Raw genomic sequence first — 268,134 nt, 5'->3', positions numbered from 1 at the left:
AACAATGATGAAACAAAAAGCGAGCACTCTAGTGACCTATAGCTAGACCGGAGTGAGGACACTCGACTTTAGTGAAAAAATGTTAATAACTTCATATCTAACTTTTGCATTACGTGTGAAGCCTGGCGGCAAGTCCGTATATAAGAAAAAAACTGCAGAAAGTTGAAAATTTGTTTTTAACAAACTTGAAAAAAAAAGTTTTTTTAGGTAAAAAGTAATTTATTTGTAGAGATAGTAAAAGAATCCGGTTTTAGACGCCTTAAACTGGTTTACACACGCCAGTAAAATTTTTACTCGGTTACCTAAAATGTGCACATGTTTCTGAATAATGCATGAATAACTAACTATTCTGCGCTTGAGTATATATATATGTTTTCCAGATGTATAAGCTACGAAGCTTTATCACTTGTTCAACACTTTTTACGTGAAAGATTAGGGAACATAGGTAGGTACGTACATCCATTTATCCGTACACCCAGTCTTGTGACCGTTGTAAAGTGGACCTTCTGTAAAACTTTCTTCATTACTGCCTTACATTAGCGGTGTTGTTGAAAAACTGTGGATATTAACAAAGTTACGAGTTCCACGGAATTAGATTATGTGCCAGTCAAAGTTATATTCCATGAATTAGGTGCTTTGTCTTTTGCAAGGAATATTTTATCTTTTTGTTTTGTCAAAGCGTTGATTGCGTACGTAATAGAATTATTATAAGAAGCTGGTACTGTTCATTTTAACTTTCTTTAACTTATTATTTTTTGTCAAAGATAGGGCGGAATACCTGCACAGTAACGCAGTAGCACCTTATTGTCTGTACTTATTTGTTTTTTTTTTAATATATTTATTTTGTAATAACATTCCTTAGTAAAGTACCCATATCACTGGACCTAGCATAAACATATAACTCTGATACGTACACATGAATTTTTATCTTGGTTTTCTATTTCACTTCAAGCGATAAATTGAACCTAATCTAGTATGTACTTATTCATTCGGTAAAAAGCCAGTTCCGGTTCCTTCATACTTACTTCTCGATAGTAAATCATTGGTTTCAAGCGCCAGTCTAATATGGTACTTTGTATTCACTTGGACCGCGACTTGCCCACGCGCATCTTCGCGGCAGCTTTGAGCTGCATTAGTGCATTTACAATGTTTTTTCCTTTTTAACAGAAAAAACAGTGATAAAATTGTGTTTTCTAGTTATTATGTTGCTAAAAAGATCGCTGTACAGACAATGGTACAGTTTAAAATACCATTAGTGCGGTATCTAGACTTAGTTGATCTTTATTATACTTGTTTTGGTTTCAAATGTGCAAAATTGGAGTTCCGTGCAATATAAGACAAAGTAGGCAGTTGCATTGGGTTAGACTGAACGCAAACACCGATATACTTGGGAAAACGAAAGCAGATGATGATCAGCTGAGGCAAAACTGTCTTCATGTTTTCAAAGTAAAATACGATAAGTGCTCGGAATGTTTCAAATATGGTTAAACTTTTTGATTTTGCAATATGTACCATTGTCAAAATATGAAAAGCACGATGATTAGAGTAGGTGTACCGAAGGTCTAATACGAATTGGTATTATTCAAGTAATCGTCTTAATTTACGATCAATTAATACATTTATAATGGCCAATTCCCTTCTGGGCCGTGAACGAATTGACACTAGACAATTTACTGGCGCTTTGAAAGTCATCTTTAAGTACTCGTAAACTACACGATTTTGCAAAACATCGTGCTAGACTTTCAGAATGACTGCGTAACATTAATATAATGGCTATTACGCATAATCTTGACAATCTTTTGCCAAGATTATCAGGATCTAGAGTTTATCACTGATGTGTGCGCACGCGCTCCTGACTCATACCTAATGTTAGGTACATACCTACGTAAGGTAACTTTTACCTTGAGACAATTAACATGAACCTGCGATTGCCAATTTCCCAAACGTGACACACTCGAGGTCACAGTTCAAGGTCATTTCCATGCCACGATGTCACTTAGCATCATGATCTAAGAAAATGGAGGACGTGGAGACGCATCTATCATAAAGTATCTAAATATTTAGCCAAGTGGTTTGTTCGTTTGTTTGAGTAAGTCTGAGTAAGTACATCTTATTTTTAGTGCTATCTGCTTTCAGCAAGAATAGTGATAGTGATAGTAGTGATAGTAGGGATAGTGGTGCAGTGGGTAAGTATAATGCAAGGCTGCAGATGATGATGATGACACTTACTTTTAATCATCTGAAACTACCAAACTGATAAAAAAATTCATTCTACGTAGTTTCGTTTTGATGACCTAATTTTTGAGCTTGCTTTTTAGACTTTTACACTACAATAAAACGAAAATTGTGACAGTAACCGTGGGCGGGTAAAACCACCTGACACAATTAGTTTATGTTAAAAATAGATATATTACCAAAAACGGCTAGATAAACCTTCGACAAGCCTTCGCAGATAACATCAGGTTCGTGACAGTGCGTCGTCTAGGTGTCAACAGCCTGGCTACACATACATATATACAAATATAACGTTCTTATTGTGACTGCTACACTATCCTTGAGTGTTCTAGGAAAATACATGTGAACTTGTGTTGTGAGGGATCATGTTACTATTTGTCATAATTTGTTACTGAACTTCCTGTGACTTTTATAGCATTACTAGTTTTCACCTGTCCGAAGTAGTTCCCGCGGGATACGGGCGTGTTTCGCCTGAGTTCCAGGGGCACCAGGATAAGAAGAAGCTTATAGCATTTTGTATCATAAATTATATGCAAACGTGAGTATGTTGAGCTTTAAAAATAAACGGCTGAACTCAGATGAAATTGGAAATTAGCTGCGCTCCAAAATTATTTTGAATTTTTTGTCCGGATGAAAAATAGAATTCTTAGTTGAAACAAGACGAAATAGCAAAAAATCTTATATTATGCAATCTGTTACTGTGTTCTAAATATCTTCCATAATTGATGTCGCATTACCCAGTAACTGAGTTGTCTACAGACGTCAGAGAAGCAATCGCACGAAATAAAATAATAAAAAAAAATCTGGTATTCAGTAACATCCGATTAAACTGGAAATTAAGAAATAGATTTCAATATTTCTCACTGCATTAATGTGCATATTAAACGCATTCATTTAAAATAATGCGCTATAAACCGAGCTCTCATATTGTTATTATCTGGTCATGATTCCAATCCCTTTGTTCTGAGCTAAACGATAACAATTACTTATTAATATAAGTTGGCAACACGGTGAACTAAATAGCTAGCGGAGATGTCATAATGCAAAATCTCCTAAGAAAGTTGCGCGACAAAATGCGGGTGTGTTCGGGGCACGAGGAACATCTCTAGCTCTGCCCTAACACGCTGTCTATGAAACCCGCTTATTATTTCTGAAATAAAATAACCAATCAGTCAATACCAATCTTTGACATAGTGGTTCTGATTTGGCAAGGAACCCGAACGCTTCTTTAGTTCTAGTAACTGATTACACCCACTTGATCTACAAGAAGGCGCCAGACCTACCTTCATTATGGTATCTCCGCTATGGTACCTTCCTCTATGGTTGTCCTAATTAAACCGATAGTCATCGTGTTGGCGCAATTAATTGTTTGAATAATGTCAGTGAAGCTGTTAACTTGAAGTTTCTCATAAGCTCCTCATGGATTTAGTTACGATATGTTCATTATGTTCTAATTTATATGGACACAGAAATATTCTAGTGTTTGCAACCATTTTTACCCGACTGAAAAATGTTGTAAGTGTAGGTAGTGTGTAAAAGCTTTCGAATGTTATGTGGTTAACCTGAAAATAATTTAGTTTCATTTTAATTCGCTGTAGGAGGTTACATTGATACGATCCTTTGAATGGTATGTATGACAAACTGGTTGTTCAATGAATGAATCGCACAGTGGATACTATAATCAGCGCGAGAAGAAAATAAATGAACATTATTTTTCAATATTCCTCTTCTAAGAATATTCGAGTTGAAATTAGCAAACTTTTACCCTCTTATTATAAAAACTGCCGCAAGTAGTGGTTTAAACCCGACTGAAGACGTCTTGGTTTGTTACGGTACTTACGATAGTCTTCACATCCTTATTACAAAACGTAGACTAAGAGAAGACTGTTTAGTACTTCGATTTGTCTATGGTTCAAATAATATCCACAGATTATAAGCAACAAATATTTAAATCATTCGTTCAATCGTTCCGAATTCTATGCGCAGTTCCTTTTTACATTATTTTGTTAAGTCTATTTTGATGAAAAATAAATAACTATGATAATAAAAAAAATATCTCTGCAGTTGAAAATATTACTTTTTATTATTTAAAGGTAATTTTATATTTCTAGTATCTTTTAACGATATACATATGATCCAATTATTCTCTTTTAAACAACTATCGAGTTTGCGCGTATAACGGAACGTCAGCGCGCGTTTCCGAGTTATGTTTTGTTTTTAGGTTAGAAATAATTTGGATTATTTTCATCCCGATTTAAATGATTAAATAAGACGTTGTGCATCTAATTAGAACCTCTTCAAAATTAAGTGCACAATAACTTACACACAGAATATCGTGTGCATTAAATTACCAAAAGAAAATGAAACATTTGAAACAACATAAAAGTAGAAAATTATATTTTATTCCGATGTCTATTTATACAGTCAAATGCACTGATACATGTTGGACACTGTTCTTCATCACACAATCTTGTTCCCTTTCTCATCTAGGCATTTTTCTACATTTTAGCAAGCTTCCAGTCTTTTACAAACATTGCATATTACTGGCAGAGATACGGCGTGCAAAACGCCAAAATAGTCTTGAATCTGTAAATAAACAATAGACTGTATGATAATCTGATATATTTTCGGAGTTTCATCAAAATCTATGTGGTAGTTTATGCGTGGAACATAAACAAACATCCATAATAAAAACTTTGACTCTTATACAATTAATTAGGATGTTTTGGCAACCTACTTGCACTGTAAAGGCTACTTACTTTATGGCGAGCCCAGTTGAGCATCATAGGATCATCCTGGATTATCATCATGCATTCAATTGACTATTATTTCGAAAAACGTAAATCGATATTTATATCGAAAATTGTCGTCAGGTAATTTGAAGAGATTTTGTCGATGACGCATTCTGTTGGGTCCCCGGACACTCTCAATAGTATTCTAACACATCCAAGTATTCCAAATCACACATATTTATATCCACTTTCGTTTTTTTCATCACAAAACAAATAACCTCAAAAGTAAATAATGTCGGAATTTGACGTTTGTCGACTAAGTACTGCAGTTAAACTAGGGGGCTCGATGGTTTATCTTTTGTACTGCAGATAGTAATAGGACTTGCGATAAACTGCGTTTTGTAATAACGTTTTTTCAAGGTCGTACTTAAAGGTGGATTAAAGGTAGTACAAAAGCCGATACTTATTTGATACCGCGTTTTATAATAAGAGGGTTTTTGTTAACCAAAAAATAGGTAATCAAAATGTGCTTTTGACTATTATGATAAACTTATCATAAGTAGTCAATGTAAATATTGTAATGTAATATGTTTATAATCAATACTTTACAGATAAATTAATCATGCTTATCACAACTAACCATTATCAAAACGAATACATAATTTTTGTTATTATTTATAGTCAGAGTCCAACAAACACACAAACACATTTCCACTGGTGACCGTGCTAACCTGTCCTTTATGAAGATAGGCGTAACCACGCGCCGTGACGTAAGCATTTCACGGGAAATTGTGACCGCAGGTAATCGATTTACAGCCCACTGTGCAGACGAGCGCGGACATTGTATCTGCCTGTTACGTTGGTTGTATCACTGTGCCTTAAGTGACTTAAGGGATTCATATATTTTGATATTAATGTTTGAGGGGTTTAATTAGTTTTTTTATCTAATAACTAGCTTCAGCCAGCGGTTTCACCCGCATCCCGTGGAAACCTCTGCACGAACCCGGATAAAAAGTAGCCTATAGCCTTCCTCGATAAATGGGCTATCTAACACCGGCTATCTAAAGAATTGTTCAAATCGGACCAGTAGTTCCCGAGATTAGCGCGTTCAAACAAACAAACTAACTCTTCAGCTTTATAATATTAGTGTAGATGTCATTGGTAAAGATAAACTGTAGGTCCCGGCTGTCATTGAACATCTTTGGCAGTCGTTACGGGTAGTCAGAAGCCAGTAAGTCTGACGCCAGTCTAACCAAGGGGTATCGGGTTGCCCGGGTAACTGGGTTGAGGAGGTCAGATAGGCAGTCGCTTCTTGTAAAGCACTGGTACTCAGCTGAATCCGGTTAGACTGGAAGCCGACCCCAACATAGTTGGGGAAAAGGCTCGGAGGATGAATGTCATTGGTAAAGATGCCATCAGGTTTAATAATGAGCTTGGGCAGCTGGGTTTCATGTTTAGTAGTAGCTTGGTGAAACTGGATTCATAAGGATAAGCTGAAACATAAGACATGTTAAACATGAGTTTTTTTAAGAAGATTCAATTCTACTTAATGTTATGCTCTTAGATAAATATTATCATATATTCAAAAGTTAAGAGGAAACATTAACATTTTATTACAAGACATTTTTGAACATGTAATTTTTCAAAAGCTGTCCCAGTGAACTTTTCGGCTAGACCTGACCTACCACATGTTTTTGCACTCAAGATTCTTATACAACTAGATTTAAAAGTCCTTTCTAAAGTGCGTTACTTTCGACCGGTACTCGTAACGTTCGAAACTATTAGATAGTAACTACTGCGGTTATATAGACAATAGTTTTACTAAAACTATCTTCGTGACAGGTGAGAGGCTTCCGATGAGTCGACGGAAGCTGGCGCCAATGTTTGACCCAAAGCGTAGTGGGGAGTTCCTAATTTGCATGTACGCGATCTGTGAATTTGTGGTAGACAATTAAGTATGTTTACCTTAATTAAAAATTTTGTAATCTTGATAGGCTGACTTAGAGACAAGGAGATCTTAGCATTTCATAAAGCTTCTAGCTGTTAAGCTCTTTTGTGATTAAAACGTAGAAATAATAAGCCAGGATAAACAAATCAATAATTTAAATAAACATGTATAGCGATCACAGAAAGGGATAATTTAATCGAACTCCTTATCCCAACCCAGGGAGAATAGTTCCTTTTTACCTTTCGGAGGACATTAAGAGATATCCTTATTTACGGATACTTTGAACATCTAAAGATAAAGCACACATTATTCACAGAGGCTTTACAAGTTTAGGCACAAAACAAACGTAATCCTATACATTATTCAGCTACGGGTGTGATGGCCATACTATCTCTTTTTTTATAGTAAGTACCTGCTTTTTATGGGGTTCTGAAATTATTTATCAAAAAAAATACAGAGAGCCTTCCTTCGCTTCTCCGGAAATTCAAGGCTAACGCGAAAATATTAATTGTATTATAATATTTACATAATATTTACAAAATATTTACATTAATTTTATAAATTAAAAATATTAAAAATATTTAATATCAATATTAACAACAACACACATTTTCCTTATCATAAACCAACTACATTAGAATTCAAATAAAGTCACAATGCTAACATCCAATGGTCTCTGCAACCGTTTGTTAATTCACTTTCAAACCTTTCGATTTAACTTGAACTTGAAATATCTACCACACGCTGCATGTTGTAAGTTTACCTACAAATAAATAACTATTTATAAGAGCAGTAGCCGCGTGTTTAACTTACAGTAACTTTAGATAAGCACAGTTAAGTTGCAGTTGTGAATGTCAGGTGACGTAACGCTGTGCAAATATGTAATGTCTTTACTCTGCTTGCTTTGTGAAAGGAAAGCCATTTTGAAAAAATAACTCTAGCAAACGGAGTGTGAATAATGTTTATTTATTGTAGATGTGTAAAATGTTGACATTTGCTATTTTTTGCACCATATTTGTTTTGGTTAGGAAAGGTGTTGTTTTCCTATTATCAGAGTTGTTTTTTCCTGTATATAAAAATAACCCTTTTCTGTTCTTTCTGCACCTGGATGAAAAGCTGTAGTAATCTTTTCTAGACTAGCACCTATCTCCATACAAATTTTTATGTAATTCGGTATACTATATCATTCAGTGGTCAAGTAGGTTCTCCAAAAATGTCAATCCTATAAAATGGCAGTGAGGCTTATGATTATCAATTTAATGTCACTTTGAGGTCAGACACGCAGTGAGGTGCGAACTGACCCCCTGACATGTATCAGCGATAATTGTTGGTTTTACCTAATCATTGGTAGTAAGCCGATGAATATCTACGAGTAAGTGTGAAGAGATACTAGAAATACATACTTACTTGTATATTATTATGTATTTAACGCACGTGACGAAAACTCTAACCGCTTAGTAAAGTTTAATAAGGGGTTTTGAAAGATCGATTATAAAGTCAACTATGTATAAAGTTGAAGAGTCCTCATATACCTTCTCAAACATTGAAATGGCTTATACGATTGCTGGCAATTTTCCCCAAACAGCATTTTTGCATAAATGAATTTAAACGTTCGAGAAGAATTATTTCTTTGGCACATGTCCAGTAGGTCAAATACCCTATTACAACATAAGTCATATCTGTGTATGCCAAAAAATAAGAGTTTTAGCTTGAAAATTAAATTATTTACATTATTACAATTAAAATAAATTCTTTGAAAGTTCTGCAAATCGGTTTAAGAATTTACGATATTGATAAATAGCTTACAAAACGGATGGGATCGATAACCGATTCGGAAGGTAGTCGGGAGATTTATTGCTTCATCAAGATGCTTATCCAGTAATTAATGACGAAAGTAGATTATATCTGTAGAAGCAATAATTCACTGAACTGTGGTACACGATAAAGGCTTCGATTTCGTTTGTAGGAGGTATAAAACACGCAGCTTTGTAATCTGCGTCGTGATTTTTTTGTTCGTTTTGTTGTTCGCAATCAACTTTGTTTGAAGTAGAGAAGAGTTTGTCTAGCTGTTGTTTTAACGATATCTGTGGTTTAGCAAAGTTTTCAGGAATAAAAGCTGCGCATGGATTTTTTGTAACTCTGATAGTAGTTTAAAGTCTGTGGGTCATAACCACAACTCTAGATTTGTGTGTGTGATCTAGTTCTCAGCTTACCCTTAAACCAGGGTCATTCTTGACTATGAATTTACGCCACTTCGCTGCCAAACCTTTTGTGTTACAAACATGTGTAACACAAAAATAATGTTACCTCTTATTTAAAAAAATGCAATTTACTTACGACAAGAACCGCCTCCACCGCCTACCACAAGCCTGCAATCTCATTGTAAAATATTTTGTACGTTCTAAAATATTTGGCGGATGACCCCTTGGCCTTCTTAATCCTAACAGCGGTTAAATGAGATGTAACTGTGGTTCATAATGATCGTTATATGGCTTTACATAACGCTGTGTGGTTATTAACTGTTGTTTAAGATGTGGCCGATGTGGCTCCTGTATTGCATGATCATTGTCATTTGAGTGGCTGAAAATGTCTTTTTGGATGTAGGCCTCCTTTGTATATTGCTTTATATGAAAGAGCAGACGGATTGTCTTATGAAAGGTTATCGCCGTCCGGACCTGCAACCCCAGAGGAGACTAGCTAGTGCGTTGCTGCTGGCATTTTTAAAAGGAGAGCTCTTGTTTTAATGCCATGTCGATGTTATGCTTTATTCATGGCATATTCATTCCTAGACAGCCTCACAGCCATATTGCATTTAAGTTTTTGATTTTATGTGTGATTGGTTTATGATCCTAGATAATAATATTAGCTGCAAATAGAATCCGATAATACATTGGTCACTCCAAAAAGTATTATCTGCACTCACCTAATGATAACCTCATTAGGCGAGTGAAGACAGAAATACCACTGTACACATAACTTCACAGCTCATAAATCATATGAAACAAACACACACCTTGCCTACTATTATATGTAATATCATTATCTCTGTATGTAATACCAGACGTATAAAATGCGTTTGATATTAGACGTAGCTGAACAAAAAAATCTTCTAGGGGTTGTAGGGTATGCTTTTTCGTCTAACTTTATAAAACAGTATATAGTTTAGAAACAGCCTCACGAGTCAATAGACTAACAGCCAGTTTCTTCATCAAAAGTAAAAGCCAAAGTAAAAGTCAAAGTAATGTCTAAAGTAAAAGTAACGGTCAAATTCATTTTTTCTATTAGTTTTGCTGTCACTATAGCCTTGAAAAAACGAATTTGACCGTTACTTTTACTTAAGACATTACTTTGACTTTTACTTTTGATGAAGAAACTGGCCGTAAGAAGTACCTAATTAATTCATGGTACTACTTCGTACCAAACACACGCGAAGCTTTTTAAAACTGTAGCTTTTTAGGAGTGAGTATTTTGCGAGCTTAACAATAATAAGCATGTGTTTAACAAAATTGATGAACCAAATTAAATTATAACAATCCCTATAAAGCCTTCATACACAAGTACAGACATTATATATTTCGAAACACCAGCAGGGTCCAAGTAATAGAGGTCAGAACAAATGCTCGCGTGATGGCGTACTACGATGTCGTTATATGGACCGGTTATGGTTCTATGGGGTTTATGGTTCCGTACAATGGGGCCAAGTGCTGCAGCAGGCGATTGGCTGCTAAATTAGGTAAATAGGTCGTGAAGATAGCCCAATAGGCCGTGAAGATCGCGCAATAGGCCCTGTGGTGAGTCAGGTGTCGTGATGGTAGCTGTAGGAATTTTGATGGCTCTAGGTTTTAGTATTGAATGTCTGCTTAGTGTTATCGATCGTGGTGACTTTTTACGCTTTACCGCTTTGAGTAATTAGTAGGTTATTTTTTATATTTTTTTCCTTTTTTGGTGTGTTCAATACGGTAACAAGAAGGTTCAGAAGGTAGTCTTTTGATATCGTCAACAGAATATTATAAAACCACCACCATCGTATAGCCATTTGTAGGTACCACTTTGAGTTTACTATAACCATCCACGGAACCCAAATAAAACCATTCTCACACGCACTAAATTAATGTTAGAAATAATAACCGCCGTTCAGAGCGACCTCCACGCACTACTATTTGTTTATACACCACACTCACTTGCTCACTCATTAGGCTGAGCTGCTACGGTTAATAGTGTACGACACGATAACGATACGATTTTCTAATACTTCTGGTGTAAATGGTATAGCAACACTGTTTATGTTTTACGCAATTTTGCTAAAACGGCGAAATATTTATCGCCTTTTGGTTAAGTCTATGTGGGTGTATAATTTGAACCTTGCAGTAGTCTGCAATGAATGTATATGTAGATATTGTTGACATATTGCTGTTTTGTCAGCCTGGTGCCCTCGAGTTAGTCAACTTACATATCTTGCCTTTTTCAATGAAGCATGATTAATCGATTATACATACCTATAAAATAGAGCATGTCAACCACATTCTACACAAATTACACACGTAAATAATTGTCAATTTTTGTATAATATGGCAAGATTCTACCAAGATTATGCAAGTCCATTGCTAGTTTGTGTTTTGTACAAAGGTTTATATTTATTAAACATTTTAGAAAATGTTTTCGCAAGCTATTGTCACTGTTTCTTATGGAATGGACCAGAAGAAACATTTGTATGTGCCACAGTGTCGCACACCGATGAGGTTTCCCTTTAAGAATAAGTGCCCTCAAATGCAATGTACTTAGTCATGTAAGTAGCCTGAAAATAAAGGTATTTTGATCTATTTACAGTTCATAAAAAGCCGGTGACACCCAGAAGCAAAACTTGTCACAGCTTTTCAAAATTAAAGAATTCATAAACAATTTAAATAAAAACCGTCTTACTAAATACAGAAACCAATGTGAAGGAAATTGGTCATTGTTTAATTTGACCTGACGTGACCCCTCGTGTGACTGGTGACTCCGGAGTATGGGCGTACCAGCGTGATTGATCGATGGATGTGGAACGCCTTCTGAGGAACTAACATATTTTCGGCAATGGCTCGAGGCTACGGTAATGATTATTTAATACCTAGAGCTGGATGCTTTTAAAGGATTTATTAAGTGTTACGTGAGTTTTTTTTAGTACCTATATAAATATGTTATCGTGGCTTTTATAATATCCTCTAAGCGTGTGTGGTAAAAGTATACACTATGTACATGTGTGTGTATGTGTATGTTTTACGGTTATATTAAATTCCAAGTAAAAGGACAGTGCCTGTCGCATGAACTATCTTTAAAATTCTAGACCTCCTCGCTAGCTTTAGATCACTACACATGTTTTTTTCAGTAGCTGGTGATAAAATAAAATACCTATTAGGTAGCTAATATAGATACCTAATTAATTCACACAACCCGTCCAGATCTCAAAAACAAATAACTACCTCATTCATAAATAAATATGATCACACAAAAACAATGGCAGACAATGCGTCCAGTAGGCTAATCCCATGCGTACGCGCATACACGCCGTGACATGGCGCAACCGTGACGTAAGCTATGTTTACTCACCACATAAGACTATGGTATGGTGGCGCGTAGTGAAGGAAAGTGACCTCAAGGCCGTACGGAGGTCAAATGGGAGACGAGATGGGTGATAAGATTGAAGAAATGTTTTGTTTTTGTGAAGTAATATAATAAGAATTTGACGGAATTTCGCCGGTCTAGGTGGGAAGCTTGTTAATATATATGTTTTAAATATTAAACCTTTAAACCTCTGCACTGTCTTTGTCGCTTTCAGTCACTATTCATTTAATTTATCACTAAAAATCGTGGACTACTTAAAGCCTAATCATATATGTATAACATTTTGTAGAAAGGTAGGCTTATAGGATTAATCTTTAATGAAATATATTCGTTAACTCATTTATGATTTGATAATATTCAAATTAATTTTTGAATCCTAATAGTAGATTAATTTTTGAATTTGTAATGTTTTTGGCGAAAACATAACATACTTTTTGATTGATTAATTGAATAGTAATACATTTTTGATGAATAGTGTTATCATGTGTATGTATAACGAGAAAATTAGTAAAATAAGCAGTTATGTTGATGTGATATTACGAAGATCACTGATCATGTCATACAAATATGTATGAGCATTGATTGACATCTAGAAAATAAGTGATAAAAATTATGAGTCTTTTCATTGGAGTAATTTAGTAGTTTTTTACGTTTCAAAGATGGCTGATTAAGTCCTATTATAGACAGATACTTATCAGAAAGACTGACCTGTATTCCCAAGGAGTATCGAATCCGGGTAACAGGGTTGAGGAGGTCCGACAGGCAGTCTCTGAATGTAAAACACTGGTAGCCAGTAGCATGTAATTAGACAGGAAGCCGACCCCAATATAGTTGGAAAAAGGCTAGGCACATAATCAAAAGCCCTATCATTCATCATACGGTAAGGTCACATAAGGGTCAAACCACATAAAAATGAAATTTCCCATCGGTTGTTTTCTCACCTACTATGTAATATTTGACACTCGCATCATACGCTATTGTGCAATGATAAAGGGTCAGCTGTCACTTGTCTAGTGATATGGGCGGCCATCTTGGAAATGTTATGTCACAGCTTTTGTCAATTTGTTGTTATAGAGAAGATGGGAACTATGGGGATTATAGGTTTTGTAATGAGGACAGAAGTTCTCAATTCGGTTATGTTGTTACTATATCTATTTAAAAGTTAAGCAAAAATGTATCCCCTGAAAGTCGTGTAAATAGCATGATACTGCGTGATGTCTCCAGGAGATTTTTGATGCATCTATAAGGTCATAGCCATTGTCTTGTTATCAATACCGTCGAAACTCAATATTTTTTTGCATCCCATGCATCAACAGTAAGCAGGTCACAGTTCCTTACAGCACTTTTGTATACCTACCAAATTAAAATGTATGAAAAAGGATTTCCCCTCCTCTTATTATTTTTAAAAAGCTCTGTATTTATTAATTTTAATAACATACTGCTTACTTATGATATCATCAAAAAACCACGCTGATTGTTTCTGAAGGTAAATCTATACTCTATACATATAATAAATCTGTAGAAAAGTAATTTTTGTACATTGAAGAAATTGACAAAAAAAATAGCCAGCATGTTAAAGGATAACTAACAGAACCCATTTCCATCATTTTTGTCATTTTTGTCTGTTTGTCTGTTTGTCTGTTTGTCTGTTTGTCTGTTTATCTGTTTGTTCGTTCGGGATTCACGTAAAATCTACGCATTCAATGCAGACAATGCTTATATACAAAAATTCTACGTAACTTGGGGTATTACTTAGTTTTTGTTTCATCGAAATCGATTCACTCTACCAAAAGATATGATTAATTTTGTGAATTCAAGATGTAAAATATTACGACACGCAATCTGTTTGTCAAAACTGTACATTTGAATGTTGTACTTATATTAGTTGATCGGCCTATTAATCTTTACACAGAAAATCACACCTTCATAAGTAACTTCGGAAGAAAAAAAAATGAAAATTGTGTTTAGCCAAGGTTAAAGTAGCTCCATCTGTTGTAATCTGTGTTAAATAAAATACATAAAATTTGACAAAGGAGCGAGGTGGTAAATGACAATAAATTACCATACATTCTTTATAGACGATTATTATTTCAACAGATGGAGTTGTGTATTTTCCGTAATTCACCATATTTTAACACGTAGTGTAATTTTTCGATAGACATTTCAATAGTGTTTGTCAGTTTGCCGTGCCACATCAAAATCCAATTATAATTATTACCTTGATGAAAGGAAAATTAATAGTTCTCAGCCAAATTTAAAACGGTGCCATCTAAATAATTTTTTGAACATTATGTCAAAAATGATGACTTTAGTATAACAATTAATTATCATTTAAAGTTACAGATGGAGTTCATATCAGGATTTTTTCATAAACATAGTTTAGCTTATCTTCCACTAATGTGGTGGCCTTAAAACAAATTACTTTGAGTGAGTAGTATTAAGTAGCCTTAATTAATTTTTCTGATGCAAAATATGTAAATTAATTCCTAGAAGAAATGAGGATCTGTCTCTCGCAAGCGCTGCTAAGCGTGAGGTAGGTAGGTAATGTAGGATTCTGTAGCTTTAAGAAGAAGCCCAGATACAAAGTGCAGATAAGAAATGGGAGCTTTCTCGATTTAATACCATACACACGTAAAATGCTTTATGCGTCTGAAAACGAACACATTGCGCGTCGCATACCAGAGACATGCTTACTTTCAACTTCTGATCGCAAATACACTGGTCATGATTACGAACAGTCTCAGTAGGACCCGAGCCAAGTCTAAAAAAACACCTTTTATATAAAACTACGTTTGATGTCATTCAATCACAAAGACAGAATTGTTTTCTGTTGCAAATCCTATCCACCTGTATCCTATCCTAATCCAGCATGCATTGCAGGTGTGCATTGCACAAAAACCAATGGTATCCTATTCGAGAAGTCAAAAGAGTCGACCTGCCAACGTCAGCTTCTGCGCTAAGCAAGTGTTCTTAATAGTACCATCAGAATTACATTCATCGTTGAATGAGGTGAATAAATTTTCAGAAACCACAATAACAGTAGGAGCCAAAGCGTATTATCGCTTCATAGAGCTCTGATTGGCCCCAGGTGACCAAGTCAGGTCTGATTTGTTCGTTCATCAGATCTTTGAAAGTGTTTCGGTGGATACTGTCGTCCTGTGTGACACAAAATATGGTATATAAACGTCTTCCGCAAGAGCGAAATTTTCCCGGTGTGTGCGGTAGTGACGCACAGTATACAACACTTATGTTTCTTTCGATTAGCTGGCTCCACCAAGAAATGACAAATTGCAAGCGTACATTTTGAAAATCTTGGCAAAACTGCAGGTTTCAAGTACGAACTCGGGCGTGTGAGTAGCGCGGGCGCCGCGCGTGCGTCGCGTTTTGCTGCCCTGCGGCATTTACCTACAGCGCGCTCGCGGCGCGCACGTGCCGCTCTCCTTGACGTTTAACTGCTAAGGCGTTTAGCGGGTGGCGGGGATAGCGGGCGAAGGGGTAAGAACGCAACTCGAGCGCCGCGTGCTCGCGTGCACATGCCGTAGGGCAGCAAAACGCGACGATCACGCAGCGCGCTCACGACGCCCGCGCTACTCACACGCCCGAGGATCGCGCACGCCTAATGTGGGGTCAGCCTTACCATAGTGAGTAAGTGCACAGAAAATCCCCGTCATACAAGTGTTTCTCCCCAGTAGTGAAACTATCCTACCCTATGCGCCTGCTGATGATGATGACTCATTTTATCATCCATCCAGCTATTCCCCAACTATGTTGGTGTTGGCTTCCAGTCACCGAATCTGTTTGAGTACCAATATTTTGCTTGGAGCGACTACCTATCTAGCTACCTTCAATCCAGTCAACTACACAAGACGATATCCATGGTAAGACTGACAGACTTTCTGGCTTCTGATTAGTCGCAGCAGCTGCAGAAAATGTACAAATGACAGCTTTGTCAGACTCAAAGCATATAGACATAGATTATAACTGTTTCCTGTGAAAATTACTTACGCACCATACGTTATAATTTTCCAAATTGGCTGACTGGATCCAGAGATATTCACAACGTCACAAACTTTACTTCTTTTGTTTAGATAAATGGTCACATCCACAACACAACCTTGATCATTGAATCTATGCGACTGCTAAGTGCTAATCCTAATTATACTGTCACGTGAAAGAATGCACCTACGGGATAAGTAGTATTTTGACTATTCTATATTGCCCACGCAGACGAAGTTGCGGGCAACAGCTAGTAATAAATAATTGGCGATTTAAAAAAAAAAACTAGTTTTAAACGGTTATGTTCATTATTATGGCTACTTATCCGTAGTGTTGGGTATTTTACAGTCGTTGTGTTTCGAGGCAAGCAGCATTGTAAGTGGGTCGTTTTCAAAAAAATTGTAAAAAACAGATATGAAACAGATAGGAAAGCTATATTGTTATAACGGAAAAGTAACAGAGACGAATTATTAGGGTCAGTATATAACGACGTACTTTTAAAAGAAAATAAGTAGATAGTAGTATTCGAATTGTTCTCTATAATTTCGCTGTCGTCCACCTGGTGTTAGTGGCATATTGCCTGTGAAGAAAAGAAAACCTTAATACATAAATATTAAATATTCTAAAACAAACCTCACAGCAATTCTTATGCCCGAACTAAAGCCATTCGTAGGTAACTATCCCAAACTTATCCCATTATAATACATGATGTTACCTGCAAATATCGATTGTAAAAATGTATATCGATAGAAAACATTTTCGAGTTTTATATTTTATTAGTGGATTGATTTTTATTTACTCTGTTCATGTCGACTTTTCGTAAAGATACCTTTATAAAATTATAAAATAAAAAGAAAAGTGGTAGGTTTGATTAAATACGTTTTTATCTCGGTACGTACACTGTGAACAAACCTTAACCGTTCATATCTGTTACGTCACAGAAAAAAGTAATCGATATGATAACCGATATGAATAAATTGCTTGTGTCTAATCTAAAAAAATCTCTTTTTCAATGCTAATTCTTACTTTATACGAAACTTGTATAGTACAGTGATAGTGTCAATATACATTTATTCTAAGCTGAGTTATAAAACAGTAAAAGTACTTACCGATACTTTAAAAGTCTCACAGTAATAAGTAACTTTTAATTGTCGAATAATCACTGCACCACAATATTTCGTGCTTGTTGCGCTTCTCAAAATTACCGAACATTTTTGATTCGTCGATTCTTTTGACAGTTCAGTTGCTAATGTTTTAGGTAAAATAATTTTGATAACTACTACAAAAATATTAAAATTACTAATGTAACAGACAGGAATAACAGAAATGAAGTGAAATCAAGACTTGCTTTAATTAATTATTCCTGAATTCTGCGTGTTATATTTCATGATAATTTTAGCAAATTCCTTCAGGTTCCACAATGCTCTGCTAAGAAATCAATTATTTGTCAGTTAAAATACTAATATTGAATAATAAAATGTTTTCTAAATGTCGCGCCAAGAATGTGGACACGCATTGCTTATATGAAAACAAATGTTCTACGTTGTAGTTTTCTTTTAAAATTAATCATTCATTGAGGATTATGGGGCGTTATTTTTGTTTTTCATAATGCTGAAATAAATGTTTATTCTGTTTTAAGAGTAATTAGCTAGTAGCTATTCTTTAAAAAAGAATAACTCTGTTGGACGTTTTAATATACAATTTTTTTGAATATGACCCAAGTATAGCTTAATTAGGAGCTTCGATAAACTGCTGGGTTATAAAACTTGATAATGAGATGAAAGTATACTTATTATTTACTTACAAAATTGATTAAAAGGTTATCATAAAAAGGCAACTTCTTGTATTGATTCTTCCGCACTTGAAGGTGACGTGTTTTCCACAAAAGTACCTATATTTATAAAGCACTTCTTTTTCTTGACAGGTAACCCTTTTCTTCGGAGGACAGGTATATCAGTGATCATCCATCAGATTAGGAAAACAAAATGTAAGAAAACGCATTCAATAGAAGCTTTATTATGAAGTTTTCAGGCCTTGTTTCAGTACCTATCTACTTTAGTCCTTATGCTTATCATTAAAAATACGAAATTTAACACAAAATCATCATATTTTCCCAAAACAAGTAGCTCGGTAATTACCATGAAATCTCCAACAAACTTTTAGAATATTAAAATCAGGTAATCACTCGTATTGCACTCCATCCACGGCGCATAAGGGCCGGCGCAAACATAGCCACATCTAGTGGCGAGTGGCGCAACTGTATTTGTAGTCGAGCCATAGTTTAAGACTATGCTGTGGACTGAATACTCTCTATGGGTTAACTTAATTACGATATCTGATTGTCAACTGTTTGGTTTACAATGAGCAACGGCACGTATGACTTAGTGGACAGTAGAAGTAGATACTAACAGCCAGTTTCTTCATCAAAAGTAAAAGCCAAAGTTATGTCATAAAGTAAAAGTAACGGTCAAATTCGTTTTTTCAAGGCTAAAGTAACAGCAAAACTAATAGATAAAATCGTGAAAAATCGTAATTGTCGTTCATATAATTTGCACACATTTTAACCATTTGCATGTCCCACTAAAAATGGAAATCGAATAAAGCCGATTAGCCGTGAAATTACAACTTTACCAAAAAAAATACGCATGATCAAAAATTAAAATAAATAATTAATATGTCATAATCTTGGTTAGCATACAACTCACTGGGTGTGACGTAATTCTGCGCACGCGCACGCTAGGCATTAATCTCGCGTTGCGTGGTCACATCAGTCATCAGCCGGCGCCTCTTGCTACAAGATAACAACATTATTAATTGGCTAAATAAATTACTTAATATTTTGGAAATTAAGGAAAGTTGCTACCTAGTTATTACTTAGTTGCCGACTGGACGCAGGCCGCTTTCAAGCGATCTTTTTGGAAATCATGGGCGAGGCCTATTTTCAGCAGTGGAGGTCCTGTGGCTGAGATAAGGATGATGATGATGAAGACATTATTTTCTACTATAAGTAAGGCTGATTATCCTTTGAAACCTGTCAATTATCAGTTCATTTCGTACTATTACGAAGCCTTATTTATTTTCAGTGATTAAAACTGAAGGCCTAAATGAAAAAAATAAAAGTCGAGCTCGCGCCATTATTTTTGATTATTATAGGCCTTTGCTTAACAGTGAGTGTAGTAATAAATATGCGTGTGATAAAAGGCAGGCTAGGATGACTTGCAAAAGCCATTTTTAATCTAATTTTAAGTAGTTTAGCCACCTCTTGCACGTTGATAGTTTTATGCAAAAGACATTATTATCTTTCGGCTTGGTGATATACAGTAGGTGAGTATATAAAAGTATACCTACGCGTACATACGTAACAATACTTTATGGAAGAAAGTACTCAAATTTTAAAATAAATGAGATTTTAGTGAATATCCTGGGTTTCAGTTAGTACATGTATGTTTAAAGAAAGGTCGACTTTGAATTAATTTCCTGGCTGTTATTATCCTTTTCTCGTGGATAAAGATAATAATTTAAATTATAGGTATTACCCACTGTTAAAAATTAAATACTTAGGTATAGATAGGTACTAAACGTGTCTCAGCGTGCATCGGAAACTGGTGCAGGTTGGCAAGCTTCCAGAACAGCTCGAACTTCAGGCAAGTTAGCATTTGTGGCTGAAACTGGAACAGATAGAACAGTAACTAACACAGGTAACATAACTGGTCCATTTATTGCTAATTGTTAAACACGTTTAACCTACTGATCCTTAAAACTAAAGTTGTAGTTCAGTACCTCATAGGTTTATGAATAATATTATGGGAAAATGAAATAAAAAATTGTATACCTGACAGGATTTGCCTGTATTAATAATGAAGTATCTTTCCTATCTCAACTGAACTTTTTACACAGTATTCTTATGTAATGAGAATGAAATTGAAAGGTCACAGTTGTCCCATAATGGCGAAAGTATACATGAGCATAAGATGCATATTATATTAATATTTAAATCAATATGAAATTACGGAAACTATTAAAGATTGTGTGTTAATAGCTGAATATTATATGTCAGAACAAAATATACAATCTATTAAGACAAAATGCTAACAATTGTGAGTATTGTGTAACTGATTCTTTAATGCTAATAGGCTAAAAGTATAAATTGATGCACTATAATATTGCAAAGGTTATATAAGCTACATGTGAAGTAAACTTAGTTTCTGAAATATTGACTGCTACTGAAAAACAGTTGAAGACGTTTTACGTGTCCTCTAAAGCACGAGGGTGTGACATCACCAACTTCTAGACTCCGGGCTACTATGAGTTTCTGAATACCTGTAATCGTGATTTATGCATGACCCAGGAATGAAACTCGGAATCTTGTAAACATAAGTCTACGGATGCTGAGATTATGGATGCTGTAAAGGATCCGAAACGTCGGGATTAAACAATATTTATGTAACCGCGATAAAATCCGTAAAAGTAGTTTTCTTCAAATATGTAGTACTAGCTTTTGCCCGCGACTTCTTTCGCGTGGAATAGTAACTTCCGGTAGATTTTTGGTTTGACCAATAGGTGGCGCTATATGTCCGGAATAACTTTTATTTTTATATTATTTTGTAATAAAAACTATCCTATGTCCTTTCTCAAGTTTCAAACTATATCTGTACCAAATTTCACACAAATCGATTCAGTAGTTTAGGCGTGAAGAAAAGACAGACAGACAGACAGACAGACAGACAGACAGAAAGACAGACAGACAGAGTTACTTTCTCATTTATAATATTAGTTAGGATTTTAAGAACTAAGAAAAAGTACAGAAACGAGTAAATTAAAATGTTTTGTGTACACTTTCTTGTGTACAAATATTAGTCGTGACGTAACGTGACCGCGCTAGTTAGGTAAGTGGGTATATTTGACATAATGTGTGTTTGTACGTTTGTACATATTCTATGCGCGTACGCGTACGGGAGTGACGGAAATGTGTGAAGCTAATATTTGTATGGTGATTATTAAATTAAGTAGAAATGATTTGCGTTCGAAATGGAACAGTAGCTGTTAAAGGCTATATTTCCAATCGTAAGAACACGTGTTTATAAAGGGTGCTAATTAAACAGGCTTCTTTTTAATATCATTATTCGCCCCCAAAAATGTATGTTGCCTTCTAAATTACTAAGTCAGCCACAATTAATAAAGCGTCGAGCATCTAAATAATACTATCTAAAGGTAGAATTCCGTGGGTCGCGGCTTACGCAGCCGCGCGCGGCTTACGACAGTCGTCGGCCGCGCGCGACAATAGTCAACCTATGAAAATGTATGGCGCCGCTGCCGAGGTCCGCGACAGTCGCGCGCGGCCTGTCGTAGCCGCTATCCACGGAATTCTACCTTTAGCCACGAGTTATCTTCCACTCTGAATACAACTCAGCATGATGGTTATTCTTTTGCATCTAAATTTGTAGCATGCATTCTAACAGTAAACTTCTTAAATACTATTAAGTGACATCATAAAAATAATTATTTAGCTTCTAATTTTTTAACTCGTACTAAGTTTTTTGTTTAAAATATAACACATCCCATATTAATTGACCCAGCATGGAAGTAAGCATGCAACATGCAGCAAGCATGGCTTCTGTCACGTCATGGCTCCGGCGGTCCCATGCGAGCTTATCGTCGCAGATGTTTTTCACGCTCACCACCGCAGCTTCGGCTTTCTGGCCGGCTCTGCCGGCCAGCCTCAGCCGCGGCGGCGAGCACTGAAACTACCTGCGCCTCGGCTCGCAGGCCACCTCGCCCCTCCGCGCCTACGCGGTTTTGAATTGCACTCTAGGGGTAGGGCAAACAAGATTCGTTTTCATCACTAACTTCAATTTTTAATACAATGCTTTTTAATTGAAGGTTATAAATGGCAATATGCTAAATAAAATGAATCCAAATTAAATTCTACCATCAAAAAAAAAAAAACGAGCCAAGAACAACGTTGATCTCGTTTTTCTTGGCTCGTTTTTGGAAAAATGAGGCCGAGTTAGTAAATTAGATGACAATGTATAAATAAGAAGGACAAGTTACAATAATTGATGATCTTTTATTGAAGCTTTCTAGTAGATGGCGTTGTAAAAAAGACGAATTAGTTTATTAGAGGCTATGTCATTTCCCCGTTGCTTAGTTATAAAATTAGAAGTTTAATCATGTGTCCAATAAATAATTTTGTGGCTAGACTTATAATTTCCCATTTATAAATGCACCTAAAAACAGTAGGTACAAGACTTTTGTAACAACTCCAAACACGGCTATGATACGATGTTCTAGCATGAAGTCTCAGTTCATATCTCCCAGCTCTATGATCAGATCAGTTCGATAATACCATACATATGTACCGTAGGTATTATTGTATTGTCGTCAGAATAACATACAGTTGCCGAATTTCATGAAGCTACAATTCTTTGAAGTTAGTAAATAAGTATTTTAGATTCCGTTCCACAGTTAGTTACATACAGATCGAACGGTCGCGAGTTATAGCCCATTGGATAATATGCCAAAGTCATTTCACTTTTAAAGAAATAATTAAGTTTGGTGTATCACGAGGTATAATCAATTAAGGTTTAAAACTAATACATTGCATCAAAAAATTGCTCCTCATCGCTGTCACTGGGTAATGTACCCAGAAGGCTGGCAACATTGCCACGTTGGATGGCAATGCTCAACCTCTGTGCGAAATAAAAGCCAGCCCTTGGGTCACGAGAAGTGTCAACAAGGCGCTTAGAAAAAAAATAATGTAAATATTATGTAAATACTTCAAATAAAAATTCGAGTAACAAGTATAGACTGTAAAAAAAAATTAAGGTTTATACAACCTATTTGTACCACTTGGCTATGGTCCAACTGGACCATCCCAATAGTGTTATTTAACGTCTCCATGTAAGCTGGTTCCTGATAGAGCAGCAGTTTATAATGAAGCCTGACCTTTGTGCGGGCAGCGTGCCAGGGCGCCAGGGTGCAACGTCAACGGAGGCGGTTCATTTTCAAAATATTGTCGTCCTTCGACAAGATGTAAATGTTTAATTGGATGTTTTTGATATTGTTTTTGCAGAATTTTCACTCATTGTGATGTAAGTATTTTTGAATAAGAAAGGTTTAACAGAGGGATGTTATCACCTTGATCAATATGTGTCTGTTTGTGTAGCAGCACCATAGCTCTTGAACGGGTGACCCGTTTTGGATGTGGTTTTTAACCGACATCCCAAAAGGAGGCGATTTTCAGTTCGGATGTTTCTTGTTCTATTAAAAAAAAATTGGTGTTCCAGAGGTGGTTCTTATAAACTTGAAACTTAAATTAAGAGCTCTTTCCACTAGTATATTTTGGCGGTCCAATATTGCTAGTTACATTAATAACATCTTTAAACTGATGAGCTATAGCCAGAACATTACTTACGGCCAGTTTCTTCATCAAAAGTTAAAGTTAAAGTTATGGCTAAAGTAATGTCTAAAGTAAAAGTAACGGTTAAATTCAATTTTTCTATTCGTTTTGCTGTCACTTTAGCCTTGAAAAAACGAATTTGACCGTAACTTTTACTTTAGACATTACTTTAACTTTAACTTTTGATGAAGAAACCGGCCGTTACTCGTACATTATTTGAATTCACATTCATAAAGAACTTCATTAGCAAATTAGCAAATAGGTACCATTATACATTGCAAAGGTCACTCCGTCTCCAATTTTAATAGCGGGACATTTCAATAATTTTACGTCCAGTTTCATATACAATACTTATCTCTACATTGATACATTAATCTGAATGGAAATAATTCCAATAGCAGATTAATGTCAATATACTTTGCACAATTAATTGCCTTTCATCTGATTACTCGTGTATTTTAATAAATCCCTCTCATTCGACATGTGAACCGAAATTGGACAGCACATTTACATAAACGAAAAGCGCGGTCATACATACATGGATACATTTAAAAACCAGCCAAGTGCGAGTTGGACTTGCTCACGAAGGGTTCCGTACCTGTGAAAGGACTTAATAATCACTTTTGTTGTGTGTAAGGCCCCCCGTTAAATACTGACTTTAGTCTAACCAGTAGTAGCAGTCTTCAGTATTTCTTGTTATAGCGGAAATAGCAATACATAATTTGGGGAAAAAATTAAATATCTAACTATTACGCTTCAGAAGATGCGGTCTGGTGACAGGCGGACAGTCTTAGTAAAAGGTTCAGTTTACCTTGTAGGTACGGAATCCTAAATAGGCACGTATGTAAGTATTTTTATTTCAGAATTTATATTGTCATGGTTCGTGAGGTCACCCGTACCATAAAATCTTATGTTTATAGCGAAAAAAAACTGTTTATCACCTATAATAAGTTAACAATTGGGTTGGTACCCACTTATACTGAATTTATGCTTATCGTTTATCGAAGTAAATTATTGGAGCTGGGGGCATGGTAGTGTTATAGTCAAGTCTGCTGTGATTTCACTTTTTTGTTTTTGAAAAATATGAAAATGGTAAATAGTGCTTCGTTTACATTCACTAATGTGGTATATGTGTATTGTTGTTACATAATTTAATTATTTTATTTAAAACGTACGTACCTAGTTCTTTTGATGAATATTTATGACAAGAGAAAAATGTGGTCTAGTTTGTAATCTAATTTACACATGATTATTGTAGTAAGATGAGGTTTTGTGATTTTATTTAAATAATTTTAGAATAAAATCACAATACTATGAATGTGTAACATTATAAGCATATGAATCCATTTGCATATCTTATTAGAATGTAAAACGCTGTAGTTTCTATTAATTACAGGTTTTTGAGTAGGACAGAGGCTTAGCATAAAATAAAATTAGTGTTACGGATTAATTAAATTATTAAAATTGGAATTGGATTCTCCTTGAAGAGTCGTGGTGGCCTAGTGGGTAAAGGACCAACCTCAAGTACGAGGGCGCGGGTTCGATCCCAGGTCAGGCAAGTACCAATGCAACTTTTCTAAGTTTGTATGTACTTTCTAAGTATATCTTAGATACCAATGACTGTGTTTCGGATGGCACGTTAAACTGTAGGTCCCGGCTGTCATTGAACATCCTTGGCAGTCGTTACGGGTAGTCAGAAGCCAGTAAGTCTGACACCAGTCTAACCAAGGGGTATCGGGTTGCCCGGGATACTGGGTTGAGGAGGTCAGATAGGCAGTCGCTTCTTGTAAAGCACTGGTACTCAGCTGAATCCGGTTAGACTGGAAGCCGACCCCAACATGATTGGGAAAAGGCTCGGAGGATGATGGAATTGGATTCTCCTTGGCTACTACTCTTACTTATAATATGATGCCATCATGGGAATAATGGTTTGTTCAACAAGGCATTTAATTTATAGTTCCTATAAACGAGACACTATTCATTTTGCTTGTGGATAATTCCGACAGGCCTTATAAACCATACGTCAAAAAGCTACTGACCTTAGCAAAACAAATGGTTCCTTATTATAAGAACCGGGTATAAAACAAAGTTTCTGGAGAACTTGGCTCTGCACTGCCAGCGGAACAACAATGAACAGGGCCTACAGTATATCAGACGGACACACAGACAGTTAACGGAACTCCCGTTTAAAGTTCACGACTGATCACAATCTGGTGTCAGCAGACATCAATGTTGCCTTGGAACATTTAACTTCGGTGAGGTCCTACATATATTATACACGTGCTTATTTCTTTAAAATTAATCGTTTGTTTTTTTTTCTGAAAAAAATATCGAACTTGTGAGTGGTAATTTTAATTTTTCGGTGTTTTCAGGTGGCAAATAAAAATGAACTACAGCAAAAACTAAAATATTTTCTAAAATACAATGGGAAGAGTAACTTAGGTTTAAATTAGATTACAGTTTGGTTTTTAATTGTGATTTTATTATTATTTTCAAAGCTTAATAAAAGCTCAAACTCAAAATGTTTATTCGCTTTTGTCATGTACTTATTTACAACCCAACAAGAAGACAGACAAATCCAGGGCAATCTACTATCCTACAATAAATCAGCATCAGCAATTATTAAAGAATTGTAATGGCAAATTATCGAAGAAATAGCGATCGACTCTCAGTGCGCGGCCCATGAGGAAACCATTATTTATTACAATGTCACTACAATATGGCGGATTGCAAGTTTTATTGAGGTCATTACTGAATATTTTTGACTAGGATGTTTACCTTTTGTTTACTTATACAAGCCTGGTGAGTAAAGCACCAATCTCTCAAGTAGTGGGATGGATTCTAGGTAAGGCAAGTACCATTGCAACTTTTATAAGTTTGTACACACTTTCTGAGTAGGTATTTATACCTATTTTGGCCAATGACTGATTAAAGGTAAAGGGAATCATCTCTTCGGGATAACAGTTACCTAATCTTTCTGATATTATAACAGTTCGAAGATAGCTTTGGGTGTTACCTACTGTAATATTCTTAAACATAAAACGTACCTAGCTACTAAATTCAAATGGTTACATAAAAACTAAAAAAAGTTTCAATTTTGACCCGCACAATATGTGTAGCTTTAATTAAAATGGTGAAGCTGTAAAAATGAACGATTTAATTAACTGTAGATACACTATTATGTGACTTCATATCGCTCGTGAGAGACAGTTTATTACGCAAGGATACTCTACTGATCTTTGGTTAAATCACTTCAGGTTACAGAAAAAATGTTTAAATAAATCATACCTATCATATAATTTATTGCATTCCATAATTTACATTAGGTGAAGAATATAATATGATTGCCACAACTATGAACCCTGTTGGCACATCAAGATGGCATCTAAATAGATAATATTGGTATCTAATCATGTGTTTAGGGAAATATTTATATAGGAACTATTAAAACTGTCCTTTACTCATCCATCAGTTATTACTTCAGATAATTGGTTCCCTGAGTTACCATATTATTTTATCAATAAATACAGCAAAATATGTAGTGAAGTTCGTAGGTATGTTCTGCTCACGGTTTCAACCTCTTTCCTAGGGTACTTAATACTCGTATCGCGATAAAAAGTGGTTGTCCTTTATGAATAAGCTATCCATCATTGAAAGATTTTTTTTCAAATCAGTTCAGTAGTCCCTTATAATTGAGGTAAACAAACAAAATAATGAAGTCTTCAGCAGTATTATATCCGAGTAGGATAAATGTCCCAACGTGTAAAGCAATATCTTGTTAATAGCCAAAAGGCATACAAACATTGTATTTCTAGCTGGAAATTATAACGCTTGTAAAATTCGGTGACTAGTGACGCCATCTGTCGAGCAACTTTCACAACGCTTGTCAGATTTTATCATGTACACTTTTTGTTATAGATGTATTGATTTATTTTCCTACTATTTAATATTTTTAGACACATCACAGACACACTGAACGTCTGACATAATAGGAAAAAACAATTAGACCGTTTCTGGAACGTCCTCTGCCCACAAAAGAGGGCTTAAGCTCCATTGTTTACAGAGAACAATACATTGAATAACAACGATTTACTGCCAAATACCTTACTAAGTCTAGTACCCAATCATCAGTAAATGAACAGCCAAATAGCGTCCATATTGATATCAGTCTTAGTTCGGCCATCACGGTGCAAGGCGCGGGGGAAGGGAAGGGAGCCAGGGGCGCGGGGGCGTGTTGCGGCGGGAGGGGGGGGGGGTAGTGGGCGTGGCAGGTCGATACCGGCTGAAGGGAGCTGAAAACTATGTAAAACGAATGATAAATCATTTAACAAGGTTACTAAGTCTCGTACAAATGTGGACGAAGATTTCAGTTTTTTCAAGTTTCGTCTGAAAGATCTTTTTCAATTTGCAAAGATAAGATGTTGAAATATTGCTTGAGACGAATTTTCTCTTGTATATATTCAAAAGAAAATACTCACGAGACTTGAAATACTTACTTACTACTACTACTTACTTACTACCTAATTGTGCTGTGGAACTTCCTATAGTATGTATATGTTAATGCTACTTATTTGTATAATTTAATTGCTTAGTTTTGATGTATAATTTAGTGTGTATAATTTAGATTGTAATAACAACAATTTGTAAATGTTTGCACGCCGAATGGCAAAATATGGCAGAACTTGTTTATTTTATAACACCATTTACTTTGTACCCATATTTGCAAAATAAATATATCTTTATCTTTATGTTACTTACAAAACATTATCAAAATTTTAAGTCTAAACAAATGCTACTGAATCTCATAACACAGGTTTACACTTTAGTCCATAAGAGAGCTTACCCAGTAAGTAATTGGCTAGCTAGGACATTACAAAGATTCAATATAATCAGAATTAAAATCCTTGCGTGAGACTGCACGCGTTAATTAGGTACAAAGAAAATACCTTTCCTGTACTTTTCCACAGTTGAACAGTTGTTATTTCTATAAAAGAAAATAATAATTAAGTTTCATATGTAAATGTAAGCACAATAAATGGCACGGGTGTAGGATTGGTGCGTGTGTGACGTCACAATTAAGTTTATTTCTGTAGCAGGTTACGAGGGCACTCATTCAAGAGGGTTAACCGTGCTAGTATATTAATTCATATTTACGCTTTTTACTTTTATGTTAACTAAGTAAGTTAAGTATGTTCGTGGTTGTGTGTGATTTTTTATATGTTTGCAGGTTTTTCTCATGTTTAATTGACTCTTTTCTTATGGGTTGCCATATTTTTTATATTTTATAGGGAATTCTTGTACGACCCAGCAGTAAATTGTATTGTTTACGGGTTGGTTCGAGTTGTTTCATGCAATAAGCTTACAATGTTACAGTCAAGTTAATTAAAATTGTTGCTAAGATTTTTTGTATGCTCAGTGTAAAGGTACACAATTATTTATTTTTCAGATGCATTTTATGAAAAAAACTATTACACACGTAACACTAACTTAAGTTTATTTTACATATGAGCGCTCTTCATCAAAACGTGAAATACCTAGCAGGTACAGATTAGTGTAGTATCTAGACACACGGCAGTGTATCCGCCAAGTTCGAGCAAAAAAAAGCGACACACCGGCCGTGGGTTATATTACACGAACCATTTCGTGCCAAATTCGACCCCCCTATAACTCAAAATCTATTTTATTTTCGCATATCAAATTTCTAGTATCTGTTGAGACCCCCTCACTTATCTAAAATACAAAATTTCATTAATATACCTATTGTAGGTCTTGAGATATTGACGTCAGAAAATCGCTATTTTTACTATACACTCACTGACTGACTGACACACTCATCAAAAATCTAGACCACTTCCAATGGTCGTATTGACTTGAAATATGGCATGGAGGTAGGTCTTTATGTCAAGGTAAAGGGAAAAATCTGAAAATGGCCAAGTGTGAGTCAGTTTCAAAATAATGAAGGTGTCAATTTATACCCGGTGTAAATTTATACCCCTAAGGAACTAAAACGAACTAAATTTATCTATATTTATATAATATATCTTCGAATGGTCGTACCGATCTGAAATTCGTTACAAAGGTTTGTATTTAGTCAAAGTAAAGTAAAAATCTGAAAACGGCCAAGTGTGAGTCACTTTCGAAAATAACGAATGTGTATCTTTGATCCACGAACATAATATATGATAACATGTCATGTCAGTCAGTTGGTAAATCTAGTCTATTTAGTTAATCTAGTTCATTTCTTTGTAAGAGGCATAGTGCATATTCAAAAATCTGAAAGATAAAAAGTAACTATTTTTAACTGAGGTATGTGTATGGAACTTGGTACTTATTCAAATCTCACTTCTTTTATAGGCGAAGCATTCCCATATTATCGAACTTGGCAGCCTTTCACATTTTTGTTTTGGGTGGGCTAGTGTAGTAATAGTTACAGCTCTAAATTGAATGACAGTGGAGCCGTGCTGTTGCGGTGCCGCTATAATGTGCCATGACCTTTAGCCTCTTTCACAAACTTCATGAAACATTTATTAATAAAGCTCGTAAAATGGCGGATCTAATTAACTTCCATTGAGTGCAGTCAGTAATTAACTGCGTTCAGTGTACAGAACCCGCAAACTGTGACGTCAGCTACAGTATTTATACTATGGAAAAGAAACTATAATTTTTATTTATTAGTGTTTCGGGGGCCACGGTAAACTGTAGGTCTTTTTTTTTTAACGACGTCAAAAATCATCAAATGACCCCTCCCGCTGTGGGTTAGCAGCGGAGAGGGAGTGTCAGAATCTTACTGACTAAAAACCGTCGTGTTCCGTCATAGGCCTTTTGTGTACCAGGGCCGCGGTATCTCTTTCGAACAACCCGCAGCCCCGGCAGGCCTTGGCCCTGCTGGGCCCCGCTGGGGTTGCTGACATCTCTTTGAGGAGCGTGTGGAACAACGCGCGCCGTCGACACGGGTCTGTCATCTAAATAGACAGAGGGACGATGAGCCACCCGAACTCACCGCCCACAGACCCACGCCTACGGTGGCCGGGAGTCATCTCGCGACACCCGGCGCCCATGGTGTCTACTTGGTCCAGCGCGGCGGCCGGGATGAGAGGTGCGAACTCTCTGGCGTTCCGCCTCCTCCTTCTCGAGCATGACCGCTTCGCAGAAGAAGGCGACGGCATCCCATTCCCTCTCGCCCCGGACCATGGCCTGAACCAGGGCCGGACGCGAGAGGTCGCCGCCGCCCAAAGCCTCGACGAGGACCCGGCGGTGCCCCTCCCATGCGGGGCACACCTGGACTGTGTGGTCCACCGTGTCCTCGGGGCTGTCCGCACAATGGTGACACCCGGGCGCCTCCTCACGACCGATTCGGTGCAGGTACCTCCCGAAACCGTGTCCGGTGAGGACCTGCGTCATGCGGTACGTGAGGGCGCCGTGACTCCTCCCGAGCCACTCCTCAAAGTGGCGTGCCCTGCACTGGGTTGCGACAGTCGCTCCCTCCAGGCCACCATGAGATCGTGCAGGAGCTCCGCTCGCTGCGCGACAACTTGCCGCGGCAGCGGAGTTTCCCCCCGGCGCTGAGCCTCCTCGCGCCAGTCGTACAGGCGCAAGAAGACCCTCGCCTCCAGATCCCACGGTGGCAGTCCAGCAAGTAGGCCAGCTGCTTCGCGGGAGATCGTGCGAAAACTGTAGGTCTGGGCTGTCATTTGAACATCTTTACAGTAGTTACGGGTAGTCGCCAGTAAGTCTGACACCAGTATTACCAAGGTGTATTGGGTTGCTCTGGTAACTGGGTTGGGGAGGTCAGATAGGCAGTCGTTCCTTGTAAAGCACTGGTACTCTGCTGCATCTGGCGGCCTAGTCTATTTCCCAACTATATTGGGGCCGGCTTCCAGTCTAACCAGATACAGATGAGCCTTCTCAATCCGATATTCCATGATAAGACTGGTTGGCAGACTGTCTGGCTTCACCGACTGAAGATGTTCAAATGACAGCCGAGACCAATCGATAAATCACCGGGACCACTGCGCCAAGCGTCGCTTAACCTTATGATTGGTCGTCCAGTGAGTCTATCGTTTAGATACAAGTTACACAATAAAATAACTTAAATATTTTTGTTATGTTTCATTTCAGCATGAACAAGAAACATTAATTAAGAACATATCACTTTTATGGAAATTAACAACAATATACTATATCCTGTATCATTTTAACAGCTACACTGAAAATAAAGCGCTAGATATACATACAAAGAGCGCTGCACAAAGCGCTTGAAGTGGTAATAATGAATGCAGGATGCATTTCAGTAAGTTATTGCTTCTCGCTACGGAACCATTCGCTAGCGGGGTAGCCACTGTGTTTGGGGTTCCGAGTGGGTCGAGCTCAATGAAATTATGAAATGAGAGGTTGTAGTATCAATGTTGGTGGTGTTTGTGATCGCAGTTCTGAGACGAATATTTTAAAGTAAATTAAGCATATTGCTCTAGTTTTAAAAGTATTTACAAGATACTTTTAAAACCTGTCATATTAATTCAGTATAAAACCTCTATGACAAACCTTTATGAATGCAGATTGCAACTACGTACGTACGTATGTAGATTTGTGAAATATTTACAGTAATGACTCAGTGTATGTTGTGTCTGTGTTTTATAATTCTATTTTAACATAGTTACACCCTAAACTTGCTTCAATACACAATTAAGAATACACGTACAAACTTTTCCATACAAGAAATCCGATTGATTTGGCTTACGGAACCACAACTCAATACTAAAATTAACGCCATATTTCCTAGCACTAATGACTGAAGAGAACTAGTTCATAATAGTACGGGCTTAATGATGTAGACTGTACAGGGGGAGGGGTAGCAACTACGAGGGAGGGAGGGAGGGGAGTTATCAGTAACATTTTTAAATAAAAGGACCTTCAGAATGGGTGCTCTTTCAAATTAAACTCCCAGCGACAGGCAGGCTTGGATAAATGACTGCCTCTTGTGCGCGAATGAAATGCTCTTAGATTTATTTTAACTTTTATGTCGCAGTAAATGGGTTCGGTTTTAACGTAAATGACAGTGTGGGCGTCTCTTTCGCTTATTCCTTTGGTTTATTTGATTAAGTTTGAGATTTTTCTAGATTCACACGGGCTAGTATGGAACTGTAATAACAGCTACTATCTATATATGAAGATATATTACAGTTCCCTGTGTTTGTATGGGAAGTTAAACTTAATACATAAAGGAGACATATTATCCTCAATACGAATCTTAGTACGATTTATATTTGTTCACGGATTATCATATAACAATCAGTGTAACATGAATACTTAATACTCTTGTACATACACATGTGACGCTTTGAGCTGAGATATTCATAAGCCGTCTGTACAATACGAGATATCGCTACTTAGTGGGCCGAGGCTCCACCTACATTATACGCACTGAACTAACATACTATTATTATTTATTGAATACAAGCGTTGTTATACGGGTTTCAATGAAAATATATATTTGGCCCTATAAGTTAAAATCTTCTGAACTAGAGACTAAAGTCATTGTTTTTGCTTGCTTTGCTGTCTGATTGGTTATAAAAGTCTTCTCAATTATGTAGGAACCACCTTTCTTATTAGGTAAGATCGCTTGAAACGTTTAATATTACATGAAAATATCTAATTTGACTTTCAGAACAAAATGCTGAAGGTTTTACAAACTATTCCTCAAAATACGGACACAAAAGCGGGTACTTTTCCTACGACGTCGGTCGTTAGTCCCGGCTTTTGCGAGAATTCGCATTTTTTGCTCAATTTCCAAATTGGCCTCTCCGCGGTAAACGGATCATTACTCACAATTTCTTTAACAAAAACTTCTCGTTTCAGTTAATTTGCTTTCAGTAAGTTTCACAATAAATAGTTTTATCTGCCTAGCCTTTTACCAACTAGGTAAATATTAGTAGGAGTAGGCTTCCAGTCCAACCAGATCCAGCTGAGTACTAATGTTTTACAAGGAGCGACTGCCTTTCTGAAGTCCTGAGCCCAATTACCATAGGAAACCCTACCAAAAATAGAATTAGAAATAAAAAAAAAACAGAAGTGGGGTGGATAGATTTAGGCGTAATACTTTTAAAAAAGATGTTCAAATGAGACCCGCAGCCACTAACATAGCATGCTTACCGAAACACAGTCGTTATAGCATAGATTGGTTATCCATCCACGGCCCGGCGCCAAATCGATTATCATTAAATAGTAACGTAGTATAAATAGTATTGCAGCCGTTATATAACTGTAACCCTTTGACTTTGCCTGCGAGTGACCGAGATTCGACTTTAACTGTTGAAGATCAGAGGTTAAGCCAAACTTGTACAAAGTCGTTTGTTATTATCGAGACATCGCGTAGTTTGGGGAATAAAACTGATTGTGTGATGTTTGAGTTTCAAACGTTAAAAGTTTTTAAGCTAAAGAAAGAAAGAAAAATGATTTTATTGGTACAGTACAAAATCAAAAGTAAAACAAGAAAGGACACAGATAAAGATTTCATGTTTGAGTTTTATCGCTTTTTATTGTAATTTTGATATTGTCTCGCTTTTAAAAGTTCAAATATTGTGTTAAAGTTAATATTATTTACACCTTGCATGTAAGTACTATGGTGCCTACGTTGGGCTGTTCATACATACAATAACTGATTGATTGATTGGACTTCCTCGTTGGTCTAAATGGTCTAGTAGTCGCAAGCGCAGCTGCTGTGCTTGAGGTCTCGGGTTCGATTCCCGGGTCGGGCCGAAATCGCTTTGTGGGTTTTCTTAAACTTTCACAAAGCAGCCCGTAGTCTGAAAGTTGGTGATTGATTCACCCGTGCATCGGAGAGCACGTAAATGTCGGTCCTGCGCCTGATCTCTCTCCGGTCGTGTCGGATTGCCGTCCCATCGGGCTCTGAGAGTGAAGGAATAGGGAGTGCACCTGTGTCTGCGCTAATGCTCGTGCACTATAATATGTCCTGCGCAGCTGGCTGTTCTCCTTAAATAAGAATAGTCGCAGTGGCCGAAATCGGCTGTGGACGCCATTGATTAACTGATACTGTATTGCTCCTATCAAATTCTTGCACTACACATAGGATGAATGTTCTTTGTGGCAAAAGCCCAAGAAAGCGATCGGTAATAAGACGATACACAAATATTTACGAGTATATCTAGTTTCCATTGAACCTCACGATCCCCCAGGGACAGAGACGACAGCCAAACTTTCACAATATCTCCTTCCATTTCGATTCCAGAGTATTCCATTATAAATTACAATACAAACAGACATTCGAACATTACCAAGTTAGTTTAGAATGCGAATGTAAAGGACGATGGGCGTTTTGGTACCCTGTTCAACAGTGTTGATTCTAGTACCATTGCGTAGGTCTTGGCAAGGCAAAAAATGTTTACTATGACGACCAGTCCCAAATCCTTGTCCATTTCGCGTGACATCGACTAATAGAATGTGTAATGTTCATAAATCATCAACGTAGATGTAGTTCATAAATCTAACTGTATTGAATACAAACTGGTAAAGTTACAAAAAAAAACAAGAATTTGGCCTTCATAGAAAGTTTGCCTGCTCACTGCTTTAAAAAAAGACTGTAGAAACCTTTGCAGTTCACGCAGAACTAGCTTATGTATTTGATGAAAGTCTTTCAGTATTTACAATCAATTAAGGTTGAAAAGTCAGGAGACGATGTTAATCTAAATTATATAATAATTATATATTATATTAATCTTGCTCCTCAAGAGGTGCTGAGATAATGATGAATTTCTTCTTAAAAAAAGATGAATAGAAATGTTTTGAACTTTTGTCAAATCAGATGACGATTGTGTTTCCGTAGTATGACTCCATAGACTATTACAACCTTTACATTATAATAGAGTGTATCTCAAACAATGTATGATGTCTATTAACTAAGTTTAAAATTATTACACTAACGACGTATGCCTCTTGATGAATTCGCATATATGGATGACATACTTGTTTCTATGTCGATTCCATTTTTATCATTACTCGGATCGGACAGCTAATTGAGGCAAGCCCCCTAGTTTTTGTTATTCTTCACGTAAATACCTTTCTAATTATATATCATACGTTACTGTTGGAGCGTGTACCAAATCCCATACAAAGTGCCCATTGTCCTTTGTACGTTACGCTTTCACTGTAAAACGGCTGAATCGATTGTGATTGTATCTAAATAGTAGAAGCTCAAGTATGGGTTTGCAGTCTCGGTTCAGGGCAGGAAAATACACTAATCAATGTATTTTTTGGCATCAATGACTGCCTACTTAACGGGGCAAGAAATAATTCGCACAGAAAACACATAACCCTCCTTAACTCAGTCAGTTAAAAAAGCTGATAATGATTTATACTACGTATGCAAATAGAATGCCCTCCAGAAACGGTTATACATAGGATACTTTTCATCTGATGGCTGAAAAAAGTTCTCTAGGGATGCGGGCAAAACCGCGGGATCCATCTATCTATAAAATAAAGGTAAGATGGCGCGTGCTGGGCTTACCAACAGCCTCTGGGTAATGAGACGTGGCCGCGCCTGAGATGAATCATCAATGGAGGGAAACTGTAGATATTGAACAAAGATTTTTTGAATCTGGCCTGAAATTGGATGATTTATATCACTGGTAAGCTTGTACAAATGTTTCAGAAATATTGTGATTTATGTGAAACGGTTAGAAAACGTTAAAAGATTAGATATATTGCTCGATTGGGGACAAACATGTTTGATATTGAATTATTATTTGTCAATTTATTTTTAGCACGTTTTGATTGAATATTAGCATGAATACGATACAAAGTGTCATAAAAACCGACACGGTTGACAAAACCACAGTGGTATATTTCACAGGTCCCCAAAACCCCGGGATGTCAGCGCGGCGCCCCGTCCCGGTAATCCCGTGTAATCCCCGCACTACTGGTATCGCTTTGATCGTGCTCCCGTCCCTAACAGTCTAATGTTATGTAAACGTTCCCTTCACAAACAAAATGTTATTACAAAAAATAATTACTTTAATTAATGAGTTCGCCTGAAGCTCTGTGTTGTTTTTACTAAAAAAAACAATACTTTTGTTAGTATAAATTGTTCATTTTAGCGCTTTTCAATTACGCAAATACACGGCTAATTTAGAATTCCCTGTGTGAAGCTCGCACAAAACTGGATTATCATTAGGCTGAATACACAACGTAATAAATGTGTTCTCTAAAATGAATAACCTGCCAAGCATGGTAATGAAACATACACACACGTAGGTATTTATTTTACAAGTTTCATCAAGTATACTAGATTCTTATATAACTTTTAATCAGTTTAATCAAGGGATTTCATAAAAGAGAATGAGTGTTTTGGACTACCTCTCTTCAAGTATTATGTGATACATCAGTAGAAAGCTTATTTTATGTAGAGTATTATCTTGTATTGGTGCTATTGTCATTATAGAGAGAGGAGAACATAAGAAAAGATCACTCTTATGTACTCCACATAAGAGTGAGTAAGAATGATCTTTTCAATTTTAGTTTTCTTCAATTTATATATAAGAGTGCAAGGTACATAGTAAAAGTTCGCATCCAAATCATTGATAGGCTGATTGATATTTATACATCTAAGTATTAATTTTAGTTAACGTAAATGGTCTAGAATTTCATAAAAAAAATCGTTCTATAATATGTAGGTACTTGTTTTCTGGCAGCAAGCCAACACAAAGTAAAATGATGAATGCGGCAAACAAATAGCGGTATTTTATTTATATTTGAAAGCTTCGCAATAAAGTTGAGCAGTCAAATTGTACCGAACAAACATTTCTATACTTTTACTGTAAACATCTGATTTACAAACATACAGGTCAATATTTGCTGTCAATATTGAAATGTGTGCTGACATCCCGGGATCCCGCGGCTGGGAGTCCCGCTGGTAATCCCGGGTGATCCCCTCCTTGTTAACCGTGGCTGAGATTGACGCTGCTTGACGTTTGGCTGTGAGGGAGAGGTATCAGGGTACAGACAGGCACATTTTACAGATCAACCTATTTTTAAATTAAAATTAGATTCGGGTTTTGAACGTTACAAATTAGGTCATGGTAAAAAGTTTAAAGGAAAGCTGTTTTTTTGGTTGCAAGGATATGTAGCATAGCAGACTGAAGTTGTAATATGTTCGTGGCGTTGTTAAGGTAAGCAAGGAAAGAAGTATCTAGACTATGGTTCTTGTCAGCTTTGATATTTTGGAAAAGATAAAGTAAAAAGTTCAACTAATAATTTATTCCTTTTACCAGTTTGTATGTATAAATAAAGAAGGTTGCTTACCGTACCGTGAATATTCAATAGATTCCCCTCTAACAGAAATATAAATCAAGTACTTTCTGAACTATAAGCCTACAAAGTAAAAAACCCTTCAATAAGGCTTTCATAGAAAATTCTATCCGCAGCAAAAACTGTACCAAAGACCTGAAAACCGCCTGGGAGAACGGTCGTTATCTCCTGAGACTACAGCTTTGAAGGAATTTCAACCTTATCTGTTAGGTACAAGGCTCATATTTCAATGAACAAAAATGTGTTGAAGACGTTGCTATGAACATTTGTGAAGGGGCTTAAGTTAACACATGTTTGTTAGATTTTATACTCTATTGTCTTGAAAATAAAGTAGACAATAGTTTGAATGTGTGTTTAAGAAAAAATCAACGTCTTTAGACTAAGAAAAAGGATTACAAGTTGGATTTCAGTACATTATTCTCATCAAAAGTTCTTGTTATTCGCCTTTAATGAGGTTGTTCGTTATATTTTAAATATTGTCAGAGAAATTTTTGTTCTTTCATTGTTTTATGAAAAACTCTCAGGGGCTGAAAATAAAAGAAAAGCATAAAGTTGCGTGTTTTTGTACGAGTTGTAAGACTTTATTAAAATGAGTAGAATGTGTAGCAACAGTAGTCGGCAAATTTTCTTTAGTTAATCTGCTTCATACCTTGACGGTTTTAGTTCAGGTACTTTCAGGTTACGGGACGTTATATAAAGAAACATTTCACCCTCATTACATATTATACTCTTAACATAATCCTTATCTTAAGCTTTTAAGCCCTTTCTAGTTGAATGAGAGTTAGTCTAAAAGATCAACAGCCCGTATGGATTTTTATAAAACTTGGCAGTAATATTGCTTGTTTATAAGAATAACATATAGGCTCCTTTTATTCATGCAAAAAGTAGCTTCTACAGGAAAATCGAAGCCACTGGTGAAAGCTAGTATCTGCAACTCAACTATACTTTCTATAAAATAGCTCTAGAAAGCCATAAAAAATATTATTATACCAAAACAGACAAACGAAAAAGCCTATACAATAGGTAGGTATCCATTCATACATTTGTCAACCAGGCTTGTGGTAACAAATTCTCACTCGCTTAACATCTTAGATAAAACAAAAGCTACCGCCATTAAACTGGTTATCCCGAGGAACATCTTCAAGGGATTTACATACAAAAGCTTATTTGGGGTTACATTTATCTCTGTGTACCTGAGAGAGAAAATAACGGGCTAATTAGGTGACACGACATGTTATTTTTCACAAGCTTTTTTCCGTGTCATTTTATTCGGATTGTTAAGAATCTTGGGCTCATTAGTGTTTGAAAGAAATGAACGTTGAAGACAAGTTAAATAAACCGCAGTTGTTCTTCAATTCGACCCTTTTTCAATAATTTATTTGTCTTAAACATAGCACAGGAAAAACAAAAAAGGGCTTAGATGGCCCGGCGCCTACAAAGTTCTTATTTCTTCAAAATATGCTTGACCTGTTATTGTCATGACTCTAGATTTATCATCATTAGCCAGCTTATTTATTTATTGGTTTGTCGACAATTGTTACACATACATTAACATTAGGTATACCTACAAGCACAGATGTTTATAAATAGCCTTTGTGTACAATATCACTTGACAAACACAACATTCACAAAATACATGGATGACAAGTTAGACTACTCTTAATTATTAAAATATTATCATTCCTTTTAACAACAGTTTTTCCTATTTATTACTTATGTCCCTATTTATTATTTAGTTTAGGTAGATCGTATCTTCGTCCTTCCTATCTGACGCCAATATAATAAGCAACAATACTTACTATTGTGTGAAAGACGATAGGTATAAGAGCAATCGCATAGGTAATAGCATCCATGATTCTCTTCCTTACACCTTCTCTTCGCCACCTCTAGGCGTGAACATATAAAAATATACGACAGCATATGCATCGCATTACGCTCCCCTGCGGCGTCTCCATCTAAATTCATCAGCTGATTTGCACATGCATGACGCCTTGATCCGACTGCCTTGTCTCTGCCATTAGCATATATCAGTGTATCAATGTCATTGTTATCTATTCCGTGACACCTTGTATGTGGGGTTGTTACGGTGTTATGGAATTCGATTTATTTATTTAAATAGAACGGTAGAAGCCAATTACATTATTTAAATTAGGTATAATCATCCGCAAACATACATTGAAAACTACAGAAAATGTGAATAGAAATTCTCTTTTGATACTATCCTATTCACATAAGTATCAGGTCTATCTGTATTTCCATCTGTCGCACTTTCATTCTAAAACATTTCATTTAAATGCTTTGTACGACTGTACAGATTAAAATGAAAGAAACACTGATAGTCTACAGCCATTGAAAGGATAAGGCTATATTCGCGTGCCAGGAAATAGCATCGGGTGAAACAGCTAAATACATAATTGATTAGGATTAAGTTTATAATTGTTTTTAATTTCTCCCGAAATAATAAACAAACACATAAACACTAAATTACATCAATTCGATTTCCAAAACTTCCATGGGAAAATGAACAAATGTTTTTATGGGACCAGTTCGATACAATGGGTCCTTCGTGTACCATAGAGGCATCAATGGCTACCCGTGCCATAACTGGGGTAAATATATTATGAGGAAGGGGGATAGACATACAAACAGAAAGTCTGTCTCTCTCAGTTCACACATTTTGCTTCCCAAAGGTGGGTGAGCATATTAAATAGATCGTGTTATTGTAATATTGGATGTGCCCCGCGGTTTTACCCGGGTCTTAGTTGGTGAAACACAGCGTGACATCCATAGACCATGCTTTCTTTGTTTTGTCCTGTCTTGTTTAATATTAGATAGTCTACTGTTTACATATTTTGTACTTAAGGTTTAAGCTGATAAAATTAAATAATTGTGCTCTAAAATTAACTACTTAATTCTTTAGCTTAACTTTGTTGTAATAAATCGTCAGACTGAAACGTTTTCCAGTTATTATTAAAAAATCTATACATACAGACAAAATCACTCTTGCACTTACCTACATCGTTAGGTTTTGATATTTGAGTCCTCACGTACCCGAAAGGACCCTTAGACAAAAGTTTAATATCACGGGTCTTTTAACAGCCTGTTAACCTTATCCTGACCTCTGCGATAAGGTTGCATGAGGTCAGATGACCTTATGAAAAATAAATTATATATAAAGGCTGGCACCTGGTTGGCTAGGAAGTAGATCTGGGCAAAGATAGAGTGGTACATGTTCCATGGAAATTATGGCGAAAAATACCGTTCAAAGGTTGACATTAAAAATATGACCTTTTTGTTGAGGTATATTATTATACTTAAAGCCAAAAAGATTAAATATACGGTTATATTATTGTAGGGTGTCACAATACGGTACACTGTGGTACAGAGTGTCAAAACATGTAAAGCCAAGAAAATAATTTGTATGAAGCAAAGAATTATCTGTACCATGTACTTATCTGTATACATTTATAACCCACATAGTATATTTTTGCTAACTTTACATAAGATTCTGTACAAACACTAGATACAAGATAATGGTCCAGCCAGACATAGACCACTACAGTCCATAATACGTTAATAACACCGAATTCAATCAATATCAGTCCCCGGTGAGCAATCCGTTAATAACCGCGCTTCGTCTCACGACTTCGACTCACTCCACGTGTAATGTTTTATCGCTAAACTTTATAGTTTAATGTATGTCGGCATATTGTGTCTAGAAACTTGGTTGTATACTAGTAGTCTACTTTAGAAGATGTTGAAGGTGAATAAAAATCTGGCCCAACATCATCTGCCTAGTCTTTTTCGATCTGTGTTGGTTAGGGTCGGCTGCCAGTGTAACCGATTGCAGCTGAGTACCAGGGAGTATTTTTAGTCCTTACTATTCTGTGTCATCCTACAATTCAGCAGCTTAATTGACAGCAGCACTCAACTGCGAGCGTGTGTCGTCTATTTGCTGAGTAAAATTGCAGCCGCTTCAACCAGCGCTCTTTGCGCTAAATGAGCGCTATTGTCGGCTGCAGATGATCCTTACATATTCATAGCGCTAAAACTGTCGTGCAGAGCCATATATATAGCAAATGGGCTGAAGTAAAAATTTATATAACGATCTATTTTTAGTTTTGTGAGTATTATGACTATAGTAGTATATACGGGTAGTATTTATTCCTACCGTTCTATAGTAAAATCAAATAAATATAGGAAATCTAAAAAAGCAAGAATAAAACAGTCACACTTCAGTTTTAATTTAACAAATAGCTAGCATGTTTGAATAGCATCATCATCAGAATAGCACCTATGTAGGTATAGTAGAAGTTACATGCAAATGCTCTCCTGCAAACTATCAATCTTCTTATACCATAAAATATATTGACTCTTTGCTCGATGAATGCTGACCATACATGGTTGGTAACGGGTTGATTGATCATGACCACTAGGATCTTCAATGTATGGGAAAAGGCCTATGACCAAAACTGAAACCAAAACAACGACCAACTATAGATGATTCTATTTTCTCAATCACCCACCATTACCTACAACAAGCATCAACAAAAAACAACATCCTCCTAATAGAATATCCCACACTATCTCCCAATATACCACGCATGATGAATGAGCCGCTCCCACTGCGCATGCGCGGCGCCATCGACCGCCGTATTTATAGTCCCGAATGCTGCACCGCCTCCCGAGGATCCGCAGCCACAGACTAGAGGCTTTCCATGTATAGTCGCAGGTTTTAATATGGATCAAGCAAACTGACAATTATTGGAGATGAGGTGGAGATAGGCTGTGGCAGTTTGGTGGTGGTTTTCTTTTCAATAATTTTAGATCAGGTTTCGACTGGATGTCATTTTCAGCTTCAGTTTTTAGGATAAAAGTAGAATTAATTCACTATAAATATCCTACCGAGATGATTTTTTTGGATGACATCAAAATAATGATGACTCCTTTCTCTGTAGGTGCAGTGGAAGGGAGTATCAGACCTTTTGATCTGGGTTTGAAGATGGCAAAAGATTACATGCTCATTGCTGTGAGATTATTCCATGAGTTAACCAAAAGGTTCCATGGCCTAACAACCCAAATAATATGGAGGTTTTAATCAGTTTATTTCTGTCACTTCTCTATATTCATAACTGGGGATTTCTGAAGACTTTCTGACTTTCTTTACTAAATCTTATACTTACCTGATGTTAGCCAGCTTAAACATTTTTGGCAATTATATTTTCTGCAAAGCTAGAAAATCAAAATTCACAATTATGTCATAATTGGATCCAATTAAGGAATATTATTAGGGAACGTTCCACTCCAGAAGTTATATAAATACCGAGTTTATTATTTAACGAATCTATTTAAAATGTTCCCATTATCAGATGATACTAGCCGATTTCCCGCGGTTCCACCCGCGTCCCGTAGGAACTACTGACCGTAACTTGATAAAATATAGCCTATGTCACTCAGAAAGAGTGTACTTAGCTTTCCAACAGCGACAGAATTTTCAAATCAGTTTCGGAGCCTTTAGGGTATAAACAAACAGACAAAAAAAGTTTTCTCTTTTCTATATTAGTATATATTACAAAACGTAATTGTTTGCTTACGTCAACAATTTATTAACATCGCTGAGTCTCGCTTATTTACAGACAGAAAAATATATTTATTCAGTTAATGAGATAAATTGAAGATAAATATAGAATGTATCTTATGTCACAATACTATTCTATTTTTAACTATTACCGCTGTTTTCTCTATGATGCGATAATGATAAATTATTTTTGGAAGAATAGATTGGTATTGGAGTTTACGTGTAAATAGGGTGGGTATACATTATATTATGTTAATGTTCTCATATTATGTTTATGTGTCAGGAGGACAGTTATTATAATGTACTGTGCCTAATGGAAACTCGCTTAAATAACTTTGGACTGTCTGTAGATTTCATGGAAAAACTCCACAATATGTTGTCACAGGCCATTGAATGAAACCAAGGAACCATGTTCATCTTTCATTGAAGTAAATCAGTTAAGTAGAAATTACATTTGGGTTCTAAGCATGCTAATGTAACTAAATGTCGGTTTGCTAGCTTTTCATTTGGCTGACCTAAAAGGTTAAAATTAGCCTGGAGATAAATAGGGCTCTAGAGATAGACATATTCGAGCACAAGTGTTACCTTTTAACGTGAGTAAAACCGTAGAAAATAGCTGCATAGTATACCTATTTCAGTGTGCTTCAAAACTACCCACTAACATTCCAGCACTCGATGTGATGGTGAAACAAATATTTTCTGAATTGAAAAAATATTCTGACAACCAGAATTTGTATGTACCTAGTGGAAAACAACGAATATCGGGAATATTTTGACTACTATCCGAACTGTAATTGGAAAATAAATTCGAGCTGTATCTGAGTTTATCCAAATATATTCCATATAGCTGTGTTGGTGGGATTTATTTCTCGTGGTTTCGGCTTACCGTAAATTTTGAGTTATGCTGCGATAAATCCTACATATTTTATAGCAAAGTTCGTATAGCATATTACCTTGAATGCACATTTGGAAAATATTTAAATGTAGAGAAAATGGAGGAACACATTAGGGGATGTATATTCGGTATTTTCTTGGAAATATTTCATTGAGTAGGTAGTCGCCGATGAAAGTTAGTCAGTGCCATTGCTTTGGCCTATGACATCTTCTTATAATATAAAAGGCATAATTACAGTATTATCGGGTAACTTAGACAGACTACTTTTACTGACGATAGCAATTGTGGACCAGATATTCTGATCTTTTCTTTCACCAATAGATATTAGTTATTAAGAGATGACATCATCAAACATCATATTCAATAAATTCATATTCAAATGAATTTTCATATATCTCAAACACAGCTTCACATAAATGTCTCTCTATCACATACCTAGTTTTCCTTAAATAATATCCCGCGGAAATATTTCATAGAATATTGAAGCACAGAATATAGGGCAGATATAAAAGTTATAAGAGCAACTTAAACTTATTTACATTATTCATGGCGCGATAACAACGTGATGGAGGCTCCGCTTATGTACGTCTTCGATCCTTTTATATCGGAAAGCATAAGATGTTTCTCAACTTTTAAAAATTCTTATATAAGAAGTGTTTAATATTTCTTATATAAGATTTTTTTATTTGGTGGCTATTTTTAGAATATTAGTAGCCTGCCATTGCTTACCATTGTTTTAAATATTTTATACTATCCGAAAAAATATAGATCATCAGATAAAACAAAACTTAAGTAACTTCCAGTTTTGATACTGCTCAGTCTGATTGGCTACCATTTTGTACAAAAATGTTTAGAAATCAAATATTACTTGAAATTTTGGCATGGCCAAGTAACTAGAGAAGGATAGTTCCAAATACAACTGAGACATGGCTGAAATAAATATAATCCATTCATTTAAAATGAAATTTCAAGAATATTTGTATTGTACAAATATAACATAATTGGACAGAAAGTATAAGCTGAGTAACTGTACATAATAAATGATTGTGCCTATATACTATGCCTTTATATCCATCCACATTATAAACTCAGTATAAAAAAAAATGATGACACCACTTACTAAACAGCCAAAAAACCAAGAAAATCATCGTCCTATTTACATAACGATGAAATACATGAAGGAGCCGTCCCATCAGATGTATGTTCGATAAGACTTCGCCCCATCGACCGACACAGCCTATTTTTAGTCATCGACCGGTTTATACCTACGTGAAAATTTCAGAAGGCTCCCATTTGCTGGGAGGCTGTGACGTCACGTTTCAACCCCAGCCAATAGGAGCGCACCGTTTCGCGCATGGCCCGAAAGCCTTTTCTGAGCTCTGTCGAGGCTCGCCAGTTCGGGCGAGGTGTTCCCAGGTGTGCAAGTACCCGCCAACACAAACAAAGGTCAATATAATTCCATTTTTAAACCGCCATTTTAAGCCGTTCGATATTCAAAATTGACGATTTATTCGCGTGTTTTTTTTAGGTATTTTTTTAGTGTGTGTGAGTTGGAGTAATTTTGATTCTATTTTTGAAGTTGCGACTCACTTTTTATTTTTTTAATGTCAAAAATGGTTTTTGGAGTGTCATTATTAGGATAGTGTGTGAGTGTGTATATTTAGTGACGGTTATCGTGATAAAATCTTGTTTCTTTTACCCGCTGGTTACATAATGATTACGTAATGGGTTACACGGTGCTGTGTATGTGTGTGTGATGTATGCATGTGTTGGTAAGAGGGTGTCAGTAGGTCTAAAAATAGGTGTCTTTTATGTATTTAGAGACTATAATGTATGTGTTTATTTATCGTCCCTTACATAGCTCTTAAACAGTAACTGTACGGTTACTCTTTATTTAATAGTAACTAAAATGTTTAATCTTATTTAAAAAAATAACGGATTTACCTTTAGTGTGCTAAAAAAACATTTATCTTAGCAGTAATATCCTTTACGGATTAGACAAACATTCTTGACTATCACATTTGTGTCATAACTTACTATTTGTCAATTTACCTTACCTTGTGGACGTAATCATATATTTTTGTAATACTCACTGTAGTTTGATCATTATCCGTAGCCGCGTAGCACTCCGTCGCTACGAGGCGTAGCCGCCGTAGCCGATGCCGACGGCTACGCGCCGTAGGCGCTTTTCAATGGTACAAGATATTGTTCTAGGGTGCTTTGAACTCGTTAACTTTTTTGTTAAAATAAGTAATCATTTATCGATATAAGAAGCACTTTGAAATATGTTTGAAGTTATTTCAAGAAAAATTATCTTGTTCAACAGATCACACCCACACTGATTAATTGTTTTTATATAATTGTGTTTATTCTAACAGGTTTTCAAAGTAGCGTCTTATTATTTTGCGCTACTGTAATTATATAGGAGTTGTAATCAGTCAAGTAATTGACCATGCCGTTTGAAATAACTTCCATTCATAAATCTTATAACTTACAGAGAGATTTAGAATAATTCATAAACAAAGGCAAAATACATATTCAGGGACTAATTTCAAGAAGTTACATTTTCGCGTTACAAAGGGAGCGGAAGTCATAAACCGCGTCTGGTTCCGGTCGCAAGATGGCGGCCGGAAACAGCTCGAGTGGCAGCTTCCGCTGGTACACATCCGATGTGGAGGCTCTTGACTTTATAGGGGGATGGAACTTTATGTGTCTGAAAACCATGTATTACATCAATGTAAAAATAGCAAATAAAGAGAGTAATAAATGTACAAAAAAGAGCTCATGGCTAAGCAATAGTCATCTTGATAGATTGATCAATAAGTTAATTAATGCTTGGAGCAGCCAGTCCTTGGATGGGTTATCTTCTATATCATAACGAGTCCCTCCAATACTTATTTGTAATTTTGACAGTTGTTGCTTTTGGTTAAAAACCGGAGAAGCTAATAATAAGTTGAGTTTGGTGCGGCCAATGGTCTAATAGCCAAGAGCTCAGGAGGCTCTCGTTGGGCGGCTGGATCAAGGGACTGATTCAGAAGGCAGTACTCCTTGATACGGCGCGTATTGTGAGGAGGTTTCTGTCTCTGGGACCCTAACCACCGGTACCTTGGACCCTGTGCCCGATATCGGTGGCAACCTATTTTTTATATTTTTAAATGTTTTTTATTTTTATATTTAAAAATGAAAAATATATGTTTAAAAACAGTTGAGTTTCAAGGTCCGAGACGATATTTACGTATTAGTAGGTCTTACTTCTACTACTACAACCTACAACTTTAATCGCGTTCTGCAATCATTCAGCTTCTTATAAACTGTTCCTTTGATCTTGGTATCAGTCCAATACACATAAGCGTACTTCTTTGTAATATAAGAAGTTATATGCTTTGTATATAAAAGCTACGTATGTAATACAAAGCATATAACAATATCAACTCACATATGTATAAACTACGAAGGTTAACTTAAATAGTGTATCGGGGCCAATGCTGTGTCCCACATACAGCTGAAGCGAGGCGATACGCTGGCTGGCTGCCAAATGTTGCCGACAGCTATAAACTATAGCCGACTTGTGCCTTGTCTTACCTACAGCAGTATATAATAGGTACATAGCTACAACGATTAATCTTTTACGGCCGTTCCCAGTATTCTATACATTTTTTTGTTTACTAAAGATATAAATTTGTCATTACTTGGTACGGATGAATGTCAAAATTAAATCTTTATTGAGTATATCATCAGATAGATAAATTATTGGGAGTGGCCTTTAGAGAACCGTCTTTTTGTGGGTTACGTTTGTCGTAAAAACTGTGGTGGAATAAACGGCAGCCATTTTGGTAAAGGTCAGATGGTGGATTGAGAGTGGATGGACGAATGCGATGGATGATGACTTTGTGTTTTATATTTGTAGTTGTCCGGTTTATTTTTATATACGATTGAGGAGAAAGGGTAACTGTTGTAGTATTCTGTGCCTCTCTCCTGATTGGTTGAGTTGTACAATTTTCGGGTCACCTAGTGATTATTACATAATTTGAAACTAGCCATGGCTTTAGCTTCTTTCTTAAAAAGAGGTCACGGCCTTCTCTGGTGACCGCTGTGAGAATGTCCTGGATTCTTGATGATAATATAAAAGGCCTATCTCCACAAACTGCTGTGTATCCGTGTCAAGGACGGGATAGGAACGTGTTTTGTCAGGAGTCACACATGCCCATTGTCCGTGCCCTAGTCGGCAATGGTGCATTCCTGTATGTCTTGACCCTGACACAGCATTGATGTGTGGGGATAGGCCTTTGATTGAAGATGTTTGAAAGTTTGACATGCTTATAGAACTCACTGTTTTCATTAATGGGAATTTAATCTTATGCTCATATGGACTCGGTTAGTTCAGCAATTGAAATGAAAAGTTGAATTTAAACTAACAAGCCACTATTTGTTTGTTACAGGCACACTCGGACGCACCATGCTGACAGCCCAAAACCAATACATATCAAATACCGCACTGATTAACTATTAAACTAAAACTAAATATACTTAATTATAAACTAATCTTATTAATACTCGAGCTATTTTACGAGGAAACATTTGGAAATTTTTGGATTGAAAGTTTTGGGGGTATTTTGAAGGGGGGTTTAATTTGTGGGGGGTGGTTTGAAGTGTCGACCGTGGAGGCGGAAGGCGGCGCTCTGTTGGGGCGGCTGGGGGGCGCGCTTCGGGGGGGCGCAGCCGCCGCGTCGCCCGCCAGGGTCGCCAGCTCCATCAGGGGCTACCTCACCAACAAGGTCGGCTCGCTGCAGCTCAGGGATACAGGTATGTTGAGGCTACATCCACTAACTTAGGCAGGCAATACACGAACCGCTCGAGCAGTTACAACTGATTCGGGTGGTTGACAACTTGAAGCTGTCACCCGTGCCTGCTTCAGGCGGTCCGTGTATTGCCGGCCTTATACGAATAACATAGGACTTGAGATGCTTGAGGATGTAATGTTCGAGGTCTTATATTTGCTCTTCAAATGATTCTACAGTGGCGTCACAAACGACATACCATTACTGCTATCTAAAGGCTTTTAATACAGTCCAAAATTACACCAGCCGTTTAGTTCACGAATTCTACAAACAATCTGATACGGAACCCCAACAATAATTCTTTACAAGCACTCAACAAACAGACGAGCCCCCGAAACAAAGGCATTATTTATTTACGATGATATTAAGACACGACACAGCATCGCGGAGGGCCCTTCGCAAACATTGGGCTCACATCTGCCAACAACCGCCTACACACGCGCTGATGGAATTTAAACCCTATGTCGCAGGGAATAGAGGTTATGTAGTCGGCAAATGTTTGGCAAAGCTAACGATAAGCAAATATTTGTTGGACAACGTTATAAAGTAAATTGGGGGAGCGCGTGACGTAATATAAATAAAGGAGCAGCCGGTTTATATCGCACTGATTCTATACAAGATGGAAATATGTTATGCGATTATAATTGGAAAATTACTTGGCATATGTATGGTCCATATTGTGGAAAAGTTAACAAAAAATACTTTTATGATTTTGTATTTGTCACCAAATGGATCAGAACTTTCAAAAATATTTTTCTTCTATTATCATACTATGTAGCTGTTCCCAGCGGCAAACAAACAGACAGTGAATTACTTGCGTTTTTAATAACATTAGTGAAGAATAAGAAGTCTATATGCCTTGTGCCTGACAGTAGTAGCTCTCCACGCTCCATTGAACCAAATACCCTTAACCGTCACACATAATAATGTGGACATTAATGTCCGTCCAATCAAATTGAATCGTTAGCCAATCCAATTAGCATTAGTTCGTCCAATCACGGGCCGTCGGTTAGTGACTGCGGACTGATTAATTAACACAAACAACTTTGTCTTGCAACTCGCAGTTAAATGTTGGAGGGTAATTAAATGTTCTTGCGAGATTCAAAGGGATTAATCAACATTTTGTTGTTGTTGAATAAGAATTATTTTTAAGATAAAGCTTGAAAATTTTATCTTACGCTGTCAGTTTTCTCATTTTATTAACCGACATCCCAAAAAGAGGAGGTTCTCTGTTCTGCGGAATCTTTTTATTTAAAGAAAAAGATATCAGACTCTAGATATTTAACTTACCGACCTTTTTCAGCCTTATTACGCTCGAGACTGCAAAAAAACAATTTCGTACCTAAAACAATCTAATTAACAAACATTGAATTCCTTCTGAGAATTCTTGGGGAAAAGGGTCACAGACTCAAGGAATCCAATTTAAAACCTTCGTGGAAACTTCCAGAACAGCCTAAAACAATATTTGCTTCGGTAGGCGTATTTGTACGTAAAATCAGGCTTGTATTTGTAGTTGTACCCGCAGAAACCGAGGCTCGTTTTCCAATTTTGCCGGTTTTCCCCTCGGGCCCTAATTGCGTCAATTATTGTATCGTGACGCGGGGACGCAAGTTCGAGTCCCGAACGAGGGATGTTGGGCTAGGGAGTTTTGGAAGTGAGATGGACTTTTACCGGTGGGTTTTCTTTTGAAAAGATGTTTTGTAAAAACGGATGCAATATAATTTCTTTGGTTTTACTGACTATTGCCAGTAATTAGGAACAACGTATAATTGTTTTAAAAAAACGATCGTTGCACAATTACATGGATAATTTCCCATACAAAATTATTAAAATAAATACGGGCGTTAAAAAACGTACCTACCTTTGTTTTATGACCGATAATCACGGAGGAGAAAAGCCGATAATACTACGCGGGGTGAAAAGTTCCGTAAATTACCTCCCATAAACCGTTTGAACAATGAAGCATTTTATTCAAGTTTAATTTTATTCTTCATTCGACCCCTAGCCCTCTGGTCCCCTTCTCATTAGGGGTGCAACCTAACACGGGACTATAATTTTTCTCTAATAATTCCAATAATGACGTCACAGGCGTATAGTTAATAGACTATGGCTTATAAACGGTTTTTCTAATCGTCGTAATGATAAATGGAAGGTTAGGAGAATATTAGTCTTGATTATGAAGATAATTGTGATTTATGAAGGCACTTTTTATTAAATCTTGGGATTTTTGTGATTTAATATTAATTAGAGTGCCTCACAGCCGTTTTCGGCTACAGCGAACGCTTACTACTCTGATTAATTTATGTGGGAGCTATTATGTGCAGCTCGTTGGTGCACTCTACAGTCTCCACACCATCATTATAATTGTAAGGAACAATCATTATAATTGTAAAGCACGTGGTCTAGATTTAATGATGTCCCTTTTCGAGTCTCTCATATCTTCGCGCCAGTTCAAACTCCTTCACTTTAACGTGTACGAGGCGTCGCCACTGATCACGCTGAGTTGCCAATTAATATTTCAACATCATTTTCTAATCTTGTTAAACCCCAAAACCTATATGGAAATCAGTTCATTTCAAGCTCTGTAAAAATCTCAACGATTACAAAAGTCCAAAGACATCCCTTCACATTTTTTCCTTTCACAAGTCAACTCGATTCAAATCGAAATCGAAATTCGAAAAGGGATCGAGTGCCACTTGTACTACAAACAAATGAAGAGATTTAGGTCACTGCGCGTTACATTGCGGATTAACATCGCGATTCTCTCACGTGCCCTCAAAGTTAACCAGCAATGTAAGATGACATAACATTCTTTCTCCACGTAAGAAAATTGGATTTTCCTTTTGAATGCTTAACGTCAGAACGAAATACCTTTTCGTGTGGAGATGTGAATTATAATTTTAAAGCGAGGGGTGCAGATAGGTGCGTATTGTTGGAAATAGGTAATATTTTGGGGTGCGTGGGGAAAAACAGGTGCATGTAAATTATATTAGGTGATTATCATAATATCTTTGACAGTATATTCGTATTCAGGCGTGGAAATTGTCTGAGATAAAAGAAAAACGGGTGCATATAGTCTTGGATGGAAATTATATTGCCTATTCTTGTGTCAAAAGATTCACATCTACACAAAAATTGAAAAGTACTGAAAACTAGAATAAGATAAGTATTTTTGGGTCCACCTTCAACAAATATTATTTTTGCACGTTTTAAAGATAATGGTATCATTACACGCTGCTTGTCCTTAGCCGGCGTTTATTTATTTTTTACCAATAGGTATTCGGTTATGTTCGTTAGTATTTCTTATTCCAATGTATATAGTGCTACAAATTATCCATCGTCCAAAACAAATGAAAACTAAACAAATGAACTGCAGTACCCAGCACTCCAGTTGGAAACAAGTTAACAATCCCGCGTCGAGGGAAGAGCGGGGCACGCTCACTCCCTAGTTATGAATATTTGATATCACCCGCGGCGGTAGTCGAAACTCTTGTACTATGCTAATACACGCAGACTAACTTGTATTTTGGGTAGGCGTTATTTTGTATTGATTAACTGGGATAAGCAGTCGCTCCATGTAAAAGGCGGGCTCTCAGCTGCAACCAAAGACTGGAAGTCAACAAAGTTGGGAAGAGCTTAGGCAGATGATGTCCGGAAAAAGCGAGAATTTAAGGAAACAATAGCCAAGGGCTAAAAAACAAGAGGCTCAGAATAAGTTGACAGTGTCCATTTTGCAGCTTACTTACTATCATGCTATAAAGAAAAATTATAATTATTAGACTTCACAAGAACGTTACGTTCTTCTAAGAAGACCTCAATTTCAATTCAACCAACGAATAAGGATCAGTATTTACATTAGCCTGAAAAGGAAACTTCTTAGAATCCAATCCACTAAGGCGTTACAAAGAAAACAATGTTCCCGTTCACTTCAAAATCGATAGTATTTATTATTTATTTATATTCGTGGAACACACGCCAACCACGCCAGCCCAAGGGGTCTTACCGTAATGGAAATATCGATTCTACAACATTCCTCGCAAAATATTATATATCTGTGCCGTCGCTAAGGGAACCCGCTGTAGTGCAAAAAATCGTTCTATTATTTTTGGTTTGTATTTCATGAATATCTTAGAAGCTTGTGAAGAAAGCTGACGGGAAAAACGGGATTTATAAGTGGGCTTTCTTCACGGTATTAAAGTCAGTTTGTTATCGGTACATAAGCTTTTGTTTTGGATATTGGCAATCGCGTTGTTTTAGCTTAATTACTTTTTAAGCCCTTCTGAGTTTAAACAAGTAATCATTTCAGCTCTTTTATCAAACTTTAATGTAGCTTTAAGTTCATTTTAATTACATAATTGTGTACTACGGAAAGTCCTACGATTATCTCTAGTAATACTAATAGTAAATAACTTATCACTAATCTAGACTAGTTATCAACCCGTTGTGCGTTGTATGAAAGAGTGCAGATTTGCGCTAGCCAGAAGAGATTTTCTAATGTGTCTTATAACAACCGGCATTTACACCTCATTTCAATAATGAATTAACGATAATTTCGATAAAAACGTACACTATCATCCTAATATTTCCCCAACTAACAACGAAAATAATAACCCATGACCGCAACACTAGTGCCGGCACACGTCGCCCCTCGTGCTGTGACAACCGATGACAAATGGTTGCAACGAGACCGAGTCACCGCTCTTACGTATCGAACCATGCGCGTCATACAATGTGATACGATGTCATATAATATGATACGATGTCATACAATATGATGCGAGGTGAATGATGGAGTGCAGTCGTGTGGAAGTGTATTACTAAATGATGCACTTATGATATTGTGATACTATATTGTGTGTACAATGTGACTGAAATGGGGACACGTGCGACATATTATTGTGTACTTATGCGTTACACTTTTAATTGATTCGTAGTCTGCATTACAAACGATTTTTAAGAATAGCCGTGCATCACATATGGTGCAAAGAATTATTAGAGACGTTATAGTTTCTTTTACAACTGGAGATGTAGTGTTATGTGTATAGTTTTATTCTATTCACTGAAGCCTAGTTATTGATTCATCCTCTGATAATAGGTGTTTTTTCTGTATTGTCTCTGCCAAACCTTTACTAGCCTGTTAATCCCTTTGTGTCACAGCACAAAATGTATTTAACTTTAAAGTTCGACATAAAAAAACGAGTTCATCCAACGTCGCATTGCTCATCACATACAGCATATTTTTCCGCACAAAACCACAATTAGCTTCAACACAGCACGTTGATTACGTACATCCTACATTCAGCAGTCGATCAGTATTCGAGTCTGGTTTGAGGCAATCACGAGTGGGTGTTATCTGCCGGCATTTATTTGTTTCGGACGTGTGCCGTTGTGCCGTATCTCCCCTCGGAAACGTGGCTCAATCATAGGATGCTGTTACTGGAATTTTGTTCGTTGGCGAAATTGGATGAGAGTTTTTTGTCTGTGAGGGTAGTTTTAGTATCGTCAGCACTCATAGTTGTCATGGTAATTTGTTTGCAAAGTAATGGTAATGTTTCTATTCAAAATCCACAGAAAGAAAAGTCGACAGAATGTCAAACTGAATTATGACCTAAGTGTAGGTATACTAATGTATATTGTAGACTATGATTATGACAGGCTGAAACACTTTTTTTCATCATCCTCCGAGCCTTTTTCCCAAACTTTGTTGGGGTCGGCTTCCAGTCTAACCGGATTCAGCTGAGTACCAGTGCTTTACAAGAAGCGACTGCCTATCTGACCTCCTCAACCCAGTTACCCGGGCAACCCAATACCCCTAGGTTAGACTGAAACACTTTTTTTCAATTGTTTATAGTTCGGCCATTCAGAGAATGCGTTCCTGACACGTCGCGATTGAACTGACGACGTAACTACATTCATTGATTATTGATATAATAATGTTGTTTTAATGCTCCTCAATTGTTAAAACGGTAAACAACCAGCAAAAATATTTTTATCGTAACTGCAACGCCATTGCAAAGTTACGTCGTCAGTTCAATCGCGACGTGTCAGGAACGCATTCTCTGAATGGCCGAACTATAATTATATGGCATTGCTGTGCTACTTCTGTGTCTATGCTGAAACGGTAAATTAATTAATTAATTATTTGCTTTAAATCTTCGAAACTCAAACAGACCTGTACTCAAGTTTCCACCCAATTAATTATCCGCACAAAATTATCACATATAATTGGAAACCAAAAAAATCACACTTGCAATTTAACACGACCCTTATCGCCCTTCCCCTAACAATATCCGCACATCCGACATATCCGCATACCCGGGTATCCTCACATTGCGGGTACAACAGCAATAAATGTAAGCTGGGGAGAGTGGGGCAATATTTATACGTAGAGGGGAACCGCAGTCATTAAGCCCGGGATAGCCCGGGATTAAGTTTGTTTGCAATGGTATTGTTCACTGCTTTACGCCGTGGTGTCGCGCTGTTCCCATAAAAGACGTTTTGTTTTATAGAATGGAAGGGAATAATGGGTGAAAGGGCTGTTTGCTGATTTTTGTGGGTGCCATTTTTATGAGATTTTAATAGGCAATTAATAGGCGGGTATTTTTGTCGTTTAAAACAATTAAATTGGTAATGGCATTTGGTTAATCAATGAAACTTATTTTTATTATTATATTTCCACCTTTACATCGTAAGAAAGTAATCTAAGCAAACACGAGTCCAAGACTACCTAAAATAAATGACACCCGAAACCCTCTCTTAATATGCCTTTCAATACTCGAAACATAATTATTTTATGACTATCGCCTTGGTTCACCATTCAACCATCTCACCACCATATTGCCAAGCAATAACTGTCATATTTCAAACGCAATAGTCCATGCGACACTCCCGCCCGCCACAAACGTTCAGCCATTACGATACAATAATATTTGCAAGATGGCTTCCTCCCCTTGCAGCGGTTTATCATAATAAAGGCCGCTTACAAGCGGGCGATTTTATCGTGCGACTATTTTACGCGAAAAATTGTCAAGCCTTACAAAAGAGTATGAAATATCTACGTACGTTTTGTGTCGCAATAATGTGATGATACTTCGGATTTGTCACCAACAAGTAAATGTTTAATTTGTTCTTGCCGCTTTGTTACGACATGCTTGGGTTGCCATGATAGCATCCGAAATAAAAAGCGCACAAATAAGTCACATTACTTACATGACTGTAGCAGCTTAAATTAACGACTGCAATTTTTATCTCTCAAATTGTTTCGCTAATAAAAACGAACCTCAAAAAAGTCGGCCATGTCCAAATCGCCCGCAGATCCCCTAACCCTTGTTAAATTAGGCGTCAGTAATAGGTCGGCGGATGATTTGTGGCGATCGCTGTCGATAGCGACAGCTAATGCCGTCTTGTAAGGGGGCATTATACGGTACGAGTGATAAATGCCGAAAATCGGGAAAGATGGTGCTGCCGATTGGCGTAACAGTTGTGATGTAAGATAATAGACTAATAATCCGTATTTTTTTTTAGGTCTTATGTGGGCGGAAAATAGTAATACACCACTATATTTATAATTAAACTGATAATGACTTACAACTTAACCTAGATTTACAAAAGCTTTGTGCTTAACTAGGTCAAGAAAATAATCTTTGCGCACAAATACCTAATAAAATACACCCTTGACGACAACAAAAGCACTAGACTCCAGTAGCCCTTTACAATAAAATTCGAGAGCAATAATCGAAATCGTAATAAAATCTACAAAGGAGTTCAATCACGCCATCACTTGACATTTCAATTCGTTGGCAACATGGCGGCCGGCTGACGGAGATAGCCGAGCGCGTTCGGGTGTCTCCGCCGACCGCCCGACCGGCCGGGTAACAGCTTTATTGCGGGCACGTTGCTATGCCCGGGTAGGGACGTGATGGCCAATACTGCAGATTTATGAGTGTGGTCTAAATTCGCGGTTTCTGTATTTATCAAAGTGGCCTAATATTTTTATGTAAGCCTAAAATATTTTTACGGGTAGAAGATTACTATATTTTTAATCATCGTAGCGAAAGTCAGTGTAAACTTGTTTAAAAGTTTCTACAAAATAAGACTTAGATAATGTAAAAGAAAAAAAAAACGGAATTTTACACATATGTAGATCAGGATCAGGACACGGACGTAATTAAAAGAGTCAGTCTTAATTTACCACCACGGTAACTGAATACAAGTTCCACACATTTGTCCGACATCGAGAGATAATTTCCACCGGCCTCAGCTTACACCACACAATCATTATTTACACCAAACTACACATCACTCGAAACTCTACGCCGCCGCGCCGACCTAACAGCATCCCATTTATTTATTTTGCACCATCACCCACCTTTATTACAACGATATACGGTCTAGAATTCTCTGTTAGAACTGCAGGTGTACTTGCAATTTTTCCCTCAGAGCAAATGGCTTCATTTTCCCAACTCGCCCCACAATGTTTTACACCGCGTACAGTGTCGAGCAATTACTGCGGTGTCTTATTACACTGCCGTGCAAATTTAATGACTACACTAAGATATGTGTCTGCGATAGTTTTCGACTATATTTCAAAGTACTTTATTTTTATGCAAGTCACTTGAGACTTTTAGAAAAATAACTTAACGAGCTTGGGATCCTTTTAGATATACCAAGAAATAAACATGGGAACCTGTTTGAATCACTGGGGAATCCAATAAATAGTGCTCGGAGTTCGCTCGTTCAGCTGAGAAATATTCCCGAAGCAGAAAGCTGTCGTCGTAAAACTTGCAGAAAATACGTTTCTACCCTCCACAGGTACTGGAAACGTTTTCCAATACCCTCTTTGAACGGAAAAATATAAATCGTAGAGTCTACATAAATCGTTTTGCACAGTATTGGTGTTTTAAAATGTATTTTCAATCTGAGGAATAGTATTTGCTTCCGCTTCGTTATCAATTGCATTCAGCGCTAGCTTTAATAAAATCTATGACACTCTTTTTATTATACCCAATGGCTTGGCAAGAAACTTTCAACTATAACAATAGTTCTACCTCAAAAATCACATGGAATTGCGAGACTACCGTCAGAAAAAGAAAAACCCAATTTCTTTCCTGATCTAAAATGAAAAAATTTAGTGTTTATAAAATATTTTGTGCTGCCAACTGTACAGACTTATAGAACTATAACGTATTTCGTGCGCCAGGGAGCCCCGACCTCCTCGGGGCGAGTGGGGTGAAGTGGGCACCCCGGGTGAAAGGATTTAGCGATCAAGTGCTTTCACATAGGAATTGGGTCCTAGTGACAATTTCCTTTGTTGATTCAGGAATTATTTGCAGGAAGGGGATGATGCGGGTTTGTTATGCAAGTCGAAGGGGTGACCTAGTATGAAAGATAATTCAATAGTAAAATGTTATTTAAAATGCTGAAAGTTCAGTTTGAGTGAGATGCCTTGTTAAATCGAATTCCAAAATATTGTTGCTAAGTATTGACTAGGAATAATAATAAAAAAAAAAATTGTTTATTGTCCCAAAATAGTAACATAATTGTATGATGAGACAGCCCCATTAAGTAATCGAGAATACTTGTGTTGGGGCTGGCTCGCTTCTTCCCTTATTTACGTTTACACTCGGAGACTAATAAACTAGAAAACTTAAAGAAAAACAATATAAAAATTAAAATTAAAAACTAAAACAGTACAAGGTAAGGAATAAAAAAATAATTTCTGTGTTAGTAGTGTAGTCGCCTGGAGAAATCACCATACCCTTTAAATACTATGCTCAACTAGGCAAAAGTTTCTCTTTATTGGGGTTAAATTATAATTAAGGTCTGTTCGCTGTCTAACGACCAATCTGAAGGAATTGTACAAAATTAAAGTTAAAATTACAATATAATTCGGAAACCACTGACCCATTTAATATCTCCCAACTTTAGCTCTAGTTCTATTAGTTTTATATGCTTATTAAAGCAACAAACTTACCATATTCCCCCACGATTAGCTTTGCATATTAGTTCAGCGAATCTAGGATGAATTTGTGAAGGTTTCTGTGTAAACCACGGTTGAGATATTAGATATTCTGTGCGAGCTCGCGGCGCTTTGAGCACAAAGTGGGGAAGCACACAGGGACCTCGGGCTAGAGAACACTTGAATCCTAATATGTTATTCGAATTGAGTTTTGAGAATTGAAGTGTGGGATGATGAATATGTTAAGTTGACTTTGATTTTCAGGCATACTACTATGGTAAAGATATTTTTTTAATATTAAATAAACTCAAACACAATTACAAAATTATTTTCATAGCGACTGACAGGCTTTTTGGGAAATACCATTAAAAACTGACATTGAATAAACATATTTTGAATTCAGTAGGTACTAAAATAAACTGTAGGTCCATAAACTATAGCCGGGGCCACAACTTACAATCTCATCTCAAATGCACGGCCTCAACCATAAATAAATAAGGCCTGAACCCTTCAGCCCAAACAAGATTACAGCTGACTTACGCAAACTTTTCCCGCTGTGCCCCACTTCGCCCCACTCGCCCCACCCTCCTGGGACCCGCGATATAATCCAGTTTGCCTCTTTCTCCTCGCAAAATGAAACGCAACGAAAAAAACAACGTTATTTAATCCCCTTGCTACAGTGTCATGACACTCTTATTGCCGTCGTAATAAGGTCGAGTTTGGATTAACTGAACAGCAAATGTGAAGTTGGTTTTTGTTTTTTTAACGTGTCAAGTGAGGCTGAAAGTTGTTGGTATTATTTCGGGAAATAATGGATTCTTTTGTATGGGACGCAGTTCGGAAAGCTTCATTTCATCGTGAATGTAGGTTGATAATGACTATATTTCCTTGTTTGAGAGATGCGCCGAAAATTCAAATTACTGATCGTGTGGAAAAGAGGAAAATTGCGCGAAAAAAGGATATTTTATCGTTTATGTATAAGCAGTCATATAGGACGTAATGAAAAATCATAAGACACGTGAAATGCAACTTGAAAGTATACAGTATACATGAAATTGGAAACTCTGGATTGGATAAGTAATAATACAATATGCCTTTACTAAAATGGTAGAACCGATTTTGACTAGCAGAGTTTGAGTGCCAACTATTATAACAATCTTGGTGGGACATCTCAGACATAAGGTAATTAAAAACTTACCAAAGGAAGTCTCAACTTCTCTTATCTTGAAAACCATACCCTCCATAGTCAGTTCCATACCCTCACTCCTGGCAGAAGTTCATATGAAGCACAAAGGTGAGGTGCCTCACTCTCGGCTGAAGAGGTCCCGGCTGCGATAGGGCACGCAGGGGCACTCGACCTGCGAGGACGGTTGGGGACTGTTGGGGACTTTCCATTGATTCCATGTTGGTAAGGGATGGGGGACTTTAAGAGTTGTTAGGTGATGTTTTTGGGTAAGTTGGGAAGTTTGTTGTAGCATGTACCGGTTGAAAGAATTTGACTAATGGGTGTTCTTCAGAAAACTTGACCCTAGCAAAATCGGCCTGTCCCACACCTTCAAACATTTTTATTTTGATTTTTTTATATGGCACGTGTGAAAGTGAGTTTTTGATAAATTTAGGTATATATTTTAATGTACAATTAAATCAATATGTAGCATAAAAAGTGGATAGTTATTTTTATATTTAAAATAAACCTAAAGAGGACGTATAAATATCGTGTGTCCCATGGCGCTCTTGGAGATTTCAAATACATCTTACTTCTAAAATATTCGTTTTTGGGTATGTTTAAGTTTTTGAACTTAGTCTCTGTATTTCTAAAAACGTATTTTTAATTTTTATGCCATAAATTTATTGTTATTTTAAGAAATATCATTATTTTAATGTTGTCCTACGAAAATCATTGTTCCGGAAAATCCGGTTTCGTCACGGTGAATTTGATATCGTACTCAAGACAAAATCTACTAATTTGTATTTTTTCTACCTTCTTGGCAACTTTATGACCGTATTAGGATTCCGCCATTGCCGTTTTAAAGTCAGTTAAGGCTAAAACTGTGACGACAATGTTGGTGTCATCGGCGCGCAAATTTTTGATCCGGATAGTGGCAGTATTTAAAAGGTCAATAAATTGTTTTCTTAACTCTATAACACTGTATATAACATAAACAACTCATCATTATTAGATTAGTAAGGCTGAAAACAAGGTTTTTAAATAAATATTAGTTATTTTCAATTTTAAAAGTTTCGTGAGATGAAAACGTCACCTCCTGTGCGTCACGTTACATACTACCGGAACAAAATCGTAACGATCTTGAATTGTAAAGCTTAGTGTACAATTAAATAATTTATGGGAGCATCCTGTCCGCGCGTGTGGTAGGTATCAAACGAAAAGGCTTACATTTAATCGGTTTTGTTTATATATGTGTGTGTAAAGGTTTATATCTAAAAATTTAGTGAGTTAATACTTTATTCTTTGTAATTGTGTTTTGAAATCGGCAGTGTGGACATTGCTCAAATTATTCTTATCCATCACAAAATTTTCATAATAGTCACTGTCCCATATTCTGGATGTTACAAAAATGGTTTAAAAATATATATTTTTCATTTTATAGCGTTTATTTTGGCATCATAGTATTTTGTTAGTATCTAAAATTTCTCACTAGGCTTGATTTTGGAAATTGTAGCGGGTATCATTAGTAATGACAACTTTTCTAGTGAGATGTGTCCAAGAAGTGACGAAAGTGAAATTATTTAGCTGATTATATAATAATCTTATAGAATTCTGCTATCGTTTTGTTTGTTTTTAAAAGATTTTAAGTATATCTTTATGCCACCATAAGTTGATTTCGTTTTAATAGTTGTTTGTTTTATTTCTAACTAGCTTTCCGCCCGCGGCTTCGCCCGCGTGGAATTCGGTTATATTGCGGTATAAATCACAACTATAAGAAAACTTCTCATTCCCACGGAAAAATCTAAGAAGCGCGATGTAACGCTGGATACGATGAGCTACAGGTTAAAGCGCGAGATATCATTGCACTTCTTACGTATCTTAAAAAAAACAACGTCACCACGTTTTAAAAAGCTATCATTCCACTTCTTACGTATTTAAAAACACATCGTTACCACGTTTTAAAAACACCCAGCGCCATCTATCGCATACCTCAAGAACTAAATAACTTAACTAATACTTATACCAATTAGTAATTCGTTGAATTAGAGTTATTTCAGGATAAGTAGATGTAAAAAAAACAGTTAAGACGATAAAACAAATTGTACGTCATCCCTCGGGAATTCCTCATTTTCGAGGATTCATTATCGTATCATTTAGCTTCTAAATTTATATGTTCATATTCGTTTGCAATATATAAGTAGATGTAAAAAAAAACAGTTTAGACGATTAAACAAATTGTACATCATCCCTCGGGAATTCCTCATTTTCGGGGATTCATTATCGTATCATTTAGCTTCTAAATTTACATGTTTATATTCGTTTGCAATATATTACCTTGTTTTAAACGACACACAGCGCCATCTACAATCCATCCATCAAGCAAACAATATTTTTGTTTTCCCTCGGGAATATCTATTTTTTTCGGGATAAAAAGTACCCTATTATTTAATCCGGACTTCTAACTTTACGTCTGCAAAATTTCAAAGCAATCGGTTCAGTAGTTACGGCGTGAAAGCGGAACAAACAAACAAACAAACAAACAAACTCACTTTCCGATTTATAATATTAGTAAGGATTAATTATATTTTGTGACGTTCAGGAATACTATGCATCATACGCTGACAGAAAAACTTTAATATTTCTTAAAATCATATTATAATTTTAATTTAAAATGCAGATTTAGCTAGTTAACAATATATTCTTTAATATTAGAGTAAATAAAATAGAATTCACGAAATAAAAAAAAAATATTTCCTGTGCGTCACAGGGTATTCTTTTCTGAAAATCACCCTAATACGTATATGTACGTAAGTTGAGTTTTAGGAAATGGGATAAGGATTGAATAGTTATTTGATTACGTTTGGGAGATTGACTTTTTGTCAGTGAAATCAAACAATGATAATAGAAACTGCAAGATATGGCCCATTGGGGGAGCAGTATTTTTCTAATTATTTTATTTAAAATTTCTTAAAGGTATTCTTTTAATATTTATACTTAATAATTTAAGGATGTGAAAACACATACTTCAAAAGAGACGTAAATATTCCCGATTTCCCATTGATTCTTTTACACAAACCTGGGAAAACTAAAGAGAATCTCATCTATACTACAAACAAATAAACAAATAAATCGAAACTGGTACATATCAAAGTCTCAGTGGGTGGTGGCGGCTTTTGTTCCCTCGCAGCGGCGCGCCTCCTGCCGGTGACAACGAGCGTTTGAGTGTCGAAACAATGTCAAACTGTTGTAATTATACCAGGGTATAGGAAATGGAAAACTGTACAATTTATTATATGTATAACGGTAGAAGGCAGAGTTTGTTCTTTTATTTGCTTGAACACGTCAATCTTCAAAAATAGTAGATTTAATCTTATTATTTCAATTGCATCCTGTGGAAACTACTTTACGCACTCAAATAAGAAATAGCCAATGTATATCATATCCTTGACGCATTTGCTATCTAGAACTGAAATAATATTCTTAATCAGTCCAGTAATTCTTTTAGGTCAGGGCGTTCAAATCAACCTTTCAAACTTTATTAGCAATTTAGGTATTATTCAGTTAGACATTAATACTAAATTTCGCAGATATTCTATACTAATCTAGACAAAAGTCAACCTAGCACTTTTGTATCTCATTCTCAACCTTTTGTGCTTATTATATTTCACGAGTCCTTACCCAACATCCACACATCTATCCATTACCCTTCGTGACGGACGCACAGACAGTAGTAATACCCTCGCGGCTGGATCAAAGTGCGGCGCGGTCGGACTCGCCTTTGTGACGTCACAGTGCATCGCGCTACGTCCGACAGCTGGTACATCGGGTACCAGGGTACTTTGTGACCACTGTACGCGTACAAATGTATACAGAATTCAAAGGCAGATAAATAGTGGGTTCTGTAATAGATGTACTTAGGTATAAAAACGAAAATAACACAATGTTTTAATTACTAAATTAAGTAATTACACTAAAATTGTATGCGTACACACATGTCGGACTAATGTCATAAACAAGAGTTCTGCACACTTATGATGCGCTTATACAGGTACTACATGTTAGTAATATGAAAAGTTAGACAATCATTGTCAGTTTGGTGCGACAAATGCTGCAGACAAAATCAAAATTGAAATCAAAAATGTATAAGCGGCTACCACACCCACAGTAGCTCCAACAGATTGTATAATAACTCCACAAATAATTCAGTATTTAGTAGCCTCATAAAACATCCAGTTCATGACCGAACATATACATATTTATTTCATACCAACAGAAATATAAAAGAGAAAAATACTGGCAAAGTGCTCACCAAAAAACCGTATGAAAAATTCAAAGGTTCACCCCTCGGCTAGACGGGACAGGTCACTCTCCCCTCCACCCCCCACCCCTCCCCGCTCCCCTGGGAGAGGGCTACACCCCTGCGAAATTAACTCGCCCTAACTCACCTGCCCTTTGAAGAGCCGCCGGTACATCGAGACGACATGCTGGCGCTTAATAATTTTATGAATGTTTTCGAGTTTTGAATAACTGGTGAAATCGATGCTCGAAATAAGTATTTTTTAATATATTTTTTTTATAATTCATATTGCACTTACATTATTGTTCTTATATAGCCCGATTTTAGAACCAATTTTAAGAAAAGCTTGAGCACAGAGTTTGTAAGGTGCTTTGCATAAAACATATTATATAGACTATTGAAAAGTGTATTCTACTCAGGCACAATCAAAATTCTAAACTTAGATATTCATAGGCCCTTAGCCCTTTTCTTTTGTATGTTAACTTGAACTAGAATAAAAGAAACCCGAATTTAACGACAAACGCTTTTTTCAGATTTTGTTTATGGTGAACATTTGTAACGCAGTTTCCTCTACTAATATTTTTTAAACTTCCCCACGAGCTTTTTATAACTCTCGTTTCTAACATAAAAAGCTCAGAAAAACTAAACGGAACAGTGGGAAAAATTGCTTGATAACATTTTCTGAGGAAATGTCACGGTCTCAATAGTCGTTTCGTTTTTTATTGCTTGTTCCAAAAGAAGTGTGAAGATTTTTTTCTAAGAGTCGGTTGTTTTTCGGTAACATGGTCGTTAGGTATTTTTCTTTTTGATTTACATAGAAATACAGGTGAGTATAAGTATGAGTTTTCATATTACATAGTGGGAGGCCTCCACAGAAATGTAAAACCATACACACCACCCATATATAACACTTTGTATAAAAACTAAAAAAAAACCAGAAGGCCAACCCATTCCGTGTTTACAATAATCAAGCTTTCATCCAATTATACTAGTGTTAAATATTCGAATAAAACAAGAGTTTTTAGCACATAAAAACAAACAAAAAAACAGCAATTATCCGCACGAATGCCTCGCGTCACTATGTCGTGCGCCTGTGCACTCCACGGGGAGTCGGACTCCCATAGAAATTGCAATTTTATTTCATTCTAACGCGACTGTTTACCTTCAATATAATCTAGTTAGGGTGAGCAGGGAGCCAGCTATTACGCATTTCTGTCACGGCACTGTTTTTTGTCGTAATAAACAGAGATAATATTTTGAAAACGCTGCATTTTTGGATGGTAAATTGTGTTATACTGTGTTTCGTAGAAAACAGAGCTAGCCATATTACAGGGTTCTTCAGATTTCTTATACAAAATGGCTTTACACTGAGCTATAAAATTCGGCCGATTTGTTCAATAATATTTGTATGAACGTATAATGTACATCTATGTGGATGTGTGCTTGGTACCAAGTTGAGGATTAATATAACTGGGATAGCTTTTAAAAGGTTAAAAAGGTTAAAGGTTAAAGGTTAAAGCTTAGGGTGGTATAATTTCCCAAGCTTCTGAAATCTCTGAGTTCAACGTAAACAACACAGCAGACCAAATCATGTTGAAAAATTAACTACATAGATCAATAAATCTCTTGCTCAGCTTGTAAAATATTAAAGCGATGTAATGCGCAGCGGCCATTTTGGAAAACTATAGACTGGAAACCGCCATACATACATACGTATGTATATGACGTTGAAATGTTTCTGCAATGCGCAGAACTGAACGTCGTAGAAACTACTGGAATAACCTTGAACTTAAAGGGTTGTTATTCTAGCATTTACTATTTGATTAGCTCTACTGCGACTGCTGTTTTAGTAATATGCTAGGTTTTGATTGCGTTGTTATTTTTGCAGCGTTTGCGTTTAGAAATAACCTTTGAAGTTGGTAGTGTATTTTACTGCGTTGGATAGGCTTTTTTCTTAATCAATTTAGGTTTGTGTAGGTACCTACTTAAAACGACAATAAGATAGTGATTATTATCTATAACCAGATTTGGTATAAAGAGGTGCGCTAATTTCTGCTAAATGGTTATTTCAGAATATTCTACTGACAAATTTCTCAATTGTACAACCCAATCATGAAGCATGTTTCAGTTATCAAAGAGTTCTCAAATCTAATACCTTTTCTTTGGTATGTAATGACATTAGTAAATACTAGTTACTATCAATCAATCTACAAGTTAACTAACACATCAGTTCAACAACTATACCCTACAAAGTAAAAATGTTCTATCTTTAACAAAGAACCGTCAAAGAAATAATTCCCCATGCATTCAATAAAAAGTGGGTGACACAGCTCGTCTATTCACGTCCCATAGAATACCATAAGAAGTTCCAGCCCTACCCGCCATAGTTAATGAAATCACGGCGATGGGGGCATAACCATAGCTAATGGCTTGGCTATAGGCCCGACCTTTATTAGTTTTGTATTGTTATCGCCAAACGATTTGATGGGGTCTATTTAGTTAGCTCGTTTTGTAGAATGTGACATTTAAATGGTGATTAATATGCTTTGTCATTACACCTGTTTGTATCAAAAGATTTAGCAGAAGTATCAGTAGGCTGTCGTTGAACATCTTTGGCAACGTTACGGATAGTAAGAAGCCAGTAAGTCTGACAATCAGTCTTACATAGGGGTATTGGGTTGCCAGGGTAACTGGGTTGAGGAGGTCACATAGGCAGTCAACAATAATGTGTAATAAATTTTATGACAGTCTTTTAAATTAATGAATATTATGATCATCCTAAGACTATATAAGTATTGATTTCTGACACTTACGCGAATATTAGACATTTAAATAAAACTACTTTTACGGATTTTATCGCGTTATATTAATATTATTTAATCCCGACGTTTCGGATCCTTTACAGCATCCATGGTCACGGGCAGACTAAGGTGTTGGTCGTCTTGATATATTAGTTACAAACAGCTACCCTACATTTTGTTGATTATTATTGACAATCCGATTCACGCAAAACGAGCTCACTGTAGATACATATGTACATAAGTACTGCTGTAAACGTGATAAGAAACTTTGTAGCCACGAATTGAATAACCCTTGAATGACTTTGTAGCCCAATACATTTAATACCCGCTCTAAAAACCACAACAAAAACCACTCCACCATAAAGTACCACATGACCTTAACAGTCAACAAATACATATTATTATATGTAGTGAACAATAACAAAATATTTCACATTTAAGCATAAACTTAGCGTCAAGTTCAGATCGCGTGCGGCGCAACTACCGCCAGTCACGGCACGATCGATAACTTAACGTTAACTTAACTTACTTGGTAGCTTTTTTCAGAGTAAAATGTGGCTTAAGCTGGTGATTTTTTCTGTCTACCTAGAATAGATATTTTATCGTGAGGGATGCTAAATTAAGTTACAATTTGACGTAGCAACTGAGTGATATTAATACTAGCTACAAGTATTAGTGAATGCACCTATTACCCTTTTATGATAAGGCTTTAAGTTTTTGGTATAAAAATATTATAATGATAATGTTTTATTCAGTTTTTGGATCAAATTCAGGCCACACGGAAAAATTCGAGGTCAAAAGGCGAAACTTTTAAAAGGACATATACTCCTAACTTTAAATGTCACTGCTCTTCAAAAACATGATGATGCAGTCACCTTTCACGGTGTAATTAATCTACTACAGTCGACTCTCGTTAATTCGAAACTCGAGGGACTTTTAAAATATTACGAATTATCGAGTTTTTGAAATATTAAATGGTTCGAAATTTGTGAGAGAAAATAAATAAAATTTCGAATTATTAAGTGTTGATCAATTATTATTTGTTAACTGCTATTTTATAACATGTACATGTATTCATAATGTGAATTAATTAATCTTTCGAAACAGCTCCATCATACTGCTTCAAAACAGATTGCTGCTACTCAGACTGCTCTCAGACTCTGACTTACAATCTTTCCGCCTCTTTCTCTCTGCAACTTTGAATTCTCGAGTGTTGGACGACTAAGAATTCGAATTAACGCGTCGTTTCGTTATATATCAAAGCTTTTTTCGTTCGAATTATCAAGTGCATAAAAATGTATTGATTTAGTTCGAAATATAAAGAGATTTTGTAGGGAACTCGTGATAACTTTGAATTAACGAGAGGTTCGAAATATCGCAGGTTTGAATTAACAAGAGTCGACTGTACCAGGATGTACTTATAATTAGGACAGAATAAAAAGCAACTGGTATCGGGTTGCCCGGGTAACTCGGTTGAGGAGGTCAGATAGGCAATCGCTCCTTGTAAAACACTAGTACTCAGCTGCATCCGGTTAGACTGGAAGCCGACCCCAACATAGTTGGGAAAAGGCTCAGGAGATGAGGCCAGAATAAAGAGCAAATATGTCTTTATGTACATACATGTAACTTGTATTTATAGATACCAGTGGGTTTGTTCATTTGTCCGTTGTGGAGTGCACTCGTATGGAGAGGGCTCGGCCCTCTTACGGGGGCTAATTGATTACGTCAACAGGGGCTTTATTTATACGACTCACTGGAAATGTAAATAATACATATTACGTATTTGAAATAGCATCGAGTGTGTCTAAGTTTATTTTGCTTTTTGACCAGTGCGTCAGTTTTATACACAGTTTGTTAACCATTTATTTACAGGTAGATACCATTTATTTTGTAGGAAGAGTTAAACGAGAAAACCTTTCTTTGGCTCATGCCATAAATGCAGAAGCTCAACTTTCATCCACGGCATGCCTACGGTACACATTAGTCACATCAGCTAAAACCTAACCTTTTCACATCTATACTTGGGTCGGCCTTCAGGCTAATCGGATGCAGTTAAGAACTAGTGTTTTACATGGAGTAACTGCCTATCTGACCTCCAAAACCCAATTACCCAAGCAATCCTTGGTAAGACTAATAAACCTTAACGATTACAACTACAAATGTCACATGCAATGCACCAAAATTACACTTCTTTAACGTAACCTGCCGTCCTCACCCCACTTTAGACTGTTCTGCATAAGTTCAGCTAATGTGGTTCGTTCCAAGTAGGCGCAAGTAGTGGTAGGTACAGACCGCACGCGACACTTCCTGCCTCCAATAGTTTGCCTGATTACTTTTACATTGAACTCGTGATGGCGCAAGTTATGATAAGTTTCAGGTTAACGTTTATTGAAGTTCCTGGTAAAATATTTTATATCGTTTGATATGAAGATTAAAAACGAAAACAAGCATATGTAATTAATGTATTCAATGGAATTTTTGGTGTTTGCGGGGACATAATTTTTCATTTATTAACCATTTTATTATGATGTATTACACCTGTCTTTATGTTATTTATTTCTTTCCAAGAAATTATATTGATGGTAAATATTTATTAGATACCTATTCAAATCTAGACAAGTCTAAGCCTATACTTCTATTACTTGCACCACACAAAACCCTTACAACCCACCATGCTTTTTACCATACCGTCGCCATGACCCGCGCGAACCAGCCTTGGCCCGAGTTTCATGTCGTTTCATTATGTTTTACAGCTAAGCTTTATTTATTTCTTTGAAACTGTTAATGGGCTCGCTACTTTGTAGTGTGGGGTGCTTTGTGGAATCTTAATGATTATTTTGCTATTTGATTTTGTTTGAGAATCTACTGATTGATGAGTTTTTTGTCTGGTAACTGGTAACACTGTTTTTTTTTCCTAGGTTACCTAATTTTTATCATTGTTACAACACATGTCTGGAAGCCGACCCCAACGTGATTGGGAAAAAGGCTCGGAGGATGATGATGACAACACATGTCTGTAAAATTACAGTGTGTTATTACTCGTGTGTCTTTGAGACATAACAGCATATCAAGGAATGTTCTTGATTTTTTTATTTAAATTGGCGTAGTAACAACGAAAAATCTAGCTCCTAATCACTTTCTTTCTTTCCTTCCGCGTTTTACCTTTCCTCATTGAAATTCTGTAGTCGTGCGGAGTCTTGCTAGGGATTTTCCGCCCTTTGCGTTTCTAACGAGCCTGTGTACAAAGGAGGGTAGGCAGACTATTGAACGGCTTCAAATGATTGCTTCCTCTAAACCAGATGTAGGGATTAGATTTTTCTCTTTGTTAGAGACACGTTCCGGTAATCTTATGGAAGTTCCTATTTTTTTTTGTTTAAAGAATTTCAGATTAATTAATCCTTACGTTTTGGTAAACATAAAATTTGGTAAAATCTTTTGTCCCATAGGAGATAAAATATAATCATCTTCCTGGAGCATTCGGATAAAATCATTTTAAGAATTAATCTATGAATTGTAGTCATGTCGTTACTGAAACAATTATTTAACACAATTGAGACCAATCAATTGACTTGTCTCATCAACAGAATTGTTTCACCTAACGACATTTAATAAATACGTTAAGGAAAATGTTTGCAAAAATATATCGAATGACCTGTCAAAGCTAACACGAGACTGTTCTTGATTGAACGCCTCGTTTTGTGAGGAAAAAACGAGAACGCGACGTAAGCCCCTTCGCTATAATGATCGGCGGCAGGGGACCTCGCAAATTGGATTTCGGTTAAACAAGTTGTTACAATTACTGCCTCCGTGAGGGATGAAAGCGTCACTCGGACCTCGGCTAACGACTGCTCACAATTCTACATTTAAAACCTTCAGACTTTTCATAATTAAGTTCATTGTGTAACCGTGAATTTATTCGCTGCGTAAACTATTTAATGTTTCAAGGGTTTATCATACAACGTTGCTGAATATACATTAATTAGTTCGACTGGTCATGAATGTATTTCAATTTAATGTAATGTGTATAACGACCGTCGTGAATCGTTAAAATATTTCGATTCCACGCTTTTCAATATGAATACGAGAATTGCATATTGTTTTGATGATTATCTTGTGCGAATGTGATGTGTGATGTTTTGTTTATAAATAAGAAATGTGTTTGTGTTCAAAAGGACTCTGAATCGTCTTTGGAAATCGAAGCTCTCGTAACTAAGACCACTCGGGACAGAGGAACGACAACTAACAGAAACAAAGATCGACTCACAATCCTTTTGAAACATTACAGCACCCCCCTTTCTCATGAAATGATAATACAATGATCATTTCTGTTTGTTGTCAGGTTCCGAACTCCTAATCGAGGGTCCCGCTGAAGGAAGACGCGTAAATGTGTGAGCGACACGCAAATAACTCCGCGAGGGCAACACTAGCCCTCCCCTGAAGATGTGCACAGCGTCCCACAACAGATAGAATCATATAAAAGTTATACAAAGAATCCAAGATGGCGGAGGGACCACAGACGATATGGCAGAAGATCGACAACGCGGTTATCCCCATGGTGAACCTCGAGGTGCGGGAGGTGCGCGAGATACTCTGGGAGAAGATCAAGGAGCCGACCTCGCAGAGGAAGATCATCCTGGTCATCGTGTCGATAGCGCTGTTGCTCGACAACATGCTGTACATGGTGATCGTGCCCATCATCCCCGACTACCTGAGGTATATCGGCGCGTGGGGCGAGGCGGGCTACGACCACGTAGTCACGCTGGCACCCTACAGGGAGGGCAATAGAACCATCACACCGACCAAAATCATCCCAGCATCACACGAGGGCCAAGACTCAGCCACAGGTGTCTTGTTCGCCTCTAAAGCTATCGTGCAGCTCATGATCAACCCATTCTCTGGTGCCTTAATCGACCGCATCGGGTATGACGTACCCATGATGATCGGACTCATCATTATGTTCCTCTCCACATCGATCTTCGCCTGCGGTCGGAGCTACAGTATGTTATTCTTCGCGAGAAGTTTGCAGGGCGTAGGGTCTGCGTTCGCGGACACTTCAGGCCTGGCGATGATTGCTGATAGGTTTACTGAAGAAAATGAAAGATCTAAAGCCCTTGGTATTGCCTTGGCCTTCATCAGCTTTGGTTGCCTTGTTGCTCCACCATTCGGAGGCGCTTTATACCAATTTGCAGGAAAGGAGGTTCCATTTTTAATTCTTGCATTAATATCATTGATGGACGGGTTTATGCTGTTGCTTGTAATGAAACCACTGAAGACGCAGCTGAAGGAAGCTAGAGAGCCCAAGCCTCCCAGCACTCCCATCTGGAGGCTTTTGATGGATCCTTACATCGCTGTCTGCGCGGGCGCCCTGATGATGTCCAACGTTGCGTTAGCATTCCTGGAACCAACCATTTCACTTTGGATGGAGGATAATCTTACCAAAGACAACTGGAAGATTGGTATGATTTGGTTGCCAGCTTTCTTCCCTCACGTGCTTGGTGTCATCATTACCGTAAAGATGGCAAGAAAGTATCCCCAGCAGCAGTGGTTGATGGCAGCCGGAGGTCTCGCGCTGGAAGGCCTGTGTTGCTTCATAATACCTTTCGCGAATTCATACAAAATGTTGATGATCCCCATCTGTGGCATTTGCTTTGGAATCGCCCTCATTGACACAGCCCTACTACCAACACTCGGGTACTTGGTGGACGTGAGATATTCATCTGTGTACGGGAGCATCTACGCGATCGCAGACATATCATACTCCTTCGCTTACGCCGTCGGACCAATCATCGCTGGCGAAGTGGTCGAAGCTATAGGATTCACAGCTCTGAACTTGTTCATTGCCTTCAGCAATCTATTATACGCGCCAGTGCTCATGTACCTCCGTCATATTTACGACTTCAAGCCATTTGAGAATGAAGCTAATATCCTCATGGCTGACCCGCCAGATAAGGAGTACCAAACATATAGCTTGCAAGATCAGAGGCCCGTGGACGGCGAGTACAAGAATCATCTAGAGTACTCGAACGTGTCCGGTCAGGTGGCTGGCACTGAGGAGTCTAATATTGATGCGGGAGCTGGTGGGTACAATTATGACCAGTCGTATCAAGGTGGGTATCAAAATTACAGCCAAGGGTACGAGCAGCAGCAGCAGCCGCAGCAGGGCTACCAGCAGGAGTACCAGGAGCAGTACAGTCAGCAGAGGCAGTTGCCGGCACAGCCGCAGCCTACAGCCAGCAATCCCTTCAGAGCGGGAGGCGCGCCCGCGCCCGCCCCCGCCCCGGCCCCCGCGCCTCAGCCGACTATAAAGAACCCCTTCAGGCAAGGCTTCTAATTCGCTCCAAAATCAGTGTTGTTGTCGATATTTTTGAATTTACTTGTTGTGTAATTATAAATGTCCTATTTGGGTAGACGCTAACTGTTAAATAGATTTGCGTGCGTTGTGCACTTACGACCAATGTTACAAATTCAATACCTAGGAACAAAAAGCAAGATTTTTAAAGGTTATGGTCACTATAATATTTTCTTGTAGGGTTACAAGAATGTAACCTCAAAAGTAAAGTGTAGCCTCGCAAGCAAATGTAAGGTGACAGTTGGCACTAGAACTTCGATCACTGAGCCGTAATATATCGGCGAGTTATTTAATGTCAGATAGATGTCTATTACCTAGCTGTGCTTGTAATGTAGACTATTTATCGGGTGAACTATCAATGGTTGCTTTGGATGGCAATAAGTAACGTTTAAGAATTGAATGTTGACAAAGATGGAAGAGTACGAGGAGAGAAAGGCAGGTACGTTCTCTAAAGAAGTACATAGTAAAATATAAAGTGTTAGTTTTGAGTACAGCATGATAACTAAACAACGAAAAGTTGAGGGTAAAAATCGATTGCTATTACGGAAATTTTATAACTTTTATATGGCACGCCTCAGTAACATGGCTTGAACGAGTTTAAAAGACTTGAACTCAAGTCTAAGCATTTTTAACCCAAAAGAACATTGTTGAAATTTTAAAATCAAATAGTTAAATTGCCATGTGAGCTAAACATATCACTTAAATATTAAGAATAAATTAAATTATTAAGTAAGCACTACTTTAGTAAAAAAGTACGTGATAAAGTGAGATAGAGGTATCTGTAAAATGCCATCTCGCTCGTAAGGTTACAAGTTCGATAATGACATAATTCTAAGGCATGTAAGTTGTCACCCAAAATGGCCATTGTTGTCACCCGTTGTTTTCTTGTTGATATTGTTCTGATATAAATACAACTGTTATGCCTTCTAATAGTATATAGAATTATATCTGATGTGAGAATATATAAACTATATTATAATCTGTAAGGAAATAAAAGAGTGTGGAAACATAGCAAACGCTGAAAAATATGTACTCTATGTACCAAAATTATATCGAGGCAAACGTAACCTTATTTCTACTAAATTAAGGTTAAAAATTGGCTACAAAATATTTGCAATTTATCCAAAAATTACCGCTTTTGTCGTGTTTCCATGTTTAACTAAGCTCGGGAAATATCGAACCATGTTTAATGGAAAACATATTCTAACTACATATAAAAGTTTTTCCCACATTATGTCGCTAAGTAGTCTAGACTAGGTGTAAGGTAGATATTTTAAATCCAGCACAAACACGATAAAACGCACGTTTAATGTAAGGGCCTAAAATATTATTTTGTAACTTTTGGCACTTACTACAACACATCAATAGTTTGATCAGAAGACAAATTATCATTAACGTCTCTGTACAAATTACTAAAGTGGGATCGTAAAAATGTTACTGAGACTGTACATAATCATTATCATATCGTAGCATTATGAGAACTAGCTCTCTACTCAATTATATCTCACAATGCGATGTTACTTAAAGTATATTTTTAGATATGATAACATGTAACTCTCGTTTGCTATCAGCAATACTAGTTTAAGCGTAAGTATCATCGTATCTCGCTTCTATATCAATTAATTCAATTAATATCAATTATAATATCAATTAGTGGTAACTTAAGTTAGAATCAACGTGATAAGTTGCAACCAAGGTAACGAAACATATCAGAATCTTTTGATTCACTTAGAGTAAGTAAGCTACTTATACATAATGTAATGTAATTATAATTTAAAGTATATTTTGTGTAAGTATATGTACAGGAGTAGTTAGTGTATCTGTCGTTGACTATACTGAGGTAGGTATGTACCGCCGGCACACAGCAAGGGGGTGGCCACTGGACGAGGGAAGGGAAGGGGAAAAGGCATAACTATTAAAAGATTAAAGTCACCAAAATGTTCGATTACTCATAAATGGGGAAATGTTAATTAGAGTTGAAAATAATCAAAGCTTAAGATCAAATGATTAAATGTAAAGATCAAAGTTTCTTGTGAAGATGATAAACAATTGTATTTGAAAACATGAAATTGATAATGAAAGGAGGTGAGTTACAACATGGAAGTGGAATTAACGAAATGGTTTCCAAGGTTTTCGTTAAGACAAACATTTTGGTGGGAGAAATCATGTTTTGCTTGCAAAAACATGTAAAAGTTTGTTCGACAATTTGGCTAAAAAATATCCCAAAAGAAATATGCGTGAATGAATTCTAAAAGTGAAATTCAAAAGCGGAAAGTCCCTGATATGAAGAGAAAGTTAAAGTATCGTGACAAATGGAAGCCGTCCCTCCTCTCGTCTGTTGGACACCAGTAACATTTCGCAGACGACTGAGCAACAAGAGTCAAAATTAAAAGATAACTAAAATAATTGTACAAGAAAACGTGACGAGCCCGACATGTCAATTGAGAGTGTATAAAGTAAAAAGTGATTATTGTGAATAATATTCGTTAAAATTATTATTGTCGTAAAAATTGCTAAGGTTAATCAGTTGCCGACTCCAAAACTAAACATCCGGAATAGTTTTCGAATTATTCAAAAATGGTACTTTCATTGAATGATAATTTGTGAATTAGTACCTAGCCTGCAGAGTACAATAGCGTTCGTAGTGTCAGGAGCACAACTCTTCATTGTTTCGCACAAAACATTTTATACTTTCGACTGTTAGATTAGAGAGAGGAACTATTTTTTAGATTGAAAAGATGCTTGTGAAGTACATCGTTAAAATAATTTATTCGTAAATAATTTTCACGTGTACGAGGCTCGCTCGATTAATTCTGCATAAAATATGTATTTATGCTAATATCATGTTTGTGACAGAGTGGAGATCAAAGGACCTCTCTCGTGAGTACTTGTAAGTTTAGAGTCAATTTTCGTGTCAAATTCTCCCGAAATTCAATTAATTAGTAGATTGTGAGCACAGAGAAGTAATATTTATTGTATATTTAAGTAAATTGCTTTGTGAGTTCTGACCGGGACCATGTGTTTCATCTATTCTCCCAAAGAGATAAAAAGTATGATACAACGATAAATACCTGATCTTAGTAATGTGCGGACTACCACCCAGCTTCAAGGTTAAAGCGGATACCATGGTGGCTCATTATGCGCCCAAACAACTATCGGCCGATTAAAATTTTGCAGTGTGCGGGTACTGAAACGGTAGATATTCCGTAATTTATTTAAAAGTTGAGTAAATCAAACCTGTGGGTGGTAGTGTGGTCAATTCCAATTAATGAATTATTGAAAACACCACAACAATGATGAATATACTATTCAATAGTAGTTGTATTCTGATCACAAATGATTCACAATGTCGCGATCAGAACTCAGAAGTGAATAATAGCAATGTATTAAGTTGTGTATTGTGAAATATCGTGTGTGCAATTATTAATAATTGTACTATTACTATTACATTGTGTACTATTATATCAGCAATAACCGCCAGTATCGCAGACATATCATTAGGTTTAGATATACATTATACAATCTTAACTTTTTATACTTAAACGTATATTTTTATAATAAGATTGATTGTAATAGCGTTGTGTATAGGAATGTTGTCTTTTGTGGTTTACACGTGCACTTCTATATAGATTTTTCGATCTTCATTTATTGAATTTATATATATAATATAAAATTATATATTTACACAGTATATATACCGTATATTGAATTCGAAAGTTTTCTTTATTTGAAGATGTAATTATTTTAAATACGTAATTATTGTTTAATTTAAAATAATTTATATTTTCTTATAAATACAGTTCAATATTATTTTCTTCATTAATTAAAATTATGTATGACATCAAAGACGCTAACTATCTTGATGTTTTTGGCAATATTTTTTGCAAAACACGTATTATGAAAAGCGTTGCATATAACGTATTTACGCCAAGTGCTAGCCCAATAGGCGCATTATTGTATCACAAAGCGCCACAAAATTGCTAAACATTTTTTTAATATGATTTAAGAGTGCTAAGAATTTTATTTTGATAGTCGCTGTGATGAACACAAACTATTCAAAACTTCTTCGCTAATTTCATTCTTAACGCTTTCCAATCTTCTATCGATCTTCTTCGTAAATCTCAATAGATGTATATTCCTTCTTACTAACTTCATCTTATTGTAGAGTATACTTACTCCCATTTTATATCTTGTGCTGCCTTTACAAATCCAATGAGGAAAGTTATGATTAATTAACTCAGAGAACAAAAGCTTTCACCAGAAACAGTACATAGCCTTGAAAGAAAAAAAACTATGAAATAATTAAAAACATATAGCATAGTTTGAATTTGCATAACAGCCTTTGTATCTGGCAAGCAATATTACAAAACATTTGCTAAGTACGAGTTGGAAAATAATCTTTAAAAACTTCTTATAAAAAACGTCATTGTTTGATATTCCTCGCCTCGCTAATTTTCATATTTTTATCTTTGCTAAGAATGCGCACAATTGTTAGCATTAGCATTTTCTTGGCTTCGGCTTGAGAATATACCTACTTATTACTAGTAATACTTGTATGTCGTGTATCAAATATAATCCTTATCTCGGTGTTTCTTGTGAAATTGTGGCTGCAAACGGTACATATAACTCTATACCACGCCTTTATGTTACCATCAGGATTATAACTGATAAACCTTTTATTTTTCTCAATTATATATCAAACATATCAAGAAATAATAATATTGTTACGAATCGATGTGGCCGAAAAATGCGTCTCAAAATAATAAGTAGATTATCATCAGTCACTGTTGCATTATCATTTGCAGCCACATTTTCACGGGGTCTACTCTAATTCTTATTAACTCAACGAAAAAAGTAGTCGAAGATCTAAGTATCCTAAAATTCTTGGTCACTTTTCTTAGCCTTTCCATGAGCTGGAAAAAAAATACTTGAACTCGGTAATATTTGCAAAAACAAGATCACGATTTTATCGTAAAATGTTAGATCTCATACCCTTCTAAGAGTCACTATAGAAGGATCACTATAGAAACTTGATCCACATTTCATTTCGTTGACTTGGAGTAGACCCCAGTTTAGGTCAGTACCCGTCCGTTAGATCTACTACTATCTATAAACGTACTTTTAGGAACTGTCACATACTCATCTAGATCTTAATGCATTTCCAATATCACTCCATTCTTATTTCCGTATCGTAGAGAACTTCCTAAGCATGACTATTTATTTCTTGAATTTTATCATCAGAAGTGCAACATATTTTAAATCGCATTTAATTCAAATGATTTTAATCATTTAAATATTTTGAGTAGGTAGTTAGTAGCACCAAAAAAATATCAAAATATTTAATTTTAAAATTCTTGTCATAAAATCGTTTGCCTACGAAGTGTTTAGGCATTTAATCTCAAAGTCAAAGTCAAAGTCAAAGTATTTATTATTTGTAAAACATAGGTATACATAAAGTGTAGATCTTAAAATTAAATAAAATAGTGCGCTATGTTCTGTCTATGGTGAGACGTACAAATATAGTTTGGACTACGTACTACTTAAAATAAGAATTTTTTACAATTACATCTAGAATTAAATTATATCAAAATCTAAATCTCAAATCTCAAAACAATAGTTGTTTGAAAAAGTTTTTTTCTACCACAGTAGAGTAGTCAGTGTCAGTAGTGTATTACTATAATGCTAATTAATATATAAAGCTGTACATATAATGAGTACGACACCCACACAAGTATGAGTGATAAGTACAGTTATATACCAAATAGTAATATTAACTACTAGTCTATCATAATATCGTAGTTCGTATCATTCTATCATAGTTGCGAAAATCGTATCAATATTTTTTGCAAGATACGCCGTATTCCGATCATTTCAAAGATATCAAATAATGTTGCAAATAAAAAGAAAACAATATTGATTATTTGTGTAATTTTGAGTTACTTACATTTCATGTTACGTGTTACCGGGTGTTACCAATTATTTGATATCAGAAAAGTTGCTTAATGAGGATTTTTTTATATTTGAGTAGGCGTATCTTTTTAGGATTATGAAGCTTGAAATATATTCATACATATGTAGGTAATATAATTCATAAATTACTAGACTAATTGGCTGATCAAACAGCTGTTTAGAATAACCATACTGACTTACACGTAAGTTTAACTTTAACATGTTAGGTAATTTTAGAAGCTTTTTAGGGTAAGACAATCATGATAATTATACTCAAAATACCTCAGATTAATTATATTTTTCAATTTAATGTAGATTTTTTTATTTGAAGTACAGCTAAAATGTATTTAAATTTATTTAAGTAAAGTTTTCATTTTCAGAAATAGTTTTTATTTTTCTTTCCAGAATGGAGGAGGTTTTTTTTCTCTTTACTATAGATTCTCTCTAGTAGAGGTTTATTTCAATGTAGCTTATAAATAACAGTAATGTAATGCTCTTAATACTGAGTATTAAAATATCATCTAATCTAGGTTATAACTATATTATGTATCTATAATATTTATATATGTATCTGTATAAGTATCGCTCTTTTTGAAATAATAAGTAAATAAACATATATATTTATATAAAATATAATATTATTAATGTTAAGCGTACTTTAAGAATAAAAAATAGATAAATAAATCATCTTAAATATGAAATCTAATCAGTAGGAATATCTATCACTATACATAATTCATGCATTCTAGGTAACATAGAATAGACTTAGAGAAATAGTTGAACACTTTCAAATGTAAAATAATTGTTATTTTGAAAATTTGTCTTTAATTTTCTGTTGTTTGAAATTGTATATGTTATGGCTTTTTGAATAGCTATGTAATATAACTGGTTGCTCGTTTAGAAACTAAATCTACTGAATAAATATGTTATTCTTTTCTAAATGAAAAAAAGACCAAGTCTTTTGAAAACACCATCAAAGCAATACAAAATATGGAGTCACTCAAAAACGAGTTGCGTATTTCAAAAATACGTATTTAGAAAAGTGTATCATGTTTATAAGTGAATGTATATTTCAATGTATCGCGCATCTAGCTAGTGAGTGATTATCAGATTATTAGATACTTACGACAAAATAACTTATAACCGTACATATTCTATTCTAGTTGTATGTAAAGTGGTCAAAATCAAAATCAGTGATCGAATAAAATTGTTACGACAAAAAATAATAATTGTTTTTATTTTTATTTCTAAAACCTTTTCAGCCTTATCGTTTCATGTTTAGGAAACGTTATTTTCATGTTAATAAATTGCGTTTTTGAAAGACACAGAGTTCTTTGAAGTAGGCAGTATAATCGAAATAAAAACCCATGTGACATTTTATGACAGACCCAAATAAAAACTTTTATAATATAGAATTTCAAAAAGGAAATTCAAAAATATTTTTACAGATTATACCATCTAAACGGTCCTGCAACCCTGGTTCTGTAAATGTTATTCCAAATTCAAATCAAGCAATTAGTGGACCCCACTGATTTCAGATTAAGCGCAGACAAAAGTAAACCTTACGCCCTTAAATTTTCAGCTTAATTTCGAATAGCGGAAATTATTCTCTTTATCCGAGAAGTTTACTAAATAAATTTCAATCGATTTCCAATTTTAATGCGGCGGATTAAAGTCCATTTCCGAAGCAAAGTTATGTTAAAAGCCCCATCTTCATAGCTATTCTGTTTTAAGTTTTAAGTTTTAGTGGCAAAGGAATAAAGTTGAAATTGCATTGTAGTTTTGAATAGGGGTGAAGCAGGGTGCGGTGAGTTTGTTATCAGTAGTAATTAGTTAAATTAGTGGGGTCTACGTGTTCCGTATAATTGTGCGACGGGATGAGACAAACATGGAATAATGTTATCTTGATAGTCGTTACTCAGGGAGATGGCGGTAATTAATGTGTTTTGTATATTAAACTTAATCACTTCTTTTTGATAAATTGGTTATAGTTCGGCCATTCAGAGAATGCGTTCCTGACACGTCGCGATTGAACTGACGACGTAACTACATTCATTGATTATTGATATAATAATGTTGTTTTAATGCTCCTCAATTGTTAAAACGGTAAACAACCAGCAAAAATATTTTTATCGTAACTGCAACGCCATTGCAAAGTTACGTCGTCAGTTCAATCGCGACGTGTCAGGAACGCATTCTCTGAATGGCCGAACTATAATGCATTATGCAGAATTTAACTTTTATTTAAATTAAATTTGGAACACTGAACTCTGAACACATATTTTAAAATTCAGTGCTGTTTTAAAAGCATGTCAGATAAAAAATACTTTGCAGTGGTTTTAAATATGCTCTAATTGGACAAACAAAATTACTGTAGTATTTTCAGTTTTCATAAGTTCACTATAGTGGATTTGTTGCACTTTGCAGTTTAAAAAGTCTCGCAGTAAGTTGATAAGCATACCGTTACAAACTAATTTTAACAGCAGTTCTATAAAAATATTATCCCACAGAAGACCCCCACTTGATCAGTTCTCAATAAAAACAATAGAGCATTGAATAAAACAGGAACAAACACGAGAGACATCGACGGCACTCAACGAGCCGGCTTGTTAGCTCGAGTGCGAGCGGAGCCGGGGGGCGATGCTGTGTTACAAACGCTCTTCCCCGTTTGTTAAAAGGGTTGTGTATCTGTAGCCGAAATTTCAGAAAAGCAATTATACATGTCTGGTTTGTACCTTAATAACATGAATGATACTTTGCGTAGGTTTATTGAGAATTATCGTGAATTTATTAATATTATGACATACCCTATTCAAGCTATGAAAAGAAGGAATGGCCACAGTTGGTTAACACCACCTCACTGAAGTTAAGGAGGTTTTGTGGTTCACTATTGACGACAAATGCTAAAAGTATATTTAGCTCAGTTGGGGAGCTTTATGCTTAAAGGTATGTAAACCATATTGCAAGCTTTAGAAATCTAAATGTACACTCCCACTACATGCATGTTTAACTCAGTAGGAGAGGTTCAAGACTTATGGATACGTGGAAATACATGGTAAGTTCTATAAAGATATATATCAATTGTGTCTATTGAGATGTCATGAGTCTAAAAATAATAACAGTCACACGAACCATGAAAATATGTCAGCAGTTGGTGTACTCTAAAAAAATACATTGTCAAGTATGTTGTCAAGTGGATTTGTTCAATCAATAAATCACATCCTCATTATTTTCTTTAAAAAAAGCGTTGATAATTGAAGGCAGGGGTGGCGCGGGTCAAAAACCCGTGAGAATTTAACGAGGGCGCCGCGTGGCAACCCTAACTGAAGTTATTAAATTCTCAAGTTCATACAGATTGTTGGCTTTGTGTTCGTGTAAGCGGTTCCATAAATAATATGTGGATTGTTTATGTAATGTGAAACGGTTTTCTTTTTTTAATTTGTATCTAAAACCTTATTGCTATTAATATAATGACTGGCTTCAGGTGGCGGTTTCACCCGCTTCCTGAGGGAACTACTTCACGCGAACGCATAAAAAATAACTTAAATATGACTCTGACGAATAAACTACATTACTTCCAAGTTGATGAAAATGCATTCAACTATTTTGAGGAACAAGCAACAATACATACAAACTTTTTGAATCAGCACCTTTATTCTTTTTCGCATTTCTAATATTAGTATTATACTTTACCTCAATTTAATACTCCTACTTGGATACACAGAAACTAGTAGGTACATAAAAATAATGTAGTATAAACAACTATCTCCGCAATTACTCTGCATGAGGATATGTCCAGCCTATTTGGCAGAAAAAAATCAATGGCTAGTTTTTCTTTTTCCATGAGAGAGGGGCCCCTTTATAGTCCATCGCAGTAGCCTTGTGTTACTAAGTGGTAGGCGTGACCTCGATATTTTACAGCTAACATCTATAACCATTAATCAGAAGGGCAAAGTTTCCACCTCTTTTGATAACTCAAGAGTGTCTGTAGATGACCTAGTTGGAGTTTATAATTTAACACCTCCGCTAGTGATTTTGTTCTCCACGTTGTTATAATTTTTATTCACTGAACATTTACCCTTATCCGTACAATCGACGTTAATTTACTTCATCACTCATATATTTCCATTAGGTTTTCTCAGAATTACCATTTTTCTCCAAGTCATTAGAACGATATTCTTTCGTAGCGCGTAGCACTTCGTAGCAACGTGCTACGTCAGCGGTCTGCGTAGCGTCGTAGCAAATTGCGTGACGTAGCCACTTAAATGAATGAAGCATAATGTTTCATAATAGGGTAGTTATACAAAATATATTGTGATGGTTGTATAAAAATACAACAGAGAACTCTAAACTATTGTTAATGTGACTCATTTGTGTTTTAGAATATTTTCTGTTGAGACGAAACTATATTATTTTTTATTTGAGTACATATTTATGTTTCCATTCAAAGGACAGTTGGATGCGGAGGAATACTTCGACGCCTAATCGATGTTCTTTTATATATGTTTTATGTTTATATATATTTTGTATATAGTATTTTATTTTTAGATTTGTATAAAGATAAGTAGTTTAAGTTTGTATATATAGTGTGTACATTGCATCAAATAAAAATATTCAAAATTATATTTAAAATCATCAACTGCCTTGTCTGTTTCCAATCGATAGATTTCCAGACTCACCGAATGCAGACGATTTTTTTTAATTGTGATACTATAAAAATCCGAATAGTCCATCTTTTTAAATACCTATTTTTACAACTAGAGGTTTTATACCTAACGCTTAACCATTTATCTTTACGATGACATTAAGCAATATGTCTAGATAAGAGACGGTGACCTTTGCGCGTGACCTTACTGAAACCGCATTATATGCAAACACAGTTTATTTTATGTTCCAGCTACAAAATAAACTTTAACTATACATTATACAAGGCTATGCTAACAGGCTTAACTTTGTATCGCGTTCCTATTTTGTAGCAAAATTAATTTTATATTGACCGAATTCATCATTTACTTATAAAATGATTTCTTTGTACACTTGTACACACTCGATAAGGAAAGGCAACATGAAAGACAAAAACAAAGGTACTTGAAGCTTATTTCTAAAGAAATCACTTCCAGTATATCTGTGAAAGGAAAAAAAGATTTATCGACTGATAAATATAAAATTGTTTCAAAATACGACAGAAAATGTAGTTCATTAGAGAAATTATTTTGACCTAGGATTCCCATTATATTGAGATTCCTACTGTCCTCCTACCAGGCACAGGCCTCTTCTCATAAAGATAAGAAATTACCTTTAATCAACCGCGCTTGCTCAAGGCGACCACAACTATTTTAAGTATCTTGAAAAAAATACAATCTATCACAAGCTATACAGCTGCTCTACCTACAGTTCTACAGAGACTCGGTAGAGCTCGTTAGCGCTCGTCGTTAGTCTCTGCTCTATGTAGAGTTGTGGCGGATTTGTTCTTCGTTTTACTGTCCGCTCTTGTTTTACACGGAAATAATTAATACTGTGAGAACAATGCAGAATAATGCCGGGTTATTTGCTTGAATTAATTACGTAACTAAGATTTCTTTAGCTATTCATTTTGCGGGCCTACTTTTAGAATTCTATTATTATAAGTGCAACGAGCATACGTGGGTAAATTGCTGTTACATAGTATAGAGTACTGGTCGTTCTCCCAAGGTTTTACCTGTGTCTGGTAGTATAAAATGTAACCCATGATACTCAGGAATAGTGCAGTTTTCCAAGTCAAGTGAAATAATTTTTCGAATCAGCTTTCGGAGCCCATAGGATATGAAATTAAGGCACTCCCAGACATCAAAAACAAAACTACGTCTACTATCCTTCCAAATATCTAGCGGGACTCGAGGGTAGTAAACACAATAAAGTATACACTAGCCATCTGGCTACTGAGCCACTAGCCCCCGTGTCCCAGAGGAGTTGAGAGGTACGCGTCACTCCCGGTGCCCTCCGACGAGATGTGTTATAATGCTACTTATAAAGTTAGGATAAGAGTGGCGAGAGAAAGGTTTTGTTTTAAGGTAAGTTGGGGTGCCAGGTTTTGTAACATTGCAAAATTACATCATAATTTGTCTAGACTTTAACTAAGTATGTTGGGGTCGGCTTAAAGTCTAACCGGATGCAGCTAAGTACCAGTGTTTTACATGGAGCGACTGCCTAACTGATGTTTTCAACCAACTTAAGCATGCAGGCAACCCGATACCCCCTGCTAAGCCTGATTTTCAGACTTTTGATTTAGCAACGAGTAATTCTTGGATGTTCCTATACAATCGCACTTGCATAATTGTTGCATTTTTTTAAAGCTGAAAGCAAAACGAAAAACAATGTGCAACTATCTATATCTTTGTAAATCATACAAGTGTAAATATCTCAACGAATATTATAATAACTGCGAATGTGATTTTTTTGTACATTCTCTTTCCAAGAATGACCTTGATGGTGGATGGAAAAGTGGATCTGATGGAGATGATTTAAAGGATGGGAAACTGTCTTACAGACTGAATGTAAACCGGTCCTGAAACGTATACCATCAGACAGTTACCTATTGAAAACTGCACATCACCGTAATCTATAATGCAAATCCGACATGATGTACGTGTGTGTCACACCCACACAAACAGAGGTGCGCCGTGCAGCACCTGCGATCGATCGCACCTGTGTCGCCATGGCAACGCCCCGCCTCGCCGCGGGCCATGCAGTCAGCGGGAAGCGGGAGCGGAACCAACATCAATATAAATTCATTTTTGTTTGTGTTTTCTTCTTACGATAACAGCTTTAGTTCAAACATCTATAGTTATATAATAAAGAGACTACATTTTTATGTTTGTTTGTAAAGGCTCTTAACCTACTGAAATGATTTGAAGAATTCTTTACAGTTGGAAAGCTACTTCACGAGTAACATGGCTATATTTTACCCCGGTACGGATAGTAGTTCCCACGGGAAGCGGATGACACCGCGGAGAACGACTAGTAGGATATACATTCGTACTTGAATAAAATGCCAGCTCATCTTATGTTTGTTTCTAAATTGGTTCTGCAGTTTCATCCTGTGAACAAACGCATATTCTCATTTGAAATATTAGTTCTTTGACTAATAGAGTACATCTATTAATTCTTTTTGTATTTATTATCATTTATGTTCATTTGGCTGTTTTATGAAACCACATTATCCAAAGTAATAATTGCAAAATGACCAATTTGAAATAATGGTTATAAGTTAATTTGAAATAGGTACAGTATATAATCTGAATATATGATACTTTTATGATTAAGCTTGTTTGTGTTTGTTTGATTGTTTGCTAGAACGCGCTAATCTCAGGAACTACTGAACCGATCCGAAGAATTCATTCAATGCTACCCCATTTATTAAGGAAGACTATAGCATAAAAAGTAGCACTGTCGAGCTGAGAAAGTGCAAGTTGCAGCCAATATACTTTAATCTCCGTAACATCACACGAGATAGGTAATTAGGTTCAGCAGCGGCGACCATTTTTATTACATTACGCCGTTTCACGTACGCGGGGTGGGCAGAGTAGCACGTGCCTAATGCAGTTACGTGGCGTTTTAAAAGCTTTTTTTTTAGTACCTCAGTGTGAAATGACATGGGTTTAATGCTGGTGCTACTACTTTATACTTGGTTTTAAAAAGCCAGTAAAAAATGGACTGATGTTATGTCATTTAGAAAAGAAAGTTAAATTCAAAGAAGCTGTTACCTACCACCGTTGATTTAAAATACATATCGACAATCAAAAGCTGAAAAGTTTGCTTACAACTTTCTGGAATTATCCAATTTGAAAGAGTCTTCCGGTTTTAGATTGCCTCTCTATCAAGGTCGGTTATATACATATTTGAAGTATTCCTTTAAGGGACGGGAAAAACCTAAAGTCTAAAGCTATACCTAATCTTCTTAATCGCCTAATTATTTCATTGTCATGCTTTTAAACGTAATCACAGTCAAAACTTTGTACCTGCGAGTTAAAGTTGACATAATCTAAATAATATTAGAAGTTATTAGTATCGAGTAAGCAGCACTTCAGTACTTCGACACGACATATAATAATCAAGGGAGGCATAATTCTGTCGTTAGGAAGTTTATTCTGATTTCTATCTCTTTATTAAACTATCGAGGGGTTTGTTAACTGTTTATTAATTGCTTGGAATATCAAAAACCAAATTAATTTTAGTCTTTGTACAATTAAAAATAAACCATAGTAGTTTTTGTTAGGTATAATTAACCTTTATGAACCACAGTTGAAATAAAATCAAAACATTTTTTTGTAAATATTAGTAGGTTACACCTGTTCATTTGCGATAAAGAGAGGTGGAAAATTCACCCTCTTAATTGTGCTAATATAAATCCTGAATCGATCCAGTTTTTACAATTACACACAGTCGTCTGTCTGTGTGTATAAATAAAAATGAATTGTTGTTCGTTAGTCTGATTAAAACTCGAGAACGGCTGGGCCGATTGAGCTGATTTTGGTTTTAAAATTTTGGTTTTTAATAAAAATATACACAAAACACACTATAACAAAAAACCACACGCAAATTCAGCATACTATTGATTGACCCCGGCTTCTCTTACAGGGTATAATATAAGAAAGCCAAGCCTCGTGTGAAGTTACACCTGTCCGCACAGGTAGGGGATGTTATAATAATTACAATTAATATTGCGAACAGATTTATTGTACCTACCATAGAAATATTATATGCATTGTATTCAGTTAGAATGTGTTTGTATTCAATTTAGTTTCACCTTTCGTAAAGCGGAGAGGAATATATTTTAGGATAGTTTTTTCAAGACTATGTGTCGCTATGGGTTGTAACTATGGGCATTGTTGACTTGCTACAATACAAACTATATATTTTATAGTAGGTACAAGTAAGTAGAAAAAGCTCATGTTAATTGCACTATACTAGGGACAGCTGAACCGATTTATCTGAAAATAGGTGGAGAGCTAGCTTAGAACAAGCAGACGAACATAGGACAGGACCTTTTTATCCCCACATAGTTACGGCAAGTACTGAAACTACTGGTGGAAGCCACTTGTAATTAAAATGCACAATGGAATTGGTTTAAACTTGAAACTTTAATGTACAGTTTTCATTGTATTAAACAACATGTAGATAGAATATGCAATGTTGACCTTTATGTTAACCACGGTCGATAACCACTGTATAATAGTACATTTAAATATTTTAAACATGCGTGTTATACAGAAAACATAAAGAATAAATTATAGCTTTTAATTCTATTGATGTTTAATGTAATGTAGTTATTGTAGAATGCAAAAAATATCATAAATTCGACGAGGGACGGTGTATTTCAGTCACACAGACGCATCTTCTACTAGACTTCTAATTCTAGAGCTTAGCCGTTCTAATGACAGTTCATCTAATTTCACGATCCTCGCTCCTGACAAAGCGATCTATCCCCGACGACATTGACGATAATTTATTGAAACCACAGACACCAATCTGCTGGATTTGTCACTGGTTTTTGGGAAAATGAACCTTATTTTCTTAACAAGAGGTCACATTTATGATTAATTGATATATTCACTGCGCATTTTACGCAGGTATTATCTTTATCTTTTAATTGTTATTAATTAAATACACTAAACATTAAAATTTTATGTGTTAATTAAATACCTACATCAAATATTATTATGAATGACGCCATCGGATAAAATTATTATTAATTGTACCTATGTTATTGAAACGCAAAGACGTTTGTTTACTAAACGTGTTAAGTAAACAAACTATAGGTAGCTGTAAAGAAAACCTCAGATCTTATTATGAAATTGAATTTACAACTAAAATATCACTACATAAAATGGATGCTTGGTCCGATTCAAAAATAACTTTCAGTGCGCCCATAATCCCACGGAACACGAGTAAATCCGCTGACATACGCTAGTCCACAAAATATAACGCATTATTCTCTCCCACTGACGCTAGCTGCATCCTAACATTACACAATATCCCGCCCTCACATCATTTGTAAAATGTATCGAAGTACAAATGAATTCGGTAAGGGTGAACATATAATTAAGAGCTTGGTCATTACGAGTAGGGTGACATGTCGGGATCCGTGACAAAGCGTTGGCTAGAATTGATCACTGCTGATAAATTAGGGGCCTAATTAATCTGTGGCGATTGCTCTTTTTTGCACCTTAATGTAGCTACTTTATTTAAGGTAGCTTTGTACCTGAAAATTCTTTCAGATTCCCAGTAATAAAACCAGTTTTCTGTTCTAGGTAGATTTGATGACAACAAAAGCGTACTGCATCAAATTGTTATCCAACGATTTTTCATATTCCTGCCTATGCCCCTTGTTACTGTTATTTATTTTATAAATGAAACCTATGAAACCACTTAAGACGCTACCAAAACTTAGTGTGCACCCGGGCCTCCGAAAATCCATGGGTCACGTAGACACTCAGTTAAGCCCAGCTGAGCCCCCTGGCGGATATTGCCACTAACTCTCAATATCGCCAAACTGCCCCCTATTTACCCCTTATTTAGGGGGTGTCGAGATAAGGGAAAGTGGAACAAAGGGAATATTTACGAGAGACAAGATAGTGTACAATCGTTTGTGTTGGTAAGTACGTAAGTACTGAATGGAAATTTGTTTTGATGTGAATCAAGCACAGATACTATTTGAAAAATGATTCAAACCTTATTCACATCAGCCAAAAATGTAAGCGAATATCGCAGTTATTTTGAAACAAATATTCTTTAATATGCTATTCTTCATAACGCTTTAGTTACTGTAACTTCATTATTTATTTCAATATCTGCGATAACTATTACCCCTAGCCAAGAAATATTATACAAAAAGATAGTATTTTACTTACAGCAAGTTTATGAACACAGTTAACTTTTAATAACACTTACCACTAAGAATATAACAGATCTGTAGAGGTAGTTTGCACCCTTTAATTAAATAACCTCCCCTGAGCCCAGACGCTGGATGCAGGAGTCAACAATCCCGTTACTGAACTTTAAGGGGATAACACAAGGTTGTGAGACGGTGAGACGGTATTTTAAGATTATTTCTAATCGTTAAGACTAATCTGTTTAGGGTTTTTGATGCTATATTTGCTAGGTACGAGGTATTTGGTGAAGATAGGTAATAATAACCTGCATGTTTATGAAGCTTTCTTGGTTCTGTAAACTAATTTAGAAGATACAGTTATTATGAATATCTTTCCTTTTGAAATGTGACGTGTTACATCTTACACTTTTCATTTTAGATTTGGCCAAAAAAAATACAATTCCCTTTTTAGTTGCAGTTTCGTAACTCCACGATCGAAATGAAACTCATTCATTGATAAGGATACAAGCGTATTGTAGCTGGCTAATCCTTCTGATCCATTGTCTGCAATCTGTCGCACTATTAACATGAATGCTTGCGGAAACGTGATAACATTGGCCTTGAGCCTTGATAAAAAGGATCTAATTACGGATGTAGGTTGGCAAAACACATTTTTACAATCCACTTTTTGTATCGGTGACTCTTTAGTAAAGATTGGATACAAATGTTTGAAAAACTAGAGTAGGGTTTAAACTCTGAAACACACGACGGTTAAACGTCATTTACTTGAGGTACTAACACAAAAATATTGGGACAACAATTTTTTTGTCATTTAATTTTCAATGACCAATTGTCCTCGTTTGACGACCTCGACGGCGCAATGGTCATCATGCCGGACTGCCGAACCTGAGGTCCCGGGTTCGATTCCCGGTTCGGTCGACATTTGTGTGATGAGCATGCTTGTTGGCCGTGGTCTGGGTGTTATAATTTGTATTCATAAATAAGTATATATGTAGCTATATGTAGTTTATCAGTTGTGTTAGCACCCATAACACAAGTTAATTAATAACTTACCATGGGGCTAGCCGACCGTGTGTGAAAAGTGTCCCGACATTATTTTATTTATTTTATTATTTATGATTAAAGGGTTTACCACCTCTTGAACTGCAAAGCCTATTCTTAGACAATGCTGGAATTTCATCTACTCATTATATGTATAAGCAGCTATATTATATTGTTATATTCATTGTATGTAATGGTATATAATAGTAGTCTGTGGTATTGTTACAGCATGGGGCGAGTCCTTGCTGTCGCTGCCGAAGCGCTGGCTGAGCACCCAGGTGTACGGCTCCGACGACGAGGACTTCCAGGTATGTGAGCATGAACAGGCTGCTCATGTAATATCATACAGCATACATAGCCTAAACATAGAAACACTAGCCGTTTTCACGCGGTTTCACCCGCGTCCCGTGGTAACTACTGCCCGCACCGGCATAAAATATAGCCCATGTTACTCGTGGATAATGTAGCTTTCGAATGGTGAAAGAATTTTTAAAAACGGTCCAGTAGTTTTTGAGCCTATTCATTACAACCAAACAAACAAACAAACAAAGTTTTCCTCTTTATAATATTAGTATAGATGACTAAGAATGTTACAGCGTAATACAAATAACTTATTTATTGGTTTGTAACTCTTTGTAGAAACAATCCATGGACGATAAATCATACATTTTATTGACAGGTTAACATGCAACTGAAAAGTTTTAGGATTATTATATGCGTCCTTTATTTGTTCTGAGAAATCAATCGTTTTCTTATCAGAATAAAGCCGAACCTATTCAGTTAAACAGACAAGAAACAAACCATCACATTTGATAATTATACTATTTTTTTAATCAAATCATCATGTAATCAATTATTAATATTGTACCTATTATATTTAGATCAATTTTTGTACAAGCGGTGTTAACCTATAATTAATTGTTACACAAGTGTAGGATTACACATGTACATACATCTTGTGCTGTTAATGTTAAGGTGTAAACAGTTGTTGGTTAACCTCAAATAAATAAATAAATACTAGAACTGATAACAAAAAATGCCTTGACCAGAATGTCCAACTGGCGAAGTTACCAGTCCCGGAGCTGGAGACGACCATGGAGACATACCTGGAGTTCGCGGCGGTGGTGGTGAGCCAGCAGGCTCTGGAGCACTCGCGGGGGCTGGTGAGGGGCTTCATGGAGGAGCTGGGCCCGCGCCTGCAGGAGACCCTCACCGATAGGCAGAAGGAGATGGACAACTGGGTAAGATGGCAGAAGTAACTATTTTAATCTTGGCTGACTTGTGTTTAGGTCGGACAGTTAAAGTTATATGTGAATTGAAGTGTATACGTCTCCTAAACATTCCTCACATATGTTTGTTTATAATAATGCCATATCAAAAATAGATTAGATTCTCGTAAATTAGGAATATTATTCAATTGTAATCAGGGTTATTTAATTTAAAAAAAAAACATTTGTCGTTTCCCTACAATAACAAGCGTCGTGTTCAAATTAACAAAGGATAACTACTTTTTATTAGTTAACAAACTGCATTACAACATGTGTAATATGTGTATATGTGGGAAACTTCATGTTAACTATAATTACGAACATAAAAACTTTAAAGATATTTCGCTTCTTGCGAGTTGTAAGACATTTTCCGCTAACAAATAAAGCACAACACGCGCCAGCTCGCTTATCGCAGCCGTTAACGTTTTCCTCCATAACCCAAAACATGGTTACGTCAATCTTATTGTTCTCAGCAATCGGCCTCTCTAAGCCCCTCCAACATGACGCCTATTCAACTACCTACCTAAAATGAACATCAAAACTATAATAATTCTGTGCCTCATAACTCAAGTGCTACAAAGTAATGGATTGGAGCAACTTCGGAGCTCTTTGGCGACCAGTGACAGTCCTCTGCTGATGAAGATTCTGCAATCCGTCGACGCGGCGACAAGTGACGAACATTTATTAGCAGTAACCTTAAAACTATTACAAAGTCTGTGTGTTTGCATGCGTGAAACTTTGAAGGCAAAGGAAGAATCGTATAACGTTGGAACCAATTCCGTAGAGCCCCACGATCCAAGTGGCGCTGATGGTAAAGTACTCGACCTCTATAGAAATATATATAACAACACATGCTTTAATTTAAGACAAGAATTAATGAACCGTACACATAAGTTCATAGTTGATGATGAAAATTCGATTTTTAATCACACAAACTGTGGAAAAGATGAGAAAAACAAAATTCAAATCGCTACAAATGTCAGTGATAATTCCTTGGCTGTGAAAACTCCATCAAGACTGGAACATGTTTTATTTAAAATATTTATAGAGACTAAGGAATTTCATAAATATAGAATAAAAAAGTACAATTTATTTGGTAAGGGTACATCACTTGCGAAAAATGCGTCGCGCCATAGCTTCATAGTTATACTTACATTACATCCTAATGAACAAGATGAATCTGCAAGACGTTCTAAGCCTGCTGAAAGACACCTTAATAGCACGCTGTATTCAAAATCACCCATAGATATAGACATCATAGACACAAAACATGATCAAAACCAAAAAGAAAATGCAAGTTCTCCGAGACCGTTCAATTTTTCAGACTGTCATTTGTTGTCCATTTATAAATTTCTAATTGTAAGTGATAGGAAAAATCTAACAAAAATGTATAGATTCATGCGTAAACATGAAACAATAAAGATATATATTGAAGTTAATACAGGACCAAACCACACGAATTTTGTGAATATTTGTTGCAACAATAATACAATAAACCCGCAGTGTCATAAAGATTTACTTAAGGACATCGATGTATTCTCAAAGGCTTTTGACAAAGATAATAAAACTAAGCCGTATCTTAACATTATATCGAGAATTAAAAGCCTAGTGGAACTTTACGAGGGTAAAATAAATGATACCAAACAAGCTTACAACCAGAGTCCTGCTATCGAGAAGCATCAAGAAAATAAAGACAATAATACTGTCATAGAAAATACAACAACCGGACCTGGTACTACTACTGATACAAACATCCACAAGGAAAAAGATGCACACACGTTAGTTTTCAGTACAAATGATTCTTCCCAACTAGGTGAAGTTACCAGGGCTATTGTATTACTTAACGATTTTGTGTCAAAACAAACAACAAAAAGTTTTTTTCAATCGCATGAGGACAATACGACTGACTTTCATGCAAGTAATTCAAATGATACATCCTGGACAAATGCTGAAATTAAAAAAGCTGCCGTCACACAACAAGTGTCATATACCACAGTCTCTGAAATCAACACAGTCACTGCATTACATGAAAATAACCAAGAAGATCTACACCCAGAAAAATCAATTAGCGTCTATACTACTAAGATTATTCATGAAAATGCTACAAAATATTTATCAGCCAATACAATAAGCTCTTTGACAAAATCAATACAAACCAGCAAAATTGCAGAAACAAGTGATTTCCAAAGTGTTTCCATCCCAATGTTACTTGAAACCCAGAGCACAAGTAGCAGCACACCACAAGCAACAGATTTGGTAACAGATCTGGAAAAAATTGAAAACAATACTCTTGATTATTCTACAATAAATAAATACGACACCACTGAATTTTCTACCATCGATGTAATGCAAGCTACAAACTTGGCTGGTGATAATAAAACGATTACAGAGGGTACACGTGATGACATTAATGAAGGAACTGAATCGACATTAGCTACATTTTACCAAACTAATCTCACTGATAAGGAAACCACGGGACTTGAAAATATTGTGGTTAATGACCATATAAATGATCTAAATGAAAGTACTGCAGTGTTAACATCAAAATTAACAGATTTAGAAAATAATCCAACTTTAAAAACTGATACAGGTAAACAACACATTGGCACTATTAAACAAGAAACAAGCACAATAACCACAAAAGACTCAAATTATGTAATAAGTAATGAAACATTTCATGAAACTTCTACGTCAGCTGAAGATTTAACAATAATTACGGAAATATCAACAGCTAGAACAATGGACCATTTCACAGATATGCATACTCGGGAACCAATTTCCTACAATACTCGCGATAACGAACAAGTCACATCAAGTGAATTCAATACTACCACGGCGTCAACTCCTATACATGAAACTCAAATTACAATCGACTATATCGAAAACGAATTGCAAAATAAAAGTGAAGAATTATCTACAATGAATAAACAAGAAACTGGTGTTACAACAGCGTATTTTGTTGACATAACAACCCTTATAACCGATAAATCTGAAAATGTTAGTGATATTGACCGAAATGCAGTTCTTTATGAAGACTTTAATGATATAAATCTGACAGATACGAGTGTGTTCCCTGTAAAACTCAACATTTCTGATAAAAGTAATCGTCCAGAATCAACAATTGAATCTTATCAAACAACCCCAATGACTACAAAAGTATTGGATATTACAACTAATATTGAATCTTCTGCAGAGTCATCTTCCAAGGATCTACTGCATGATCATAAATTTGACGTTGAAGATATAAAATACACAGAAACCAATACTGTGAGCAACACAGAATCAATATCTATTATTCCTCCTAATGTCAAATCGGATAAGATATACGAAGATAGCCTGCTAAAAACGGAAGACCCTAACGATCCGAACTTAATGGAAAATGAGGTATCACCATCAGAACCAAAAATAAATTATACAACACAAGACCTAAGTAAAACTTCCGCACACAATGACGTCAGTAACTTGGGTGCTGATTCAAACACTGACTTAATTGATGCTACGAAACCCAATACTAATTATAAAAAATATGTTGAATATGGATTTAGTACGCAAAATTCTACGACGACCCTATTACCAAAGTCTGGTGAAATAATAAGTACTCTGGATGTTGCAAAAGACAATATTTCGACAGCTACCAGCTTACATAATAGTACAACAACAAATATTATTGAATATGAAGATTTTTCTGACTTGAATTTATCGTCTCATCTTACGGTAATTGACAAAATAGGAGCCACAACTGAAATGACTGCTAATCAGGACGCAAACCCTATTGGGTATATTCCAAACGATTATTCAATGCCAGAAAATATAAGCACACATTCGACAACAACTCAGGATTTACTTGAGTTAAAACATGATCGATCAACACCATTGCCTCTATTAGGAACGAGCATAGAGACAACAAGTGAGACTGAGATTTATGAACATGCTTCGAATCCAGCGCCAAAATTGATAGACTATTCTGATAAACCAAGTTCTTTTCTTAACACTGATTTAACTACAGACAATATACAGAATAATGAGGATTACGATGAATCGGTCTTCGAATCACAATACGAACCGCATTTTCATCCTACGAGTGATATAAATTCCAATAATGATGAAAAAAATGATACAAAGCATTCTGAAAATCTAGGTACCCAACCATATTCCGAAGGAAATGAAATCACTAAAGCTACCTTAAGTAATTTTGACAAGAGCCACCCATATGTTGAGCCTGCCAATTCAGAAGAGACTGGCACCGCTCTTAATACTGACATTTTAACCACTCAGAGAGGTGTTCAGTATATTAAAGAGAATGTACTTTCGACAACTAATATTATTCCAAATACTGATGAAAACCTGATTACCAACAGTTTTAATCCAGATACTCAACAATATACTGAAGGAAATAATACAACTGAAGCTATCTTAAATAACTCTATTAAAAATTATTCAAGTGCTGGGCCTAGTAATTCAGAACAGCCGAGTACTATTCTTGATACTGATGTTTTAACTACTCAAAGAGGTATTACCAGTTTTACTTTCAAGTTAGCATATGACGAGAAAATGAATTCAACTACGGATATAATATCAACTACTGGCGACAATGGGATAACAAATAGTTTCAAAAATCCAGATACAGATCAATATCTTAATGGAGATGAAACAACTGAAGTCATCTCAAATAATTTTACTACTCAGAGAGGTATTCAATACACTGAAGATATTACTAGTTATACCCCTGACTTAGCATACGACGAAAAAATGAATTTAACAACGGATACAATGTCAAATGTTGGTGACAATGGGATAACAAATACCTCTAGTTTCAAAAATCCAGATACAGAACAATATCTAAATGGAGATGAAACAACTGAAGTCATCTTAAATAACTTCACTACTCAGAGAAATATTGAATACACTGAAGATACTACCAGTTTTACTTCCAAGTTAGCACACGACGAGAAAATGAACTTAACAACGGATACAATGTCAAATACTGGTGACAATGGGATAACAAATACCTCTAGTTTCAAAAATCCAGATACAGAACAATATCTTAATGGAGATGAAACAACTGAAGTCATCTCAAATAATTTTACTACTCAGAAAGATATCAATCAGACAGGTATTCAATACACTGAAGATGTTACTAGTGATACCTCTGAGTTAACACATGACGAGAAAATTAATATAACAACGGATACAATGTCAAATACTGAAGGAAATAAAACAACTGAAGAGCCGAGCACTATTCTTGATACTGATATTTTAACTACTCGAAGAGGTATTCAATACACTGAAGGTATTACCAGTTTTACTTCCAAGTTAGCATATGACGAGAAAATTAATTCTACTACGGATATAATTTCAAATGCTGGCGACAATGGGATAACAAATAGTTTCAAAAATCTAGAGACAGAACAATATCTTAATGGAGATGAAACAACTGAAGTCATCTTAAATAATTTTACTACTCAGAGAGGTATCACTCAGACAGCTATTCAATACACTGAAGATGTTACTAGTCATACTCCTGAGTTAGCACATGAGAAAATTAATATAACCACGGATACAATATCAGATACTGGTAACAATGGGATAACAAATAGTTACAAAAATCCAGATACAGAACTATATCTTAATGGAGATGAAACAACTGAAGTCATCTTAAATAATTTTACTACTCAGAGAGATATTACTCAACGAAGTATTCATTACACTGAAGATATTACTAATTATACCTCTGAGTTAGCCCATGACGAGAAAATTAATTTGTCAACGGACACAATGGCAAGTACTAGTAATAATGGGATAACAAATAGTCTCAAAAATCCAGATACAGAACTATATCTTGATGGAGATGAAACAACTGAAGTTACCTTAAATCATTTGAACAAGAGTCTTTCAGATGCTGAGACTGACAATTCAGAAAAGTCAGGCACAGTCCTTGATACAGACTTTGCAACTACTAAGACAGTTAATTTATACAATGAGGATAACTTCAATTTTACTCAAGAATTGGCACATCAAAATAATTCAACGATGGATATTATTTCGAAGAATGACGACAATTGGATAACAAATCGTTTTGAGGCTCCATATACTCAACGACATCCTGGAAGCTATGAAACCACTGAAGCTACTATAAGTAATTTTAATAAGAGTTACTCAGAAATTGAACCCGGTGATTCAGAAAAACTAAGCACCTTTTATGATTCTTCGACTACTCGGACAGATATTCAAGATACTGAGGCTGTCAGTTTTACCCCAAAGTCAGCACAACAGAATAATTTAGCAACCGATGTAATTACAAACAATGATGGCAATTGGACAACAAAACGTTATGAAGATCTATATCTAGATCTAGATACCCTACAAGATACGGATGCAAAAGAAACAACTGAAGCTACTTTAAGTAATTTTAACAAGAGTTACTCAGAAATTGAACCCGGTGATTCAGAAAAACTAAGCACCTTTTATAATACAGACTTTTGGACTACTCAAACAGATATTCAAAATACTGGGGCTAATTTGAATTTCACCTCAGAGTTAGGACGTGATCAGAATATTCATACATCGACAGACATAATTTCAAAGAATGATAACAATTCGGTAACAAATCGTTTCGAAGATTACTCCGTTACTCAACTTTATTCTGAAGGTAATGAAACAACTGAAGTTACCTTAGTTAACTTTGCCAAGGCTAACTCACATTCTGCACTAGATTATTCAGATAGGCTAAGTTCCATTATTGATACAGATTTTTTTACTACTCAGACAAGTATTCAAAACACTGAGGCAAGTGTCGTTTTCACCCCAGAGTCAGCACAACATAATAATTTAACAACCGATGTAAATACACATAATGATAACAATTGGACAACTAAACGTCATGAAGATCTGTATCTAGACACCCAACAAGATACGGATGCAAAAGAAACAACTGAAGTTAATTTTATTAATTTTAATGAGAGTTCCTCAAATTTTGACCTTATTTCTTCAGATACAACTGAGACGCCCATTTTTATAGAAACGGCTTCATTGGAAAGCAGCGAATTACTACCAATTACGGATAAAACCAACAAAATACCATTCATAAACCAAGACGAAGTACCTATTACTCCGAATAACTCTTTACAAAATACATTTCAAGAGTTGCAAGTTTCCAACGTAACTGTTTTCTTTGGCACAGAAGCAACGTCAATGTTTGGAAATTATGTAACAGAAAAGAGCATTTCGCCGATGATGGAGTATAGTTTAAACACAATACAAACAAATGACTCCTCTGGACATAATCTATTAAACAATGATTTATCACCGCTTAATATAGCGTTAGAAGATAATATTACTGCATCCAAAGAAAGCTTAGATGAAACTCTTCTAAATCCAGACAGGAATTTCTCTCTAGATGTAGCTTACAATGCGTCGAAAGGACACTCCAATGATACATTAAGTTCAATAGTTGAGACTTCATCATCTTTTCACCCGGACACTACTTATGACGATATTAAAACTAGCGCAAACGATGATGGTTTTCTGGAAATCAGTCATCAAACTGAAAATATGATGATGGGCATGATGCAAACCAACGACATCAAACAAATGATTGTTAAGGATGATATTAATTATACCAATACTGGTGATATTACTTTTAGTGATTCTCTTATAGCACCAGGCCAATTTACTACGGAATTCAATAAAATTGCTGATAATGAAATAACCTTACTGGACGAAATAGTTAAACAGGAACAAGAAGAACATCTTGAGATTACAACACAACCTATGCCTGTAAGTTCTTCATTAGCATCTGGTACGCGTGCCACGATAAAAACTTTAAATGTAGTACAAACGGCTGTACCAAAAACTTTTGAATTGTATAATGACAATTTACTGGCAGGCAAAACTACTATTAACCTATCTTCGCCAACACAGATAGTAACAACAGAAAAAGTGTCAGATAGTTTCAAGCAAGACTATTTTGAACCTTACATCACGCCTCTTACTCATCAAGAAAATAAATCCACGAATCAGAAAACTGTGATAAAAGATAACAATATAACACCTGATGAGAGTATAGAAAATAAGCAAGTAAATAACAACAATAATTTTACCATTGATCTTCTAGATAAACAGAAATTCACAAAAATTGAGCCATCAAGCACATTAAGCACTGTAAATTCATACACTCATGTAGAAAATAATACTAGCAACGATGAGGAAGCAACACTGTCTGAAGCCGAATTCATAAATACTAAAGACAATACAGAGGTTGAGTTCATGCAAGACCCAACTTCTTCACCAGCGAAAACAGTACACCCAAGCGCAAGTCCATATACGTTTATAACTTTAAATGCTTCTAGTGTAATACAACATGATACAGAACCACTTGTTGATACATTAGATGCTGAATCTAATGAAATTGTAGAAAATACATTCATAGAATCAGCAACGTTACAGTACAATCTTAAGGAAACATTACTTCAGACTGATGAAAAACTGAATATAAGTTCTTCAGGTGACCAAGATCTAGAAGAGAATGTGGAGACGACAACAGATAATTTATTTTACGCTAACACTATACCAAATTCCAATGAAACAAATAACTCGTACCTACAACATGCTACGACTAAGATTGTCACTCAAAACGAAACAAAATTGTATGAACTCATAAAAATACAAAATGAAAACAAGTTGAGTAACGTATCATTGCCATATGCAGATAATGTAAAAGCTGTACATGAATCATTACTTGGTGAAACTCTAGAAACTACTACTACAACAAATAAACCAAAGTTACCTAAGAGACCTAAAAAAACTAAATTGCTAGCTATACCCAGAAATGTAACAAAAAAAGAAAACGGGAAACGTGTAAAAGCGTCTAAAGAAAAAATAAAATTTACAAAGCCAGTAGCATTTGAATTAAACATTCGTGTTGGAGTTGAAGCCAGTAAAAACGGAATACAATTTTCAATACTGGGTGAAAAAGAAACAGCATACAATAGTAGTCAATTACCAGAAACACCAACATTGTCAGAGCGATTAAAAGACAAGGCTCTAATCACAGATGGTAGAAACAAAACTATTGAAACAATTGTGAAGTCTGAAATGAAGTTAAAAGATGAAGCCAACAAGGCAAACGACACATCTTACAACAAAAAAGAAAGAGATATTGTTCTACCAAATACGAACTGGACTAGGAAATCAAACTATTACAGAAATGCGGACCTAAATAAGATTGCTGCAGATTTTAATAAATTGTCTTTGAATGCAACCCCCATTAGTACAACCGAAAAACTAAAAGAAACAACATTCATTAATAATAAAATTACTGAAAGTACGTCAAGATATAATGTTTCAACTATGAAACATGAAAGCAAAATTCCAGGTGCTCTAACTCCAAACCTTGGAATTGATAATCTTAAGACAATTTTTAAAAAGTACAAGGAAATAAATCAAAATTTTAATAACACGAAAATGGAGAACAAAAGTTCTAAAGATGTTTTGAATACAATTTATAATAATAATACACTACTGCTGCAAATGGCAAATATTGAGCATCAAAATAATTCAATTTCAAATATTTTTGGGATTAGTAATCATACATTAAAAGTCATCAAAGAAAACTTGACAACAGATCCAGGTATTCTGGCTAACAACACAAAATATGTAGAAACAAAATTTACCGAAGAAACAAATAAAACTATGAAAATATCAAAACATAAAAATAAAAAGCTACAAAAATTATTAAAAAAGTTACTGCAGGGCAAACAACTTAGCAAACATCAATTACGTAGATTAAAAAAGATGTTAAAGAAGAATGGTACCCGTATTCATAAAAAGAATAAGAAACATCACAAATCTAATAAACATTCTAATGTCACTTTGGAGCACACCACTGTAACTGCGAATAATAAATCTACCACAGAAAGTCCTGCCAATGCTAAAACAATTGAGAAAGCACAAACATCCACCATTTCAAACAAAAATACTGACGCCAGAACTATGTCTGTTCAAAATAATTCGGCAACAGAAATTCAAATCAAACAGCAAACGACGGATGAGGTGCCTTCGAAGATCTCTAACACGGAAGGCGTTCTCGCCCAAAGACGGAATTTTGATAGACTTTCTAAAAGCAGCAACCTGTCTCATCTTACGGAGTTTCGAAGATTTTGGGGAATGTATCTCACTGATGACGAAGATGAAAGTACACTGAAACCACAATATAACTGGGTGACGTATACGCCAAGTAATTTTTTTTCTAAAACTCACTCAGTACACGTTACGTTATTTGAACCACAACAAACCAAAGAAGTAACTACAGAATTCCCTAAAAATAGTCTGCAGGAAAGTGATGGATTCGACGAAATTCTAAACGACGTGGATCAAAATAAAGAACAGCTTCTATCTTCAGAAAATGATATAGTAAAGACACAAAGAAAATCTTTAACGACTACTTTACTAGGTGACATAATAATACTAGAAAATATTACGGCGGCCGATAAACTTAACGAATTAGATTCAAATGATAACCTTATTGACGAAATAGATGATGTATTGACACAAGAAAATAGTAATGCAACTTTGCCATTTGCTGCTTATGATTTTACTGACGATAATGGAGACGGTACTGTAACTGAAATGATTAATAAAATAAGTACAACAGAAGCACAAGAACATATGATAACTACTCCTTTTAAAATAACCACTTATGCAAGGGATATAAATACCTTACGCACGAGAGAATTAGAAAACGTTCTAAATACTAGTAACATTGAAGATATAAAAAAAACAAAACCATCAGAGAAACATACCACAGTGAAAAAGTTTCCGAATAAATCTGATATAGATGAACGGCAAAATATTACTTATAATATATATGAACCTAACGATGACGTTGAAAAAAATATGGGTCAAGAGGCTACAGTGTCTGTTCTTGGTGATAAACGCAAATATAATGTTGTTCATAAAATTCAAAATTACACTGATAACATTTGGAACGAAACTAATATAAATGGACCTCAGACAAAGGCTTATTATATGGTCGAGGAAAATACAGACATGTACATTGCATCAAGCACTATAAAAGACTTATTATCGATGAAAGCAACTATTGAAGTTAGCAACACAAATAAGAAGATTTATAACAAAGAAAATAAAGATTATTTTGAAGAATTGTCTGCAACTACTGAAATGAGTAATACTCACAGTATAAATATATTTTCATCTGTACAGCCAACACTTGATTTAGAAAATAAAACTAAACCCTATATGTTTGCTAACTTAACTACATTTTCACCTCGAAGTAGTGACACGGCAGGAATTACAATCTTGATCACTACAGAAATGCCCATTACGGCTTCAGAAGAAAGTATACATAAAGAAATAGATAGAATAACCCCAAACAAAACAGTCAGCGAAGAAAACTCGAATATCAAGAGTAAAACTAACAAGGATACGAACATAAATATTCAATATAATAGTACTGAAAAGGGCATGAGTTTACAAACATTACCAACATCATTGAGGGTTTCAAGTGAACAAATGCCTGCTCAAGATAATTATTCTGCAACGGAACAAATACAGAACCTATCACAACACGACGCAATGCTCAATAAAGACAAGTATGCCGAAACAGTGACATCTACTGAGATACCTACTTTAACAACAGTTTCTCAAGGGAACGAAGGATCACCATTGAGTCCTCAAAACTTTAATGCTTTATCAAAGCTCAACAAAAATAATCAAAATGAAAAAAATATAAATAAAACCTTTGAGGATAATAATTTAGAAACGCAAAATAAATTAAAGGCCGGCTATGAAGAAACACTCAAATTTCAAAACGAAGTAGCTAATGTAACCATTGACAAGCATTTGGAAGATACCTCCCGTAGTGTTACTTCTGTAGAGACATCAAACAACTCTAAGCACACAACTCTTCAAGGAATCAATACTACAACATCACCTGACATATTCGAAGTTGACAAAACCCACATGACTACCTCATCCGGTAATGGCGGCTTGGATTCTATTAACGCAGATCCTAAGAATCAAAACTATGTCAATAACGAATTAGAAAACAAAGCTACTTCTCAAATCACTACGACATCTACTGTTATCCAACCACTTCCGAAAATGTCAAAAAATGAGAGGGGGAAAATCGACGGCTCATCAGATACCATCAATACATTGCGAGATGTAACTCAAAATGTAAGTTTTATTTCGCATACAGCAGATATACCTTCAGCTTTTAATTTAAGTGCAGATCGCGAAAAAACTGCGAACAGAGATGGTTCACATTTTAAAAAATCTCAAAGTGAAACAGAAACAAAGAAAAATGACGTGTTGGGTGAAGAAACGAAAATAATATTAAAAAATATCAGCAACGGTATCAAAGTGCAATCACCGACATATTCCGAAGTTTTAGATAAACCCTTAAACTTAACTCAAATTTTTGAAGCCACTGCCACGAACACGCCCATGGAACAAGATTTATATCACTCTCTCAATAAAGGAACAATAATGAATGCAGTGACAAACAGGGATCATTCCACGACAACTCTAACATTTGTATCAACTGACTATTATACTAAAACAACCGAAACAAAGAGTTTACGCCAACAAGATTCTGCGGAAAAATTTGCTACAACGCACAGTATGCCTAATAACATAGGAAACGACACGTACGTGCCGATAAATAAGCTGAACGTATTGCATAGCACAGAAACCATATTAACTGCTGAAAAAAGAAAAGATCATTTTGGGAATTCTAATAAAATCACGCCGATAACGACAATGCATGTTACTAAAAACACGGAAAATTCAACACCAAGCTTAAATAAGCCCAATAATACAGGAAACATCTATCGTAAAGACTTCATCGAAACCGCAGAATCTAAAAATAATGAGAGTACACTACAGAACGAAATCGAGCCCACTACAGAAAAGAGTACTGCAATACAAGAAGATGAAAATAAAAACCAACCAAAGCGGGTCAACTCCTCCAAGTCAAAAATATACATTTTAGATCAACATGTAAGACAGCAGGTCCTAAACCACGGTAGTGAACATTTTAATATTTCAATGACAGAAAATGTAAACGATGCTGTAGAAAATAATAAACCCATAACTAATAAAACTTCTACTGCTGAAAGTATAATATTGGATAATCAGTTCACTACTGTATCAACAGATAAGAATAAAATGAGAATAACGGATTGCACCACAAGTTCTAACGAACCTATACTCACTAAAGTTGAAGAACTTACAGAATATCAATTAATGGCTTTAGCACTAGCAAGTAAACTGAATCTTAATTTTACAAATAAAGGTGAATCCACGATTGAGTCCAATATGTTAAAGAATATCAAAAGCATTTACATGCAGGACTTGTTGCATCCAAAGGGACAAAATGACGCCATAAAAAATGGTTCAATTATTCATACGTCAAAGTTGAATCAAGTGACCAAAATGGAACCTATAAACAAAACAAACATTGCTTCAAATGTCGAAAATGTACAAAAGCATGTACCGGTACTGGATACGACGTTATTAAAGCCAGCCATACAGTTTAACAATAATAGATCAAAACAAAACGATTATCTCGACGATCTTCATGATCTTTTCTCTAAAGTTAAGGGTGGACAATTTAAGGGTGAATCAGGTGTGAAAATATTCAGCTCGCGTCTGAATAGACCGCCTATTTCGCACACGACAGCGACAGCTGTTACAAAGAACATAAAGTACAACACATATCAACCGATAACGAACGAAGATCTTGAACTACTTAAGTATGACGCTATACCGTTCTTCAGTGTACCCGTCGTTAAAAAAGGTCACAATAAACCACAGGCCAAAGCTGAAATTTTAAATCGATCTTGTTATGTACTGAAAAACCTCAAGAATAAGTTTCATTCTGTCTCAGAGTTTAAACAAGTTTTAAAAGCAGCTAACTGTTCAATAGACGAAGCGGAAACTCAAGAAAACGATTTGCATCTCGCTCTAGAAATGAATAGGGATTCACATCATCCCATAGACATAATAAAAATTCCATCTTCCTCAGAAAACAACAAAATATCTCACCCAATACTGGAAATTAACATTAATTCACCTCAAATAGCAACGCATGGGGATTCACCACCCATGATTGAAATTAATGGGAATCCACTTCCAGCAGAAATAAATAAAAACTCTCTTCGGACGGATATTGATAAAAAATCACTTTCTATGAGTAACAAAGGCATCTATTCTCAATCACCTAAAATGGATAGGATAACTCCATTAAGTGTTAACAGTAAAAGCACATCTCAAGTGATAGAACCCGTCAGAAAATCACTTTCTATCAACTCTTTTATTAAATATCCAGCGCTATTTGACAACAATATGAATCCTCCTCCAATAATTGAAACAAATAAAAAATCGTATCCATTAGAAAACAATATAAAATCTCCTCAAACGTTAGGAATGGAAAAAAGCCCATATGTAATTAACAACAATATGAACTCCCTACAAATGATAGAAGCAAATAGAAATACACTACTTTTTAATAATAATATGAACGTTCAGCAAACACTTGGATCAAACGGAATTTCAAACTCTCTTCAAAATACGATTGAAAGAAATAGGAATTTACAAGCCATTGATAACAACGTAATCACTTCTCAAGTAACAGGAACCAATATAAATCCATATGCAATTGAAAACAATATAAACATTCCTCAAATAGTTCAAATGAATACAAATACACGCGTAACAAATAACAATATGAATTCTCCTCAAAATATTGAAAAGAGTAAAACTTCAATTGCAATGGAAAACAATTTAAAATCTCCTGAAGTGTTAAAAATGGACAGAAGTCCACATGGAATGAACGACAATGTGAACTCTCTTCAAACGATTGAAACAAATAAGAGTCAATATTCATTGGTTAACAGCATGAATCCTGTTCAAGGATTAGAAACAAACAGAAATACTCCTCTTAATAAAATGAATAGATATGATGTACGGCCTATAGGCAATAGTATTATTTCTCCTCAAGAAACAGAAATGAATAGGAATGTACCTCAAACTGATGTAAACAGATATAATCCATCTCTACCGTCAAATAACATGAATGTAGTTCCGATGGACACCGATAAAAGACCAGTGTTTATGGAATTACAGAACAATAATTTGCCTAAAGCAATAAATGAAAACTCTCACCCAATTCCAAAATTATACAAAAATACTCAGACAGTAGTACAAAGACATCCAACTCAAGTGATTGATATCAATAGCGGTTTCCTTCCAATAGTGGAAACAAATAGTAAATTGCTTCCGATGGAAGGTAAAACATATTTACTTCCAATGGTTGATAACTTTGAAAAGGTATTTGCCGATAAAATTGATCGGAATGTTACTTCCATGATGGAAATACATCAAAAGTTACCTTTTGATAGCGGCATCTATGACAACCCTGCTGCAACTATTAACCATGGCCAGTATTCAATGTCAATGATTAACAATAACATGGCTCAACCAATTATTAATGAAGATTATGTAAACACGCCATTATTGGCTGGAACTAATGATAATCCGCCATTACCGATTGGCAACAAATTAAATGTTCCTTCAATGGGGGATCTTGGTAAAGAAAAATTACAAACAAAGATATATGACAATCAAATTACACATGAAATGAATAACAATAATCAGAATATGCTTCCAGTGTTCTCCAACGTCCAGCATTCACCTCAAACTATTGACAAAAGTCAACACTCCTCTATGTTGATTGAAAATGGTCAAAACTTGCCAGTGAACTCTAACAATAACCAAAATTCAGCTGCAACGAATAAAAACTATCAGAATATGCTTCCAATGTTCTCTAATGTCCAGCATTTACCTCGAACTGTTGACAAAAGTCAACAATCCCCTATTCTGATTGACAATGGTCAAAATTTGCCAGTGACCTCTGACAATAACCAAAATTCATCTGCAACGAATGAATACAGTCAGAATATGCTACAGATGTTCTCCAACGTCCAGCATTCACTTCAAACTATTGACAAAAATCAACACTCCCCTAGTTCGATTAACAATGGTCAAAACTTACCAGAACCATTTGACAATTTTGGTAAATCCCCTGCAACGATTGACAATAACCAAAATTTGCTTGCAACGAATAGAAACGACCAGAATATGCTTCCAATGTTCTCCAACATCCAGGATTCACCTCAAACTATTGACAAAAGTCAACACTCCTCTATGTTGATTGAAAATGGTCAAAATTTGCCAGTAACGTTTGACAATTATGGTAAATCTCCTGCAACGATTGATAATAACCAACATTTACCTCTACAGACTGAAAACGATCAGAATATGCTTCCAATGTTCTCCAGCATCCAGGATTCACCTCAAACTATTGACAAAAGTCAACACTCCCCTATGTTCATTGAAAATGATCAAAACTTGCCAGTAACGTTTGATAATTATGGTAAATCTCCTGCAACGATTGACAATAACCAACATTTGCCTGCAAAGACTAAAAACGATCAGAATATGCTTTCAATGTTCTCCAATGTCCAGCATTCACTTCAGGCTGTTGACAAAAGTCAAAACTTGCCAGTAACGTTTGACAATTATGGTAAATCATCTGCAAAAATTGACAATAACCAAAATTCACAAGCAACGAATAATAACAATCAGAATATGCTTTCAGTGTTTTCTAACATTCAGGATTCACCTCAAACTATTGAAAAAAGTCAACACTCCCCTATGTTAATTGAAAATGGTCAAAACTTGCCAGTGACCTCTGACAATAACCAACATTTACCTCTAAAGACTGAAAACGATCAGAATATGCTACCAATGTTCTCCAACGTCCAGCATTTACCTCAAACTATTGACAAAAGTCAACACTCTTCTATTTTGATTGATAATGGTCAAAACTTGCCAGTGAACTCTTACAATAACCAAAATTCACCTGCAACGAATCATAACAAGCAGAATATGCTACCAATGTTCTCCAACGTCCAGGATTCACCTCAAAGTATTGACAAAAGTCAACCCTCCTCTATGTTGATGGACAATGGTCAAAACTTGCCAGTAACGTTTGACAATTATGGTAAATCTCCTGCAACGATTGACAATAACCAAAATTCACCTGCAACGAATAATAATAATCAGAATATGCTTTCAGTGTTTCCTAACATTCAGGATTCACCTCAAACTATTGACAAAAGTCAACATTCCCCTATGTTGATTGAAAATAGTCAAAACTTACCAGAACCATTTGACAATTTTGGCAAATCCCCTGCAACGATTGACGATAACCAAAATTTGCTTGCAACGAATAACAACGACCAGAATATGCTTCCATTGTTCTCCAACATCCAGGGTTCACCTCAAACTATTGACGAAAGTCAACACTCTTCTATTTTGATTGACAATGGTCAAAGCTTGCCAGTAACGTTTGACAATAACCAAAAGTCACCTACATGGAATAAAAACAATCAGAATATGCTACCAATGTTTTCCAACGTCCAGAATTTGCCTCAAGCTCAAGTTGTTGACAAAAGTCAACAGTCCCCTATTTTGATTGACAATAGTCAAAACTTGCCTCAAGGTAAATTCCCTGCAATGGTTAACAATAACCAAAATTCACCTTATACGAATAAAAACAATCAGAATTTGCTACCAATGTTCTCCAACATCCAGGATTCACCTCAAACTATTGACAAAAGTCAACATTCCTCTATTCTGATTGAAAATGGACAAAACTTGCCAGTAACCTTTGATAATTATGGTGAATCACCTGCAACGATTGATAATAACCAACATTTATCTGCAACGAATGAAAACAATCAGAATTTGCTACCTATGTTCTCCAACATCCAAGATTCACCGCAAACTATTAAAAACAGACAACACTCCCCTATTCTGATTGACAATGGTCAAAACTCGGCTATACTTTTTGAAAATTATCGTAAATCTTCTTCAACGATTGATAATAACCAACCTGGAATGAATGACAAAAATCAAAATTTGCTTTCAATGTTTGGTAATAACCAAAATACATTCAAAAATAATAATGGGAATTCAATTATTGGCAACAATAACAACGCAGCTGTAATTAAGGCTAATGACAAGGATTTACAAGTAAAGATAAACAGAAATATGTCACCGACAGTTTCAGACAATGGCAGGAAATCAGGAAGCAATTCTCCTACCAAAACTAACAGCAATAAGAGTTTTATATCAAAGATTGAAAATAATAGAAATTTCAATAATGTGAAATTACCTTCAATGGTAAACTTGCAGAGGAACTCAACTGTTAACATCAAAGATAATAAGAAAGCACATGTAGTGGTTGATAGTAAAAAGAATTTACGTTCTTGGATCGCACCTAAAAAAAATCCTCCGTTGAAGCAAACGAGTAAACCACGCACAAATAATTACGCGCGCAAAAGTACTTATCACAAGATTAAACCTCATATAATTTCAGGTCCAATTATAAATAGAATAAAAAACTTACATGCCAAGACGATCAGCGCTAAAAAGACCCCATCAACGAATGTAAAAGTTGATAATAATAAGCAAATACACAGCGAAGCTGGAAAGATTAAAAAACAATCCGTTTCACAGAGCAACCATCATGCAAATGTTGTCACGAAGAACTTCAAGAAAACAGGTTCACGCAAAGAAACACTTTTGGATCCTTTTTCAAAAAGGAATCCTTACTCTGCAAAACTTACGCCACCGAAATCTCGGAAAGTGCCAGTCAAGCGAATGAGGATAGGCTCCAGGAGAAAAGATGTCATGACAATGAACACACAAGACTTCTATTCACAACATAGATTTGTGACAGCACAGAGTTTGGCACGCAAGATAACAAAACCACCGTATTCAATGATGATTAAACCTTTGCATCCGGTTGTAAATTACCCCGTATTAAGACCGAAGTTCGATAACATAGATCGAGCAAAAATATTAGAACAGAGAATGAGGGCGAAGCCTGTGTACATGCAACCTAATGACGATTTTAGAAAGGAGTTTATGTCGCCACTTGTCCCGGATATTAAATGGCGTAAAAAAGTGAATCCGAAACTTAATAATGTGTTGAATATGCCTACGTGGCATACTACTCTGAAACCAAATTTTATGAAAGACAGAATAGATAGCATGAGGAATAACTTCTTTACTGCGGATTACATGAAAGTAACGAGGCGACCTGCGTACAATGACGTATTGCGGGTGCCAGTAGGTGAGGACTCCACGGAAGATAACTACAAGCCTGCAGCGTCTTACCACAGGAGGATGAACAGCGATGAGCAGCCCACTACACATGCTAGCACGCCTCGCCGCAGGAGAACTATATTCTTCCTGAGTCCAACCGTAGCGTATAACCAATATTAAGTATGTTTAAGTAGTTATTCAATAAATATTGTTAGTTGAAACGTGTTGTTTTTATTTTTTTGGGTTAAGAAAACAAGAAAAAAATCTATTCTAGCAATAAACAATTCAGTTGAGATACATAGCTCAATAATATGAGGGTGACGAGAAGCATATTTTGGTAGCGGAGGCAAATATAAATAGCTAATTGACATTAAAGCTTTAGGTATGCCAGAAAATTGCAAGATAAGCTTGTATAAACCAGCCAAGTATCATCTATGGTGAAGTATCCATCTCTCCAGGTGACGGACTGGTGGCTGGACGACATGTACCTGAAGGTGCGGCTGCCGCTGCCCATCAACTCCAACCCTGGCATGGTGTTCCCTCGTCGCCACTTCGCCAAGATGGAAGAAGTGGCGGACTTGGGCGCGCTCTTCATTGACGACCTTCTCGATTATAAGGAGATGCTGGACAGGTAAGAAGTAGATCAGGAACCAGTGATAAGATATGCTGGAGACACGCATAATTGTCTCTTAAGACTATATTTTAGTATATCTCAGACTTGGATATCAATATATTAACAGGAACTTACCGAAGCTGCACAGATACAATTAAAAGTCCATTTTTGTCGGTTACGTCACCACAATCAGAGTTAAATGCAGCCACCGAAAGTAAAATGCAATATAAACTCCTCACATAATTTAACATTAGTTTACACCGAGTTGAGCATTATAACCAATTGATATGCAAAACCACTTGAACACTAGAGATGATTAACCTCGACAGAAACTGTATTCTAACTAACACTCGAGTAAGAGAGTTTAATTATATACCATGACAGGATAAGTACATTCTAACTAAAACTTCTGATAGAAATATTATCTCTATAAGCGAGGAATCCGCACATTTTGAATACGTAAACGTGCATTTAAATAAAACTACTGTTACGGATTTTATCGCGGTTATATTAGTATTACTTAATCCCGACGTTTCGGATCCTTTACAGCATCCATGGTCACGGGCAGACTATAAGGTGTTGGTCGCGAGCTCACAGTGACCGCGAGAAAATCCGTAAAAGTAGTTTTATTTAAATGTCTAATATTCGCGTTCAGAAATCAATACGTAAAAAAGAGTACGTATTTATAGTAAAAGAGAATATATTCTTAGGGTTTTCAAAAATGATCCAATGGGAATCGAAAATTCCAGAGGTGAGCTTCCACTAGAACGTGCCACCAGTCGCGAGAAGGGTCAGCCCCTCTGCATGGAGCAGTTCTACCGACTGCTGGGGGTTTGTCGCATCCCCGAGGTGGGGAAGGATCGCCTGGAACTGCCCCAAGTCAAGCGAGGAGTTGAAGAACCAGAGGAACTCATCGTCGTCGCCTGCAGGAACTACGTGAGTATTATTACAGATGATTATGTATTACGAGATTGCACAGACTATAATGGTCAATACTCAATAACGTTATTACATCCCATAATTGGCACACAGCATAACAAAGCTCGTCAGTAAAATTGAAGAGAAACAATTATGGACCCTGTCGGGCACAGCAATAGTTAGTTTTTTGGGGAGAGGATGAAAAGCACTTTTTAAAACATAATACATTATAATAAGGAAGACAATCTGATACTTAGATATTTAAATAGGTACTATTATATTTATGGGTGTAATGTTTGTCCCCATATTCTGTCCTCAGTACGCTATTTCCTAGCATCAAAGTCTGAACAAGGAACAAAATGTAAGAAATGATTCACAAGAACACTGAATCTTTCAAGAAGCAATCTCCAAGTATTAAAATATTTCCAACCGCGATTTGTTGAGTAAATCTAGAGGAACTAGAATAACTGCATTATGTAGACAATGTAACTTAGTTAGCACTTGGCGCGTTGCGGTGCACTTTATCACTTAAGCTATAAGTAAGTTAGAGCTGTCCCCGAGTTAGAATAAGTTATTTTATTTTGTGTTCGCTGTTTTGAGATGTAGACTTGTGGTCTTTGGGGGGTCTGTTTTGAATGATGGGGGTTTTTAATGTGAAAATTTTGTTTATTTAGTCCTTTAAATATATTTATTTTTATTGATCAATTGGAACAATTACGTAATTTACTTATTTTCAATTTAATACCATTTTAACGCAGAATCGCATTAGCTTCAATGTGCTCTGAAACAATTAGTTCGAACGTAGTATATTGTAGGTATATCGACGCAGTTTAGTGCGATTTCAATTGTGTGCTTCTATTGTTCGTTTCGAGATAAACCTTTATCGATGCTGAACTGTTTCTATTTGCGAATACAACATTAATTTACCTACTTAGATGATAATTCAGGTTTTCTTGTCACCGTTAAATAAATAGTGATCCCATAGGTAACAGGTTTCAGCAAGTTTCATTACCCTATGTAATAGAAAACATAAATCGTCAAATAGAGTATGTACATACCAGCATTATTGTGACATGTTTCTTCTTCCTCAGTTCTATCCCATCCCAGTGAAAGCAGCGGACCGAGGCAGGCTGACTCCTGGTGAAATGCAGGCTCAGCTCCTGCACGCCATGGTGGACGCGGCCGGGGCACCTCCAGCGCCCAGGGTCGGCCTGCTTACATCTATGAACCGGGACCAGTGGGCCAGGGCTAGGGAACAGCTTATAAAAGGCAAGTTATCATGTTTCTGGCTGATTTGCTTCTTAAGCGGACACTTGTAGAAAAACTTATTGACGCGCTCATCACACTAAGCAGTGCAATTTTTAAAATAAAATCGGAGATCAAATATAAGCTTCATTTGTCCTATCCAATACCAATGGATAACTAATTCAATTTACTTTGAAATTCCCAATCATCTCATCTCATTCTATTTATTTTAAATATCCTCGTTCTCCAGACGAGATGAACCGCATGAACTTGGAGCTGATCTCCCGCGCGCTGTGCATCCTGTGCCTGGACGAGGCGGGGGGAGACAGGGCTGATACTGATGCTGACACCAACGCCATGCTGCGAGCCATGCACGGCGCCGGCACCCGTCATCATTCCGCCAACCGGTGGTTTGATAAGACCGTACAGGTAACTTCGAATGCCTAGCATTTTTAACAGTTATCTTTATAATAGGGTCCCTAACTATATCTATAGCGGTCGTGGACAAAAATGTTTAAATTGTTGTGTAAGTATAGGTCAAGATATTTAGTTAGTTTGATGTCTTTTGCAAAAACTTCGGCTTTAACAGCCAGATTAAACCACTTCACACGCTTGTCAAGAGACAGTGTGAAGCACATTCGTCTTCATTGCCGTCCATGGACTAATATTTACTAGTGTAATTTAATCTTGTTCAGATTAAAAAAAATCAGATAACAAGAGCGCAAAATTACAGTTAAATATAATTACAGCTGATCATCTCATCAGACGGCACAGTAGGCATGTGTTACGAGCACAGCGCGGCTGAAGGAGTGGCAGTCGTTCGTCTGGCAGAGCGCGCGCTGGCCAGGGCTGAGGTGGCCGACAGACCAGCGCCTCCACCGGCACTCCTGCCGGCTCCACAAGCCATGAAGTGGAACATCACCCCTGACGTGCAGAGCACCATCGAGACTGCTGCTAGGGATCTAGACAGGTATCAGGATCTAAACATACTTTGATAGTGCAAAACGTTTTACCAGATTTGACTCCGTTATTCATCTTATGTGCGCTATCATACCGCTGTAATGTGTGTTCTTTGGACTGCAGGGCCATCTCAGACCTGGACCACAAAGTATACACATACCGCGGGTATGGGCGTGAGTTTATGAAGTCGTGCCGCACCAGTCCTGACGTCTACATCCAGCTCGCCATGCAGTATGCTTATTATAAGTAAGAATTGTTATTTTCTCAACAAGAAAGAATTAGATCTGGATAAATAAAAAATTGAAGAGTGTATTTAACCATATGCCTACATTGTATGCTATCCAGGATGTATGGGTACCTCGTCACAACATACGAGTCAGCCTCCCTGCGTCGCTTCCGTAATGGGCGCGTGGACAACATCAGATCAGCTCACGGCGCAGCCCTGGCCTGGGCAGCAGCCATGTGCACGGCAGAGACTCCACCCCTCAACGACGGAGACGACGGACAGAAGAAGGTGTCTTTCAATTTGTATGGGGTGAGCATAGCTTTAGTTGGTACTAGTTCTTGTCTGGGAAAAAGGAGTCTAAGAAGATTTTTTGAAAAGCAAGGATCTAAAAAATACTTCTTTTTCAAGGAGCAAAAGAAATTGGAGTTGTTTGAAGAGGCAGCTCGCAAGCAGACGGCCATCATGGAAGCCAACATCCTGGGCAAAGGAATTGATAACCACCTGCTGGGACTGCGGGAGGCGGCACGCGAGACCCTGGGCGAAGTGCCCCCGGTGTTCTGTGACACCACCTACAAGCAGATGATTGAATTCAAGCTGAGCACTAGTCAGGTCAGTATCAGTAGTCATGTTAGAACCTTTTACTAATTTTAGAATGTAGTCAACTCTTGTTGTTCGTTTATATATTTGAAGGATTCTGTATCTTCTTGATCTGATTAAGGCTTGAACCTTTAAAAGAGACCTAATTATAGTTCCTTATAATCTAGGTCATTTCTAGTAAGTTTGTATTTCTTTCTTCTCAGGTGACCACCACAACGGACGGCACATTCATGGGCTACGGCGCCGTCTGCCCCGACGGGTACGGCTGCAGCTACAACCCCAAGAAGGACAGCGTCATCTTCTGCATTTCCTCCTTTACCTCCTCTAGCGTCACCAACACGGAAGCTTTCCGTCAGTCCTTGGAGGAAGCCCTCGACTCCATGAAACTCATGTTCCAAGCTAAGAAGGTGGATAACTGAGGTGGTAAGGTTCCTTGGAGAAAGTTTGTGGTATCCAAATAGTTGGCACCAGCACAGGTTAGAATGGAAACGCACTGTCCTTTGGTTTTAGAGTAGGCAAAAAAGATAAAGTTGATTGGTTTTAGCTGAATTGGAGCGCGATTTGAAATGGAGGAATTAGAGTTGGTGTTTAAAAAGTATTATTATAAAAACCCCTCCTACGTCTTAATTAAATTACCTTTTTGATATTAAAAAAAAATGGAGCTGAAAGCTGGAATTCAAAGATTATGTGCAATATTAAAGTCAGCTATAAATATTATATGTGCTGAAACTTATAATACATAACTGTAAATGGCATGATAAAATCAACGTATAGCATTTTTTTGTTTCGTGGAAACTTATACGATCTCTTTTTGTAAATATTTACATTTATTTTATTGAAAATTATTCGGATGTTGACTTAATGCTAATTCTCGTATTAATTAACCATTGAAGTTATAAAATATTATATATCAGTATGCAAAATGCACGTTAGGTAAGAAAACTTGAACATATCATGAAGGACTTGTTAGAAACAATATAAGGATCTCAAAGATTTTTATAAAACTTTTTATCAAAATTATATCGATACTCGATACAAAAAAAAATGTATAATTTAACTTATAACTTGTATACTTATAAATTATATGTTAAGTATACAGATATAATAAAAGCGAAATTTATTTGAAGGGAAATTGTAATGTGGGTTGCTTGTTTTCCTTGCAAGCATCAAATTGCATGAAATAAGAAGGGATGGATATGTGGAATAGAATATTATTATAGAAATTATAACTTGTGTTATATTGAAAACTATAGTTTTATCAAATCGTTGCCGTTCTGAAATCTTATGCCATATTAGCAAATTGTTCATTATCCCATAGTTTTTATCGTTGTTATCTTTAGGCAATGTATTTATTTAAAAAGCGTTGCAAATTAGACTTTCCAGTCTTATAATAACAGTTACAGTTACAGCCTTTTTATAGTCCCACTGCTGGGCACAGGCCTCCTCTCACACGGAGAAGGATTGAGCATTAATCACCACGCTTGCTCGATGCGGGTTGGTGATTTCAGACTAATAGTCCAGGTTTCCTCAAGATGTTTTCCTTCACCGTTTTATCAGCCATTGGTGTCTAAGATATATTTAGAAAGTACATACAAACTTAGAAAAGTTGCATTGGTACTTGCCTGACCTGGATTCGAACCCGCGCTCTCATACTCGGAGGTTGGTTCTTTGCCCACTAGGCCACCACGACATTCTTATAATAAAAATTCAGAAATAAAATTATATGGTAAATTATAATAAGCGAAGTGAAAATAAAAACCGTTCAAGTATAGTAGATATATAAAGGTATTGAGAACTTCGTGACTCTTATAAAATTAGGCACACTTTAGGTATAAGTATACAAATACTTTAAAAGCATTATTTCTCCAATAATAATCTCTAAATGAAGCCACGGTGCATCGTACTTACATATCAAATATAAACTTAGCCAAAGAATTTACATAGATGTAAAGTTGAAACTTTAGAGCTTTTACACTTTATATTTATACATTTGTTGTTGACCTATCTCTATTTTACTCGTATGTATAAACTTGATGTACTTAAACTGAAACGTGACGAATTGAAAGATAATGAATTTGGCGTCGTAGGTCAATTTATAAGTGTATCTAAAAAGCACTAATAGAATGAATAAAGTTGCTGAATATAAAAAAAGAACTCACGAAGCGGATTACATTTAATTGTATTTCATTTGCATCAATTTTAAAATAAAAACTAAACAAAAATTGTATCAAAATACAATGAAAGTTCGTAAGCTATTCTCTATCAAGTGAAAATTACGCAAAGGAAAGTCTTTGAGAAAACTTCAGATACTTTCTAACATATATCAAAGATATCAAAAGCTAAAACTATGCGAGTTATTGTAAGTAAGAATGCACTTCATATTGTTGTTTAAAAAATATATATTATTATGCAAAATATGCAATTAGCATTGAATGTTAGAAAAAAATATCAAGTAGTTATAAACTATTTATTTAACTGCCCCCAGCTTGTCTGTGAAAAAAATCAGTAAAAGAATTTAAAAAAGTATTATCATCATATAAAAAAGTGTTTCGGATGGATGGCACGTTAAACTGTAGGTCCCGGCTGTCATAGAACATCCTTGGCAGTCGTTACGGGTAGTCAGAAGCCAGTAAGTCTGATACCAGTCTAACCAAGGGGTATTGGGTTGCCCGGGTAACTGGGTTGAGGAGGTTAGATAGGGCAGTCGCTCCTTGTAAAGCACTGGTACTCAGCTATAGCCGGTTAGACTGGAAGCCGACCCCAACATAGTTTAGGAAAAAGGCTCGGAGGATGATGATATCATCATATAAAAAAATGCAGATAATATATCGATCAAAATCGAATTACAGAAATATAGCTACTTAAAGTAAGCATTTTTAATTAAGTAAATATAAAGGTGGGGACAGTTCTTAACTTAATGAGGAATTCAAAATGTCAATGCTGTGGTGATAACAAAATATTTAGATTTGTGATACTTAATTATATCCTTATTCAAATACTATTTATGTTGTAAAATCAAAAATTATATATGTCTACTTATTTATTTTGCACCTAAATTATAGTGTCACTGTTATTTATTGTTTAAAAATATATTTATATTAATTTTTTCCTTGTTAAAAACAACAAAAATCTGTTCTATTAATAATTTATTTGTTATTTCAATGTTAGTTAAGCTAAATAAAATAAAAAAAATAGGTAAGTAATTATATTAGGAAAAAACTCGTACATATCAATGTCGACTGTCATGCTCGGCGTGACCAAGAATATCGAAAACATATCAAAGTTTAGATTTAATTATAATTAAATTAATCTAGTTGTTAATGCAAATCACAAGTTACGCATATCAATTAATATATTAAGATTAAAATTAAGAGTCAATTTGACAGTATTGGAAAAAATAAAATAAAAAAGTATGAGTGAAAAATTACCTTATTTATTTTGTAGTGTTGCATATTAGTAAAATGTTATTTTGAGATATTATCTTAGTATTTTTGGAGTGAGATGGCTAGATAAGAAGGAAAGAAAAAAAAGTTAGCTTAAAAACACGCGCCGCGGAGCACAATTAGAGATGAGTGTTAGACACAATTTATAAAAGTGTTTACTTAATTTATAAGATAAATAGGTTAACGCACATATTATTATATTCGTAATAAGTATAATTTGTTACTTATAAAAGTATAAAAAAGTTTATTTTCTATAAAAAGCCGACATCAACGAATATAATTTGTTGCATAATTTTATTAATTTATTATTAAATACAAAATTATTTACCAAAAGCTTGTATATTTATAAACAATTCCATTTATTTGTATTTAATATAAACTGTATATTTTATTATTATATTGCTGTTTAAAACTCAATTATTATTGTTCGTTGTTAGATACTTGTTATAGTAGAAGTAGGTATTGAATATCCTTATAAAGAGAAATAATAAACTAAATAAAACATCACAGTTGAGAATAAAAAATCCAGTTACTGCACCTATCAATGATGTAGGTATTTCATGATTATGTATTAGTACTTATACTTTATATTAAATTCTACATACGAAGTATATTATACCTATATATGTATATTGCACCAGTATATAAGGATATTGTATTACAAATTTTAAGTACGTGTATTAAATTCCCTGACTATGTGATGTGTATGCGTGCGTTATCTGTGCGTGCCGCAACTGTCAACTGTCAGTGAGATGTTAAGGCGGGCTGTCACAAAATAAAGGAGCATCGTGCCATGCAACCATAGAAAGTCGTATTATTTGAAATTTTGAATCGACAGATCACTGGCGACGAGGATGGCGAATGTAATTGGTGTTCTTTGCAGTTTTGACCACGACGCCCAAGACTGGCGTATTTTCAAAGGTCGGCTGGAACAATTCATCAAACTGAATGCCATAAAAAGTGAAAGCAAGAGTGCCTTACTTCTTACCCATCTGTCGGATAATAGCTACCGCCTGGCTAGAAACCTTCTCCACCCGGCCGTGCTCGAGGAGGTTGCCTTCGAAGACCTCGTGAAAAAATTGGACCAGCATTTCACGCCGAAACGATGCACTTTCGCCGATAGAGAGAAGTTCTATGAGGCAAAGAAATCTGAGGGTGAGAGCGTCGAAGAATGGGCGGCGCGTGTGAGAGGCTTAGCCGTTGACTGTGAGTTTGGAGAAGCATTGGATATGATGCTGAGAGATCGTTTTATACTCGGGCTTGCACCGTGTCGGGAACGTGACCGGCTTTTTGAAGAGAATGCCAGCAAACTCACTTTTGCTAAGGCGTTGGAGGTAGCTCAACAGGCTGCGTACGCGAGATTGGCTCGATCCAAGGCACCTGCAGCATCGGATTCGGCGGCAAGCATCGTCAAGGCCACGCAGATTAAGGAGGAACCTGTGTACCGACTCAGCGGACAGCGTGCGCGTGGCGGGTCTGCCGCAGCGCCCGCGCCCGCCCGCAGCTCGGACAATAGTTCCGGGGAGGTTCGTCGGTGCATGGTGTGCGGCTTCAAGAGTCATGATGCAGAGAAGTGTCGTTTTAAGAATTACCGGTGCCAGGTTTGCAACACAGTAGGTCATTTGAAGAAAATGTGCACTAAAAGGAAGGGTGAACCTCGCCTGAACTGCTTAAATACTGAAGCTGACTCAAGTGATTGCGAGGAATGTGAAGTGTATTCTTTAAGGTATGTTAGTAAATCACCAATAATTATTAATGTACAAATTGACTCGATGAGAATAGATATGGAGTTAGATTCGGGGTCGGGAGCTACTGTAATACCTGAAACATTGTATATAAAATATTTTTCTGATCGTCTTTTAACAAAATGCAACATGAAAATGTGTCTCTACAATGGCCATAAAATCTCTCCCTTGGGATATTTCTTAGGCCAAGTAACATATTTAAATTGTACTCATGATATTAAAATATTTGTTTTGTCAAATGGAGGCCCACCGTTGCTCGGACGAGATTTTATGTCAAAGTTTAGAATGTATTTTACCACAGAAATTAATAAAATCCAGGATGTACCTGAGCCCGACACAAAAGAGGTGCAGCAACTTTTGTCTAAATACTCCAATCTATTTACTGAGGGATTAGGTAGGTTCAATAAATTTAAAGTGAAACTTGTGTTAAAAAAAGATGCACATCCAAAGTGTTTAAAACCGCGTTCTGTACCTTTCGCCTTAAAGAAAAAAGTGGAAGAGGAGATAGATAGACTGGTAGGTTTAAGCATACTACAACCGGTTCAGTTCTCTAAATACGGAACTCCGATAGTGCCAGTACTGAAAGAAAATGGAACTGTTAAAATTGCTGGTGACTATTCAATAACACTAAATAAAGATCTAGAAATAGACAAATATCCAATGCCTAGAATAGAAGAGGTTTTTGCTAAATTGGGTGGAGGGGAGTGTTATAGTAAAATTGATCTTAGTAACGCTTATAATCAATTTGTTCTTGAGGAATCGTCACAAGACTTGACCACGATAAGTACTTCTAAAGGTTATTTCAAATACACCCGACTTGTGTATGGCCTAGCAAACGCTCCCGCAATTTTTCAAAGGGCAATGGAATCTCTATTAATTGGCATAGAAGGTGTTAGCATATGGTTAGATGACGTTTGTGTAACTGCACCAACTAGGGAATTGCATTTCAGCAGGCTAAATGAAGTACTGAACAGAATGGAAGATGCCGGTTTAAAATTAAACAAAGAGAAATGTAGTTTTTTGCAGAATAGTGTCACCTATTTAGGCTACGTTATAGATAAACATGGGTTACGAACGTGTCCTTCAAAAACGGAGGCTATAAAAAACGCACCACGGCCAACGAATGTCACAGAAGTTAAGCGATTTATAGGATTAATTAATTATTATCGTAGCTTTATACCGAACGCGTCAGCTAAGTTGCACCCGCTGCATGAATTACTGCGTAAAGGCGCACAATGGCAGTGGGGCGAACGCCATGAACGCGCATTCAATAGGGTTAAAATCGAGCTATCATCAGAAAGGGTACTAGCTCACTTCGATCCAACAGCGCAGTTGGTGTTGACAGTAGACGCGGGGCCGGCCGGCCTGGGAGCTGTGCTCGCACAGCGCGACAGCGAGAGCCCGCACGCCGAGCGACCGCTGGCGTTCGCTTCAAGGTCATTGTCCACAAGTGAGAGAAACTATAGTCAAATTCAGAAGGAGGCGACAGCCATTATTTTTGGTGTCAAATATTTTCATCAATATCTGTATGGACGTCAGGAACCTTTTGTACTTAGGACTGACCACCGACCTTTACTTTCGATATTTGGCAAGAAAATAGGTATATCTGTGATGGCAGCATCGAGATTACAGCGTTATGCGATTATATTGTCAGCATACAATTATAACGTCCAATATATAAAAAGTGAACATAATGTCGCAGCAGATTATTTGTCGCGTGCGCCTTTACCGGAAGCGAATGGCGAAACTGAAGATCTATCTTTCCTAAATTTCTTAGACGCTAACATCGCGCCACTAACTTTTAATGATATTAAAACCGAAACCGGTAAAGACGACGTTTTACAAACGGTGATTAAATATGTTCAGAACGGCTGGCCGCGTAAAATGAACTGTAAAATTTTAATGCCATATTTTAATTGCAAAACGGATTTAGAGGTCGAGAATGGTTGTATTTTCAGAGGTCACAGAATAGTCATTCCGGCAGTCTACCGAGGTAGGTTGTTAAGAGAATTACATGCGGGTCATTTCGGCGTAGTTAAAACTAAGAGTGCAGCTCGTAGTCGATTTTGGTGGCCCTCGATTGATAAGGATATAGAGGAATGGGTGGGCGCTTGCCACACGTGCGCCGGCACTCGCGCAGCGCCGCCGCGAGCGCCTCCCTTGAGCTGGCCGCGTGACGGCGCTCCGTGGCGCCGTTTGCACATTGACTACATGAGTATACACCAGCAGGACTATTTGATCGTAGTAGATTCATATAGCAAGTGGTTGGAGTGTTTACACATGAGTTGCGGTACTTCGACACGGGCGCTCATAACAAAATTGAAAGAATTGTTTTCAAGATTTGGTATACCTAATGTCATAGTTTCAGATAATGATGTAAAAATTAAGTCGATCGAATTTAAGAAATTTTGCGAAGTGAACGGAATCCGATATGTGACATCTCCAATTTATCATCCTTGTAGTAACGGACAGGCAGAAAATTCTGTAAAAACATGCAAGAAAATGATAAAATGCATCATTAGCGATAACAATTCTCAAAATGTAATTAACGAAAAATTATTAGGATTTTTATTTGAATATCGCACGACACAACATTGTGCAACGGGCGAATGCCCAGCAAAGCTTATGTTTGGTCGAAACATAACATCTAGATTGGACTTAGTGCTCAAAGATAATTATAATTATGAAACAAACAATGACAATTTAAAAACAAAAAGTAAAATTAGCATTGGGGATAGAGTATGGGTTAAATGGTATATAGCTAGAAAGGAAATATGGACTTTAGGTAAAATAATTAAACAAATTGGTAATCGGATGTTCGAGATATTCGTTGAAAACTACAATGTTAACTGTAAGAGGCATATTGATCAACTGAGAAAATATACAGGTGCGCGCGAGACGAACGGCTCGCGTGCTGATGTCGTGAGCCCCTCGCAGTCACCACCGCCGCCGCTCCTGCGCTCGCCCTCGCCAAAAAGGGGGCCACAGTCGCCACCAACAGTACCGTATGATAAGGAACAGCAAACTATACACGCCGAGGAACATGATAGTGGGGAGGAGGATGAGTGGGCTGAGGCTCAGGACACAGCCGTTGATGATGAGCAAAATAATTGTCCTATCATTGAATCATCAAGGTCTGCAAGGCCCATTCGTAGTTGTAGGCGTAAGATTGATTATAAACTTTTAAATGGATAAGTTACCGCGCATTAGGTGAGGCAGGTACAGGCCGTTTAGCGTACTTAGACTAAGTATATATACCTATATCTATTGCTATAACTACTGTGTGTGTGTCAATTATTAATAAGGAAATAGTTAAGTTTTAGTATTAAGCCTTATTAGTTTCACTTATTGTTAAAAAAAAAATGTAACTTTGATAATAGTGTCGGAGGAGTGATGTGTATGCGTGCGTTATCTGTGCGTGCCGCAACTGTCAACTGTCAGTGAGATGTTAAGGCGGGCTGTCACAAAATAAAGGAGCATCGTGCCATGCAACCATAGAAAGTCGTATTATTTGAATCGACAGATCACTATGTTTATAAAAATAAGATACTTAATCTATGTAAATAAAATAAATATCTGTTATTCAACTAGACATAGGTAATCGATGTTACCTTTAGAAACACGCCAAGCTTTTTACCCTATTTAGAAAATAAAGACATTCCATGTTGCGGACCCTTGTGGTCTTACTACAAAAAAGTTAAACAACCGTTCGTCAAATGTTTAGGTAAATTGTGTTTTTGCTAATGTAATCATGGAAAATCAATGAAGTTTAGCATGTTTGTAGTCATAGAGATAGTTATTAAATGCTAGGGGTTGGTGTTGAGAAGTGTGAGGCAGTAGACAAGGGTAAAATTGCAATGAGGTGTATAGGGGCACGTGCTTGAATGATAGTTGAATAAAACAGCTTGATAAAAGGTTACTTTTAAGCATTTCCGTCAGTAGAACATGCACAGGGTATGAGGTTGCATATAAAAGTGGCACTGATTTGTAAAAAAACAAAAAAAAATCCATGTTTCACATGTACGTATGTAGGTACCTACATGTAAATTGATGATGAGTGTTTATAACCAGAATCTATGCCAAAATGAAAAATCTTGATTTTTTTTTGCAACAGAGCTTTTACGAAAATTAACCTACCTATAAATCTAGATCCAAAAATAACTCTTTGGAAAGATTGTGCACCGCAGTTGGACTGTATTGTGAAGATAATGTATTCGTGTTCCTAGTTCGTATTATCACTGTTAATGATAAGAAATGCATTTATTACAATTATACCAAATTATAGGTTAATAAATAATCAATTCTATCTAAATGGTAATTGAAAAATATCATCTCTATATACCTATTTGAAAATGTATTAAATATCTAAATGTTCCCCTTGCCATTTGAAATGTAAACATATCAAAATTGCTTTGTAGTATTATAGGACGTTAACTTAGATATAAATCTGTGTTATATGTTTGTATAACTAGATGTCACCAGTACCTGTCCGTGCTATGCCACAGTTTAGGAAATAGCAGTTGTACAATAGTGAACTTAAAGACATATAAAAATAAACATAATTAAAAAAAACGCACAAAAAGAGCTGCGATTGTTATCAATTTTCAAAAGGTCACAAGCAAAATGTAATCAAAGTGGTAATTGCCACATCAAAATTATGCACCTCCTTTATCAACGTTGGTCAAAAAGGTCAACTGTTATTAAAAAACAGGACATTAATCCCAGATAAGATTTGAATAAATATCCGAAAATATCAATAAAATGATTTCGAGTAAACAAAAATATTCATGAAATGACTCAGTAATGACTATAGAAGCTTTGTATAATATTTATGATATTGTCAGTGGATATATTGAATGATTGTACAACTGCTGTGTCGTACACTGTGGCAACTCAAACATATCTGTAGCTTGTAAGTGTATCCGTGTCAATTGAATGTTGCTCTCAATAAATTGAACTTTCCGTTGAAACTTGTATTTTGTTTCTGTTTAGACCCTGCTTTATTTAACCCTACATACTGCTAATTGCTTCACTGACTTTAAAGAATCAATATCTAGACACACGGCAGTGTGTCCGCCAAGTTCGAGCAAAAAAAGCGACATACCGGCCGTGGGTTATATTACACGAACCATTTCGGGCCAAATTCGACCCCCCTGTAACTCAAAATCTATTTTATTTATGCATATCAAATTTCTAGTATCTGTTGAGACCCCCTCACTTATCTAAAATACAAAATTTCATTAATATACCTATTGTAGGTCTTGAGATATTGACGTCAGAAAATCGCTATTTTTACTATACACTCACTGACTGACTGATTCACTGACTCACTCATCAAAAACCTAGACCACTTCCAATGGTCGTATTGACTTGAAATTTGGCATGGAGGTAGGTCTTTATGTCAAGGTAAAGGGAAAAATCTGAAAATGGCCAAGTGTGATTCGGTTTCAAAATAATGAAGGTGTTTTATACCCGGTGTAAATTTATACCCCTAAGGAACTAAAACTACTAAATTTATCTATATTTATATAATATATCTTCGAATGGTACAAAGGCTTGTATTTAGTCAAAGTAAAGTAAAAATCTGAAAACGGCCAAGTGTGAATCACTTTCGAAAATAACGAATGTGTAACTTTGATCCACGAACATAATATATGATAACATGTCATGTTAGTCAGTTGGTAAATCTAGTCCATTTATTTAATCTAGTTCATTTCTTTGTAAGAAACATAGTGCATATAAAAAAATCTAAAAGATAGTATAAATGAAACATTTCTTTAACTAACTTCATCATAAGAAAAAATAAAAATAAACAACCTTACAAAAATAAATGAAATCCCACCCAAAACAAAAATGTGAAAGACTGCCAAGTTCGATAATATGGGAATGCTTCGCCTATAAAAGAAGTGAGATCTGAATAAGTACCAAGTTCCATACACATACCTCAGTTAAAAATAGTTGCTATTTAATGATGTTACTTGGCAAGTTTTAATAGAAAATTAAATACTTGATTCATTGCGTTTAGTAGGATTATAACGGTGTATGAAAACTTGCCAAGTAACATCATTAAAAAGTAACTATTTTTAACTGAGGTATGTGTATGGAACTTGGTACTTATTCAGATCTCACTTCTTTTATAGGCGAAGCATTCCCATATTATCGAACTTGGCAGTCTTTCACATTTTTGTTTTGGGTGGGATAAAGTTTAAGATTTTCTTACATTAGAGGCGCAAAAATAAAACTATACTATTTATAGAACATTTCACTTTATTAATAAGAATTTTCTTTGTTCAAATAGATTTATTTATTCGCGTCAACATCTTCAGTTCTGTGACATATTCAAAACATTACAAAGAGATTATTTCTCTTAGAATTGATTAAAACTTTTATATATTACATTACAAGATATAATGCCTCGTCATATTCCTTACAATAAAATAGCTGAAATTCCAGGAATTGTATACAATATACGTATTTTTACACAAAAAGCCACGGAATAAGTATCACCTCCGAAACCAATATAAACAGTTTAACACTAGAAAAGTGCACTTATCACATACACAATAAAGACTATATTAAAATAAAGCTCTCTATATTATATTTCATAAGTACCAAAATATTAACTCCATCTTTATTTACAAAATAATTTGTTCGCGTCGACTATTTATTTAAAGCAATCAGACATAACATACAATAAACAATTTTAAAGTATTCACAATTTTATAAATCTATTTTGGGGCTAAAATTATCTTCAGATCCTTTCGAAAGGATAAGTTTCTTTAATTATAAAAGCTCTATTATATTCCACACATAGTTATTTATGTAGCTCAATTAGTTTGAAAAACTTCATCACTTTAAGGCTCGTCAACTGGTTATAATAAACTTTTAATTCATACAAAAACATGGGTGTTTAATTCAATTTTTAATGGCACAAAAACAATTCATTGATTTTCTTTCCTATAACAGGGTGCATATAAAATACTTCTAATATTTGAAAATTGTAGGAATCACATTCCAAGTAGTCAATAGTTTAAAAGATAATATTTCTTGTTACTATAAACAACAAGTCACATTTTATTTAAACAGTTTAAAATAGTGACATTTTACCTAAAAAGTTTCACATTTCCACCTACCGTAATCTATGAACAAATTCATTTATAAGAATAGCACAAATATACAAACACATTATGTATATTTATAGGCCGTTAAGACATTGTCCGTTGTACATAATAATAAAATTGTAATCACAATTAAGCTACCTTTTAAAGAATTCATTAGATATTCCTCTATTAAAATGTGATATAATAAATGCTTGAACTCACACATGATAGACATTAAAACTTCAATAGTATATTTATCTAAATAGTATTTCCATAAATAAATCATGATCTTTCAAGACCTTTTAACTGGCCAAGTATCCTCTCAATTTGAGTAAGCACTTAAGAAAAACAGTCTTGATACTTTTTATTTTAAAACTCTGTTTAAAAATCAATGTAAATAGCACGAATTTTTTAATACATTGAATCATTACTTTAAGCTCTAGTTTATTTGTTTCACATGTATTTGTCTAAAAGTTAAAGTATCAAGATTGTTCGCCTATAGTTAAGTGGCTACTCAAATCTCGTATAGGTCCGAAGCTTGGGTCTATCTGCCCATATACCTAGGTATTCAACGTTTGCCTAGTAGACTAGTATCTGTATACACGGCTCGACGCCCGACGTCACTCGTCGCGGCGTTACGTGATGAGGTACGCTGGTTCACAGTTACAATCCGTCTCGTCCGACTTAACCTGAAAAGTACGGTTTTTTTTAATAATAAATGCTTTAGATATATTTTTTCCACTACGTATATTTACAAAGTAAAAAGAAAACCCAGAAAATGAGGCGACCGCAAATCATATTTTAGACAAAGAATACATACATTTTAGCTTTCTGAAGTACTTTGCTAAATTAAAATATACCCTTTCCATAGGGTAAAAAGTATGATCAAAAACAATTAAACACATAAAAATCAAACATTCACAAAGAAAATCAACGACATACACGGCAAACAAACTTACAACACAAACGAGCATCGTACCGTAACGGCATGAATAGATAACCCAAATCTAACCAAATAGTAGTTAACCCAAATCGCAATATTTCATTGAAAGTTCACACATATTTAAAAACAACATAACGCCCGAATGAAATGCCCAATGAATAAAATAGCGTCCAATTGACATATAAACTGGAAGTAAAATACATGTTCCTACGTCCATGAGAACCTAAAGCCCAAGTCCCATGTTCCGATCACCGTTATAATATAAACTCACAAAATTACTTTCGTTTGATCGTATCTCTAGCATCAGGCCAGTAGCGGACCTAAACAGGAATACAAGAATGACATACTATTCCTGACTTGAAGTGTGATTACTGCACAATTTGACAAATAGGTAAGGTTGAATATTTTAAGCAACTTTTATATTTGTATGTCATACTTTCAAGAAAATTTTCTCGGAGAAAAGAATGTTCACTTGTTTCTCTCCACTGCGTCGAATTGTCTGGTAGAAAAGTCGCCTACATTTCTTCCATGGGTGCATTTACGCCAAACGGAGAAAGAACTAGCTTTAGAACACGTGTATTCTTTCGTTGCTTTTTATCATTCTCTATTTAAACAGTCACAGAGCATTCTTTAATTGTTCTCTCCAAAATACATATGAGCCTCCAAGATAGAATGAGCATTTGCTCGATTGAATAACCGTAAAAGGAACTAGGTACGTTATCAGGTACTCACCATAAGGAAATGATGTAAAGTTAAAGTCTCAGCCCTGGGCCGGAGGTCGGGGTCATGCGTGAGGCAGGACATGCAGAACTCCTGGCCTTCCTCGGAGAGGGTGGAGGGGATCTCGGGTCTACCACCAGACCCCACCAGGAACATTATCTGGTAGTTGCTATCGTACTGCGAGAATGGACGCTGGAAACCAAAGACATAGGGTGCTATTTTGTGCTGATAATGTTTGGGAGTTTCGGTAACTACTTGCTAGGTAAATAAGACAACAAAACAAGGTACCGAATCCGACAAATTATCTGGTAGAGTTCTGAATTTGATTTAAAAAATATGGATATATATTTTGTTCGGACATCAAACAGATCGTTATGAGATAATTTATTCTAGAAACGGTTAGTATCTTGTGAAGAGGGTGAAGCAACAATTGAGGGCAAATTGTGACTTGAAGTTTATATATGGGGGAAAAGGATAGAAGGAACAGGAATATTATCATTATATTAATGGGTATATTAACCTAACGGTACTACCATAATGTTATAATTGTTTACCTTCCCGGAAGCCATTTCGGTGACGACACAGCCTAGTGACCAGATGTCAGCCGCGCGGCCGTGACCTGACGACTTCATGAATACCTCCGGAGCCATGTATGCTGAAATACACAAAATTGAGATTTAATTCATTGTTTATTTTGAAAGAAACAAAAAAAGCTTTATCGATTCGACTTTTATATACTTTAACACAAGATGAAAAGTTTGGAGAACGTTAACAGTGTTATAATTAACCACAGATAAAATATAAATGTTATAGTTTTCCATTCCATTCCATACATTAAATCTTAAGTTCAACCACTGAATTATCCTTATATATATAATATCCTTATATATAACTTTATATGTATCAACACATAAATTAAGATATGTTCATACCTTGTGTCCCGACGAAGCCCTGCAGTTCCCCGGGCGCGGTGGTGTTGGCGCGGATCTTGACGGCGCAGCCGAAGTCGCCCAGCTTCAGGCAGTGACCTTCATTTGTTAGGAATATGTTGCCGCCTACAGAATATAGATAGGCACAGTTAGTGGTTAAGATATTATTACCTAGTTGAAAGAAAATGGATTAATGGATGTAATAGTGAATATTTTAAATTCGTTAAGCTCGTTGTAACAGTGGTTAGGAGTCCTAGAGTTTATCTAGTTATTTTACGAAGGGATATCTTGTTACAAGATCGCCAGTTATTCTATCTAAAACTGTTCGTTAGGCATGTTTAGTGTTAGTGGCCACGCACTGTAGGAACATAATCCTAGTGTTCTATATGGCGCGCTCAATGTGCGTCACGAACCTGTTCACTACCGCTGCGGGGCGAGCGGCACGACGGTCACGTCGCTTTGTTGGGATTGCCGTCTCTTTCTCTTCTACTTTATGCTATCAACGTTTTATTTTTTGCAAATAACACTACCGAACATACGCCTCAACGTTGTTATGACCAGTACTATTGAACACAAGAAGCGACTCACTCTTGATATCCCTGTGCGCGATGGCGCGGGCGTGCAGCTCGCGCACGGCGCTGAGCAGCTGGCCGCAGTAGCGCCGCACGGTGGGCTCGGCCAGCGCCCCCGACGTCGCCACCAGCGCCTCCAGCGAGCCCTCCACGCACAGCTCCATGAACAGCAGCATCTCCTCCTGGGATACCGACGAATGATGTTCATTTCAACCACGTGCGCTCAACATTTTGTTGCAACAAATAGATTTGTTTAATTACATAATAAATGAAGTTACAAAAGCCACATTTTGTATGATATCCGTTCGTGATCCGTTGGGTATTTTTTTTTAAGTATATTAATTTAGTTTTATTTTTTAATTATAAGAATTAAGTTTTGTAAATGTTAAGACTCAGTTAGTTATTAGACACACTAACACTATTGTAATAGGTGACACCTGCACAATAAGTGAGTATAAGTATGTTTGGTACATAAATTATACTATACCAACGTGATATAAAGTCAATGAGACCCATTGATACTGTCAAACAAGCTCGTTAAGGAAACTTCACAGATCCACGTGGAAAGTGGGACGCAAGCAGCAGGGGTGATTACTGGTGCACGCAGGACGGTGATAACTGCCGACACCGACCGCCATGCAAACTCGCAGCTATAAATACTCATTGACGTCGATTCTCTTGCGCAGGTGCGAATGCCAACATGCCACCCACTGACAGCTCCTTCACGCCAGGAGTTGTTCACTACTGTGCACTAACACACATACCCTGTGCAGTTCGCAGCCGTAGTACCGCACGAGGTGCGGGTGCAGGATGCCCTCCAGCACGCGCAGCTCGTTGGCAGCTCGCTGCAGGGCTCTCCTGTCGCCGACACCCACTGACAGCTCCTTCATGGCGAGAAGCTGACCACTTTCAGTGTTCACTACTGTGTACACCTGGGGAGAGAGAGGGGTTTTATTAGTATTTTTTACTTTAAAATGTGTCTGACATATGCTCCGTAAAATTAAAAAAAAAGTTTTTAAGAACAAGAATAGTCCTCGTCAAACTTAATGATTACTCGCGACTAAGACCCGAGAAAAGTAAAGCTCGCGTATGGCCCAACACATACCTAACGCTCGCGCACTAAGCTGATTTATAAAATTCTTTTTTCTGCGTAGCAAGACACGCGACTTTCCGAGCCGCATATATCCCCGCAACCATTTTATCTTCAAATAGGTAGTAAAAAAATGTTCATGCAAAATTCAAAACGCAATATCTGAAGTCAGTATCGACGACACTGACACTCAAAAATAATAACATCTTCATAAACATACTTGTCACAATTTTGTCACCAATAAAGACTAAGTTACCTTGCCAAAAGTGCCAGCGCCTATTTTCAGCCCCCGCTGCCACTTGAAGGTGAGCTGGCGCAGCTTGGGCTCGTAGCTGGGCAGCGGCGCCGCCAGCACGTGGCCGACACTCTTGCTGTCCCGCAGCCGAGCGTCGCGGGCACTGTCCACTTGCTCGATTGCTGAGAGGACTCGACGTCTGTGGGCTAGGGGAGTACAATTATATAATTAGTTGGCTAAAGTATTTATGGTAAAAAATAATAGAATGGATAACACGTTATATGATTACGACAAAATTACAAGTGAACATTATTTACATTGGCCTCGGATTTTTTTAATCTTCCTCGTGGTGAGTCGATGATAATCAAATAATGAATTAAAATTTTGGTGGTCCAATATTTCGCCACGCCAACGAAATTGTCAGTGGCGTCTGCGTTGCTAAGATGTCAAGACCGATGTGACGTAAGGGCTTGTTAATCAATCAATTAATATTAATTTATTTCTCATCATCGTACTATGTTCTGTTCATTATAGTAAATGTGTAATCAACTATAGTTCGGCCATTCAGAGAATGCGTTCCTGACACGTCGCGATTGAACTGACGACGTAACTTTGCAATGGCGTTGCAGTTACGATAAAAATATTTTTGCTGGTTGTTTACCGTTTTAACAATTGAGGAGCATTAAAACAACATTATTATATCAATAATCAATGAATGTTATAATTTTGTGCCAAACTGAGTGTCAAATAACTTGGTAAACAATATTTTTCTAAATCTATACTGCGCTATTACAAGGTTATGTCAGCGGTTTATATTTTGTAGTGCTGTGCTAAAAATAACAGGCAAGTATCGTAATCTGTTCTTATACAGTTATAATATACGCTTTGATTTTCTTTTTAAGAATTGGAAAATAATGGACTATAAGACTTAATTATAACTTTTATGAAATATAAAAATAAAACTATGACCAAACCGCATTTTTATACTTAGATTAAAAATGGTAACCCCAAATGGCGTTATGGGCCGCCATTTTGTGACGCTAAAACAGTCGTCCGTTGTCGTTTCGTGCGCATAGACCACGTTTTTCAAGTGTTTTCGATCTGTTTTTATTTGATTACCCGGCTTTTGTTAGACCGAGATATCAGGATTGATTCTGTTATTGATAATAATATAATTATACATGTAGGCGAAGATGATGATGAAGACACCACCTCCTCAAGCAAATCGGAGTCTGATTAATATTCTGTTCGCACATTCAATTCAATGTACTTGTAACAAAGAATAAATAAAACAATTTTATTATATGAATATTACCTTTTTTTGGTTTCCACTTAAATAACTAAAATATAAAACAAATGATTCCGCCAATTTAAAACGAAAATAATCTTAAAATAATGCGGCGGTTCATTTTGAAGGAACGGTAACGAACTCAGTGTTATGTTGTGCCCATCACTAGTCGTGACTAACTGATAGGTGTCAGGAACGCATTCTCTGAACGGCCGAAGTATAAGTGGTGGTCAAAGTAGATTGAATCTGCACAGTGATCTGGACAAGTGCCACAGGACCGCACAGTGACATAGTGCATAAGTGAAGTGCTACTAACATAGTTTTAAGTTTTTATTTACTAACAATTTTGTATATCATAATATGTATGCTAGTTTTAAGGTATTTATCTATGGGCCTTTGATGCCTGAGAATAAAGATGATTTGATTTGATTACAAATCACAGCGCTTATCCTTCGCCAAAATAAAAATTATCAACTGCAATCGATCAATACACACAAAGCCACATTAGGTAATCATGAGCAAAACGGTAGCAGTAATTTCAAAACTTAACCACGCTGCTTAGACCCTACACAGTCAGTAAAAGTGGTTGTTAAAACTTTCGGAAGATACAAGACAATAAAAGGAACTTACCGTTGGATTCTGCCTCAGGATAGTTGAGAGGATCAGCCTCCACGGGCGGCGGCGTCGGCGGCGTCGGCGCCTCCCGACTCGAGCAGTTACTTGGGAGAGGACTCTGCAAAATTCACATTTTAATTATTGTCAGTTTTACGTCAATATATTGGGGCTGCGGGATTTTTCAAAGGAGTTACCACGACCCTGGTACTTAGAGGGCTTTAGAAGGAACATGGTGAGTTTTTTAGTCAGTAAGAGAACATTTGATGATTTCCCATCACAGAAATGTCTATATATGTCGAATTAAAAAAGTGTAAAGTGAGTTTTATACATATACTACACTTCCCTAAAAGGTCACTAATCTACAATGTTTAATGGAGATAAAAATGACGGGGTAACATCCTGCCAAGCCTTTTTCAATAAAACGTTGAAATTGTATAATTTTTTACCTATAAAATATTGTAAACACCTCTTTTCTTGAAAAAGAGTGTCCATAAAGTTTCTTGCCCGTTCTTCTTCATAAGACACACTCTTTGGAACCTTGCACCTAGCTATTGGCGTTACTTAAGCACCTATAAATAGGTCTATATGACATTAAAATCTGTGAGTTTGTCTTTATCGATATGCCGATGTTCTAGAAAGTTCTCGTACCTGCAGGCGGGGCCTGGGGCGCGGCGAGTGCGGCTGCGGCAGCGCGGCGGGCCGCGGGTGCTGCGACAGCGGCGACGGCCGCGACCCGATCACGTGCGAGATGCAGCCGTCCATTAACGTCTTCAACTCCTGCACAAATATACATCACAAAAATAGAAATAATAAAATAACAGCTTCCTAGAAAAGTATTTTTGATACTTATCCGGGACTGCGGGATTGTTCGACAGAGTTACCCTGCGAACGGCCCTGGTACGTAAAGGACTTAAGAAGGAACATGGTGGGTAGTCAGTAAGAGTCTGACACTCCCTCACGCTGCAGCCACAGCGAGAGGAGTCATTTGATGATCTCCAATAAAAGAAAAATACTTGTATGTTTTTAATTCCTATAAATTATATCATAGTTAATTAAAATTAGTGACTTACCTCAAATTCTTCTTCGCTGAGATGCTTAGTATTACGTGGATCGCAAGCCAGCATTAGGAATTCTAAACCTTGACTCGCCCATCTATAAACAAAACATATCATAAGTATAGTATTATTAGCTCGTTCTGTCAAGTTTTAATACAATTTGAAATTACCTGAAATCGATGACACTGTTTCTCAGTGGTCTCAAAATCAAATGGCAATGGTAGATAATTACAAAAACTAAAATACAAATTCACAAAACGGAATAAAATAAAACTTTTGATATGGTTCTAGAAGTCAGTGGCTGCAGGTCTGTTGGCTGTATTTATTTTGGCAGAGATTGCTAGAAGAGCAGTGTCAACAGTTTTATTATGTCGTTTCCAGTGATTTGGGAATTTTAGGTCCAAAAACAACAACCGAAGTGAAGATAATATTTTTACTATTATTTATAATAGTTACCTAGGCCTCAATCCTCTTCCCCTATCACACCTCTCCACCACGAACAGCATCCAGCAGGTGGCGAACTGTATGACTCCCCTCGCCACCCGCGCCGCCCACCGCTGCTCCTCACAGCTGGCCACCCGCCTCTCAACTCCTGGGGGGAAGGTGGGAGAGGATCGCCGGAGTTCCACCTCATCCTCCCCTGGGGTATCGGCAGAGCCTGAGAGAAGGAGCTCGATGCTGTTTTGGACCTGGGGAATTTATAAGAGGTTGATGGGAAATTATGATAGGATGGTAATGTTACTGAAATAAAGTGTTTAAACTGAAATGAAAGTAGTCTAATAATACAATCTCTATCATGTATAATATTATATGGAGGCCGACTTTTACATAGTTACAAAAAGGCTAAGGAGATGATTATATTTAATTATGTATTATGCATATTCATTTTTAAAACAATAAACTTCTTTAAAATTCAAATTTTAAACCAAATTTAGACAGTCCATTTATCGAGGAAGGCCTACGTATCAAAATAACAAAAATATAGGCCATAATAACATTAATGTTTTTTTTATTATCCAGTATCCATTTGCGCGAGAAAGTTCCCATGTGTTGCAAATGAAACCGCAGGGAGGAAGCTAGAAATTATTAATTTAACAACAATACAAAAAAATAGTAAAATCTATACATATAATAAAAAAAAATGATAGAAAAGTCAAAACTGTACATAGAATATTTTTTTTAAAGAATACTTGGGGGGTGATCCATAATCGATTCTGAACCCAAATATGTAGTTTTTAGAATTTTTGTCTGTATGTCTGTATGTTTGTCCCGGATAAACTCAAAAAGTACTGCATGGATTTAAATCAAATTTTGCATGACTATTACCTGGGGGCCGGTTCAACACATAGGCTATATATTATCACGCTATCACCTACGGGGGATGAGCAATAAACGAAATTGGAAAATTGAAAATTCTATATTGCCCACGCAGACGAAGTCGCGGGCAACAGCTAGTATAGTATAATATCACTTTTGACGCTCACCTGAGTCTCTCCAAAATGATGTATATTATCGAACAATCTTTCATCGAACACGCTGTTCTCATACTCATCCACTATACTGTCGGACCGCAGCAGCCGCGTCCGTCGCCCGGGCGGGGTGGCGGGGCGGGCAGGCGGGGCGAGGGGTGGGGCGGGGCGGGACGTGTCTGATACTAGCCGGTGCAGCTCCTTGTGGATCTGTGGAGAGCGATTTATAGTGTAAAGATAGGTATGGTTCACTACAATACCCTTTTATTGATAAGATTTTTTCAATCAAAATTAATGTTTGGGTGCTCATTTTTTATAGCGCTTTACATAAGGTACATCTTAAAGCGAAGAGCTTAAGAGACTGATAGTTAATAAATGGGTACACAAAGAAAAGACAGAAGACACAACTTGCAAATATTTTTTGAAGTGACTAACACCACAAGCAATAATTAATATTTTCATAAGACTCAGCAGTAAAACCACAAATTAGACACATTTTGAAAACAACAAAAGCCACAACACAACAGATAACAAACAACACATGATATTTTCTGTAAGCTGGACTGGCAATCATAATATGAACGCAACAACATCGCTTTGTCGAAACAACACCAACGTAGCGCACACGCAACATCAACGTTACAAAACTACTTAGCCACGGAACGAAACTGCAACGGGTGCAACATCTGCAATCCACCAACACAATATAGTTATCGGCACAAATCTTGAGCTCTGACCTACATCTGCGCAGAAGTGATTTATTAGCAAAGAACTAATCCCAAGTGACGGCTATGACGCGTTGCACTGCGGGCCAATCACAGCTTTAGCCCACCCCCGCGTCTCACTTCATACCACAAAAGGGACCCAATAAATTACTTCTGCGCAGGTGAAGGTCAGAGCTCAAGATTCGTGTCGATAACTATACACAGCTTAGCCATAAGAACGCAACAAAACGCCACTAGAAAAAAAACTGCAGTGTCACTCCTTCCAGCATACCAGTGGGTTAATGGACTCATGCACGAGCATGGTCTCAGGCCGGCGCGTTCGCTCGACGCGGCGCGGCCGGGCGGGCTGCAGCGAGGCGGGGCGGCGCCGCAGGCCGCGCTCCTCGCCCGCGCGGTGCGCGTGCACGAACTTGTACAGCTCTCTGTTCAGCTGCGTGAGCAAGTGCACACTGCTATGTACAAAGTTTTGCACAACATTGAACTTGCAAGAGTCACTTTTATTTTAACGTTAAAAATAAGGTGGTTACTTTCACCTTAAAAAATAAACGAAGTCGTTTAATGAATAAACATTTTATACAAAAAAGACTTTAGATACTTCTTCCTTTTTTGGAAGTCTGTTCAAATACCATTTAATTCTGTCAAAATAGAAAATAGTGCAAAACTTTAGGTATTAACGCTTACTTACACAAAGTGAAAATACATAATATTTGCTTGCAACTTGCATATAGTGTGCAATAAAGCTGCAGTGTTATACAAACAGTTGCATAGTAATAGTAAAGATAGACAGCGTAAGTGCGAGCATGCATCTTACTATAAGTCAGAAGAGGAAGGCCTACACATACATACCAAAAAAACCGGAGAAAAATAGATAATTTATAGATTCACAGAAGGTTCACAAAACACAAATAGAAAGATCTATTTGAAAGGCAGTTCATTCTGAAATATATGGGTAACGCCTTCAGGATCAGTAAAATAATAACAAAATTCTTGATACTTTTAACTTGTTATATTCTAACAAATGCGAGATTCCACCGGTGTGTAGCACTGTGACACACACAAATATTTATCCCGTTTACCAAATAGTAAAATAAATTTATAATCATAAAAACAATATTTTCAATAAATTGTAATAAATAACAGCAATATTTTTGAGCGAGCACAATGTTAGCTGTGAACTCACGCCGACGCGTATGGTCGGCGCTAGTGGAATCTCGCCACAAGATTACATAATTACCTTTGTTACGGCCGATCCCGATATTCTATCTGTTCATTTGGGATACTAGAGATAGGAATTTGACATTACTTGGATAGGTGCTACTATCACAATTCTATCTCTGGTAAACAAATCAACAGATAGATACAATATAGGGAACCATTCCATGTCTTATGTTCTAAATACATTTCCTTGCTTCTGTTAGTGCTGCGTTATGATATACTGCCCCCCCCCCCCCTCACCTCGAAGCCGAGCTTGAACATCTGCAGCAGCAGCTCCCGCACCCGGGTGGCGACGGTCTCAGACAGCTCGCGGTGCAGCTCTGCGTCGCTGGCCGACAGCCGCGACTTCGCCAGGATGAACTCGATGTGCTGTGTTATGAGGTCCCGGATCGCCATTATTGAATTCTGTGGGTGAAACGTTTAATTTTAAATATGTGACCGCAACTTTGGTTCCTACAGACACAAACACAGATAATATTATAGCAGTTTTCTGCCAGAATATGCATAGACATCCTACGTTCTATTATATGTCGTATATTATTTTAATTTATGTCTGTTGACGTCGCACGGAACGTAATGTACACAGGGTGGCGGACATGCGCTCGCTGCTCATCGACACCAACGGATGAAACGAGAGACTCATACTATTTATAATTCAAGTACGGCTAATCCGATCTGCCTTAAAATTGGTGGAGAAGCAGCTTAAACTTAGAAGGACTTAGAACTTTTATACCTGTCCGCAATCCGGACATACTTCCTTTGACAAGTTTTTCAGTTAGTCCTACTTCAGTTTATTAACCAGCAAACTCACGAATATATCAGCTCTCTGCTTAGTATAGGAGGGCGGCGGGGCCCGCGCCAGCCTGGCGGCCAGCGCCCGCGCCCACTGCGCCGCCTGCAGCGTGGCGTCGCGGGACCTCGCGTACACGCTCTGCGCCAGCCGACATACTTTGTAGATCGTGTATCTGGAATACACATGTTATTATTTATAGTTGAAACTAATGTTGGTGTCAAAATGAACAAATAAAAAGGAAGGCGCGAGATTTAATTAAAAGACACGGGGCGTGTTCGCGTATGTGTGCGGCGCAGCGCCAGTCAGCACGACGTGCTACGGGACATGCAGCACGCGACGCAGGGCTGGCACGGCATTATTATTTCTTAGAGTCCGTTCGTTCAGACCATAGATATAATATTACTAAACAAGATTGCGCACGCTCAAAATATATACGTAAGGCTGCCTTTTAAGTTCTGTCGTTTGGTAACCTCCCGCGATTTTTAAAAATATATATATATATGCTATTTGAATCTTTTTGAATTTAGAATTCGAAAACAAAAGAATGTTTTTAAATAGGTCGAATAGTTTTATTGTATCGTCCATTCAAAGGTGACAGGTCGGTTGCAAAAATGGAAATGTGTAAGGAAAATTTGAGTGCGATAATTTTCTACAACTTTAAAAGGGGATTGTCGCGACTTCAGTACTAGAAAGAGATTAATTCTGTATTTAGTGATGTAGCACCATTCCTTAGGACCGCAGAACGCTGATATTTAGAATTTCAACCTGGGCACTCTAGCTTCAGTGACAAGCCTCGTGAAGGTCGTCCAAAAACCGCCATGATGCAAGTTTATATCGAGGCTGTGCGGCAGCTAATCCTCGCAGACGGACATGTAGCATATGGTGAAATAGAGGCATCCGTGGGCATTTCAGGGACCACAGTCAAAAATATCCTACTCGAAGAACTTGGCGTAAGATAGATGATCTCTCCATGGATACCACATTTTCTTAGCGACGACCAAGAAACAGCCCTAGTAAGTTGGTGACGTCAAACTCTGCAGCGATTCGACCGAGGAGAGTCAAAGCAGGTCTATGATATAGTTAGTGATAACAAGTCCTGGATATACGCTTATGATCCGGATTCTAAGCAGCAGTCAGCTGTCTAGGTCTTCCAAGACGAGCCAAAACCGACCAAAGTCGTACGCTCGCAAAGCACTTAAAAAAAAAATGGTTGTCTCGTTTTTGGCAAAGGGTGATCGTGTCGCCACTATTGTACTAAAATATCGCGACATGGTTACCGCTGACTCGTATACCATTGTTTGTTTGCCAAAAGTCATCACCGAATTTAGAAAAAACTATCCAAGACTTCGAATGATACTGCACCATGACAATGCAAGTTCGCGCACCGCCCGCCAAACACCGATGTTTTTGAGTTCCCAAAATGTTGTAATATTGGATCATCCACCTTACAGCTGTAACTTAAGCACTAATGATTTTAATACATTAACCAAAATTAAGAAAATTCTTCGTGGACTACCTTTCAGCACACCTGAAGAAGCTGTTGACGTATACAAATCGGCCGTTTTGACTACCCCCACTTTGGAATGGAATAAATATTTAAAAACTGATTTGAATGCATGCAAAAGTGCATTAAATATCGCTAAGTATTCTTAAAAAAATAATAAACGGTAATAACCTATTGGATTATCTATACTTATTTCAAACGACACAACTTAAAAGGCAGCCCTCGTATTTACGAAAATGAACTCTATTCTAACGCAATAAGGTACTAAATTGGTTGCATAATACACAGAGGCAAATCCGAGCCGAGAGGGATAGTTCGAACGGAGGCTGTTTGTCTCTTTCTAACACCTTGCCAGCATAAAAAAATGTTGTGATCAAAAGTTTTGTCTTCCCAAAAACAATTGAATCACATATATTTATATCTTATTTTAACAATTGTAAGTCAACAAATTAATAACAATCGCATTAATTTATTCGTATTTATTATTAAAACATAAACAACATAAATTTTTATTTTGCTTTTTTTTATTTTCTAGCGGTAACCCTGAACATTCTTGGCGCGTAATCAGCATTTAAAATTTTGTTTACATTTTTTTGTATTAAATCAATTTAAACTATTAAAATGGTGAAAAAGTGTTGCGTTTCTACTTGCAAAAGTGAATCCTATGGTGGTTGCAATATATCGTTCCACAGGTTAGCTAATAATAACATTTTCGTAAACCCAACAACTAGGGTGCCCATCACGAAGGAGAAAAGACTAGCGGAGATGCCCTAACGCAGGTAGGTCACGCGCCTTCAGGTAGGTCAAAGACGTCACGACTACGTCACGGCAGGCGTGGCTGGACACCGCCCATATACCGTCCTTTACATCAAACTGACATCTTGTCATGGTTGTATTTTTACCACAATTTCAACAGATTTTATTTGTTACTCGATTAAAACGATGAAATGCGCTATCATTAATTGTAGAAATTGCTCAGGATCCAAACTCAAACATACCATAGGATAACATTTCACGTGTAAGTAATATTTTAGCTTTAAAACATATTTTTTGCTAGAGACATCTGTCGTCGAATAGCTGCATTTCTAGAACCTCTAAGTGAATTTGTATTATTTTCGTATCAATCTTGTATCAATGTATATTATTGGTACCAATTTTTGCCTTAAAAAGCAGCTTCATTTTTCCTTGCATCCTACAAGTTTTTTTTATAGATTATTTACAAACCAAAACATATGATATATTATCATGAAAATTTAATATTATAAAAACACCATCTTTCGGTAAGTAGTCGACTTACGTATATTTGAAGTAAAATTGTGTTCATCAAGACAGAGAGACCCGTTACAAAATTAAGTGCTACCAGACATCGAAAATGCAATCACCCATTCTTAAAAAAGATCTTATTTAAAAAAGCTGCAATTATCTTAAAATTAATCATAACTCTAACTATGTAGATTTATTTATATTCATCACTAGCCGTTTTCCCGCGGTTTCACCCGCGTACCGTGGGAGCTACTGCCCGCACCGGGATAAAATATAGCCTATGTTACTTGCATATAATATAGCTTTCTAATGGTGAAAGAATATTTAAAATTGGTCCAGTAGTTTTTGAGTTTATCCATTACAACCAAACAAACAAACAAAGTTTTCCTCTTTATAATATTAGAATAGATCAGCAATGTTTTACATAGGTATATCTCTCTTGCCGTACATACTTTTTGAATGTACCTTTACTCAGAGCAACATCCGACTCACATAAAGTCTGCTACTTATTTAGTGGATGCGCCGTTATGATACAGTTGTGAAAACTCTAATTTGATAAACACTGTCCCTATAATTTTAATTCCCATTTTTCTTGGTGAATTTCGTAATGTGGCAACATCGAAAATAACTACAGTCATCGCAGCACGGTTCTAGAACAAATAGAACGAATTTTCGTGCTTGTGATGCCATAGTGGCTAGTAGACGAACTAACACAATGCCATAAGTTGATACTTAAATTACACCATGGGGGTATTTTAGACCCGTGGTGAATAAAAATGATTTTTCATCGAGTCGCCATTTAATGGTTCCTAGATACCTATTTCATTTCTGGAGGAGTAAATAAATTGTTATGGGGCAAGTTCTCTGCACAAAATAATACTTATATAACAATTAATTTTCTAACTTTTTTATCTCTCTCTTTTTCTTCGTTCATTTTAAATGAATGCTTCTTTAAACTTTCTAATTGAATTACTATTTTAAAAGAATTATTAATTTTGAGTATTTACTTTACTTTTGAGTATGTCACTAGTGGTCGATGTTAGTTTAGGGTTAGATTTTAATCTTCCTATTCCACGCTAGATGGATTTACAAAAAATGGGTGGCTTCCCATAAAAGGCGTATAAGGGTGGAGCACGGGTGGAGACAGTAACGTTCCTCGTCCCCCGCTCACCCGAATTTTGGCGCGCTGCTTTGTTAGGAGATTTTTCGTTAGGGCATCTCCGCTATTCTTTTTTCCTCCGTGGTGCCCATGAATTCTTGTAACGAGTCAAAATATGGGTGATGGATTTAAAACTGGTGTACTATTGTTATAGCTTCCCAAAAAATGAAGAAAGGCGACATAAATGGCTCAGCAGTCTATATATGAAGTAGAAATACAAAAAAAAACAGTCTTCACTTCGAATCTTCCTGCTTTTATACTGCTAATTTCCGCTAATTATTAAAAGCCTTTATTAGTATCTTGAGGTCACAAACTGCGTAAGTTAAAACTTCAATACTAATCTGTGTTTAATAATCTTAGCAAATTCGGATTTGTCTCACATAGCTTAATCTCATAGTCACCCTATTAGAAAGGGACAGACAGCCTCCGTACTAACTGTTTCACTCGGCTCGTTTTTTGGGTTTATATGCGCAGTCCTGTTTACTAATATTATGTCTATGGTTCAGACAGACCGGCTCGGAGAGCATCAGCGCGTATTTTTCTTTTCACACTCGATTCGGAATTGCATTACTTAGTGCTACATCTATATATAAAAATGAAACCCGCTTTCCGTTATCACGACATAACATGAAAACGGCTTGACCGATTTAGCTGAAAATTAGAGGGGAGGTAACTTAGACCCGGGAGAAGGTTTTAGGATTTTGTCACCATCCGACTACAGGACGCGGGTGAAACCGCGGGCGAAAGCTAGTAAACAATAAAAAGGACAAAATATGTAGGGTCAAATACAAAACTCACTTGTCAGGTTCGGCCATATCTTTCTCCGGGTGTCTCATCATCTTGCCGATGGTGTCGTCGAACTCTCGCAGCAGTCGGTTCAGTTGATTACACGTTATATCACTGAAAACGGAATATATAGTTAGTTTTGATTATTGTATAAATATTTTCAGGAAAACATTGACATATAAGGCTATGTATTCACTACGTAATCAAATAATCAAAAGAAAACTCGAAAAAGGCTCCTAAAAACTAATGTTAGATATTTTCCTACGACGAATGTCAATATCTATCTGTTGATTTGGCTTCTTATTCATTTTTTCCTCCTGCGCTACTCCCACTGGCTATTAAAAATACGAATTTTGGATAGTTAATCTGGTTCATAGCATTAAAACAACCTTTGAAAAGAGGGACAGTGAAAACAGCAAATAGGCTGCATTTTCCAAAAAGATGTTTTTTTCTTTAGTTATATAAAATGCACGTGAACATACGAGAAAGTAAGCGGCGCGAGTACAGCGGCACACTTGATGCGCTTCGCCAGCTGCGCGGTGAAGGCCCACTCCGCCTGCAGGCGGGACCGCGGCATGTGCTCCGTCACCGACATCGTTGTTAGGTACGAGAGGTATTGCTGGAATATTACGAAATAAATAATATAATTATTGTCATTGATATATCAACACAATCATATCTCCAAAGTAAGAGAGCAAGTAGCGCGATAGAGCAGAAAGTGAGTTAATATTATTATTTAACACAAAAGTAGAAAATTAAAAACAAAAGTGCAGCTTGCATTTCTCTTTATCCTACAGCATCCATAATATCTACGGAAAATAACACATTAAATAGCGCACTTTCCACTTTATGCAAATTCACTGCCTGCCTAGCATATGTGTTAGCAGACAAAGGTTGCAACTAGAATCAGAAGATATTGGTTTGCGTCGCAGTGCCGCACACTGGTGGAAACTTGTATTTACAACGCATTGTGGATGTAGCACTGTTAGCGACTAAAACCTATCATGTACTTTCTTAAGCCCTTTATGTATGTACTACAAGGGCTAAGGAGCTCTTAACCATCCTGCGACCCCGGCACTTCATGCCTACCTTAAGCAGCGTCTCGACGGTTTCATCGAACGTGCCGGTGAGCAGCAGCAGGTCCCTGGCGGCGGGCCCGGGCGGGCGGCCGCCCAGCGCCGCGCGCACGTGCAGCGCGAAGTCCGCGCGCATCTCCGACGCGATGTCCAGGCCCTCGCGCAGCTCGTGGATCAGCTGCGGGGAGTAGGGGTGTCAGTTGAGGTTGAAGATGAAATAGGTACTTAACACACACATCAGTTACGGTATTTGTAAAGAGGATTATAAAAAAAAAAAACAATATATAATAATAGGATAGCTAATATAGCATTTCAATTCTTTGGTGGTCGATAAGTTTCCTTGATAAGTTGTTGCTAAATGCATTTCAGCCATTGAATTTTGCAGAACTTTGGATACAACCGACACGAAATTAATAAAAAAAAAACTGGTTTAATTGATCGACTGTTATCCTAACTCCCATCTCAATTTTTCCCTCCACTATACGTAAAAGAATAACAAAACCATTTTTTCTTCTTTGAAATCAGCAATCTTACGTAACGTAATAAACGTTTGTAAACTTATTACATACTAGCTTCTGCCAGCGGTTTCACCCGCATCCCGTGGGAACTACTTCCCGTACCGGGATAAAAAGTAGCCTATAGCCTTCCTCGATAAATGGGCTATCTAACACTGAAAGAAATTTTCAAATCGAACCAGTAGTTCCTGAGATTAGCGCGTTCAAACAAACAAACTCTTCAGCTTTATAATATTAGTATAGATTATAATATCCTACTATTCCTACTAATATCTTACTCCCTACTAATAATATTATAACTGTGAAAGTTTGTGAAAATATATAGATATGTTTATTATTCTTTCACACAAAAATGATTGGACCGATTTGGTTGAAATTCGGTATGTAGAGAGATTAACACATATGCTCCTTTCATCAACTCACCACGCGGGCGAAGCCGCAAGCGGCAGCTGGTTTTATTTACATTTTAATACAGTACCTGTTTAACAGTAAGACACGAGGGATGCTCAGGCCTGGCCTCGAGCCGGAAGGACAGGTAGTCGTGCACCGCCTCCATGCACAGGCTGGACAGCAGCAGGAAGTGGGACCGGTACGAGGGTAGGCGCATGGAGCGACACTCTTCGGACCAGCAACCGTATCTGGTGGTTGAGGGTAGGGTTAGAATAGTGCTTTAACAAGGTATAAAGTAAAAAAGGGTTTGCTACTAAGGTAAACTTTAATTATGTTCACTTACGGCCAGTTTCTTCATCAAAAGTTAAAGTTAATGTCTAAAGTAAAAGTAACGGTCAAATACGTGTTTTCAAGGTTAAAGTGACAGCAAAACTAATAGAAAAATTGAATTTGACCGTTACTTTTACTTTAGACATTACTTTGACTTTAACTTTTGATGAAGAAACTGGCTGTTAGACACTAACCCAAAAGTAAAAATCTGTACCTCAAAAGCCCGATAAAACGAAATCCAGACAATGGTTTACTTCGAAAAGTCATACATGCACGTTAACATATTAAAATATACTTTAAAGGTAATAGTTATTTGTTATACAAGACTGCGAAGTTGCTTTTTAACCGCGTGCTCAATTTTGATGACCGAGCAAGCGAAGGATTCTAAAATTGAAACACGAGCGTAGCGAGTGTTTCAATAATTAGAATCCTTCAATTCAATAATTAGAAGTTTAAATAATTAGAAGGTTAAAAAGCAACTTTGCACTCTTGTATAACAAATAACTATTTATGCTGAGGTAGAGTGTATTGACGGATGAATCTACTACAATGTTTCCATAGTTGTAGTGCATAGGGGGTAAAATATGGGAACCACACAAACGCACATACCAACCTACACGTACAGGAAATCTATTACACAATTTCACAAGGAAATAGGGTACAAACTGCTGACCTGCTAAGCTCATAAGTCTTAACTTCATCCTCATCCTGTCTCTCGGAGTCAGGTCGTTCATTCGCGGCATCCTCGAACACTTCTTCACCATCCTCTTCGATAAGATTCTCTGAAGTCACGGTCTGGGGGAGACAAGACATTAACTGATATTTGAAGAATAGGTTACTTTGCAAACCAGTCACACAAATGAGACACTGACGTAAAATTACTTGGGCTATTCCGTCTTTCATATTATATCTAAAGCGAAAGTAACCTTTTCTGTCGCGATTTCACGTCAGGGGCATTTATCTAGCTGCGGGAAGAAGTTAAGTATTTGATAATAGTTTAAGAAAACTCCATCACACATTGATAATCCGTCGTAAATATTACTAGGTTCTAGCAAAGTTATAGGTTTAGAGAACATAATTAGTTTTATAGTGTACTCACTTCAGGTTTCTCCAGCGTGAGATAGACCTTATCGAGCAGGTTCATCCTCATCTTGTATATGAACATCATGCAGCGCCTCACACCTTGCGTCTTCAGGATCTCTTGGTGGTAGTCCCTGAAGGAAACATACTCTTTTAAAGAAGGTATAAAAAAATAAAACTTAAGTAGTGTATCTTTTAAACCATTCTGTATTTACTCCAGTATTTTTAAGGTTAATTGACAAAGCGCGAGGGTGCAATTGGCCGCGATGTAAGGGATTAGATATTGTCTACTGCATTACACAGTTGCACGCGGCTGTACATGGATTTATATCTGAAGTATAGCATACATATATGCTATATACTTCCTTTGTTACAGTGTACATATCATATTTAAACGGGTTTAAATGTAAGCTCAAAAACTTTTTGTCTCTGGTAGCTCGATAGCTCTTGAGCGGAGATATATATGCATATTTATTTAAAAACTTCTCCTCTCTGCTCTGCACCAATTTGAAACTTCAATTAACTTTCTACATTTCCTTAAGATTTAGCATGACATATTTATTTGTACCGCTCACCTATACAAAGAAACTTTACACTTGTCCAACAGCCTCATATGGGTCAGTTCAGTAAGAGGTCCGATGTCGAAGGCGTCGTTAGCCGCCGGCGGTCCCTCGCTGGACATGTAGCCGCTCTCGTTGGACGTGTAGGGGTCGCCGAACTTGTAGGCGGAGGATATGTCGGGGGTCGGGAGACCGTTGGTTGAAGCTATGCTCTCTGGAATGAGGATATTTAAATGTCAATTTTATGGTGTGGAAGACGGTATGGTTAGAAAAAAAATACTTGTGAGGTGACGGCTAACAGAAGAGTATGGAAGGAGAAAACATGCTGCGCCGACCTTAAATAATATTTGAAATAAGGGCAGGAGGATTATGATGATGAGATTAATTTTATGTTATGTAGTAATACATTATAGTTATCGGCACGAATCTTGAGCTCCGACTTTCACCTGTACAGAAGTAATTTACTGGGTCCCTTTTGTGGTATGAAGTGAGGTGATTGATTGGTGATTGGCCCGCAGCGCATCGCGTCATAGCCGTCACTCGGGATTGGTTCTTTGCTAATAAATCACTTCTGCGCAGATGTAGGTCAGAGCTCAAGATTCGTGCCGATAGCTATACATAATTATTATGGTAAAGGTCAACCTGCTGAGCTAGCCTTGTGAAAAAAGAAGGTAGATCATGTTAAACCCTATTAATCTGCAGCTTAACTCTCAAACGACTACACCGATTGTGATGAAGATTCACTGATAAAATACCTAATGTTTTAAAAATTACATAGACACTAAGTTCATACAGATGCTATAAGTTACCGCAGCTAACAACAAGTTTGCAAATTAAAACCAAATACAAAGCAGCAACTCACTAGAATCAACTCCACTATCAACATCATCAGTCCCCTTCTCGTCCTGCCCCTCCTCTCCCTCCTGCTTATGTCCGTCCTCTCCATCCTTCTCGTCACATTCACCAGGCTCCTCCTTGACGGAGCCTCCTGACTGTCCGCTGCAGTCGCTGCTGCTGGAGTCTGAAGGGTTGCTGACGTTGAACCGCACCTGGCACGGACGGGTTTCTGAGGATTGTCTGTGAAGAAGTTTGAAGTTAGTATTAGAGGTAATGTGATGGTTTAGTGCTTAAAGTAACAGAGTTTCAAGTGTTAGTGTCAGGCGACTACAAGTGTAAGTTCTAAGATGTTCAAGTGACAACAGAGACCCAACGTGTCTTAATATAATAATAAGAAATTCAACGTGTCTTCCGAAAAACGGAGAAACTTGTCATAACAAGATGGCATACACGGAAAGAACCACGTCGGGCGTTATTTAACCTTATGATCAATCAACCCGTGGGGCTGTTAGTCAGTTACGAGGTCCTCCTTTCATTCTTCGCAATAGGAGTGAACGGACACTTAGAACTAGTTAGTCCACATTACCTGCTGATGCTGGAGTCCACGGAGGTGGCATGCTGTGCCCCGCGGCGCTGGCTCTTGTGCAGTGCCATGTTGTACCAGAGGCACATCGACATACAAGTTATAGTCCACATTACCTGCTGATGCTGGAGTCCACGGAGGTGGCATGCTGTGCCCCGCGGCGCTGGCTCTTGTGCAGTGCCATGTTGTACCAGAGGCACATCGACATACAAGTTAGTCCACATTACCTGCTGATGCTGGAGTCCACGGAGGTGGCATGCTGTGCCCCGCGGCGCTGGCTCTTGTGCAGTGCCATGTTGTACCAGAGGCACATCGACATACAAGTTAGTCCACATTACCTGCTGATGCTGGAGTCCACGGAGGTGGCATGCTGTGCCCCGCGGCGCTGGCTCTTGTGCAGTGCCATGTTGTACCAGAGGCACATCGACATACAAGTTAGTCCACATTACCTGCTGATGCTGGAGTCCACGGAGGTGGCATGCTGTGCCCCGCGGCGCTGGCTCTTGTGCAGTGCCATGTTGTACCAGAGGCACATCGACATACAAGTTAGTCCACATTACCTGCTGATGCTGGAGTCCACGGAGGTGGCATGCTGTGCCCCGCGGCGCTGGCTCTTGTGCAGTGCCATGTTGTACCAGAGGCACATCGACATACAAGTTAGTCCACATTACCTGCTGATGCTGGAGTCCACGGAGGTGGCATGCTGTGCCCCGCGGCGCTGGCTCTTGTGCAGTGCCATGTTGTACCAGAGGCACATCGACATACAAGTTAGTCCACATTACCTGCTGATGCTGGAGTCCACGGAGGTGGCATGCTGTGCCCCGCGGCGCTGGCTCTTGTGCAGTGCCATGTTGTACCAGAGGCACATCGACATACAAGTTAGTCCACATTACCTGCTGATGCTGGAGTCCACGGAGGTGGCATGCTGTGCCCCGCGGCGCTGGCTCTTGTGCAGTGCCATGTTGTACCAGAGGCACATCGACATACAAGTTAGTCCACATTACCTGCTGATGCTGGAGTCCACGGAGGTGGCATGCTGTGCCCCGCGGCGCTGGCTCTTGTGCAGTGCCATGTTGTACCAGAGGCACATCGACATACAAGTTAGTCCACATTACCTGCTGATGCTGGAGTCCACGGAGGTGGCATGCTGTGCCCCGCGGCGCTGGCTCTTGTGCAGTGCCATGTTGTACCAGAGGCACATCGACATACAAGTTAGTCCACATTACCTGCTGATGCTGGAGTCCACGGAGGTGGCATGCTGTGCCCCGCGGCGCTGGCTCTTGTGCAGTGCCATGTTGTACCAGAGGCACATCGACATACAAGTTAGTCCACATTACCTGCTGATGCTGGAGTCCACGGAGGTGGCATGCTGTGCCCCGCGGCGCTGGCTCTTGTGCAGTGCCATGTTGTACCAGAGGCACATCGACATACAAGTTAGTCCACATTACCTGCTGATGCTGGAGTCCACGGAGGTGGCATGCTGTGCCCCGCGGCGCTGGCTCTTGTGCAGTGCCATGTTGTACCAGAGGCACATCGACATACAAGTTAGTCCACATTACCTGCTGATGCTGGAGTCCACGGAGGTGGCATGCTGTGCCCCGCGGCGCTGGCTCTTGTGCAGTGCCATGTTGTACCAGAGGCACATCGACATACAAGTTAGTCCACATTACCTGCTGATGCTGGAGTCCACGGAGGTGGCATGCTGTGCCCCGCGGCGCTGGCTCTTGTGCAGTGCCATGTTGTACCAGAGGCACATCGACATACAAGTTAGTCCACATTACCTGCTGATGCTGGAGTCCACGGAGGTGGCATGCTGTGCCCCGCGGCGCTGGCTCTTGTGCAGTGCCATGTTGTACCAGAGGCACATCGACATACAAGTTAGTCCACATTACCTGCTGATGCTGGAGTCCACGGAGGTGGCATGCTGTGCCCCGCGGCGCTGGCTCTTGAGGCGGATGGAGCGCAGCATCCTTCGCATGGCCACCAGCTTCAGCCGCATGTGCAGTGCCATGTTGTACCAGAGGCACATCGCCTGAGGAGATACGAGTTTTAGTTACAAGAGTGTTGGTATTCAGGAAGAAATGTCTCAAAGAAAAAAGGGGACGGGAGGATTTAAAAGAGCTTCTCCACAAGACCTAACTTCTGGAGTCAGGCAGTAAGTCTGGGTAGTTTTCCGGACTAGGATAAAGGAGATTGGGCAAGAATGTATGAAGTTTGGTCCAAATGTCCACCAAGAACGAGACCTATATAATTAAAGAGTCCACTTAATTTAGAGAAACTTTTACTAAAAAACAAAAACAATGCCAAAAAAAAGTTATAGCCAAAAATTTATTCTTAATTTTCGGTAGTTTTTGTATGTTATCATTATTATTTTTTATTTTATTCCACTTCCATTTCCGCACTTTATCTGATACTAAGATGAGTAAGACACATTTGCATATAAACAGCCCATATTTTTTTGCCCGATGAATGTACGAATTACTAACCAATTGAGGTGCCAGAAGTGCTTGAATATACTCAGCGGTTCCTAGATCTAAGAAAGTTCGATGTAACTGGTGGTGTCTTCTCTCCAATTCTATTTTTTCAGAAGTTACAGAAAGTACGAAAATCGAACATCACGAAAAGTAATTGAAAAAATGAAATTGAAAAAATCTATAAAATGTTTTATTTGATTTTGCTATAACTTTTTTCTGGCACTATATTTTTTTTTTTTACTTTCATAACAAAAAATGTTCTCTATTTAACGAGCTATCTAGCCATATAGGTCTCGTTCGTGGTGGACATTTGGACCGGAATCGCCCATTGTCCTTTGTCTATAGTGTAATATAACAAACTTTTAGGAGCGTCTTCACTGACGACTCTATTGAAATATAGAAAATTATTTTTAACATTTCTGAATAATTCATCAACATTGGAAATTAAGTTTTTCAAACAACAATTTGCAAGCAATTCTGCGAGATATACATTGCCTCCACTGTTAAAACTCAACGTACTTTAATCCTATTCTTAAACATCTGCGTGGCTATCTGCGGGTGTTCCACCGTCATGTTCCTGGAGGAGGGGTACAGAGCCACGGCGTTGAAGAAGGAGTCCACCAGCGCCGCCACCTCGCGCATGGCGCGGCCCACCGCCGCCGCGCAGTACGCGCACTCGAATGATAGGCAGCCGAACATCTGCTCCAAATCTCCTCCATCTGCAAATACATAATAATATGTTATAATATAAGACTACCTTTTTTAACAACGCCAAAAATCCTCAAATAACCCCTCCCGCTGTGGGTTAGCAGCGGTGAGGGAGTTTCAGACTGTTACTGACTAAAAACCCGCGTGTCCGTCGTAGGCTTTTTATGTACCAGGGCCGCGGTATCTCTTTCGAACAATCCCGCAGAATATAAGACTACCTGCGTTATGTTTATTTCATTTTGTCTCAATCCATCCAAAGGGTGTCGGTAAGAAATCGCTTTTAGCGATAAGACCGCCCATTGTGTCACCGACTTTAAAATCTTTAGTTTTGTTCTTTGTTGTGCTTTAATTGAATCATAATTAAGAATATATCTATCTGTCTATCTAATAAGAGTTTATCGCCCATGACTTTTGGGACGATTCGGGATTTTCGAGAGGCTTCGGACTACTCTAATACTACGATCTCAATTAGAAAGAAACTAAATCATCATCATCATCATCATCATCATCAGCCTATCGCAGTCCACTGCTGGACATAGGCCTCTCCAAGTGCACGCCACTGAGATCGATTTTCAGCTTCATAAACTAAATAGCAGCAGTAAATAACATACCTTCATTAATTTCCTCATGAACTGTAAGATCTTCCTGTGATGTGACGAAGTTCAACGTGCGCTTGCTATTCGCTCTGCACGGGTTCTTATTTACAAACCTGGAAATAATTATATGACTTATCAAATCTTTGTTACATCAAGGTTTTGTCCAAAACCCCACAGTTCAAAACTACAGTAATGTCCTTAAGTACTCATGACGGCATGAATTTAATACCAACTGGGTTTGTGCTCGTACAATATAGCGTCGGATTTATGACGTCATGAGCACTGACCAATCAAAAGGGTTATAGAGTGATCTGGAAGCACTTACTTATACTCAAAAATATTATTAATAATCTTAGGCACGATGTTCCTCTGGGCACACAGATACGCGTCCTGCTGCGCAAGAGTTCTCCCCGCGAGCTTGGCTTGTAGCTCCAACCAGATCAGGTCTTTGAGCTCGTTCTGCCAGACTTGCTCCTCGCGGCTTATCTGAGGAGATGAGGTTTGTAACATCTTGTGAAGTTTTTGTATGTGGATGATGTCTTCATTTAATAGTTTGGTAGTGCTGGTGTGTACTATCGACATGACTGACTCACTTTGTCTTCAAATCGTTTTTAACTGTCAAAACGATACAGACTACATAGAGGTACTGCAGAGCATGCCGAATTTCGACCTTAGCCTCAACGAAAACTTGCTTTGGGTGAGTCATGCATGTCATAGGTAGATAGTACTTAAACGGTCTATAAATGTTTTATTTGATGTATTGTTATTTGAATGATAGCAATTGCTGAGTATGATTGATGGCTAAATGTTGCGGTAGTGGTATTTTCTGACCACCAATTCAGGGAAGGCATGCACGATTGTATATTGTATAATGCACGAATCAGGACGTTGAACTTTTATTTTACCACTCAGGAAATATTCACTTTTCTCATGCAGATTGTTTCAATAAAATATTCAAAGTTACTCACGGCTCTCTTACAACCCTTCTCAATATTCCCCATATTGATGAGCAGACTGAAGGTCTTGTGGAAGCTGACGCGGCTGGGAGGCAGTTCCTCATCGCCGTCACAGCGCCACCTCTCCTCGCAGTCCGGTAGCAGGGTGTCATGGCCGATGGCTTCGCGGTGCTTCGGCCGCGAGGTGAGGGACATGAACCGGCTGCATGACTCCACCTGAGAGTGGAGCTATTGGAAGTGTTAGTGAGGTCGGGTGAAGCACGTCTGAGATAGTAGAAGAGGAATTAAGACCGAAGATAAACAATTGATGCGTATGGCGTAGCTATAATAGATATTAGAAAGAGATGAAATCATTTAGGAGAAATATCGCTGTGCGTTAATTCTTATGCTCTGAATATCATAATTTAGGTCAACATTAAAATTCTTGTTTACTTTATCTACACTTTTTTGTAACCCGTGTATTATATAGGCTAGCAAGAGTCTTAGTATAAAATCTAATAAGAAAAGTTAGCTTTGATAGAAACCACAGGAAACAGCTGGCACTATAAACTGTTTTATTCTTGTTTTCCTTACATCAACACCAACAACAGCATTATTTATATTTTCTATTCATTGTGATCACACCAATCATCCTTTTGGTCTACTCCTTCCAACTACAAAATTAGAAAAGATAAACTTACTAATGTGGGTACAGCCGGCATCGGGTTTGGAGACGGCAGGGAGTCAACGCGCACATCGTGCGTGAGGTCCTGCTTGCTGTCTCTGGCGCGGGAGCGGATCAGCTTGAGGCTGCACCGCTTCTTCAGACGGTCCAGCACTGAAACATCAGAAGGTACAGTCAGGTACACAAAGATCTCCCATAAGTATATGTCATGACTGTAGGACTAAAATAACCAGGACATCAGAGAAAAGTTGCTGAACGCAGTACAACCGCAAATATTTTGCAATTTGATTGTGTTCTTTTTAGTAGTCTATTGTTGCAATCCACAATAGGAACTTTCATTTGTTTTGAATGTAGACCCGATAAATGTTTTTTTTTTAATCAAGCAGGGAAAGGTTGTGCCAAATAGACTAATGAGTTGAAACTGTCAGGACAACATTTGAGTGAAAGGTGGTGATAGAACAGTTCGAAGCTAGGCAGGCAGTTATTTGATAAATAATCTATACTATAATATTATAAAGAGGAAAACTTTGTTTGTTTGTTTGGTTCTAATGGATAAACTCAAAAACTACTGGACCGATTTTAAATATTAGGCATACATATTTTATCCCGGTGCGGGCAGTATCTCGCAATGGATGCGGGTGAAACCGCGGGAAAACGGCTAGTTGAATATAAAACGGTATCGGAAAATAAATAATGATACTATACGTACTGGGAGAGGAGGGATCGTGCACTTGATGGTCCACGACGTCTTTCCTCTCTCGCAGCAGACGCTGGAAGCCGGGAGCATCCAGGTGGTTCCTGCAACAAAAGCAAAGTTATTGTAGCTATGCTTAACAAATATCATTGATATATGGTAGATGTTGCTCAAAATAATATTGAAATCGAATAAGTATTGAAAGAGACGAAAGTATTGATGAGGTAGAGACTCGTGAGCCTTTGAACTAAGCCTTCAAAATAAGGGTCAAAACAACTTGGAAAATTCTGAACTTGCCTTTATCTCATTCAAAGCTAGAAGAAGGTAGACTTGTGGAATTTGAAGTAAAGTTTAAACACATGAACATTCAAATATTGGATGATGAGTCCATGGCATATAAATATAGCGCAAATGACATTATTTTTATACACCGGGTAACAATAAATAATACTGTCAACGTGTGTTAAACGATTAGGTACTTCATGCCGGGCACGCTATTATCTCATTAAAATACCATTTCAGTGTTCCAAGGACAGTATATTGGGAAATACATCGTTGTTCTAGATACGTAGCTATTATCATGAAAATCAGATGATAATAGTTTTATCTATAGTAACGGAACTAGTTTTGACTACAATCTTAATTATGTTTCTTACTTTATTTTATAAGAAACCAGCTATTTCTTGTGGTTTCACCCGCTTTCCAGGAAATATTTCCGTACTATGATACAATATAAGCTATGTCACCCGTTGATAAAGTAGCTTTGCAGCTTACCAACAATGAAATATTTTTAAGGGGCCTTTAAAGATTACAAACAAAATATATTTTGTTTATTTAATAGGTATCCGTGAATTACAAGATGAGACCTTGAATCAGACTCGAAGACGGAAAGATAAAAACAAGGGTGTAACAAGAATCCTCGTAAAAGTCACATATAAGAATGCAGTTTTTAACGCTGTATCAAGCCAGTTTATAACCCACACCGTACAGGCTTGGAATGCAGAACCTACAAGATCGTCTTAACGAGGAAATCATTTCACCACGCCACCTTCAAAATTCAAGATCATACTTTCTTTAAAAACAATCTATAGGTACAACAATATTTTTAACAGTAAAAACTTTTAAGGAGTAGTGTTAACATTAATTAATTCATTTAAAATGTAAATAATTTAATCTATGTATGTTGCTATTTGTCCACAGTTTATAGATAAGCAAGCCGTTGATTACAAATTGACGGATTATCGCATACTTATTAATCATCGATAGAAACCTTGTCATAATAGTGGTATTGTTTCATTCAACCCAAAAGGGAATGGGTTACAAGGAAATGAAGAATATGATTAAGGATCTATTGGACGTAGTTATGCAGAAACGTTCCAACCCACTGTACGCGTAAATGCTTATATCTCAAATTCAACTTGAATTTGAGATATAAGCATTTACGCGTTTCAGTTGTATTCTTTTTATTCTAACTAGTAAAGGTACTAGAGGTTTTATTGTTGAATTATATTGAGTTTAGATAACCATATGCTAAATTTTAGGCTGTTCAATCACAATAACTCGATTTCGGGTGACTTGTGGGTTGGAACGTTTCTGCATAACTACGTCCTATTGATATTCCCATCACGTTCAATCTACAATACAAGTATGAATTTTAAAAGGAATGACTATCACATGCCTAAAACATTTAAACAAAGGTACTAGTTAAATGTTTAAATAGAGTAATAAAAATACCAAGGTTTTATGCATCATATCGGGTCAGTTTTAGTTAAAGGCTCAGGGGCTCACAATGTGCCTGCTTAGATTCGGCGGCAGATAGTCAGTTTGGTTTGAACTCAGCTTAAGGCTTAAGCAATAGGATTCTTCAGTTACCTACACTACTACGACTGGAAAACAATTGAAGATGAGTTTGCTAGTAGAAATTCTATTGGTTGTTTAAAAACTTCTCCACTGCTCTCCGCTTTGGTGGAGCCGGGCCGTTGTCAGAGGTATACTCCTAGCAAACACATCTTCACTTGTATTTAAGGCGACTGGACCATATGGTGTATTTTTTCTCCACTTCGCTCTATCTACATATAACGTTATTCTCGGACACCTGGCAATTCTTCATATTTTTTTTATGTTGTTTTGGGGCGGCCTCTAGATTTTAAAGGCCCTATTGCCATAGGTTGGTACTGTTGGACTAGCTCGGAAGAGACAGTGAACTGACACCGAATTATGGCAACACTTGATCATCGTACAAGTTGAAAAGTTTCTTTAAGTTAATTCCAAAAACTAAGTTACTGGTCCAATTTAGAAAATTGTGTCACGTTTTCGCTGCGCGTTTATTGAGGTAGGCTAAATGGTTCTCATTCGTGTACAAGTGTACATCCGGGAAGTACACAGGACCTAGTTTTGCGAGCGGTACCTTTTCAGATTTTTGTCACGTTTTGATTAAAACTGTGATTAGATTATAATAAGTCACTCATTAAACATTTGGTGAATAATTTACAATAGGTGCCATTCATGATCGTTATCTAGAAATAAAAGCTGTAGTGTTGCTACGAGTGATACCTGATACTATGATAGAGAAATAAAATATAAATAAATATTTACTTTGACACCTCCATACTGTGTCACAACATAATGCAATCATATTGTAAAATATTTAATAATGGTGAAATATATTTCTGATCCTATTTATCTGTAATTTTTCAGTATTGGATAGAACATGATTTAGCAATACCAGGATTTAAGTGGTACTTTATTATCTAGTATCATGTATGAGGTAAATTTTGGCGGGTCATGATTGTTTGCATGACATGAATGAATAGCCGGCGCCTGCGCATTCTTAGAATAATGTACATACGATAAATGACTAGTTTGAACACGGTTCAAGGTAGGTTAGCAGCTTCCTAGTATAAAGATAGAGCGTTTTTTAGTTCAGTAGTTTTTGAGGAAAACGACAATAGATAAAACATACGACTTCTTTAAATATGGCTTAGAAAACGATTCTCAGAAAACAGACATCGGTTCCAAAAGTCGCAATTTTATAAAATAACCTGTTTTGTGTTAGTAAAAAAAAAAAAAAAACATTTTAACTCCACATTAGAGTCATTGCGACAGTCGATCAAAATAAGATTAAAGATTTAACATTAGCATCTGTTGAATGAACCCTCAGATATTGTTTACACAGTGTTGCCATATTGCACCGGTGTGCACACGTCTTTAACTTTATATTTAAATAAGGCTCCCTTTTATCTGTGTTATCTCAAGCTGACGCAATTTTTTTCTATTTGCCGTGGTTAGATCATAACCCTAGTTTAAGATCTAACACATTATGATTTGGCCGAAAATCAAGAGAACATCTCACGTAGTTTATTATCAAGAAGAAAAAAGAAATATTTTGTTTGTTTGTAATAGATAAACTCGAAAAATACTGGACCGATGTTAAAAATTATTTCACTGCTTGAAAGCTACACTCTTCCCGAGTGACATATTTTATCCCGGTACGGGCAGTAGTTCCCGCAGGAAAACGGCTAGTCTTTCATTAGGGAAATGACACAGCATATAAAATCTTAAAATTCTGTTAAACCCAAACGGAAAAGTATTATCAAATTTCTTCGTATGCTATCACATAGCAATGCGGTGTATAATTCAATATCTATCGATGTCCTACTTATGTTATTCTAGATCGAAGAGTGAGCTGAGTCATATCCTGAAAATATCTTATCGTCGTAATTTTATTGTAATAAGTCCTTCGATGATATAATTTGGTGTTTTGTTTGCAGTATTTATTCGTCTGCGTAATATTTTGGCATTTTGTTTTAGTCACGTTCCTTATTTAGTCAATCGGCTACCTACACGACCTACACGGACCGAATTTTTATGTTGCTTGTGTTGCTTGACTGGCTGCAGATGACACGGGATGTTTCTCAAAGTCCATGATCCATATCATATGAAATAGGGCTTGACCCTACACCTGCACAGATCAATTCCAATCTTTTCGACCATAAAAAAGACAAATTATCCAATTCAAAAATTCTGTTGTAAAGAAATTAATGTTATTGAGCAAAAGTCTGATTTACTTCTGAACTCTGCAAAGTGCCACACACGACAAACGATATTTCTCTATCAACGAGCCGCGACGATAGAAGCTACTAAAAAAACTTGCTAAGCGGCATTTGTAAATACACAAACCACTTTGAATAAATAAACAAATGACTGGACAGTTTTCAATTCACAACACATCCCACACAGATTTCTGGCAAACAAACTCTAGTTGACAACTCAGTTTTCTCTTAGTGTCACTTGGACAGTAACTGCCTTGGAGTCTGGAAGTTCAAAGTCAAAGTCAAATCATTTAGGCCTTTACAAGCACTTATGAACGTCAAAAATATAACTAAGTTTGATTCTGGTTGCCCATTCCAAAAGTAGCTTATGCAACATGGAGAAAAACGGACAATAAACTCCAAGAAGTTGGAAGATGGAAGGGCATTATTATAGCTGGTGTGTCCAACTATTACCTATAAGCTGTAGAATGACCACTTCAGAGGCCATCAGATCGATGTGAGGAAACTAACCTTGTCTATAATAAAACCTACAGTTCAAAAAAATAGAAGATTTAGACAGTAAATTAGGCAATAATCCGGTATTTTAACAAAATTAACCTTCAATAATATCATTAAGTATCCCATTGAAGCCGATTACAGCCTCACACACAAGTTTAGCTATCTTATCTAACGCGACACTTGCACATTGTATTTTTATTACCTACTTGTTATCAATCTGAATAATATTGGTTATAGACTCGGCCGGTTGAGTTATTTAAAAATACTTTTGTCACACAAATGTTCATGATAGATTACTTATGGGTATGATTTAAGCTGTCACCAATTTAATTCATTTTGTGTTTCTTAAATAATAGGGTTTGCCCTCAAAATAGTAGATTTGTCACCAAATGTAGTCACCAAACAATATAAAATCATTTCCACAATAAATTACCGAAAATCATGGAGATATGGGGTCAAGTACCAAATAAATGATTTTGTATGTATTATAATAGGTTTGTCCTAATAGTATTTATAGGACTACCTCAGAAGTAAGGGCACGAACAGGAAACAAAGATTCTTCGTTTAAACTTGAATATATTTAGTAAACCAAAACAAATAACAATCCAGCCTTGAAAATTATCCAGCCATCCAATTTACGTCTTACACTTGAACAACTTGACGCAACCGCACAATTCAACGGTCCGAGCCAGAATGCCCCCACCTGATCTTATTCCGTTCAAATCAATTTCCGGTGTTGCCAGATGGCGAAAAGTAAAATCTCCTCAAATTGAAATGTTGCCATAATAAAAATTCTAAAGCATCAGAATTCGTAATTAAAAAGATAAAATAAACGTGAAAAACATTTCGAACCTTACACTCGTCCATCCTGACATTGTGTATGCCCTCATACACAACCCAGGTGGAACCTTACACTCGGCAAGTGGGTGGGAACATTTTGCTTACACAATAATCATTTCAATTGCATAATATTTTGTTTGACCTAATATAAAGTGATACTATAAGTATAATTAAATGTTTTGATCTATATTTTGTTATTTTTAGAAACATCTATGTATAGTATTTTACAGTGCATGCATGTTTGTTTTACAAGAATCGCATATTTTACAGGCTTCGTGTTTTGATTGTCGTATATAGTTTGTTGATTGCTATTATATTAGACTACCGTATTTCTAAACCTTCAGTTAACATTAGTTATTTTTATACTTAATACAATTGACTATTTTGGCTATCCAGTTGTAAGTTTTGTACTAGGTAATTAGTGTAGGTATGATTTGGTGTTAACTAGATACAATTTGTCTAAAACCAAAACTATACATTTTAAATTTGAACATAAAAATATCTAAGAGAAATTAGCCATGCAAAATCCAGACACGCGGTAACGCTACGAGCCTGAATTTCCGAGAACAAGACTGGTAACCATCCTTCAATTATTATCAATCGAACCATGAGTATTTGTATTACCCGTCCATCCAATAACAATCCAAATCTATCAACTAACTAACCACCTTCCATTTGATTAAGTCAGTTGTAGATTAACCAATAACCATCCATGTAACAGGTCAAGTCACGGCGTATCCGTTTGATGCCTCATGCTTGACCTGAAACAGAAAAATAAAACATATATGTAGGTATGTAGCCATCTCTCGAATAATTTACAACATAATTAAATAAAACATTAATAAATATCTTTTGAAACTTAGGTAATTGTTTATCAACTAGTCAATCAGAAGACATTGCATCATCGCCATCATCAGGCGCGTCATCCTCATCAACTACGTCTTCTATTTCCAATGACGCTACGTGAATCCACGGCTTCATCCTGTCTGAAGCAACAGTGGTCTTTTTCTTATTCCTCATTCCCTCAAAACCGGCAATAGGGGCTACCTTGTATCTATCGTTGCCCAGAATTTTAATAACTTTATACGGTCCCTCATAATTAGGCATGAGTTTTGTACTTTTACCGTTGTTGTGAAAAGCGACTTTAGTTATTTTAACCAGTTCCCCGTTTTTATATACACGTGCTGGTCGGCGTCCTTTATCGTAATATAGTTTCTGAGCTACTTGGCATTTATCTATCCTATCCTTGACTTCTACACGAATTGAATCTACATCCTCGTCTTCACGAGTATTAATTACTATTTCATTCATTGCCGAATTCTTTTCGCTATTCATTTTAGATCCGAACATAACCTCTGCAGGTGACCTACCAATTGTTTTTTGCATAGTATTGTTTAAGCCCCATTGTATTTTTCCTAATTTGTCATCCCAGTTTCTTTCATCATCTCTTAGGTTCTCTGCTGTCAAGGAATCGAGGATAGTTCTGTTATACCTCTCGACTTGTCCGTTTGACCTGGGGCTCGCAACTGCATTAAGAACATGCCTTATCCCCTGGTCTAGACAAAACCTCCTGAACGAATGAGAGGTAAAACAGGACCCTCGATCGCTGATAACACGGTCAGGGACTCTAAACGTATCAAAGATGTCTCTTAAAGCCTTAATAAGATTCTGGGTATTTGTGTTCCTCACTGGTTTAATAAATACAAACTTTGTAAAAGAGTCAACCACCGTCAGTATGTGTGTGTTGCCTCGTTTTGATTTGACAAAGGGTCCAAGATGGTCGACGTGTAGCGTATGAAAAGGAATCGCAACCTTTTCGATGGGATGTAATAATCCTTCTCGAGAGGTTTCATTTTTCTTTGCGAAAGCACAATCGATACACGCCGATACGTACTTTCTGATGAACCGTTTCATTTTGGCAAACCAATAGTTTCTTTTGATACGTTCGTAAGTTTTCTCAAAACCAACATGCCCTAGGTCGTCATGGTTCATCTTGCAAACTTGCCATCTTGCACCCTTCGGCACCACAAATCTAACAGAGTCCTTATTTCTATCCACGTATCGGTATAGCTTATTGTCCCGTATAACATAGTTTTCCTTAATATACTCTATCCCTTTAGGATCTAAGTCGCTTCCAACAATATCGCGAATTCGACAAAGCTCCGAATCTCCTAGCTGCAGAGTAAGTAGCCAGTCGCCCTCACTTATGGCCATGACTGTGGGATACTGCTGACAATTTTGCGTGTCTATATCTCGTATAGGATTTCTCGATAATGCGTCAACGTGGTTCATCCTTGTACCTGCCCTGTATTCCACGACGCAATCAAATTCCTGCATAGCGAGCCACCATCGGGCAATCCTAGGTATTAGGTCGCGTTTTCCGAACGTGGAACGTAAGGCGCTGCAGTCTGTAACGACCTTAAAAGTTTTGCCTAACAGGTATACTCTAAACTTTTTAAGGGAGCATATAACAGCTAGAGTTTCCAGTTCGTATGAGTGAAAGTTCTTTTCCTCAGGGGTCGTCTGTCGGCTATAATAGGCCACAGGATGAAAAGAACCTTCACTCCCTTTTGGGCGCTGTAAAAGGATCCCTCCTACACCCAGTTTACTCGCATCAGTATGCAGTTCAAACTCTGCAGAGGGGTCATATATTGTCAGCACGGGTCTACTGATTAGTTTCCGTTTTAAAACACTAAATGCTTCTTCTTGATCGGTGGACCAGTTCCACACAGTATCCCTTTTAAGCAGTTTAGTGAGAGGGTGTGCTAATTGTGCAAAGCCTTGGATGAACCTCCTAAAATAGCTCACCAGACCTAAGAATTGGCGCACACCGTGTATATTTTCCGGACGGGGAAAATCTGCAACACTTTGAATTTTTGACATCCCCGGCCGCATACCCTCAGCGCTAATTTCGTAGCCCAGATAGTTTATCCTGTTTTGAAGAAAACTGCATTTAGACAGATTCAATTTTAGATTAGCTTCCCGTAACAACTGTAATATATCTTCTAACCGTTTCATGCATTCCGACGGATCCTTTCCGTATATTAGCAAGTCATCTATATACACAGTAGCCTTCTCAAACCTAGCTGAACCTAGAACGTTATTCATCATTCGCTGGAATACTGCTGGCGCGTTTGCCAAGCCGAACGGCATACGATTGTACTCGTATTGTCCGTCCGGCGTGACAAACGCCGTTAGGTGTTTACTTTCTTCCGCGATGGGGACTTGATAATACCCAGACATAAGATAACGTAATGAACCACGCTTGTCCAGAAAGTCTGGCAATCTCATCATCGATGACAGGTATGGGGTATCTCTCCTTCACCGTGACCGAATTTAGTAATCGGTAATCGACGCATAGTCGAATATTGCCATCTTTCTTGCGGACAAGAATTATGGGACTCGCGTAATTGGAAGCAGATTCCCTAATGATTCCCGCCTGCAACATCTCATCTATCATGGCGCGTACCTTTTCACGTTCGAAGTGCGAAAGTCGATACGGTCTATAGACGACTGGACGTTGGCTGTTCAGTTCTATTTTCATTTCGGTGGTTGTTGTGCACCCCAGATCACCCAAAGTGGATGCAAAACATTCTTTGTGGCGACGTAACAATTCAAGCAGTTTTTCCTTGTCGCTTTCAGATATAGAATCGCCTACGTGAACGTCTTTCTCGTCGAAACCCTCGCCCACATTGTTCTCAAAGAATTGACCTTCGATGGACTTTGCTACCTCCGTGAGCCTATAAACTGCCTCCACTCTTTCGGCTCGCGAAAAGACGAAATTTTCTAGCACCCGGCATGGTGTCGAACACGGCGTTAATGTGACAAAAAGGAGACTATCCTTGGCCTCGTAGACACCACCACATACCAAGTATTGATCATTTGGCTTACCTACTATCTTAGAGTCTAGTATTAAATTTCCTGTGAATTCCTTGTGCGTTAAAGCTCTAATACTGGCTGGACCGAATAGTACATTATGAGCCGCGGATCTGATTCTTATCTTGTCACCGTCTTCTATGATATCAAAAGTTGAAGTGTCATTACTATTACATAAGAAATTCAACTTATGCGCATCTTTATACAACGCAATATGTGGTTGCTCTGAATAAGTTTGCCCAACAAGTATTGGTTTTTCTAAAAACACGTCGTCTACTACTCTAAATACGACATCGGCCTCAATATCGTCAACACTTATCTTAAACTTAGCAGAACCCAAGGAATATATCAATTTATTACCAAAACCAGTCAGTGGGATTGGAATATTATCATGTTGTAGCCCAAGCTTTGAAAATGTAGTTTTCCGTATTAAACTAGCCTCGCTACCTAGATCAACGAAGGCTTCAACGATATTATCCCCAATTTTAACTGATTTTATGAATTTATTGTTCGGATTTGAGTTCTTTATACGCATTGTCTTTGTTATAGTGTCAGTCTTACTATTCCCCATTTCAGATTTAGAGCGACATGTTTCAGCCTTGTGTCCAATTCTGTTACACGTTGAGCATTTCACTAAAGGCTTCGTACATTTAGAGAAAGGGTGTCCTTTCTCCTTACAGTTGTAACAATACACATTTGGATTGCTCTTGCTATTGGGCCTGAAACTTTGTCGATCATCAGAGGAGGCACCCACCTTATCCCGGTTAAAAAATGGATGTGTCGGGAGTTCTTTGTTGTTACTTAGTAGGAATTTTAATAATTGATCCGGCTCATCGCATCTCAACGCCAACGCGCTAGATCTCATAGTTTTATCACTTATGCCATGGATGATGCAGTCTACCGCGCGCCTACCCGTTATGTCACATTGATTAAGGAGGGCCAATTTCTCGTAATAATAATTCTCGACTAACTCATTGGGACGACTTTTGCGCTTCAACATATCCTCAAGAAGTTGTCCGTAATTTTGCTCACAGGGAAAAGCACTCATCAACTTTATCTGCCATTCCTTCCAGGTGAACAAAATCGAGTTAAGACTCTCGTACCATGTTTTTGCAAGTCCCGAGAGTTTCTGCATCGCAAAATGCACTGTAGTTCTTCCATCCCAGCCGTAAACCTCTGCACACTCGTTAACCTTCTTTAACCACGTGTCCATACGTTGGTTTTTCTGAGATAGATTAAATTCTGGAAGTATATTTTTATCGAAACCTTTACTGATTGAGGGTAAGCATTGATTTGACGGCTGCGATGGAATGACATCTCTAATATTCTTAAATAATTTCACGACATCGTTAGTAGTAAAAGTGGGAGTACATGACCTTTTAGTGCGATGCTCGACGCTGGCTCGGCTGCGACTCCTTGACCTCATCTCATGCTCGCCACGATCCACGCTGCGCCGCCGGTTGCGATGCTCGCTGCGGCGCTCGCTTCGATGCTCGCCTCGATGCTCGCTGCGGCGCTCGCTGTGATGCTCGCTACGGCGCTCGCTGCGGCGCTCGCTGCGGCGCTCGCTGCGGCGCTCGCTGCGGCGCTCGCTGTGACGCTCGCTGCGGCGCTCGCTAAGATGCTCGCTGTGCTTCCTGCGCTGTTCGGCGTCTCGTTCTTGTTGCAAGGCCAACTCCAAGAGCCGAACCTTCTCCTGCTCCCGCCTGAGCGCCAACTCGCGGTCCCGTACTCCGCGACTGCGACTGCGGCTGCGCTCGCGGCTGTGGCTACGCCGTGTGAGTGAACGACTGCTTCGAGGGGTCTCTAGCCTGCCATGGCCATTTCCAGTCTCCATTTTCTGAAACTCGTCGAACAAAATTGTAGATTTTAGTAAGAGAACTAAACCTTAAGATATCTCGTAAACGGTAAGTCTGACGACAAAAATAACACGTTTTTTCACCCCTTTTATATACCCCTGCAATATTTTTTTTTTTTTGTGGTTGTTTTTTTTTTTTTTTTTTTTTTTTTTTTTTTTTTTTTTTTTTTTTTTTTTTCAATAATTAATATACCCTGTATACGGGTTAGATGCAAAAATAATATAAATGAATCCGCAAGGTTTAAATAACTATGTGGTACATGCAAAGTATTTGAATTGGGATATTTGGATTCCATATTACTGAAGAAAATTGTCCGCATGGGCTGATTTTTCAATCATCAGCTAACTTCCATCCAAGGAATAAATATGGCGGTTTGACATATTTTCTATACAAAAGCTGTCAAACACACTCCTCAGATAAGAGCCATCCGGCGATTGAAAAATCGGCCCTAAGTAAAATAAATAAGTAAAATACATGTATTAAAAATTGTGGAATAGGCAGGTACAACTATGTATGTACCTCTTGAATAATATTTTTAACAGTTAAGTTAGCGTGATTATTGCAAAACAGATTATTAAATATAAAAGTAAAAATAGATGTAGGCGTGTACTTACGTTTTCTTTATCCCACTTCTGAGATATAGGACTACCTCAGAAGTAAGGGCACGAACAGGAAACAAAGATTCTTCGTTTAAACTTGAATATATTTAGTAAACCAAAACAAATAACAATCCAGCCTTGAAAATTATCCAGCCATCCAATTTACGTCTTACACTTGAACAACTTGACGCAACCGCACAATTCAACGGTCCGAGCCAGAATGCCCCCACCTGATCTTATTCCGTTCAAATCAATTTCCGGTGTTGCCAGATGGCGAAAAGTAAAATCTCCTCAAATTGAAATGTTGCCATAATAAAAATTCTAAAGCATCAGAATTCGTAATTAAAAAGATAAAATAAACGTGAAAAACATTTCGAACCTTACATATTTAAGCAAACTAATTTAAAGAGATCACCAATAAATCATATATTATATCACTAGAAAATTTCATGAAGGTCTAAAAATGTAGGGTGGTCGTCATCATCATTTCAACCAAAAGAGTCTACTACTTAACTGGCCATGTGCCTCCCCCCAAGGGCTTTAGTTTCCACAGGTAGTATAAATATATTTAAATTAAATTTCTAGCTGAATAGTAAATAAAACAATTAATCAAAGTCAAAATAATCAATATTTATTGTTAAAAATCTCACTGCCCGCGCCCCGCATCGTATGATCGTACCTACAACCAACCTACAACCCATTCGTTGAGGCCCGAAAGCGCGCCAATTTGTCTCCCTTCCCTTCCTCTTCCCTTTGAACATATTTTTATTAAAATTATAAACTGATGTATTAAATTGGTAACGAATACATTATTTTAATAACTGAACGAAATAAAATGTAACTACTGTATTGGTGACAAAATAACAAATAAAAAGGAGTCGCAGTCAGGGATCGATTAATCGATTTATTTGGTGACAGATCTACCATTTTGAGCACCAAGCTATTATTTAAGTAATAAAACTATTATTATAAGAACGAAGTTTATATTCATGTAATGCACTACAATTTTATTGGTAATCCATCTCATATTTTACACATTATATTAACAATAATTTGCTAATTCATACCTGGGAACACTCTTTGTTTATCTGAGAACGAAAATATTTCGTGGCGATAGATCTATTTATTAGGTGATACAACTTGATGACAAATATAAATTTTGGTGACAAAAAATATAGTTCCCATTACTTATATGGCAAAAGATATAGAGTACTGCCGGCTAACAGCGATTCTTTGGAGGCAAAATCTTGAATTCTATGTTATTTTACCATTTTAGAAACCCACCCCTAAGTTAACACACTAAAATAATTTGATCTCCTGCTTTTACAAATAGGTAAATATGCCATAATTTACCACATAGGATAGAACTACTAAAGAGGTTAAGTAATAAGGTACATAAGTACAATTTATCAATTAGGCAGTCTGTTATTTAAGCTTTCTCTGCTATGCAAAAATCAATAAGGAGAATTAGGCACAATAACACTTTTAACCTTAAAAAATCCTATGACAATTACTACGTTGTTATTCAACAAAATTGATCATGTGTTCCAACTCATTTCTGCCGCATTATCGTTATCACTAAACTTATAATAAATAGATTAGCCACAATACCTGTCCCCTTCAATGATGACGAGAAAACTCACAAAATCACAAGACACAAAACACACACACACAGCACTAATCACTAAAATATCTTGGACAACACTTAAGAAACCTGTCCATACAAATAACAGCTAATAACTGAGGTTACATAAAAATTTTGGGCGGCCTGATGACCCCTGCCCCCCTCCCCCCTCCATATCGCTGACGTCACATAGACCGGCGGCCGCCATGTTAAGTAGTTGATCAAACACACAATAGGTACATTAATTAATGATGTGCATAGTATTGTATCTAAAACAATCTGCAATGCGTGATAAGAATGTGTTAATTATTTTTGCGGTTAATTGGGTTTCTGGTTAGGCTTTTGATAAATAGGGGGGATGATAGTGGGGTTATATATTTTGATATTTTTAGAGGTAACTTATTGCGGACAGAGCTAGAGATTTCTGCCTGTGCAATAGAGGCCTCTGCTGAAACCCCTGTGTTCAATGAGGAATAATATGTAAGGCAGAAAAAGTACTAATGGCCTACTGGAAATTAGAAATACCAAGAGGCAATCGAAGCTACTATACCCACAACAACAAAACCATAGTCGCCACAAAAATTGCGAAATACAATAACTTCAAAACCAACTACGTTATCCAAAAATAGCACTAATAGCCCTTGAAATATTGACGTCATATAACCACCCTCTCGTCCATAACTTCCTGCAATGTATTCTAAGTTATTTACATACACATAATATCATCTGCCCAGCCTTTTCCAACTATGTTGGGGTCGGCTTCTAGTCTAACCGAATGCAGCTGAGTACCAGTGTTTTACAAGGAGCGACTGACCTCCACAAGTCAGTTACCCGGGCTTTTTTCAAGATATTTATATAGGAACAATATAAACATAAAGCATAGTTATCACTGTTACCACCCGTCTTCCAATACGTAGTAGACTGATAGCCTTATCTACTCATTGTATACAGTATATTTTGTTATATTTTCTTGGCGGAACTGTATCTTTGTATATTTTATCAAGCAAACAGCTGGCTTCTTCCACACTTGTGTTGATTAGTGTTTAATAAACTATGTTGATATGTATTAAATACATAAAACATAAACAATAGTATTCAATATAAATGAAATCAGCAATCTAATAAAAGAAAATAGTTCAACCTGGTTTTAAATAGTTTACAAGGGACTACACCCATATTATTTTCATTGATTAAATAAAAAAAGATATGATAAACAAACACACACATAGCTCGCGGAACAGATGGCCGATGGAGCAGAAAAGTTTTCGAGTGGCGACCACGACCCGGTAAACGCAGCTTTGGCATACTTCCCAATAGATGGATGGATGATCTGGCCAAGGTCGCCGGGAAGCAGTGGATGCGAGTTGCTGAAGATCGAACAAGCTGGCGAACCTTGGGGGACGCCTTAGTCCAGCAGTGGACGTCTTTCGGCCGACACGACTACACACTTTTTTTAGAATTTCAAATCTTTTGACGATAAAAAAATCAAATCTATTACAGCAATGGCAAACATAGCTCGTTTATCTTTCCCAAAGTTATTTTAAATAAAAAAACATAGTAAGGAGAGGCAGTGAAAACTTATTGACCTAGGTGGTATCAAGCATACACAATAAATACTCTCCTTGAGATAAAACTATAACTGTCGTAGTGTCAGCCTAGTCAACATTTAGATAATTTTACGATGTTAGGCTTTATCTATATGTATAAGTAATGTATTTTAGTTATTTTTTTGACATGATATCATCAGCCATTATATCGTCCCACTGCAGTGCACAGGCCTCTTTTCAACAGAGAAGAAATGAGCGATAACCACCACGCTGGCTCAAGGCGGATTGACGATTTGAGACTTACTGCCACACTCAGAGTCGTTTAATGATTACTTAAGTCACTCCTTAGTGACGGAATGTCACACAAATCCTTCACTAAGGAATGGCTTAAGTAACCATTAAATGACTCTGAGTGGGGAGGTTTGTCCGGGTTTCCTCAAGATGTTTCCCTTCTCCTTTACTCAGTCATTGATGTCCTAGATCTTCTGATTAACAAAGAAAAACATCCTGAACCTATATCTTATAACGGCACGTAATAATTGAATGACGTCTTTGTTTAATTTTATTGAGACTAACTTTTATATGCAGGCAACATGACACTTTAGTATGTGTCTCATATTTCTGGTATTTTAAAATACAAAAATCTGAGAAATAACTCGTTTGATAAATATAGAGGTCGGGACGCTCCCGGTTGCGGTCCAATTACCAGTTGGTAAGGAAACTAGGGGCATTCAACTTATCAAAGCGCCAATCAGAAATGAGTCATATGGAGACCCGGTCTCCCAGCTGGTACTTTAAAACCCCAAACTCTTTAAAGACCGAATTCAGAATACGTTGAGGTCACCAGGACAGGAAATAAAGCAAGAAAGCAGTTATAATTTATGTCAAAGGAACGCTGCGCACCATTTGCAGAAAAAATATAGCTCGTAAAACACCGTAAATCGAAATGTGCCGCTCGAGGTGTTATCACATTATATTCTATTAAATATTTATAGCACATAACCTTCAGAATGTTCAATTACAGTACTTTATTATGAATCGCTCCAAATGTTGATTAATATCAATTTGGTCACCGACTTCAATCCTTTTAACATGTTTCACATAAAATCCGCCTAAAAGGTCTTCTACGTCTCGAAGAAATACCTTCATCTGAATAGTCTTGTTGCTTACCGTCTTCCTCTCTCCTTATCCCTGATCCTGGAGCGAGGAGGAGTGGTCCCGAGGAGATCAGCCTCGGCCCCATCGCCGCTATCAGCCAGAAGGTACTTGGAAGAGTGGCGGGGATTCCGGAACACCACATCTTTGGCGTCACTGCAAATAAGAAAAACCAATTGAGACTTTGGAAGATAAGTGAAGAAATGGGAAAATACTTTGAATGATACGCTATTTTCAAAAAATCCAACTCAATCTTTGCGCTGGAAACACCACTAGGATGGGATATTTTAACTTTTGATAAGTAAGGACTGATAACAGCGACAATCAGCTCTTTAGTTTTTATTTAAATTGACTAATGATGACGTCAAACTGTGAAATAATCTCTTATTTCTATTTATGTAATGATTACAATGGTATTTCTAGTCTTCGAGACCCGATACTTCGAGACTTCGAGTTCTATAGGACCGATGAGATGATGGTCCCTTTCTCCACATAAGTTAAGGTCAGATCAAAACTGTACAACCTCGTCCACACGTTATCACGGTCCTATTATACAGCAATGATAACAATGTTTGTGTGAGTTATATTACTTTATTACTAATTATATCGTCAAGTGGTTATATCTCAGTTTCCAAGATTAATGTGATTAACGATTGTCGCGTGAAAGAATGTTCTACAGTCCTTTATAAAATCAAACGTTTTAATTTATTGAGAGTAAAAAGGGAAAATGTAATTAATGGTCCTGAAACTAACTAAAGACAGCTCCCAAAAACAAACATCGGAATGTTTACAAGACGCTTCGAACAAAAAGTGACAAAAAAAAACTCTTTGGCAACACGAATTAGTCTGCTGTATTTTTAAAAATAATATTGAACTTACAATGTTTATATTTTACGGAAGAACTGTGTGTTTCAGTTTATACAGATAATTATGTATCAGTTAACAAAAGATAACGGCGATAGGCAGTCAGCAGACTAGCGCGTGGCAAAATAAAATTCCATAATGCATCTAATACTGGATTTCGTCCTTTTTCCTCGATCAGAGACCATCTCACACAAACACTCGAGATATCATATTATCGAAACAATCAAGCACATAAAAGAACACTAACTTTAGAACCGTACGGAAACCTCAAGTCATGTGTAGTACTGTTAATTCTTCTTCTAGCTGGTGGACCATGGATCATATGTTAACAAGCAGTAAAGCCTCTTTGCAAAAAAAGGTTGATGATACCGCCTGCCGATAGTCATGTGCCCTAGCTCCCTAGCATATCTCAAAATCAGACGTCATAAGACCCTTCATCGAAGCACTCAGCTCCTTCGTATTTCCTTTAAGCGTGTTCTAATTGTTTACGAACTTTTCTTGTTTATTAGCACACTGCGTCTGTCAGTCTGCCCGGGTTATTCCGAGAACACAAAACATGTGGGAAACTTTCTATTTCACCTAGCGACGCGTGCGCATACGAAATGCCGACGCGTAGGTAGGCTATATGGGGAAGTAACGGATGCAGTGTTTTGTTTTTAGAATAATGATTACCTACTGTTATCATGAGGATAAATTCACACATGATAAGAAAATTAAGTCTGGAGTAAAATATAAAAATCTAAAGGAAGAACCACATTGTTTACAGTTATTAGAGATTTGAAAATATATTTGGTTATCCAGGTATCTGTCACCACACTTTGGCCTTTTTCTGAACAATTTTCTCGATTTTCATACGACCTAGCTACAGTCAGCTGTTCATTTTACTATTCTTTTCTATTCTAAAGTAAGAGTCGTCAAGATTTGTACAAGTAGCTGAGCTAAGAAGGACATGAAGGAATTTCACGCAATGGGACTTAGAAAATAAACTTAAAACTGAGTACAACTCTTTGAATGTAAATAACTTACCTATCTAGTATTTAATATCCTGGTTTCAAGGTTAATATAACGATAATTTCAGTGTTTACAAAAACTTTATTTTATTCTTTCCATTGTTTCATTCATAAGTCATACTTAACATTTTATAAACCGTGCCTTCGATTTTATCTTCAGCCTTATCTTAATGACTATAACAAAGTCATTTATGGTCATTATCTCCCCATTTTCAAAACAAAACTGTACAGCAGGACTCCCACCTATGTCATTATTATAGGTTTTTAACAGTTCCCATGGCTATACTTCGGCCGTTCAGAGAATGCGTTCCTGACACCTATCAGTTAGTCACGACTAGTGATGGGCACAACATAACACTGAGTTCGTTACCGTTCCTTCAAAATGAACCGCCGCATTATTTTAAGATTATTTTCGTTTTAAATTGGCGGAATCATTTGTTTTATATTTTAGTTATTTAAGTGGAAACCAAAAAAAGGTAATATTCATATAATAAAATTGTTTTATTTATTCTTTGTTACAAGTACATTGAATTGAATGTGCGAACAGAATATTAATCAGACTCCGATTTGCTTGAGGAGGTGGTGTCTTCATCATCATCTTCGCCTACATGTATAATTATATTATTATCAATAACAGAATCAATCCTGATATCTCGGTCTAACAAAAGCCGGGTAATCAAATAAAAACAGATCGAAAACACTTGAAAAACGTGGTCTATGCGCACGAAACGACAACGGACGACTGTTTTAGCGTCACAAAATGGCGGCCCATAACGCCATTTGGGGTTACCATTTTTAATCTAAGTATAAAAATGCGGTTTGGTCATAGTTTTATTTTTATATTTCATAAACGTTATAATTAAGTCTTATAGTCCATTATTTTCCAATTCTTAAAAAGAAAATCAAAACGTATTATTTTATATTATAACTGTATAAGAACAGATTACGATACTTGCCTGTTATTTTTAGCACAGCACTACAAAATATAAACCGCTGACATAACCTTGTAATAGCGCAGTATAGATTTAGAAAAATATTGTTTACCAAGTTATTTGACACTCAGTTTGGCACAAAATTATAACATTCATTGATTATTGATATAATAATGTTGTTTTAATGCTCCTCAATTGTTAAAACGGTAAACAACCAGCAAAAATATTTTTATCGTAACTGCAACGCCATTGCAAAGTTACGTCGTCAGTTCAATCGCGACGTGTCAGGAACGCATTCTCTGAATGGCCGAACTATAGTATTTTCAAAATTGAGCAAAAACCCAAGGTCTCGATAATGGGCCACCATATTTAAATGCCGTTATTCCAGACTTCCGCATAGGTACAATAGTTTTTGTACACGAATTTACTGACGACCTTCACGGAGTACAATCGTCAAATTGTTGGAATCCAACCTGCGTACGTTATCATTTATCATTAACTATTTAAACACTGCTAGGTACTTCTATGAAGAATGACAGTGTCACACTCGGAAGCCAAGCCAAATTTTATTTAAAACTAGACAACACGATTGATTTTGACGTGACTAAATGAAATACATAACAGACAAGAAAGACTGTGAAGACCTACGTCAGAAAAAAGTATCTTGTTTCATACAACATTCCAATCTTCCTTGAGTTTTTGTCTCCTGTGATATAAGTCTGGCACTCCCTCACTCTGCACTACAACATCTACATACATATATGTATTTTAGATATTACGTCTTCCAAAAATACAGTCCCAGACTGGCTCGAAGAATTTTTCTAATGTTTCACGTCTCGATGCCATGACACCCTGCCTGGTCATTCTTTATAATGATCCAATAGCAAGACCATGGCAAAAGTAATTGGTGCGAACAAATGACCAGGAAAACGGCGGAATTTTGGACAAAGTTCAAGGCCATATCTAATCTTTGCGTAAGTAGCTATATCTATTACGAAGAGAATTCATGGTCAAAACCAAAAATCTTAGGCCTGCGTCAATACTGGAAGGAAATAAAATGGACTACTAAACCAAGAACTTACCGGGATCGCAGTTAAAGCATGTTTTAGAAGAGTTGATAGTTATTGATCTGTGAATTTATGAATTAAAATTCCTTCGCGACCGCCATTCCGATAAAGTAATCAATCAATATGTTTGCTGCCCATACAGGTTAGCTATTAGCTGTGTAAACGGTAAAGCACTTAACAAATTACAGTTTACAACAGTTATGTTAAATGAAGGTGGAAACCTAACTCATGCATGAATATAAGGATATTTTTGCATATGGCATTTCAAAGTGCTCCTTTTGCTCGTAGGCTATAATTTGCGCCCCCTAGACAGCCAAATCTAGTTATCTTGCTAACGAGTTGTGATACATAGGTATGTACATATTTTTATTAGGGACACTTTTTAGATATTGGGTGTTTGCTCCGCCAGATTTCGAGCAAAAACCGATAGGAATGGACGCTCGCTTTTCGAGAGGACGTGTCTGTCTGGCTATCCGCTTTTAGTGCATGCTTATTTGCGTCCTAAATTGAAGAGAATCTATTTTGGTTTTACCTTAAAAATCGTCAACTGCACAACAACAAACACTACCTATACTTCAGACTTAAAATACGTCATCTACCGAGAATTGCAGAAAACGAAGTTTTTGACAACAATATACAAATATGCAGATAGGTACCTAAATGTTCATCTGACCATCGTTTGCATAAAACTTTGACGTCACAAAGAGACGACCCTCACTCGCAATGGAAGGAAGTGTTCATTACGGTAGGTCATTGTGGGGCTTCCCCGGCTTCGCGGTTCACTATTACAAATCAAAGACAAGTGTAGGATTTTGTACCTAAACAACCTTCTGTTTATATGTTGGTCATTTTCAAAGATCGGAATACGGCGAAATGTTTCTCAAATATTGTGGCTATGGCAATAATTATTAGGTACCTAATAAATAAGTTATGGATTGTATTTTATGGTACCAAAACTAATTTTCTAAGAATTCTATGTAGACCGACTAGCGTCACTTGGAGCATTAGATAGGCATTAGATATCTACTTTAGAATTATACTTTTTTTATGAAATAAGAGCTATATTATCGTTTATTGACGTCTCTAAGTGAAGACAGTTCTATAGAACTATCATGCGTGAATAAACCTTAAAATAAGGTACAGAATATGAAATTTATAGATGGCCACATACTTTATGAATGAGTGTCATTTGTATGAGATAAGTTTAAGCTCAGCTTTACAAACCACTACCTATCACTAACCAAGGAAAATGCTGAATAACAAAACAAGCCTTATTTACCTAGACAGAATTATAACACCTTACACAGGCACAATAAAATTCAAAGCCATGCACAAGTACAGACAAGTACTCAAAAAGTAATACAAATTCATCATCACTATCTATGACAGGTCTGGGAAATGAAAAAGCATGAAAATCACATTAACGGTTATCAAATTTTTGCACCAAGTCACTCACGAAAGTCATGAATGAGTGACTCATAATGTTTTTAGCACTGAGTGTACAATTTTAGTGCAGATTTGCCTACATTTAACGCCTACTTACATTCTTCTTAATCAGTCAGGCATGGCTGAAACCAGACACAAACAATTTAAGACATGCAATTATTAACTCTATTCATTATGCTTAATGACCAATAATGAATAAATGACCAATTCATCAACTGCCTGGCCTTTTACCAACTATGTTGGGATAGGCTGCCGGTCTAACAGAACGCAGCTGAGAACCAGTGTTCTATATGAGTCCACTGCCTATTTCTTTTTATATTACATAAGTTGAATTGTGATGATATTGAAGAATCTGTGTGTTTTTACGAAAAAAAGATACAATGATGACAATAACTTAATAAATATTTTTGAAGATCTGTGCAAAAGTGATCATGAGTGTGCTTAAAAAAATCAAAACTTGTTACTCACAAAACCATCATGTTAGTATAAATAAGTTATCCAAAATCCAAAACTTTTATTTATTACATTAGTTTTCCTGCCACGGACGTCTAGATGCATTTGTTTGTTTTTTCATTTAATATCACATTACCGTTCAAATGCGTAGATTCAAGCGTAGCATGATAACAATGATAGGTGCTCACTGATAAGTTAATCTAGCTTAACAGGCATCAATGTCCATGAAATAGCTTTGTAATGTTGAGTGGTTTTATGAAAGCAATCAGGTAGTAAATTAGAAGTGTATGCATGCTTAGCGGAGAATACTGTAGCAATATTGCTACAGATTTCAAAAGCCACTTGCTTGTTTTTTATCAAAAAGGAGGAAGTTCTCAATTCAGACTTGGTTGTAATAAGACTTATTGTCTTCTTACTACCTGTAACAACTGCAGAAGATGTTCATACTGCAGCCGGTTAGAATGGTTGGTTCAATAAGAACCTTGATATTCTAAACATGGAAATAAACCTTTTCAAAGTAGGTAAATACAACAGAAATCAAAGTTCTCTGACCTTTTAAATGTAGAAAACATAGAGCTGTTATATTTTGCATGTATCCATGTGGTTTTTGTACACTCATATTTTATACTGTAGGTTTCTTACTTTGTTTTAGTAGTATTGCAGTATTACTAAGTACTTTTAGTAGGTAAAGAAATAAAGGAAAACTAAGAAATTGTATTGTTCACCAGTTGTGCTAGCAAATCCTTGAGTTGCCCTTCATTGAAGCAAATCATTGTGTAAACTGATATAGTAATAGATGCATACATACAGCATCCAGTATGATATAACAACCATTTATATGTAGGTATACACTTAATTAAAACAAATATGGTGTACAATTAATATTCATGTTGGATCCATGTAGGAAAAAAAGCTAACAATAGAGTGTATTAAGTAAGTATTATAAGTAATTCTGACCAAAATGATGTGAGATTCATAATCATTGATAATCGCTTTCGAATGATGACGGATATTTAAAGTGTACACAAAAGGGTATAAGTTCGGCGCATTTACCGTCTTCATAATTAAATTAACACTTACAAATCATCATCGGAGCTGTCCGAGTTGTAGTTTATCGGGAACCCCATACTCTTCTTCCAATCACTGTCCATAGAATCCCCCATTTTAATTAATCACGAAAACTTGGATTCCTCAGACAAAACACGATTCCCGCGATTCACCAAAACATAGTCACTTGTTCTACCTCACAAAACTACCTTAATCACCCACAAAATTTGCACAACACTGCTTAGATACGTGGTTTAAAGTATATGACATGTTTATACATCAATTTTGTTGGTAAAGAACCGGTATTTGAATAAAAAATTACAATATAACCGAGCGTCCGGTCACACGTCTTATCACGCGACTGACAGAATCAGTCGGACAGATGGATAGTGTCAAAACTTCGCAAATGTCAAAAATAACGACTGTCATGTTTTGATAATTTGTTTTTATCATAGACATAATATTAGTAAACAGGACTGCGCATATAAACCCAAAAAACGAGCCGAGTGAAACAGTTAGTACGGAGGCTGTCTGTCCCTTTCTAATAGGGTGACTATGAGATTAAGCTATGTGAGACAAATCCGAATTTGCTAAGATTATTAAACACAGATTAGTATTGAAGTTTTAACTTACGCAGTTTGTGACCTTAAGATACTAATAAAGGCTTTTAATAATTAGCGGAAATTAGCAGTATAAAAGCAGGAAGATTCGAAGTGAAGACTGTTTTTTTTGTATTTCTACTTCATATATAGACTGCTGAGCCATTTATGTCGCCTTTCTTCATTTTTTGGGAAGCTATAACAATAGTACAACAGTTTTAAAATCCATCACCCATATTTTGACTCGTTACAAGAATTCATGGGCACCCTAGTTGTTTGGTTTACGAAAATGTTATTATTAGCTAACCTGTGGAACGATATATTGCAACCACCATAGGATTCACTTTTGCAAGTAGAAACGCAACACTTTTTCACCATTTTAATAGTTTAAATTGATTTAATACAAAAAAATATAAACAAAATTTTAAATGCTGATTACGCGCCAAGAATGTTCAGGGTTACCGCTAGAAAATAAAAAAAAGCAAAATAAAAATTTATGTTGTTTATGTTTTAATAATAAATACGAATAAATTAATGCGATTTTTATTAATTTGTTGACTTACAATTGTTAAAATAAGATAAAAATATAAGTGATTCAATTGTTTTTGGGAAGACAAAACTTTTGATCACAACATTTTTTTATGCTGGCAAGGTGTTAGAAAGAGACAAACAGCCTCCGTTCGAACTATCCCTCTCGGCTCGGATTTGCCTCTGTGTATTATGCAACCAATTTAGTACCTTATTGCGTTAGAATAGAGTTCATTTTCGTAAATATATATTTTGAGCGTGCGCAATCTTGTTTAGTAATATTATATCTATGGTTTTTATTAGCAATGCAGATAATTAAACATAACAAAAGTCATGGAAGTATGTACGTAGTACTTATTACTTCCATGACAAAAGTATAATAATTAATTTATTTCGATATTCGAAATTCTTTTTTGTTACTACTACGTGTGTTGTTCCAAATTCAAAGGAAATCAGGAACGTCATTTTTAACGCTTTTCTTTTAGTTATTGAGAAAAGGTTCCATCAACTATGTATAGCCTAGCCTTTTCCCAACTATGTCGGGATCTGTTTCCAGTTAAGGAGAGGACCTCCTCAACCCAGTTAGACATTCTGGATTTTGACTTCTTAGAACGATTACCAAATACGTTAAAATCGAAACGGGGACGCAGCCATTAAACGAGCCTTCAGAAACACGGAGAAACACTTGATAAGATGGTAATGGTCACATTGGTCACCCCTCCATGGCCCAACCGCGCCATGCGTTCAAGTTCAAGTTTATAGGTAGTTTCGGAGCTTTTAGGGTACCGTCACAAAAAAAATGTTTCATTCTTGTAAGGCGAGTAGATAGATATACTATAAATACGTAGACATCTCAACCTATACAAGTTTTTGATTGAACTTTAAAAAACTATGTATAGGTATGTAGAGGTATAATAAATTAAATTAAGTACCTAAGCATCGTATGAATTTGTACCTGCTACAACAAGAAATTGAAATATGATCAAAAATAATTGCAACATTCACGTTAAGTCAATAAACGGAGTTATTCACCTTCTTAAGAAACATTAAACTTCTTAAGACCGTTTGCCCCTAGAAAATGAGTAGGCGACGCGACGCGGCGACGCCGACGTGATCAAAAATAAATTAAATAAAAAAGATACTTATTGTTGAAAAGATAGTTTTCAGGATAGTGAGCGCAACTTTATACATAGACAGACATTAAATTAACTTAATCCTTATTTCTCTTTAGATTTTTAATCAGCATAAATGCACAATCAACAACAAAGTGAGACAAAATCTACCGATGCTAATATTATTACAGGCAATTATTTGAATTAAAATTAACGTGAGTAAAATGATTCTGCTTTGCCAAGCACAGTAAATAAATGAGACTAGGTCTTCCAGCGTGAAAGCACGTGCCCGCAATCACGTGACGAACTAAGCACGTTTGAGTTAACGATGCAAATGCAACGATGCAATGTGAAGATATAAGTAGTTTGTTTGGTTGGACTTTGTCATCTCTGGAACCTTTAAAACATTGTATTATAGGGTCTAATAGGAGGAGAGATTGGTTAATTATCAGATAGATGTCATGAATAAGAAGAGAGTGAATGTTAGTATGACGAATGAGAGGGGGGAATGGATTTGGACAGAAAATTGCGCCGACCCTGAAATAACATTGGAAACATTGCAAGAAGAAGAAGGAGAGGGAGTCCCACTAGACCCTTAGACATAGAAACCTACCTCCTGACCCACCAGGGCTGGTCCATTTGGATACCTATTCATCACTATTATCATGAACAGTTCGAAAATACGGGTGCCACTTTTGAATTCTTATCATCTTACTCACACTCAGTAAGCGCACATTTAGATAGAATTAAAGAGATTGATAAGTTAGTAATCAGCTTGCCTGTGTAACCAGTACTTTCAGTCGTAACTGCATTGTATTGTTCGTTATATAACTGTTATTTTACATAATGTTCGGCAGTTAGACTTTGGAACTTAGGTATTTTTTGTATGGCACGTAGACCGCAGCTGTGTAGAGAATAGTGTGGAGCTAAGCTGCAGTATTATAAAGAAGCGTCCCTTAGGTTAGATATTTTCTGGAGACAGAATAGCCCTTGATGATAGTTTTATTTCCTTTAAATCTGAGACCTGCATAAATTCAGAGTTCTAATCTTATGAATAGGTAAAATTAAACATGAATAACAATTAAAATAATGTAATCTAATGAAAAGTTCCATCCAATCCAAACATTCCGATCAGCTATTTCAATCGGAACTACGCCATACCCAGGTATTTTCCGCTGTTCTTTGTTTCATGGAAGATGATGACAATTTTTTTTTTAGAGAAAACGACAATAAAATCAATAACAGAACTTTAATATTTACATGTAAAAAATACTGAACATACAAAAGTAACAAAAAGCATAAGTAATATAGTTATCAACCAGTGAAATACAGAGGCCACACATATCCCGCGGGGTCACTCCGGTATCCTGGTAGCCAAGGCCAGTACTGCTTCGGCTGACTCCTGATGATCTCGGCAGGTATGTCACAGAGCTCACAGTTCTTGTACACCCTCAGAGCTGCCATCATAATGATTGGAAGGAAGATTATGAATTTTAGCAGCATCTGGAAGAATAGTCAAGGAAATGGTAAGATAGGTGTTTCTTTGTTATAATTTGTGGGTTCATTTTGTTGAAGATACTTACTGAAAGGTTGTTATTACTGATCATTGTCATCTTTTGGGTGTATCAATAGGCTTGTTAGTAACGTTATAGGTAAACAGTACTGAAGTACAGCAACCTTGGATATGTAAAACAATTAGGTACTTTGCAGTTCTTACATAACTTGGTGATTGAAGTTACCGCGTTACAGACAATCAGTTCAGACTCACCAAGTCGTTTCTGGAGGAAAATTCAAAAACCCACGTTTTACTTCAGGTAATATTTATGTACCAAGTCTACCTCGAGCTAAGCAGCTCGCAGTTTTGAGTTCTGCGTAATTAGGTACCTACTAGTTTCTTATATACTTATAGATGGTTGTATTGCGTAAGTACTATAAGCAGGTGCAACAAAGGCTCGTTACGTCCGCAGGCCGTTGGTGTAACTGCGTTCTGATGAGTATCTTACTGCAGGAACATTAGGTAAGGCGTTTAGGTGTCCTTTTCTTCTTAACGAGTCTCCTAATAAGCCTAAGGGGCCTTTTGCCTACCAGTGGAACAGTTTACTAATCACAAATAAAATCCACCTAATGACGAGCCCTCAAAGAGTGCTACAGAATAACATTCGGGGACGCCGGTTTTAGGTGCCCTCCCAAGCAGGGGCGTGTAACTTCCAGAAATTGCTTATGCTTTGTGCACTGTTGTTGAGCTTGAGCGACCACTGCCTCAAACGGGGCCTGACCTATAAAGTTGGTTAGCGGAAGCTGGCTGAAGTAACAAGAAGTGGGCGCCTCTCTAAGGGTGAAACCGGACGGGCGATGCAGTGCAGCTTAATGAATATGATTGCTTGTTGAATAGTTCGTTTTATTTGTTCATCCAAAGATGCTCTGGTGGTTTTCGCTATAAGGTCGCTACTAAAGATCATTGGAATTTAATTTTCAGAATTTAAATTACTTGACATGAAGTAGACTGGTCAATTTAATTAAGTTTTTGAGGTATTTGTGTACAAGACCGACAAAGCTGCAGACAACTGGAACAGCAGGTGACGCTGCGACTAACGGTTGCATTCAGTTGCAGTGCTGTCTACGGTCGTGGCCGCCAAGCTTTTAAAATGCATTCCTTCTCCATGCTATTTTCTTCATTTACTTCTGACAAAGCCATTGCTACTGGCAATGTAATCGTTTTAATAAATATAATTGAAATAACTCTCGACGTTTTTTGACGCTTTTAGTCCATTGTCTCTGGAGGTCTGTACCTACATTTTTAGATGCTCAGAACCACCCAGGAAAACTGTAAACGGAGGAAGGAAAGATAGTGGAGATGACATAAGGAAAATTGGTTAGTCGCCTTCTTGTAGGTCACGGTAACATTTGGTAGGCGTTGCTAGAATAACAAGACGTTCGGGTACAATTCTTATAATAATAATCTTATAATTTGATTGATTGGTGTTTTGATTTTGAAATAAAGTTGCGTGTCTCATAGAAAGTGGAGCTAGTAACGTTCCTCGTCGAACGCCCGCATTTTGGAGGATATTTTGTGTTATGACGTCTCCGCTTATAATTTTGTTCTCCATGTCAGAACTTAATTCATAGATATTAAATTAAATTGTACAGTTGTACCTGCTGCAAGATACCTACAATTTTAACTCAACCTACTATTAAATTATAACCAGTAAAACAAACATTGGTATCAACTCCATAAGATAGCGCAGGGGAATCGTACAATATTATATACATAAGGCTACTTAATTACTTAGATGTTTATCTAGTGTTTTATTCATTAAGTAGGGATATCTTGAAAATCAAACTCAAGACAATGTCGCACATCTTGTCTTGACGATGGTAGGTAGGGTCTGCTAGGACTGCTAGTAACACTATGCCCTTGAGCCCTCTTCACATTGCAAACTTTTAACCGACCAATTGTCTGATCCGACTCATGATCATGTAGTGTGTAATTACATCAACGATCAGGTATGATTAAAAAAGTTTTAGTGAATTCACGATTACTTTCCAAATGAACTGTCAACCAACCTTGGAGACAAGTCTGCAGTGTGCAAAGGTAGGTGAAATAAAATTATGTGTTTCTCATATTTTCATTTATTCATAGTCTGGTACAAACTTAATTTAAGAGATCTTTATTACAAACATACAAAAATATTCTGGTCATTAACTGCTACGATCCTTGAACCTTATTTTGTCCTTATACTCTTCGCTCTCATGTTCTCCTTTCGCCATCTCCAGCCAGTCCTTCGCCTTGTCTTTCTTGATCTTCTTTTGGTACACCACATAGCCTTCCTTCGTGACATACGACACCACAGGAGTTAGAACCTCTCGCCTCTTCTTCTTCGAAGACCTCAGGTTATTTCTGGAACGGTATTCAGCACTTTCTGAACATGATCCTTCGCTTGAAGATGACTCCATGTTGACGCGCTTGCGTTTCGGCTTGCGCTTAGACTTGCGAGGTTTATCAGCTTTCTTCGAGTGATGAGGCGTAACCACCATCGGTAATCGTCCTCCGTTCATTGGGAACGCCATGGGGACTGGCATGGGTCCTGAAGGCATGCCAGGCAGACGCGGCATATGCGGCATCATGGGAGGCGCGTTCGGCATCTGCATCATCTGTCCGTTCGGCATCTGCATCATTGGTTGCGAGTTAGGCATCGGCATCATGTGCATCGGCGGCTGCCCCTGTTGGAAGGGGTACGGGAAGGGTGCTGGAGGCGCGAACTGGGATCCGGTCACTGCTATGAACAGCAGGACCAGAAACTGAGTGACGATGTGTAGCATCATCTATAATTCTTCAAACTTCTTTTGTAACTATTTGAAATGTAGATATGAGGTGGTTACTTTGAAATTCTTTCTGATGGTTTACAGTTACTTAGAAATTCAACCATTAATATCACTTTGTAGGAGCTGCCGAAAGCGTAATAAACTTGAGCTTTACGATTAAAGCTTGTGTATTAACTTTCAAGTCTGCTACATTATAGTGAAGCTGTGAGGCTTCCTCTAGGTATGCTGGTTGATCGCAAAAGAAACACGGATATTTATAGGCAAGTAGAAATTACCGCACAATGCCCGGTTCAAAGCACTACAAACAACATTACATATTATACCTAGGTAACATGATAACATTACGACATCAGCTTAGATAACGATTTTAGATGCATATATTGTATTGACGAGAAATTGATAAAAATCTTAGAAGGCAGCATATTATCAAGCTTTAATCTTATTGTTGACATATTTATCCAAAATGTTAACAACTAACCATGGCAGTATACTGCTTAATAATACCAAGTACCTCTAGATACTTAGATCTCTTTTTATCGCTAATTCAATGGAAACATTGTAAAATTATGAAAGCAAGAAAAAGGAAAACAGTTTTGTGTGTTATATAATATTTTGTGCAGGTGTTTTGCCAGGATCGTTTAGTTTTGTAAAAATGAACGTTTACATATAAGCTCATTTTATGACTGTCAGCATACTATCAGTCACAATTTCAAGCCAGCGTGATGACAAAAGTAAACATATTTTAAAATGTGAAAAAAAATAATGCGGAAACTGCGAAATTGGATAATCATGTTTTCTGTTAACCAGTTGTAAAAATCAATGCGTTTCGTAAGAGCTATTGTGAAGGTATTACGCAAATATCGGTTATTTAGCGGCGTAGGTTTCGGCTCTATTGTTTTTATAGCCCGCACCTGTTCGCAGCAGGTTTACAAAAGGCTCTACTTAACCGCTAAGGACCCATTGGACTCCTTGAATTTGGTCACGGCGGTTACAACCGATGGACGAAAGTAAGAAAATTCGATAAATTGTAAAAAAATACTTACGCTGAAGGATTTAAAAATAAAAAATAAAATTGTATATTGGTGTTTGTTACAGACAAAAATGAAGATAGTACTGCATCTCTGGTTACTTGCTAGTGCGTCCACTACGTTTGCAGTCAAAGACCCGCCCCTGCCGCCATGTCCAACAAACCTGCAGTACTTCCCTCAAAGCCTGCCGATGCACTGCAGGATGCCAAGAAGCGCAGATCCCGCCCAATTCCCCGGATTTCCTACATTACCACCTATGCCTGAATCTTTTTATCAAAGTCCACCACCAGATAAACAGCCCCGACCTATCCCAATACCAATTCCTCCGTTTCCAGGAATGCCTGGTGCTATGCCAATGCCAGGACCCATGGGGCCAATGGGCCAACCTATGCCACCAGGGCCAATGCCACCGGGAGCTATGCCAGTACCTATGCCCGGTGGTCCCATGCCAATGCCGATGCCGATGGTAGGAGGACCTCCACACAAATTACCAGTTATCGTTATGCCCTTCTACTCTCCGGATAATTCCTTTAAAAAGCAATCCACGCCCAAGCCTCGACATCGGCACCCAAAGAAGAAACGACCGCGGAAAAAGAGGCCAAACTCACATGAGTCCAATGACGAGACCAGCTCTGGCGAAGGTGGTTCCGGATCAGAAGATTCGGAAGATTCAAGTGAACACGGATTTTGGAAAGGCCGCGCCAAGGGCGGACGAAGGAAGATGTCCCGGAGGCAGATGTCTGGCAAAAAGTACAGGACAAAAAGGAAGGAAGTAGTAAATAATAAGAAGAAAGAACTATTAACTCCTATACTCCAGTACGTCACGAAGGATGGATATGTCATTTTTGAAAAACAGATTAGTAAAGGTGAGGCAAAAGACTGGTTGAAACCACCTCGTCCTGATGGTGCTGAAGTTAATGCAGTCGAAGAAAAACATGATGAAAAATTTAATGAAGTTAAGCCAAAAAGTGCTGAAAAAGTCGTAAAGGCATATGAAGAAGAAGAAGAAGTTCATATGAGAGCTGAGGAGAGTAAAGAGGCAGAGGCAATAACACAAAAACCAAGCATAAAAGTTAAACCAAGACATCGTCCCAGAAAACCAAACCCATTAATAAAGGGCGACCAATAGCCTGAACTGTATGAAAAGGTTATCTATTTTATATTTTTGTAAATGTATGTAAATATAAAATAAAAATTATAATTTCCACCATAATTCTTTTCATTCATTGTATAACGAATACTCTTAGGCCGCGAACGCACAGGCAGGTGGCTTGCTTAGCGCCTAGTGCCTAGCGGCTTTCATCCTGTCTATTCGACTAGCTAGGCGCTAAGCGCGCAGTGCAGCCGGTCGCGTTCGTTTTACTGGGCTACTCGCTAGGTGACGCGCTAGACACTAGGCGCTAAGCAAGCCACCTGCCTGTGCGTTCGCGGCCTTAATGATTACAACTATGTCATAGATGTAGAGCTGTGACATCCCTGAAGCATAGTACGCTTAAATGCCTACTCAAGCGGGGTCTTTTGAGGCACTAAACAAAAGTTAAAAAATCTTTACAGGATTATTTTAACACAAACATATTAATCTAATAAACTATGTAGGTACTGGTAAAAATTCATCATCATCATTGGCCACAGAGCATCTTGGTTAGATGATTGTGGCAGTGCTTGTCTAAGCGGTTATTAGTGCTATAATGGTAAAAATTGTGATTTTAATAATTAAGTAATTGTTATTTTTTGTATTTACATATATGTTGGCCTCATTTTCTTTTTAAACAGAATTTTCAAATGAAAACTCGCATCAAGGTGATTTGCCTTTAGTTAAGTGCTTTTACAAAAAGAATATGTCTGCGCTGCTTTTACACATACGATTAACATTCAGGGGCTTTTCAAACCATTTTAGTAGATTTTTTTTCACCAATTTCCCAAAAGACTAAAATCACAAATAGGTACTCTTCTTGGGTAATTTACGCTATATTTTATCCCGGTACAGGCAGTAGTTCTCACAGGACGCGGTTGAAACCGTGAGAAAACGAATAGTATTCATTACTATTCGTTATATCGTATAAGAGATTTTACTCTAAAAATAACTAAACAATACAATTATTTGGTTTTATTCAATTCAGTAGTGTATTTCAGCAGTGTGTAATTACTTACTCAATAAGTTCCAAATGGTGCCATGGGCCATTCACGTAAAATTTTATGGAGATAATTTATTTCAGGAAACTGATATCCTTATCATATACTTTATATGATAAGGACGAACCGGTTTCTCAGGAGACATCGCTTCTTCAGTCCTGTGCAAAAAGGTTGTATCTTTTGATCATATAACATTGCAGGGCATGGATAGGCCTCTTATTGTACAAAGAAGTCATGAGCGCTTATCCACGTCTGCTCAATTATGGCCGAGGGTTTTTTTTAAAGTTGGTTTATTTTGCTTCTCAAATGATCCGTCATGATACCTACATAATATAATGAAATTAAATTAAATGAAAAACATAAAGGAGTATATGGGCGAGTAAATAAAGTAATACTTGAGGGAGTACATGGTCAGAGGACAAAAGGGTGTACATCATGTAATGATAACAATAATGGCGGTAATCGATTTCGGCCATGGCATCGGTTCTCCCTAAGGTGATGATCCAGCTGCGCAGGACATATTTATTTATTTATTTATTTATTTATACTTTATGTACAAAATAGGTACATTGGCGGACTTAATGCCTCAAGGCATTCTCTACCAGTCAACCATCGGGTTAAAGGGAGAAAATATATATATATATATAGTGCACGAGCATTTGCGCAGCTACAGCTGCACGCACTATTCCTTCGACACCACCGGAGAGAGATCAGGCGCGGGACCGACAATAACGTACTCTCCGATGTATCATACACGAACTTATAGACTCTGGGCTACTTTGTGAAATTTTCTCACACTTTGTGAATTACATGCGAGACTCCGTCCACATCAGTCGCACTATGGTTCTACTTGATCAACGAATCAGTTCAATATAAAGGTAGAACATAGGGAATATTTGTGGGTACTACAGGGAGTTAATTTCAGAAGCTCCTCTTTTCTTAAGTTGATCAAAAAAAAGAAAACGCTTATTAGAATTGGACATGAATGTTGATGACTGATTTCCTGTTTCCTAGGTATAAAATAATGGCTGTTCAATGTAAAAGGTTATGTACCAGAAATCTTGAAAAAATACAATCCTTTTTAAATTATTGTTCTGAGTTTTGTTTTTATTCATAGTTTACACCTAGCGGTTGTCCAAGTCATCAGAAACAAGCGATTTGCAATATCTTGGCATTAGAGGTTTTGTATTACAAAGATAATAAATTAACGTTTTATGTATGCAGGTATGTATGCGGGCAGGATATATGATTCCCAAAACATTATTGACAACTCTAGTAAAGGTGATGATAACAAGAAAAATACTCGAGCAAACGGCCAAAAGGCGATCTTATAAAGGTCGCCGGAAGACGCTGGATGCAGGTCGCCTCCAACAGGTAGGTATCTGTGGAGATCTAAGGGGGAGGCCTATGTTCAGCAGTGGACGTCCTATGGCTGAGATGATGATGATGATGATGATGAAACGGCCAAAAACCAAAAGGCAATCAAAATTCTGACTCTCCAAAATTTTTTGTAAACACTGCATTAAAATCTGAAAACGAATCAATGATTAATATTTTATGTATTCTCATTACTTAACGCTATAAAGTTTGCCATAAAGTGGTTACGAAATGGGCCGGCCATGCACTTGCATTCGTCTGCAGCACAATGCACCACTGTTATGAAACGCATCTACTGAAAGTATAAAACTAGGCAGCTGACATGTACGCCATTGAATCGACACTATTTTGATTCGGCGCAGTTATGATTTCAGTAAGTAATAATTTTGTCGTAAATTACGTTCATATTTTATTGCCTGTCAGATTTTTTAATCTTATTTCTCAAGAAAGTAATTGATAAATTTTATTCCTTTTTTATTGTTCGCAAGGTTCCAGTTTGTTTGCAATCATGACCTTCTCGTCAAGTGTAGGTCCTTATTAGTCCAAATACCTGTGATCAAAAAAGAATAAATATAAATAGATGCTAAACACTGTGGTAATTAGGCAATAAAATATCAATTACAACACTATTTAAGACGCATATTATTTCTAACTTAATGATGTTATTGTTCCAGGATGCGTTACAAAAATGGAGCGTTGTGATCTTCATAGTGTTGGTAGTCGTGCACTCCCAGATGCAGATGATGCCGATGCCATACGGGTACGGGCCGCCGATGATGATGGCGCCGCCCCCGCCGCCCATGGCCATGCCGGTCCCGGTGCCTGTGGCCATCCCCATCCCTTACCCAGAGTCCACCACGACCACCACCACCACCACAACCACAGAAAAATCCAGCGCAGGCGGTGGTAGTGACGGCGGCATGCAAATACCCATAGCTATCCCGCTACCAGTGCCGCAGTTTGTGCAGATCGCAATTCCAAGCTTTCAACCTCCAAATTGTATGCCACCAAAGCCTAAAGGTAACGGTAACGGTAATGGTGGCAAAAATAAAAGTTGTCCCCCTTGTCCACCATGCTCGTGTAATCCATGCACGCCTTCTTTCTTCTCTTTCTGTTCGCCTTGCCATCTGCAGTGTAGATGCAAGAATGGACAAGAGAACCCTGCCCCTCAGCCACCGAACCCTCCCCAACCCATTCCAGGTCCTGCGTTCCCGATGCCTATCCCCATGCCCGCTCCACCTCCCGTAGTCATCGTGCCATTCCCTCCTCAGTTCAGCCCGCAACAACCAGAACAGCATACGGAATGTGAATCCCACTCAGTCAGCGCATCCTGTTCGGCAGAGAAGGAATCAAAGTCGTGTGAAAATGGCAGGAATCGAAAAAAGAAACGCAAAAAGGATAGAAAAAAGAAAAGATCAGGATACGATATATACAGAAGAAGAAATTTTGGCTTCAGAACCAGAGATAGCAGTGATGGTGGACTTATTAAACCTGTGCTCACTTACATGTCCAGAAATGGAGATATTAAGATGAAGAGACGACTGAGTAATGACGAGGCAAATGCTTTAATAGGAGATGGTGAAGTTCAAAATGTGCGCTTAATAGCTGGCGATGATTCAGATAACAGGCCAAGAATAGTAGTCATGACTCAGCCAGTTCCGAGAAGCCGCGACTATCGGAGACACCTGGTGGTGGAGGACGGCAGCTCGCAGCACACGCTGGGGAGTGGGAGGAAGGAACTGGTCTTCCGACCATCTGATAATAAGAAGATTAGCAACCTATCAGTGTCATTCCAAATAAGCAAATAGTTTGTAATGTTTATTGTTTTTATATCTTAACTATTTATATTTTGTATAAATGCCGATTAAAAGTTTAAAAAAAATTATAAGTCAATGATCTATGATTTTTAATAATGCGATCCTTGTATTGCGAGGCGATGATGCTAAATCTGTAGGAACTCAAGCGTCATGGGGACCTGTGATCTATAGATTCGTTTGAAATAAAATGTTAGACAATAATTTACCCAGAACACAGACTTTTGAATATTTCAAAAAGAACATCTACACATGGACAGACTTTGTACAAATCAGATATTGATATTGTAGCTATGCGATACTCACGTCGAATATAACGTTCTAGATTAGTTAGAACTCAAGAAAATATTTTAAAAATATTTATTCGAGCACGTCAAGGATTCAGAGAGAATATTATGTAGGGCCTTAAAATGCAGAAAATACAGCTTCTTTACAGCTCGTGTTTAATCCATCTGACCCTAAAACTGACGTTTCGACCACTGCTATAAAATAAAAGGCCATTATTATAAAACTGTATTCAATCTGAAATGAGGTTTTGTAACCGTCTCACTTAGAATTTGAGCAAAACTGAAATGATATACCTTAAATGATTACAGTGGTATAACAAAATATATTGGGAACTATCATAATTTCCTTGGCCTTTTCTCAATTTCTAATTTAGAGTCGGCGTAGCATGTCTTCCTCTTCCATATTTCTGTAAACGTCATCTTACTAGTGACATTCTTTCCAGCTATATGGTCTTTTGCAAAATCCTTTCATTGGTTAATTACTGCTCTAGAGTCACCAGGCACCACATTCGTGAATTACTGGCATATGTGATTGTGATATGTGCCACTTGAACCTACTACATATTTAAAAATTACAACCTGAGATACATCGACTCCTGCCGGGGCTACGGGATTGTTCGAAAGAGTTACCGACGCTTTTAGTCAGTAAGAGTCTGACACTTCCTCATCGCTGCTAATCCACAGCGGGAGGGGTCATTTGATGATTTTTGGCGTTGTTAAAAAAAAGATACAGCGTCGCCTATTTATCCAAACTAGACTTTAGCATTGAACCCTACGAGTTTTTGAAAGGCAACAGAACCTCATGGTGCAGTTTAAATATATTCTTAACTAGCCTTTTTCCCGCTGTTTCACCCGAGTCCCGTGGGAGCTACTGCCCGCACCAGGATAAAATATAGCCTATGTTACTCGCAGATAATATAGCTTTCTAACACTGAAAGATTTTTTTTTAATCGGTTCAGGATTTTTACCGTACAAAAAAACCAACAAAGGTAGATAGGTGTCAGATGTTCATATACTGAGGCTATATTAGCTACCGAAGAATTATGTCATATTGGTGCATTTAAAAAATTCGGGCTTATAATAAGCGTAAGCAATATTTTAGTTTACACTATCAGAGAAAGATATATCACGTAGTATAGTTTTCCATGAAAATATAGGCGTAGTCTCCTAAGTTCGTTATTTTTACCCGACTGTCATAAAAATCGTTTATGTATTAATGTCATATGCTCGGGAGACGATGATGATGTCATAACAATGATTAGAAAACTCAACAAAACTCCCTCGTAATCCTGATTACGCAAATAAGCTGCAACAATACGCCTATTATTATTGTTCTTATGAATGAACAATCACTTCGCATGTAACAGCTTTTATTTCGGTCTTTATTGCGCAAAATTCAGTCAGTACGGTTTTCAGGAAGCCTATGGTTGCTTATGGTAAGTTACTCATATTTTTTCTGTATTTTCTGTGAAATTTTGCCTGCTTAAACTCCTGTTCACCCTGTCGTAACAACTACGTAGTAAAAAATTGAAGAATTTTTAAGTAACCCATTTTTTTTCAGAGAATGATTGCCATATACATAACAATCGTCCATATAGCAATAACTTCAAAAGTGACAGCACTAAGTTTCGAAAGCTTTGTGAAATCTTTACCGGCCGATGTGCCGGAAGAGATCAAAACAATGATGCTGGATATACATCAGAAACACCCTGAAGAATTCACCATGCCTGATTTACATGACGTCACTTTAGGGGATTTCAAAACAACGAGTCCCATCGTTACAGTTCCAGTTGAAACTGATCACACTACAGTAAAATCTACTACTGTTAAGATTAAAGAGAAATTGATATTCAAACCTGTGGTGGCAGAAAGAAGAAATTTAGGGACGACTACTGAAAAAGTAACAGAGCCAGCTGCAAAAGAGACAACAACAGCTGAAGTACCGCCACCTTGTCATCAAATAACTCCTGGAGTGCCTTTACCTGTACCGATGCCAATGATGCCAGTGCCGATGTCAATCTACGCAAGAGTGCCCATCGTGATGCCAATGAAATCATACTTCGAGCCAGTAATACACGACCACCCACCATTACACAAGATAAAACACATGATAGAAAGAGATGAAAAGAAATGGCAAAAAAAGAATAAAGGTAAAGATTGTGATGTGTCTGTGGAAATAATTTATAGTGATAATTATAGCGATTCAGATGATGACACGGAATCTGAGAGCAGTTCGGAATCTGTTGATGTTGGCTCTGATTACTATTCGGATTTTATTAAAATAAATGCAAATAGACACCGTTAGCGAAAATATGTCACAGTTGTAGACAATATGCCAGTATAGTGCCTTCGTACTGAGAAATCAGCCTCTGCTTCACATCCCTCTTTATAGCATGATCATGTCTATTTTTTTATATTTTTTGTACAATTTTTAACTTTGTATGGTTAATTGTAAACGTATTGAATACATGAGAATTTTAATAACTCTTTATTGTTTCTCCTGATGGGCACAACATTAACTTAATGGTTTTTGTTTGCTTAATTAATTGTAAGAGACGATTAAGTAATAAAACTTCATAAATGTTTTTGCCAAGGGCTAAGCTGAGATGGATCTTAATCAATGCGTTGATGCGCCGATAAAAAAGGTAGCTGATGGTAGGTGAGAAAAAATAAAACAACATGCATTAATTGTACTTAAAGCTTTATCCTTAAATTATTCATCACAAGTTCACAGACCTCTTTTACGTCATCTTTTATCAGTTCTTGATCAAAATACGTTGTTTCTATACAACACACCGCACTTCAAAAATACTGTCTTGTGATTTTAAGTTTAATTAAATAACTTAGTGCAAATATCCTCCTCTCCTTATTCATTAACTAGCTTTTAGTGACGGTTTCACCAGCGTCAGCACACAGAAAGAATAATATCTCATAATATTATCATCAATCATCAAAATATTATCACTTTTGATCGTCAATTCCTCATGAGAGGCCGTTCAGCTTTCTCCAAGATCTTTCCAGCAGTTTGTTTGAAGACCATCACTTTACTTCTGGTTAGCCTGTTCAGGTATACCAAGCGTCCTGCATGAAATATGAGTGCTATGCTTATAAGGAACATTACTACTATAATACACTTCACCACGATGGGGGCTTTTTGGTACACCAGTATTAGCTTGCTCATCATCCATTCTGGTAGTTTTGGTTGATCCTGCAACAGATTAAACTTGGTTATTGGTCAAATTAGCATCATCATCATCATTCCGAACTATGTTGGGGTCAGCTTCCAGTTTAACCGGATTCTGCTGATTATTATCAGTGTTTATTAAGCAAATTAGCAAAAACATATTCTTGTCAGTGTTGTGTGATTGCGAATGAATTGGGAGAATGCTCACAGATTACAGGCATACAAGTCTTGAAAAATCGGAGTCTTTGCCTTAACAACAGTGAGACTGACTGGCAACTTGTTTAGTACATGTTTAACTATCGCATCAGAAACTATTACCTTAAGATGATTATAATCCAGTTACAATTTAATCACAATGAAAATAATTAGTCATAATTAAGTCAGTCAGCTCTGAACTAGATAATGACAGCATTCTACGTTCGTTCCAGGCGGTTCACAGGTCGGGCCGAGTCAACCATGATACTTAGCACTTAACTACCTTATAATTATGCAGAGGATTATCTACGCTTTTATTGTCTCCTGTGTAATTAATAAATAATGCTTTTATACGGACTAACAATGTAAAATACAATGCTATGCATTTTTTTGTGTGTGGTGATAAAATTACGTGATTATATTGATATCTGACACTTACGCGAATATTAGACATTTAAATAAAACTACTTTTACGGATTTTATCGGGGGGTATTTAATGTAGGGTAGCTGTTTGTAACTAATATATCAAGACGACCAACACCTTAGTCTGCCCGTGACCATGGATGCTGTAAAGGATCCGAAACGTCGGAATTAAATAATATAATATAACCGCGATAAAATCCGTAAAAGTAGTTTTATTTAAATTACGTGATTATCTTATTTTGACTTAAGTTTGTATTGTAAACATGCAGATACATTTGTAATTCCTGGTGTTTTATCAATGGATAAATGTAGACCTTTTTGACAAAATCAGAATTATGACACTTTTTAAAATGCGCAACATGTCAAATGAAGAAGAACTGGCAATGAAGAATGTGAATGATTGGCGATTAGAGTGCCCATCGTCACATTTGTGAAAAGACGCCTGAACATGGATATGAACATCCAAAAGTATCACCAAAGAGCTAAATAAACTGATCGGTTTTCTTCTTCTTCTTCCTGCCCTGTTCTCAGTTTTATTTGAGGTCGCCGCAATATGTCTTGCGGTTCCATTCTTCGCTGTCACTCGTCATACTGACACTCACTCCCTTCTTATTCATGTCATCTTTCAGGCAATAAACTGAGCGGTTTTAGCACACAAATATTAAAATTTTTTGGCAAATATCTGTAGAAATCAAATTGTACTTACCACTCTAGCATAGGTGATGGGTATCACAGTGTTGGACAGCATCTTGGTCATACTGTTGAAGCTCACGTCGTCTACCATCATGCTGACCTGGAGCGACAGCTTCGTTTTGTAAGTCACACTTACTTTCTGGAACAAATGAAGTAAAATATGTATTAGGTTTGATTTAACTGACTCGTCGTCACAGTTGAAAAACGTGCACTTGCTGGATAAAGGCCTCCCCAAGTTGGGGATTTGCCCATACTCAGTCCATAGTTAGTCAGTGAAGTGTCGGATATTCAATAGCTTTAGAGATGTTGATACCCATCTCCCATGACCCCTGGTGGTATTTAATATTCCAACTAGGTATCACCTATGTTTCTAATCAGTCATTTATCTTATTTATCGTTAATTTTAAGGAAAAATTAAAACTGCTGGGAAACCGGCCATAGGACCGGTTGTGTTAAACGGCTAATATGACCAGTCAATTATGCAGGAGGTATTATTGCAAAGGGGATAACACCTTGTGCTGACACTGACACACTTTAGTTATATTTGCTTTTACTTTCGAAGTCCAGTGGGATGGCAATTAGTTGTTGCTGTGAAGGAAAACAAAACCACAGTGTGCAAAAGCGTTAAGTAAAACCACATATTGTGTAGTACAAAAACGATTTCCATGCTTCATTGAAATATCTAAACATAAATTCGTCGTCATGATTTTCTAAAGTAACTTTTTTGTATCATTCCTGAAAAAAAATCGAAGCATGCTAAATAACTCCTATTTTTTTTTTAATTCTATGGTATTTATTTAATAGTGGTTTAGGGCTACTTACTCTGTCTATAGCCACTTCATTGATATGCACGTCTCTGTCAGGATTCAGTCCATCAAGGCGTTCTCGTAATATAGGATCCGAGTCTATGAAGTGTGATTTTGACAAGACGAATGGTAAACCTGAAAAAAGCCTTTTGTTATTCATTTTGCAAGTTAAATACTTATTTTAAATAATAATATATAGCAACTTGATCTGTGCGTAGTTTTCAAATTTATATGTTTTTAAACAAGATATATTAACTCATATTTTAATTCCAATCCACACAAAGGAATACCAAAATTATGCATACCATAATAACACTTAGAAATGTCGATGACACCATAAGGATAGGGCTTCAGAGTAATGGGATCGACTTCTCCCATGAAGGTGTCATTGCTAATGGTGTATATGAGAGCCTCTCCTCCATAGTCCATGATCCTGCTGCTAATGTACTGCAGGGCGAAGGTCCTGCAGACGCCTAGCCGGTAGAAGTTGATGGGAACTTCTGGGGTCAAGTTCGGTGGGTAGCCTTCTGCTTCGTATGTGTTGTTGAATGTTTGTATACTGTAGAAGGAATTATGCTTGAGTTAATTTACACAAGTTACGACAGAAGAACGAATTAATGACAGAAGAATATTTTTTTTTACCTTTCTTCAACATCCTCGATGCCTCCCATCTTGATATGTCTATATTTCTTCACCCACTTGATCTCGAACCTATCCTTGTCGGTAGCACCCACTTCTATTCTATAATCTGATGTGTTGTCGTATAGCTGTGAATCGAAATATTTGGGGTATTATTTCAAAATAAGTTCAGTATCATAAAAGATCTTAGAGGATATTAAAACTTAATCATTCTTACAGTCAAAAGTTAAATACTGTAATGATTTACTATAAGCTAAAGTGCAAAAAAATCTGGACTCACCCTATCAAGAAGTCCAAAACTATCAAAATACACGACTCCAGGAGCCAGACCGTTGAGGATCTTGATGATAGGATTGTTATAGCCCCACAAAAAATTGTGGACATCCAAGTTCAGGAAGGGTTTGGCTCCTAAAGGAGTTATCATTAAGTTGAAGGCTGTGCGGATGAAGCTAGGGTAGTTGGACAAAAGTGATGCTGAACTCTGAAAAAAACAGTTCTTATGAAAAATCACTTTGATTTTGAAGAAATAAAAACCCGTCTAGATAATCCTTAATCAGCAAATCTAAGACTAAAGGAAGAAACAAATCATATGGACTATAAATGTACTCACAAGAAGTGGTAAGTTAGGCAGCCTGAGGATGACATCTTTCGGATGTGCTAGAGAAGCTTCTGGGATGAACTCCGTCCTGACCTTCGCCGTCATTGCCATCCTTGTGCCATCCTCGCTTGGCTCTAGATCCTCATACCAGCGGTATTCTCTGAAAAGATGTAATAATGTCAATAGAACTTCAAGATCGTCGTCCAAAACCAAAGACTGAACATCATGAGTAAAAATATTTTTTCTAAATTCTGAATATGGATTACATCGGATTTAGAATTCGCTTTCTAATTCCTGCTTATCACCTAAAAGTGATTCCTCAGTTAAAATAGTTTCTTAAAACGTTTCAATTCAGCCTGTATCTGCACTAGATAGATGCATACAATTCACAGGTGTACAATTATTAAAACTATCAGTACTTACTGAAACACAAAGGGTCCGACTTCCTCCACCTTCAGCTTATAGTCCTCGCCGCTGAGGAACCTATCGCTGTTGGTGATGTTGAACACGTAGATCGACAGGCGACCTGCCTGCATCTCTTGCTGCAGCAGCTCGTATAAGATCGAGCCTTTGGTTAGCCGAAGTTTCTAGAAGATCAGGATATAATGTGAGTACGTAAAGTAGGTAGGTTATATAATGACAGTTCATAGAGGGAGTTCATAAGAGGGATACATGCAAGTAGTGTATTTAAGGGAGTTCATAGGGATCGTTCTTAAGGAAGTACATAATAGAGCACATATAAGGTTGTACATATTGATAGTTCTTAAGGAAGTACATAAGGTTGTACACAAGGGAGAACATAAGTTTGTACATAATGGAGAACATAAGTTTGTACATAATGGAGTACATAATGTTGTACATAAGGGAGAACATAAGTTTGTACATAATGTTGTACATAAGGGAGAACATAAGTTTGTACATAATGGATTACATAATATTGTACATAAGGGACAACATAAGGTTGTACATAATGGATTACATAATATTGTACATAAGGGACAACATAAGGTTGTACATAAAGGAGCACATAAGTTTGTACATAATGGAGCACATAAGGATGTACATAATGGAGTACATAAGTTAAGTTTGTACATAATGGAGTACATAAGGGAGAACACAAGGGGGTACATAAGAGAGAACTTAAGTTTGTATATAATTTGTATTGTCTAAACCGAGCTTACGGTGACATTGATTTTCGGGACCGATCGGGGTCCGCTACGGATTTGACGGTTAAAATACTCACATATTTGATGATTAGATGTATGGGGTCTAGTATGACGATCAGTATTGGTACTATCAGGAACACGACTCCCGTTAACAATACTGCCAGGATTTTATCTGTAACAAACACAACAATTATTTTATAATCAAGGGAATTCTTCGAAATCTGAGCATTTAACTTGGCACAACTGGTTAATAATAACAACATAAAAAATATTTTCGTATTTTTTCCTCAATGCAGTGAAGTTCAAAAAGTCATGTTTTCTTGAACCATAAAATCATGTTATTGCACTGAACTTACGATTGTCAAAATTCTAACAATAGTTTTATACCTATTTATTACTAAAAATATAAACGAATACCACTATATCGGGTGTGTCGTTCACAATCACATTAAATGAAATGCGTTACTATACTGGTTAATATAATTATGTCGATTAACACAAATAAAAAAGAAAAATACATAAAAATAAAAATTTTTCAAACAAATTAAATAGGATAAAAATGTGCGAAAATTAGAACACCATATAAAACTCAGTCATTACAAACAACTGAAATTTTCCCTTGAAAACTGACAGCTGTCAACTGATCAAAACATTGAATACTCCTAACTTTATCTCTGCTTTACACATGATGTTGTAAATTATAAAAACGAAAAATGACTCCCGTGGTTAAACCACTGAATGGATTAGGTTATTTTTTTTACAATTCGCCATAGAATATCATAAAGTATATGTGATAGGATTTAATGTGATTGTGAACGACACACCCGTTATATTACTCTAGTAATAGATTAAATTAATAGTTAATTTGTTTGTAACGCTTTTCACAGAAAATAGCTGAATGGATAGTCATTTTTGATCAGGAGAAACCCTTGTACTCTGATGGTTGTAAGAAGAATATGGTATTATGACACTTACTTTTGCTCGTAATCCTGGCGTTAATAGCGTCTCTTCTCGTCAGTAGAACCATTGCTAATTTGTCTTATCATGTAGTTATGTTGTTTAATACTTCTGTGGAAATAAAACCTTCATAAGTACCTTGTACAAGAAAATTAGTAAGCAGGTACACTTTAAAAGCATTTTGAAAACCTTTGCTCAATAATAATTATTTTTTCGCTTCTTTTATGCTGTCAAAATATCTTATTTTTGCATTACGACTAAGCTATTTATTAGTTAATTGCTTAGAATATAATAAAATAATATTTATTTGACTCTAGCAAAAAATATAAATTGAGAGAAGCATTTCTATTCGCTGTTATAGCGTTGCATAAGTTTTATAATGAGTAATTGCTATATACTAAGTTTATGAAGTTTTAAATGCACAAAAATATGTAAACTATTAAACATTAAATAAATTAAATGGGCAATTTTCAAAATCTGGTAGGTAACACCCAATAATTTAAACAAAATAAACATTTAATTTTTCTCACAAAATAAATAATTGTGATTGCAGATTTGTATAGTTAATATTTAAATATGTAATTATATGTATAAAAAAAAAACACTAAATAAAGAATGAAATACTTAATTTTAAAGCGATTGCTTTGTAATCAGTAATGTGAATCGAATACTTAACAATGACAACATCATTAATGATGCCATTGCATAAAGAATTATAAAGCTTTATAGGTTGATATCAAAGTGCATAACAACATTTTAAATTGAGGAAAAACTTATAAAAGCTCATTATCAATGTAATAAATACAGTATATACATATGTAGGTGTGTATATATTTACTCGTGAATGACGTCGGGAACAAAAAAAATATCAAAACAGAAACCTTTTAGGTACAATTTGAAATAAAATAATCCAAAACAAATATATTTGCGTATAAACCGGATGTTATAAAAATATATCGTACCCATCATTTGTTCGTTGAGATAAATGAATCAATTGACCCAGGTCGGGGAACATCATCAGATCCCAACTTTATTTTGAATTATTTCGAAAAAGGTGTCAAAATTTTCACACACGTAATTATTCTTGGGAGAGACATTATATATTCAGTCTTGAATTCTGACTTACCAAATATATATAGGTACCTAAGGCTTGGAGACAATTTTTTTTTACCTTAATCGATTCTTGCATAAATTAATTCTAATCTAATAAGATTTAGAGTGGTCAAGCAGTAAACATTGTTCAAATTAGTTAACTCAAAATGGTTCTATATACTTTACTATGAAGTTTATCCATTGGATTTTTTTGCTTAAGTTGCAATTCTTAGAAATACGACTTAATTGTACATAACTATGTAAACAACATAAAACGTGTCAAGAATTGCAATGCGCACGATATAAAGTGCCTTTATATAATAAATAATATTCTTGTTTTTGCGAACATTAAGTTCTTTATGATAGCATCAAAATAAAAATAATTGGACTGACATAATGAAAAAAATATTCAAGACATTTATTTTTCATGTAAGAATAAGCCCTTACACTTCTTAAGTTCTCACCCATACTTCCAAATGGTTTAAATTTGTATGCAGTCATCTGCCGAGCCTTTTCCCAACCATGTTAAGGTCAGCTTCCAGTCTAACCGACTGAACGCACAAATTGATTTGTACGTACCTAACATTGTCTATCGTTATCGCCTGTGACTATTTTAAACACGAATTTTTAGACAGTAAAAATAGGAAAACAAACAAGGTTCCTCATTTTAGCATACCTAGATAATTCAATACAAAGTCTAGACTTCTCTCTATTGTCCTAAACAATTTAATATGACGTTGGTTAAAATATTTTAATATTTCCGTGGGATTAAAAAAGCAACACAGGAAGGACTTCTGTGTCTAAAAAACAATAGGTTTGAGAATTAAATTATTTAGCTAGATAAAAATAATATTTTGCCTTAGTGCTAATCCTTCGTGCTAAACTATTTTAATGAATGCACAATCAACATTTTGGTGTCTGTCACAGTTAACGAAAATGAATAATTCATCTGATCACAGTTTTAAAAATATTATAAAAACTTGTCATTGACGCAAATGAAAGTGAGATAAATAGAACTTTATAGAAACTTTTAGAAGCCCGTTTATAAATTAAGTAGGTAACAATCGAGTTGATCAGCAACAATTTACACATTCGGTTCAGGGATGGGTGACCATATGACAAAGATGGTATATTCCTCCACTGCTGTCATTCACATCATGAACATCTTTTTCAGTCGTTAAGATTAGTTAAAAGCCCGAGAATCTGACAACCAGTCAATGAGGAGTGTGTCGGGTTGCCTGGGTAGGTAAATGGGTTGTGGAAGTCAGATAGGCAGTCGCTTCATGTTCATGTAAAGGAATGGTAGTCGGCTGCACACAGTTAGACTTTAAGATAAATCCAACAATGGGAAAAGGCTAGGCAGATAATGATGCCTTGATTCAACACACTAATTACTGATGGATTTTTTTAAAATTAATTATTTTCAATTCTGAAATGTTGAAAGTAATTTATATAATGATCATTGTATACTTAGTTGGGTAGATTGCCTGAAACGAGTGGTATTTTAAACTAATACGAGTTTTTTTTTAATAAGGGACCCACCACGGCGTAAAAATGGCTTTCTTAAGTATATCAAAAATTCTCCTGTCAATTACAAACAAGATAAAAAATACGGTGAGCGTATGCACATGTTTCATCGATCAAATTTTATTAAGTACTTATATTTAAGTATCTAAATGTTTAGTTATTAATTATCAGTGTCAATGTTTTGAAATATTTTGAGTTTTGAATACTAAAAGATTCAAGTGTCAGATGACAGCAATATTTTTATTACTAGCTGATTTTCCACGGTTTCACCCGCGTGCCCCGTGGCAACTACCACCCATACCGGGTGAAAATATAGCATAAGTTACTCAAGAAGAGTATAGCTTTCCAACATTGAAAGATTTTTTCTAATCGCTTCAGTAGTTTCGAAGCCTTCGAGGTACATACGAACAAAAAAAATCCTTTTATTATATTAGTAAACATAGATTTATCTACACTACGAGGTCTGAGAAATTATGAACATACTTACATTAATCCGTGTAAACTCCAAAATATACATTCAAAAACAGCATACACTTTGTCCATTAAACACCATATTATTAATTAAGATAAAATAAATATTAATTGCGTCACAAAATTAACTTAAACTAACTTTCTTAGAACTTTAGTTTTAGTACCTAAGTATTTTCAATGTAACGCCAATGTCGCGAGGTTGACTCCGTTTCCTGAACTAACTTTATAATTTCAAGTTTCATTCTTTATACAAGTTGTTTGCTTTATATATACGTATTATAATTCTTTGCCTTATAGTTTTTTTTGGGTTCCGTAATGGAAATATATTTATTTTTGTGTAAATTGTTCGCAAGTGTAAACAGTCTTGACAAATCTCTTAAGCAAAAAGTGCATATAAGAAATAGTCATTAAGCGATTTGAAGCAAAAAATTATAAATATAAAATACTGCATTCAGATATTTATTTACTTAAATTGTTTGGTGTCAAATATTATAAACATAGAATGATAAAGATCTTAGTTATTCTTCGGTGGTTTTAGTCACATCTCATCACGTAATTAATTATATTTTAAGAATGATCTAATTACCATATACAAAAATAAAACATAGAAAAACTAATATAATTACCTAGAGAAAATAAAACAATATATATTTTACATTTACGTAAGACTTAATTTGTTTATCCACGAATGTAAAAACAGTGAATTTAAACTATTACATAATTCGTGTCTGGAGAAAAACAGGTTCTTCTCAATTTTCAGTGTGTCGAGGAGCTTCGTGTATGTTTTTTATTGTATCTAAATTCGGACCTCGCTTGATAAATAAGCTAAATCGATTGAGATAATGTTGGTACAGATGGAGTAATAGTACTCTTTCGGGAACCGAAACTGCTTAAAACTGCAAGTAAGGAGCTAACTGTCTAATATGTAATTGCAGTATATAATACAAATATACCTACTTTACTTACTTTTATTTACCTACTGCAATTACATATGGGAACAAATATAATGACCACCATAAAATGCTTTGATACCCTAAGTTTTGTAACCAGAAATATCTACTGAACACCAGAAAAATAAAGTCTAAAAATGTAATACTACCAGCTATTTTAGTCACGACTTCACTTTAAATTGTATTCGACCACCAAATTTAGTAAATGATCACCAACTCTTGACGACCAAATTAATGTATTATTTTTGCCTAAATAAGTCACTGTGATTGCCATAAAATGTAGGCTTATTACCAAATAAAGTATTATGATGCCATATTACGTTATGTGTCCGGCTTGCAATGCATGCGTGAGTGTCAGTATGACGAGTGACAGGGGAAAATGGAAGAAAATGACATATTGCGCCGACCCCAAGTAAAATTGGGAACAGGGCAGGAGAAAGAAGAAGAAGAATGTGTTTCTCAATACACTCCCTCGAAAACACGCTCTTATCGCACTGTTTAGAGGCATGCAATAGACAATTTTCCACCCTAGTGCAGGAAAAGGGTCCCCATAATGTTATAACTCTTATTGTATCAGGCCGAACTTATTTTTTTGGAGTTAGTTTACTTAAACAGGGTAGCAAGATGTAAAAACTTTGATTTTCATTTTATATTAAAACGCTGGTATAATTTTGATGATCATTTACTACTTTTGGTGATCATTTACTACTTTTGGGATAAAAATGATTTATTTGGACTCATTATGCTTAAATATTTGGTTATAATCTTACTTTAAAATGGTGGTATAATTTTGGTGATCATTTACTATTTTTGGCTTACACATGATTTATTTTGGAGTAATTTCACTTAAATAGGATAGCAAAGTGTTAAAACTTTGGTGATAGTTTTACATTAAAATGCGAGTTTCATTTTGGTGATCATTTACTATTTTTGTCTGCTATTTGTTACTATATCTGGTGATCAGTTAAACATAAGCCATTACATATTACATACTATTGTGTTGATGGTTAGTTAGTTCCACCACTTCTTCTTCTCGACAAAAACACGTAGGATGTGGTGAAAGGCCAATTTGACCTTCAAAGTGTGCCGATTTTCAGCCTACTTTGAATAAATGACTTTTTATTTTTTTACTAAGTGTGCGTTGTGCATCTAGTGTTATGGATTATCGCTAGGGACCATAATTTATATGGAGTGACTGATAGCGTTAAAGAGGACTAGATTACAGACTTTCTGTCTGCAACTGTCAAAGATTTACAGATGTCCCGACGTAAATCTTAACGAGAATCCAAAATTAAGTACCTAAAAGTAAAATTCTAATCATAGTAGAACCCTTCTGATTAGAATTTTATGAAACGAACTAAGGCCCAAGTTTACCGACACGAACATAAATATCCGTTTTTCTTAACAGACTAACTGCCACACTCAGAATGGATACTTAAATTAGTCCTAATGAGTCCTTAACTAATTATCATTAAATCTGTTAATGAACGATACATCCCAGAGACGAAATTTAAGGGTTCATTAGTTAATGACAGCTTTAAGTATCCGTAGGGCAGAGTATCGTCAAATTGTCTTTGATAATGCTTATCGATAAACGAAAGGTGTAGCCGCACCTTAAAATGTGAAATTATTAAGTAGCAAAAACTGTTATTTAAATACATTAAAACCTTGTATATCAACAATAGAAATAAGAATTTGTTAATTTCGGGATCGTTTTTACGTAAAAACACCTATTTTCATGTAAATGATATAAAGTACATGGAAACTTTTTTCTGGTATCACTGTCAATATTGTACTGTCAGTGTCAAGGTTACGTTTAAAATTCTTGTTCCGTTAACCGTCAGGAAAGAAAAGTGTGTGGAAAAGTGTGATAAGCTCTGAAATAAATAGCTTTATCTTAACATATTATCATGGTAAGTTTCGTTTCTATAGACATTAGTAGCTGCACATATGTATTTGAAGAATTTAACTTGTGCTTGTTTCATTTTAGGAGTCTTCAGGAACAAGAGCCCCACGCAAACGTGTGGCTAATTTCACGGCGGACGAAAAAGCTTTGTTAGCACAATTAGTTAAAAAGAGACCAATCGTGGAATCTTAAATAACAGATGGCAAGTCAGTCGCCAAGAAACAAGCAGCATGGGATAGTATAACACAGGAGTTCAATCAGGAATCAATCACCAACTTCCAGACTACGGGCTGCTTTGTGAAAGTTTAAGAAAACCCAAAAAGCGATTTCGGCCCGACCCGGGAATCGAACCCGAGACCTCGAGCACAGCAGCCGCGCTTGCGACCACTAGATTAACGAGGAAGTCAAATAAACTTTGTACTACATAATTGGCCTCTTGTTCAACAATTAAAAAAATATTCCTCTTATTTTATGGATTTTTATTTATTAAAAATTATATTATGAGAAAAATCTATCAACTATAGATTGTCGCACCAAAAATCCATTGCTGTTGGTTGTGCTTTCACGCCTTTCACTCAGGACAACATCATCATTCTCAATATGAGGAGATTCCCAGTTCTTTGGAAAAAAATCATCAACCTGTAAAGAAATATTATGCAGTGTCGCACAAGCACATATAACAGCCACAACTGTATCCATCTTAATGCCCATGCCAAGTTGGAGACAAGGAAACCTTCTTTTCCAAATGCCAAAGCATCTTTCCACAGTATTCCACATTATATTTTATTTGGCTTCTGTTGTAGTTTTCTTGTGCAGTTGAATTTGGTGATAAAAACGGTGTCATTAGCACATTGCTAACTGCATACCCGCTGTCCCCTAAAATTATCCCTTTTAACACACCAGTATTCAGTCTTTGTTTACTTGCACTGCTGTTATAAATAAAACTATCATGGGTACTGCCAGGCCACCGGGCTACTAGATCATAAAATTCCAAGTTTGTCCCAGTGACTGCTTGAACATTGATAGAAAAATACCCTTTTATATTCCTATAGACTTCTAAAGTTACTCCTCCTGGGCTTCTTATTTGGCCCCACTACTCTAAACCTTCTGGTATAGTCTACAAAATCAATAAAGTCAAGCAAATCACTCATCTTTACTTTATTGTTAAAACATTCCTATTCCTGAGACTTTTTAAAATATTTTATTTACTTTTATAACCTCAAACATACATGTCAAAATCAATCATTAGCAAGTTAAGTAAAGGTTTTGCTTTACTTAACTTTAATTGTCATTAAGGGATGCTAACGGATCATTAATTGTCTCTGAGAGTGAGCTTTTTAAATCTATACTAAGGAGCCACTTAAGTAACCATTAACTGACTCTGACTGCCACACTCATAATGGATACTTAAATTAGTCCTAACGAGTCCTTAACTAATTATCATTAAATCTGTTAATGAACGATACATCCCAGAGACGAAATTTAAGGGTTCATTAGTTAATGACAGCTTTAAGTATCCGTAGGGCAGAGTATCGTCAAATTGTCTTTGATAATGCTTATCGATAAACGAAAGGTGTAGCCGCACCTTAAAATGTGAAATTATTAAGTAGCAAAAACTGTTATTTAAATACATTAAAACCTTGTATATCAACAATAGAAATAAGAATTTGTTAATTTCGGGATCATTTTTACGTAAAAGCACCTATTTTCATGTAAATGATATAAAGTACATGGAAACTTTTTTCTGGGATCACTGTCAATATTGTACTGTCAGTGTCAAGGTTACGTTTAAAATTCTTGTTCCGTTAACCGTCAGGAAAGAAAAGTGTGATAAGCTCTGAAATAAATAGCTTTATCTTAACATATTATCATGGTAAGTTTCGTTTCTATGTATATTAGTAGCTGCACATATGTATTTGAAGAATTTAACTTGTGCTTGTTTCATTTTAGGAGTCTTCAGGAACAAGAGCCCCACGCAAACGTGTGGCTAAATTCACGGCGGACGAAAATACTTTGTTAGCACAATTAGTTAAAAAGAGACCAATCGTGGAATCTTAAATAACAGATGGCAAGTCAGTCGCCAAGAAACAAGCAGCACGGGATAGTATAACACAGGAGTTCAATCAGGAATCAATCACCAACTTCCAGACTACGGGCTGCTTTGTGAAAGTTTAAGAAAACTAAAAAAGCGATTTCGGCCCGACCTCCGACCGGCCGAGACCTCGAGCACAGCAGCCGCGCTTGCGACCTCTAGATCAACGAGGAAGTCAAATAAACTTTGTACTACATAATTGGCCTCAACAATTAAAAAAGTATTCACATCTCATATTGTAGGTATTCAAACTTCTGGTATTCTTGAAAGCCTTTATTAATAGTTAAAGAAATACAATCACATTTTGTTAGGAATTATAACATTGTTCTCACTGGTTTTTACATCATGACAATTCACACCACAGTCATTCTTTTTCATAGACTAACAACCCTACATTTTTTAAATGTCATAGACTATAAATTCCTAACACCTTCTCCTATTTTTAATATATGAACATAAATTAAAAATACCTTATAATTACTTCAGAAACACATCAGTTTTCAAAACATTAACTTAAACAAGTTTTCAAAACATTAACTTAAACACTTCTAATTATAACTCTCAATTTACACAACAACTTTATCGCAATGAAATTTAAATTTTTCTTTATATAGTGGTTTCGTCAACATATCCGCTATCTGATAATTTGTAGGACAATATATAACATCTAAATATCCTTTCTTATAATTTTCGTGTATAAAATAAAATCTCACATCTATATGTTTAGATCTCTTGCTGAATGAACCTGTTTTAATCAATTGGATAGCACTCTGGTTATCAATATTCAAACTAATCTTAATACTGCTACCAATTAATTCACTTATAAAAGTCTTTAAGTATAAACACTCTTTAACGCAATCTGCTGCTGCTATATATTCCGCTTCAGTTGACGATAGACTTACTATCGGCTGTCTTTTGGAGCACCAAGCTATAGGTCCACCTGCCAACATTATTATGAACCCTGTTGTACTTCGTCTGGTCTCTGTACAACCTGCATAATCTGAGTCACAATATGCATGCAATCTTGTAATATCTTTCCCAGCATTATACAAAATCCCTTTATCTCTCGTTCCATTCAAGTACTTCAACACCTTCTTTACTGCTAATATGTCTTGCCTTGATGGATTTTCTACCTTTTTACTTGCTTCATTCACAGCTTGACTGATATCTGGTCTTGACCTGGTTGACAAATACAATAATCCACCAACTAGTTCTCTGTATGGGAAATTTGACGTAGCCACCTTAGATTCATTTTCCTTTCCCACAATGCATGGAGTATCTGCAGCTTTGGAATCATACATATTATATTTTCTAAGTAATTTTTCTGTATAATTCTGCTGATGCAACAAGATGCCTTGTTCTGATCTTTTTATTTCAAAACCTATATAGTTTTGAGGTTGTTCATATGTTTTTAAGATAAATTCTTTTTCCAATTGATGCAAGATCTGTAATAACTTTTCCTTGTCTTTTGATATGGCCAAACCGTCATCAACATATATAGCCAATATTATAGTTTTGTCTTCATTAAAAAACACACACTGATCCGACTTTGAAGCTCTCAGTCCAAGTTTCCTTAAAGTTTCTGTAAATCTTTTATTCCATGTCATTGGTGCCTGTTTTAGCCCATATAGTCCTTTCTTTAAATGACAAATTTTATTAGGTTGTCTTTCATATCCTTCAGGAATATACATAAATATGTCTTCCTTTAACTCGCCATACAAAAATGCTGTTTTCACATCAAAAGTTATCATTTCATATTCCTTTGAAGCAGCAATTGCTATTAATGATTTTATTGCTGATTGACTTACTACTGGACTATATATTTCTTGATAGTCAATGCTTTGCTGTTCGAAGCCTCTTGCTACAAGTCTTGCTTTGTAAGTACCATTTTCTTTTATACAAAATACCCATTTACTTGACAATATCTTGTGTCCTTTTGCTCTTCCTACATCAACTATTTCCCATGTATTGTTACTTTCCAATGATTCCTTCTCCGAATTTATGGCCTTCTCCCAATTATTCTTTTCAGCAGACTTCATGACTTCATCATACGTAAGTAATACATAATCTTGCAGGTAAGCTGGTTTTTTCCGTTGTCGTTTTGTATTTATAGTTTCTATAGTTTCTATCTCTGCAGTATTACTTTCTTTATTTTCATCATTTTCTACTTCATCAATAATATCTGGGATGTTATCTTCTATTACATTACTTTGTTGTTCTAACTCTTCTATTTCATAATAACTGTCATCACTTTCTTCTTCTTGATTTATTTCTTCTTCATTATTACCTGGTATTATTTCTGTTATCACCGAACTTCCTGTTTCTTCATATTTTTCTCCAATTTTCTTATTATTATTAATTATAACAATATCCCTTGCTATTTCAATTCTTCTTTCTTCTTTATTCCACAATCTATATCCATTATTAGTATATCCAATCATGATTAACTTTTTGCTTCTTGGATCTAGTTTCTTAATATTCGAATGTAATTGTTTAGCATATACTATTGAACCAAACTTGCATATATTAGATATATTAGGCCTTTTACCATGCCACATCTCATAAGGTGTCTTATTCTTCAAAGATTCACTTGGTAATCTATTTATAATATAAGTAGAACAGTATACAGCTTCACCCCACATTTCTTTATCTAACCCTGAATCAAATAGTAATGCTCTGGTTTTATCTAATAATGTTCGATTTAGTCTTTCTGCTTTACCATTTAGTTGTGGTGAGTATGGTACTGTATAATCTAGTTTTATTCCCTTTTCAGTACACCATTTTTTAAAATCATTGCTTGTGTATTCACCTCCATTATCGCATCTTATGGTAGATACCTTTTCTGTTCTCTCTCTTTCTGTTTCTTCTATATAATGTTTTAAATTTTCTTTAACTTCATTTTTATATTTAAGCAAGTATATTTTTGTAAAATGAGTATAATCATCCATGACGGTTAAAACATAACTATAGCCATCATACGTTTTGTTTTCGAACGGTCCACATACATCAGTATGTAATAATTGAAGTGGTCTACTGGCTCTGTTTCTTACTGTGTTAAATGGAAGTCTTGTTTGTTTAGCTTGTGTACAGATTTCACATTCGTCTATTTGCCTTAATCCATTTATTTTTATTCCATCTGCCACATCTGGTAATATATCTAGTATTTTCTTTCCTGGATGTCCAAGTCTTTGATGCCATTCTAAGGCAGTGCCATTTTCTTTCATTAACAGTGTTTTTTCTTGCATATTATTATCATCCAAATTAATTTTATATAAACCGTTTTCTTTTTTTCCTGTTAATATTAATTCTGACTCCTTATATATTTTTACATTATCTTTGGTAAATATAACCACTCCTTGATTGTTTGTAACTGCATTAACCGATAATAAATTTTGTGATAAGTCAGGAACAAGCAGGGTATTATTAAGAGTACATTTTTTTCCAATGACTTTACCAGTCCCTTTCACCTCTATTGTTTCTTCATTTGCAGTCAAAACAGATGATGGTTTGCATTCAAAAAATTTTAGTATGTCTACATTTTTGGTCATGTGTGCAGTACACCCAGAGTCTACAACAAATTCTTTCAGTTTTGGTTCTTGAATTTCACCGTTTGTAAAAAATGCCTTTTCTATTCTTTTGTTACTTTTTTCTTCATTCTCATTCTTATTCTTATTTTTGAAAAAACAATTTTCTTCTCTGTGATTAATTTTTTTACAGATTGAGCACTGTTTATTTTTAAACTTACAGTCTTTATCTTCATGGTTGTCCCTTTTGCAGATACTACAGGCTCTACAGTCTTTCTTCATGTGCCCTGTTTTGTTACATTTGAAACATTTTATTGCATTAAACTTTTTCTTTGATGTAGATGAAGATGTAGCTTGAAATGCTAGCTGCTTGTCACTTTCTTTTGCTTTCAACATTCGATTTTCTTCAGCCAGAAGTCTGTTTGTTAAATTTTGAAGGGTTTTCTTATCGTCTGCCATGCATTCCCAAGAAGTTATAAAATAGTTTAAATTATTTGGTAAACAGCTTAGTATTTTGGATATGACCATTTCATCATCTATTTTTGTTCCTAGCTGACTTATACGAAATTGTAAATTTTCTATTTCACTTATTAATTGGGAAAGCGATTGACTCTCTTGTTTCTTATATGTGAAAAACTCTTGTAATAATGCATCTTTGTTTCTTTGCTCAGAACCTTCGAATATTTCACATAATTTTACGTACATTTCACGTGCACTGTTACAATTAATTATGTGACCTTTTAGTTTCTTATCAATACTGCTTATGATAATTCTTTGCACCTGAGCATCTTTGATAAAGTCACTTTTCTTGTCATCTTCTTTTGTTTGTGCAATTGTTTTTGCAAGATTTGCCGCTTTTAAGTGTATATTGAATTCAAATTTCCACAATAAAAATGTTTCCGCATCTTTTAATTTTTCTATCTGTATTATCTCAGGTTTTTCCATTTTTTAGTTTTTCACCGTTTTTTATTTTCTTCCTTGTTATTACTGTTTTTTAGTTTTTTTTTTTCACTTGTTTTTTATGTTGGGTTTTTCATTACCCAATCCCGGTTTTTAATTTTTTCTTCTCGGGCGTTCTGGGCCCATAACCTATTGTAGGTATTCAAACTTCTGGTATTCTTGAAAGCCTTTATTAATAGTTAAAGAAATACAATCACATTTTGTTAGGAATTATAACATTGTTCTCACTGGTTTTTACATCATGACAATTCACACCACAGTCATTCTTTTTCATAGACTAACAACCCTACATTTTTTAAATGTCATAGACTATAAATTCCTAACAAAAAAGAGACCAATCGTGGAATCTTAAATAACAGATGGCAAGTCAGTCGCCAAGAAACAAGCAGCACGGGATAGTATAACACAGGAGTTCAATCAGGAATCAATCACCAACTTCCAGACTACGGGCTGCTTTGTGAAAGTTTAAGAAAACTAAAAAAGCGATTTCGGCCCGACCTCCGACCGGCCGAGACCTCGAGCACAGCAGCCGCGCTTGCGACCTCTAGATCAACGAGGAAGTCAAATAAACTTTGTACTACATAATTGGCCTCAACAATTAAAAAAGTATTCCTCTTATTTTATGGATTTTTATTTATTAAAAATTATATTATGAGAAAAATCTATCAACTATAGATTGTCGCACCAAAAACCCATTGCTGTTGGTTGTTGTTTCACGCCTTTTACTCAGGACAACATCATCATTCTCAATATGTGGAGATTCCCAGTTCTTTGGAACCAAATCATCAACCTGTAAAGAAATATTATGCAATGTCGCACAAGCACATATAACAGCCACAACTGTATCCATCTTAATGCCCATGCCAAGTTGGAGACAAGGAAACCTTCTTTTCCAAAAGCCAAAGCATCTTTCCACAGTATTCCACATTATATTTTATTTGGCTTCTGTTGTAGTTTTCTTGTGCAGTTGAATTTGGTGATAAAAACGGTGTCAGTAGCACATTGCTAACTGCATACCCGCTGTCCCCTAAAATTATCCTTTTTAACACACCAGTATTCAGTCTTTGTTTACTTGCACTGCTTTTATAAATAAAACTATCATGGGTACTGCCAGGCCACCGGGCTACTAGATCATAACATTCCAAGTTTGTCCCAGTGACTGCTTGAACATTGATAGAAAAATACCCTATTATATTCCTATAGACTTCTAATGTTACTTCTCCTGGGCTTCACCTTCGCTAAACCTTCTGGTATAGTCTACAAAATCAATAAAGTCAAGCAAATCACTCATCTTTACTTTATTGTTAAAACATTCCTATTCCTGAGACTTTTTAAAATATTTTATTTACTTTTATAACCTTAAACATAAATGTCAAAATCAATCATTAGAAAGTTAAGTAAAGGTTTTGCTTTACTTAACTTTAATTGTCATTAAGGGATGCTAACGGATCATTAATTGTCTCTGAGAGTGAGCTTTTTAAATCTATACTAAGGAGCCACTTAAGTAACCATTAACTGACTCTGAGTGTGGCAGTCAGGCAGTAAGTAAACAATTGTTTTAAGAAAACATACGTTTATGTTGTCGGTGTACCTGTGCCTTAGGTGTCAAGTCGATGCACCCTATCCTTAGCCCAAAAATATAAATTTATACCTTCAAAAACCCCCACGAATTTAAAACGTCTATTTTTGAAACCGGTTAATTTTGCTAAATCATCATTCTCTTTGCTCGATCGACGTCATCAGAATTTGTGTGATTGTGACAATTTTGATTTATTTGTCCAATGTTGTTTATATTGCTTATTGCTTATAATAAATAAATATTATTTCTTTTTTTTTTCACGATAATTGTATGTCCGCCCTTTGCATAACCTCGTAAATATTTGTGGTTTTTGCATTTAAGTAAGTACTTAGTAACAATTATTAATCACTGTAGGTTGCTAAGTATTTAGTTGTATGTTGTATGGTATGTTGTTGTCAGTCAAAAATTTGCAAAAAACTGCTTGTATTATCGTCAATATTGACACCTTAATGCAGACTTAAGTATACCGAAAACAACTAAATTTTCTTTCCTGATCATCTTATTCCGTCATCATTATACTTACCCCAATTTTTACTAATACTTTTCTTCATTCTAACAAAAAAAAGGGACAGATGCTCTTTCTATGACTACCTAAAAAGCGGGAGCTTCTAAATACGGATGTTTACATTTTTTAGGACACAAAAAAATCCGACTGTTTGTTTATTAGAGGACCTGAATTACGTCTGTCGTAACGAGTACTGGAATATTTTCGTCAAATTATTTTGAGCTCGGAGAATTTCCCACACTTAATTATGGATCAAGATATCGGAGGTCAAGACTTCCACAAAAAGCTTAGGATGTAAATAAGTGTTTTTATTAAAAACTAGCCGTTTTCTCGCGGCTTCGATCGCGTACCGTGTGAATTGTTACTCGGGAAGAGAGTAGCCTTCTAACAGTGAAAGAATTTCTAATCGGTTCAGAAGTTTCGGAGTGAATACAAACAAAAAAGGATGAATCTTTATTATGTTAGTAGATAGTTTAGGTATTCTTTGCTTTGTAATAACTAGGTGATAACTAGCGATAACTTTTACCGATACTTATATACTTTTTATTTTTGATACTTACCATATTGCTTTTTGGATATTCAGTAGGTACTTACATATCTTATCTATGTATTTGTGAGAGGGCTGTCCAAACTTCAGGGTCTGGGTACGTAAGTAATACCGACAGGAAACCTTTTATCATTTGACTTATTTATGTGTTTACATGCCCATGTAAAAAGGATGAGTAAAAAGCATGATAAAAAATTAGTTTTGTGTAAATTATTTATTTTATTACTTAAAATTAATTAAAAAATAATGTATGTACAATCTTATGCATAATAATATCTACATAGGTAACTTCCACAGTAAATTAGTCTAACTTAAGATAAACACCAATTCTTTGGTCAATTCACCAAACACTCTTCAGTTTAAACGCGCCAATCACTTTAGCTTTAAATTACTTTTAAACTATACCAATAGATGGCGTTGTTTTCAATTATCTGTTCATCAGCGGTTCTACCACGAATACTTCTTTTACATCTTTCGGGTCTGCACTATAAGAGATGCCTTTTCTTCTAGAAGGTACGCAGTTCCAGTACAACTGTTTCGAGGAGTAGGAGACGAGGAGTGCACCAGCTATAACCAGCACAATTTGAAAGCCTAGGAAGATGTAGGGGATGTAGATGTGGACCATTCTTAGAGTTGAGATCTGTTTTTCTTGCAATTTTGGTTGTACCTGAGGAAATACAAACATTTCAAGTTATAAAGTAAACCTACCCAGCTTAAGTTTAGTATACTCTTGTGAGCCTATTGTCGTCCCCTGCAAAAAGTGGACCTCCCCGAACGAATGCCGACCATCACAGTCCAGGGCAGAAGTTTAGGGTTACAGAATCTTCATTGTTAAGGAATGTTTCACAAATATTTTTGACACACTTCTCTGATATATAGAAGTTTGCTTTACCAGTGCAATTTATGGAATCTTGCTTACTTGCTATTTGTCAGAAGTCAATTTAAGAGTAGTTGATGACCATAAAGCCGATACTCACAATTTTAACATTGATGATGGGCACGAGCATGTCTGAGAAGCTGCTCAGCTTGGAGTTGAACTCCACATCACGCATCATCACGCTCACTTGCACCGAGAACTTGGTAGCCATCACCATGCCAAATAACTGAGGGGAGGAAATACATTTAGATTATAATTAAAGACATATTAATAAAAATTGTTGCTAGTATATTTTGATTTTCATCTATTCTCTATATAAATCGATCTCTTGAAAAAAATATTTATTCAAAACGGGCTAAAAATCAACAATTTTAGACGTCAAATATTAAATGAGAAAGCCAACAAAAATGCCCACCGTTCATCATTTCCAATGTTTTTGCTTTGAAGAAGATGTGGCGCAACAAACTCCCAGACAACAGAACTGAGTACTATCACTTTCATATATCCTCAAGGCATTAACATTCCTCCAAGAAGCATTGATATACTTACAGGTTCAACAATTAACGAACTGCCGTGATCCTCTTCATTGGGAGTTAAACCCTCGATCCTATCGTACAGCGAAGGGCTTGCATCTAGGAAATGAGCGTTTGAGAGAACCAGCGGCAAACCTGAACAAACAATAATATTATCTTATAAGAATCCCCCATATAAATAACAGTAAGTGCCTAAAGAAACAAGCTCGGAAAAAACCAGCATAAATTGATATCGTTAGTAAGGCAAAAGGTTAAGTAGATGATGTTAGCAAGATATTATTCTAACAATTTTGTCTTCCTCAAAAAAATTAATAAACTACAACTCACCATACATACAAGAAGACATATCAGTGACTCCTTCAAAACAAACTCCTTTACTGCAAAGACACTCATTCTCCTCAATCTGACTGAAACTCCTATTAGAGAACTTGTAGGTCATGCCCTCAATGCCGAAGTCCATGGTCTTCTGTCCCTGGTACTCCAGCTCCATGAAGCGACAGAGCACGTTGCGGTAGATCTTGAGAGGCCGGTCAGGGGACATGTCGGGGGGATAGCCTATGCCTTCGAAGGAGCCGTTGAAGCTGTTGCAATTTGAGCTGGAGAAGGAAAAGGTGGTCAATTTAAGGTTTTCAGGACATAGTGGTCAGTAGTTACTGCTGCTGTGTGCAATAGTGCATGTGGGATGAATGAGCGAGAACGCATCCAAAGTACAGGGAAAGGTCGTAACGGTTGTATAAAAAAAAAACTACTGTAGGTGTTTATTTAATTACATCACTCGCGTTAATCAAATTTATATACATATTTACAACACAAAAAAAAAACTTTCCTAGTAGAACAAAAAAAAAAAAAATATATATATATGTTACCGTAAGATTACAAACATCGTTAGATTACAATCTATCTCGAGAGATTGTAAACTGTCGAATTATTGTGAACCGTAACATCTGATTGCAATTTAACGCATTATTTTTCGCTATATTATAATCTATCGATGAGAAATTGTCAAATTGTCAACTGTCCGAAAGCTCTCTCTTATTGGTCAGTCTTTTTGTAAGATCGACCAATCACGACCAGCCGTTCTGTTCCCATGGAGTTCCCGTAGAGTTAGGAATGAAATAGAGGTGTCAGTTAAATAAAATAAATGCTCTTCAAAAATTCTTCAAGTATTAAATTTATATATAAAAATAACTCTTATAAAAATACAGTTAGGTATTTTGTCTTCAAATACAAACTAATATTTAAAAATAAAATAAAAGGGGTGCTAATTAAACAGGCTTCTTTTTAATATCATTATTCGCCCCCAAAAATGTATGTTGCCTTCTAAATTACTAAGTCAGCCACAATTAATAAAGCGTCGAGCATCTAAATAATACTATCTTAGCCACGAGTTATCTTAATTCCACTCTAAATACAACTCAGCATGATGGTTATTTTTTTGCATCTAAATTTGTAGCATGCATTCTAACAGTAAACTTCTTAAATACTATTAAATGACATCATAAAAATATTTATTTACCTTCTAATTTTTTAACTCGTACCTACTGAGTTTTTTGTTTAAAATATAACACATCCCATATTAATTGACCCAGCATGGAAGTAAGCATGCAACATGCAGCAAGCATAACTTCTGTCACGGCTCCGGCGCTGCGGGGCTCCGGCGTTCCCATGCGAGCTTATCGTCGCAGATGGTTTTCACGCTCACCACCGCAGCTTCGGCTTGCTGGCCGGCTCCGCCGGCCAGCCTCAGCCGCGGCAGCGAGCGCTGAAACTACCTGCGCCTCAGCTCGCAGGCCGCCTCGCCCCTCCGCGCCTACGCGGTTTTGAATTGCACTCTAGGGGTAGGGCAGACAAGACTACGTGGAGTCGGTTTTGCAGCGATTCGTTTTCGTCACTAACTTCAATTTTTAATACAATTTTTAATTGTGTGTAATTTGAGTCTTAAAAATTAAGTACAATTTTTGATTTTATAAAAAATTAAACCGTCACTTATTTTTGCACGTCAAAGAGCTGTGACACCGGGAGTTGCAAAGAACATTGTCTTTTTTGACGTTCTACCAATCAGCGCGCAAGATGCATTCCGTTCTACGCCAGTTGACAATTTGACCGCTCTACATCGCTCTCGATCTTACAAAAAGACTGACCAATCAGGGAGAGCTTTCGGACAGTTGACAATTTGACAATTTCTCATCGATAGATTATAATAAAGCGAAAAATAATGCGTTAAATTGCAATCAGGTGTTACGGTTTACAATAATTCGACAGTTTACAATCTCTCGAGATAGATTGTAATCTAACGATGTTTGTAATCTTACGGTGACATATACACTATATCTAAAAGGCGTCAAAAAATTCATCCCCATCGCTGTCAACTGGGAGCGTACCCAAGAGGCTGGCAGCATTACCTCGTTGGATGGCCATGCTGATCCTTTGTCCGAGGTAATAGCCAGCCTTTTGGTCACGAGAAGCGTCAACCAGCCGCCTAGACAGGTCTTTAAATAGGGTGTGCGCATTCGGACCCCACGACCCGAGGGTTTCAACCCCAAACGGTTCGAAAATATAGTTGCCGACAAGGCCACTATATTTCCGCCGCTTGAGGTTCTCCGCAGCCGCAGCGGCAGCAGCAGCACAGCACGCAGAACTTGGAAGATGGGATGGCGCAAGAGTATCGACGCAGGTTGCGTCCCATACTAAAGGCCTACCCATCTTCCAAGGGAATAAAGACATGCCGTCTGGTCTCTTACCGTCGTCGCGTGCCAGGCCATTTGGTTCCAGTACAGCTGGCACCCCGACGGCAACAAGAGCCCGACGTATAATGTCGTTGATATTTGCGTGCCGCGCAATACGGCCCGCACTACGGCTGCACGACAGGCCGTGGTGTCCGAGGCTGGTGACAGCCTCACCACAGTGGCAGCGATGAGGGGAGCAGCACGGTGCTCCTAAACGTAAACAGAATAAAAACTACTTAGCAATAAAATATAATTAGAAATACGCAGCATCTTTGACCAATTCTATGCGATTACTGCTTTTGTCATTTGTTTACTGAGTGACTAACTATCTCTCGCGATTGCACTCGCATCTCGCAAAATAGTTGGTGTATTCAGATTAAAAATAATATATCATTGTCTCCAAGTCTGTAGGTTTCAATCTTTTCACCAATTTCAGTGAAATGGAAACAAACAAACTATTATGATAAATATATCAAGTAAGAATTGTCATGAATAGCGTACCTTGTTTCAGGATATCCCCAGGCTGACAGTCCGCCGATGCCGTCGATAGTCTTGATCATAAACTTGTCTTCGTCGGTGGCGCTCACTTCCACACGGAATGGAGTAGTTTCATCGTACAGCTGAAAACATTAAATTAAGATATTAGATTCTGTCGTAGTATTTTCAACGTTACAGGATTATTTTTCCTATCCTTTTCCCAATTTAATTGAGGTCGGCCCAATGTGTGTTACACTTCCATTCCTTTTTGTTACTTTTCATAGTCTTTTCCTTTCTTGTTCATGTCCTCTTTCAGAGAATTAACGATATTCAGCGTAAAATAAAGAAATAACTGTTTCAACGTAATAAGATTAGAGCATCTTCTTGTTGGTTACGTTTTGAAAAGTAAGGCTATTTCTAAGTACAAGCTATAATAGTTCTTGCATGTTTTATTCTTTGATGTCTTTGCATACTTTTATTGAGTCAATCTTGATTAGAGCAAAAACTATGTAAAGTGTATGGAAATATGAGAGCGTGCTACTCACCCTATCCAAAACGCCCATTTTATCGAAGTTAATCCACCCAGGGAGCACGGTGTTACCCAAATTGATAAGTGGTTCCTCGTAACCCCACAGGTAGTCCTGGGCAGATATCTGGATAGTTGGCTTGCTGTCCAGCTGGGAGGTCAACATGTTGAAACCCATGCGCGCGAAATACCCGTACGTGGACACCATGGAACCCATGCTCTGGAAATCGATGAATGTAGGATTATTTTTTAGACCTCAAATTCAAAATATTTATTGCTTGTCAAGTTATAATATCTTCAGAGTAAATCAGATCTACAAGAATGGATGGAGGAGGAAATCTACGAGCATTGACACTGGATACCAAACCAAAAAATGGCCGCCACTGCTGAAGGGCAGTATCTAATAGATATAGCTCAGGAAGTGGTTCACTCAAAAAAAATGTTTCTATTCTAATATTTTATTCTTTCACATCTAAGCTTGAAGTACAAGGAATCTCACCAGCATAGCAACATTCGGCACGGTGACCATAATATCCTCAGGTCTGCCCACAGACTCCTCAGGGAGGAAGGTGACCTTATGTCGAGGAGTGTACCTCATCACACCAGCTTCCAGGTCTATCTCGAAGTCTTCATTCGTACGATTCTCTCTGAAACATGTCAATTATATAAATAAAAAAACTGCCTAATGAATGAAATATTTTGCTATTGCCAAAAATACGCGTGGAAATATACTTAAGATAATTACAAGTTATCAACTCATCCTTGGAATTATAGATAAGCAAAATCTTTTTATTTCCAAACATAAGAAATATATTTCCTAAAAGATAAAGAAGCTTGGCCTATCGGGTACAATTTTGTTTTTAAAGTAAAAAGAATCCATTCCATCCATCCATACAGGCTCAAATCGGTCCCGTTTGCCCATAATATGTGAATCTCTTTTTAAAAAGAGGTTCTCTGTTAAAAAAGTTACCTAATCTTGTTTTGAAAACTAAAAACTAAAACAAAATAAGGTTTTTATCATGAACTTTCAGGTAACCAAGTTGTATTTTGATCCGTTTTGTATTTACTGAGAAAAATTTAGATCATTGGCGCCAAAATTTCCAATGCGTCCTCTTAAGGGTGGAAGTTCCTCTAGACCAGTGGTTCTTAACCGGTGGTCCGCGGACCACTAGTGGTCCCTGGAGGCATTCCAAGTGGTCCGCGAAGCTTTGCTTCGCGACGTTGCTATCCATCTTACTTGACCAACAGAAAAAAAATAAGGTTTGAAAGGTAGCCCTTTTACGTAATTTTGGTTCTGAGTCTTATAAAATAATTAAAATTTCCCGCTCGCTTCGCTCGCGTATTCAGAAACTATATGCCCTCGTTTTTGCATTTGACAACAAACAAAAAGTCAAGTACGTTTGGGCTACATTTTACGTAGTTTTGGTACTGAGTCTTAAAAAATAAAATTTTCCGCTCGCTTCGCTCGCGTATTCAGCAGCTATATGGCCTTGTTTTTGCATTTGTCAACAAGCAAAAAGTTTAGTACGTTTGGGATACATTTTACGTCCGTACGAGTCCGAAAAAAAATTCGCGCTCGCTTCGCTCGCGCATTTGTAAGCAGTACTGATCCAAGAATTCAGAAGTTAGTAAAAACAATGCAGTCACAAAAATCTCATTAAATTAAAATCTGTAGCTTTTACTTTTTTTTGTTAAATAATAAAGAAATGAGTGCTAATTATAAAGTGAGCTTGTATTCTTTATCAAGGAACCCTCCATTTAGACAAATCAATGGGGTGGTCCCCGGCAAGACAAACTTTTGGTCAAGTGGTCCCTCATGACAAAAAGGTTAAGAACCACTGCTCTAGACGCAGGCGAAAATGTGAAATACATCTCATCAATAAAATAGAAGTCGTGGTGGCCTAGTGGGTAAAGGACCAACCTCAAGTATGAGGGCGCGGGTTCGATCCCGGGTCAGGCAAGTACCAATGCAACTTTTCTTAGTTTGTATGTACTTTCTAAGTATATCTTAGACACCATTGGCTGTGTTTCGGATGACACGTTAAACTGTAGGTCCCGGCTGTCATTGAACATCCTTGGCAGTCGTAACGGGTAGTCAGAAGCCAGTAAGTCTGACACCAGTCTAACCAAGGGGTATCGGGTTGCCCGGGTAACTGGGTTGAGGAGGTCAGATAGGCAGTCGCTTCTTGTAAAGCACTGATACTTAGCTGAATCCGGTTAGACTGGAAGCCGACCCCAACATGATTGGGAAAAGGCTCGGAGGATGAATAAAAGTAAAATTAATGTTACGATCTAAATAAACAACATACCATGCCATTAATAAAATGGTATTAATTCCAAGTACGTAATTAAGTCATATTAGCATGAAGACAGATTTAGTTGTCCTAAGTCCTAACCTAGGTGAACTAGAAGCCAGATTAATTAGTCAATACTTAATTGGCGTTAAGTTAATCGATCGACTGGTCGCTCGATTATCTAATGTAGGTTTATCAACTTATTATGATTCAAAGCAGCTTAATAATCTAGTTTATTTCGCGTTTGAATAGGTAAGACATGATTAAAAGTGATTTGTAATAGAGATAGAACAGTATCTACGTAAGACGTTGTTTTTGTCTGTTGCACAGAACAAAATAAAAGTTTTCCACCGCTGATTAATTTGTCTACATAGGTACTAATCATAGTACTTGCTAAAATATAAAAAGGAAAGATTTGATTGTTTGTTTTTTTGAATTGATTATTTGATATTGTTACTAGCTTTTGCCCGCGGCTTCGCTCGCGTTAAGAAGTATTATTATTAATTAGGTAGGTATGGTTTTTGCGGCTTTACTTTTGTTTAGCGTGTGTAAAAAATTAGGGCCTACAAAACTTCTTTGTACACAATGTTCTTTACTAATCTGTCATTAGGCGCTAAAACTATTAAGTTATTGGGTGAACTTACTCGTGAGCAAGCAACATAAAACTGTCCATGAGAGAAGCAATGTTCTCTCAAGTCAATACCCGCAAATTTGAGAGTTTGCCCCTGAGACTTATTTATTGTCATGGCAAAGCAGACTTTTAGGGGAAACTTTAATCGTTTAAATTCGAACGGGATATCGTTAGGTATTAATGGGATTCGTGGTATAAATACAGTTTCCCCTGTTGCACACCCAGTTAATATAGCGGCTTCCACTATATTGCGATGCAACGCTTTCACTTGCAGTCTCGTACCGTTACAAAGTTTTGGTGGTTTTAAATTTCGCAACAACATAATTGGAGTACCCACGCGCAGAATAAGCTTATGATAAGGCAAACCTGGCGGTTTCAATGAATTTAAAAATTCTACAGGGTAATTAGTAGCATCATCCGTATTAACTACAGTGTCAATCGAAGTATAGACCTTTTCCATTACGTACTGATAGGTTCAAACTAATACATTTTACATCCTTCATCATCCCTTATTTTATCACCCGTGGGGGTTGAATGGGGGTTGAATTAATCAAAATCGTATTTAAGCGAACGTCATCATAAAATTCTGATTCGTCATCAGGACTTCTTCATAAAATCTAAGAAGATGTATACAAACTTTCATCCCCTATTTTATCCCCTTAGGGATGGAATTTATCAAAATCCTTTCTTAAGAGTTGCCTACGCCATAGTAGCTTTATGCATGCAAAGTCTCAGTCCGATCGGTTTAAAATTGACAAAGTTTCATACAATCTTTCATCCCCTATTTTATCCCCTTGGGGGTAGAATTGATCAAAATCCTTTCTTAGCGGATGCCTACGTCATAACATCTACCTGCATGCCAAATTTCAGCCCGATCCGTCCAGTGGTTTCAGCTGTGCGTTGATAGATCACTATGTCAGTCAGTCAGTCAGTCAGTCACCTTTGAGTTTTATATATTTAGATTGAAAAAAATCCGCGCGATTTGAAAAATTATTACACTGTTAGGATGCTACATTAACTGCGCTGAAAAAAAGGCTATGTTTTATCCCGATATGGGCAGTACCTACCTATTTCTCAAGGGACACGGGTGAAACCACGTGAAGGTAGTAGATTATAAAAATAAAGACTTTTGTTGTTCAAACGAGCTTACTTATCTCAATAACTACTGAATCGATTGGAAAATTCTGTCAGTCTTAGATAGTCCAAATACTTTTCATCAGAGTACGTAAGTAGTTTATTTCTAGTTACCCGAGTGAATCTATATCTAGTAAGAAGGATATAGGAATATAACTTACTGATAAGTAAAAGGCCCAATTTCCTCGACCTTCAGCTTATCATCCTCTCCGCTGAGGAACTGCTCAGCATTGGTGATGTTGAAGATGTAGGCCGACAGGTGCAGGCTGTCCACCTCCTGACTCATGGCTTCGTGGACTGCTGTGCCGTAGTCTACTCGAGCAGACTGGAAGAATAACATGATCAGGATCAGGGCGACTGGCATAAATATCCACGTAATTCATGTGAAATACATAATATGGGAAGTTTGTTCTTCACCGCTTCTTCTTCCCGGCCATAACACTAAGAAGTGGTGAAGAGGGTTGTTATGGAGGTGCTGTCCTCTTTTTAATGATGACGTAAGAAGGTGCTAAAAACTAACCTAGTTTCAATAAACGTTTTTGACTTTGAATACAATGTCTTCTTCTTCTTATCTGGTGAGCTGCAGGTTTAATCACCTTACAAGCTTTAGTGTCAGTTTTCTTAAATGACAGCCTCTGACGTGGAATAGTAACGACTGTTACCGAGTTTCGAGGTCCGGCCTGGGTATCGAACCCGTGTACAGCGGTTGAGCTATGTGATTGCTAAACTAAACCACCGACGCTTTTATAAAAATGAAAATAAAGAATTAAATTAATATTAAGTTATATGGACCTTATATTTAGGAATACTTACATAAATAAATAGTAATCGTAAGGGGTCTACGATGATGCTCAGTATAACTGAAGACAGGAATAGCGTTCCGAGCACCAAACATACCACGAGCTTTACTGAAAACACCAAAAAAAAACTTATAAAGCATTTTCATTTCACTTGTATCATGTTTTTCAGAGTTATTGAAGCTGATTTATTATTGGATTATAATAATAATTAGGTCCACAATCACCGACGACACAAACGCTTAATTTTCTTAAAGCAACTGTTTACTTTGAAAATTAATACGCGAAAATTTCTAAGGAAAACTAACGTTTATGCTGTCGATGAACTTGGGTTTTAGTTATTGAAATATATCTTACTTTTAACAGCAGTTGTTATTGGCTCGTCATTTCCTTTAGTGATGTACCCCATTTTGAAGTTTCTTTCCTTCATTTAGTTATTGGTTATCTACACTAGAGACCTGAAATAAATAAGCGTTGTTAATTTGTATTACTTATACATCTTTTTACACTTCATTTGAATTGGAAATGGTTTTTAAGACCAATTTATTATAACAGTGGTTGGAGGACCCGGTTTTTTAACTGTTGAATTAATCTATTATTAGTCGAAGTATAATAATCAAAATCATAATAATTGCCTACAGTTTTTTAAGGGCTTATGTTTAACTGATCACCAGATATAGTAACAAATAGCAGACAAAAATAGTAAATGATCACCAAAATGAAACTCGCATTTTAATGTAAAACTATCACCAAAGTTTTAACACTTTGCTATCCTATTTAAGTGAAATTACTCCAAAATAAATCATGTGTAAGCCAAAAATAGTAAATGATCACCAAAATTATACCACCATTTTAAAGTAAGATTATAACCAAATATTTAAGCATAATGAGTCCAAATAAATCATTTTTATCCCAAAAGTAGTAAATGATCACCAAAAGTAGTAAATGATCATCAAAATTATACCAGCGTTTTAATATAAAATGAAAATCAAAGTTTTTACATCTTGCTACCCTGTTTAAGTAAACTAACTCCAAAAAAATAAGTTCGGCCTGATACAATAAGAGTTATAACATTATGGGGACCCTTTTCCTGCACTAGGGTGGAAAATTGTCTATTGCATGCCTCTAAACAGTGCGATAAGAGCGTGTTTTCGAGGGAGTGTATTGAGAAACACATTCTTCTTCTTCTTTCTCCTGCCCTGTTCCCAATTTTACTTGGGGTCGGCGCAATATGTCATTTTCTTCCATTTTCCCCTGTCACTCGTCATACTGACACTCACGCATGCATTGCAAGCCGGACACATAACGTAATATGGCATCATAATACTTTATTAAATTCTTGACCGTTATTTGAAGCTTACTAGTTTGAGATAGGCACCTACGTGTTTTCCGCTTTTATCTCCGTCCTTTTCTACCCCATATCTTGCATCTCTCTCGCACACCGACCAGTTTCACTCCCCACCAGGCAGGAGGCGACGAGTGTTCTCGGCGGCCACAGTTCGTCATTGGCGTCTTGTTTTCCGCCCGAGAAGGTTGTCTAACCAACCGCTGTAGTATTTCGTTGAAAAATAAACTCAGTGCTCTCGCAGAACACAGGTGAGTTTATAATATTTTATACAATTTGTTAACGGTTTTACCGTTCGATATTCGATTTTGCGAAATCAAGTGTTAATATTTTGTACATCTACCCCTTTTTTGTCACGAGTTTCTTCCGTGTACTTTTTTTTCAGTAATTTGTTTTCAGAATGAGTGACTTATAAAGCAAATACAGATGCGGTAAATAATAAAGCTACCACAGCCCGTGCACGTGACTATGGAAAAGAAAGCAAGCCCGAAGTTCCTAAGGCACCTGTGGCCATAGTTCAATCCTGCAAGGCGTTCAACGGTTTGACAAAAAAGAATGGTGTGAGGTGCGGTCCAACCAGCATCTCCTTAGTTCGGACTGATCACTACCGCACTTGAAGAGGGCTGATGGTGTCAAGAAAGCTTTTCGGCCTTGAAAGACTTGGTACGCTCCCCTCGGACTACCAGTAAGTCTGTTAGCCACCTCCCATGGGGGTCGGCTCATTATCACGGCGTGTGATGGTTTTCGGCCTTGAAAGACTTGGTGCGCTCCCCTCGGACTGCCAGTAAGTCTGTTAGCCACCCCCCGTAGGGGTCGGCTCATTATCTCGGCGTGTGATGCTTTTCGGCCTTGAAAGACTTGGTACGCTCCCCTCGGACTGCCAGTAAGTCTGTTAGCCACCCCCCGTAGGGGTCGGCTCATTATCTCGGCGTGTGATGCTTTTCGGCCTTGAAAGACTTGGTACGCTCCGCCTAGGACTGCCAGTAAGTATGTTAGCCACCCCCCACAGGGGTTGGCTCATTTTCACGGACCCGCGCAGGGTACCAATCTTGCATGTTGCGAGACGCAGCATCATTACAAAGTGGGGACCAGTAAGTATACTAGCCACCCCCCACAGGGGTCGTTTCATTATCACGGACCCGCGCAGGGTACCAATCTTGCATTTTGCGAGTCGCAGCATCATTACAAAGCAGGGACCAGTAAGTATACTAGCCACCCCCCGCAGGGGTCGGCTCATTATCACGGACCCTCGCAGGGTACCAATCATGCATGTTGCGGGTCGTACCATCATTGCAATCTACCCTCGCAGGGTGGCTTTTTGGATCGACTTTCGAAGAGTCGCCATTATAACCTTCCCTCGAAGGGAAATGGTAATCACACTCACGCTGAATGGCGTGTGACGCAAAACTCTAAAAGCTCCCTTGGGATATCACGAGTAAATTACAATAGGAACCATGTCCAACAGAGGAAACAGAAAGCGTCCAGGACCGCAGGCGGACTTTGATGCGTCCAACAAGGCACGTAAGTTATGACTTTCCAGGCGGGTTGCCTAACATTATATCAAGACCAATGGAAAGAAATGGGAGCTCCGCCTTTCTTGTCAAAAATAATAACTGGGTATCGCATACCATTGGCCAAGAGCCACCTTTGATAGATAATGCCAGATTTGACCAGAGAGTCCAAAGAGATGGATGTCGTCATATCCCAAATGATAAAACAAAAAGTTCTATTGATAGCTGCAAATTCTGCCAGCTTTCTTTCCAATATGTTTCTTGTGCCCAAAAGGCGACGGAAAGAACCGTCCAATACTCAATCTCAAGGTTCTCAACAAGTTCATAATTACGGAACCCTTCAGTTTAATAAATGTTTTTCGGGTGCTAGAGTTTCTTCAGAAAGACGAATGGCTGTGCAAGTGGATCTCGCCCAGGCTTACTTCTACCTTCCGGTAGCCGGAGGTCACAGACATGTTCTTCGACTAGTATACAGAAGAAGACTGCTTCAGATTACGTGCCTACCATTTGGCTTAAGCACGGCACCCAAGACCTTCGCCACAGTGACCAATTTGGGTGGCTCAAACTTTGAAAACTCAAGGGTTACTTATAATTGTGTATCTCGATTTTCTGGTGGCTCACCAAGATATATTTGCCTACTTTGGGATCATTTGCACCACGTTTTGGATGGCAAGTGAATAAATCGCAAGCATTATCAACAAGATAATGACAAAACGCACTACGTGACAAACAGCACGACAAACTTAGAAGACCTGCATAGCTTGATAGGACTTTTAAACTTCGCAAGTTTTCGTTGTTCCATACGGCAGACTGCATTACCGGGCTCTCCTCACTTTCCTCAATGCAGTGTTGAACAGCAATCTATACCTACCCTATTCATGGAACCGTGAGCCAAACGGTGAACAAACCATAAAAAGGGTTCTTATAAGTCACGATTGAAGTAATGATCATATTTTATAAAAATAACTCAAATCAAATCAAATCAAATCAAATCAAATCATTTATTTGTGATACACAGGTACAATAATAGGTCTTAAATATAATATGTTCATGCCGTGATCTGCCACACAGGGCATACAAATAGAAAAAGGAAAAAAAAAAATACAAACACAACTAATATTACACAATAACAAAAACAAAAGAGATGAGGACCGAGTTTAATTTCGCAAATTATTGCCTAGTTTGACAAAAAATCATTAACACAGTAGTAACAATTATCGATCAAAAAATTACATAATTTATGTTTAAAAATGTTTACATTCTCAATTTCTTTAATATTTTTTGGAATGTTATTATAAATTTTAGTGGTCATGTTGAAAACACTTTTTTCATACAATGTGGTTTTAAATCTTCTGCTAACGTTATTATATACTCTACTTCTATTACGAGTTCCAGATTCTAACGTAAATAATTTTGGATTTTGTTTTATGAATAGAGCCGATTCTAGTATATAAATTGATGGAACTGTAAGTAAACCAAATTTTTTGAAGTGTTCTCTGCAACTGTCAGTTTTTTTCAGACCACACATAGCACGGACGCATTTCTTTTGGCATTTAAAAACCTTGTCCCAATTAGTAGCATTACCCCAAAAGATTATTGCATATCTTAACCTAGAAACTACATAACCATGGTATGCGACAAGTAGTGAGGGGAGGCTCACTTTTTTGGATAGCAGGTAGAGGCTGTAAGACGATTGGGATATTTTTTTGCATAGGAATTCAATGTGTGTTTGCCCTATAACTACGAAAGTAATATACTGACAACATTAGAAATGATATTTTAGAACGATGTCTGTGGAACTTATGCAATCTTTTCAAACTTATTTGAAATCAAATATGTATAATAAAGGCCGTAAATTATTTTCTTAATTTTAATGAAATATGTAGTAAATCGTTTACATGTAAAATGAACCTAGAAGTCTTGACTGTCATACATAGAACCCTACTTAATTGAAGACCACGATACTAAGAACATTTTACATAAAAATGTGACGTTTTTGTCATCGGTCGGGTTATACCCACCATTTTGAAAAAGTGTCATTCTTTGGTTACATTGTGGGCTCACGGCTCGGTGAATGGAGTATAGCAATGTTGAACCTACCAGCAGATGCCTTAGCAGATCTAAAGTGGTGGCTGGTCAGCTGCCACCAAACCTTGGATATTCATTCGCCACTTCCCTGTCACCTTATAACCACGGACGCCTCCGATGTAGGATGGGGGCACAACTGAACGGAACTCCCGTAATGGGTTCATGGAACGAGAGAGAAAAAGGCTTTCACTGCGATCTGAAAGAGATGCTTGCAGTATTAACTGGAAAATCACGGCAAGTTGCTAAAGAGATCAACAGCCATTTTTCAATGCAAAAATGGGACTGTGGTGTCATATCTAAGAAATCAAGGTGGCACCCGATCAAGGAGCCTACCGAACTTGACGTACAGAGTATTCAGTTATCTTGAGCTGTATCAAATCTATCACGTCGTGAATCATATACCAGCCCTATTCAACAGTCAGGCAGACCATCTCTCCCGACACAAACCTCCACCGGAGTGGCATCTTGTATCAGCAGTGGACCTACTTGCCTCGAAGCGAGCCCAGGGACACATAGTTGTGTACTACGTGCCCCTAGATCTGAAGGACCCGAAAGCGGGGTTCCACGATGCCTTTTTCTCAAGTTTTGACTTACCCGCTAGCATGGGTATTACCGCCACCTTACCTTATACCGTAGGTCCTCAGTCATCTCAATTCAGGAACGGGAGTTAATCTCATAGTAGTTCCTTCGGTGGCACCAGGTATTTTGGCGAGCAGATTTGAAGTCCCGATCATTAGCAGTACCCTACACACTGATGAACCTCGAGCAGAAACCGATAGACACAGCAACGGGGATACCCCCTGCCAAGGTCAGGGAAATGGGGGGGGGGGAGGGACAAGGAGTCTCTCCGACTGAAGTCTTCTTCAATCCACACGCAACACTTATCAATCAGCTTGGAGTCGATGGTTAAATTGGGGCGAAAAGTATGAAATTGGATCCTATGAATCCTTGAATCCCTATTTGGACCTATACTTACCCAATTTTTAGCAGACTTACACATAGTAAATAAACTAACATACAATACTATTTTATTACACAAGTCAGTTATAGCTACACTATGCAATGCAGAAACCACTGGAGAGCTAGGTTCACACGTTCTAGTCGGACACAATTTAAAATCAATAGCGCTGAGCAAACCTGTTCCCCGGGAAGCCGTCCATCTGGAATAATGACCAATTGGTAACCTACTTAAGTGCAGTAAACGTAGACGAGAATAATCCATTTGCAACTTCCAGGCACACTGCTGCTCTTTCTTTTGCTAGCTTGTTTCGGAAAGGCGAGTCCATGATCTTTCCTTGCTTGCAATAGACCCAGAACATTTCAAAAACAACAAAGATAATATGCAAATAGCAAATGCATTTAATAATTATTTTATTGACAAAATTATTCCTTCCAATAACAGCAGCACAAATGTTACGTCCCTAATAAATAAAAATACTGTTTCACTCTTTATGAACCCTAGCATACCTAGTGATATACATAAAATAATAAAAGAGTTAAAAAATAGCAATAGTGCGGGATATGACGAAATCGTGACAAAAGTAATCAAATATGTGAATGACGATATCTGCCACCATCTGAGTCACATTCTTAACCTGTGCATTTCCGCGGGCACTTTTCCTAATGATTTAAAAATTGCATTAGTAAAGCCTTTATTTAAAAAAGAAAACCGAGAATTAATGGAATTTTATCGCCCAATAAATTTGTTGCCTATTATTGGGAAGATATTTGAAAAATTTATTTATACGGAAATTAATAGATTTTTCGAGAAATCTAATCTTCTTAGTCTTGAACAAAAAGGGTTTAGGCAAAAAAAGAGCATTAACTTAGCCATACATGACTTTTTGAAAAATATTATGCAAAACGTTGACAAAACTAACCCGATTTGTGCAATTTTCTGTGACCTAACACAAGCATTTGATTATGTTGACCATGGTATTTTACTTGACAAGCTTGAAACTTACGGAATTAGGGGCAACGTTTTAGACCTTTTAAAATCATATTTAACCAATCGCAAACAAATTACAGTCATTTCAAGAATAAATATAAACACAAAGAGAGAAGAAATCTTTAAATCAGATGAGCGTATGCCTAGTTTTGGAGTGCCCCAAGGAAGTGTTCTTGGTCCATTGTTATTTATTATTTATATAAATGACTTCCCAAAAGCGACAATTCACCCAATGTCTCTCTTTGCAGACGATAGCACAGTTGCCATAGCATGTAAGGATAAAAAATCATATAAAAATGACGTAACTGAATCACTTAATTCGATTATTAAATGGCTTCACACTAATAATTTAAGAATTAATTTAAATAAGACTAATATCATTCATTTTTCGCAAAGACCTACTATTTTATCTGACTTTAATATATTTCATGAAAGTACATTAGTAACTCAAACTCATGACGTTAAATTTCTAGGCTTAACAATTGACGAAAAACTTAACTGGAAACCACATATTAACAACTTGACCAAAAGAATAAGCAGTTCCGCGTATGCACTGTATAAACTAGCTCATGTTCTCAATACTGATTCTATCATTATGGCATATCATGGAATAGCTGCATCATTGTTGAGATATGGAATCATATTTTGGGCTAACTCACCTGATTTTCAGCAAGTTTTCAAAGCACAGAAAAGATGCATACGATCTATGTTTCGAATTTGTACAACAGATAGCTGCAAACCATATTTCGTGCAACACAGAATCCTAACGCTTCCGTCGATATATATTCTGGAAATCGCACTATTTGTTAAAAAAAATCCTCAATTATTCCCACGATTATCTGATACAGTAGTCAGGAACCGGCGAGATAACACTAGATTAAGAATTCATGGATCAAAGACAGAGCTCATGAGAAAGAGTATTTTTTGCATGGGTCCCAACATATATAATAAATTACCAACAGAACTAAAAACGTTGAATATAATGTTGTTTAAAAAAAGATTAAAGAATATTTTAGTGAACAAATGTTATTATAATGTAAAGGACTATTTGAATGACTCATTTTAAATTTGTTATAACAATCTGTACTGTATAATTATTCTTAACATGACATTGATTACTTATTATTATTATTTGGGACTAAATTTTAATTTGACTTTAATGAAATTTTTTAATTTGTACACCTTTATAGGTAAAACATGTTGGACTATACTGCTTATTTTAACATCATAAATACTGTGTAACATTGTATTATCACCCATGTTTAGAGCAAATAAACTGATTTGATTTGATTTGATTTGATAATTTAATCTTATGGCCAGTCTTTGGCTCTAAGACCGACAGTTCTAGTCATAGGCAGTCGGGTTGTTGTTTGATGGATAATCAGGAAAATATAAATCTAAGTCCAGTGTATTGGGTCAGAAAGACTAAAGCCTTGTTAGAAGATAGACGGACATCGGCTAATTCCTTAAATTTATTTATATCCGTTAGAGGCCAACCAAAGGCAGGCACCCGAACGATGATGCGGGTGGATTAAGACATTGTTAAAAGAGGCAGGAATAACTACAACCCCAGGAAGCTTCCACTCGGCGGTAGCGTCAAAATCTGTGTTGACAATATACTTTTGGACGATATATTAGCAAAGGGTAATTGGCGATCAGGCAATACATTTGCCCATTTTTACAGAAGGGAAAGATACCCACTAAATAGAAGTAGCAAGTTATCTCGATTATTTAATTAATCCAGCTGATTAATGTCTATATTTTTGTTACTATTGTTATTAAGAAGTATCGCAATGTTTTTGTTAATTACTATTAGAAAATGAAATCAATTTTGCTTTTGTTCTTGCATCTCTCTTTTAATTTTTATTACTCATCCTTCGAGCCCATTTCCCAACTATGTTGGGGTCGGCTTCCAGTCTAACAGGATGTAGCTGAGTACCAGTACCAGTTAACTTTGATTACATTAGTATTCCAGGACGCAATACACATACTTACATGTGATTACTCGTGTACCTAAGTACCTATTTACATACACAATTTCATTGTGCTTTTGCTCACATTGGCGTCCACTTCCACCAGGCGATAACAAACACGTCTCAAACTAGTAAGCTTCAAATAACGGTCAAGAATTTAATAGCAGCGTTTTACCTGAAATAAAACGCATATTAAATACTTACCTTATTTGAAGCTTACATTTTAATTTCTGCCTGGTGTTTTCGACTCAATGACGAACTGTGGCCGCCGAGAACACTCGTCGCCTCCTGCCTGGTGGGGAGTGAAACTGGTCGGTGTGCGAGAGAGATGCAAGATATGGGGTAGAAAAGGACGGAGATAAAAGCGGAAAACACGTAGGTGCCTATCTCAAACTAGTAAGCTTCAAATAAGGTAAGTATTTAATATGCGTTTTATTTCAGGTAAAACGCTGCTATTTGGTAATAAGCCTACATTTTATGGCAATCACAGTGACTTATTTAGGCAAAAATAATACATTAATTTGGTCGTCAAGAGTTGGTGATCATTTACTAAATTTGGTGGTCGAATACAATTTAAAGTGAAGTCGTGACTAAAATAGCTGGTAGTATTACATTTTTAGACTTTATTTTTCTGGTGTTCAGTAGATATTTCTGGTTACAAAACTTAGGGTATCAAAGCATTTTATGGTGGTCATTATATTTGTTCCCTTTTTTAAGCACGAAACTCTTTTTCTCTTTTTGTAATTTTATTTATTTAAGACTGCTATTTATTTAGGTAAGTCATGAGTTTGAGTATGATTAACTACTGGGACTTTGCCCTATACTAAGAATAATTATTATTTAAAAGCAATGACTATGCTAAGTTTATCATATTGGCACATTTTTCTAGTCATAACATTGTATGTTTATCTCGTTAATTGGTATTAATTGTCTGGAGATATAGACGAAGTCGCGTGTAAATGATAACTATCATTAAATGTAAATATACCTACTCATTTTGTTTGCTTAGTTCAAAGTGCTAAACTCAGGAACTACTGGACCGATTTGAAAAAATATTTCAGTGTTAGATAGGTAACATTTATTGAGGAAGGCTTTGCGCAATCAATAAACCTTTATATTGAGAATTAATATTTATAGGCATGCATATACATGGGGTTATTAAACTTGTTCGTAACTTATATAAAGACAACAAAACAGGTTTAGGAAACTATTAATATTGATTTACTGTAAAAAAATCACGTTTTTATGAACGAGGCGTCATGGTGTGAACTTGATAAAATAACTACGTATTTTATTGCGAATTAAATAATTAACATAAAATATAAATTGTCCCAAATCGGCTCCAAAGTTCCGACACATTTTAACCGTCTTTTAAAACGGAGGAGGTTCGTAATTTTTTGTCTAAGTTTTTAATTTCTTTACGATTAAAAATCACTGCACCAAATAACTTTTTTACAAAACAGGCAATATTATAAATCAAATATTTAAGGAATATTAAACTTACATTTATTTATAACCGTTCATCGACAATGTCAACACTACCAGAAATAAAAAATATTTAAGCAAGTTAAAATTAGATGAGGACGGCACGCCAAAAAAATTATTAAAAATAAACTTTAACTAAGTACTCGGTACAACAAACAAAAACAATTAATATAAAAAATGTGTGCACCGTTCTGATACTAAGTATATAATATCTTCTAATATCTATAAACTAACACTGTTTGTTATGAAACTTATAAGTACCTACAATATGTGACGAATATCTAATCTTCCTCAATCGTAGGTACGCAATGAGATTGAGACGGATGACCCATTTGATAAAAACCGATCAAATTCCAATTAGTCATATTGAATTATGTTTTCTAATGGTGGTCAGAAAGTTGTCGTTAAACCGTAAAATCTTGATTGCTCAAGGGCAGAACACGGTACCCCTTAATATTTCCGCGATTTTTGTGGTTTAGAGTAACTATACCTCGGTACATTTTAATGGGCTTAAAACCAGGAGGCTGTTAATTTTGACCTGTATGTACCTATGCATGAATGTATGAAGAGGTAGGTATGTTTCTGCGCGATTATTGTAAGTTTTTCTCAATCAATCTATTCAGATGCGTAAGCAACAGTATTATTTGACAGACATAGGAGAAGGTTTTAGGTAAGTAGGTAAATTATTGAAGTCAAACGTTTCTGTGTTTTGTATGATTCCAGCTGTAAGATTTGCAATTCAAATGTAGTGTACAATAACCTAGGTAAACAACGAATTTCCCTATTTAAGCAATACATGTGTAGACTGAATGTTTAGAAAAATACATATCTTCCAGAAGGTCTAACCAGAGATATGCAAGCATAACACTGATTAGCAGTCGCAAAAAAATAATATGATGACCTAAAACACTGCCGGGGTCACTAGTTTACGTAAAATCATATACGAGTTAGTTAGGTCAATATAAAAACCCTGTAATCAGTGCTATTTGCTTGTTGATTACTAAGATACATTAAGCTCATTCATGGAGCACATATAAACCTCAGTTTTCTTAAAAAAACTGTGTTTTCACTGAAACACGTTAAATTTTGTTTTAAGAAAAACGGACGTTTTTGTCGTCGGTGAACCCTTTGTTACTTTTCAGCCTATTTCATTGGGAACTTATAAATTACTACATGAGGACTTCCACCTGCGGTTTTAGCTGCGTTACCCAGGGACTTGCTGCATCCGATAATGGAACTTTATACATAAGGGACTACACCGACTAGCTCGATCCGACCCATGTTAACTAACTACATACTTCCTTCACCCGGATAAAGAGACCTCTGTGTTTTGCTGATGTCTATGCATTCAGACTTTAACTATTATTATATGTAGAGTTTCATCATATCCGTTCAATAGTTTTAGCGCTAGCGTAATAATCATTAAGACAGCCATCTATCTATCCATGCATAAAAAATTAAAACTTTTCAATATATCTACCTAGGTGTAATGTGACAAATTCATTATCTAAGTAGGTATATTTATTAGTACTATCCTACTGAAATCTTTTCAGGCTATGATGATGAGGCTTTTTCATAATTTATACACAAAGAAACAACAATAACCCCTCTTCACTGAGGTCGGCTAAAAACGTGCTTGTAAGGTCATCACACGTTTTAGGGAAGGCCTGATTATTATTTCGCGATAAAGTTAATTTAATGAGTTTAATAACGTGAACTATCAACATACCGCAAAACGTCACGTGTTGTTAAAATAATGTAAATAGTTTAACATAAACTTGTAGGTAATATTATATTGTTGTTTAAAGATTAATTGTGGGAAAAAACAAAGAAAGCTTCTCAATACATAAGGACAGTTTTTTTTGGATTTTTTCCTCTTTCCATAGAACTTTACTTAAATAAAGCTCTTAGTCACCTAAATGCAATTGTAAAGGTAAAATTATGTTTTTTTTATACCTTTATGCCAGTTAAGGTTATTTTGTGGTTTAACCCTTTATTTAAAAGTAACATTGAACTTTCAAGTTCGCGGGATTTTTTATGATCAAGTAAATAATTGGTTCAATGATTTGTGATTGGAAAGCTTATTATAAATTTTATTTCTTTTTGATATACTTGAGTCATGTGTTGTCTATACCAGCGGTTCCCGAATTCTTTTGGCTTCGGAACCCTTTTCGTTTCACCATTTTTCGGCGGAACCTTACCTTAAGTAAGAAGTAAACTAAAAACGTAAATACACTTAGGTACGGGTCGTGGCGCGTGGTAGCGCACCAAATGGTTATATGGTTAGAGACATATTCATTATACTCAGGCGTAGCATGGCTACCTATCTGCCACAAGGGCGAGAAAACAATTTAGCCGCCCTTGACTTTGTGTATTATGTGAATAGTTTTCAGTTTGAAGACTGACAAAGTAAACGCAAAAAGAAATAGATTGGGTTTGTACAGGTGCGAGGCAAGCGAGCGCGATTTTTTTTAACTAAAAGAAGAAGTTCCAAGCACCCGCTAGCATTGAAAGACATTCAGTAGTAGCCGGTATCGCGAGCGAAGCGAGCGCGAATTTTTTTTAGTTTAAGTACCTACACAAAATAAACAAAACCACTGTAAATTAATAAGGTCTCAAAAAGTACAATCCACAAAAAAAGCAAATGCAAATGAATAAGCAGCTAGCGAAGAAAGCGCTATTGCTTTTTCTGAACCAGAGGAATAATAAATAAACATCAAAGGAAAACTCGACGCAAGAGCGCGAAATTTTTTCGGTGTTGGATACTTGAGCAATGAAACGAACCTAAAAGCATCACACGTAACATGGAGTCGCGAGCGAAGCGAGCGCGAAATTTTCGGATTCGCGGAGGTGCAAAAATTGGAAATAATGTCACACTTTGATTCATGGTAAAAATAGCCACTGGAAATACTCGTATGCCGTTTCATTTCACGTCCTGTCAAATGTATGAAAACGTATAATCCTGGCGATGAAATAAGCCTCGCTACCTACTTTTGCCGATTGCCGAAGACCTGGAGGTATTAAGTTAATCTACAATTTGTTAAAAAACGGAATTTAATTATCTGCTGCCGTGGCCTTCCCCCGCCACTTGTCGCGAAAGTACGAGACTTACACTCCCGAGTGGTACCAACCTACATGGTGCCAAAATGGAATTTTGGAATGCAATATTTAAAACAATTTAATTGAAAATGAATAATAATGTAATATTGTCAAAAGTGAAACGATTTACCATATGGAAATCTTGAATTTTCCACGGAACCCCTGAGGGCCTGTCACGGAACCTCAGGGTTCCGCGGAACCCCATTTGGGAACGGCTGGTCTATACTGTCGTGGTGGCCTAGTGGGTAAAGGACCAACCTCTCAAGTATGAGGGCGCGGGTTCGATCCCGGGTCAGGCAAGTACCAATGCAACTTTTCTTAGTTTGTATGTACTTTCTAAGTATATCTTAGACACCATTGGCTGTGTTTCGGATGACACGTTAAACTGTAGGTCCCGGCTGTCATTGAACATCCTTGGCAGTCGTTACGGGTAGTCAGAAGCCAGTAAGTCTGACACCAGTCTAACCAAGGGGTTTCGGGTTGCCCGGGTAACTGGGTTGAGGAGGTCAGATAGGCAGTCGCTTCTTGTAAAGCACTGGTACTCAGCTGAATCCGGTTAGACTGGAAGCCGACCCCAACATGATTGGGAAAAGGCTCGGAGGATGAGTCATGTGGCCTTATAAAATAAATAAAAGTGATAAAAACTAGAATTAAAAATAACATCAAAACGTCGTCATTTGCTACACTGACAATAACTAACCATTAGGCTGACATCAAATCAAGTACCACAAGCTTAACCTTTCGCGCGCTTTCGACCACTTTGCCAAGGAGTTAGTACGTATTTTTTCCAAGCTCATTTATCTCCAATATTACAAATTAGTTATTTTCATGGAGTTATTTTATGTAAAGGTAGCCTATTGCCTTCCTAGATAAATGGACTATCTAACAATGAAGACAGGTGAAGACACAAGATTTTTTCAAATCGATTCCTGAAATTAGCACGTGCCAGGAGACCAACATATATACAACTCTTCAGCATTAAAATTAAGTAGGCATATATTGTCTATTTGTTTTGACTCTGACAAAGACAAAAAAAGTAAAAGCAGTTCAAAGCAAAATCGGTTTCCGTCAATGTTTTGAAAAAAATAATTATTCGATAGCCTTTGTAATATTATTTACCGAGTCAGAAGACTATAAAAAAGTAAGTTATTTTTAGATATATAGTACCTACTTACCTAAAAATCACTATAATTGGCAAATCCACATAACATCACCGGCTTACGCACCACAAGTTAGCTGCGTACAGTCACCGCCAAAACTGATCCGTCGCGGGTTTATCACTGTTATATAATACTTTACAAGCGAACTTGTTTAGACAGCACTCACTCACCCTGTAGATAACAGACATAAGTTAAACAGATTTGTTTTTTTTATACTTATTTTTTTTGTATTTTATTTATATATTTTTTGGTATTTTTTAATTTTTTTCTGTAAGGATTTTTTTTTGTAACGCTGACTTCTGGAGGTAGGCAATAATGACTGCGACACAGTTTTGCTCTGTGTAGTATTTAATAAATAATTTGAATTTGAAACTAAGCAATATTCACCTCTAGAAAATTGTCGTGCACTTCACAATAATTATATAAAAAATCAAATCATATCAAAATAAATGTTATCAATGATTGATTACGATTTTTAATGCATTATATTGTGTGAAAACAATCAGTATTAATCACGTTACTGACATGCGTTGATCATGTAATTAGACAGTGTTCTGATTATTTCCACGAAGGATGGCATTTTCAGTGATAGCACAGAATATGAATAAACAGTTGTGAAGTTACGTACTAACGTTCGTAAAAATGTCACTCACACACGCATGTGCATCGACGAGCTTCTATCGGCGCTATCGGTGCAGTCAGTACTGAGTGTCGTGCTTCGAGCACATGCGTGCGTGAGTGATATTGTTACGAACGAGTATGTAGCTTCGTAACGGTTTACACGAGAATATATTTACACTGTGGTGATATTGTTGCTTGACGTAGGTTTAAATAAACTCTGGGTCTCTGACTGTAAGCCGCTGGTTAACAATAATTTTTATCTAGGTTCACGCTACTGGGAGTAGAGCGTTTGACTTTGTGCTAGCGACTCCACATCTGCCTAGCGTTTTCCAAACTAAGTATGTTGAGTCGGCTTCCAGTCTAACCGGACGCAGTAAACTACCAGTGTGCCACATGGAGCGACTGCTTATTTGACCTCCTCAACCCGTTGACGAGGAACCCGATACCCCTGGGTACATTGGCTGTTTCTGGTTTCTGACTACCAGTAACGACTGCCAAAAATGTTGCCATAATGACAATAATTGTACATTCATAAATAATTATTATTGAGACCCACTAACTGTAGACAAACCTATGTGATAATAATCAAGTCAGATTTTTACGATTTATTTACATAAAATTACATGTAAGTATTTAATTATATGCATAAGTTCAAGTATACCGCAAAAAATATAGTTCATTACCATTAAAAACCTTTAATTTTGAATATGTTTCGAATCCATTATCAGGATTATTTCTTAATTTACATTTTTAATGGTTCTAGGATCGATAAAATGTTTACCTACCTAATTTTATTGACTTATTAATCATTTCTAATGTAACCGCATTCTTCCTGAATCTTTTATAAAAAAGATTTAAAATTTCTTTAAAGTTTAATATTTTTGCTTAACTATTTTAAAGGTTTCTGTAAGTTCTATGCAGTGAGTTAACTACAACTTTCTTGTTAAAGTTCAAAATACTGAAAAGGTAGATAACCTAAGTGCAATATTTTTTTATCTATACAAGTGACGTCAAAGTATGAACCTAAGTAACTTGATGAGACTTGAGTAGGATAATGAACTTGGATCTATTACCTTCTTAATGCCCGTTTTTACCAACAATCTCTTAACGTTTTCCTAACTAAAGGTCACTTAGAATAAGGGCTCCCCCATAATAAAGGTTATAAGGGACACTTAAACTTTAGTGAAAACGAAATTCATATTAAGAGTTCCCTAAATGCTCTTAGGGGATCCCTAAATTTAGGTATTTGTTGGTGAAAATGGGCATAAGTATCTTGAACTTATAACGACTATCGATATATAAATAAATATTTATTTTATTCATTCACTCCGCATCTTAATGTTAGACATGTTAAGAATTTCCGGTTTATTATGCAATCAATATTTAAATTTTCAATATACTACACGTTGACAGTTTACCTACCCTAAAATATTATCCGATAGGCAAAAATAACCGAATTGCCTTAAGTTTTAAGGCAATTCGGTTATTTTCAAAGAACCAACTTATTTATGATGTATTTGCATATTTATTTATTTACGTATAATGTTATGTACTTACCCAAGAAAAAAACAGGATAAAAATGGAACCTACACAATTCATTTAGTTGGAAATGAAAGGCCTGTTTCCGGGCATAACCACAAAATACCATTTCATCTATTAAAATAATTACTGCCGTAAGTCCTTTGGTTTTACGGCGGTTAATGTGTGTGACCAAGAGACATTTCACTACAATATTCACATTTACTTGAGTTTTTTTTTATGTACGGTAACCCAATTGTCCGTGTCAAAAAGCAAAAAAGGCATGTTTGTTACCTATGTACTTATTGAACTTGAACTCATGCAGAGCTTATAAAATGCAAGGTTAAATAATATCTGGTACCTTCTCATAACGGTATCTCAGTGGGCCAATATTCATTTGAAAATTATTACCTTCTTACACAACTTTCCTCAATCATTGATCATTAATTCAGTATTTTGTTGCCCTTAAGTATTGAAGAACACGTGAATCACATGAAGGGATAAACCAGTTTTAAGGTAGAATATGAATGTAAAGCCCGTTATTTTCGAAAGACAAACCTTTTCAAAAAATTATATTGTTGATTTATATAGTACAGTTAGTCAGTAGTATTTATGTGTATGTAGGTTATTAATGTAACCGCATTTTGAATTTGGATTTAAGTGCGCTTTCACACTTGCGCATTTTTTTACGCGCGTCATATTCCGCGCGGTTGAAAGACGTTACTGTCGCATACAACGGAATGGATTATTTTAGACAAATAAAAACCACGTAAAATAAATTTATTTATTTTTACAAGTAACTAAAAGTAGTAAATAAATGGGTATAAATCTTCTAATTTTTATAGAAACTATAATAAAATAATAGGAGGGTAGGTACTTAATTACTATCAAGAATGTATCTTACTATCTGAAGGTAAAAATAATGCAGCTACAGCACCACCTGCGAAAAATTAATATTTTCAGAAAAGACGAAGTAAAAGGTTTTTTCATATTTATCGTTAATACTTTACTGTCTATAGATAAAATCGTTAGCAAAAAATCTTTTACAAACTAAATTAACCTTTACGATTGGTAAGATACCTAACATAAAAAGTAATTTATTCAAAGTAGCCTGAAAATCAGCACTTTTTGAAGGTCTTTGCAAATGACAGTTCTCAGAACGCCTGCCCTTCACCACTTCGTATGTATTTTTGTTGGGAAGAAGAGGTGAGACACAATTCTGTCTGTATGGTTTGAAGAACCGGTTATATACAAAACATTACAATACAAAATTATAGAGTGTAACTTACTAAGTACAATCCCTGCGCCTGAGTACAACGCCACCGAACAGTGATCTGTCATGGCACCGCTCAGTATGTTAGTGCCGGCGAACGCGCTGAGCCGCGCCACCATCATGCCCAGGCAGGCTATCATGCCTCTGAAATGTGCAGTTTACTGTCATATATCATGCCATCATCTTCCGAGCCTATTTCTGACATCGCCGCTAAGTAGCAGTGTTTTACAAGGAGCGACTGCCTATCTCACCTCCTCAACCCAGTTACCCGGAGAATCGAATACACCTTGGCAAGACTGGTTGTTTCTACAGTTCAAAATGCCCTCCGAAACACAGTCCTTAGTGTGCAAGATATACTTAGAAAGTACATACAAACTTTGAAAAGTTGCATTGGTACTTGCCTGACTTGGAATCGAACCCACGCCCTCATACTTGAGAATTAGTTCTCTGCCCAACTAGGGAACCACGACATCCGACTAGCTTTACAATGGCAAAGTCTAAAGTACCAAACAAGCCCATTTAACAGCTCTTCTCAAGAATGAGTTCATATCAGAATATTGCCGTCAACTTACCTATAAGACGTAGGATACAAGTCCACGAAGTACGAGGATATGACTCCGAAGACCATGGCAGTGGTGAGGAAGATGTAGAACAACACTAGGCCTGAGAGTGCGTCACCAGTGTTGTTGATGCCGGCGCCTGCTGCCGCTGCTATCACCAGGATTATGATGGTCAGGGGCTGGGGAAGAATCTTTGCTTAATGTCTACTCAAAAGCTGGAAATGGTCATAAGTAGAAAAAAATCGGGTCCGCAACAACTTAGTAATATTGCTTTACGACCTTGTCACAAGTCATTGTTTGTTAGGAAAATTATTATAATTATCCTTTTCTTATCTTTTAATTGACATGCCTACTGAATGTCTAATATCAGATTAACGCGGTATTATTTAGTCATCTCTGGGTACAATATTTTTAAAGGAGTGTATCACAAAACATCACTACATAAGCACATTTAAAAACGAAACAATTTGACGAATTTACTTGACCACTTGCTTTCACGTTAAAATTGCTGAACCAATGTAGGCGAAGTAATTATGTAAATAACAATAATTGAAAATTATTAATTCTGTGAAAGGAGGTATAGATACATGTATTATTTAATAGGTATATTCTTTGAGATTCAGAAGCTAGTGCTCTAATAAATAATATTTGGATATACCGTATGGTCCCATTTCAGAGATCATAAACAAAATTCAATTAAAATGATCCAACCCATACTTACAACTATAATTTTGAACTTAAAACTAAATACCCAAAGCCTAGGTAATCGATTCTACAGTAATCAAGTAATTTGACGGTCATTAGAACTAAATGATTGGTGAACCAGTTTCAAGGTAACTTACATATGGGGTCACTAGATCTAGCCCTGATCTAGCCTAACTTGTTGTTGGTCTAGATTCTTTAATGATTTTGTGCCTTAAATTGCTGTCTTCAACTTGATAGACCTTAATTGATGCCCTAAGTGGTTGAATTTTCGCATGCATTTGATTAAATGTAATCGAACCTGTTCTTTGTGTGTGTTTTTCGAATCGCTGTAACTATTCAGCGATCCCCTCGAAATACATAAAGAGAGTTATATAATGCGAAGTGTGGATGATAAAATAGCGGTGTGAAAGTAATTCTCTCTATCTTTCGTGCATTACACAAAAACAAGCCGCCGAGCCAGAGAAACGATTTAAGGTACTTTTTACCCGGTTGCGGAAACACATACACAGACTTGTTAAACCGCAGGGAACAGCTAAGCAGTACCTACCTACATTATATTTCCTTATTTTAGAGCTGTAAATGAAAGGCAAGATAATTTTGCCCTTTCTGGAGCCCAAGCAGGACTACTAAACGGATTGTCATTACAGTTCAGCAAACATACAGAAGCCCTTACTTGAATATTACTGATTTGTAAGTAAAGATAGACACATACCTTTCTCCTGCCAGCACACTGCGAGATGATGGCGTTGAGTACAAAGAATGACATGCCGTGCGCGCAGCCCGCCCAGATGGTGTTATCTTCTATCGTATTCTTACATACGGAGACTTCCTGCAACAATAAAGAAATTTGAATATAAACAAAACATAGATCGAACCCAATAAATGAGATAAATGCCAGAAATAAAGAAACATGGTAAATATAGTCGAAGTGTAAATGATTTTTCTGATTAAAATTTTCAGTGTTCGAATTCGGGTTCGTGTACTGTGAACAAAAAGCATTTCTATGATTTATATCAGGATTATGAAAATAAGATAAAATTAAGGTATGTTGCCTATTGACGATTATCGTCAGTACAGTCATCTACACGATGCATGTAACTGGAGCAAGTTAACATGCGCAAGTGACAAGAGCACGCGGGTGGGTATTTTGCTTTGGAAAATGCGCGAGTCGCGGGACCCACACGTTTTTAAAATACATGTAACCTGCTCATGTGCCTCAATAAGTGCAAGCTACTTGCACTGTGTAGATGACCCTAAGATATAAACCATAATGTTATAAGATAACAAGATAGTATTATAAGATAACTAGGAGGAATTACAACAGGAGAGACAGCTGAGAATATCCTATAAGCCTAGGTATCTGCATCTGTATTAACATACCGGCTGATCATCAGCAGCAGTCGTGTTGGTGAGGTGGAGCAGGTCGCAGAAGGAGGCGTCGGCCGCGCTGGTGGCGTACGACGTGAAGAATATGTTGAAGATGTGTAACATACCGGCTGATCATCAGCAGCAGTGGTGTTGGTGAGGTGGAACAGGTCGCAGAAGGAGGCGTCGGCCGCGCTGGTGGCGTACGACGTGAAGAATATGTTGAAGATGGTCGGCAAGATTATTGCGAAGCTGTTGTTACTGAAACAAAAGCAATACACATTAAGGAAAACCAAAATCATATAATGCAGCTGAGAATATATCGCTCATGATCAACTTGCCATTTTAACATAAAAGGCGTTTCAGAACCAAATCTTATAGGTAATACTGATGAAAAGACTTTTACTTTCAAGATCATCTTTGACGCTGTCAGTAGGAAGGCACGAATACCTTAATAGCCAATTACAATAACCCTAGGAGTGGTAAATAGAGAAGACCATGATAGCAGTAATATAAGCAAGGACAACCAAGTTACGATTACTCAAGTAAATATTACTTTACTTATGTTATTAATTATGGTCTTACGCGATATAAGTGACGAAGGTGAGGTAGTACAGGAGCGCCGTTTTCCAGAGCAGAGGCGGCTTGAACAGAGGAGCGATTTGAGTCCAGAGAGACTGCAGGGAGAACACTCCCACCTCTTCCTTGTTGCCGTCTTCTAGGTAGATCTGTTTCACCTGAAAGAAAGAAGAAATATTAGTGCCTAATTAAAGTTTCGTAGCAAACATTGAAACGGCTAAGTTGTGTCGAGATCTCAGGAGCATTATTAAATTTTAATTCTCTTGGTACATTAAGTGCTATTCGAGTGTGTTTTTCCTACACAACTGGTGAAAAATTAAACTGAAGACGCGAGCGTATCAACATTTTCTTACATCGTTTTTCAGGAAGACTTTCCAAGAATCATTAATGACATTGGTTTTATTTGCCTTCTTTGGAAACTAAACTATCCTAATTAAGATAACACTTACAGCAAACTTATCCCCATCATGTCCATTAGCCACATAAATCCTCTTCAGGACTTGCACCGCCTCTTCATTCCTGCCGACATTGGCGAGGAACTTGGGGCTCTCGCTGTAGAACCACAGCAGCAGCGCGCTGAGGCCAAGCGGGAGCGCCATGATCAGGGTCAGGAGACGCCAGGGTCGGTAGGTGATTCCCAACAGGGGGATGCTGAAGTCCAACTTCATTATTAGGAAGGCCGTTACTGAAAAGGGATATGGTGTGTTTAGAATTTTATATTTTGGTGGTGAAAGCATGGTGAAAGTTAAAAAGAGAGCACAAATAATAAGTACTTGCGTTAGAATCAAGTATGTATGGCTATTGTTTAATCTAAATGAGATTTAGATCAAGACTAACGATATAGTAAGGTAGCTATATATTTAGTTAGGTAAGGTTAGATATAGGTTTTCCGCTTATGTACTTAAATAGCACTATTTTGTTTATTACTTTTTGTTCATTTTAATATTAAATGGAAGATTTAGTTAGATGAGGTGAAAATTATTGTAAGAAGAGCTAACATTACCACCATAATCACATAAGACAGCAACTCACTATAATACAGCGCAGGAGTAATCATAAGCGCACTGGTGATGAGCAGCATATACTTGGCGCGCACCCTGGTGCCACAGCACTCGCCAATCAGCGCGTAAGTTGCTGACTCTGCTGCACTGGATCTGATTGAGGAGGAAGCAGATCTTTAAAGATAAGGTTGTATTGGAGTAAGTTCAATGTGATCAATGATTCGGGGGAGTTATTGCTATAGACACCTGATGAGACACCACACATGATGCCAGGAGTAAAAGTGATAGTCGAGCTTTGAGCAAAACAAGCACAACTTAACGAATAAAACATGTTGCAAACGTGTGGAAGAATCTAAATAAAATTTGGTTGTCGAAAATTAACATGTTTTTATTTCAAGGACCAAAAATTTCAGCACTTAGACATTTTGAAGAAGTGGTGCTCTCTCACGTAAAGGCAATTTGGTTACCATGGTAACAATATACTCACAAAGTCGAGCTGATGAACCTGAGCGCAGCCAGCACCTGCCACGTGGGCGACAGGCTGCTGATGACGGAGCTGATGAAGCTGCCGCCCATGGCCCACATGAGCACCAGCTTCCTGCCTCTCGTGTCCGACAGGTAGCCCCACGGGTACGACATTACTATTATACTCACAAAGCCGAGCTGATGAACCTAAGCGCAGCCAGCACCTGCCACGTGGGCGACAGGCTGCTGATGACGGAGCTGATGAAGCTGCCGCCCATGGCCCACATGAGCACCAGCTTCCTGCCTCTCGTGTCCGACAGGTAGCCCCACGGGTACGACATTACTATTATACCTGGAGTTTAAGGTGAAATGGTTAAATAAACAGGATAATAAAATAATACCTAATAACAAAAAAAATATATAAAAATGAAAATGAAAATTATATGAAGGTTTGCTAGTAGGACTTTAGATGTATCAAATTGGTTACGTGACAAACACATTATGAGCAATTTGTCAATAATCCTCCAGATTACATAAAGGTGTACACAATACACTATATTTGGTCATGTAATTTACATCATCACCAAATGTTACTTTTATTGCTTCACCTAAGTATCTTTACTAAAAGCATCGTCGTCATAAAGCGAAAACCTCTAATAAAATTATCGTAAAATATTAATTATCGTAAGAAGAAAATGTTGCAAAGCACATCCTGCTTATTGCTCCTGAAAAATATGTTTTGAAGAGGCTATACATAGATTCCTACCCAAATCCCCTAAAACTCACCAGCAAAAGACATAGAGGACAGTATCCCAATCTGGCTGAGCGTGAGGTCCAGGTCACAGGTGGCCGCTGTCACAATGATGCCCAGGCCGAAGATGTCTATCCCCATCGCGATGATGAGCACGAAGCACGTGATCAGCAGCCCGTAGTTGTATCTGCCATGACCTGCAGTCAGGGTAGGGTTCAGTTAGTTGCGTGTAACTAGGTGGATGATTTTATGTGAGGGTATTAATTAATAGAAAAGATTCATCCGAGAAGTGGGTTTTTCTTTTTTTCCGATCTATCGGAATAAAAGGTGATCCGTTGTGGGTTAGCAGCAGTGAGTGAGAGTCAGACTTTAACTGGCTAAAAATCCATCGTGTTCCTTCGTAGGCCTTTTATGTACCAGGGCCGCGATAAATCTTTCGAACCATCCCGCAGCCCTAAGTGGGTGAAATTGTGGTGAAAAGCTAGTCTGTATTAATATTATAAAACTGATCAGTTTTATTGGTTGATCGAGCTAATTTCTGGACGTTTTGGTACAATTTGAAAAATTATTTCAATATCAGATATCCCATTTATCGAGTAGAATTATAGGTCTTTTATTTAGAACCCAAACTATCCCATAGTTCGGGTTACCGCGGTCCCTTCATACACAAATAACTCCAGAAGGAATGAAGGTGGGATGTAGTAAAAGTTTAACATTTTCTTGCCGAATGGTCATTTAATGAGGGTTTTCTAAAATGGCGTCCACGAGGTGGCAGCACCGAGGCGTCAGGTCCAGGTACCCGTCAAAGTGCTTATCTTTACTAGGAACCGTGACGATTTTAGTGATTTATATTGTATAATTAAAGCAGTGCATTAATGTTTAACAATTGCGGTTGAGTAGATAAAAAACGAAATCATATTGTGTAAACAAATTCTAGTACATTGCGTTATCTGCCTTTCAACGAGCTTTTCCTTAGTACCAGTGACTTTTGCACCCCTCTTTCTAGGCTCAATTTTTAGTTCGGAAAACTTATTCTGACTGTAGTCCATAATACAATCAATAACACTTCCAATATAACAGAATTTCAATAAGCAATAAGTTCGGACCCTAATAATTCCGTACTATTTGACAGCTGTTTGGACCAGAGGCATACGTGGCGCCACCCTGTGGCAAAAAAATTAGAGAAAACCCTCATTACTTGAATTTGGAATATTTTTATCCAGGTGCGTGCAAAAAAAAGTTTAGTTCCTCAAAATATAGCTGAAACTGGAAAAAACTAATTTAGGCTCGTGTTTCGGAAGATAACATGTGAAAACAAAGCCTTTGATAGTATCGTAATCTTATTGATCAAAATGATAACTTCTCTTGAAACTGATAACCTGCTTGAATCACATGAATGATAAGTTTTTCTTTGTTATTAACCGATTTGACATAAACATCTTGAAATCTCAATCTCTTAAAACACAAAGTTCATATTCTTACTCGTGCCAATGAGGCATGTGTATCTAGTAAATAATCCCACCAAAAACATTAAATGTAAAAAAATGCCAAGTCTCTCGATGCAGTCTTTCCATCGTAAAAAGTTTTGAGATCTCATAGAAGCCAAGTCCTATTCAAAATATTTTGTAGTTATAAATCAACATTTAGTAATTGTATCAATAGTTTTCTTTATATTATAATTATAGTGACTTGGCAATGAGCACAAGAAGAAACAAATAAAACGGCATATTTGGATTTAATTTTCTTTTGGTTTATCCGTGTCGTCCCAACCGAATTTCGGCAACGGCAGTCAGTCTTAGTGTACTCTCGATTCATTTACTTTCTTAAGCGATGGCCCGTAAGGTATTCTTAATTATTATATTGGAGCATGTAGTCGGTAGTGACCATCATGATTCACACATAACAAATCTGATCACTGGTCTCGTCAGTAATATTTGCACATAATTCCAGGCAGCAAGCAGCTTTTAATTTGTGCTCATTGCCAAGTCACTATAATTATAATATAAAGAAAACTATTGATACAATGAAAGACTGCATCGAGAGACTTGGCATTTTTTTACATTTAATGTTTTTGGTGGGATCTCATTTATTTTTTGTAAGTGTATTTCTTCCTTTTTTTTCACGTTCCATTACACTATATTTACAATTACTACTATAACAATATATTAATAGGGCTTAAACTTATATATATATGTATAATAAATAACTAACTAAATAAATATATATCTACTAACTTACAAACTATAACTAGCTAAACTAAATAACACGTGAAGTTCTCCGAATATCAGTTATCACTACAATATTTTTTAGTTTCGAAATTGTTTTTCATAGACAGATGGCGCTATCAAATGAAATTTATCGAATTATTTTGAAGTACTACTTAGACTGCGTTTTGTAACGAAACCATAGCGCGATTCAGACAGGTACAACACCATCTATCGAGCGCGCATACAATATTTATCGCAATACAATGGAGTTTTAGCTTTATTAATTTAATGAATTATGAACTTTATTTATTAATGTCCCGACATTATTATTAATTGAATAGGTACTTAAACAACGAACAAAGTTAACAATGCAGTCAAAATCCATACATAATGTTCTTGCCAAACCGCAAATATAAAATTGTTTTCTATGGCATATTATTTTTTAATGTTTTTATAATTTTTCCTTTATATGTGGCTGATGACCTATCTTGGTGCAAAATTTGAAGTTTCTAAGTCTGCTAGAAGTACCTTAGATTTTTGATGATCTGTCAGTGAATCAGTGAGTCAGTGAGTCAGTGAGTGACAAAATGGTGTAACTTTGATCGACCGTAACTCCTAAACTATTAATTCAATCGGCATGTAATTTCGAACTTAAGCTTGTTCTAATGCCTACTATTATTCACCGAAAACCTAAACTCCTAGCTTTGTCCACGTCGAAGATATAGGAGGGGCGAAACAGCCGCGAATCGCTTCGAGAAAAGATGGTACGGCCGTGCCCGTTTTGCTCGAGACTTGGCTGGGGCACTGCCGTGCCCCCAGATGTATCATCATCCTCCGAGCCTTTTTCCTAACAATGTTGGGGTCGGCTTCCAGTCTAACCGGATTCAGCAGAGTACCAGTGTTTTACCAGTAGCGACTGCTTATCTGACCTCTTCAACCCCGTTACCCGGGCAAAACGGTTCTTATATGTATATATTAGCAAATAAACAGACTGACTTGCTTCTGATTATTACTACTTTATAATAATTTTACAATTGTTCATTGATAACTTTGCTGTGATTATAAGTACAATAAGCCGTCAGTAGGTATATAAGTTATCTCTGATAAAGGCAAACATTTACACAATGCAAGTTACAAGGTAAGGATTTTCATGCAGTTGCAGCAGTCCAGTGCTACAGGAAGAAAATAGGTAGGTTCTTGAAATAATCTTACTTCTTTCAGTTTTGAGTTTAAATTGTGTTCGGATACCACTTCAGTACCGAATCACTACAAAAATAATATTCATACAATCTATTCTATCTTCGAACGTGGGTCTCATCCGTGTGTCACAGCTATAGTCATGTTGTTGGTAACTAAACCATAGCGCGATGCAGGAATCACACGCTTTGTGACAACGCCATCTAGCGAACTTAAAAGTAAACTTGACTTGCGAATTGTATATATGGTTATAATACAGTAATTTTGATAGTATTAGTAATGATAATTGAATAAGATTTCACAAAGGAATTAAATAATATTTTAAAATAAAAATTCCAAAAAGGATGTTCTCAATTCGATTTGAAAAAAGCCTACCTACAATAGGACATAGGGATATAGGGACATAGGGACAGAAAAAGTGATTTTGTTTTATACTATGTAGTGATATGTAGTTAATGTATTTCTAAAATCATTACAGTATGAATCTTTAATCAGGTCCTCTTTTATTTTCTTTAAGAACATAGTATTTAAGAAAACAATTTGCTAATAACATATTCTTGACTTTTCATTACAATAGGTATTCGTTTGTTGAAAACCTTGACACATTAGGCACGGCTGTTAATGGCGTTCTTTACATAACTAAGTAGCTAAATTGTATCTTTTGTTGAGGAAACTGAATCGTACAAACAATAGTAACACGGGCGGAAAATCCTACACATCAGTATAATTTTTGCAAATCTGCGGTTTGTACATATATGTGTCTTGTTATATTTTTTACATGAATTGTTTAAAAACTATTCTCAGATGAATAATTTGATTTGCAAAGCAATGATGATCTCTGAGCTAGTTCTCAAAAAACTAGTGCGTCTTTTGAAGGTCGTCAAATTAAATAAACTACCTAGTTGAAAACCTGAATCAACGACTACTCAACATTAGGCATACCTACTTTTGGAAATTGTGAGATCGCGTATTGGTAGAGCAAAGGTGGCAAAGTATTATTCACTTAACGTGAACTTTAATGGCCTTACTACAAAAACTTTAACGCCTGGTTTACAGTTGTCTAAAAATTTTGTGGCTGCAAAATGAACCATATGTCAACGTCATAATTTGACATTTTTTTAGACAAGGCTTAAACTGACGTTTAAAAGTTTTTGTGGTAAGACGGTTAGTGTTAAGTATAAAAATATGTTTGTTTCTTCAATTGCTTACACTATCTTATGTAAGTAACTGATTCAATAGTTTTTGTGCCTGTAATCGAGGTCGCCAATTCAACGTACACTGCATGCTACAATGCGCTACTTAATTCCCAATGGTAATCTTCACCGTTTATACCAAGACTAAAAACTTTATGGTTTATACAGAGATTGACTAAAGAATAGTAGTCCTACAGTTAAATGAACTCATATCAGAAGCAATATTCCAATTAAATGCAATAAAAGTCTAAACATTTCATACATTTTAAATATTTTTAACTAATTGAACTGGCTTTAAGATGTATTTTCAATTAATCGTCTTTTTACGTTTATTTCATAGCAGCATTTCATTCTTGTCTGAGGTCATCTCATAAGTACCCAGGTACCTAACGTTCTTTTTATCCATGGCTTTTCATACAATCCGTACAGTTCTGTGAACGATAATATTTAGCTTAATGTTTCTTTTTCTATTGGTTAAAAGGTCTATGCCCAGTGGAGAGTCCTTGCAAATTTTTTTTCAAACCTCTAGTTCTAACACGATACGATTAACTTCATATTTCTTATTGCTCATCTCCTTATCTACTCCCGTGATAGTCTCGTGACCTCTCTGTCTGTCTGTATGTCACTTATCAGCCAAGTGAGTGCTCATCTCATCGAATCTCTTGATCTGGTTTTGTTTAAATCAATAGATTTGTTGTCAAATATTTGTTTATCTTATCAATTGTCGATTTGTTTGAGATGTTTGGTTTATATGTCGTAGGCCTAGGATGAGAACAGAATTCAGTGCGAATGCACTTACGGCCGGTTCACACATGTCTCCGTTTTACTGTTCCGTTTTATCGTGTACGTTTTTTTTTCGTCGATGGCGTATGTAGTTGTATGAGTGACTTCACACATGGCACAGTATTCTGTATACAACTACATACGCCATCGACGAAAAAAAAACGTACACGATAAAACGGGACAGTAAAACGGAGACATGTGTGAACCGGCCGTTAGGCGTATTGTTAACATTATAGCTGCTGTTATGCTTTTCCGTGACTTTCTCGCGGCAATGCTTGATGCTGACGGTGCGTGCTTCTCGTCATCTTCTCATGACGAGTTCCTTCGCTCTCAACTGCACCTGGTTAACTGGAAGCCGAGCCCATTATAATTTGGAAAAGGTTATGCAGATGATGGATGTACTGTTCTGATCCTGGATGTGATTCCCAGGCTGGGCGTGTATCAATATCAATGTAGGTAATAAAGATTTGTATTTGAAATAACAAAAAAATAATTAATGGTCAATGACTTATTAACTTTTTATTTCGAAACAACTCAAAAAATTTAAACCAGTTTTTGCAAATTTTCCTTATTCTGTATGCACGTGTTTAGAAACACGATATTCACAAAACATTTACATACAAACTTACTACATCTCTGTTTTCGCAACTCTGTTTCATTTCTGGTCTGATTTTGATGTTTCTTCGATTTTGACACCAGCGTTATCAAAGTAGTAATGATGGATCCCCGCTGACTGTGACAAGGTATTGTTCCAGGTTCAAGGGTACATAGAAGGAATAAAGGTGGGTTTCAGTCAGCAAAAGGCTGACACTCCCTCCCTTTTGCACTCACAGTATGATGGGTCATTTGATCATTTCCCACAAAAAAGGTGATTGTAGTTTATCACGTCTTCTCAATCCATGAAGGTGTACATTTTATAATAATAGAAGATCTTTTCCGACTTTTCGTAGCGAAAAAATGCTTTCTTTGACTAGCAAAAATAATTATTTCTCAACTATTTGAATTTCTAGTGTTCAAATTGTTCTGGTTATAATGAATTGTTTGTTTACCACATCTGTAATTTCTGTAATACAATTTATTGATATCTAGCTATTAATAATACCTTGTCTACTTAATTATACAGTCATTATTAACTCACCGGTAATTTCCAATGCTTCTTCGTAACTGTATTCCGTCTTGCTGTGATCTACAGAATTCATTTCTATATTGTTTATATGTCTTTTATTTATATTATAACTATTCTTTGAAGGCGCCATTTTTATTGAAGATTTTAAATTTAATTTATTTTCTAGAGTAAATTCTTATTTTTAAATACTGATTTTCGTGTATAAGTTATGAAATTAATAATCTGGTAACCATATTTGTTGATTTTAATTAACTATTTTACGATACTTCAAATACAAAGTTAGAACACTAAAATATTAATTTCAAGTCAAGTTTTTGTCGTCATAATCACTGTAACACAATTCTGTGGCCTTAAGCACTATTGTTGATGTTTTTACAATGTTTTTGTTATTAACAATAAGCAGTATAAGTGTTTCTCAGTGTGCACTGAGTTGTAGACTGATCAGAAACTCAGTATTAAGTGGAAGGTCGGCTTATCTCATCGTTGCGATATTGTTTTTGTAAGAAATGGCGGGTTTTAGTTTCTTTCTACTAAACTTATTTTTTATTTTATGTTTGGTTATATGGTAGAATTTATTTGTGAATTAAATAAGTGTCGTTTGCTATTTTTTGCGAAGAAGCTGAGTTATATTTGCGTAACAAAAAATACAAATTAAGAAACCTTTTGCGATGCAAATGAATGTGCGTTCCAGCCTAGTATCTACTTAGTTGGTAAATAAATGTGACAGACGAGGATTCTAATTAAAACAGGTTTACAATATTATTAAGAGTGAAAAATCTGACGATGATGTTTTTTTATAATCTTATTAAGTTATTTTTGACATATTTACTTATTTGGGAAACATAAGTATGTTAAAACAAGAGGAATGAGATGATCTTGAGATAACCTGACATAATAGTGTTAAGCATTAAGCCGATATACCTACATCTAAATCTATGATATGCAGAAAAAACTCAGTTTCCGATACACAGATAAACAATCATTCCACTATGATCTAATAGACTTTATTGTAAAATCTAGACTATGTCAACATTTCACAAAAATGGAAATCAACAAGTTTCCCTGAAACTTGCTCGCGGCAGGACCTCATGAGTGCATCCGGCCGTGCTCTCGCTGTGGCGGCATATTGGGCTGACAAAGTGTAGTCTCACTATAAGACATGTCATCGACACGAAAGAAGAAGAAGAAGAACAAAAATGGACTTTTAGGTCACTATAGAAACTAGTAGGTATCTCTTCTATTCTTATGTTTTTGTCTCCAATCCGGATTCAATTGGCAGGAGCTGGATGCGAGAAGCCGAAAATCGATCTCAGTGGCGTGCACTTGGAGAGGCCTATGTCCAGCAGTGGACTGCTATAGGCTGATGATGATGATGAATCCGGATTCAAGAATAGTCTTATTGAAAAGGTATATAGGTAAGCACAACTGTACATTTCAGCAAGTACTTACACACGTGCACCTGTGTAGTTAATCTACCGAAAAATTATAGTTTATTATTAAAGAGTCTAGTCTAGCAGATGATCTATGAAAAATAATTTTATTAGGCTGCAACTGTTTTCTGTGTTCAGCTACTTAAGTAACTAAAGTACTGTTTAAATAAAGATTTTTTTTCGCGAACGTTTATTTTGTCGGCGAATGAGTAAATGGACCTGAATCTTCTACGCAATCTGTAAATAATCATTTGTTACTTAGGTTTTGTCTCGATACCGTAACAATAGCGCTGAATTTTACGCAGTTTACGTTGACGCAGAGATCTGTCTTGATCTTTAAAAAAAATATTTTTATGAAAATACACGTGTTTTCGTCTTAGTTACGGTACTTACATAGAAAAATTAAACGTGACATTATAATACAATAAAATGTATATCAAAATATCCTGTAAAAAAATATCCGATGATTTAAAAAGAAAACAATCTAGCGAGACATTGGGAATCATGAAAGAAAAAAACAATCAGGTTGGTCTGTGTTTATTTATTTACAAAACAAAAGTAAAAAATACTTAAAAATAAAATACTATGGAATATGTATCACACGGTTTATTTTTTCCGTATATCTGGCGGCAGCAGACAAGCAAATGCGGCTGCAACTAAAAAAGAGAAATAGAATACATGTTATTTTTTTTCTAAATGTTAGTAGACAAAATACATGGGGCCATGTAACAGCAATCAACCAATATATCGCAGTTCAAAGACAAAAAAAAAATACGTGTGGCACTCGGGGACTGCCGCGGTAAAGCTATTGCATAGCATACTGTATCAACTTATGCAATTATAATTATTTATTTTTATTTTTTATTTTATTCATACAGTATTTCTTTTTCTTTAAATACTATATAAATAACTATCTCGTCTCGAATCGATAAATACTTATACACCTATATACTTTCTCACAAACAGCTGATTATGTATTCGTCCGATTTCGGAGCAGCTCGTCTCGATTCGGGCGAGTTCCGTAAAGTCGTACAATACGTCTAATCGCACGACACACAGCGCCGTGTCGAAGACTGCCGAACTGACACGACGTTAGACGATGCATGGCCTTCAAGCCACACCTCCGAGCGTGAGGTTTTTTCGTTACGGAATTTCTGGATTTGGTCCCCGCGCTCAAGGCCTGCGATAGAAGCTATGCAATAGCTTAAAAATGATTTTCAATTAAAACCAATGTTTTCTAAAAATCAATCAAGATCTCAAGGCTGGTCATCAGCTTACTTCAATACAAAATACACCCTCGAAACGTAACAATAAAGTTTAAACTTACTCATCATAAGTCCTCCGCAGACGTAGAACACGGAACTGCAATGTGACATAATGAAGGCACCGAGGACGTTGACCCCGCCCAGTGCGCTCAGCCGAGCTACCATTACGCCTATACAGGCTGCCATGCCCCTGGACATGGAAGATAGGGAGAATTAGAAGTGGAAAATAATGTTCTTGGTATGGGAGAGAAAAGTGATAGCAATGTGTTGCTTTCCAGATAGTTCGGAAAAGAAGGTAAATGTGAATTCGATAGGAGTAAAAAACGTAAAGAGCAGGAGCGGGTTAAAGAGAAGGATATTTGTGAACTAGGAACCGATGTATTTAACACAGGAGATGTGAGTCTAAACTCGGTACCTGCTTGTGTCCAATATTATCAAATAGAAAACCTCAAGATGCGGTCAAACTTAAAAATATAAGGTTATCAAACAAAAATTTGTGCTTACCTATAAGAAGTAGGATACATATCAACAAAATACGTATAAATGATCCCAATACACAGCTCATTGGTCAATAACCCAAAGAACATGATAAAGCTGGTGATATTGTCCTTCACGAGGGCAGCTCCCACCGAGGAGACAGCAGAGAAGGTCATGATTATGATCATGAGCGCTTTCTTCCTGTGCGCCAGCTTGGTGACGACTAGCATGATGATGACGAAGGTGACGCCTTGCGCGAGGCTCGACCAGACTAGGCTGATGTCCATTGTTGAAGTGCATTCGAACTGGAAAATTAAGTGGACTCTTTAGTAATATTGTATTGTCATTTTGCCTACTCGCATGCTTTTCCTGACGAGAAAGACATCGCCCATATGCATTCTAACTTGTTATTTTGCATTTAAACCTTAAAGTATATGACGAACTTGTCAATTCTAACGAATATGTAAGTTAACTCTTCACAAGCAAACAAAAATTATTAAAACGGATCTTTTTGTCAATCTGTAGGTACAGATTTATAACCTTGATTAGCACATAGGAACTAATTATCTGAACATCCATAAAATTCTACAGTTACACAATGGTAGACTATAATAACATAGCACTAAATCTTACATCTTCGGTAGTGTTATTGCTATTACTGGTGATCATTTCGCACATCCCAGTTGCAGCGCCAGCATCCTGGGAGTTCAAGCCTTCAGAAAACTTCTCCGCCAGGTAAGGAAACCAGATGAAGAAGCTGTTGTTACTGAAATCAAAACGTTTGTAGAATCTTAGGATATACATCCCTGAAATAAACGGGTCACCAAACGGTAAACTTAGATTTTGATGCTTTGGGGAATTATAAAGAAGTGAGGGTGGCCTGGGCAGCACATAGCTATTATTATAGTTAAACCCAAAACAGAGATGGTTCACGAACACTACATTGGCAATTTCATAATAAGAGATGACGATGAATTTAAGAACTTACGTGCTAAAAATGACGGCAGTAAAGAAGTACAACAGAATACTCTTCCATAACAGTGGGGGTCTGAACAGTGGCACTATCTGTTCCCACAGAGACTCCATCAAAGAAGCATCCTTACGACGATCATTGCCTACTTCATTCAGGATTATTTTCTTGCACTGAAAAACAGAAATAGCATTTGACAATTCGCAGAAAACATCTGAAAATATACTCTAATAACTTGATGGTTTGAGTTTGAAATAAAGAAAGTATGGTAGAAATTATCTATAACAATCTATCGAAATCAACAATCATTAATTTCTAATTGCTTATCGATCGAATTGATAATTACGATAAGAACATCGTAATTATTATTTACTAATAATTATTATGTGCTTTCTAGTAGTCAGGCTGGTTTACCTGAAGATAAATAACTACACAAGATAACAAGATAATACTAGAGTGACGTACTCACAGGATATTTCTCCCCCTTTCCATTATTTCTCCTCCAAATCTTCCTCAGGCAGTCCACAGCCTCATCTTCCCGGGAGACATTGACCAGGAACTTGGGGCTCTCGTAGAAGAACTGTGTGCCTAATGCTCCGATACCCAGGGGCAGAGCCAGGGTGAGGGCTAGGAGACGCCAGGGGGTGAATGTCATCACGCCCATGTCGTAAGAGAAGTCGAGGTTCAAGATCCAGTAGCCTACGGCTGAAAAGCATTAAAAAGGTCATAGTACACTAGAACGACCAGCATGAATTTTAGTTATTTATTTACTTGGTAACTTCGTTATTTATTTACTTGGTAACTTCTTTGTTTATTTACTTTTCTTATTTACTGCGTTACTTCTTTACTTCGTTGCTTATAGAAAGATTTTATCATCTTTAAAACAACATTTGATGTTTGACGTTTATTATGTGTCAGACTGAAGCTCTGAAACCAGGGTCCTAGTAGATGAACCCCACGATGATAAGATATTTCTTACCAACGTAAGCTGCTAAGCTGAAGTCTAAAACACTGGTCATGATTAGCATGTAGGAATCCCTCACTCTCTCTGCGCAAGATTCACCCAGCAGTGTGTATGATGCTGACTGCGCGCAGCTGCACCTGTAACATTAAGTTTTTATTTAGTAGACGCCATTTAGAAATACCCAGTATCCCCAATAGTTCGATTACTACCAGACTTAGGAATTCTATGACATTTTTGCAATCTTTATATATCAAAATTCACTCTTTAAATGTTTTTAAAATGATTCACAGTAGTAAAAGGGAATTTGAAGAGTTCAATCAGATGATATAGACTAGTAATGACAAACTTGAGCACCGCCATCAGCACTCAGTTGTTGGAGAAGGCGCCGATGCTGGACACCACGAAGCTCGCCCACATGGCTTTGATGAAACTAAACAAGTTAGTTCAAGAATACTCACAGACTAGTGCTAACAAACTTGAGAACTGCCATCACCACCCAGTTGGGAGAGAAGGCGCCGATGGTGGACACCACGAAGCTCGCCCACATGGCTATGAGGAGGCTCTTGCGTCGACCCTGAGTGTCGGAGATGTAGCCCCAGGGGTACGCCATTACTATTGGACCTGGAATTTGAAAGTTATGCTTGAGTAATAAATGTGTCAGGAAGACGTCTAAACCTAATATTTCAAAGTTGCAAAATAAATTTTTTGCACACGCTAACCTCAGAAATAACTGATCCGATTTGAAGAAAAACCTTTGATTGTTAGATAGCCCATTCATTGAGGAAGGCTATATGTTACTTTTTTCGAGTGAGTTAAGTAGTTCTCACGTGACGTGGCTAGAACCGCTGTCTTCCAGTACACATATTCCAAGACCATAGATAGTTCTTTACGAACCAGACTAACTGGTTTTTCCCTCCTTCTACCTTTGAATCATAATACATCGCATAACAGCCATATTCTAACTTGGTTCAACTATAGGTTTTATACCTTTGATATCATAATCAACAGAGAATAAATTTATTCAAAATGAGAACCTCCTAATTTGTATTTTGGCGAAAAGAAACCTGAATTAAAGCTCGAAAGAACTGTCTACTATCTATCATTATACATACCAACAAAAGGCATGGACAGCAGCACACTGGTCTGGCTGATATCCAGCAGGAAGTCGCAGGTGCAGCCGCTGACCACGACGGAGAAGCCGAACATGTCCACTCCCATGGCAAGGGTGCAGGTGCTCAGGGTGATCAGCAGCCCGATGCTGTACCAGCCGTTACCTGGAACGAGGATTTACGGAGTTAGGAAATATTGGCCCTTTAAGGCGATACCTCGAAATTAAACAATTTTTTTACGTTAATTTTAATTTAAGAATACTTATTCGAATATTTTTTTTTATAGGTGTTTGTTGACTATATTTCCTAGATTAATCCAGAAAAAATCAGAACTTACCTCTAAAAATAACATTTTATGAATTTTATGTCGTAGTCATGTACTTTCTGTCACATTAAAATAATGAAGAATGTAGATAATATCTTATTAAACATTAATCAGAAATCAGTTTTCAAAGAAACATAAAATTGAATTTTTAATATTTTTTTATTTAGTATAGCGCTTACGTTATTTTTTTTCGCGCAGGTTGCATGTTTCCTCTCTCTATCTATTTACGTTACTATCGCATAGTTCTATCCCTCTCAACCATTTACCCAGTTCGCCCGTGAACATCGCAACGAGGTATCGTCTTAACTTGACAAAATACTTATTGACGGTTGTTTTCTTCGCTTTTTCTGGAGTTCATAGGATCAAGTTGGAAACAAACTTCATAGTAAACGCTTAATCAGGATAAAACACCCATTCCGGCCAGATATCTGATAATTTTAATGTATTGAGAGCCAGATCTCGAGCGAATTAGTCGCCCGAGATCTGGCGAGTGGCTAGTTTGAAGTGAGCGAGGTTTAAAGAACCGGCTTTAGTGCTCGGTTTAAACTAGTGCCTCGAACAAAAAGAGGTCTTACCCTAGCCTTAAGCCGGTACTTTTTAAAACAAAGTTTTACTATAAGGTGGACTTACCCGCTAAGTTAATGGCTTCGCCATAAGTGTAGACTCTATCTTCCTGTGCATTACTTGTTATAGTTACAATACTTTTAGGTAAACTGTCTCCTCTATTCTGCCTGGTGCCCGTTTTGTTTTCCATTTTGACTCTAGAACATTGAAGAATTAATTAAACCTTGTCTAGTGTAGAACCTTAACCAAATTAGTTCCTAATTATTTGTTTGTGTATTTTGGATTTCTAAATAAATGTATTCGTCAGCCTCTTTACCATGAGTTAAATAGAAATAAGAAAAAAACTTGGTTTACCTACCTATAAGCTCCCTAATCTTTTAAGAATTTGTGCCAACAATTCGATAAGTACTTCATACATTAATTTATTTTATTTAAATATTGTGTTCATTACCATATAATTATATGTATTCCTAATTAACGAGAACACCTGTCTAACGTCGATACATATTTATATTATTCGCCTCAGAGTTCAAATATTTCATGTTTTATAAAATAGGCTTTTCAAATTATTTCCAGTGTGTGTGACTGATGTGAATACAAAGTATTTATTTACGAATACAATTAATATTTGAATGACAAAGAAATGTGGGTGTTAATTTAAACTGTGTTGTATCGGCAAATTACAGGAGTCACAATAGTACAGTGTAATAGCTGAACCTCCATTCGGCAGTCAAGTAAAAGTCTAAATCGATCTTTGAGAGATTATTTCAGAAAATGTACTTAATGAAACCACAAGAAACAGCTAGTTAACAAAATACCTACCAAAAGTATCTTATCATATTAAATGGGAACAGAATTAGAATATTACATTGAGTTGGTAGTTAAAAACGTTTTGTATTAACTTATGGCGAAGTGGATTAATGTGACCTACAGAAGATAAAACAGGTCTTGATAATACTTCTAATATCTGGAGAAGTAATAAATACCTATCTAAAGAAATGGAAAAGAATAGAATTTTATATTATGTATTAGTTGTATACTCGAATAAAAAGCCCTGAGCCACTGAGCCACTGAGGCAACATTCTTATCATTACAACAATACAACCACAAGCTGTTTCTCGAAAAATAGTACTCGTACCCGGATAACATATAGTTTATGTCATCTGGAGATGGTGAAGCTTCCCAATAGCGAAATAAGTTTTCAAACGGGTTCAATTGTTTCTGAGCCTTCAGGGTACATTCAAACCAAAAAATGATCAGATTAATGTACACTAAAACTATTAAATAACTAGCAATTAAAATATAATTTAACTGTCTTATGTAGACTAATAACCAAATCAATTAAACATGGTCATGATAAAATATGACATAATGATATTTATCACTTGTATTATTTATTTCATAGGTATCTATTATTGTAAAGCAGATTTTCAACATTTTCCGGTCTGTCACTACTTCAATTAAAAACAGATAAATTACCTATAGCCTATAGATAATTACCTATATTTACCTGTACTTAACACGTTTCGTATTATTAAACTTTAATTAAAATTAAACGTCAATCATTTTCTACCACTGACTTAAATCACATCACACAAAAAATTAAAAAAAACCACTGTCTAAAAAACAAACACTTGCTCTAAATTGGAAAATATCCGCACATTCTAAGCACCGACTCACGCGCACAGCGTCATGACAACGACTGCGGTTACAAATTAAAATTATACTTATTAACGTTTTCTGAGCATCCTTTTAACTTTTGTTATCAGGTGTCTTTATTCACCTTACAGAATATTTATTATAATTAACACTGGCTATATAGGTATAGTTACTTTTCGGCAAATATGTTTCTGTAAATAGTTAGCTTGATTGGGCGCCTAAACTGGGCGTAAACCTAGTTTGAATGTGAGACCTTTCATAAAAAAAATCTTTATAACATTAACAGTACTTGCACACTGTAGACTAAACAGTCTAGTTAGTCAGTTTTTTAAAGAAAATCTTTTATTTAATTCAAAGTTTTCAGTCGATCTGATACCGGCTAAATACTGATCTTATGTTATGTGCGTCTGCGTACTTATGAAACGCCCAACTGTCAGCCGACTAAAATTCTGCAGTGTACGGGTATTCTTAAGGCATTTTTTCTCCACATTATAGTACATTTGTCAAGGTAATTGTTTTTCAAAATTGATTCGTTTCGTTATTAATTTCCAATCGTCCATAGCGAGAATACTTTGAGATTATTACAATAGAACTACTGGTTTAGACTATTTCCTACTAGGCTAAGTCAAAGCTAATGATCGGTCGATCCTAAAGTTAAGCAAAGCGCGATCGGTCCACCGATGGATTACCATCTTGCCATAACGAGAGAACTCGTGCCTGTTTCGGAAAGCACAATAAACTGTAGGTCCCGACTGTCATTTAAACATCTTATCCAATAGAAGCCAGAAAGACTGACAACCAGTCTTACCAAGGGGTATTGGGTTGCCTCGGCAACTGGGTTGCGGAAGTCAGATAGGCAGGTGCTCCTTGTAAAACACTGGTACTCAGCTGCATCCAGTTAGACTTTAAACCGACCCCAACATAGTTGGGAAAAGCAACCTGGGTTCCAAATTATATTTGGACCGAATTTTATCTAAAGTGATTCTGCTAATTGTAGTTTAGTGTATCAGACAGACATAAGATAGCAGTTATTTTCGCATTGACAATTATTTGGAAGGATAAGAAAAGATACAGTGTATTCTTTGTTATTCTTATCAGTGGCAAATGAAAGTAAAAGATAGTTGTGTGCCGTAGGTCATGAGCTAACTTGTGAGAAATGCGTGAGTCACAACATAAAGAATTTCAAAACATTCGTAACATTTATTGTTCTGAAGTTAATTGGCTTTCAGTTTTGAAAAATAATAAATTCCTCTCCTACGAATTCTCCGACATTCAGTAATCCTGAACATCAATAAGATTTTTCTTTCGTCTCAATAATGATAACCATTAATGAAAGTGAACTTGAAACAATGAGTGTTATTAGACTGAAAGTTAAACAAGAATTAACATAATGCTGAACGGAAGTGGCTATTAATTAATTACAAATATTGCTTAGGTACTGATCTCTTAAACTTCCTGTTTAAGTTTGAAAGAAATGTAATTAGGTACCTACTTAGGTACATAGTCCGCAAAGAAAAATATTTTATCTTCATGGAAATATTTTCTATCCCCAGAAAAATTTAGTTCAGTAGCATAAACAAGGTAGGATTATCTGCTTAAAAACAAGAAACTAATCTACTACTCACTTGGTAAGCTTTGCTCCCCAGTAGACCAACAGTTTGAAATTCGCTCCGAAGAAAAGCAAAAGACGTTCGGTGGGAACAAAATTTTGTTTTCGCTGCTCAATGGATGAGCACGTAAACAAAGTTTTTTGCATGTCATGCTTTTTATTGAATCTCTCGACTCGCTCTTGATACTAATATAGAAATTGCACGCTACGTTATTTTTCGTGATTTTCGTTATTTTCAAACAAAGTAATTATCGCTTCGCAACGCTTCCTCTGTATTCAAAATCTGCTCTCGAAGCAAACAACAATTTTGTTCACTCGTAACACAAATAACTATTAACCTTTAGATCTTGTTTATTGAGAAAACTAAGTACATATGTATTCTATATTTTATTTAATTTCTGTAATTATTTTTGTTAATATTACCTACTGTTTTCTTTATTTATATAATGTTTTACCAAAAGCTTGTCCTACTTTATTTGATAGTCATTAATGCCTCATTTTGGTCTATAAAACTGATATTCTTTAGTAAGTATTAATCCATTTAGATAATATTTTTTTCGTAATAAACTTATTCAGAAGTCTCTCCCTGAAATAAAGAATTCGTTCAATATGTTTGATGCCAGTTATGGTGTAGGTATTGTGTACATATTTGTAAAGAAAAGTTTATAGACTGCAAGTATTAAAAAAGGCATCGATTTAATCCAAGTAATAAAATATTAAAACGCCATAAATATCCGAATACAAATGACAAAGTCTAGGACAAGATAACTCAGACAATGTCACACCGGTAACACTAAATTAACTAAATAAGTATTATAAT

General features: G+C 36.6%; 13 protein-coding genes across 20 annotated transcripts; 6 read left to right on the top strand and 7 right to left on the bottom strand.

Annotated features, from left to right (window-relative positions):
- The first annotated feature begins 72,107 nt into the window (after positions 1–72,107).
- On the top strand, positions 72,108–77,120 carry LOC124634587 (vesicular acetylcholine transporter). The gene has a single exon (XM_047170211.1). The coding sequence runs from the start codon at positions 72,264–72,266 to the stop codon at positions 74,094–74,096; it is 1,833 nt and encodes a 610-aa protein (XP_047026167.1). The 5' UTR covers positions 72,108–72,263; the 3' UTR covers positions 74,097–77,120.
- Positions 74,526–118,043, top strand: LOC124634718 (choline O-acetyltransferase). Its single transcript, XM_047170379.1, has 12 exons — positions 74,526–74,553; positions 92,182–92,282; positions 93,024–93,215; positions 112,898–113,070; positions 113,802–113,988; positions 115,062–115,239; positions 115,466–115,644; positions 115,965–116,185; positions 116,299–116,421; positions 116,521–116,710; positions 116,810–117,010; positions 117,202–118,043. The coding sequence occupies exons 1-12, from the start codon at positions 74,526–74,528 to the stop codon at positions 117,415–117,417; spliced, it is 1,989 nt and encodes a 662-aa protein (XP_047026335.1). The 3' UTR covers positions 117,418–118,043.
- A 3,252-nt stretch (positions 118,044–121,295) lies between these two features.
- LOC124634717 lies at positions 121,296–125,683 on the top strand. The gene is made up of 2 exons (XM_047170378.1): positions 121,296–122,167; positions 125,074–125,683. Exons 1-2 carry the CDS (start codon positions 121,296–121,298, stop codon positions 125,102–125,104), a joined length of 903 nt encoding a protein of 300 aa, XP_047026334.1. The 3' UTR covers positions 125,105–125,683.
- Positions 125,684–128,435: 2,752 nt separating this feature from the next.
- On the bottom strand, positions 128,436–180,347 carry LOC124634746 (mitogen-activated protein kinase kinase kinase 4). 5 transcript variants are annotated; one of them, XM_047170407.1, is made up of 33 exons: positions 180,013–180,347; positions 173,176–173,316; positions 157,126–157,214; positions 156,433–156,569; positions 155,765–155,980; positions 155,122–155,282; positions 154,812–154,909; positions 154,012–154,211; positions 152,911–153,050; positions 150,461–150,675; positions 149,614–149,812; positions 149,058–149,172; positions 148,632–148,753; positions 147,717–147,876; positions 146,737–146,901; positions 146,130–146,266; positions 145,660–145,761; positions 140,954–141,107; positions 140,383–140,547; positions 139,199–139,357; positions 138,218–138,412; positions 137,190–137,422; positions 136,749–136,830; positions 136,327–136,455; positions 135,694–135,796; positions 133,797–133,981; positions 133,215–133,382; positions 132,467–132,632; positions 131,882–132,004; positions 131,504–131,604; positions 130,962–131,141; positions 130,501–130,549; positions 128,436–129,975 (listed from the first exon to the last, which is right to left on the bottom strand). In XM_047170407.1, exons 1-32 carry the CDS (start codon positions 180,093–180,095, stop codon positions 130,505–130,507), a joined length of 4,668 nt encoding a protein of 1,555 aa, XP_047026363.1. In that variant the 5' UTR covers positions 180,096–180,347; the 3' UTR covers positions 128,436–129,975; positions 130,501–130,504. The 5 variants fall into 5 exon arrangements, with proteins under 5 accessions (XP_047026363.1, XP_047026362.1, XP_047026364.1 ...); XM_047170406.1 differs by lacking the exon at positions 130,501–130,549; XM_047170408.1 differs by lacking the exon at positions 130,501–130,549 and having other exon boundaries at positions 155,765–155,968.
- LOC124634753 (splicing factor U2af large subunit B-like) lies at positions 162,220–168,840 on the bottom strand. The gene is made up of 2 exons (XM_047170418.1): positions 167,753–168,840; positions 162,220–163,261 (listed from the first exon to the last, which is right to left on the bottom strand). Exons 1-2 carry the CDS (start codon positions 168,211–168,213, stop codon positions 163,228–163,230), a joined length of 495 nt encoding a protein of 164 aa, XP_047026374.1. The 5' UTR covers positions 168,214–168,840; the 3' UTR covers positions 162,220–163,227.
- On the bottom strand, positions 176,226–205,152 carry LOC124634748 (scavenger receptor class B member 1-like). Of its 3 annotated transcripts, XR_006984905.1 has the most exons (12): positions 204,948–205,152; positions 201,860–201,952; positions 200,962–201,056; positions 200,142–200,305; positions 199,731–199,878; positions 199,401–199,601; positions 199,124–199,248; positions 198,787–199,040; positions 198,498–198,616; positions 197,689–197,814; positions 196,070–196,388; positions 176,226–176,285 (listed from the first exon to the last, which is right to left on the bottom strand). XR_006984905.1 is itself a non-coding variant. In XM_047170412.1 (11 exons), the coding sequence occupies exons 2-11, from the start codon at positions 201,909–201,911 to the stop codon at positions 196,155–196,157; spliced, it is 1,518 nt and encodes a 505-aa protein (XP_047026368.1). In that variant the 5' UTR covers positions 201,912–201,952; positions 204,944–205,151; the 3' UTR covers positions 195,865–196,154. The 3 variants fall into 3 exon arrangements, 2 of the variants coding, with proteins under 2 accessions (XP_047026368.1, XP_047026367.1); XM_047170412.1 differs by lacking the exon at positions 176,226–176,285 and having other exon boundaries at positions 195,865–196,388; positions 204,944–205,151; XM_047170411.1 differs by lacking the exon at positions 176,226–176,285 and having other exon boundaries at positions 195,865–196,388; positions 204,948–205,151.
- On the bottom strand, positions 185,842–186,917 carry LOC124634752 (protein diaphanous homolog 1-like). Its single transcript, XM_047170417.1, has one exon. The coding sequence runs from the start codon at positions 186,539–186,541 to the stop codon at positions 185,918–185,920; it is 624 nt and encodes a 207-aa protein (XP_047026373.1). The 5' UTR covers positions 186,542–186,917; the 3' UTR covers positions 185,842–185,917.
- Positions 187,616–188,782, top strand: LOC124634750 (vegetative cell wall protein gp1-like). The gene has a single exon (XM_047170415.1). The coding sequence runs from the start codon at positions 187,643–187,645 to the stop codon at positions 188,696–188,698; it is 1,056 nt and encodes a 351-aa protein (XP_047026371.1). The 5' UTR covers positions 187,616–187,642; the 3' UTR covers positions 188,699–188,782.
- LOC124634749 (developmental and secondary metabolism regulator VEA1-like) lies at positions 191,564–192,887 on the top strand. The gene has a single exon (XM_047170414.1). The coding sequence runs from the start codon at positions 191,736–191,738 to the stop codon at positions 192,885–192,887; it is 1,152 nt and encodes a 383-aa protein (XP_047026370.1). The 5' UTR covers positions 191,564–191,735.
- On the top strand, positions 194,668–195,611 carry LOC124634751. The gene has a single exon (XM_047170416.1). The coding sequence runs from the start codon at positions 194,745–194,747 to the stop codon at positions 195,483–195,485; it is 741 nt and encodes a 246-aa protein (XP_047026372.1). The 5' UTR covers positions 194,668–194,744; the 3' UTR covers positions 195,486–195,611.
- A 12,037-nt stretch (positions 205,153–217,189) lies between the features above and the next one.
- Positions 217,190–227,630, bottom strand: LOC124634459 (scavenger receptor class B member 1-like). The gene is made up of 10 exons (XM_047170050.1): positions 227,347–227,630; positions 227,006–227,100; positions 226,354–226,517; positions 222,633–222,780; positions 222,153–222,353; positions 221,632–221,750; positions 218,732–219,000; positions 218,421–218,539; positions 217,972–218,097; positions 217,190–217,661 (listed from the first exon to the last, which is right to left on the bottom strand). Exons 1-10 carry the CDS (start codon positions 227,417–227,419, stop codon positions 217,422–217,424), a joined length of 1,554 nt encoding a protein of 517 aa, XP_047026006.1. The 5' UTR covers positions 227,420–227,630; the 3' UTR covers positions 217,190–217,421.
- A 16,965-nt stretch (positions 227,631–244,595) lies between these two features.
- LOC124634731 (synaptic vesicle glycoprotein 2C-like) lies at positions 244,596–257,375 on the bottom strand. Of its 2 annotated transcripts, XM_047170392.1 has the most exons (11): positions 256,955–257,375; positions 250,472–250,633; positions 249,875–250,037; positions 249,252–249,373; positions 248,669–248,904; positions 248,226–248,377; positions 247,769–247,901; positions 246,988–247,104; positions 245,583–245,749; positions 245,027–245,154; positions 244,596–244,677 (listed from the first exon to the last, which is right to left on the bottom strand). In XM_047170392.1, exons 1-11 carry the CDS (start codon positions 257,070–257,072, stop codon positions 244,625–244,627), a joined length of 1,551 nt encoding a protein of 516 aa, XP_047026348.1. In that variant the 5' UTR covers positions 257,073–257,375; the 3' UTR covers positions 244,596–244,624. The 2 variants fall into 2 exon arrangements, with proteins under 2 accessions (XP_047026348.1, XP_047026349.1); XM_047170393.1 differs by lacking the exons at positions 250,472–250,633; positions 256,955–257,375 and having other exon boundaries at positions 249,708–249,886.
- A 1,527-nt stretch (positions 257,376–258,902) lies between these two features.
- LOC124634716 (organic cation/carnitine transporter 7-like) lies at positions 258,903–264,236 on the bottom strand. Its single transcript, XM_047170377.1, has 10 exons — positions 264,113–264,236; positions 263,161–263,322; positions 262,507–262,669; positions 262,064–262,185; positions 261,554–261,789; positions 261,103–261,257; positions 260,748–260,880; positions 260,142–260,419; positions 259,700–259,827; positions 258,903–259,028 (listed from the first exon to the last, which is right to left on the bottom strand). The coding sequence occupies exons 1-10, from the start codon at positions 264,234–264,236 to the stop codon at positions 258,979–258,981; spliced, it is 1,551 nt and encodes a 516-aa protein (XP_047026333.1). The 3' UTR covers positions 258,903–258,978.
- Between the last annotated feature and the right edge of the window lie 3,898 nt (positions 264,237–268,134).

Source organism: Helicoverpa zea, chromosome 11 (genome assembly GCF_022581195.2).
Source record: "Helicoverpa zea isolate HzStark_Cry1AcR chromosome 11, ilHelZeax1.1, whole genome shotgun sequence".
Classification (NCBI taxonomy): domain Eukaryota; kingdom Metazoa; phylum Arthropoda; class Insecta; order Lepidoptera; family Noctuidae; genus Helicoverpa; species Helicoverpa zea.
The sequence above is the reverse complement of the archived record's forward strand: the minus strand, read 5'-3'. Positions and strand labels throughout refer to the sequence as shown.

Coding starts and splice junctions, on each gene's coding strand:
- LOC124634587 (XM_047170211.1), top strand. CDS start 72,264: ATGGCGGAGGGACCACAGACGATATGGCAGAAGATCGACAACGCGGTT.
- LOC124634718 (XM_047170379.1), top strand. CDS start 74,526: ATGGAAGAGTACGAGGAGAGAAAGGCAG. Junction 113,071..113,801: donor TATAAGGAGATGCTGGACAG/GTAAGAAGTAGA, acceptor CGAAAATTCCAG/AGGTGAGCTTCCACTAGAAC. Junction 115,240..115,465: donor TAGGGAACAGCTTATAAAAG/GCAAGTTATCAT, acceptor CTCGTTCTCCAG/ACGAGATGAACCGCATGAAC.
- LOC124634717 (XM_047170378.1), top strand. CDS start 121,296: ATGGCGAATGTAATTGGTGTTCTTTGCAGTTTTGACCACGACGCCCAA. Junction 122,168..125,073: donor TGTGAAGTGTATTCTTTAAG/GTATGTTAGTAA, acceptor GAAAATATACAG/GTGCGCGCGAGACGAACGGC.
- LOC124634753 (XM_047170418.1), bottom strand. CDS start 168,213: ATGGAGACTGGAAATGGCCATGGCAGGCTAGAGACCCCTCGAAGCAGT. Junction 163,262..167,752: donor GTCGAGCATCGCACTAAAAG/GTCATGTACTCC, acceptor TTTCTGTTTCAG/GTCAAGCATGAGGCATCAAA.
- LOC124634746 (XM_047170406.1), bottom strand. CDS start 180,095: ATGGGGGATTCTATGGACAGTGATTGGAAGAAGAGTATGGGGTTCCCG. Junction 156,570..157,125: donor GCACGATCCCTCCTCTCCCA/GTACGTATAGTA, acceptor CTGATGTTTCAG/TGCTGGACCGTCTGAAGAAG. Junction 154,910..155,121: donor AATAATATTTTTGAGTATAA/GTAAGTGCTTCC, acceptor AATTATTTCCAG/GTTTGTAAATAAGAACCCGT.
- LOC124634752 (XM_047170417.1), bottom strand. CDS start 186,541: ATGATGCTACACATCGTCACTCAGTTTCTGGTCCTGCTGTTCATAGCA.
- LOC124634750 (XM_047170415.1), top strand. CDS start 187,643: ATGAAGATAGTACTGCATCTCTGGTTACTTGCTAGTGCGTCCACTACG.
- LOC124634749 (XM_047170414.1), top strand. CDS start 191,736: ATGATGTTATTGTTCCAGGATGCGTTACAAAAATGGAGCGTTGTGATC.
- LOC124634751 (XM_047170416.1), top strand. CDS start 194,745: ATGATTGCCATATACATAACAATCGTCCATATAGCAATAACTTCAAAA.
- LOC124634748 (XM_047170412.1), bottom strand. CDS start 201,911: ATGGTTCTACTGACGAGAAGAGACGCTATTAACGCCAGGATTACGAGC. Junction 200,306..200,961: donor TACATCTAATCATCAAATAT/GTGAGTATTTTA, acceptor CTGATCTTCTAG/AAACTTCGGCTAACCAAAGG. Junction 198,617..198,786: donor CATTTCTAAGTGTTATTATG/GTATGCATAATT, acceptor GGCTTTTTTCAG/GTTTACCATTCGTCTTGTCA.
- LOC124634459 (XM_047170050.1), bottom strand. CDS start 227,419: ATGAAGGAAAGAAACTTCAAAATGGGGTACATCACTAAAGGAAATGAC. Junction 221,751..222,152: donor AAATGGGCGTTTTGGATAGG/GTGAGTAGCACG, acceptor TAATGTTTTCAG/CTGTACGATGAAACTACTCC. Junction 218,098..218,420: donor GTTCGTTAATTGTTGAACCT/GTAAGTATATCA, acceptor TCCTCCCCTCAG/TTATTTGGCATGGTGATGGC.
- LOC124634731 (XM_047170392.1), bottom strand. CDS start 257,072: ATGGCGCCTTCAAAGAATAGTTATAATATAAATAAAAGACATATAAAC. Junction 250,634..256,954: donor AGAAGCATTGGAAATTACCG/GTGAGTTAATAA, acceptor CCCTGACTGCAG/GTCATGGCAGATACAACTAC. Junction 245,155..245,582: donor TTGTATCCTACGTCTTATAG/GTAAGTTGACGG, acceptor TGCACATTTCAG/AGGCATGATAGCCTGCCTGG.
- LOC124634716 (XM_047170377.1), bottom strand. CDS start 264,236: ATGGAAAACAAAACGGGCACCAGGCAGAATAGAGGAGACAGTTTACCT. Junction 260,420..260,747: donor GCAATAACACTACCGAAGAT/GTAAGATTTAGT, acceptor TTAATTTTCCAG/TTCGAATGCACTTCAACAAT. Junction 259,828..260,141: donor ATGTATCCTACTTCTTATAG/GTAAGCACAAAT, acceptor TTCCATGTCCAG/GGGCATGGCAGCCTGTATAG.